Source organism: Lynx canadensis, chromosome E2, assembly GCF_007474595.2.
Source record: "Lynx canadensis isolate LIC74 chromosome E2, mLynCan4.pri.v2, whole genome shotgun sequence".
Lineage (NCBI taxonomy): Eukaryota > Metazoa > Chordata > Mammalia > Carnivora > Felidae > Lynx > Lynx canadensis.
The window spans coordinates 15,281,291-15,569,648 of NC_044317.1; the positions used below are offsets into that span (position 1 = coordinate 15,281,291).

Below are 288,358 nucleotides of genomic sequence, written 5' to 3' on the forward strand. Positions count from 1 at the left end.
TATGCTTCTATTTAAAATGTTTTAATTTATTTAAAAAAAATATATGTCCATGAATATCAAGTGCACTGGCTTGGGTCACTGCCTCTCTCTCCTGCAACTTCCTGCCATGCCTGATAAACTCAGGTTTAAACACATGCCGTCTGTTTTACTTTATTTTCAATCATGTAAAACTTTGGCCACATTCATTTCTTTAAATAGCTTTTAATTAAAAAAAAAACTTCCTAGATTTATTAAACTTTTCTGTGTGTGTGTGTGTGTGTGTGTGTGTGTGTGTGTGTATTTCCTTCTTAAGTTTCTTTTTGGAAGGATGGAGGAAGGATGGTTGAAATAAGTTCCATTTGGTGGGTTCATATGGTGCTATGGCTGAATGGTGTGTAGTGCCAACCCACACTTTGGAATATTTGGAAAAAAAGAACACCCAAAGTATGAAGTGTCAATAGAGGTGAAGAACTAATTTAAAAAGTGAGTTGAGATATCCTATTCAGCTACCTACTATGCAACAGACAGGAGTTAAACTCTCCTAGTGAGACCAATCTAAACAGTTGAGCATTGTAGTGAATTCATGCTTTGTAAATGGTACCGGTCACAGCCAAAGTGGATGTCAACCCACAAACATCTAACTAGCTCATACTTGACCTCTAATTGTCACCATCACTGACTGCTTTGCTACTTCTGAGTTAATGTGGAGAATTATTTTTTAAATGAACATATATGTGGATGGTAGAGTTGTAGAGGAAAGCATTGAGTGTGCAACCCACTCCAGGATGAAACAATCACATAACCCCTCTGAGAAACACTGGTGGGTGGAAGCATGCTTAGCCAATCTACCCAACCTCTCGCTGTTACCAAATACACCCACAGGTCAAGGCATGGCATAACAAAACACTGACAGTCACTCTGCCTCACAGAGGGAGGATGGCATAGTAGCTCAAAAAAACAAAACAAAAAACAAAAAAAAAGCCATTGTGGAGGGGGGTAGCAAAATTTCAAGGAAATGAACTTAAAGTTGAGGGAGGAGGAAAAGGGATAGAAATTGCACTATTACCAAGCAATATCATTTTTGAAAACAAAGTTTTCAGAAAAAACCTAGCAGAATTTGACAGGTAAAGCTAGTGTTAAATTGTTAATTGGTATCACATAGAGAACCCAAAACAAAAACAATTTTTTTATCTATATGATACAGACACAGAGTAACATACAACAGTTAAATGGCAAAAAATATATATATATTTCATAGAGTTACAAACAAGATAAAATAATGGAAAACAAAAAACTGTACAACTTTAAAATTTAAAAATGTTCATCTCAAACACAGGGAGAAATACAAGAATTCTTGTTAAAAGAAAACAGTTTGTTAAAACAGCAAATGTTTTTGTGTACTTGTTTTTGACACCTTATGCTACAACTGGATACTGGTATGAATAGTTAGATGGTACTCTTTAGTATTTCTACTTAAAAAATTAAAAAAAAAAAGGAATTTGCACTGTGCATCAGCCTAGTTAGAAATATGTACAACAGTTCAGGATCTACTCTTTAATTAAATCAAAAACAAATTCATAAAAATAAAATAGTCCCGGCTAAAAAAGATAAAGAGAAAAAAGAAAAAAAGAAATCCATTTTCAGATCTTGGAATGCTCCAGTCTTTTGCAAAGTCGTTGAGTGGCTTCAGCACTGGGGAAAGAAGCCCGAAAGGTGACCAATGGAACCTGCATTCACAGTCTTCAAAGTTCCCTTTTGAAACATAAGGAAGAGAATGAAGGGGAAAAGGATTTCACACTTTTGGGGTAAGGGGAGATTGTTTCTGTTGATGTTTGGCTATGAAAGTGAAACAGCAAAGCATCTATTTGTCTCCAAAATCTACGTTTTAGCAGCACAAAGTTTTCCTTTCAAAGTTCAGACCGTTGTTTTAAGATGAGAAAGGGTGTATGTTACGTTGTGTTATGTGTTACAGGAATACAGATATTAACATAAATACAAGTGCCTCGCATACGGTTCCTTTTTTGCTCTTTGTACATTGCTATCTGCTTCTTTGTTGGCTGCACTCTGGATCACTCGCCGCTCAGACTGCCTAACACAAGGACAAAACTTTGAAGTAAAAAAATGTGTCTTTTGGTATATGGAATTGTCATTAACAGCTGCCTCTCTGCTTGCAGAAGAAGCACATAACAACCTGGGAATCTTTTGTTTTTACTCTTTCTTTTATTAAACTAAGTCTTGTTTGTTTAAATCAGAAACAAATTCTCAAGTAACAAGAACCCTTTCCCTTTTTTCTGCATCAGCAGTGAAAGGGTGTGTCTTTGGATTTTATTTAAAGCATGAAATTTCTTTTTCTGAGAGGAAAGAAAACAAAAACAAAACCCCTAACCAAAAACTTTTTTAGAAAGAAAAGCATACAGCCCAATTACACAAACCGAAACAAATGCTTTAGTTTAAGAAAAGAATATGTGAAGCATCTACCAAACAAGGAGGAAAAGAAGGGATAAAAGGGAAAGCTAAAGAGGAAGGATAAATAAACAATAAATGGCACAAGGCTTACAGACATAGGTAACTAGAATTATATGCCTTTAAAAAGTTTCAACTCCCCAACCAAAAATAATCTGTGAGGATCCTAATGACCCCTAGAACCTTTTGAAATTCTTTAGTTTTATAAAATAATTCTGTAGCTCCCTCGAAGAAATGAAGGCAGCTACCTTAAGTGGGAGATTATAGGGTGGGAGGAGGAAGGAGAAAGTGGAATTAAGGGACAAAGGGGAGAAAAGCTTAGGCGAATCAACGGATTGCAATCTATCTGCTAGGAATGAACAAGACAACATCAAATGAGGAGCTGTCAGCTGGACCATACAAAAAGCTAAATGTACACAAAAGGTTTTTTTTTTTTTTCCTTTTAAATCTACCATACTGCTTCAGTTCATTTCCAATGCAACAATCTACTCAACACCAAAAATGGTCATATCTATCATAAATACAGAAAGTCAGTTTTTAAAACTTATTTTTTTAAGCTACAAGTCCTCAACACTCTGTGTGTGGGTTTTTTTTTTTTTTTTTTCTGAAAGTGGGAGTGCTTAACTTTTCCCCTTGAAATTGGCTTCAGCAGAAAAGCTATCCTTTAAATCCCCAGAAAGCTAAAGCAGTTCACATTGTTTTTCTCGAATACTTTCTGCCCGTTTTTAAATTAACAAAAAAAATCTTTTCTGGAACAAAAGAAAAACTGAAAAAATAATATATTATAAAACAATGATTCTGAAAACAGAACAAAGTGTGAGCGATTGACCTGAGAATAAAAAGACATTACATTTCTTTTTTTCTTTTAGCAAGCCATTGGTATCTGAATGCTAAGATAGCAAGAAATTTAAAACTGTAACAAGGTGGACTGCTTTCCCATACAGTGCATGCCGGGCTCCTCTGTGCTATCAACATGGGGCGTTTATTGAAAAGAGGGCAAATATACAAGGGGTTTAAGCTCCAAAGACATTAGGGAGGCCCTGCGGACTTCTGTTTCCCAGACCAATAGTACCTTCAAAAGGACACAATGTAACAGGGTTAAGGTGGTGTTTTTTTTGTTTTTTTTTTTGTTGTTTTTTGTTTTTTTTTTTAATATTGAAAGAAAAAAGAAAAGACAAGAATGTAAAATCACCGGCATAGATAGGTATATGGGAAAACAACCCACTCTTTTTCTTTTTTTTTCCTTTTTTTTTTTTTTTTTTTTTTTTGGTTAGAAGCTTTGGAATTGCAGTTAGTCTATTTTTGAAATTGGTTTGTTATTAATCTTTTTTATTTAAATTCATTTGTTTGTTATTGTTCATCTTCAAAGCTTACAATCTGAAGGTGTCCGTTCCTACACTGGTCAGACCACTGTCCTTGGGGCAGCTGGGGTCTTTGGGACCCTCCACCGGGCTCGCCGGTCCGTCGGACTTTTGGCTGAGATCCGTGTCAGACTCCTCCGAATAGTCGTCTGTTGGCATCGAGGGCTGAACCCCTGAGGTGCTGCATGAACTTGAGGTAACCGTTGAAGATGAGGAAAGAGGAGGAAAAGAAGGGGGCTTCGCGGCCGAAGCCCGGGAGACCACTTGCGGCCAAGACTTCCTGGAGGCGTGGGGGGAAGCGGAGGACGAGGAGGGGGCGGCGGCCGACGGGGGAGGGGGGCTGTCGTTTGAGTGAGCGGCAGACTGCGAGGTAGATGCGGTGCTAGGATCGGGGAAGCAGGCAGAGTGAGGTAATAAACTAGGGTGCTCTTTGGCGTTTCTTGCTGCTCTCGTGATTGTTCTGTGTTTGTGCAAGGCCGACTCGAGATGTTGACTCAGAGCTTCCTCCCCACAGAGCGCGCTCTCGCACGCCAGGCAGTGGTACGAGCCGCCGCCGCCACCGCCGCCACCGCTGCCGCCGCCACTGCCGCCGCCGCCCGTGGGGACGTGAAGCACCATCTCTTGCAGGTTCACCACAGACTGGCCGAAGAAGCAGAGGGACTTCAGGTGACTCCTTGCCGCCTCCTCGTCACCGAAGCCCGCCTGGCACTTGCGGCAGACCAACTTGTACTGCACCTTTGGAACAATGAAGGGGTCATAGAGGGAGTCCGCACTTTTGCTTTCTGCTTCTGGCTCTTCGGGGGGTTTCGGCAGGAGGGGGGACACCTCACGGGGTGCGTTTTTCTGCTCTTCTGGTTTGGGGGATTCTTTGGCAGGGTCTTTGTCTGGGGAAGCAGCCCCCTGGGGGACTGGGGTTTGGCTTGCTTTGGGCTGCTGCTGCACTTTTTGCTGCTGCTGCTGCAGTTGCCGCTGCTGCTGCTGCTGGATCGCCTCCTGCAGACTCTGCTGGTATTGCTGGTACTGCTGCAGTAGGGAGCCCGGGGACAGCCCCATCAGGGCCTGCGACAGTGCAGGGCTGTAGGGGAACAGGCCTTCCATGCCATACATAGGCTGCAGGTACCCGCTCTGCAGGGCGCCGGGGATCTGGGGGGCATAGTAAGGAGAGAAGCCTGGTACAAAGTAAGGAAGGAACTGGCTCGTGAGCAACGCTGTGGGGTCCGAAGTCAAGGCTGCCTGCAGGGCCTGCAGCTGCGCAGGGTCCACTGCATACTCCATGGCGGGCAGCGGGGCTGAGATCGTGGCTGTGGCCGCTGTGGGTGCCTCTCCTTTCTCCTTCTTGGGGACAGGGAGGGGCTCCCCTTTCCCTTTGTGTGCCTTTTCCTTCTCCTTGACCTTCTCACTGTCTTTGTCCTTGCGCTGCTGTTGCTGCTGTTGGGGTGGGAGCTGTGGTGCAGGTGGTGGCTGGGCTGCGGGCGGCGGCGGCTGCACCTGTAGCTGCTGCTGGGGTTGGGGGGGTTGCTGAGGGGCCATTGCCATGGTGGCTTGTGCTGGGGTCGGGGAGCTCAGCGATGCTGAGGACGGTTTATTTGGTAATCCAGATGTGGGGAGGCCAGGGGAAGGAACTGTTGTGCTGGGCAGACCCATCAAGTTCGGTTTAGGAGACGTTAAAGCTGAAACAAACAGAACCACATGTCAGTCAGGGGTGGTGAGGCTGAAGCTCAAGATGTCTTATTTGTGTCACTGGCACAAAGTCTGAGATCTCAAGGTTTAAATCCTAAAGATCCTCTCAGAACCACCATTTTCAATAGAGGTGTCTCACTTTGTATTCTGATCAGTACCTGACCCTGAGTCAGCTCCCCGATTTTCCCTTTCAGCTAAACAACTTCTAACACCTTCCTGCCACAAGTGCCACACCCACTAATTCATATTTTCTTGGTCAGTTCCCCAAACCAGCTGGTTCCAGCTGGGACCCATTTGAACCAAAGGCCTTCATGAAAGCTCCACAGAAATAATAGAGCTAAGTGACCACACCAGAAGTTCTACAGGAGAGAGGAAAAGAAGAGAGCAAAAGCAAGAAACCTGGCCCAAGCCCAAAGCCCATGTGAACAAACACATGTTCCTCTCTGACCTCCATTGCTATAGCAGAATGGGCATGTTAAGAGGGCAAAGAGAAGAGATATGGGAAGAACTAAAAACAATCCATTTAGGGAAAACGGTCCCATTACCTTGGTTCAGCTACTCTGCTTTAACAAATCTTTTGAAAAATGTAACCATCTATGAATAGGATTCTGGAATTTGCTGGAAAAATGGAGCATGCTGTCTTCCTACTCATTTGAATGACATGTACAAAGGCTGCAGTTGCTTGAGAAACCAGCCACAGGGAGAGGAGAAAAGCAGTATCAGAAATGGTAGGGCCCAAAATGTTGGTCCCACCGCTTCCTAAGACATGGCAACCTAGCCCTGCTTGTGAGTAGGAAAGGTCTTTGACCATGTCACCAGGCCCACATGGGTTACAGCCCCATCCACAGTCACACTCTACCTGTGAAGCCTTCCCCCAACCCAGAGCCGAATATCCTCCCTCACCCATAGTTCTCTCCTGGTTTGAGTCTGTCTTTTGTTCCAGGGTGATGGAAGACAACACTGCTACTGGTACATCAAGGTGGTGGTAGAAGAGGACAGCATTATGAGGAAGGGAGACCAGGTGTGCTGAATGAGGAGATGCTGAGAAGAATTCACAGGCAGTGGACCTCAGATCATTACATTCAGCACACTTCAGAAACTAGACTGTATTCATCCCTTTGCTTCAGAGCGTACCACAGGTAAAATTAAACCCACAGCTCTTCACTATTTCATCTGGACCAACCTAGGATTGGGTGTTCTATAGCACAACACGGGCCTTGTAAGAAAAAAACACACGGAAGTGCACACCTGGGTGAAGACAATGTTGACTTCACAGTGGGGCAGCATGTAAAAACTCTCAAATTTCAGACGAAGAGGACAAGGTTGCCTCAAGCTGTCAATCCCAGAAAAAGATCCATTAATGTTTGGAAAGCCAAGGAAGATGCTTCCCTCAGCTTTGTGGAATAGCATTAATCTATTCTTTCAGAACAGCAGAAAGGGACGACTGAAATTAAGTCATCCAGTTTCCTCAATGCACAGAAGGGACTGAAACCAGAGAGAGATGTGTGACTCAGAAAAACCCCGTAAAGGTTCACTGGTTAAACTGGCACAAACAAGATGGAGAGCAAATGGATTATGAAGTCGACAACTTAGGACGCAGCTCTTTCTGTCTACTTACAGGCAACAGGCCTGCTCCAAGTTTTAGGTTGGAGTCAGAGCCAAAAGATCAGCAAGGCAATGCAAAAACAGCTAGAGATTTCCTATCTCTAAGGCATCAGGCTTTCAGGAGAAGGATCCAGGTTAGAAAGCCTAATGTAACTAATATATCTTGAATAGAAGAGAAAGAATTTTAAGGATCATTTACGGAACACTTGCTATATTTACCAAGCTCTGCTAAATATATTCTCAGAATAATTCTGTGGCCTCATTTTTTGCTCATCTGTAAGATTAGAACCAAGCAAGGCCCTTCATCCCCCTGGTACTTGTCACCCAACTCTGGAGTCAAACTGATGCAGTATGGATTATGTTTGACACAGAGCTGCTGTGTGGCCTTACGCCAATTAACTGTGCAGAACCTCAGCCTTCTACAATAGATTGTTGTAGGGACTAAATGAAAGGTCATTTGGAAACAGCTTACCATTGGGCCTGACATATAAATACAAGTTTGTTCCCCCATTCCAGATCCAGTGCTCCTGGGAGCTGTGGTACAGTTAGGTGGTGGTAACTGGGACACACCTGGCTGCCTCTAATAATTAACAGCATATTTTTCTATCTTGAGTCCACTCTTAGTGGTCATAACCTGAGCAGCACTAAACATATACCTGTTGACTGACTGGCTCATATTGAGTGTTGTGGAAGGAGCACATAGCACTGGGAGCCTGGAGGCCTGGGTGGGAGCTCTGGCTCCTACCCTAGCTTGCTGAATGGTCTTGACCTCTCTGGCCCTCAGTTTTCTCATCTGTAAAACAAGGGGAATAGATCAGACATTCTGATTCTAATTTTTTTCACATTATTACGAAACGTTGGGCCATCCCAAGCCCTTCTGCCAAGGTCCTAGGCTGCAAGGGTAATTCAGTGCCTAGACACTTCCCATAGCTTGATTCTTGGCTTATGTCTAGTTGGCTTTAGCATAACTCTGCGACATTACTTGCTAACAAACATAAGCAATGAGTTACACATCTTAATGCTTTCGCTTTTTCAACCCCTGGGAACAGGGACACGTTTTGAAGGCAAGGAGGCACTCTGAAGGGCTCTCCTTTGGTAAAGGTCCACTGGTCAATGTAGGCCATGGGGGAAACTTGCTGATTTGTGCCTAAGTTTCACAGGATCCTGGAGGTCCAATTTAGGAAAGAGAGCTGGCTCCAGAGAAGACAGGTGAGGACAAAGGAGGAGGAACAAGAGAGGGGCGCAAACTATCAAACTCCCTATTAAGGAGAAAAATAAGAGTACCAAGTATATGTGTGAATTAGGGGACTATGGGGAGCAAAGAAAGAGAGATGGGCAAAAGGAAATGAAGGGGTGACTGAAGACCCCTAAAAATGACCATTAATGTTTTTTTTGTCTCTCTGGAAGATTCAGAACCATATTGCCCAATACAGGATTCCTGGCCAGTGCATTCGAGTGCAAAGGGAGTCTCATTAGGAACTGATAGAGCCACTGTCGTTCTGGCTAGATAAGAAGACCAGGAGTAAGGATCCATATATAAGAGCTTCTTCCCGATAGCAGTTCTGCCAGAACAGCTCTCTAAAAATGGGCAGGAACCACAGGTAAGGATAAGGACTTGATTTAAATTTTCTTGAACCAGTTTCCAAAGGGCACAATTCAGAATTAGCTAGGATACTCAAATGTCTTCTATTTTCAACAAATATCTACATGGCAGTGGCATTTTCACAAAGACTGACTGGAAGGGTTTAGGATGAAAACCTCTTTCTTGAAAATACCTCAGGATTTAGGATGCCAGGACCCTCAAGTTCTTCACTATGGCACACACCCTGGTGGTGCTACTCAACACAGGAAATAAGAATGATTTCAGAGAAGACTGTTCCTACCGGGGGGGGGGGGGTGGTTCCCATCCCTGAGATTGGGACATCATAGAACCATGTACACCACAGCACTAGGGAGACTCAATGAAGGGGACCAGAAGTTTTGTTGCTGTTAGAGAAGTAGAAAGGGAAGCTTTTTCCTATCTGCCCAACATTCTTAGGGTTTGGGTGGTAGCCACAGAACAAAATACTAATGGGGCAGCTATTTAATGCTGTAAGAATCACCTAGAGCAGAACCCACCTGTGTTGGATGGAGTAAAGCCCGGCAAAGAGGGGCTGTTGAGGCTGGGGAGCAACACAGGAGGAATGCCCTGGAGCGTGGGATATGCTGTAGGAAGGTTGAGAGCCTGAAGAGGGGCATTGTCAAACATCCCTTGCTGCTGAGCTGCCAGTCCGAGGACCTCATTGGCCTTTTTAATCCGGTCCAACTCTTGTTGAGCCATCAACTGACGTACAGTGGCTGGGTCAAAGTATTCTTTCTCCTTGTCCAACTGGCTTCCAATGGTGTCTTTAACTTTGGAGATATGCTGTTGGGAAAAGATATGGTCACGTACAGACAGCCTAGCGCTGTACTTGATGCCACACAAAGTGCACTCTGTTTTCGGTCCCTCGTAACTTGTTTGGTTTATACCAAAATGCTTGGCCATGCTTAACTTGGACTTCTTTTCTTTTGCCCGGGCATTCTGGAACCAGACCTGAACAACTCTCTTTGGCAGTCCAATATCATTGCCCAGGACCTCACACTCTAGCATGGTGGGTGTCCTGTAGTCATTAAAGCATGACTTGAGGACTTTGAGCTGCAGATTGGTCATCTGAGTGCGAAAACGTTTCTGCCCTGGCCGATCCCCACTGTCTCCAGATTTGCCTGCTGACCCACTTGCACCAGGACTCGGGGAGCAGGGGTCTGCAAGGCTTGAGGTTTCACTGTAGTCCACTGTACCTTCATTGTCATATTCCTTGCTGTAAAAGCTTGGGGCTGGACTGACCAGACCCGATGACAACCGATCTTCATATTCAGACATTGCCATCATGGCCGCTTTGGTCAACCCTTCATTGGGTGCAGAGGAGGATTTGGTTTCAGTTGCTATTCCCGTTGCACTGTCATTATCTGCATTGCCCTCGTCTCCTGTAGTGGTATCTGTGATTGCTGTGTTGACAGAGGAACAGTCGTCATTGTCCAGCTTGGTTTGGTCAAAGTTTAGATTAACTGAGGACATGGAGGGGCTTTCAAAGTCTTCAATCCCTTCCACCTTGATGGAAGAAGGGCTAAGAAGAGTTCTGGGAGACAACTCCATGGTTTTACTCACAGGTGAGAGGGGCACACCTTGGCCATCACTACTGCTTGGGGGTAGGTGGGAAAAGCTGGTTCCATCAAAAATATCTCCTTTCATCTGAAGTCCCCCATCACAGTCTAGGAGCATTGCAGACAGAGTAAGGTTGTAGCCAGCTCTCTTGGCTTCATGCCAGTGACGGGACCGGATATGAGCCTCAAGGGCAGTCTTGGCTTTGAAGAGTGCTCTGCAAAAGGGGCATCTCCTATGGGCCTGGGCTGGGCCCACAGCCCGGAACTGTCCTTTCCGTTCCCGGGCTCGGGTATTCTGAAACCAGACTTGTACCACACGTTTCTTTAAGCCCACCTCATGCGCAATGTGATCCAACATCTTTCGAGTTGGATTGGAGTCTAATAGATACTTTTGGTACAGTATTTCTAGCTGTTCTGGTGTAATAGTTGTCCTCAAACGCTTGTCTCTCTGAGGTTCTTCTCCTCCTGTCCCACTGTCATTTTCTCCAGGGCTTGCACTGGCCTTTTCCTCCAGCTTCCTCTTCAGAGTGTTCATTGTGGAGGTCGGAGTTGAAGGAGAAGTGGCCGAGCTGGCTGGAATCTGAGGTATGGCCCCAGAGAGCAGCTGGCTTGCCAGGAGTGGGTTACTAGGGTCAAACAGCATGAAAGGCATATCCAGTGACCTGTCCAAAAACTGGGGGTGGATGAACTGATTCTGTGCACTCAGAAAATGAAGCTGCTGATGCTCCTGCCAGTGCTCAAACGATGGAAATGCCAACTTACATTGGTCACACTGGTAGGGGATTAGCTGAGGAGGTAGGTTTGCCAACTGTTGAGGAGTCGACGTGTGGAGGGGCTTGAGGGGCAGGTGGGAGAGCTGGGAAGGACTGGGGCTTGACTGGGGTAAGGGGCACTGAGGTGGGGGTGCTTGTGGAGGAGGCTGTGGCAACGCAGCAGGGGAAGTGAGCTGTGGGAGCTTTTGCTGGGCTGTGTTTGTCTTCTGCTCAGGCTGGTCTTGCTGCTGCAGCTCTGCCTTTGGTTGTCCTTGCTTTTCTTGGGTTTGGTTTGGCTGTGCACTGGGAGGTTCAGCCTGCTTTGGTTTCTCATCACTCGCCTCTGTTTTGGAACTAAAAGTGGCCAGTTCGTCAGCCTCTGCCGTGAGCTGTAAGAAAGCAGAGGAAGCTGTGTTGGCCGATGATGCTGGGGCGCTGTATGCCTGTGAGGGCATTGGGGTGCTGCAGGAGGAGCTGGTGGGTGTCAGGATTTCCATGGCATCCATGGAATCCTCATTTTGGCTGTCATCCTGCCCCTCCTCATCCTCATCTTTGTAACACAGCTTCTTCTGATGCTTGATGAGATCAAAGATGCGCTGAAACACCAGGCTACATTTTTTGCACTGGTAGTTCAAGTTGCTTGTTCGAATATACCTATCGTTTGTAAGCTCGCGCCGCTCTCCATCTTTGCCCTCCCCCTGATTCTCATAATTTTTCCTGGCCTTCTGTCGGGCATTTTGAAACCACACCACTATGACTCGGGTTGGAAGGTTCAGTAAATTAGAGAGTTGCTCAAATTCATCATCCTTTGGGTAAGCATTGGCATCAAAGAAATCCTGTAGGACTCTCAGTTGGTAATCTGTAAACCTTGTTCTTGAAGACCTCTTGCTTCCCCAGTACTCCTGCTTCTGCGGTTCCGGAGAAGGGGGCCGGGAGTCAATCTTGAGCTCCTCCAGGCTGGTGATAGGAGGATTGCTAAAGTTGTAAGGGGAATCCTTGTTACGCTGCCGCTCTTTGAAGAGGGTGTTTCTGAACCAGTGCTTGATCACCTTCTGGGGCAACCCAGACTTGTCTGCCATTTCTTTGATCTGCTCTTCACTGGGGGAGTTGTTAATGTCAAAATACTGTCGCAGGACCCGGAGCTGGTCATCTGTGATTCTGGTGCGAGGCCTCTTGTTCTGTTGCTGGAGCAGGCTTGGATTGAGCTGATGCTGGTACAGCTGGGCCAGGTCCGCAGGCAGAGGCTCCACAGGTCCAAGTTGAGGGGGAAGCTGAGCCGGCAAGGTCTGCAGTGGCATCGTCTGCATCATCAGCGGGGAGAAGATGGGCAGCTCCATGGGCATAGAGAGCTGGGTGAGTGGCACAGATGGCTGGGTCGGTGCGATCGTCGGTGAAGTGATGGGCGGGGCCGATGCAGGGATGGCTGGCGTGGAAGCTGGCTGAGGCGGTGCTGCGGGAAGTGGGGGTGGAGGAGGGGGTGGGGGAGGTGGTGGTGGGGGCTCCGGGGTCTGGGGCCTCAGGGGGTACAGTTTATCGTAGTGCTCTCGGTACTGTTTAGCAAATCTCTCTAACTGTTTAAAGGGAAAGTAGTTTTGGTGAACGTGCTCTTGATGACTCTTTAAAATCAAGATGTTAGAAAACAACTTGCCACAGGAGTCACACTCCAGCTTTTCCAGGTTCTCTCCCTGCTCAGTCTTCCCATTCTTCTTCTGCACCTTCTGTTTGTTCTCGTTGTACTGAATGACCAGCTCAAAGCCAAAGTTCTCCAGTAAGGCCTTGGTGGCGTTCCCTCTCGCATCTGAGGCGATGCGCGGAGGGAGCATGGAAGGCTCGGAACTACCTGCCGGTGCCAACTCTTTCTTCTCTTTAGCCTTCAAGGCATCCGGCAGCGATTCCTTGGGTGCTGGGTTGCCCTCTCCCACCTCAGCACTGTCCCTCTCTCTCTGGCTTTCTTTTTCCTTTTCTTTGACCATCAGTTTGTTTTTCTTTTCGGGGTGCTGGCTTGGCTGCAGAAGGGCCGAGTGACTCTGGGACAGAGACAACTGGCTTTGCTGCTGCTGCTGTAGGATCTGCTGGTGGCTCTGCGGTGGGATCTGAACCTGAGCCTTCAGATCATCCAGCAGGCCCGGGCCCGTCCCCGTCAGCGTCAGTGCCCCGCTGGTCACTGGCAAGCTCACCTCAGGGTTGAGCTGGAACTCTGCACTGGGGATGTAGAAGGGGAAGAGGAGATGCTGCTGCTGCTGGAGCTGCAGCAGGGTCTCTGTGGTCATGGGGAAGTGAGGAAGGAGGGTGGGGTTGAACAGCTGAGACTGGATCAGGGCAGCCTGCTGCTGCAGCTCCTGCTGCAAGTGAGCTTGAACTTGAGCCTGGGCCTGGGCCAGTGTCTGTGCTTGTTGTTGCTGCTGCTGCTGTTGCTGCTGCCTGGATGCAATCATATCTGCTAGCTTCTTCCGATTCGCCTCCTTGGGCTCTGAAGGGGAAGTGATATTGGCACCGATGGGATTCCCCAGGGGCGGCATCCCTACGCTTTCAGCGGGCACTTGGCTCAGTAAGTTGGAGCTCGGAGCGATGCCAGCACTGCTTGGATTGGTGGTGGTAAAGGTGTTACTGCCACTGGTGCTCACAGGACTTGGGGTGGAGGAGCTCAGGGAGACACTGCTGCTATTCCCAGTCCCATTGCTATTGCCACTTGCAGCCTCCAACTTGGCTGCTCGGGCCTTAGTTTGATGCAACACAGACCTCATGTGGATCTCCAAAGTGGAACTCTGGCTATAGGCCACATTACAAGTGTTACACTTGAAAGGTTTGTTGTCTGGGCTGCTGGTGGGTTCGGGCTGACCAGTTGCCGACTCTTGAAGGGCTCTCTTTAACTTATGCAGGTGGGAGACAGAATTGTAGTGCACTAACAGGATATTTTTTTGAGTGAAGGATTCCTTGCAGACGGTACACTTGTAAGGGCGAGAGGGGTCTAGAAATTTTTCCATGGTGAAGTTGGGGCCTTTCCTGAAAGGTAGAGCTCTCTTTGGCTCTGAGCCTGAGTCTTCTTGTACCGACCCAGAGTCACTGCCTGTTGGGCTCTGTTTATCTTCCAAATCACTCTCTTCCTCCTTGTCTTCCTCAACAATTATGGTGTGGTCCTCGGCCAGGGTAGGGTCTCCCATTGCCAGGAGGTCCCCGTTGGCCAGAAGGCCACCATAAAGCTGTTGGATGTCGGCCTCACTCAACTCCAGGTGGCTTGTCTCAAGGTGTTTTTTCAGAGCCTGGAAAGTTCGGAAACTGCGCTGACAAAGACAGCACATGGTGGCAGCTCTGATCACGTGGTACTGAGAATGGAGCTGGAGCTTTTCAATGGTCTTGAAAGCCAGGCTGCATTGATTACAGCGATACTTGTACACATGGCGATCTGACACAGGCAGCTGAGGCCGCTTGGCATGAACCTCATTGAAGTGGGTCTGAAGAGTGGCAGAAGTTTTGAAAACCTGGTTGCACCCCTTCTTCCAGCACAGGAAGCCTGAATCTTCTCTCACAGTCCCTGGGTCAGCAGGAGAAGGTTTCAAATCTCCACTGTGCTCTGTGCTTACAGAGGGCAAGATGTTCTTTCCCAAATCCTCTGAGGTTTCTGTAAAAAATAAATAAATACATACCAATCCCAATGATAAAGAAAGCTTTCTTTCAAAGATGGCTCCTAGAGCTATCTACCTAGAAAGTCCTCACAAATAGAATCTTCTCATAAAGGAAATACCCAATCAGAACACAGACTGTCTCCATACAGCTCCTGCAAAGAGTACATATTATAAGCAAGTGCACACGAACAGAGGGGAATAAAAGGAAATACGAAAGTTTCACTCATAATAGGAATGTATTGTATCATAGATCTCTTATACAACATTCAGTTGCTTGACTCAGCATCTTGAATTTCTCAAGCATGGGTTTGAAGGTTACTGATCTTAGACTGGATTCCCCTTTTACATGGACCTGAACTGTAGAATATGTGAATTAATGCCATCCTAGGTTGGGGGAATTTAAGATAACTGCTGTCCCATTGTAATACAAGAAATTTTGGAATATTACTTTTGACTGTCACCTCTATTTACATTCAAGTGGCCAACTATTAAAAGATGTAACAATTTTTTTTACACCCATACATATTCTGACCCTTTATTTAAAAAAGTCAGCTGTCTACCTTCTAATATGGAAAAATCACAAGGGAGGAAGTGGGCCAGCCAATAATGTGGCTGAAGTCTTCCCAACTTAAATCTTAGGTGCTGACAAGAGGTGAAAGATGTAGGAGAGCCTCATAAATGGAGGTCTAATGATCCATCTAGCTTGGAACCACCATGGGCACCAACATCCATGTCTAAAAAAACGTTCTTTCCAAATGCACCTCTACACTGGGTCCTAAAGCAATCCCAGAAGACTCAAAGAACTTCGTGCAAAGGAAGCTCCTCAACAGACAACAAATCGAGTGCCCCAAAATCACTCACAGGGGCCAAAACTCCCTAATAATTAAGTCCTCAGAGAACAAATGCTGAATGGCTTAGAATGGCGAGTCATGCATGGGTCTATTGACTGAGTCTCTGGTTGTTTACTTTCTCAATGTATGGTCTAAGGGGACATGTGTCCACCAAAATCCCACTGGTTCTCACCCGATTTTCTCTCACTTTAAACAATTTGAACAGTGTACAAATACATGCCAGGAGTCAGAGTATAAGTGCCCCTCATCTCTTGATCAATTACATTAACCTTAGGAGTATTGTAAAGGATTCTTGGCACTCTTGCTCAGTGAAAATTTTGACCCAATATGTCATTTTCTTTGCATTTCTAGGGGTTAAAAATGACACTAACCAGGCTGCTTTCCTGCCTCCTCCAGATTGGAGTTCCCGTCTCGATCTGGAACAGCTGCTGGGAGGAACATGCTGCTGGGCATCACCATCTCAGGGGTGGTCACCTGAGAAATAAGAGGCAGAGAAATGAGGAGAGTCAAATGGAGAGGAAAGAGACACAAAACAGGGAAATGTGTAAAAATTATTTAATAAGCAAAATTAGCCTTCACCAGTGTAAAGCTGGAAGTGTCACTTTTCATAGCTCACTGAAGATTCATGTTTATTAGACAAAGCTCACATCAGTCAAAAGTGTTTCTACGGTTACATTCTGGACATAATTAGCAGTGCACACTTGAAGAATAATCTTATTATTAATATTTTTCCTTTATGCAGAATTTTGACTTTGATCACTGACAATGTTTTGTCATGGGCTGTGAAACTTCTTGTGCAACCAATTAGGTAGATAAGTTGAAAGGCCCACCTTAAGCTGCTGAAAACATAATAAGGGCCCTAATTAAATCATACCTAGTAAAGTACACTGTAATCTTGAAGCAGGGAGCATTGTAGTACTGTTTTCAAAATGTATTCAGGCAAGAAGAGGAGGGGAATGAGAGCGAAGGAAAGGGTAAGAAGAAGAGAACAGAACAAAGAGAAGGCTAAGGACACGCAGACACATTGGCAGATCCTCCAGGAAACAACATTTTGTAACCCTTTAGAAGCTAGATCAAGTGCAAACGAGCATTTCTTATGACTCACTTCAGCCAGGATTTCCTTTGGAGTCTTTGCTTGAGGTACTCAGAATCATTGGTAAGCTCTGGCCAGTGTCCCAGCCACACAGGGTGCCTTGCACAGCATTCTATACCAGGGCAGCACCACCTTGACCGTGGCTATTGTTTACTAATATAGCAATTGCAGAATCAGCCTGGATCAAAAGAGCTGTAATTTTAGATCAGATCCTCAGACACTTCTCTAGGCTTCTCTGCCATCTGGCTGGAAGTCTGTCTACATAAGTTATCATTTACCCGACATTAATGTGATAAGCAGCCCTCAAATCCAACGTAAGGATAAAACATTCTTGATTTAAACAGAATATCCCTTTGCCTGCTACAGGGTGGAAAGGTAGTAGGCGAAGATATTGCTACATGAATTAGAAATTATCTCCTGTTTGATGACAGCCTAAGAAATGAGCTGAACAGAAACTGGAGTCACACCCCTAGCCTTTCTACATGGCGTCCAGCCCTACCTGAAGGAGTTATCTTCCCATGAAACACAGGTATCTCAGGATCTTTACTTGCTGTTGCAAAGACTAGAACACCTATATTACTGTTCAAAATTAAATATTTTAAATAAATTATTAATTTTTTAACGGTTTAAAGATCCTGGCCTTGCTCAAAATAGCTGCTGACATGTTCCCTAGAAACATCGTGACAGGCTCCAGTCCTAAGGGAAACCCACACAACGGTCCCCATAAACACCAAAAAGGGAACACCTCAATACCTTTCAGGGTATTAGAATAATTTCAGCAGTTCAGATGCTGATAAGGTGCAGAAATTAAGCAACAGGCGCTACGGAGAAGGGTTCTGAGAAAGCTCACGTTTATGAAGAGCAGGTGCAAGGCAGGTGAATGTGCGTGACAGAATTCCTGCTCCCAGACATCTGCACCCTCACACAAAGCTCGTCGGCAGCTGGTTAAGGCTAGCTGTTGATGAATCGTTAGGAATGGAGCAGAGATTGCCAAACTCATTCCATCTATTTTCTTTTTAATAGAAAGCATTTCTGACCAGTGTGGTTGGGGAGTCCAGCGGGAATCCAAGAAGTGAAAGGTCACCGATTAATTTATAGTCTTCAGCCAAGGGGGAGCACGAGGTTGGGGGCAAGAGGGGGAGAAAGGGAAAGGAAAAAAGACTCCCCCCCACCTCCTTTCTCGGTTGTAGCTGCAGGATCAGTCCTTTCCAGGGATCTTTAGGAATTATGAAAAATGAATCATGAGAAATAAAAAAAAAAAAGCCCTACAGAGTAAAAAAGAATAAAATTATCTAACACCTCAGCTGCACATCATTATAGAAAACTGTGGGCTTTTTATACGCATTACAGTAAGGCAGACATCCCCTCTAACAGACTCAGTACGACGGATCAGTAATTGTTTTCATACACTTTAATTAGAAAAACTCAGATGGCTATGAATAATAATGGAAAAGAGAGACTTTTGCACTTGAAAGGTTGAAGTCAATCAAGTGTGAATGACGGCAAAAAAGAAAAAAAAAAGACACCAATTCATCAGCCCTCTGTTGTCTCGCCGCGACTTTAATCATAATTCCTGATTGGGATTCAAGAAGGCAGTAAGCAGAGGTTCTTTGTCTGCCTTCACCTTCCATCAATTAACTCTTCCCGAAATATAATCATCAACCTCACATGCTCCTCTGCATCTTAATCTGGGCCTCCAAACCTGTAAGTCTTGCCCCATATGTGTTTAAGTAATTACTTTTATCTACCTGCATCTTCTCATCTGTAGTGTCCTCAAATTCTCTGGGGGGAAAAAAGATTTGGTATATAAAATTTTGATGGGCAAGAAATTCCCAGGAGGCAAAGAGGAATCTCCCTAAAGGGAATCCTGAGGATCTAGAAAGTCTGGTGGGGTGTATCTGCACATATGTCTCAACACAGAGATGGAGAATGGAAGCCTCCTTCCTGCACAGGCTACTGGAGGGCCCCAAGGCAGCCCTCAGACACTAAAGTTTCTGTGCCTTTGTTCACTTGTCTCTCTCCTCCTACTTTCCAGAGCTTCTCACTCAAACTCTGCATGCTTTTTTTGTAAAGAGCCACAAATACAGTCCTGCCAACAGCTCACTGAGGAAAAGGAGAGTTGGCCAAAGGCAGAGTTCCTTCGACATCTCCCTTGGCATCCCCCTCACCCCCTTGTTTTCTGGTCCTATATGACTACCAAGTGGCGTGGAAGGTTCAGACTCTCCTAGCCACACCTCTGATGGGTAGCTGAAAGTCACTGGGAAAGGCAGTCCCTCAGGTGTGCTGAGCACTGTTCTGTGAAGACCCTCCCTTTCGCTAGGTGCACTGGAGCATGTAGGTGTGTGAGAGGACACAATCTGACTGCAGCATAACCAGAACCATCCCAGATGTGCCCAAACCTCAGACACCCTCAAATAACAGGATGGCACCACCTTCCCCTGCAGAGAAAACACATGCATGCATATGCTCTCTTTCTTCCCTCCCTCCCTCCCTCCCTCCAATCTCCCTCTTCCTACTTCTACTCCAGATTCAAAAGCCAAACGAAAAGTTTCAGGTTTGGCCAGATGACAACACAATTGGTACAAAAAACTATACTTTCTCCATGTCACTATTCCATCCATGTAGATTGATTTTTCTCATAATCTATACATCCATCAACACTGAATATGTTAAATTATGTCCCAAATACTCTATGTATACAGGGGACCAGAGACTATTAAAACAGACTTTTTTTTTTTAGGTTATAGTATTTCACTGATAGATTTTGTGTGTGTGTGTTTTTAAATAATTTACTGTCAACTTAGCTAACATACTTTTAGCCTGGCCTTGGCCATGCAACAGGCAATTCCATGGTAATCTTCTAGATACCACATACGTTCCTGAGAGTCTTCAGAGTTGATGGGAATGCAGGAAAAAATCACCTTTGGAACTGAGGTAGTGACAGAAAAGTGGCTGTGAAATCTTCTTAAGTAAATAGGTCTCATATATACAAGAGAAATATGGAGTTCCGCTCTGATGCCAGAAATCTTGAAGTTGAGGCAATTCTCATAAACAACAATAGAAATAAAAGAGTTCCACACTGACACTGAAAGTCTTCAGGCTTAAGCAATTTCAAAACAACTTAGTTGTTGAGAAAGAAGGGCCTCAAGTGACTCTGCTTACCCATCCATTTGACCATCATTCACTAGATATCGTACAGGGTCCCTGTATTGCACGCCTGTTAAGATATGGTGAGACAAAGTCCCTGTGCCCAAGAAGCTCACAAGCCAGAATAAATAACCTTTCAGAGATCATAACCTTAGAAAATCTGAGGAAGGCTGCAGATGCCTAAAAACATACTTTCACACAGAAACTACTACAGATAATTTCAGGAAATCACAGGCTCCCTAAAGAAAAATCCATGGACTCAAGTTAACTGTCCTTGAACTACCAGGAGAGGTGACATGGATTCATAAATACCTAGTTCCCACTTCTGTTTGGCTCACCATTGTTTCGGATTATGACTTGATTCTTTTCAAAGCCCCAAGGACACTCCTTATAAAACCCAGAGGGTTGGATGTGGGTCTGGCTGCCACTATGACATTTGGGAGGGACCACTGGTGTTTATTGTTTCTCGGTAGAAGAAGCTAGAGTTATAAGGAGCTCTCTCGCTTCCTGCTTTCTCCAGATCATGGATGTGGAATGGCCAAATAAAGCACCCTGAACAGCCAAGGGGTATATACCATGCTAAGTTCTCATGGGACTATCCATGCAAATTTACCACTCAAGGCCACCTTGTCTGACTTAGACCGATACAACCAACGTGTTCCACACGCTGGAAAGCAAAGATACTATCCCTACACCCTTGCCATTGCTCACCTAAGTAGGGGATCTTTCTAAAAGGTTCACTACTCCAAGTGAAAAAATACGTTTGACAAAACCTAGACTCCTAAGGAACCCTCAAATCTTTCACTTTTCAGTAAAAATCATTAGAATGAACCACCTCAGAAAGCAGAAGGCGGGAAAGCCTCAGACACAGGCATTCCTGATGCAGACCTGGCCAGTCTCCGCATCCTTGTAAGTAAGGAACTGCTTCTGTTAACACTGAAGTTCAAACCCAGATGCTTCGGGAGCTCAGCATTCTAGCTAGTGGTATGTCTGCAGGCTGCAGTGGGACTCAGGCTGCTCACTGCTCCTGCACCGGCCACCACGGGAGCCTGTCCACTGGTCTCTGCACTTCTGCAGCCAGCAATCCAGAGCACCTCCTGGCAGCAGGGCTTCAGAATTGTTCTCCTTTCCTTTACTCCCTCCCAAATGTGCCAGGCTGGGCACTGGCCCACAGAGGCTAGAGGGCCTGCTTTCTCTCTTTCTTGTTTCCTTTCTAAATTGTTTTCTATGTGGTTGTCTATCTTTGTGTGTGTGTGTGTGTGTGTGTGTGTGTGTGTGAACCTAAAACTCGTGAGGAAAAACTGTAGGGCCATGTTCACATTCATGTGGGCCAGAAAATAACATAGCCCTAACCAGAGTTTAAAAACTAAGAATAAGAAAGACAAAAATAAAAAGGTGACTAAAAGAACAGGAAACACAGGAATAGTTAACACACACACAGGGTGACAGAAAAGAAAGTTGAGAAGGAGAATGGATTGGAGAGAAAAGCTTCATTAGACTCAGAGAGGCAAGCAGTGGCAGTATACCAAGGTCACTTCTAATTTAGACCATCTAATTGGCAAACAGGCTCCAAATGGCTATCATCTCACAGGGCTTGGAATTAATGAAGCCCGATTATTTTCATTACCTTCCTCTGAGATAGAGACAAAGTGAGAGAGCTGGTACCCAAGCAGGTGCAAAAGCCCCAGGGCTAGTGGCCACCCGCCGCCCCAGTTAGGGGGGGGCAGACAGCAAGACTGTCCCAGAGGCCCATAGATGCACAGGGAGACAGACAATGACTGAAAGAAGTCACAGTACACAAACTATTGCTCCTGAGTGGGGGGTGCAGAGGGCAGGGGAGGCAGGAAGGGAGGAGAGAGAAAAATGGGGTGCAGGGCCAGGAGCAGAGAAGGGAAACCTGTGCACAAACACAAAATACTGGATAACTAAGAACTACCAAAGGGAGATAAGATGAAGAGCTAGAGAAAAAGAAGTTCCTGGGCTGCTCAGGAGCCTATCCCCATCTCCACTATGAGGTCATATTGTGGTAAGCGACAAAGGAACAAAAACAATTTCCCCATATCAATGCTCCAGGAGCCCAGTGGTGTGTCCTGTTACTTAGAAGGACAGTGATCAATTGGCGTAAGAGTATTGAAATGCATAGTAGGTGGTCTTTCCCATTCTTATGGAGGGGCCAGGAACATGTCCCCCCTCAGCCTCAACCCTCCTTCCCCCAAAAGAGTAGGAAAAGGAGGGTACAGAACAGGAGCTCCTACATCCCCTCCACCAATTTGAAATCTCTACCTTCTCTGTAAATAGGTGAGAGTTCTGTGGAGCTGACACTGGTAGCAGCCTGCTCGGTCAGGTCTGGAGGGGCACTTGTCTCAAAACCCTTAGGCTTTATAGATTTGCTTCTTTGATATGACGTGTATAAAAACACTCTTTGGAGGTCTGTTTCCAATAGGCCAAGCAGAATGAAGTGCTGCGGGTGCAGTTTCCATAGTGGAGAACCAGAGCTGCGATTGTTCCCAGTGGAGAATATTTTCAAGCCCCTTCATCGGTAAGGAGAAGGGGGCCCATGGAAGACACAGATATGAGATGCAGAGCATAAGCAAGCAGCTGTTACCATAGCAACAGACATATTAGACACTGCAGGTTCCTGAAAGCTGTCTGATAAGGTATTATTAAATGAAGCCTCCTCAAAACACTCTCCATTTACAACTGAACGGAAAGACATTGTGTAGAAAGTAATCTATTTCCATTTATCAGGGTGAAATTTACTTTTAGAAGAACTGAAACCCAATTCAAGCCAAATCTTGTGACCTTGGACCCAGACAGCAGAAAATGTTTATCCGAATTTATAGCTTTAGATAACCGGGACATACCCAACGTCTATCAAGAATTGTCTGTGTGGTAGATTTTGCCAGCTTTTCCTATTCTACAGCCAACTGCAGCTAATAGTCAAACCATTTGACAAGGAAGGAAAGTCACTCCTCTTACCACCATTCATCCTGGTCACTTGGGGACAAAGCAGACATAACTTTCTCCTTTTGGAGGATGAATGACTATACACTGGCCATTCCTTAATGATAACGCTTTTGAAAACTGGAACTCTGGGGCACCTGGGTGGCTCAGTTGGTTAAGCTTCTGACTTCGGCTCAGGTCATAATCTCACACTGTGTGGGCTCGAGCCCCACGTCGGGCTCTGTGCTGACAGCTCAGAGCCTGGAGCCCGTTTCAGATTCTGTGTCTCCCTCTCTCTCTGCCTCTCCCTCACTCTCTCTCAAAAATAAACATCAAAAAAAATTTTAAACTGGAGCTCTGATTTGAGGGACATTTCTCATCATGCTGTTTTCAGAGTTTCCTGTTCCAGTTGACCAGGAACAAGCAAACATACAGTCAGAAAGTCCAACCAATGCCTTCCCATGGCCAATTTTTTAATAAATTTACAGTAAAATGCCCTCCAGGAACATGATTGTCACCGCAGGCTTATTATAATCACTTGGTTATAAAACAATTACAAATTCCATTTTAACACCAAACTTTTCAGAGGAAGCACAGTGGTATCTGTTTTGATTAAGGAGGGCAAACTTCAGTCCTCAAACAGGATTATGGATTCCCCCTAAGCTACAGCCACCAATTCTCCTCTAACCCTGATTGCTCATCTTTTCCTGCTGAACTAAAGGATCAAAGTGGAAATACTTCATCACCTCAATACAAACCATCCTCAGAGCTTGAAAAACCAATTCAATACTGACAGCCAGGCAATAACTCCATCTTCTAATGCAGACAGAGGGTATTAAACCATCTTTACATATACCTTTAAGAGTAAAACCCTCATATGATTATATTTCTCATAACTTTCAACTTTGTTTCTGAATCCACGAACTTTCTCTTGCTGCTAGCAAAGTGACTTCCTATAATCAGAACCTTTCCCACAATTTGCACACTTTTCAGAAATGTCTACATTTCTAGTAAAAACAATCCCATTTATAATTGCACCAAAAATAATGAAGTACCTAGGAATATACTTAACCAAGAAGGTAAAAGTCCTGTACTCTGAAAACTTAAAACATTGATGAAAGAAACTGAAGACGACACCAAGAAATGGAAAGACATTCCATGCTCATGGATTGGAAGAACAAATATTGTTAAAATGTCTATACTACTCAAAGTAAGCTACACATTTAATGCAATCCCTATCAAAATACCAACAACATTTTTCACAATCATAAAATTTGTATGGAATCACAAAAGACCCTGAATTGCCAAAGCAATTCTTGAAAAAGAACTGAAGATATCACAATTCCATACTTCAAGTTATACGGCAAAACAGTAGTAATCAAAGCAGTATGGTACTGGCACAAAAAGACACACAGTTCAATGAAACAGAATAGAAAACCCAGAAATGAACCCACAGTTATATGATCAATTAATCTTTGACAAAGGAGAAAAGAATATATAATGGGAAAAGACAGTCTCTTCAACAAATGATGATGGGAAAGCTGGGCAGCAACATGCAAAAGAATGAAAATGGATCGCTTCCTTACGCCATACAAACATTAAATCCAAAATGGATGAAAGACCTAAATGTGAGAACTGAAACCATAAAAATTATTTAAGAGAGCCCAGGCAGTAATTTGTCTAACATTGGCTATAGCTGCATTTTTCTAGATATGTCTCCCGAGGCAGGGGAAATAAAAGACAAAATAAACTCTTGGGACTACATCGAAATGAAAGGCTTCACTTCCTTCCAGTGAAGGAACAAAACTAAAAAGACAGCCTACTAAATGGGAGGAGATATTTGCAAATGATATATCCAATGAAGGGTTAGTATCCAAAATATGTACAGAACTTATATAACCTAAACCCCCCCCCCCAAAATAAACCAAATAAAAAATGGGCAGAAGACATGAACAAACACTTCTCCCAAAGAGATACAGATGGCTAACAGACACATGAAAAGATGTTCAGCACCACTCATTGCCAGGGAAATGCAAATTAAAACTAAAATGAGATACCATCTCACACCTCCTAGAATGGCTACAATCAAAAACACAAGGAACAGCAAGTGTTGGCGAGGACATGGAGAAAAAGGAAAACTCAGGCACTGTTGGTGGGAATGCAAACTGGTATCGTCACTGTGGAAAACAGTATGGAGGTTTCTCAAAAAGTTAAAAATAGAATTACCCTATGATCCAGTAATCATACTACTGGGTGTTTACCCAAAGAATACAAAAACACTAATTGGAAAGGATATAAGTATCCTTATGTTTATTCCAGCATTATTTGCAATAGCCAGACTATGGAAGCAGCCTAAGTGTCCATTGATTGATGAATGGATAAAGAAAATGTGGTATATATACACAATGGAGTATTCAGCCATATAAAAAAAAAAAAAAAAACGAAATGTTGCCATTTGCACCAACATGGATGGGTCTAGAAAGTGTAATGCTAAGCGAAATAAGTCAGAGAAAGAAATACCACATGATTTCACTCATCTGTGGAATTTAAGAAACACAACAGATAAACAAAGGTGTAGGGGGAGGGGGGGAGGGAAGGAGGGAGGGAGGCAATCCAAGAAAAAGACTCTTAACTATAGAGACCAAACTGATGGTTGCCAGAGGGGAGGTGGGCGGATGGGGGAAATAGGTGAAGGGAATTAAGAATACATTTATCATGATGAGCACTGAATAACGTATAGAACTGTTGAATTGCTATACTGTACACCTGAAACTAATATAACAATGTTAACTATAGTGGAATTAAAAAAAAGAACTTAAAAAAAAGTCTACATTTCTATAGAAAAAAATCTCCATTGTCTGCTGTAGGGAGATAAGGTACACAGGGGTTTCAGTACAAAGTACCAAGTACAACCCTTTTAGGGATCATGCTTCTCCTATATAATTATGTTGTCAGGGATTCTTCTAGAACAGGGTTTATAAACCTGGTTCCATGTATGAATTTTAAGGTATTCTTATGCTCCCTGGCAGTATACACAGTTTTGTATATGCAGAATACTCAATGGTGGTCTTAACAGTGGTTGTCCAACTTTACTGTGCATAGAATAACCCAGTAAGGCTACAGAATCACTTTTATTGGAGTCTCTAAAAAGGTCGAGAATCACTGCTGAGAAGGTGCTAGTTAGTGAGTAACATCCAGAAATATCTTAGGGATTGGTACCCCAGGAACACAGTAGTTACATGTTGTCCTTGAAGACTCCGTTGGTAAATGAAGAAGATTCATAATGACCACCAGACTCACTTATGTGAAATGCACCTCACTTTCACTGTTATAAAAATATGACAAACAATGTATATTTGAAATATAATTTATATTATAGTCCCTAGGGATGTATAAAGGAAACCTACTGTTTAATGTAAACCAGTCATACAGATTATTATAGGCTCATATTTTCTAGACCAGGCTTATATCAAATAGGAAAAATTATCACCTGAGGAGAAGAAAGATGCCATTAAGTACTAAAAATGCTTCCCATATCACTTTCTGTTCCTTCAGGCTCTTATGGTTCCAGGCCATCAGTGGGAAGTGTGATGAGGCCTGAGAAAATCCCCTTGTTATTTCCAAGGCTGGTGAGAATGCCAATACCTGTAACACAGAAACCTACCCATCCAAAAAAACGGTCTCCACTCAGAGAATCTTTACACAGTGTTCACCAGTCTATCTGAAAACACCCACGGAAAGGGAATTTATACTTGAAAGATCTCTGAGATGAAACTTATGCTGGGTCACCTTCAAGTTTCCTATTGGCTGCTAAAGTTCTCTTGATGCATTAATTATATGTTCCCCACGACTAAACATCACTTAGAACATTATTCATTCATCTTGCATAACCAAATGGAATAGGAAATGCCTAGAGGTTATATGTTTGTAACCTGCACGTTATAACATGGAATTCTGAACCGACTACCTCCCTGGGAATCTGTACATGAAAAGGCCATCAAATTAACCTATTACTCCACTGTTGAAATAAGTTAGAGGTAAACTACTCTTTGGTAGTTTTTCCTCTAGTAATCAGGAATGGGCTTGCACAGCAGCCCCATCACAGATAGAAAAGCAGGATATTAGTATCACCTGTGGAATTTGGAAAGTTTTCACATTACAATTAAATCTTTATGCTAACCTTTTGGGCCGAGCTACAGTAGCCACTTAGAGCCATGCTTTTAAAACCTGCAGATGTAGCAACAGCGTGTTGAAAATGCAAAGCCCTCGTCCATGAGTCAACACATGCCATCCCACTGACCATTCTCCTGCTCCGAGAATTCAGATATTGGCTTGAGAAGTGCCCACATTACAGGGTCACACCCCTAGAGCTGGAAAATGTGGGTTCAAATTTCAACCCTACCACTTACAAGTGGCATCAAGTCAGCTAAACTCTCTGAGCCTCAGTTTCCTCAGCTGTTAATGTGAACATGTCCAACTCTTTATTTTTTAAACAAGGCTGTTGTGAGGATGAATTGAGACTAACAGCAACCTAGAACATGACCAACTTATTGAAGGTTTGCAGAGTCTAAATAACAATATCTTTATGTAAGTGGTTAGCTAATCTCTGCATCAGACCAGGAGGGAGGATAATAAGGGAAGGTGGAGAAACACATACACATTCAATGCTTTGGGCTACAGTCACACCATGGTCGTACCCAGTCGAAGGCAAGTACAGAAGAACAGAGGTCTAGGGCCATTTTTGATATTTCCAACTCTACACTGGCTTTCTCACCCAACAAAACAGAATCTCCTCCATGTTACTGCGTCACCTTTGACCTCAGGAAAGAGAAGCCACAGGTCTTGCTGCCGGCTGCCTTACCGTCATAATGAGTTTCTCCACGCAGTCAGGTGCCACGCTGTGGAGGTGGGTGAGGTGCAGCTGGAGGTGGATCTTGTTGTTGAGCATGTCCTGGCACAGGGGGCAACGCAGCATGGGCTGCACGGAGTGCTGCGTCATGGCGTGCACCCGGAGGCGGTTGACGTCGGCATTGCTGTACTTGCAGTAGGGACACTGGTACATCTGTGGGGGATACATCCACCCCTCTGGCTGAATCTTCAGTTCCCACCAGTGCCTGTGTCTGCCCCAAGCCCACCCACCCAAAAGTGTGTTCCCCACTGGTGTCTAGAATGCTCTCCCCCTCCCCCAACCAGCAGAGCCCCTTCCCGTCTCACCTGCTCTGATTTGGTCTCCTCTGTTGTTTTAGGTCGCTTTGAAGAAAGAGGAGATTCTGAGCTACCTGTGAAGGAGATGCGTTTGGAGGTCGCGGGAGAATCTGTCAGCTCCTTCTCTGCTTGGCTGGACGATGCTGGAAGGAAAAGCAGAAGATGCGATACAGCAGCCAGACCAGGCCAGCTCCCAGAGGGTTTGTGTTGGGTGAAAATCAACATTCATTTATAGCACAGGATTTTCTTGAAACACCAAAACTCAAGTAGGATGAGCATCCGGACTGACTTATCAAGCACACTGGAAAAGAAGCAAGTGTTCCTTTTTCCCCCATGAATTTCTGTCACTACTTTAACAACTGAATGCTGAGAAAAAAAAAAAAAAAATATGGACTAAAAGGCTCTGAGTTGGATTAAGCTAAATTCGGTGTATTCTGACTTCCCCCCAATCAAGACACAATCTGCTGGCCTATGGGGGCAGTCGGGTTGAGAGTGGGTAGGGAGTCTTACCAAATGGCTAGTCAACCTGAGTACCCAGACACACACTGCTTTCACAGAAGTCCTCAACTATGTGAGCTCAACTTTATTTTCCCAGCTCTTGGAATCACAGCACAGCACATCACAGGAGACATGACACATGTGACCTGAGAAAGGTTCACATGGATATCCGCATATAAATACTTGGGGGGAAAAATCAAGTTTGAGTTTAGCAACCTGCTTTTGGGGAAAAAGTAATTGAAGAGTGAAAGACGTAGGGCACGAATCCAACATACAATCTAGCCAATGCTCCAGACACAAGCGTTTATTCTGAGTAGGTGGTAAGAGGGAAAGTCTCCTCTCTGCTTGCCCAAACCACGCCCCATTGCACCAAAAAAACAACCAAAACATTAATGAGGAGAGTCACATGAGACTTAAGAAGCAAACAGTAGGTACAGAAATGTGGGTGGAAGGAGTTCTCTGAAATACAGAAAAGGATCTGGAAGAATTTGATGAGAAAACCACTGGGTTAAAGGTTTAACAAGGATCAGCAGTGCTTCTCCAGCGTAAACACAAATCCCACCAGGAGTGGATGTGGTCATTCCAAAACCTGGTCAGTATCTAAGGATGGTTCTCTCACTTCTGAACACAGAACTTCCTTTTTCAGAATTTTGCTACGAATGATTTTTAAAATCCTGAAAATGGTCGGGAGAAATATATACCCATTCCCCTCATTGAAAAAGAATTTGAGGGGCGCCTGGGTGGCTCAGTCGGTTGAGCGGCCGACTTCAGCTCAGGTCATGATCTCGCGGTCCGTGAGGGCTGTGAGTTCGAGCCCCGCGTCGGGCTCTGTGCTGACAGCTCGGAGCCTGGAGCCTGTTTCGGATTCTGTGTCTCCCTCTCTCTGACCCTCCCCCGTTCATGCTCTGTCTCTCTGTGTCTCAAAAATAAATAAATGTTTAAAAAAAAAAAAAAAGAAAAAGAAAAAGAATTTGACTTGCTATTGTGGTCCTTGGTTTAGAAAGCCTAATTTTTACTCTTAAGTGCAAATGCTGTCTGTATCACCCAGTCTAGTTACCTAGCTTGTGTTTCTACTTTAGGCTCAGCTTTGAAATTTGTTCTGATGTGGATACCAAGATGCTCTCATTATAGATGTGCTTTTTAATAAACAATTTTAGAAAATCAATTTTATTCATTAAAATCATAAGGCCACAAATAATTTTGAAGAAAGAATTGCTAAATGCAGGAAATATTCCAGGAAGTTGATGCTCTTCCCAGAATGCACATCTTGTGACCTTTAAACCCCAGTATCTTGGTAACCTGGTCTGCATAAGTTTGTAGGGCATCTATTATTTAAAAAGTACAAGGACAAGCATTTTATATACAGACCCCTCCTCCTCCCAACACACACATTCATAACAGTACTTTAATCTGTCTCGAATCGACTTCAAACCCATTTTGCTCTTAATGGGAGTTATTCATTTTCACTTGAAAGGTAATACATGATGGCTGGATATTTAATGTGATGGAATGGCTGCCGATTAACTAGGTGCTGTAACATTCTAGACCGGTTCCCCCATGGCCCACTTCCCATCCCCTGGCCCCTCAAAGGAACCCTGTGTCGCAGGTTTTCGACCTCACAGTGTGATGGGCCCCTGCCTGAACACTACCACAACAGGAGTCCTTAACTAATGGGTCAGGGAATTAAGTGCCCCCTGACTCCCAGAAGGTTCCTCATTCTCCATCATTTTTCATTTTTGCTTACTGATTATCCTCTATATATTAACAGTTCAAAAGCATTCTACAGATGGGGTGAGAGGAGGCATTAGGTGTTACTTTATTTGGTTCAGCCATCCCTTCCCCAACCCCTTCCCTATTTCCACCTCCGACCTGTAGGCATTAGTTAGGCTCTGCACTTATAGTTAGGAAAGAGCTGCTACCCGCTCCTCCTTCCATTAGAGGCAAACCAAGATACAGATTCCATTCCAAACACCCACTCCCTGTCTTTTTGTTAGTCTGCCCAACCTGAAACAACATTTTTCTTTCATAAGACCATGCCATCATCTTGTAAATGCCCTCAGTCTGCCACTAACACCCTTTAGAAAGGTGGTCAAATGTGCAGTTGTGAGGCCGTGTGGGTGGATGAGCCCCAAGGAGGAGACCACCGAGGATGGGACCACCCAACTCATCTCACTCACTGGGAGCTGAAGGGCAAACATAGGGTAGCCCAGTGTGGCATTAGCTTCCTTGTCTGACCAGAGCCCACCCTCTTCTTTCAGTGCTGAATGAATGATGAATTGTGACGAGGTTGCAGAGGTGAGCATTCTGGTTTCAGAAGCCACTATCCTTTCCCCCTGCATGGAGAGGGGAACTTTTATTACTTTTTTTTTTTTTTTTTAATTTTCAAACTCCTTAACTTCTCTGGAATTGTAAAGCTTCCTTTGTCAGCTCAAGCTAAGGAATCCTTATAAAGTGTTTTAAAAAATAAAATTGGCACCCTTTCCCTCATACCTCTTTCTCCCCAGTAATACACCAGCCATGCTGTAATATGAAAATGCTGCACCTGCTGGTGTAAAAACTTCTGGAGCTCAACTTCCTTCTATCCTGGACAGCCTGCATGTTTATTAGATCAGATCTGTCTAGTAGTAGACATTAGCCACCTGCAGCTCACTAGCTCACTTCCTAAAGATAAAGCTGTGCCATTCTTAGAATCTATTAACACCCAGTTACAATCCCATTGTGTTTCCCTGGGTGATATGGGACTGCTCCTAAGAGTTAGGTTAACTAGGCTAGCAGCTCCCTCCTAGCTTGACCCTCAATATTAATATGTCAATCCCTATCAAGACACGGCACCCATGTCTTTATACAATTTCTGTAGATGTGCCAACAGCTATACAAGTTCTCCATCAGCAGGCTGGATAAGGGTTTACTACAGGCCACAGACAGTCTGAAGATTTCTCAAGCTGCTTCTCGCTGAACTACTTCAAAAGGGCCAGAGTCTTAAAATCAATTTCTATTTTAGCAGTCACTAGCATACATTGTAGGCCTAAGTAAATGAGGTTGTACCAAGAGAGAAAGTATTGTGGTTTTCTGCTTTTGAAGACTTTTCTAAACTTTAACTTAAATTCTAGGAGAGAGTCTAGGAAACATTATTTAAAAAATCAATTACTGGTCACTTTAAGGCCACTATGACATCATAGTAGTTAATTGGAAATACACGCACTTCAGAGACAAGCTTTAATTTAAACAGTGCCTGGAACCTTTGGTTTATCCTGGCAACAGAAAGCCAAACAACTTGAAGGGTTACTACCTGTAGCGGTTTTTACAATAATGACAAAATGAACTGGAAGCAATGTAGTCTCTTACAACAGGGCATGGTCAAGTAAACAATGGTACAGCTACTCTACTGGTTATCAGAAGACATTAAAAATAATAGCTGTGAACCAATGTGGAAAAGTTCTCAAGAATGTTAATCAGAAGAAAAATCAGATAAAATATGCATTACATCATGATATAACTATGTAAAAAATAGGTACTAGGAAAGAAGACTAGAATAAAATGGACCACTTTCCCATTTTCTAAGGTTGTCAGGAAGTTATATTATTTTTAATATTCTAATTAAATAGTTCAGCATTTAAATTCAACTGTCCGTGAAAAAGTTGATATTTGGATCCATACTGTGCAAAACATCAGGTGGTATTTTTTTACTTTGCTGGTTAAAGCAATTTTCTCATTTTGGCAGTTCTATCATACAAAAATATGTGTTAAATCTCAACGAATCTTTCACGGGTAACATGCTGGGCTCCTGGCACTTGGAAGGGGATAGAAATGTGGTGAGGAGCCATGTGAATGCACGCGTTATAGATTACATACTCTATATAAAGCTAGGCAGATGGAATAGTGACAATGAAATGGTGGGTCAAACCCTTCCACAACCTGATAGGATGTGAGCCATGCATTCCTGGCCAGGCTAACTTTCTAAGGGATTTAAGCACTTGCTTGTTAGGAGTTTATAGCTTTGCTACCCAACTTGCTTGATAAGGGACAGAAAGGACTGGCATGTCCTTCTTATGGAGTACACAAACTTCAAAGTTGGCTTTCTGGGCCAGAAGCCACCATTTCCCCTTAAACTGTGATGGGCTGGACACTACAAATGACAAAGATAAATACCGAGAGAGGCAGACCTGATTCATGACTCTCTATTTTATTCTCTTAGGCAAAATAATTTCATTCCTAATGAAACACAGTAGTCAGTACATGGCTTCCTTAAGGAAGGAAGGGGGGAAGGGCTTTCCTTAAGGGGGAAAATAACGTATGCATGGAGACATCAACTTCCAGATACCCTTTGCTTTTAAAATATTTCTTTGGGAAGCATTTAAACTCTCAGAGTAATTATTTAAAAAGTCACCCCTCTTGTCATACTAATTAGAGGAAGTTGGGAGAAAAGGAGTGCCAACCTGTAATCATGCAAGTTTTGCTTGCGATTTTATGTTCCAAGCAGACAGAATAAAACAAGCCAAGCAGTTTCATATAGGAAGTGACTTACTTTAAAATAGAGGTTAGAAAAGTATAAACTTAGGAGGCTCATAGAATGGCCAAGTATGGTAGAAAACACAGCCTATATAACTTTACCTATAAAACCAGTCTTCCAATTCCAGTCCTCACTAACAAATTAAAGCCTGAGTCACTGAAATTTTGGCCACAGAAAATTTAAAAGATGTACTTGCAATACCATAGACCATCAGTGGACTCAAAATGCCCCATTTCACACCTGGTGATGTTGTCTGTACAGCTCTGAAGAGAGGTAAGGCATGAAGTGGCCTCGTGAAAAAGAAACCTAAAGAAAAACTGGAAATGAAGTTTTTGCTTCCTCCAATCATCAGCCAAGACACGGACTTGCCCTCCCCCAAAACCAAAGTACTCAGAAGTAGTTTCTGTATTTCATGAGCAGAAGTCATCTCATCACCAATCGGGCTATTGGCATGATGGATATTCTGTGCTGCAGGCCAGCCTCCCTTTGGCCAAAGACCTCCCTTGGGGAGATCCTAGGAATGCGCTGAGCTGTTCGTGTTTCTGGGAAGTTTCTTCTGCATTTCTCTCCTTCATGGTGGGGTGGCAAATAGAGATGGTATACCCCAAAGTGCTTATCTTCCTCCTTATGGGGGCCCCAAGGTGAGCCCACTGAGGGCCTGGGCTGCTGCTGGACATTCACTCCTTGTGGAGAGGCCAAAGGCAGCTGCCACCTCCATGTCTCAACTGTCAAACTCTTAGCTAAAGTGCCAGTGACAGCCCCTCCATCTAAACTTCCATCTCCCAAACCAGCAACATAATGGAGGAGCCAATTAAATGATTATTAATTCATGCTACTTTCCGTAAGCCAGAGGTTCTCATCGCCTTGCGTTCCGTAAACCAGCTTACCACCTGCCCCAGAAATTTACAGCAATCTTTTATCCAACTCCATTGACTAGGGGGAAAAAAATTCACACAACTCCATATCAGTGTTTGAGTTGGGATAACTACCCCAGCACACTAGACTCAGAAGCCTCACTAGATGTGAAAATGGTCATTTCAGCTCATAATTACACTGAAATGAAAGGTACAGTGTGCTCTTTCCTTAGCTCTTCTCCTTCAGCTTCTCATGAGCCTCCTACTTCCTCTAGACAACAAAAATTCAATGTTTTCACAGGGTAATCTGTGCTTCTGGGCTCTGTGATCTTTACACTGGCACTGAAAGCGGAGCTACTCTTGGCATTTCCCTGCAATTCCCTCCCCCAGAGGACAGGCTAGGATTTCATACTCGCATCTCCTATGGAACTACCGTACTTGATAAGTGACCAGAGATCTGGCTAAATTCCCTTCCTCCCCTAATACAGAGAACAGCAGTTCCTCTAAAGGATTTGCTTTGCTGCCAACTTGGTCTTTAAACATGCATGGTCTCATTCTGCCGCCGACCAAGCACTTAAAGATTTCAAAGAGGAAGCAGAGGCATGCACTGGTACCCACACCCAGGGGGTGGTCTCCCTGCTGGCTACAGCAAACCTGGGCTCCTCTCCTTTCCCTGCCCGAGGTGTGGGACAAGTCTCAAACTCTGGCCCAGTGGGGTTAAGAACCTTCAATTCAGAGCACAGTCTCATTCTCTGTAACTCCAAGTTGTGCTGCCTGTGTACATCTCTAGAAAGCATTTTCGAGAAGTACAACCACCTACTCAAGAAATACAAGAATACGCCTAGTTGGGAAGAATAAGACATACAGGTATCATCAACGTATAAGACATGTCTTTGTGTTTCTATAAAGGGCTTCAAGGAAAATTTGAGTAATACTACAGATCGGTGTAATTTGTACTCTGGGAACCGCTAATTATTTTTCTCTTCCAGGTCGGATGTGAACTAGATAGGCCAGCACTTTGGAAATCTAGAAGCTCTTGGTGTTGTTATTATTATTATTTTGCTCTTTATTTGGAAATAACTGTAGATTCACAGGAGGTTGCAAGAACAATCCAGAGAGGTCACGTGTCACCTTCCCTCGTGTTACTTTTAGCCTGTGTCCAGAGAAAGATTTCTAGGCCTTCAGTCACTTTTCATTGTGACTCTGTTTCTCTGACCAAGCTTCTCTCCAGCTCAGAGCCTGGAGCCTGCTTCAGATTCTGTGTCTCCCTCTCTTTGACCCTCCCCCACTCCTGCTCGCTCGCATTCTCTCTCTCTCTCTCTCTCTCTCTCTCTCTCTCTCTCTCAAAAATAAACATTTAAAAAAATTAAAAGCAGGAAAAGGGGTGCCTAGGTGGCTCAGTAGGTTGAGCTCCTGACTCGACCTCGGCCCAGGTCATGATCTGTCCCACTTCCATTCCTGCTATCCAGGATAATATCTGCCAAGACTCAAGACTTATTCCTCTTCTAGGCACTTCTGCCTTTCAGGAAAGCTCAGTACCTCTCGCACCCAGCAGGGGCTCAGGACCTGCCATTCAGTTAAAGAAGACATAGTTCTCGAAACCTCATGCATGTCACAAGATTGCAGCCCCAAGTCTGAGTCAGAAGTCCCTGGGAGGGTTTGATAAAACAGAGAGAGCAGGCTACACACACACACACACACACACACACACACCCGCATCCTCAAATACGTCTGATTCAGAGAATGTGCATTTCTAGTGAGTTGCTAAGTGATGCTAATGGCCCATGGACCATACTTTGAGAACTGCCATCAGAGTCAAAGCTTTCTGTAATTGATGGGGACCAGAATTAAACGAGGGGCCTGGCAGGTGTGGGTGGATCTGCCAGTCCACTTCCAAATGACTGTTGCCAACAATACACTCTCATCATCTGTGCTCATGGAAGAAAACCAGGCCTGATCTCAAAGCTACAGGTTTCCCTCCTCAGACCAAAAGTGAAAGATTAAATATGGATGTCCCTCAGGGAACATGCCCCCTCTAAAACAAATGTAGACACATTTTCAAAGTCAGAAATTCAGAAGGAATAACTTCCACATCCTCTGTTGGTAGTATAATCCAAAATAATGACAGATCGCCTTGCATATGGCAGTCTCGTTCTTTCCATGTGTCTTGGAAAACCTCTGGGAAAAGAGGGCAGACACCTATGGGGTCTTTCCACTTTGCAGGAGGAGGAAGCATCTCTTCAGTGCTGGCGTGCTGGGTCTTGGCACCTGCAGGCCACACCAGCCAAGGGTTCCCTTTGCTTCAGCCCTGACAAGGATGCAGAGATCCATCCTGGCCCCTGTGTGTACACGTCAGCCATCTGGGAAGGGAGGACCACACCATGTGGGGTCTCTGCTTTCCCAGTAAGCAGACTCAGGGAGGGATGGTGGGCCATGTGGACTGATGGCTAGTGTTCTCACCCTGCATCTTTGGGGAGAAAATAGTGTTAAGCCCTACATCAGAGGCATCAATCTGTTCCACTAATTCCTTGTTGAAATATGCATAAGGCTGCTTAACTGTACTGAGTTGAGCTCCCAAAAGGCCATCCTACAATTTGATTTTGAGATACCTTGCTCCCTCTGTATCAGGTTTGTGAAGGAACCACCAGTCCAAACAGAGCCACCAGCCCCTGCCTCGTTTAGACCAACATCTGCTGTCAGTTTATTTAATAATTTCTAGACACTGGGCTGCCACCATGAGCCTAGCCTGTGTGCCAGGAGCTGGGGACCAAAGGGCCAAGCCCTGACTCCTCACTTTAAGGTATAAGTCAGCCTGCCTGCTTCTGGCCTCTTTTGAGTTCCCCCCCCCCCCACCTGCCCAAAGTATCCTGACTTCTTCTGGCACGGCCTCTTGAGCTGTGCAGAGACGCCATGGGCAGCTGTGGTCACAGTGTCTCATGAGGATGAATGGCCATGGTCGGAGGAGAAGCTAGGGGCTGCACTGTCACTCTGCCCCCTGGCTTAATTACAAGACTATGAAGACCACGGATTTGGAGAAAACCAGAACGGGAAGGACCTCAGAGACCCTTGAACTGACAAGAGGAAATAGTCCAGAGGTGTGAAATGTAGGTCAAAACAAGGGGGCAATGTGTGTCATTCAGAGACCAGGCCAAAGTTAATTAACAGAAGTTCATCCAGTCCCCATCAAATTGAACATTAATTAGGTTAGTTAGGGTCTCTGAGCCCCAGCACAGCACAGTCTCCCAAAGATTGGAAATATAACAATACTCTTCCAGTTTTGTCTCTATTCCAAACCTATTTTCCTAAGATACTTGATGCATTTTCAGAATGAAAGTGAACCTGTGAAAATAAACACATAAAATCCAGATGCAGCATGGTGACAGACACCAAGAACTCTGAAGTGAAATTCTCAGTACCCTTTCAAGTCAACTTCCCCCCATGATCTGCCCAGCTGTCCAGGGTTTGTTTGTTTCTTATTTTTGTTTGTTGGATTGGTTTTTTTGTTTTTGTTTTTTGTTTTGCCAGTCCAGGTTCAGCATGAGAGTGTGAGAATCTGTACTTGGGGAAGAAAGACATCACTCAGGCCCCTGCCTGTAAGGCTGCGAAATGGCAATGATTCTCTACTTTCTCCTGTGGGTTTAAAGTACCAAGAAGACTGAAATGTCTCCTTTGGTAATTCTGCACAGTACAGAGAGAGGGGGATTTATGTCAATGCTTCTCTCAGTACCGAGTCCCCATGTGCAGTTTGTTCAAAGTGCTCCAAAGGGCTAGGACAAATGATCTGTGCAAAAGGGTCAAGATGTGGTCCTAGTGCACGTTTAGGGACTCCTTAAGAATTCATGTTTTCCACATGTCACTTTCTGTTTTCCTAAGACCTAGTTCCCTTTCTACAAAAGCATCAGCTTCCCTTGGTAGGAAACAAAGCACAGTGATTTGCAGTGCTGGCCACACACACCCTGGTTCCACAACCTGGCTGTGTGACCTCGAACATTTTACTTGACTACACTGAGCTCTCGGTTTCCTCATCTGTCAGTAGGATAACAGTGTCTACTCACAGCGTTTCTGTGAGGCAAGAGATCAGGCACACAAAGCCCACCACAGAGTCTAGCACGTAGTAAGAGATCAAACATTGTTGCTATGGTTTCGTTTTTAGAAGTATCTCCGGGAAATAATATGGTTCCATGTGTGGCCATAGCATGAGGGGAGAAGCCTGGTTTTTAAAGAAGCATGGACACCCTAAATTTGCCTTTCCTGTACATTAACATGGAGCAACGATCCTATTAACCCATGGGTTTGACGTCTAAAGAGTAGAACAGAATAGCTTGGACTTGAAAGTGTTTGTAATCATGCTATTTTACCAAATCGATTGTTAATGAAACATTCAAACAGTATCAGGCACTTGCTAAGTGCCGGAGATTGGAGAAATGAATGAATGCTAGCTACACTGGGGTGAGAAGAAGAGGCAGAACACAGAAGACTGTTAGGGCAGGGGATATACTCTGTGTGATACAGTGATGGACATATGTCAATATCCACACAATGTATAACACTAAGAGTGAATCCTAAGATAAACTATGGACTGTGGGTGATTTTTGATATATTAATGATTTATCACTGGTTTAAAAGAAAAAGTACCATTCTAGTGAGTGATGTTGATATGGGGGCACCTATGCATATGTGAGGGCAGAGAGTACATAGGAAACCCCTGTACCTCGCTCTCAATTTTACTGTAAACTTAGAATGGCTCTTAAAAAATAAAGTCTAGGGGCACCTGGGTGGTTCAGTCGGTTAAGTGTCTGACTTTGGCTCAGGTGACGACCACGTGGTTCATTGAGTTTGTGCCCCACATTGGGCTCTGCACGGATAGTGCAGAGCATGCTTGGGATTCTCTCTCTCCTTCTGCCCCATCCCCCACTTGTGAGTGTGCACACGTGCACGCTCTCTCTCTCAAAATAAATAAACTTAAAAAAATAAAGTCTAATATATTAAGCAGACAAACAAAAATGAATGAATACCACAAGCTCAGATCATAAAGAGCTCACGATCCTGTTCGACAACTACAGAAAAAGGATCTTCAAGTCTTCTCCAATCTTCATATAATAAGAGAAAGCAATTGCGTTATGTGTTCTTTAGCTTTATGATGTGGGGACCATATCCCTGATCCACAAGGCAAATTGGGGTTTGATCACAAATCTGACAACTAGGTGTTCACCATCTACGTGCCATACTTCTCTAGTCTGCAAAACACAGAGAACGTCAAGCCAGAAAGTCTGTGGGAGCCTAATGAAAATGCTCGGATATCCCCTGAGAAAGGCACTATGCAATTTTTTTTCTTAAATCATGATCATGATTCTGATAACAGAGGTGCTTCCCTCATTGGCACAAAAGCTAAAAGTGAAACAAAGCAAGATGATTCACACAGCCACTTTGCAAGAATAATACGCTCTAGAAGATATTCTCAGTAGTGGTGAAAGAATGATTTGCTCCTTAATCTACATTTCCACTACCCTTTATCCATACCTTGATGAGAATTCTCATCACATTATGCCACAGCTATGTGATTATGTATGGCGTCCCTTCTCGAAGAAAGTGAGTTCTTTACTTTTTTGCTCATTCCGTATCTGCCTTAGTTTATCTTCGCTAATTTTGTTACTGCGTGAAAAAATATTTTCTCAACTGATGTGGTCCCTTTCCCCCTCTTACAATTTACAATATAAATTCTCAAAGCCAAGACCTCTGTATTACTGGAACTCAGGCGAGTCCAGATATACACCACACCCTATATCTATTTTTGCTTTCCAACATAAAAATAGTTTGAATGGTTTGTTTCCAATTGTGAGGCAGAATTCTGCCTGCAGTGACTTTAAACAGCCAAGTTATACTGAAAGTGGCCTGGAAAAAAAAAAAAAGGTGGGGAGTGGCGGTGGGGGAGGGGAACAGAGGACTCTGGAAAAGCCCACATAGCTGCACAATTCCCATCCGTGTGTGAAACGTAAAACCAAAAATGGTTTCCATTGGCAAGAATGTGAACCACAAAGAAGCCATGCGAGCCAGGCTCCCAGCATTCATTCCCTCACACACACCCTACTGCAATGACAAATTTACTTTTGGGTGAGGTAGAAAAATGGAACCAAATGACAGAAGGACATAGACTTAGGCTGAAATAACTTCTGTGGAGGGTGGTGGTGAAGAATAGCCTGGTTTCCAGCCCAACACAGAGCTGGGATGGGGGAGCCACTCAAAGGTACCCATTCGAATCTGCAAGGGCTCCTCCCTGCTGTCATCACACAGGGCTCTGCCAACACAGCATGATGAACCCTAGTCACACAGGACCAGTGTGGTACTCTAACACCCCACCAAGAAAGGCGGCCTGGTACTGTCTGACCCTCATGGAAAAAGCCTAAGGGGCCCGTGTGAACCCCTTAGGCAGGCTCCTGACCCATGCCATCTCCATTAGTCTGAGACTAGAGGAAATCTTTCTAAGTTACCGGCATTCCAACTTTAGAAATGAATATTCTCCAAGTTTCTGCCCTACTGTGGAGTTCCAGAACTGCAAGAACCTATTCAGTCCAAACCTGCCATTTTACAGATTTTGAAACTGAAGACCAGAGACCTAAGGTCGAGCAGCTAATCTTGGCCTTGAGCCCTGGGCTTCTGACTCCTAGCAGGTAAGTGCTTTTCCAAACATAGTGCTTCCTCTCAGCATGCACTTTCTTTTGTCTTAATGGACTCAATTAAAAAAAAAAAAAAAAAAAAGGAAAATAAAAAGGGATTTTTTCAGCCCCTTTCCAGTCTCTGTCACAGATTACACTTGAGGCACTAAGTTCCCCCATACAATGGCATCCCTATTTATACAAAGCTATAAACAACAGGGAGAATAGGGGGAGGGCTGGTAATAGATTTCCACTAGGATGTGCCTGACCTGCTTTTTTTCAACCTCAGTAATTAGAAAGGCAGTGGGTCTGTAGGAATTATTCATATGCAGCAAGAGCCGTACACTATACATTTATGTTAAACATGTCAAACCCGATTGAAATCATGCCTGCCAGCACCATATTCCATAAACACATTTTTCCCTCACAGTCGCCCAGACCTTGCCGTGCTGCTAATACCTCCTTTAATAGCAATCTTCCATAGATTCAAATCAGGGACGCTCCACTGCACTAATTGCTCTGTGTTAGGTGAGCATCGTGGATTTAAAAAAAAAATTAATAAAATAAAATCCCTTCAAGCCATTCCCCTAGAAAACAACACTCAAACTACAACTCTAACTCAAAATTTTACAAAAATACAGACACGGACATCAGTGGGGGATTGCTGAAGCATTGTCATGTTGTCATTTTCAGTGGAGCTATTGCCCCATCTTTGTTTTTTAAAGCACCAACACCCCCTGGTCATCTCGTCTCAAATTAGTTTAACTAGACCCAGTTTAGTGCTCTGTGGCTGGAAACCATGGCGGCTACAGGATTTAAATAACCACCTTGCTACGACTCTTTGCCAAGAGTTCAATTTTTTCCCCTAATTATTGGTGATAAAGCATCACATTAATTGTATATCACTTAATTTATAGCAATTAATGGTTGATTGGATAATCACTGCATTAATTATTGTTCAGTTGCTGACACTGGGGGCTCTTCAATCTAGAACACACACTTTTAAATCCATAGCGCTAAAAGAGAAAGAGGGATCGTTTTCATGTTTCAAAAGAGAAAACCACAAAGTTGGACGGTGGAAATTGCTGCGCATTAGAGAAGAGACTCAGCTTCAAAGAACATTCCTGCACCTTCCGTTGGCCCACAAGAATGCTTTACACTCACCATGAGTAGATGTGACCTCCGGAGGGTTTACCAAGGGCTTGTACATACATGTACCACCACCTGCCATCATGGAACCCTCACGACCCTCATCATGGAACCCAGGTGTGGTGGTGGGTGTCACCCACCCATGTTTTACAAATGAGATACCCAAGGTTCCAAGAGGCCAAGGTCATTTGCTGAGTGCTGGGCTTCCTGACTCCAAATCTAGAGAGTTCTTTCCACTTCACCAACCTGCTTTTAGACTAAGATGTGGACTGACCAGGAGCCACATTCATGGTGAACAATCCCACTCATTTTGCACATACAGGTGGCTCTCATGTTACCGTTACTGCTGTACAACTTTAGGAGAACGCCACTCTCCAAACTCAGAATGGAGATGGAAGCAAGATCAAATGATGACACAGAAAAATCCCATTCTTAGAGAGGTGGGACAGAGTACTGGTAGGAACTCAGGCTCTGGGGCACATGGGTGGCTCAGTTGGTTAAGTGTCCAAATCTTGATTTTGGCTCAGGATATCATCTCAAGTTTCGTGGGATAGAGCCCTGCATCAGGCTCTGCACTGATAACATGGAGCCTGCTTGAGATTCTCTGTCTCCCTCGCTCTCTGCCCCTCCCCTGCTCATGCGCGCACGCTCTCTCTCTCTCTCTCTCTCTCTCACTCTGTCTCTCAAAATAAATAAACTTAAAAAAAAAATGAACTCGGGCTCTGCCCTAAACAGCAGGGCCAGTCTGCAAATCTGAACCTCTCTGTGGGCCTCTTGGCAACCCGCATGAGCTCAGCTCTCCCAGACTCAGTTTCCTTCCCTGCACAGTGGCAGGGGGGAGAGAGACTTCCTTGCACAGTGGCGGGGGGAGAGAGATAGGGCGGGGTCACTTACAGCATCTCAGAGTGAAGGGTGGGAACCAAATAACATGTGTAAACATGTGTAGGGCTTCCCAAGTCTCTTTCCCATCGTGGCGCACACAGAAAATGATGGCAAACTAGTATCAACAGATGAAGCTGCCACTGACCCTGGCCTCAGGAGCCCCCGCCCCACCTGGCTAACTGAAGGGCTGCAGACATCAGCAGCACTTGTGCATCACTCCCGGCACGCATGCTGGAAAGGATAGTTGTGACACACCAGAACAGTGCTTGGCACACACTTAAAAGCTCAGTGTACCTGTGATGTGTACTTTCAGGGTGAGTTTTAACTCCTTTTGAGTTTCTGTGGCTGCACCGTCCATATTTAAAGAGCCACATTTCGATTCATTACAATTAAACACAATTTAAAATTTGGTTCCTCACGGGCACTAGCCACAAGGCAAGTGCTTAACAGCCACAGTGGCTAGTGACTTTTGCATTGTACAGTGTAGACACTGAACATTTTTATCAGCCCAGGAAGTTCCAAGGGACAGCACTGATCTACGGGAACACTGTTCTGATGACTATGGCTGTTCCTAAAAGCCCTGGCTGTTCAGGACTATGTCCCCTGAAAGCAAGACCTGTCATCTCATGGAACACTTGCGATCGGTGGCATTCTGCTCGGGGTCCTGCACAGGGTAGGGACCCAGCCACTGACCGTGGGATTGACGCTACAATGATTCAAGTCACTATCTTGCTTGCTTCGTTGCCAAGTGAGGGAAAAGACCTAACATCTAAGTAATAGAAACCCAAAGAGGGTGACCGACGGACACCAAAAAGGAAATCCTGAGTCCTAGTCCACCATAAAAATAAATGACTATGGGGCGCCTGGGTGGCGCAGTTGGTTAAGCGTCCGACCTCAGCCAGGTCACGATCTCGCGGTCCGTGAGTTCGAGCCCCGCGTCAGGCTCTGGGCTGATGGCTCGGAGCCTGGAGCCTGCTCCCGATTCTGTGTCTCCCTCTCTCTCTGCCGCTCCCCCGTTCATGCTCTGTCTCTCTCTGTCCCAAAAATAAATAAACGTTGAAAAAAAATTTTTTTTTTAAAAAATGACTAAAAATTTTTAGTAAAGATTATCCATTCCTGCACAAACCCGAAACTACATAATCAATAGCTGAGAAAATGCCAATTATCCAGGCTCATTTGAAATATTATTAATCTGCACCGTGAGCGGCCACTAATCAACAGTACAAATTGTGAAATCACTATTTATTTATTTGCTGGGAGGAAGCACTCCCCATCACATTTAATCAGATAGGAACAGCTCAATTTGGGGAATAAATGGAACAAACGCAGATTTTTTTTTTATATAAAATAGTAAGGATCCCAAAGAAAGCTAAGAAGAGGTTACTGGCACCTGTATTGATTCCAAGATCAAATCGGCTCAAGTACCTTAATAAAGCCTGTCATTACACACTCAGACAACATAGACAAAATTATGTTTCGGGTCAAAAGAGGATCATTTGCAGGAGTCAGGGAAGAATTTTCCCTTCCCTCTTTACTACCACTGCAACTCGTAAGGTGTACCTCTGAGTTACTCATCCATCCCCTCCCTCTGCCTCTCTCCTCTCTGGCTTTTGGAGAAAAAGCACAGCCTGCTGCTTGAATGAATGAATGAATGAATGAGTAAATGAATGAATGAGAAAGTGAGGCCTTATTAAAGATGTTCATTTTTGGGGCACCTGGGTGGCTCAGTCAGTTAAACGTCTGACTTCGACTCAGGTTGTGATCTCACACTTCACATGAGTTTGAGCCCTGTGTCGGGCTCTGTGCTGACAGCTTGGAGCCTGGATCCTGCTTCGGATTCTGTCTGTTTCTCTCTCAAAAATAAACAAACATTAAAAAAAATTTTTTTTAAAAAGCACGTTCAGTTTTACAGTGCTCCTCATTGCCTAGCGGGTCCACTAGCTTGGTGTAGACACACACCCACTGAATTTATAAACACCCTGAACGTCATTTAATTGAACAAAGCTTGTCCTAAACCAGCATAAGAATTAGAGAAGCCCAGACCAAGTGTTTGGGACAGCCTGGCGCACAGCAGGAATCCTGCACGTGGCAGTTACTTTCTGTTGTTTACTGTGTCCATAGCACACAGAATGCAGGAAACACACACCAAATATCGTCTGCACGATCCTCCTAAGTTCTCATATGTTGTTCCCCCTCAGCTTCTCAAAATTCCTAGCAGCCACATGCTTCCTGGCAAGAGTTTCACATTCACATGAAAGGACCTGAAGAAAAACTGTACTAGCTTTCCTCATCTTATTTATCTAAATTATTAAAACAACAACAACAACAACAACAACAACAACAACAACAACAACCACCTGCCTAATCTAAAGCTTCCTGCTTTCCAGGTAGTGTTCTAAGATTCCCATATTCAAACAATCCTCACAGAGATCCTAGGGAAAGTAGGCACTATTTTTAATCTCCGTCTCACACGAGGAAACTGAGGCACAGAAAGGTTAAGGTCACATAACTAGTAAGTGGCAGAGCCAGGATTAGAAGCCAGGGACCCAAACTGTGAGAACAAAGGACAGATGGTGTGGAAGGTGACTGGGCCTTCCAACCATGCGTGTGAAATCCTCTTCCCCGGTTCACCTCTGAGCAGGTACGTTTAACTGTTGTCTGCAAAGTCCGTGTACATCTCGCCCGAACAGCGCAGCAGAAACTGGGATCTTGGTCTGTGCAAAGCAACACCGGACAATCCTCTGCAGTTGAGGCCCTGGAGAACAGACATCCGTGCCCTGCCTCCCCGTCTGCCCTTGCAACTCTTCCCAGGGTGCTCGGCCCCCTCCCTCAGCGCCTCTGGAGCGCAGGCCCCTGGCCACCACAGAGTCCGGCTCGAAAGGGGACGATGAGCAGGATGGACAATGAAGTCCACCCAGCGTGCCCGTTCACCCACTCTGCTGGGTCCTGTTGCTGTGTCCCAGGAAACACTGAAGAGGCACATCGCCTATTCCGCCCCCTCCCTCTTCAAATTTGGAAGCTGTTAAGCTGCCTCTCAAATTTCTCTTTTACAGACTGAATAGCCCCAATTTCTTCAGCCTCTTTTCAGAGGCAATATTTCTCAGCTTTCAGTCATTTTCATGGCTCTCCCTGGCCTCTCTCCAAGATTCTGTATCTTGTTTAAATAGTGAAGGCCAACACTGAACATGATTTAAGAACAGCCGTGCCTGGAAAAGTAACAAAGGCCCAACCAATACAGACTCCAGAAGGTAAATATTTTCTCAAAAAAATACAAAGTATTACAATATTAATAACAAAAGGCCTTAAGAATTAGGTTGACCAAATAAAATAATTTCTGTTCCCTGTCATATCATTTCCTCTAATAACTGTGGTGGTTTCTGGGAGACTTATCTGTCCGGAGAAGTCTTCTCAGAAACAACTTTGCTACTTCTCAAAACACCCAAGCTTTTCTTCTCAGTCTCCGCTCTTCTTTCTTCCAATACAGCAACCCCATCATCACGAGAGATGCCTGTTCCCCTTCTCACAACATCAAGTTTTCCAGAAATAGCACTTCCTTTCCCGACTTCAACTTCTTCTGCTTTTGGTAACACGTCCTTCTGCCTGGCTTCACTGCCTGCCCCACTCTGGGTGCATTTCAGGGGGTGGGCGCTGGCCCTGGGGACAAGGTAGGACACAAAATGTGCAGAGACCATCCAGGCCCCTGAATGCAGGATGGAGCCCACCCTTCACTGCTGACCCCTCAGAGTTTTGGGAGTGATCCCAGTCAAGGTCTGCAGGACAAAGCCTTCCACTGGGCCTAGGGGCAGGAGGACTAGGGGACTGGACGTTCCATGGAGGAAGAGTCACATCGAGGACAAAGCAACACTGGAGAAATGTGACCTCAAAAACACAGAAGCCCCTGGCACAGAGCCAGACACCTGGATGCTCAATAAACAAGCTGGCTCTTGGGCCATTTAAAGAAAAAGCTTTAAAAATTCTTCAACACAACCAGACAGAAGGAGAATGATGCTGACCATTCAAAAAAGCAAAACCCAAATCCTTCTCTCGCTGCACAGAGCCAACACAGTTTTTCTGGACACATTAAGGATGCATCTGCTCCCTGACCCGTCGGCCTCCCTCTTCCAGGAGAGACAGATGTCAGGGCCCTGAGGGCAGCGCACACGCTACCTGTCCACTTGCTCTGGTCTTTCTCGCCTCCACTCTCCTGGTCTTTAGCAAGCTCCTCTGGGTCAGCAGGCGCTTCACTGGGCCCTTCAACATCTTCAATGGCTTCTTCTGAAACAGAAGAAAAGCAAAATGTCAAGGATTAAAAGTAGACAGAAGATGAAGGATTCTTGGCTCCTAGTCCAAAGAATCACCAAGCACAGCACACAGAGGCCAACGACTGTGCCTCCTCTCTCCCTATGGCCCTCGAGAGGCTGACTGCACTCCGGATGTGCTGAGGTCTAGGGAAGCAAGTGGGGCCTTCCCTTTCCTACTCACTGGCATGAGAATGACTCGCTCTAGACATGGGGACATTAGGTATTTCTCTCAATCCTGTTGAAGAAATAACTCCATCTAAATGCCTTAAGTTGTATGTGTCTTTTCCACCCGAAAATGCAAAACAGGAACCACATGGTAGCTCTTGCTTGGCTCCAACCCCAGTGCGTTATGGATTTGAACTAGACTAGACCCTATCACTGACCCTTCAGAGGCCTCACAGTGCACAGGCCAGACCACGGCAGGAGGGTTTTTTTTTTAAGTCACTCATAGTCTCAAGAGTCACAGAATATCACTGAGAGGATTTTGTTAATGTGAAGAGTTCTAGAAAACAAACAACATCTGTAGGTGTGCCAGGCATCAGTGGCAAGGTGCTAGATTCGTAGAGAAAGGGGGAAAAATTGTAACAGAATCATATATTTTCCTTTTGAAGTCAGTCCATTCTTTACCCACCAATGGTTTAAAACTAGCCATGGAAATTCTCTCCAGCTCAACACACAATGCTTTGATAGAGACAGAAGAATGGTCATTTCAAACACAAGGTTACTCAAGTCGGGAAGAAGAAGAAGAGAGATATTCTAAATGCTGAGGCAAAGGAAGCGAGACATTTCTCTCTTACTTTCCTGGCCCTCAGGATCATTATACAAAACATTCATTAAGAATGGATTAAACAAGGGACACATGACTGGCTCCCTCTGTGGAGCAGCTGGATCTCGAGGTCGTGAGTTCGAGCCCATGCTGGGTGTAGACATTACTTAAAAAGAAAAAAGAAAAAAAGAATAGGCTAAATGAATGAATAAGGCAGGCAAAGCAAACGGAGGTGGGTGAACGACAAAATTGTTAGCAGATTTTGAAGAGCACACCTTCCTAGGTATAGAGACATGAGAACCTGGCTGCCCACATTAATCACTGGGGTTGGCACTAGACTGGGTGCACAGGGACTAGGTACTGGATTTGGGGCTCAGACCAATGTCACCCTAGGTCCCTGGAGCCATGACCCTGCTTTTCAATGTTTCAAGGTGTTACCTTCCCCAAACCTCCAGAAAATAGCTTCTAAATTTCATCACACAAAGAAAGTAAAAGGAATTAAAAGCAAATTGACCCCAGAAGCTTTATAAAACACTTGAGGAAGAAAGTATCTGTTTAGAGTCAGATTTTCCTAATTCTTCCCAAAAAGACAATGGAAGTCCGAGGACTGGAAAACTGAACGCAGTCAGGGAACATTCTTTCTTCATTACCACCAAAAGGGCATTTATGAGGCAGTCATGAGGAACACAAATGAAATAAGATAGTGCTTATTTTCATCTGCAAATAATAGGCCTCCTTATGTAATTTCCATGTCTCCTTTGGTCATACTGCATAGGCAAGGTAACATCAAGTCTCCCCATACCCACACTTAGTTCAAACAGAGAAAAATCAGGCAACCATGGTTTGAAGTCAATCTGATATACAGTGCCATATTAATACTGTACATCGTGTAGGAGAGAAAAAAATTTACATACAAGCATTATTAGAGAATAACACGTAAATTACACAGTATTATAGATGCATAATCTTAATTGTGTCCGGGCAGAATGTCCAATGCACATTTTTACACTTTTGATAAAACTGTTCAACACTGTGATTATAAAATTCATCTTTGAATGGTGATACTAGAATTCAGTCAATCAATCTTAAATTGGGTCTACCCAAAGGAGCTAAGGTTCTTAAGATATACTCATTTGTCCCAGTACATGCTGTGATACAAACTATGTCTAGTAATGTAGACATTAATCAAATTTGATTATGAAGAGATGGCTGAATGGCCCCTCCTCTCCATCACACACACACTTCACCTTTGATGTAGACAACCTGACATCTAGCAAATAGACAAAACCCTGATGTGGTGAACAGTGCCTGAAGTGCTTCTCTACAAAAGAAGGAACGAATTTGCCCACTGGGAGGCACCTCCAAAGGCCAGCACCCTTCTCACCATCATGTGGGCTGCAGCCATCCAAGCAGAGAGTTAAGAACTCACGGTCACTCTGGCACTGACCCCACTTCTTTAGCCTCTCCAAACACATCTTATTCAGAAGACAGAGAGTGTGAAGAATAAACACATCGGTGATGCACTGAACAAGGAAACCGCACAGTGCTTTGTGAATACTCCTGGAGCCCTCATTCTCTAAGCCTCGGTTCTTTGCTTTCTTCCCTCCCTACCCTACTACAAGGAGAAAAGTGAAGGCAGCTAAATTCCACTGGGAAGCTGGAGGGCAGAGGTTAATTCAGGAACTTATTTTGTTTCTCTTTCCCTCCCTCCACCTTTTTTTTTTTTTTAAGATTTAAAAATCAAATCCTCTTCTTTTTCAGCTCCTACTATCATTTGTCACTCATTCACTAACAGGCTGTTATATGCTTGGTGGAAGAAGAAATGATTAAGAAACTCCTGGAAGAAGAAGTTATTAGGAAACAGCTTCCTTTGCAAGAGGACCAGTGTCACCCCCAACGGAAAACCAGGTCCCATTCGGCTGAGCAGGCACTTCGCTGCAGTTCCACCTATGACCTACAGGTGTCGCCCTCTGCATGGCGAGGCCTGGAAGGGCAGCTAGCTGCAGGAAGCAGACACCGTCTGGGCCGCCCAACCTGAGCATGTGGAAATAATATACGTCTTCAAGTGAACTGTCTGGTCCTGGGGAAATAAAATAGGACATTCATAAGCAGTTACACCATCTGTCTTTATACCATCATCATCAACAGCAAGAGGAAAAATAGCTCTTTAAAATGGATGAAAGCCCAGGCTGACAGTAACCAGAAAACTGTGAGCTCTGAATACCAATAAAGCCAGAAAAATGATTAAAAAACAGAGATACAAAGTACGAATTTGTCTGGACAGCTCAGACCCACAATGCTTTGCAGGCGGGGTCTGTTTGATTGGTTACGAAAGCCTAAAGAAAGCCCACTCACTAAGACCCAGGCCTCGCCTCGTCCCCCTGCACTGGAACCACATGGGGACCAGGGGCGCGATGGCATCCAGCGTTTTAACAGAGAGCGTATCCACACTCCGCGCTGCTGGCACTGGTTATCCAGCCTGTATTCCCTTTAGGGATGTGTATTTGACATCCACGCATTGACAGAGCACGGGGTTGGGGGAGGGGGTGGCAGTTTCTCACAGATCACAGATTGCATTTTCCACCCACCCGTGAGCTCAGTGGCAAAGGGTTAGGGTTAGGGTCATTACAGGCGTCGATGTTTTAAATATATATATAATACCAGCTACTGACAGATGGTGGGAACAAGTGAAGACTTGAAGGGCCGACGATCTGGTTTTATCTGGAAAATCCTGTCTTTCCCTCCGATGACGAAGTTGCTGCCCTTCCCTAAGACACCCAGCAGCCACTTTGCCATGTTTAAGGCTGCAACAGACAAATCAAAACCATCTATTCTCCAAGAGTCTAGCAGTATTTCAGAACCAAGCAGAACACCCCAGGAATGTTTTTTCAAGGGCAGAGCCAGGACCTGGGTGAGGAGGTCATGTCTGCTCCCTGCGCCCCCCCCCCAACCCCGTTCCTGCCAGGGGGCAGCAGGCCCAGCGCAACCCAGACAGAACGTCTGCTTTTCAGAAGACTTCAGAGAAGGTGCTTCTAAACCCGCTACAGCAGAAGGCGACTTGGATGGATACACCCCACAGTGGCCCTCAAACCGAGGCACCCCTCCTATGTGAATGTATTTTCATGTTAAACGGCTAGGAAAACACAAGCAAATCTTGAATAACTGTGAAGTCTTCCTGGTATCTCTTCTGCCTTCAAAGTCCACATAAAACTTCAGCCTCCATTGGCTGAAGGTCTTTAAAAAAAATCTATTTCCATCACTACCTCCTTTTGACAATGGCTTCTCCCAGACAGCACTGACTAGCACTCGGGCCAAACCCAGCCCTGCTCATTCACGTCTCCTGGCTAAGGACAGAGCCCTCAGGTGTAAGAATTTCAGCAGCTACATATATTCTAAGAGGGAAGGGTTCTTGGGGGCAGCTAAGGTTTTTGAGGAGATGATACTACAGCTCCAGAAAGTTCCCCTTCAGTCAGGGTGGTTTTGCTTACCACAAATGCGAACGGTTGTCTTAACACACCTTCTACGTATCATGTTGGCGAAGGTGACTGCGAGATTCACGACTTAGGGTGAAACCTGCTCCCAGAGGAGGTGTGCGTGCCAAGTGGCAGCCCCGTGGAGATTTGCAACAATTTTATGAACAACCTGGAAACGGGTATGTGAAAGGAGCACCGGACAGAAGCAAGCACAGAGGTGGCATCATCATACAGTCTGCACTCACCCCGGCCACATGCACTCCCCAAATGCGATACCCAGAGAACTTGCCAGTTGCCCCCAAAACCAATACCGTTCACCAAATAACTGGGGCCGGGAGCTGCTTCCACTGGGTGTTTTTTACCAATTGCTTACAGACTTGAAGGAAGGGGAGTCAATCAATGGCTAAGACTAGTCCCTCTGTTCCTAACTCTTAACAGGATAATGTAGAACAATTCAAACCTTCCCCCAAACCTGACAAAGCTCCCAATAGTGCCTCATTGTGACAGAATTTTGGAAATTCTCCTAAGAATCAGGGTGTCTGTACCCAAGGCTCTCAGGCGATCACGTTACTTAAATAATACAACAATCTGGGATCCCTGAAGAATGAAACTGTTCTTTCCTTTTTCTTTGGGGTGAGCCATATTTGAGGGTGGGGGTGAAATAAAGTGCATTTGCCTGTCGGCAGGCTCAAGAGCTGAGAAACATTAGCTGTCATGAACCACAATCAAATCAGGTTTGAAATATTTAGCAGTGGCTTGGAAAATGCGGTGGTGCAGCTCTGACAGGCGAGATGTGCACAGACACCCACTTTCCATTATAATGGAAATATCAGGCCTGTTCTGAATATGTATAACCCAGAAAAATGTATTGATTTTTCATTCGGCATTAAAAAAAATGAAATAGCCTGCAGCTGTCAAAAGCCTTTTGTTAAAAGCTCATCTTTCCTGGAATGAGGTTTACCAGAAACAAGTTTTAATTGTATATAGGTCCTCTTCTTTGAAAAACAAAATAACCAATCTGCCTACTTTGAAGATAGGGTTAAAGCTTTTCCTTTATCCACTTTCAACCTAATTAACCAAGGACAACCGCGAAGCAAGCAAGGCCTGCAACATGAGGGCCAGCAGGAGTACCACGGAAGGTGGCAGCCACTTAGGCTGGGATCTCTCTTGGTGGAGAGCAGGGGGGACTCCATGACTGTGTCTTGTCTTCTTATTTCTGTAACTTGTGTGCAGGTGCTGGACCCTGTGGCCATAGACTCGGCGTAGGACACTGTGGCCAATCTGCTGTCTTTTTGCAAGGTTGGTTGGTGCAATTGGAAAACAAGGGCAGAACCCTCCAGCGTGCCCAATCCTCTTGGCCTTTTGTTATCCACAAGAAACCTCTACTGGCTGTATATACTCTACAGAACATGCATGCTTTCTTTTGCAAACACAGGTCAAATCAAATGCCACTATGTAAAAGAGGACTGCTAAGGTCTACACCACTTGTTTCTCATAAGATCTAGCATGTTAAAATTCTGCTAAAACAGTAACTTGTAACAGGATGTGATTGACAATGCTGACGGACATCCAACCTTGCTGCTCCCAGCTCTTCACCCCTAGTCTTGTCTTGCCTCTCAAAGCCAAGGAAGAAGAGTTAAATGGCAGCAACGTTCATAACTATGCCGTTCTCCCTCTGTGACATTTTGGCGAGTGGGATCTCACTGAATGGTGACCACGGGGCCTACCAGCGGGTGATTCTCCATGTGCCCAGGCTTATTCCCAAATGCACAGAACACCCAGATACAGGATGCAGCAATCCATTCTGCATCATTCCCAAACATATTTCCTCAAACATTTACTCCATGGTTTTATTCCAATGGTGTCTTTCCAGCCCTGACGGCGTGGCTGGAAACTGCACAAGACACAGCTTCGAGTGATGAGGTTTTCTGGTTGACAAATACCGCAGCCCCAGAACATTTCCCCCCTTAGATCAAGGTGGTTTTGCTTACCACAAATGCATATCGTTCTCTTAACACACCTTATACTTAGCATCTTGATAAAGGTGACTGCATGTTTTCATGCAGACACATGGAACAGGAAACGTAAAACCTCCTTCAAAGTTCTTTGTGGGTAATCACCTGAGTATTACTTTTAATTGCAGGCAAAATGTGTCCATTCCATTTTCTACATCTTAACAGGATACTGAGGGAAATACCAAATCACCAGATGAAGGGTCCAGAAATCCATACTGACACTGGCAAGTGCAACATTTTGAAATATAACCCATCACAGTCCAGGCAGGAAAGCTTAAAGGGGCAAAGAATGAGGGTGAGGGGGTACAGCAGGCCCCCAGGGGCTTCGAGGCTGGAGCATTTGTTTATTCACCTTCTCAAGAGAAGATTCCGTTTCTTTTCCGGCCGACATCAGAACTCCAGTGCAGTAGCAGAGCTCAAGGTGAAAAGTAGGCTCCCCACACAGACGACGGGCAAACGGGCCTCCCGCACTCCTGCCTGCCCAGGCCTCCCTGAGGTCCCCGCCTTGCACAGGATGTAAAGGACAGAGCACCCTCCTGGCGGCCCTTGTCTTCGCATCATCCATTTGCTTACCACCCTAAGCTCCGAGCCAAGCCAGGCCATCCTGCCAAGGACCCTTCTCTACCAAATGGGGAGAGCTATCGGGGTGGGGACAGCCTGGTGCTGCTGCGGGGAATGTGCCCACCGTCGTCCCTTTTTAAAAAATAACGTGGCCAAAGCGCTAGCCGGTTGTTTTAAACAAAACTGCCTTCTAAAGGTAACATTTCTACATGTGGACGTCACTCCTCTGAGAGAAAGGGGGATGTGAGCAGTAGAGGAAGCGGAGGACGCGCTACACTGGAGATACACTCCCTTTCCCCCCAGGGATGAGCGCAAATCCTTTAAGTGATCATTTTCCCACAAGAATTCTTTTGACCACTAGGTGTTCACTTACCAAATACACCTGGGGCGGCAGGGCCTGGAGTTTCTGGACAGAGCCTGGAAGGTGGCGGGGGGCCGGCCAGCCTTCTGAGAGGGGCTTCGGGAGAAGCTCTGCAGGAAAACCCAGTGCTGGAGGACCTCGGCCTCCTCACTGCTCCACCCTCGACCCTGTTTCCCTGGCCACCACCCCCACGACCCTGCCTTCTGGCAGCGGGCTAAAAGAATCAACACTCTGAAGGCAACTCCGGGTATTATTAAAATGAATAATTGGAGAATAGAGACCATTTATGCTTTTGTATATTTGAAGATCGTGCCACTGTTTATAGAAACAAGAAAAATGGGGATTGTGTGGCAGGAGGGAGGCTGGGGAGGCCGGGCATGCTGCAGCCCTGCGCAGCCCCTGCTGGGTAGAGCAAGGTCAGCCGCAGCAAGGACGCAAGCCTGGGGGAGGCTCTCCCTTTGCTTTTTACTTAACTTCACCTCCACCTTGCGCACTGACAGGAGAGCGCGTTTTATGGGTCCATCGCCGCCAGGGCCTGTTTAGGCCTCCCAGAGAAAATTTCCCCTCTTTGAGCTGTTCTCCTAAGCAAACGGCACACAGAAAGCCAGAGCACAAAGTGAAAAATGCTGCCGTTGTGTGGCGAGGGACAGGTCCTGCCATTTTCCCTCTCCTGGGCGAGGCCACTTGGTCAATCGGAACAGTCTGTCAAAACCGCGCTAAAATTAAGGGGGTGGGTGGGGGTCAAGGGAGGAGAAAAAGGGAGGAACCGCCTACAGCCAGGATTGCAACAAGTTCCATTTATCTGTGTTCTTAGCAAAAGCACCTGGGCTGCCCCCTGCAGAAACGCAGAAAAGGATAAAAGCCAATGTGCGGTGACAGAGCACAACGGAACTAAATATGTCCGCTGACTCGCCTGGTGGCTATTCACAGGAAGAGTTTGCTTTCTTGCTTTTCTTTTCTTTTCTTTTCTTTTCTTTTCTTTTCTTTTCTTTCTTTCTTTTTTTTTTTTTTTAATAACTGAAAAATGTGAGTACCAGTTTGTAAAACACAAACCCAACCCCGAAATGGTTTCGGAATCCACACTCCACGGGAAATCCAGCTCTGTCCCAGAACTCTGAGGAAACTGAATTCAGCAGGGATTAGCTCCCCTGATTTCTCCAGGGCCAGGACTGGCGCTTTGCTTCCACACATGAAATGTAAAAAAGGGCAAATTCCCTGAGCATGTTTGTAGCGGAGCGTGATGGGATTGTGTTGTCATTTATGGGAAATAATCGCAGACCCATCTCTCCCCTTCTCCCCCCACCCCCATTTTCCAGTCCAAATAACCATGAAAAATTACACTTCAATGTCAGGGCGACGACAAAGGAGGCGCGCTCTCTGGGAGCTCAGCGGATTTGCAGGGGTTTTTCCTTTCTTTGGACAAAAACTACCTTCAATTGTACTTCATTTAAAACGTGATCTAACAAATGCATTTTGACAAGTTCCTTTCTCTTTTTCTCCCTTCTTTCAAACAGTATTTTGCACAGTTTAACCTCACACCAAACTGGAATGTTCTGGAAAGAAGAGGCATGCAAAATAGAAGGTTCTTGAAACCAAGAAGGGTGTTTTATCTCCCCCTCTGTTAAAAACAAAGTAGTAGAGGAAAATAATGAGTCTAACTCAGTATGCTACTGAGAATGAGCGGGGGGAGGGGACAGAGTAAGTCACAGGGTCTTAACAACAGACTATTTGATGGGCAAAGGTGAAAAAAGCCAAGGTCAGTAAAAAGAGGAAGGCTTTGATGGAGGAAGAAGGGGACTCAGAGGTTTGCTCTTTGGAACAGACTATCTTGTGGACTTGGAAGCATCATCTAAGGCATCTGGAAGTACAGTCAGAAGTGGGTGTTCCTACTCACATGGGATGAGGCGGGGAGGTCCCACTTCCCTCCTAGTCCTCCTCCTCTACAGAAAAGGACATCTTTCACCCAAACAGATCTGCCTGAAAGCTTTTTAACATTCCAGGTGTGAGACATAAGCAGTCCCTACAAGCATCTGTCTTTCAGTAACACTCTGCTTGAAATAAACACTGCCAGGCTTCCATGGCTGGAGAGGAGAAGACAGGATAGATAAACACACATGAGTGATAGAAAGAGTGTAAATAAAAAAAAAAATTAACAGTTTCCATTAAAAAGACTGAAACCACCCTTCTGAGTTGAAACTCACTTGGCTTGTCAGGGAGATATCTTATGCTTAAAGAGAAAGAAAGAAAAGAAAGAAAAGAAAGAAAAGAAAGAAAAGAAAGGAAAGAAAGAAAGAAAGAAAGAAAGAAAGAAAGAAAGAAAGAAAGAAGAAACAAATTCCTATTTATTTTTAATTGGAAAATGTTGAAAATACACGAGTGAAAAAAACGTGAAGGAAGGCTTGTAAGTGTACCTAAGCATCTATACACAAATGAAGGTGTGTGGGAAACGAACAGGATGTACCAGGAGTGGTATTAGATGATGGTGATTAGAACCTAATGGGTATAAGTGAGACCTTGTGGGATGGCTCTTGTACTGGGAATGTCAAACGCTGAAGGATGCTATCTGTACAGGAATGACAGCAAGGAAACGAAAGGCAAAAGGGTGGCTGGACAGGCCCAAGGTGTTTACGACAGTGGGGAGATGTGATTTGACGATGCCCAAAGGAATGATGGAATATTTGGGGCGAAGATATGCAAAAAAGAAAACTGAAAGACAAACAGGTAAGTATCTTGTTCCTGGCCATCAAAACAAACAGCACACCATCAAGACAATACGAAGCCATGACTCCAGGAGTCTAAGTCACAGACCAACACGAATGATGGGCTGAATTCCCAGCCTGTTGATGGCCTCAATCTTAATGCTCACAGTGTCCAAAGGGTCTGCAGCCTATTGAGAAATCAGCCTTGGCCCCTGTGAAGCACAGGGTGCTTGCAGAAATAGTAGTGCGCTCCCACCCGAGGACAGGAGAGTGATGGACTGCCTGTCAGTGAACTTCATTTTGCATGATCATCAGCCACTTATGTGCACAGCTGGTAAAACAAGCTGATTCATAAAAATAAAGCACAAACAAAGGCTGACACTTTCCAAACCAAATGCAGGAAACAGACGTCAGGCCAACTTCAGGCAACCCGGCACCCAAGAAAGCACCAGTTAAACCTGTTCTTCCTTGGACAGACCTGCACGTGCACAAAGGTCACCGAAGGTGTTAATGGCACTGCCAGCTGCAGAGTCTAACCCTAGGGACATTTATGAACCCTGGAGATGGCCCAGGCCTGGGTCTTTAGGTGCCTACCATGCATACATTGCCTGGTACAAGTGGAGAAGGGCCTGCCTCTGCCAGAAGCATTTACGGTCACACCTGAGACATTTAAGGATGTGTCTACACTTGGAAAGTAAAAAACTGGGCCATTCTCCAAAACCATCAAGTCCCCAAGCACACTTCAGTCTGAAACAACCAGGCAGCAGCAGCAGCAGCATGTTTGAGCTAACATTTCCTCGGAAACTGCAAGGAAAGTGAAGCAGGAAGCTGAGGTACAGAGAAAATCCAAGGGTTTATGTTCAAAAGCTTTCCTGCATCCACGTGAGAAAAAGCAGATGGGACTGCTAAGTTGTCATTTTTTAACATGCACCTTGCACAGCTCTTCTGTGCCCAAAGGGAGAAAGAAAATTCTTGGCTCTTCCTCCTCCTTTTGAGTAACTTCCAAAGTTATGCCAGTGGTTGAATACAAAACCTCTGCATTTTTAAACTTTGGATATTACAAAATACCCCCACCAGCAGCACACCAGCCCTTTCATGGTGATTTTGGCTACAGTAACCCATCTCCAAATCTTCAGAGCTACTAACTGTGTTTTACCCTCAGTCTCAGGATTGGGTCCATCTACTCAGCCTTCCCTCCTGTGAGAGGTGTCTTCCACCTAAGAACAGGCTAGTATCCCCGAAAGGGAATGCAGTCCATTACGCACCCCAAATTAACACTGTAATGGTATCTTTAAAATTTTTTTTGAATGTTTATATTTATTATTTTTGAGACAGAGAGAGACAGAGCATGAGCGGAGGAGGAGCAGAGAGAGAGGGAGACACAGAATCCGAAGCAGGTTCCAAGCTCTTAGTTGTCAGCAGAGAGCCTGACGCAGGGCTGAACCGCTAGACCATGACCTGAGCTGAAGTCGGATACTCAACCGACTGAGCCACCCAGGCACCCCGTGTAATGCATCTTAAAGCCCAAAAATGCAGTCATAATCATCAAGACAAACGATTCAATAAAAGAACTTAAATTCTAGACTCTTTAATAGCAGGAACAATTGAAAACAACCAATACGTGAAACCAAAGAGAAAGAAAACATCTCCATGAGATGAGAAGGTCATCAAGGATCTGAGCAGAAAGTAACTGGTACTTGGGACAGTTATGAATAAGGGATCTGGAGAAACTGACAGCACACAGTCATACTTTATGGAAATAATTTTGGATGTCTACACTCTTCTGTGTACATGCTGTACCTGGAAAAATTACTAGAAGCTCTTGTCAGGGAATACCTTATGTCGGAACTGTCCCCACACTTCCAGAAGCAGACAGCTCTTTCTAAGGGAATATGAACCCCGGGCAGAGACAGAATATGGAAGTAAAGCCTGCAACAAGTCAATGGTTTTGCTCCACTTTGTAAGGCCAAGAATGGTGGCAAGGAAGGTAAGAAGCAATGAAAAAACTAGTTAAAAGGCAATACAATCTGAAGATGAGACTGCCCAATGATTGGGAAGAGAAAAAGTGAAAGAGTTCTCACTTACCAAGCAACAATTTTAAATATGAAAAGTAAGAAGAGGAGGGGGAATAAGAGGATTTAGACAGTCATCAAAGAGCAACTTTCCAAAAAAAAAAAAAAAAAAAAAAAGTTTGCATCTTTAAATTCAGCATCTACGATGGCAGGTGGGGGAAAGGTCAATTTCTGTCTGAAGAGAGTCTATGAATTGACTCACCTACTGGAAAATTCTGGTGACAAGTATGGAAGAGAAGCATGCAAGCAAACAGATTTAGGAGAGAGAGATACTGGCTGTTTGCAGAAACCCAGTCATCAGAGGGACCGGCCTTTGTTTTGAGGGATTTGGGGGAGCGGACAACAAGCACTTTGATTCTGTAGACCAGGAGACCAGGACCTGGAGAGGGGTGGGGGGCTGGATGTCCCCAGGGTGAGGAAATCCAAAGGAGGATGAAGGGGACAGGTGGTCACATGCTGCTCCAGTGGCCAGCCGGGCAAAGAAACCAACAAAGTCCCATGGAAAAGCTCCGACGTTGAGGCAAGTGGCACAGCTGCTCAGAGCAAGACCTAGTTTTTCTTGACATTCTGAGACAAAAGACCTAATAGCAAGGATAAAAATGGGCTCGCCAAGACCACAACAAACCGAAAACCATCTCCTAAGAACCCAGATATCCGTGTATTTAGGCAAGTGGTATCCTGTTAACTTCCTGCCCAGTGGCAACGTGGTACCCAAAATAAAACCGTCACGTTTAAAGACAGAACGAGCCATGGCTCTGGCGCAATGCAGCCCGCCCACCTCGCTCTTTCATCCTTCCACACAGAAACACACGTACACTCTCTCTTGTTCCTGCTTTCTCCCTCTCTCCCTTCTTGCTCTTTCTGGAAGGGGGTTGTCCCAGAAGGATTCCTCCCGAATGGCTGGGAGCAGAGCCCGTCAGAGAGCTTCTAGATCAGGGTGAGGTCCAAGGGGCCGGTGCAGCCCCTGGTCCCTGCTGCAGAGAACCAGCAAAAGCCAAGTAATTGCTTTTTCCCCTTCCACTAATAAGCTTTTCAGTGGAGGAAGAATTCAGCTTCCTGTAGTCAACAGACCCTTTTTTCCCTGCCTCTCCTCGCTCCAAATAATCTAAAGTGACTGCAATTTCAGTCCTGGCTCTCTAGCATTCAGCTCCACCGGCTGAGGTCAGAAGGTGTCAAGTGAGGGCTCTCTACTTCTTTTCTACTCTGCCTTCACTCCACCCATGCTTCTTTGTAACTGAGGCAACCTGCCTCCCCAGCCCAGCCATTATGTGTATCACCAGCCCACAGCACACACTGACTTCAGTCAAGATTCCAGGAAATGTTTTGAAGGCCTAGAAAACACTGGCGGAGAGAAAAAAAATCTCTTTGCTGTAAACAACTGATTAGTAATGACCAACTTCAGATGCTCTGGTGACCCGAGCCACTAATTTCCTGGTTTCCAGAAAATGCATCGCAGTACAACATTTGTGTGTGTGTGTGTGGTGGTTAAACCATGCAGCTGGTTGTGTGGTTTTCGGTTTAGTGGAATGCAAATGACTCTGGTTGCTGAATTTGTTCCTTGAGATGCTGCTGCGCACTCATGGCGCTGGTATCAGGTCTGGCTTCGTGTCTGGTGGACGGGCTGCAAGGGGACCTGCCTGGGAAAACTCTGCCCCACCCCCTCCCCTGCCTCATCTCCCAGATGAATGAAACAGGATTTCAATTAAGAAGGGCAGCAGCAGGGCCTGCCCTCCTCTGCCTTCACAGAGATCTAACGGAGAGCACAGAGATGAAGGTGAACAAACAAATGCACAAGGGTGACGACTAAGTGAGAGGTAGAACAGGTGTGTGACGGGACTGATGGAGGTTCAGTGGTTCCAGTCCCGGGGAGAGCATGAAAAGAGGGTTAACGTCCAAGTGCAAGAGGCCTGCTACTGGAAGAGCAGCTCCACGCAGGGGAAACAGAGGCAGGTCTGCAAAGAGGCTGCTCAGTGGGCCTACATCCAAAGCCCGTGAGGTTCTGAAGAGAAGGACAGAAGGGGAGAAGCATGCAGGGAAGGCGTGAACACCTGCACGCACCCCCACCCCCATCACACACACAGAGGAGGGGGATGCTGACTCCTGGCTGCAGCCAGGCCTGTGATGGGAATTTATTTCCCTCAATTATGAGCTCTTGTCCCCAGTCTCAGTTCATCAGCACAGTGCAGCCAAGTCAATGAAAGGCTCCATAATGAAGTAATCACATGCATGGGGATGGCCCCGCACCTGCCTGCTGGGCCCTGAATCAAGCTGACATTGGCTCTCCAATCCCCCCAACCCCGTGTGCGCCTATGATCCATGTCAGGTCACCCCCGTCCTGCCCCAGGAGCCTCGAAGCCTGGGTGCCATTTTCTTGACCCAATCACAAAGGCCCTGATAGCAAGGAGGAGAAGGAAGGGTCTGGCAAAGTGGGACTGGTCAGTAGAAAACGTGTTATACTTCCCTTTTTTGCTGCCTGGGAAATCTTCACTGCAAAGAGTCTGATCATAAAAACCGGTACCGTGTGCTTATAAAGATGCCATTTGTCTAAATTATTACTATGTAATAACAGTAACTGTGGAATACAACTGTCACACAACAGTAGTAAATTCTATTATTATTCCCATTTCACAGATGAGAAAACTGAGGCTCTGAGAGGTTAAATTAGTGGCAAAGGTCACACAGCCTACAAGTAGCAGAACAAAGCCAAGGCCCATGTTCTTCATGAACACCTTAAGAGCTACTGCATGGCCTTCCCAAGAGAACTTAAACTTCTTCTCATGCTATCCATCCATCTACCCACCCATCCACCCATCAATCCATCCATCTACCCATCCATGTACCTACCCACCCATCCACCTACCACACGTTCACAGAGCACCTGTTCTAGACAATGACAATACAGTTGGGACCAAGACAGGAAGAGTCCCTGCTCTCAAAGTGCAGGGGTAAAGAAGAAGGTGAAGAAGAAGGAAAGAAGGTGGGGGAGTAAGAAAGACAAAAAGCTGCCGAACAAATGACCATACTGTAAGTCAGATGCTGATGGAGAAGGACGGTAAAGTAGGGAAAAGGGAAAAGGCAATGCTAGGGGTCATTTTCTATGGGAAGCTTGGAGAGGGCAACATTTGAACACAGACCCGAAGGAGTGAGGGTGTGAGCTACAAGGGCCTTCCAGGCACAGAGGAACCGCATGTGCCAAAGCCCAAGGTGGGAGCAAAGACAGAAAGGAGGGCCAGGAGATGAGTCAGACAGGTCACGTGGACGAGTTCCTGCAGGCCTTACTGGCTACTGTCAGGCCAGAGGCACTGCTAACACCTAAAGAACTTCTATGAAAATCAGAACAATGTGCTTCAGTTCAGCAGCCCCTCCTCTGGGCAGATGTGGCCTCAGACTCCCCATCCTGCCTGGTAAGTAGAGGCTGGGATGGATTCCCGCCCTTAGCAGAGAGCTGCGTGGGCGAGACATCCTGCTCAGCTTCACACAGTTAGGCTCGAAGAGCTTTCCAGTACGGAGGCTACGGTACTTCCCCAAATCTGCATGTGTGTGGTGTATAAAACTTCCTTGTGCCTTTTCCTTTACTAGGGGGTGGGCAGGAGCCGACCTTGAGTTGAACAAATGCAAAGACAGGCAGGGGAACCCTGAGCATCCTCTGCCACTGGCCATACTACACCAAGTGGCTGGCCTTGACACCCATGCACCAGAAGGACCAGCCCCACCACTGTGCTCCCAAGCCCCTCCCTGAGAAGCTAAGGCTCGGGCCTGGGGTGAGGAACTCCTGGTTCAGCAGGGCTACAGCTCCAACCCAGAAATTTGTCACCAACCATTCCACACAGCCCTTCTCGGAAACTTTATTGCCTTTCCACATAAATGAACTTCAACGCACTCCGCAAACTTAATAATCATATAAAGCTACGTAAGCTCAGCAGGGCTGCTATTTCGATGCCAGCTCTTCTTAGTGCAAGATGGATCTGGAGGGTGGGGGAGGAGGCTTTACTTTTCTTAAATGGGCCACTGTGGAAAGAAGTCCACTCCGTTGGCCACAAGAGAAGAGAGGTCTCCCCCTAGTCTCACACACACACACACACACACACACACACACACACACGCGCGCGCGCGCGCGCGCACACGCTCTCAGCTGCCGCACCGCCACCCTGGGCTGTCTCGGGGTGCAGCCAGGTAGCGAGGTACAGGTAGACCGGCATCACAGGTCTCCTCAGGCAGCACTTGGCCCCGTGCCGCAAACCAGCTGTCTCAGAGTACCCTGGGGCCTCCAAGGCAGAGTAAGTGGGTGAGCCCTCAAGTGTTCTGGGTTCTGTTGTTAAACATTAACGGGTAAATCCGGAGCACCCATGGGTCAGCTGCTCTGGGCGCTGTTTCTCTGGCCAGGAGACAAGAGGAGCTGGATCTCAGCCAGAAGGGAGAGAGGGAGGGGCCTCGAAGAAAACACAAAGAAGCCAGGAGGGGCCAGGAAGGGGGCCAGGAGGAGGAGGAGGCCCTTCTGGGCTTGCTGGGGATCCACAGGAGCGGCCAGGATTGCCCAGAGAGGTAAGGCTAAAAGCCAGAGAGAGACAAGAAGGCACCAAGCAGGGGAGTGCAGGTGATGAGCGAGGAAGCAAGATCCAGAAAACCGGGAGCTGAATGGGACAGGATGCACAATGGGCCAAACCCAGCACAGCTTAAAGCGCCCATGAATTCAGGTTTCCACAGTGACCAGGAGCCTGAGGAGCTGTCGCCCCTTCTCCAGGTCATTCCACTCCAATCATCAGGAGAACTGTGTTTTGGGGAAGGGGCCAGAGCAATTACCGGAGCCTTCACTTCGTTGCTCCCTTTTACAGTACACTTCCCAGAATAAACTGCCCCAAGACTTCATCCATCACCAAAAAAGGCAACTGTAAAAACACTCATGGCCGGCCCCTTCCCACACACCAGCAGGCGCCCTCCCCTGCAGTGGTGGGGGGTGGGCAGGGATGGGGGCCGTGGGGGGAGGTGGCTCCGCCCGCCCGTACTAATTGCTCTTGCGGATGCTGTGCGGCGTGGGGGCCATTCCCAGCGCCGAGCAGTTAGGAACTTCCCAAATCATTAACCTTTCTCGGAGTGCATTGTACTGGGAGGTGCTCCCTCTGCAGCCCTATTCAGGAGCCCTATTGATCTGCCGCACACTCGGTGCCTTCAAAGTTGTTTATGATCAATATGCAAATTGCCCATGGCATTGATCTAGTATTAATTTTCAATTAGGGAATCCACAAGGGGTCTCTGAGGGTCAATACCTAACAATGCAAAGGAAACTCCGTTGAGGAGTATCGGGCCTGGTGCTGATAAAAGCTTCCCTAAGCCTCCTTCTCAATAGTTCCAGGCCCTCGGGGCTGTCACCTTCACTTTGGCTCATTTTGTTCCCTCCTAAGTCAGACCCCTTCGGTCAGCAGTCTCTCAGGCTGGATCTGTGGCTGTTGCCCTGGAACTCCCCCCACCGCCGACCCTCCCTACCCAGGGCCACAGGGCCACTCCCTGGCCTGCCAAGTGCGTTCCCCTGACACCCGCCCTCTTGATCCGATGCCCTAGGCCATGCCTCCATGTCTCCCCATGCCACACCCAGACCCGGGACCACTCTCTCCCCCAGCTCCCCAACCACACATACCTTTTTCCTCCCTCTCTCCCTCTCCCTCGTTTCTGCTTAGTCACGGAACGTCACCTTGGCACGCTGCCACGGCTGGAGCTGGCGAGCTGCACGGTCCCCAGAAATCTCAGGCAGTCAGGCAGAGCCGCCAGGCTGCCAGGTTATGCTTGGCAAACAACCCACTGATGTCATTTCAAAAAAACCAGCAGGGTTGGGGGGGGGGGGGGAGGAAAAAGGCACAGCTTCAAATCATCTGTTTCTCCTTCTTTCTTTCCTCCAACAAATTTTTTCTTCCTAAATGAAACATGGGGACAGGGGGCTGGAGGGATATTAATTACTTTACCACTCGTTCATGGTTCCCAGAAGAGGCCACAGCCCGCCCTCCAGGAGCGCACAAGGCAGTTCATGTGAGCCATCGATGGGGGTGTCCCCAGGGAAAGTGTGCCCAGCTGGGACCAGAGTGACCCGGGAACTCGGTCATTCCATTACGGGCCCCTAACAGCCCCTGAGAGGCTTGCGTGGGAAAGCTGGGCAGACAGGAGTTGGAAGAGAAAAGTGTGTCCTGCTCTGTCCTCCCAGCAGGTGTTGGGGACAAGCAGGGCACAGTTGTGCTCCAGCCCGGGGCCCAGCAAGGACTCTGTTTGCCTTCTTCTCTCTCTGCCAGGGGCTCTGAATGCTCCAAGTTCTCTTCACATTCTCCAGTGGAATAAACCTTCCAGAGTCTCAGGCTCTCTCATTACCCCATGAAGCCACCTGAAGACCCAACTCCATGCCAGATGGGTAGTGGCCTGCCCACTTTCGGCACTGCCGCTCATCGTGCAGGCTGGCGCATTAGCTAGCCAGGCTAATTGGTTTATGGATAACATTAATTACCATGTTGCTCATTAATGGATGAAATCTTTATTGGTGCCATTGATCAGCGGACTTGTTAGCTGGCCTCCTAACCAATGGCGGATATAACAAGCTCTCTTATTGGCATATCAATTAATGCAATCAATTCCTGGCCAGAGGCTGCCATTCGCTTCCCTAGTTGTTCAGGGGTAGGAGACAGAGCCATGTCAAGCGTGCCTTTACTTAGAGTCCCCAGTTCTCAACTGACTTCCAGGTGGTCTCTCTGCCACTTGGGACTCATCAAAAAAAAAAAAAAAAATCACACCCACCCTTCTATTTGAAAATCACCTTTCCATGTTCTGCCAGTGACAAAAATGCTACCCTATCAGGATACAGAAGCTAGAAGGAAGACAGGAGAGGCCTGGGGGCTGTTAAAGCAAACAGGAGAGGTGGAGGCAACAGGTGAACCTTTTCAGTCCCCAGACTGGCCCCTGGACAATAACCACACAAGCCTGAAAACACAAGCCACAGGCATCAGCCCTCTGCCTCTGGAGACCCCGCCAACCTCCTCGATGCACCCTCACATCTGCTGACCACGCCTAATGGCATCCGCCTCACTCAATGCCTCTGACGGGTCCTATATGAAAACATCACTTGCTCATCTGAAATCCCAAGCTCCAGTACCAAAAAGGACTTTTCACATTAGGGACCATCACGTGCCCAGTAAATCTGTGCAAACAGGGGCTAATGTTTGTTGAAATGCATACAGTAAATCTCTTCAACAGCACTTATATCCCTATAAAGGCACAGTTTGGGAAAAATTTCTCTAGGCAGCAACATGTCTTTAGTTAAGTTGTTTTAAAAAAGGCTGAGGGACTGGGTGTGTGGGTGGATCCAGAGGACCAAGGATTTACAGCTGGACTTGACCGACAAGCAGCAAACACCAGGGCATTAGCGCTACGGCAAAGGGGGTGAGCTGATGGCCCTGTGGCTTTGGGAGGGTAAGTGGGGAATGCCTGACCCCAAGACATGCTTTAAAAGGATTACCTGGAGGTGGCCCCCAAAGGGAGAAGCTTCAAATATTATTTCAGATTTGTTTCTAAAAGCCAAAAATAAATTAAATGTAAAAAGGGAAGAAAATCACTACTCTACTCAGCAGTGCTGGTGCTATTAACAAACGCTGCAAGCCCAAACATTTAATTCAAAGAGAGAGGGGAGAAGCAACAGAACTGGTGAAAAGCAGACAGGGAGGGAACGCAAGCTGCTTTTGGCAGAGCGATGACAGAGCACAGGAGGGTGACCAAGGCCATGGCTCAGGGACATAACTCTCAGCATGTGGAAGCACAGCTCAGGGCTCCTGTGATAAACAGAAGTATTTCCTCCCATTTAGAAATGAAAAGTGACATCTTTCCATGCGGACCACATCAGTACTTCCACAGTCACAGGGCAGAGGCAAGTCCCGAACAGACCAAGGCAGGGGCCAGAGAGGCCTGCCGCAGCCGGGGGTCACCCTCTCAGGATGCGGCCTGGCAGCAGAAGAGGGGCCAGAGGCCTCACGGGGGAAGCCAAGGCCTCCTCAACCCGTAAAGTCATGTGCAAGGCTGCATACCACGCAGTGGTCATCCAACACAGGTGACAGGGAGATACCCAGACGAGGGGCCCTCCGCCAGCCACTCGGCACCACAGTGATTTTTTCAGCAAGAGCAGCCACAGGGTCTTCCGACGACAGGAGTCCCAGGGTGCTCGTAAGGTGCAGCTCTCACAGGGTAATGGTGTCTGAACCACTCCCTCAGGAACCCCGTAAAACTTGCAGGGGTCCTGCAAAGTTTGATTCCAGTTTTCTTTTAAGTTGCTTATAAAATTCCGGGTGATTACCAAATGTTGTAATAATGAAAACCTAAGTCCACGTAACACACTGGAGGACAGGCCATGGACTCTACGGCCAAGTTAACTAGATTCTGTGCAGACCTCAGAGTAAAACTTTCTGCCATCCCTACTTAGTTGAAGATTCTTCTGAGACTGAGACACAGACACTTCTTCTGAGACTTCTGAGACACAACACTATAAAAACAGGTACCATCTGGAACTACTTCCGCGGGAACAAGGATCTGCATAATAATGGAACCAAACCGAAACAGAACACAAAACAAGTTTAGCTGATCCTATTGAACTACCTTCCGTAACTCTTAATTTTTAAAAAAAAATTTTAATGTTTTTTTATTTTGAGAGAGAGAGACAGAGAGAGACAGCGTGCAAGCAGGGGAGGGGCAGAGAGAGAGGGAGACACAGAATCGGAAGCAGGCTCCAGGCTCTGAGCTGTTAGCACAGAGCCTGGCGTCGGGCTCGAATCCACAAGCTGTGAGATCCTGACGTGAGCCTAAATCAGATGCTTAACCAAATGAGCCACCCAGGCACCCCCAGAACTCTTAATTTTGATCAAAATGTTGATCAACTCTGCTTTATTCTCATTTTTAAATATACAAATGTGACAACTCTGAACTCCTAAATTAACTATAGTTATAAAGCTTTTCCAGAAAATTATTCAGATACTGGGTGAAAATTAGATCTCATTTGTTTAGAAAGGAGAGCTCTACTAATAAAGTTTACAAAGCACTGTTTTGCCTGATGCACTGCTCTAGATGAAAAGCAGAGCGCCCTCTTTGGAGAGCCTCTCTTAGAAGCAATGTGGATAATTTAAAGTTTCGAGTAAGAAAGTAAAAACTCACAGCCTAAGCTGACAAAGCATCCTCACACACATCTAATTCACTCTTAATATTACATGGCACACGGAAGGTAGCACGCCGGTATGGAGAGGGTTGTATCATGGTAAGATGACAGCAAACCCAAAAGTACTCTTTTAGGTTGTGTATTTGCTTTACAATAAAAAGTGAAGCGGGAGAATGAGCTCTTCAAGCAAAAATCAAGTCCCGTTAAGAAAGGGTTGCCTGATTCTGGTGCAAAGGCGAGCGCTCGGAATAGCGGTTGTCCTTGTCTTGATACTCTAACCAGACAGAAAGCTCCCATGATAGTCTCTCCCAAAGACAAGAGCTTGCAAGCTCTCTCTCCAAGACAGAAAAGAGGGGTTGTCTAATTTGTTCATCTGTGAATTCACCAACTCATTAAACATACCCATTAAGTTACACCTACTAGGTTCTAGGCATTGGGAATCCAACTGGACAAGAAGGACACATTCCTGCCTTCATGGGACCTATTCTCTAGCAGACCCACCTTGGGTGACACAAGATGGCTGAGAGATGTCCAATCTTGCCACTGAACCATCACGTCGACATGCACTTGGACAAGAACATCGCCTTTTCTACTAGGTCTCCTTTTGCTCATCTGAGCGATAACAAGGTTGGCCTTGGATGTTCTAACATCCATGCCATGCTAGGGTTCTAAGTCGGTCCCACTCAATACTATCCAGGGCAATAAAAATCATCAGAGAATCAAACCCTGTCTACTCTAAAAAGACTCTTCCTTCGCAAAACTCCGGTCCATGCTTCCCTGAGTCTTCACCTGGGTGATTATGTATCAAGGTTCGTCCACACCAAACACGGTAATAAATCAAATCTTATCAGAATTGAACTATAAATCTGTGAAGACTCCAATAATTTCTAGCCAAGGGAATAACACCACAAAAGTACTTTTTAAACTAATTACTCGGATTCCGAAGAGCGGCCCTAATGAGCCTTCTTTCTGCCCAGAACTTACTAAGAGGAAAAAACTACCTTCTGGTGCAGTAATTACTGCTTTCCCCTTCAAACTTCTAACTGGAGATCGATGCTGCATTTTAAGACCCATTGATTTACAATTAGCCTGGCTTTCCTGCTAAAGTGTTTTTTAAGCAGAGTTTACTTTTATTTTATTTTGAAATCTCTGAGATCTGGTTCTTGGATTTTACACCCTCATGAGAGGGGACTGGAAATCTCCAAGAGGAAGATACTCATCAGAACAGAGAGGAGGAGAGGGATGTAAATCAGAATCAGGAGAGAGGGGAAGGGGAAAAGGGAACTTTGTTTGTTCACAGGATAAATGCAGAGACAGAAATTAAAAAAAAAAAAAAAAAATTTTTTTAAGCCCAAACTTTTGCCGAAAGGGGAAGAAGGAATGACGAAATCCAAAGAGAGGAAGCTGAAGGCAGGGAGGTAGGGGGAGAGAGAGAGGCTCACAGTCTCACTAAGCGTGGCTGCTGCCAGGGTGGCTAGAGAAGCTCTTTATTGCCTCTGCTGTTTATTAGCATCCTTGGGAAGGAAAAAAGAGAGAGAGAGAGAGAGAAAGCTTTGTGCGTCTTTGCAAAACAAAGCACTGGTTAAAAATAGTGTGTGCAGCAGGGACAGTGTGCTAACGTGAGGGTCCTGGCAGCTCCAGCACTTGCACAATCTGTCCCATGAGGGGAGCAGGAGTAAGCGAAGCAATTAAGAATTTCATGCTGATTGCTTCGAGCATGTTTTTCTATGCCATAAAGATAATAGCATAAAGGATATGGCCTTGCTTCCCTCCCCCTCCCCTGCCTGGCAACTTCTGCCTTCTGTCTTGTAGACTCTTTCTTTTCCTCACCTCCCGTGGTTGAGGACTCAAGACGCTGCTTAGCGGGTCTGGCACCGCTTGATGGAATCGGTTGCTTCCAGGCCTAAAGCACAAATCGGAGCTTGTCCTAACGGACCGGTCCCTCCCCACCCCTGGCCAAGGGCAGACCCAGAAGAGGAGCCGTAAGACGAGGAGCTGTGTTACTGAAGCCCCAGAGAGACGGAAGGGCTTCAGAAACGGGGAGATCCAGGCTCTCCGAGGCCCCTCCTGCCACTCACCCTGGGCTCCTCACTATGGCCAGCTCCCAAGAGTGACTGGAAAAAGATGGTCCTGGAAAGAGAAAGTGAAAAATAAAATCCCCCAATGACAATAAAGGGGGGAGGGGACAAAAGCCACTAACTTTTTTCTTTTTTTTTTTTAATGTTATTTTATAGCAAGATTGTATAGGCCAATTTCAAAGACTAACACGAAAAAAGTGCAATTAAATCCTTGAAAAACTGACAGATCAGCAAAACAAAACCACCCGGAGGAGAGCCCGATTGAGCCTCATTAAGAAGGAGTTCAGCCTGTTTTTAAAACCCTTCTTAACCCTTATCTGGGTACCTCCCAGCAGTGAGGGCTCCCAACGCGGCTGGCATAATTAGTGTCAGAATGGAAAGGGAGAAAAATCAACCAGGAAATAGAAATTAAAACACAAATTTAGGAGGGGGGGGTGGTGTTTCAAAAGGAAAAACCATTCCAAATTCAAACAACAAACCCCCATCAGTCCAACCGGGAGCAATGGGGAGACAGCAAAATGCTCCTCCATACCCAGAGATAACTATGTTCCAATTACACAGAGAAAGGGCTGGGGCAGAGCGAGTGCCACCATCTACTTCTCCCCCTCCTCCCCAAAATATATTCCACCTTGTGGTCGCGTCAACTCTGGGAGGCTGAGTTGATGGCAGACGGACGGCAAGCCGCACCAACCTCTACATCAATTACAACCATCACGCCTGACAATGGGGAAAATGAGATCTGGTGACAAATTTTTGCACCTTCGGTCCTCAGGATCCCCCAAAGGTGGCACGCACGCACATGTGTGAAACAGCGTGTGCGTGGGAGCGAGTGAGAGCATCGCCTGTGAAGCCACCAGCCTGTAAGGAGGAGATACGGCACGGAGATCCATTATAGGAGAGCAGGCCGCTACGCAGGGAATACTCTGGAGATGGGGAAGATGGCAGAGAGACGAAGCCGTTTTATTAAATCGGGCAAATTCTAATTTATTCTGTGGAGACAGAGGAAGAGAAAATGGATTCACTCTCAGCATCTCCTTTGAGCTGACTCCTATCGCCTCAGCAGAGGGAGGCGGAGGAGATGAAGGTGCCGGGGTTCATGTGGAAATCAGGGGAGGTCTCCCCCTTTCAAAGTGAACATTATATCCATTTCACCTCTTGCGCCAGGAATCTGGAAAATAATGCTTACGTCGGAGAAACATGGTGGTTTTCTTCGGGCTTTCTGATTACTCCAGCAGGTGAAGGGGCTTACAAATTTGACTCCCTGCAATATGAAATCAGAGAGGCGACCACAGCCGAGATAAGACACGGTCACGGGCTGACAAAAGGAAAAGGAATAGTGGGACGTCTTCCCCAACGGCAAGACGCGCCCCTTGCCCGATGGTGGGAACAAAAATGGCACTTTTCAAGTTGGGAAAAAGGGGAAAGAAATGCCTTGAGCAAGAGCACCAAGCGCGGAGGTTGTCTTTCATTAACAAAAGGCACCTGTGTTGAGACTGCAATTAGAAAACCAAGGTTTTAATTAAACAATCACATAAAGCTGTTTGGCTCCCCATATGGGCCAACATGTCACCTGTGTCTCAGGGTTAGCTAGGCAATGAGCTCCAGCTGGTGTGGAGGGAGGGCAACTGGTGATGTGGTACACATATAACTGCAAAGCTGGACGCTCTACCTGTCTGTGGCTCCCCTGCCATGTCCAAGAACTAAGAAGAAGCCAGTGAGGCTGCCGGGAGCAACGGCGCTGTGGTCAGACCATAAGCCACCAGTAACCCTGCACTGCTCGAAGCCAAACACAAGATATTATTCAAAGTGCTGTGCAAAAGCCAGGGGTGTGGCCTAGGGGGCTTCCTGTGTCTCCCAATTAAAACTGCTTCTCCATCAAAGCATCGGCCAGGTGCAACCAGTTTACCGAGAGCCCCTTTTAACTAAGAAGAATTCATAGGAGCTTAGACACCTGCCAGCTTCCATGGGAGGGGGAAAAACCAACCTACTTCTTCACCTGCTGCTTTTATACCCCCTGGGCCATGGGCAGACAGGAGGTACACGAGGCTCTGACAGCCCAGACTCCCAGGAAGACAGACAGCAATGCTTCCAAAGCACAGATTCCTCTGGGACTCTCAGCCATCAACACCCTCCCTGTTCACGAGCTGTGAACTGATATGAAACTGGTTGTTCCAGGAACTGTGTTGTGTGTTGGCCTTCTGCTGGACGCTGCTAAATGAACAGCTTGGGCCACCTTCACACCCAGGTCAAATAGCTTTTGCCAGGTGCATGGGGTCCGGCTTATAGGAACAGACAGGCAGGGCGACCAGTTTTCATTCCAAGGCTCCCAAGGGCATTCCACACCTGGGACAGCCAACCTGGAGACCTCCCCACTGGTATGTGCAGGCTACGCCTCAGGCTGTGCCCCCCAGGAGCTAAGCGCAGCTTTGGGCGCCATAAGTCCACATTGCCCTAGCTTCCCAGCACGCTGGGGACACTGTTTCCAAATGCTTCGGACTCTGAAAGTGGCCATGTGTCAAATGCTGAAGAATCCAAGATGGCCAGTCAGCTAACACTGACCAGTGACCTCGTATGTGCCTAGCACTGAGCTATCTTCCGGAAAAGAAAATCACTGAAGAGAAAACCTTAGTAACAGAACGCCATTAGTCTGCAAAATGCTCCAACTCAGAGAATACTCAAGGCTTACCAAATCACAGGGCAATCAATACACTCTAGGTTTCATAGACCACCAACACCATTTTGGGTTTTCAACAGGAAAGTCTTCAGACTATCTGCTCACAGAAAAATTAAAACAGCAACAACTCAACAAACTTCATTTGAGCTTTGAAAATGCAAAGGAGTCCTTCTTCCCCATCCTCAGGCTATGGCCTTGCTAAGTTTGTAGAGAACTGGGAGATTTAAGGAGGACTCAGAAGACTGTATAACGAATTCGTTCCATCGGAGCTGAAAAACAAAGTTGCCTTCCCCACCAGAATCCTTCATCTCTCAGACAAAGAAAGGTTTCCCTTGCCCTTTCCACCACCTGATTGTGTGAACTGCCTAAGAGAGCAAGAAAAGGGACCGCAGCTTCTCAGCCTGAATGCGAGGCAGCCAGTCAGAACTAATCTCTGTGCTGGAAGTAAATTCAGTCGGTTCCATGATCTGGTCCCCAGGAGGGCTCAGGCGGTGGGGGGCGGCGGGGGGTGGGGGTGGGCTCGCCTCCCTTGGCGTCCTGCACCTCATACCCCAAAACCTAACCGGGGACCTTCTGGGCAATGTCCTTCACCACAGTCAGCCACGGGAGGAATTATGTGAGATCGGGCCCCGAATGAAATCCAAAGCAACGAGGTTGACTTTATGACTTATTTATTTATTTCTTCCTCCACGAACAGAAGGTTAATATAAGAGCAGCTCCTTGGCAAACCTTTAAGGGTAATTCAAGCGACACTGATGTGAATCAATGTTCTCTTTGTGAACACATTACTTGGCAGAAACTGGCTTTTTGTAACCCCCTTAAACCTAGCTGGCAAAACAAAAAGAAGGGGGAAAATGTCCTTCAAACAAAAGGATGAGGTGAAAATAAAGAGGGAGTCGACTGCACTTTATTCTCTTTCATAGAAGCAAATGGATCCAGTGCTTTCATACATTAATCAATCAATATCACTGACTGTACATCAGCAGGGTAGCCAAGTTATGAATGACCTTTCTGGCAAAGAGGACACTTTTAATGCTCATAAGACTGCTCATAGCTTAGCAACTTTCCGAATTTATGCCTGCATGATTACCCCTCAGAGGCGAGTGGCCGTTAGCGCTGCACTAAATATGGCAAGGTTAGTCATTTCCAATTTGTGCAGAGGGAAGGAGAGACGTGGACGCGCTGCCCCATTTATGCACGAGCTGCCGCAACCTGGGCAAGGTAGGAGGGCAGAGGCGCTGGGAGGCACCGTCCCTGCCCGGCTGGCAGACCGGCTTCCCCTCGGAAAGCTGGCTGGGCCTCCTGTGCCAGCTTCGGGCCAATCCAAACAGGGAAGCTGCAGAGAGCTAATCTAGAAAGCCGTGCCCGGCTCGGCCTCAGCTTCTGCCTGCTTCTCACACTCGGCTCCTGTGTCCACCGAGCTGGCAGGCGGGCCAGGCTGGCCACTGCAGGGGCTTCCCCGGGCCACCTCCGCATCCTCTCCCTGCTGGCTTCCGCCTGTGTCTGCAAGCCCTCCCCGCGTTGACTGGGCTTCTCCAACGAGGGAACACAACTGCATGTTTCCAAAAAGGGAACAGAACTTCCATCTTTCAGCTGTTTTCCTTTTTTTCAGCAATCCACAGAAGGGCATTTCTACCGAAAGGATGATGTTGACTTACTCTTTCTAGAAATAACCAGCTCAGATAAATAAACGGTTAAGCCAATTCTCTTCTTTTCCCCTCTTACCAACTCAGCTGTTCTCTTCACGTCCAGAAGGCAGGAAAGTTCTCTGGATTCCCTTCTATGTGGGTGGAAATGGGTCAAAGGGCTGTCCGTGGGTGTGGGTTTCTGCAACAACCATGATCGTCTCAGTGAGGCCAAAGGGAGGCAAGGCACAAAATCCTACTTGTCATTGCCCCTCAGCTTTCTCCCCAGCTTCCCTATGGTCAAAAACTCTGGAAATCTGTTGGTTCATACACAAGACCTTACTTATTTCTGCCTGACACAGACATAGAGGGAGAAAAAAGACATCCGGGAACTTAGAATACAGCTTTAAATTCCTCCAAGTTACAACAGAAAAAAACAAAGGCTCAAGCTCAACTTTAGGCAGAGTTCTGGGCGGCAACGAGTTTTGCCAACAGCATTCCTTGGTCTACAGAGTTGCCCAGCAGGGCACCAGTTAGACAAAATGTAACAGTTTGGTTGTAGCCACTTCTGGTTATGAACATAAGGATACACCTGTCTGGCCGATCCCGGTTCATATTCCCGAAGCCAGGGAAGTCTGTTTAGGGAGGAGCCTACTCCAACAACGTTCTCCAAAGCAGCTGTGCTGCCGGGCCATGAGATCCCAAGGCCGGTTTCCAGAAATAGGTGATAAACAAAAACAGGGAGAAGAGGGGCTTGTTTTTTTTTTTTTTCTTCTTTTTTTTAGGGAGAGAGAGAGTGCAAGCAGGGAGAGGGTCAGAGGGAGGGAGGGGGGGGGGGGGGGGAGAGAGAGAGAGAGAGAGAGAGAGAGAGAGAGAGGGAGACAGACTCCTCATGCAGGTTCTATGCTCTGCACAGAGCCCAATGTGGGACTTGATCCCACACCCCTGGGATCATGACCTGAGCTGAAATCAAAAATGAGACGCTCAACTGACTCACCTCCAAGAAGAGCTTGTTTTAAAGGCCATGACTGGGGCGCCTGGGTGGCGCGGTCGGTTAAGCGTCCGACTTCAGCCAGGTCACGATCTCGCGGTCCGCGAGTTCGAGCCCCGCGTCGGGCTCCGGGCTGACGGCTCAGAGCCTGGAGCCTGTTTCCGATTCTGTGTCTCCCTCTCTCTCTGCCCCTCCCCCGTTCATGCTCTGTCTCTCTCTGTCCCAAAAATAAATTAAAAAAAACGTTGAAAAAAAAAAAATTAAAAAAAAATAAATAAATAAAGGCCATGACTTGGGTGTCTCTGAAGGGGTGGAGAGTTCCTACCTGGGTGCCTCTTGGGGTGATGGATGTCTGTGGCCCCATGCGTGGCTGGGAGGCAACAGTTCCCGGCAGCTACAGCCCTGCACTGCCTTCTCTCTGGACCAGATCCTCCCCCCTCCCAGGGGGTCAAGCTCAAATACAGAACACTGCTCTCGTTGCCCACTGTTTTCAATACATTCAGATCCCCCATCCAGGAAAACTCCTTTCTGTTTAGAGCAGGGAGGAAAACATGGAGACCGTTCTAGTGGGTCGCCCCTGAAGGCGCGGGTGCAGGATGGTGCACAGACACCCCTTTCCTGTTCCATCAGGAATCATTTTGAATGTCTCCATTTTCCCATGGGAAGCTGCTGATCCACATGTTTATCAGCTGTTTAAAAAAAAAAGACTTGCAAAGTACACTTTTCGCTTCATCATTTAACAAATATCTGTCTCTCTGCCTCCTTCATAATTTACAAGCTCCTGGATCACCTTTGGAGCTGCTACCCCGTGTTCCTCCCTCCCTTTCACTTTTTCAGAGAGAATTTTCTTTCAAAATGCAGGGCAAGGACTTGGCTAAACCCTCAACCACCCTTTCTCTCCAGATCTTTACCCGAGCCTGGCTGTTCCCCTACCGCCTCTCAAAAGTTCACCCCTTGTCTAATGTCTAAAGATCATGAATTTTATTTTTTGCATGAAATTGGCTTTACGGGCTCTCAGAGTTCCCCCAAGTTACAAACACTACTTTCTCCACTTTTCTTCACCTTGTTGTTCTCCCTGGCCTATGGCAACTAGTCCGCTTCTGCCTTTCTCTCGTACCTTCCCTTCTGCCAACCCACCAGCTGTCCAGCTGGCAGACGTGGGACACTCTTCGCTCCGTATGTCTACACTGCTCTTCTGGAAGCACCCTGGTACCTAAGACGCCCTGCAGCCACAGGGCTGTCTTGTTGCGGGTGTCGTACAGCACACCCCCCTTCTGTATATTTAAGTCTCTCTATAAAGAATAACATCAGCCAGGATAAAGGGGCTCTAGACCTTTCCGCTAAGCATTTCATGGAAACTCTTACATAAGTAACGGCACAGAGTAAACCGAATCCCCAGGATGAGGGCGGACACCCTATTCTGGGTGAGCTCAAGCACTGCCGCGTGGGCATCCCTGAGGCCCCCGATGCAAGAACAGGTCGTTCCCTGGATCTCAGACCAGTCCTCAAAATCTGTAAAAAGAGAGAACTTTCCCCACTCACACATACGTTTCACTACACCAGTGAATCCCTTACACCCTCAGGAATTTCAGTCCCAGGAGAGCAGGAGGACAATCCAGGCCTACGGCAGCTCCAGATGTTTGCTGCAAACCAGAGTTCAGGACTGGAAGAAAATTCTCTCCGAAAAAGTGAAATCACCAAGATGCAAAAGATACAGGAATGTGAAAGTCCTTTATGATTTAAAGATTTCACACAGGAATAGAGGGAACTATTTTCTGACTCAGTTTCTGTGTCTTCTCTTCCTGAGAGAGAAACCTCTACGCGGACAAGGTGTAAACTGCGCTTCCCACAGGTGAATCCAACCATGTCAGGCCACTCCTCCTCTCAGAGCATCCAAACCCCCAACCCTGGGCCTGCTGACAGAGGTAGGTCTAGTGAACTGTGCTACCTGCCTCCTCTTCCCCAGGACATGCCAGCTACACCGGCCTTCCTCCTGCCCCAGGCCCCTTGCACCAGCGAGGACCTCAGTCTGCCACCCCATGCTTACCACCACGTCTACACGGCTCTGAAGATGCCTGGCACAGAGGAAGCTGCATTAAATACACACTAGAAAATATACAGGCATATGTACAGACACAACCACATCATTATTTAGTAGCAACTCAAATTCCTATTGTATTTGTATGCAGTGTACTTGTAAGCAGTTGTGAAGGTGTGCTTACCCCCTGTCTTAGGAAGATGCAAAGTATTCCTGTGCCACTCCAATAGTTTAAACATTAGATCTTGGAAATGGGTTGTCACGTATCAAAAGGCACGTACTTAAAACTTTGAAAGCTTCCGAACTTTGAAGTGCCGAATCATGTGGATAGCGAGGCATTTACCTCTCAGGTGGCCCGTGTTCCCTTGACCCTCTCTTCTTGGCCAACAATTGCTCCTAAGTCACACTGACGGTGCACATTAGGGCTACCAAACCCCAGTTCCAACACCTGTGGTCTAAGTCAGCATCCGTACCAAGAATGAAAGCCATCAATCATCCACACGGCAACAAGCTATTTGGAAATATCCAGCTAGAGTTTGAAGATGGAGCCTACAGGGACCCAGTGGAAGTGGTGTTCAGTCTGTGGGCCGTGATGATGTTCCCTGAAGAATGACAGTCTCCGGAATCATGGCGGATGTGAATGACGATGGTGGGGGGTGGGGGTGGGGGTCGGTGTATTCCCAGCTGGGAGAGTCTGAGCAGGCATCAGGTGAGGCCAACATTTGTCTGCCTATCAGATTATTTTAAAAAGTGGATTCTGCATTCTTTCCTACCCTCAGGCCAGTGAAAGCCAGCTGAACGACCTTAATCAACTATATTAAATAGCAAATGGAACATTAGCATAAGAACCTAAAAGTTTTTACATTCTCAAAATGAACCCATGACTTGAAGGCCTCCTACCACCAGGTATTCTCAGGTGACTACCTGTATCCAAGCAGGGCTGGAATCGAATGACAAGACGGAGGACCGGGCCATGGACCAGGCAGGCCAAAAGGGGAAGAGGCCAAGGGGAAGAAGGCATTTGTGGCAGAATCTCACTGAGGTCCTATCGCTGTAATCCAGGTGGGTGCTCACCTCACAAACAAGCACACTAGGTCCTGAGTTAGGCCATGGGTGCTTCAGATAAGCCTTCCCCTTGAAGGTGGCTCCATTCTGGGTCATGTCAGCCACCTGGGCTGTGACAAACCTTTGTGAGCACTGCTGCATTGATTGCTCTCTAATGAGTGTTAAAAATGACCTCAGGCCTTGCCCCCACCCAATGTGCCGAGGGCAGGAGCCAAGACCCAGAGTCTATAGGATGGGGTAGAAGGAACAGCGAGAGAGGCAGGCTTTTCGATGCTGAGATGGAAGGGGCCTCTCACTGCCTCTGACTGGCCAAGGAGGCAGGTCACCACTGTGATCAGTGTTACCTCCGACCCACAACAAAGTCTTCCACCATCAGGGCTGGCTCTTCCCAAATCCACCACTGATGAAGGCCCTGATATGTGCCGGAAAGGCCCTCTGTGGAGCTGTGTGGCTGTGGGCCAAGGACATGCTTGTTTGAAGCCTGAAAGCTGGAGTGCAGCTTCCCTTGCCCTCAAGGATAAAGGAAATGCCACCTTGAAGATTCTGCAAAACCCCAGGGTGGCCATGAGTGGGAGAGGCAGACCCAAGGCTTCCCCAAGCACAACCAACATGAGACCCCTCCCACAGGAAGGAAATGGGTGTACTGAAACTTCAGACCAGAAAGATAATGCGATGCTTCCGGCCATGAGAAACCCAAGTGGTGAGAGGGGAAAAAAAAGGAACAAAGAAATCATTGTGGACAGATAAAATGAAAATCTGGCAGGGCTCTGTCCTAACAAATGATCCAAAAGTGAACTAAGACTAACTTTTCTCCCTTGGCAAATGTACTGTAGGTCAAGGCACAGTGCCTGGAAGAGAGAGAACCGAAGAGGGAAAGAAATGGAAGGAGAGAGACCAAGGTTCAGAAAGAACGTGCCAGGTGTCATGCTAACGTACATTCTCTCACTTAACTGCCACAGGAGAATTAATGAGACAGACCTCCAAGATGTGCACGGCCATCTCCTTCCACAGATGTAAGATCTAATACTTTAGAGGTGTGCAGTTGGGATCCTGAAGTAAACATGCAAAATCTGTCATGCATTTTTTTCTCGGGTGAAGGATCATTTCATTCATCAGGTTACCTGAAAAGGTCATGAATCTCGGGGTTATGTAACTTGACCAAGGTCAGCCAGTTCAGAAAGACTGGGATCTAATTTCTCATGTAACTTTTTTATTAATGTTTATTTATTTATAAACATTATTTATTGAGGGAGGGAGGGAGGGAGGGAGGGGGGAGGGGGGAGAGAGGGAGGGAGGGAGGGAGGGAGGGAGGGAGAGAGAGAGAGAGAGAGAGAGAGAGAGAGAGAGAGAGAGAGAGCGGGAACAAGCAGGCAAGGAGCAGAGACAGGGAGACACAGAATCTGAGGCAGGCTCCAGGCTCTGAGCTGTCAGCACAGAGCCCAACACGGGGCTCAAACCCACAAACCATGAGATCAAGACTTGAGCTGAAGTTGGATGCTTAACCAACTGAGCCACCCAGGTGCCCCTAAATTCCCATGTAACTTTTAAAAAGCTCAGGGTGCCTGGGTGGCTCAGTTGGTTGAGCATCCAACTCTTGATTTCGGCTCAGGTCATGATCCCAGGGTCATGGGATTGAGCCCCACATTGGGCTTTACACCGAGTGTGGAGCCTACTTAAGATTCTCTCTGTCTCTTCTCTCCCCGCCCCCCCGCCCCCGACCACCCCTCACCCCTGCTTGTGTGCTCTCTCTCTAAAAGAAAAAAAAAATTAAAACAAATAAATAAAAGCTCTTGCAAACAGGACTGATCTGAGAGTTTCCAATGTTCACTGGCATGAGAAAGGAAGGAAAAGAACCAGAGAAGGTTATCCTCAGAGTTTCAGGAGCCACAGAAGGAAATGGGACGGACACTGGGTCACAGAACAATGTATGAAGACATTCATGGGCCTTTCCATTTTATTCTAGAGGATGTTCAAAGCAATTTCACCTCTTTGAACACATTCAAAGTCACAGAAGTGACGTGTTTTCATGGAACCCAACGGGGCAGCCCTACCCATCACTGACACAGGCACAGACACATTAACCTACAGTCACAGCTCTACCTGATGCCAAAAAATGACCTGGGAATGACAGAAGAAGCAGTAAATATCCACATTCCCTAAATTACAGTCTTTCTGGAAGGAAGTTCTCCAAAAACATGACAGGTCATTATCTTTGCAGAGGGGAATATCTTATCCTCAGGGTTGTGCGATTTCCCAACCCACCCCCCCCCCATACAACATGGCATTTTTAAACATCATAAGCATTTATTGATTTCTCAATTTTGGAGGAGGACTGCACATACACTAATTAAAAATGCACTTCATTGACATGAATTTTTCCCAGCAATGGGCTGAACAGAAATGACCTGGAGGATCCAGGGTTGAGTCTCACTAACCCAGCATGAGACCATCCAGTTGGCCTTCTCAGCACCAGCCTAGAACATATCTGAAGCCTATCATCTGTGACCTTGCTGAGAGGAGTAATTCTACTCTGCAAAGAAAATGATGGCAGAGTAGCATATTATGTGATTACCCTGGGTACTTACACTAAATGCAGAAAAACCAGCAATTTTAAGCAGAGTAAGGGCAAAGTCTAGAATGGCATCACCCAGATAAAAGAACCCTAGAAATGCGCACCTTATCAAATAAAGAGATGTACTTGGTGTAATTCAGAGTAGGAAGACAAAGTGTTATTTGTACATTGTGTGTGCCCACACCTTTTCCATGCAGGGGACAGAAGGACACAGGAAACACCTTTTGGAAGACAAAACACGCCCAAGCCTGAAGACTGTCAGGAGCTATACCAGGACCCCACGAGCTAGTGCCCTCTGAAGTCAATAAGCAGTTGGACTCTTCTTCTATTTATTGCTGACACCTGTTTAAACCTGGAATCCGCATTTATTTGGGTGGCATATCTGTTTTTGCTCATGTGGTCACTTCCTGTCAACTTTGTGGCCAAAGTAAAAAGTAACAGATCCAGGAAGAGTAGGATCTTTTGCAGAAACAAAAGAGAAGGGGGGGCGCCTGGTACCTCTGTTGGTTGAGCCTCTGACTCTTGGTTTCAGCTCAGGTCATGATCTCACAGTTGATGGGACGGAGCCCTGTGTCAGGCTCTATACTGGGCACGGAGCCTGCTTGGGATTCTGCCTCTCTCTGACCCTCCCCTGCTCGCGCTCACGCTCTCTCTCTCAAAACAAATAAATGAACATTAAAAAAGAAAAAGAAACCAAAGAGAAGTGACACTGTACATGACCAGGCACTTTCTTCTCAAGGCAGCAGCTCTCCCAACCATAACCCAGGTCCGTGCACCGACTTGTTCACGGTGGTTTTTCTGGGCTAGTGCTCACTAATCATCAAAAGGGTTGGATGACTGTGGTGGCAGGAAAAAGACAACAATAGCAACAAGAACAGAGCAGAGTAAGTGTGTGGGACAGAAGGCTCAGAGCCCACTGCAGCATCCATAGGAATCCAGCAAGATGGCACCCAAGTAGCTCACTGGCTGAGCTACTAATCGACAGGAGAGATCCAGGATCAGGTACTGGTGAAAGAAGTAGGATAACACACGGTCGCTGCTCCACAGAGGTTTAAGATTTCAGGGATGAACAGTAAGAAAGTATTCAACAGCCAAACAAGGTTGTCAAACCTTTCTGAACAATAAGAGATAAACAGCACTTAATTATAATTATGTGTAAGACTCTGTGGTACTAGTTAAGCATTATATTCACTTAGAAGAGTGGGAGATGAGGGAAGATTTTGTGGTTTTAATGGTAACATCCTCTTCTTGCTCCTTTCTTACCCACACTGGCTTCTCAACTTGCTGTCTCCCATTTAGAGCATCAGGACCCACCTTGGTACCCACATTAGACACCTTAGCTGCTTTCTCCCTATTTCTTCCACATGGAACCACATCCACAGCAGCAAGTATCTCAACCCTTCCACCAGACCAGATCCTCCCTCATCTTTTACCTTACATGAGGTTCACCATCAACTATCAAATATCACTAAAAGTAAGTAATCAATGAAGAGACAAATCAGTAGCATGTCCCTCCTGATAGAATGGCTCTAGGAAGAACATGTCATTTTTCTGGAATTTCTACCATAACACAAAAACAGATTCTAATGATAAGGAAACACCAGACGAACCTACATTGAAGGACACCTACAAAATAATGGATCTGTACTCATCAAATATTTTGAGGTTGTAAAAGAAAAACAAAAGACTGAGGAACTATTCCAGATTCAAGGATGTTAGAAAGGGCAGATGAATACTGCTAGTGATCTGGGATCTTCTTTCATGGAAAGGGCGTTACTGGGAAAATTTGAGCAAGATCTGTAGATTATCAAAAAGTTTGGTATCAATGCTATTTTCTGATTTGGGTAATCTCTGCGTGCTTACTTAAGATGGTGTTTCTGTTCTTAGAAGATATACACTAACATATTGAGAGACCAAAGAGCACCATGTCTGAAATCTACTCTGAAATGGTACAGAACAACAACAATGTGCGTATCTGCATCTACCTGTTACACAAGTAGGGAGTGAAAGGGTGTGAAACAGAGAGTTTGATAAAGCAAATGTAGTAAAAGTTAAAATTTGGAAATCTGGATAAAGGTATGTAAGAATTCTTTTTAGTCTTTACTGTAAGCCTAAAATTCTATCACAATAAAATTTTTTTTGAAAGTACAAATTTAAAATGAAATACACTAAGATTCCTAACACCTCTAGTGCAATTATATAATTTTTCTCTTGTTAAGTATTTCCAATTATACACATTACTACATAAATATTTTAGATTGCATGGAAATTTCATTTACTATTTGTTGTTTTCAAGCTACTAATGAAAATATTAAATAAAAACAGAGCTCTCACCAGCATTTGGAGTTCCCCTCAACACAAACAGCTCAGAAATCAATGTATTGTTCCTATTTATTAGTCTTTGTTTTAGTCAAGATTCAGCACATGTGAAGGTTTAACACATGCAAAAATTTCTCTTGAGGCTCTAAATTTGATTAGGTCCTAGGAACACAGGATTTTCTGTGTTTTTGTTTTTAATAAATCTATGATATTCACACTTGTAATTCTATCCGTCTTTTAAAAAAGTAGACTGGCATGGTAGACGGGAAAGCAGAGAAAGCTAGATACAAAAGATGGAAGAAAATGGGACTGCAACTGTTGATCTTGGCCCAACATCCTTTCGCTAGCTACAATGACCTGCTCACTGCCCCTTGAACTCCTCAACCAAACTCCTGAACTCCAACACCCCTGGGTCCTCTTCTTCAGCCTGCTCCTACCATCCATCCTTCCAGGAACAGGTAGGTCTACTCCTTGGAGCTTCCCCAGTTATTCAGCTCAAGAATTCCTCACACCTTGGACTGTCCAGGATATTTATTGCCCTGCCCTACTACCTCATAATTACAGAAGGTCATCTTGAATCCTGTTAATCTTGTATGTGGGTGTGTGTCTCATATCCCCAAAAAAGATCACAGGCAGGGATCATTTCTTCTACTCTTTTATAATCTCTCACAGAAATGAGCATTTACAACTAACAGGTGCTTAACAAACAGCTGCAAAGCTCCACATGCCCCAGTGTTTCCAATGCAAGAATGGAGGAAATAGTTACCACTGAGTAACATTGAAAGAATGCTGAGGGAGAGTGGTGAATGTTTCTGAAGTACATTTACAGTCCCCAGAATATAAGTTTGCATTTGTACAATACAACTTCCTTTTTCAATGAGAATTCATGTACGTTATTTCATTTTATCTTATTAGTATGATGGGATCTGTTCTTGATGAATCCATAGTACTATGGTTACTTATCATCATTCCATTATCATTACATGTTTATAGATTTTCCCCTTTATTACTCATTTTATTTTTTCCATCAAGCATATTTCAGATATGAGGCAGTAATTACCAAGTTCTCCACTCCTTACACTTAAAGTTTGCCATTTTCCCCCGATCATAAAGGCAGTAAGTGCCTATTGTTGATAATCTTGAAAATACAAAAAAGTATGAAGGAAATAAAAATCACCCACAATCAGTGGTAACATCTTAGTATATTTATATACATTTTAAAGGGAATGAGGACAATTACATACAATTTTGTGTCTTGCTTCCCTAGTGAGCTTCATCCATATCCTTAAATATTAATCAAGAACATTATTCCTAATGGCTACCCAGATTTCCACCACATAATCATAACAGTTTACTTCATCCCCTTATCTTTTAAAAGACGTGTGGCAGAGACTCCTAATTGCCTTCATAATAACTGTTCTTCCTGGGTTAACCGAACACTCATAATTTGGAGCAGCAATAGCCCTGTTAAGAACGGCATCACCCAGTCTCTACAGTACTGGGAGGGTCATGTGACCAAGTTCCAGCCAATGAGATGCAAGAGGAGGCAAGTGGGTGTGGTTTTGTGGCAAGCTCTTTAAAGAACATGATGGAGCAGCCACGTGGAGCTGGTGAGGATGGCTGCGTGGAGAGAGGGAAGGAACGTGCAGTGGGTGCCTTCCCTCCTGCATTCAACTGCCCTCCTCTCAAGTCAGTTATGTCAAGGAAAATGAAAACTCATTCGTTTAATCCACTCTTGGCGTGTCTCTCCGTAAGGCACAGCTTAATGCTGTGCGATAAAATAGTATTTTTGTCTGTTTCCCCACCTTCTACTATCTTCATCGTCTACATAACTTGAAAAAATACAGGACCAAGCCCTCCGACACAATCCAGATTGTGTGAGCAACGTGAGACAGCAGTCCGGCAGAGGGGACTGGCACCAAGGGTTGCCTAACCTGTGGATAATGAGCCCTACTCAAGAAGCTCACTCAGAATGATGTGGGCGTTTGTTCGTTTCTCCTGTTCCTGCAACTGAGAGTGACCAAGAAAGCTGCCCCTCACTGGCTCAAGTAACTCCCATAAAAGAATTCCAAAGTTACAGGCTGCTTGTCGGCTTGGCACATTCTCCCACCTGGAACTCAGCCAGCAAGGCGGGGCAGATGCCTGCAAGCTTGGAACGTGGTCTGGGCTCCCAGTCTCTTTAGGAGAAACCTGGCTGGGTCTGAACTCAGCCCTCACCCAACACAGCTCCTGCTGGAAGCCCCAGCACTACCAACCATAGCCCAGAAGCCCAGGGGGTCCCCAGGCCCCAAAGGAGCCTTGATGTAATACATGACCGACTACACGGCCTGCTAGGGACCAGGACATTCACTCACACAACCAGCTGGGTCAAAGCCTTGATGCAATTTCTGCTTGGTTCAAAGAACCAGAATCACAGCTGCCCCTAGAAAAGCTGCTTCTGTACTGATGACCAACCCACTTGCCCCATAAAAACAGCAGACAAAGTACTATAAACCCTCACGTAGCCAAAACTTCAAGCCTGGGATGTATTAGGGCTCAGGGAACTACCTGCTTAAGTCAGGTTTAACGAGATGACAATGCTTTAATCCCGCTGCTTAAAGAAATGGCTGAAGTGTGCAAGTCAAGTTTCCGGCCTTCGTGAGAACAGAACGGTGAATGCAATTTCACCATTCTCAGGGGGTGCCCCGGCCTGACTGGTCTTGGCACCAGGACACCCAGCACTCATGCCTCTGCAGAGTTTCGTAGCCATGGAGGACAGGGTAGACTGCGCTGACTCTGGGGTGCCTCCAGCCCACATCCAGGGGATGCTAGACAAATAAATTCACTTTGAAACAAGCTAACTTTACTGCCCCAAAGGGAAAATGGGCCAAAAGTCCTGTTAAACTGGGGTCCTACCTACTCATTTATGGGACAGTGTTCCTGTTCAAACACTAAAGACGAGGGATGTTTCATAAAGCTCATGTGGCACAACCTCAGAGGTTTTGGCCTAAAGTGAGTCTTCAGATTATCTGCGTTCAAATATTTCACTGCTTTTATAAGGGGTTCGAAGAGTCTAACAGAAGAAAATTCTATCGTTCTCTGTAAATTTAGATTTCTGGCTTGGGGATCCAGTCCACTTGGGAACCAAGTGGGCTGAGATAACAGTGGCCGCGTGCTCTCTTTCTGTTTCATGAAAGCCATGAGCTGCCCATGGTAAGGGAGCACTGGAGGTGGAGGGGAGCTCATGAGATGCCAGCCACATGTCAGAGTTGTCACAGCACGCCCTGGTCAGCCCGTTGTCCCCTGACTTCCAGCCACTTCCTCCCCACGTGATGCCACCCATTAGAGAGTTTTATTAACCAAATGCTTGAGGGTTTGTGTCTATTTATGTCACCTCCTCTTCTCTCCCTTCTGTCCTAGCAGGGCACGTTGGGAAAAAAAAAGTTATGATAAACTTTAATAAAAACAAAATTAAAATGATTAAACCTTTCATATCCTTTAGAGATAATCTCTCTTGTGCCGGCTGGTCAAATCTGGAAGAAAGCAAATGCAATCCAATCCATCCCCTACCCCAACCAAAGGAAACAAACAGAAAAGGCTGCCTGTGGCCAGATTTTTAAAATAAATTAAATTTGTCCTCACACACGGCAGCCAGGTGTGGCTGAAAAATTCTTTCCGAATATCCGTGATATATACCAACATCCTTCCCCACCCCCAGAGGTCTTTCAACATGAGCCTGACAATCCTGAGGGGAGAGAGACCCTGAGGGGGTTGGAGTGGCCCTAAAACGATTAAGGAAAAAGACTATTTCCCAATTAGCTATGTAAAACCTGTCTTACAAAAGGGACTAAAAGCCCTGTGTTTGTACACCATCTACGGGAAACACGCACGCGCGCACACACACACACACACACACACACACACCAGTCCACATTCCTGATTAAAATAAAGCCCAGAGAAAACAGTACACCATAGTGCAAATCTCCCTGCTCTGATGTGTTGGAAGAAAATCTTCAGATCCGCCTGAGATCTGGGCACATGTCCGTGGAGAATAAAATGGTTGCAGAATTAGATCAGGCCTGTCTGTCAAAGGCTGGCTAGACACGCAAGTCAGAGCTGGGTCACCGGCCCTTCCAGAATGGGATAATGACCTCTGGACATGCAGCACTGGGGACACCGAGGATCAAAGGTGTTAGGGCACTGAGCTCTTTTTGGGTTACAGTGGTAGGCAATGAAATGAAATTCCTGTCCTAGAGATACACATTGCAATCTTATACAAGTCCCGTGGAATGTGAACGCCCATCAGAAGAAGGTGCAGGACAGGAGGAGACGAAAGACGCGGGTGCTCTGCCTTGGTCATCCTAACACATACCCTGACCAGAGACAGTTTCTCATTCCTGCGTGTGGTGTTTACATTGTAGTAGAGACAACGCATCCTCAAGTCAAAAGGACAACTCTTTCCTGTGCTTCACACTTAGGCAATGAGTCACCAGGAAAGGATTTTGTTTTTGGAAAAAAAGCTGCTGACCCCTGGGCTAAAACAGAGGACTCCACAGTGCTATGTGGTAGGCAGAAGCCTCTAAGCAACCAGTTCGGGGGTCAGTGGCACCCCCTGATAACTATAGTCACCCCTCTCCTCCCTGCCTGGAGGGACAACTCTACTTGGGGGTGATGGAGAGGGAGACACCCTACATCTGGACTATGGTGGACATGCAAATTTCCACAACAACCTGATTAGTGTAAGTCATACTGTCACCTCCGCTGCTCACACCTTGCCAATGACTTCCCATCTTGAGGGGAGGAAAATTCAAATCCCCCCACACACTGCCAAGGCCCCCAGGGGACTGGGCTGCTTGAACCACACCTCCCAGCCCTCTGCCTCCTCACCAGCCCTCTGCCCCCTCACCAGCCCTCTGCCCACCCTCATCCCAGGGGCTTTGCACTTGCTGGACCTCTGCCAGGACTGCTCACACTTGCTGTCCTCTGCTCAGCTCCAATGTCGCCTCCCCAGACTTTTTCCGGGGCATCTTATATAAAACAACTCTACCAACTCACCCCACCCTGCCTGGCTCTATTTATTTGTATAGAACCTTGCACACCTGACATTCTGTATTTGTTTATTTGGTGTCTGACCATCACAACCCCCCCCCCCAACCCCGCAACTAGAGGGAGAAGTCCAGAATCCGTGTTCTCCTCCTGCTTGCAGATTCCCCAGAGCCTAGAGTGGTGACTGGCCATGCTGAGGACATGTCCATCTTTGCAGGACTAAAGAGCTCCACCTCTGAGTCCACCTCTGGACTCAAATCAGTCACATCTTCACCAGCCAGCCAACGTTCTTTTCAAAGCAAGAAAGGTCAAACATGGTCTTTCCTCTATGGATGCCTTATCTTTACCTCTTCAGTTCCAAAGTCGTTAGCACCTGCCCAGCCTCTTTGTACTTCCCTATCCCACCCTTTTTCAAGAATCATGGCCCCATTTTATTTTGTTCTGATTTTTACTGCCAATATAGCCTTTGTTGTTGCTCTGTTAATAATTCCAGACCTACCAACCCCAATTCCAGCTAATGTATACTGCAAAATTCCAGCTATGACCATAAAAACGTCCAGGGTGGACACAAGTGTGCATGGCTGATGGCCAGACCACATCCTCATCTCAGCAGTGCCTCACAAGGTTCCTGTACTGGTGACAGGCTAGAACCCGTTCAAATAAAGACCCCTGCCCCCGGTGACTGGGTCAAAGCTGCCCTTTCCACGCTCTGGGGTTTCTCACTGCTTTGGGGACTGACTCAGAAAAGAGAAGCACAGAAGACCGTGAGTGCTAGCAAAGCCATGCAGACCACTGCCAAGTCTCAGAGAAGACCAAGGCTTGCACTCTGATGTCACAAATAATTGCTGCCCCTTTTCTCACCTCAGTCTCATGGGTTTCTCCACTTCTATACTGAGAATTAAGCAATGAACCACATTCCTTTCTAGGTATGAAAAGCCCTGCCCTGGGGCCAAAGCGCTACTTATCCCCTGGATGAGCCAGTCAACCCACAGCAAGGAAGGCAGGCACAGTGGGAAGAGTATTGCCCTGAGCCTCTGCTCCGACTCCCAGCTTTGCTGCTGTCTAGAGCTACACTGTCCATGAGAACTTTCATCAGGGAAGGAAATATCTACTATCTGCAGGATCCAATATGGCGGCCACAAGTCACATGTGGCACAAAGCACAAATAGTCCAGAACACTGCAAACCTAGAGACGTGAGACATCTACACTTGGCTGTGAACTGGTGACCGGTCTCTGCTTTATGCTCCTGCAGTCAAGGAAGGCCCATCTGGAAGGTGGCTTTGAGGCCTGCATCCCAGGCTCACATTCAGAAAGATCAGGGTTGGGACTGAGGATGTGCCAGCCCTAGAGACACATGGGGACAGGCCCTCAGCGGAAGTTATTAAGGGTGAAAACTTCTGCCCTGGGACCTTTAGATAATGTCAAGCATGGAGCATTCAATACAGAGTAAGGTAAAATCAAAGAATAAAAGTTCCTTCAGGTACTTCCAGCAACCCAAATCCTTTGGATGGAAGCCCAACCAATTTACACCACACAGAATTCTCTACCGTAACAGGATGCGGAATATGGTAAGGCTCTGGATCTGGGGGCATTTACCCCAACCAGAGAAACAAAACAAAACAAAAGCAAAAACACAAACAAAAACAAAAAACCAGGGCTACCCAACACTATCCACAAATCTGGTGAGTTCTGCTTGTCCATGAAAGTACCAGTGGGCAACAGTAAGGAGTCAGTATGGCTATAAATCCCTCTCACACAAACCTTCTACACAACTGGCCTGCTGGAGCGCCCAACAAGGGCAAGTTCTATCGATGCTGAGAGTGTCACGTTTCACAGGCATGAAAATGTCCCTACACAGGGCTGGCTGGTTGTTCCCTGGGGTTTCCCAGGAGGAGGTGTGAGTGGAGGCTGTTTCAGGACTGGTGAGAAAAAAATCACGGAGAGATGAGCTCAGCGGGCATGGTGTTCTGACCCGACTCTGTCCTGACGAGTTTCCTCCAGCACCTCTGCCTTCCTCTGGAGTCCCCTTCCAAGGAGCTGGCCCTGTTTCACCTGCCAGGGGCCTCGACAAGGATGGAGGATGGGAGCTGTGGAGGGTCTCCCCAACATCGGGTCACCTCTGCGTCCACCTCCACATCCCACCCTTCCCTCCACACCCAAAAGGACCATGTCGAAGAAGGAACATGAAACAGACTTCAAATGTCCTCAGAAAGCCCATGTTACAGACTGAATTGTGTTCCCCCAAAATTCATACATTGAAGCCCTAACCCCAGTTCCTCAGGTGTGTCTGTGTTTGGAGACAGGGCCCTTGAAACACTGATCATATAAAAGGAGGCTATTCGAGTAAAAGGAGGCCCTAAACCAATCTGACTGATGTCCTTTTAAATCCAGACAGACAGATAGCAGGGAGGTGCACACAGAGGACAGGCCACATGAGGACAGGAGGCAGCCATCTATAAGCCAAGGAGAGAGGCCTCAGGAGAAACCAAACCTGCCGATGACTTGATCTTGGGACTTTCAGCCTCCAGAACTGGGGGAAACACATTTCTCTTGGGTAAGCCAACCAGTCTATGATATTTTGTGATGGCAGCCCTAAGCCAAGTAAGGCAGTCCAGAAAGAAAAACTCTGTCCTGAGCTCAGGACTTTAAACCAATGGAAACAGTGGAAGAAAAGAACACAGATTCTTTTTTTGACTTCATGAGAAGACGACAGTTTGGGATCAAATTTTAAGTTAAAACAACAGGTCTGTTCCAAGAAAAATCACACACTGTCCAATTTTTAATATTCTAATTAGAGCAAAGGTCAAGGATCTTTTAAAAGCAATCAATAGCTCCTTTTGTTAACATATACACCAAAGGTCTCAAGATAGTCTTGAGATATGAACTATAAAAAGCCCTTTAACATGCACTCTGCAAGATGCATCTTTAGAAAGTCCGATCAAACTCCCTCAACACTGCTAATAGAATAGGCTTACATGCTTATTTGAAGCATACCTCTCACATTGAGAAAAACCAAGAAAAGGAAGCAAAAAGAGAGAAAGGAGAGCAATAAAGACTATACCCCATCCAGAATTGGCAGAAAGCAGGTGGTGGGTGGGTACCATATTCTTTAAAATGGAAGCCAAAGAACTTCATAAAAAGTGCAGTCCAAACCCAGCCTGGGCCTGCCATAATTCTAAGGAATCCCAGTGAGGACCTCAACACTTTGTCAACTATTCTATAAATATAAGTTATGTAAAAAGAACTTTCTCAACTGTTCTATAAATCTATACTGTCCAATGAGGTAGCCATGAGCCACATGTCATACCAAGCACTTGAAATTTGGCTAGTATGACAGAGACACTGAATTTTTTTAAAAGTTTATTTAGTGTGTGTGTGTGTGTGTGTGTGTGTGTGTGTGTGTGTTTGTGTGAGGGAGGAGAGAGAGAGAGAGAGAGAGAGAGAACGTGCACGTGTACAAACGAGGGAGGGGCAGAGAGAAGGAGAGGCAGAATCCCAAGCAGGCTTCACATCATCAATGCAGAACCTGATGCAGGACTCGAACTCACGAATGATGAGATCATGACCTGAGCTGAGATCTAGTTGGCTGCCTAACCCGCTGAACCACCCAGGTGCCCCAAGAAACTGAATTTAAAATTTTTATGTAACTTTAATTAATTTAAACTTAAATAGCCACATATGGCCATGACTACCATACTAGATGGGCAGGCATGGATCTGGAGACGTTCACTTTGCTCTCAAGGGATCTAGAAACCCAACGACCATGGAACTAAGGACAGTGCTTATACTGATCTGGAAGGACACAACACTTTTCATTTCTAGTCAATGTGTAAAAAAAATCATATGAAACTATAATTCTCATAATTGGGTCACAGTTTGAAGGGGGTTCCTTAACATCTCTAAGTCTGAGAAGCCTTTGAGCTATTTCTGTAAGCAAAGAGATGCATGTTCTATTTTCCTCCCTGGCCCCCAACCAAGGTCAGGAACAAGTTTAATATAGAATATAAGTAGCCCAAGATATGGATCCTTTGCACATTTCTAAAGGCAAAGCAAACACAAGCCATTATTTCTCTTGAAAACTACATTTGAGCAATACAAGAGGTACTAAGTGCCGAGGCTGGGGTGAGGGACACACACACAGGGCCAATGTGTCCTGCTACAGTGGTCATCACCAGGCCCCTCCCTTCCAATGAAATCCCCAAACCCCAACCGACGCAGCAAGAACACCCACTCACTGTCTAACAATCCTTGTTCACCTGAAGGTCAAGTTTCAAACTTTCAAGTTCCTTAGATACCCCTTTTCAAAGGTGACTTGGCATAAAGGTTTCACTAAAATAACACTTGGTGTGATATGATATTCTAAGTTTCCCCCGGGGGTTCCTGTGTTTCTGGGCTCTCTGGCATGCTCATATCCCTCAACAGGGCACCATCCAATACTGACTCATCACACACACACACACACACACACACACACACACACACACACCCCTCCTAATTCCAGTAACCACCAGCAGGTCCCTGTTTTTTTTTTTTCCTTTTTGCAGTGCTCCTTGTTACCACCCTCCCTAGAAGAGAGTGGCCATGGTATTGCTGCCTCCCAGAGTGGGCAGCACTAGGTGGCCATGAGGACACACACTACTACCTACCCCAGAGGACAGTATGGAAGACAACCTAGAGCCCCCAACCAAGAACAAGGCTAAGTGGCCCACAATGTGTAGGCACACGTATAGCCCAGTGTACAGGGCAACGTATGCTCCAGATTTATATAGTAAACTAAAACAAACAAACAAATCCCTGGTAGCTTTGATCAGCTCATAAAAATAAATCAACTAGTGAATGGCAGATCTAGAATATGAAAGGGCGAATGAATAAGCATCACTGCAACTCAGGCTACTGCAGCCAGGTTTTGGATAATATCTTAAAGGTCCATGTCTGGATGTGGATGTTAGCCTCTCCCGGAAAAGACAGAGAGGAAAGAGATTACATGGGAGGTTGGAGACTCTGGACCCATTGCCCAAGCCACTGGTGTCGTGACATCTCACCCTCTTCAGAGAGACCCTTCCAGACCAGAACATGGGACGGCAATGAAACCACATTTCAGACGTGTCCACCTTCCAAAAGACCAGATCATTAGCATATTTTGCAGAGAGCAAGCAGGAAAGTTTAATTGCCCTTAATTACCCAGTTCGAGAAGGCTCCTAGATAATGGCTCTCAGATTTCTTGCCTGGCATCGACATAATTTCCCTGACTCTGGCTTCATTATATTCCTAACTTAGAAGCGACGGCCTCTCCAAGATGCCTTTCCATAACAGACGCTGAAATTCAAGGGAAGGCTGGACCATCCCTACAAAGGTTTCTTGTATGAAGAGTCAGATCCTCGGCGTCCACACTGGGCTGATGCATGTGCGGGATGTGGGAGGAGGGAAGGGGAGGGCACACTAGCATATACTTACAGGAAGGACTAAGACAAGGAATATGTAATCAGAAGCCATCACAATTACAAATGTAAATGAACAGGCAATTGGCGCTGACCTTTGTAGATTGTTAGAGGACTAATTAAGGCAAATCAGAAAATCTGTTCCAACAGAAAAACAAGACAGTGTATATACCCTAAGAACTACTCCTGTCCTCGCCATGTAGATGCAAAATGCAAGAGAATCAGACGGTAATCAAACTATGTATGCTTTACAGTGACAAACAGAAAAGTGTCTCTACGACAAAAGACAACCAAGATTTACTCTTTGGTATGTTCTTAGCAATTGTGTTAGTATCTGTGTGTACACGTGCCATCAATATCTGAGTCCTGCCATGTGCCTGACACTCTCTTAGATTCCACGTTAAGTAGATCCCACCCATGAAACAGCCAGGGACGCCAATTACAAACTTTGCTGAGAATGGTTATTTTAAAAGCTTTAAGAAAAATACTTTTACAAAATAGAATCAAATTAATCAAACTAACAGAACCAAATCATGTTATTCTATAAACTCCATTTTTCCTTTAACGGTATTATGCCCTCTTTCACGCTGACACATAATGATCTCTCTTTATCTGTGCGTTGTGAAGCATCTTTCCAAAAAGCACACTGAGGTTTATAATTCTATTGTCCAAACAGTCCTTGTCAGAGAATATATTTAACACACAGTCCTATTTTTCCACTCCTCTGTAATATATAAAATTTCACTCACTCCAATCTGTTGTGATTTCTTTTACATGTAATGTCTTTAGTTGGAAATATTTTTATCCCTATACCTTTTCCCAAGTCCCAACAACAAGACATACCATAAAAAGGCGAAAAAAAAAAAAAAGAACACAGCTGTTTGGTTTTACAAAAACAATGTTTTGGAATTACAGAACTGGCCTTAACATATTTCAGTGCTATGAGAAAAATTACTCTAAAATTGTATATAATTTAGCTACTTATAGAAAAAAAAGATGTACTTCATAGTTAGAAGGCAGCCTCATACCAATTTTGAAAAATAAAAACAGGACAAAATGAGAAAGTTTTGAAAAGAGAACATTTTCTTACTCTTTTAAGCTGCAGAAGTTAAAAGCAAAAACTCCCTGAAACATGGTATGAAAAAATGATCCATCAAGAGAAGCCAGTGAGTGTTTCAGAATAGGTTGTCACCAAATCCACATTATCACTTGGCAAGCCTCTGCCTCCCGACCCCAGGAATTCACGACCTCGAGCGCCAAAGACGTGTCAGTGAAGGGGGATGCCAGCTTCCGCTCCAAACAAAATATTCTCTTAAACTCCAAAGAGCTGTGCCCTCTGTAAACTGAGTCATCATCTGGTTGCCTCGAATGCCTGGGCTGGCATATCCACCAGGGTATCCACATCAAGAGAGGAGAGGAAACGTCAGAGGCGTCTCCCGACTCATAAAAAGTCTTGAACATAGTCGGCGTGCAATCGAGAACCGTTAAATTACATCTGTGCAAAGTCTGGAGCTCTAGGACTATGTGCAAGAGAAAATAGTTAAGGCAAGGGTAAGACAGAAAAAAGGAAGAAGAGGAGGAGGAGGAGGAGGCAGGCAGACAGGAGGAACACAAAGGACCTCTTGTCTTCTAGAAGTCCAGGGCAATGATATAGTGAAATTAACTACAGCTTCACCCGGGAGCCAGAAATGCCTTTTTAATAAGCAAACAGGGAAGTGGTCCTTCACATGACCCACCTATGAGAGCTTTCAATCTTCCATGAGCTTCCAGTCAACTAAGGGGAAGTAAACAGTCAGGGCCAATAACGAAAGGCTAGAACTCAGTGTGTCAGCGCTTAACAACGGGCCTTCTCTACCTCTACCTCTACCTGGTTGTGGGCACGAAATGAAAAGACCAAATCCCAAGAAAGTCCAGAGAACACTTGGTCTTGCAGAAAATGCACTCAAGCCCATTACCAAAAAACTGGGCAGGGAGGCAGAGGGGAAACTTCACCTGTTTAAATTACTTCCTTTTCTCTGAGCTGTATATTTCCAAGCCATTTTTTAAAAGGGAAGTCCCATTGTGTGTGTGTGTGTGTGTGTGTGTGTGCACGTGCATGTGTGTGCCTGCCTGTCTAGTGTGGGGGGTGACGTGGCAAGCATAAGCACACAACTATCACGCTAGGTTAAAGACAATATGATACAGGGCTTGGCTTGCCCACGAGCATAAGGGTAAAGCCTCACACAAGCAGGACCACGCAGGGGGCAGTGGTGTACTATCAGCACACCTCCAGCAGCTGACACTTAGCTCTTTGGTGCAGGGCAGGGCCTAGGTGTTTTAAGTTCGGCCACGAGGCCTCTCAAGGGCTTATGCGATCAGTGACAGGTGTGAATCCTGGCCGCTACCACAAAGTTCTGAAGGGCGGAGGAGAGCTTCACCGTGTCTCCTTCTCCATACTTACAAATTCATGCGGGTTGGAAGGCTACGTGGTGAACTTGACTGACTGGAAAACATAGTGGCTTTAAGTTAACAAGGAAAATCTGAAGAGATTTTTTTTGTCAACCACAGGGAAGAAACTATTCTAGAGTTCTCTCCACCAGCCGCAGCAAGGACCACGCAAGGATACCTGTGGAAAGAAGGTGTTGGGGGACTGGGGTTGGAGGTCCTGAGTTCAGAGAAGGAAGTTATTTCTTTTGGACAACTTTCTGGTGTGTGGACAACAGAGGCAGAAAGGAAAGAAGAAAGAACACCATCATTTAACTAGCTGTTGACAGAAGGCCAGAGTAGAAAACTCTAGACAGCACACCATTTACACGCAGTTTATAGTTAGAACAAGCAGGGGTCCCCAAAAGGTGCTCGAAGACCTCCCCATGGCTTCCTTATGCTACACGAATGACGGTTCCAGCTGAACACTAATGTCCTGACCCCTACTTGAGAGAAGAGAAGATTGGGAATATTTGATAAAGTCTCTGTTGATAAATTTGAAGTTGATGACTTTCAGTGTCTTAAATTCACCTTTTCTTGAAAATATTCTCTCAAGAAGTTAGGAGCCAATCCCTATGGGGAAGGAGGACACATTTTAGAAGGAGTTGTCTTAAAGGGGTTTCTAAAATGGCACCAAGTTACTTTTACTGTCAACGTGAACATTACCTAAGAATTTGCCCTTTTGTCATTAGTGAAGAGTATGGGCTCAGCCCGAATGTGTGAGGGAGGGAGGGCGCAGGATGGAGAGGGAGGAGGGTAGAGAGCAAAAAACATGACTCCAGGCCAAAGACAATACAAAAGGATTTTGAAATACAGAAAGGAAGTCTATCATCTAGACTAAAGTTGCTCATACACTTCAGGGGGAAAAATAACTCTTAATACGCATTAAATGAGAGAAACCCAGAAGGCAATGGTGTAAGAAAGCAATTCCAGAGCGGACTGCATAAATAGAAGTATTACATTATAAAACAGGGAACTGTTTGTTCCAGTCCATAGACCCCGGGTGAAATGGCAGCTGTACACTATTTAGTTTGGGGCACCTCATTAATAAAAAGGGAATTCTGAGGAGAGTGAAAGAAAGAATTGAAGGGCGAAAGGGACCAGCTTTTAACAGAAGATTAAAACAATGACGTATGCAGAGCTGGGGGAGAAAAAAAAAACAACCCTGAAATAAATAGGTCTGCATTTATGGATGGGGCAGGAGAATCCTGTAAAATGGCTCCACAGCAAAATAATGCCAAGTGGCAGGATCAAACAGAGGCCAAAAGGCGGAAAACGGGGACCCCCACAGGCAGATGGCTCCACAGGCTGTGTTCGGGCATAGATGAGTCTGGGGTGTCGGCCTTGCCCCTCATTCCTGAGTGCATAAAGGTGGAGGGACAGGGTCGGGCACCAAGAGGAAGCCCCCGAGATCACAGCATTTGAACTTGAACCAGAAGAGACATCTGAAAAACACAGGGGAAAGAACAGTCTTGCAGTGACCCAGAGGTGACAAAAGTTATGCTGGCACCCAAGAAATGACCCTGGTTCCTAAAGAAAGAAACTGGCCTCTCCGTTTTGAGAATGAAACCTCAGCTACTCCAGCAGGGAGGGCGCATGCTCCCCCTTTCATATAGCAGCTCACTCCATTTACGTAAAGAGACCAAAAAAGCACCGAGGGGGTAGGGACAGGGGCAGGGAGCAGAGGGGTCTGGAGGGGCTCAGGAGGGACATCTCCAGGAAGAAACGAAGCTGACAGAACAACTGATCTGGCAGGGCCTTCAGAGACCAGGAAATGTCTACTCTGGCAGAGGGCTAGCCATGAATTAATCATAGATACCTAGCAAACCAGGGAAAATAAAAAGTTGTACAAGAAGGTAAATGAAATTATAAAACTCTACATGGCTCAGCTGTGATTAATATTTATAGAGTTAGAATAATGAAAACACTGAATATTAATATAACCCCAAATTATTATTTAATCATCATGGAAGATGAGGGGAGAGAAGACTGGGTATACAGCGGGGGCTGGGGAGTGTGATGTAGGGGGTCCAGGGGTGGTGTGCAGGGGAGTGTATGGAGTCTGAGGTGTCCACGTGTGAGTTTGTGGATGGGTGTGTGTCAGTAGAAGTGTGTGGTTTGTAGAATGGAATGGTCGTGAAAGTCTCACCGTTTAGAGTAGAAAGCCAATAGATAATGTCTAAAACATAAAAAAAAAAAAAAAAAGAAATCAAAGCACATTAAGAAAGATGGAAATATGTAACAAAACAAACAAACAAAAGTTGGAAGCCATGGCTCTGGGCAAGGGGATGGGGGACGGGGAGGGTCATGCCATTTTTCTTAAGGTTTACATAACTTATTGCCTTTAAGAACTATAAAAATGTGAAATTAGATAAAATTAAGATTAAAAACTCCACAGAAATCAAGCTTTAAAGGACTGGGAGCCAAGGAACGGGGACTAACTCCCAGATGACGCCAGAAGGTGGGGCAGGCCGAGGACCACGAGCCAGGGGCCAGGCTGGGAAGGATGGCCAAGAGAAACACGAGGACAGGACAGAAACACAACCTGGAAGCTCAAGGAAGGGAGCTTCGGCGTGGGACCACGCAATACTTTCAGAGACCACAGAAAGAATAGAAGAAGGCCCAGCAGGTAGCTACAGGGTTGGGTAAATCCAAGGTCAATGGTGACCTCTCAAGGGTGGTTTGCTGATGCAGCGAGACAGGCTATGGTAAGCTGAGGCACCGGCTGGTGATAACAGATACAGGCTATTCTTTCAAGAACCTTGAAGATTCTATTGCAGAGAGAGAAGCAGGACACAGGATTGTGGGAGAGCTCTTGTTCTGTTGTTTTTAAAGAGGCCCTGATGCCCTGTGATTCCACAGTGAGAGAAAGGGAGTGGAAGGGCTGAAAACACAGAAGGAGGATTCTACCAGGGAGGTCCTGGTGGGAAAGAGAACCACAAAGAAGTGGAAGGGAGTGACGGAAAAAGGGGACTGTGGTGGGAGCCAGGAGCTGGCGAGGTTCCCCTGGGGGCCCCGACCCTGTGGAGAAGCAGGCAGCACCAGGCCATGACTCGCAGAGGCACCCTCAAAGCCAACGGGAAAATGTTTAGAACAAGCGCAGGCTGTTCTGATCCTCTCTGAAGTTCATTCTTACACACTGGACTTGAGGCCACAAACTCTTATCCCTACCAGCGAGCAGGCCATAATTTAGCACTTGCTTTATGTCCATCTGGACCAATAAAGTGAATCTAGAGTAAGCACCGGAGGAATCTGGGGATAGGAGACACAGCATCTCCAGTTGTCCTGCTCATTGGGCAGTGGCCTGTGACACCTGAAGAAAGTGAGGCGAAGTTCCTTCAGTTAAAAAAAGAAAAAGAAAGAAAGGCAAGAATGCACACAATGTTCCTTCCAGAATACGATGGTCACCTGTGCGGTCGGTGATGGGACACGAGGACGAGCAGCAGCAAACCAAAGCCCTCGGGAGGTCCACACCGGGCCCCCACCAGAAACCACTCACCAACGGGCCCGTGAGACCACTCACCAGGATCGGTGGAGGGGCACCTGCGGATGGTGAAGATCTGCCCCAGGTCCTCGTCCTCCTCGGGAAGGCCCTTCTGCAGCCGCTGCAGCTTGCGCAGGCTCTCGCTGCGCTGGTGCTTCATGGAGCGCACGTGCTGGATGAGGTTCAGCTTGGCCTTGGTGGAGTAGTTGCACAGGACGCAGTGGTAATAGCAACTTTCGCCCTCCACTCCGCTCTCGTGCTGCTGCAGGTGCTGCGAGGGGCAGAGGAGAGGGACACGTCGTGGGTAAGCCACTGGAAGCCACCACCGCCACGAGCCCACCCGTTCCTGGCCGGAGCCCAGGGCGGAGATTCCTGGGAGGGGCTGTTCTGTCTTCCCCAACGTACCTTCTTCTCCAGCAGTGCTTCGAGGGCCAGCAGCCAGCAGACTCCCCTCCCCAACTCCCCCGAACGTCCCTTCCCCGGCGGCTTTCCACGCAGCTGCTGAGGCTGACAGTGCCGACCCTCCCCAGGTGACCTGGGTCTTCCTGGCACAATAATCCAAGGTTCTTCCTCAGACTCTCCAGAATGCCCCACTTTATTTAGATCAGGGTTTGCAAACAATGGTCTGTGGGCCCACTCCAACCTGCTGCCTAATTTTGTAAATAAAGTTTTAACAGAACACAGCCACATCCACGGATCTGCATATTAACGATGGCTGCTTTCCAAGCACCAGAGTTGAGTAGTTGCAACAGAGACAGCATGGGTCTCAAAGCCTCAAATATTACTACCTGGCTCTTTACAGAAAAAGTTAGCCAACCTCTGCTTTAGGTGATAGCCTATATGGTCACACTCCCTGCATAGAATCCTAGGTCAGTAACGCAGAGCCAAAGCTGTTGTCTGGCTTTTCCACAAGAATGACAGGTCAAGTTTTTATATTTAGAACCACAGTCTATTAGGAGAACCTAAAATTAGGTTTTCCTTCGGATTAAAAAAAAAAACACACACACACAGAAAAATAAATTTCTCCAGACTGGTTGCCTGTCAACATCTGAAGGTCACTTGGCTTAGTGCATCAGATGGTCAAAATTACACTCTTGATTGTATTTGTGTGTTCTGATTCCAGAACAAGGAAGCCCAAAACGTGGCAGAAAGCAGACACACACGGGATTAAAGTGAGAGGTGCAAGAACAGGAGAGGTCATGGGAACAGTTAGCAGACCCCAGACTTCTGTGTACTGTAAAAGACTCGAAGATTATCCAAGGACAAAACTCACAAACTCTGTGTGCCTCTTTGAGAAAACGGTGAAAGGTATGGGCCCTTCTCACTAACAGCTGAGGAAGTGACAAGCTCCTGGTATAGAGAGGATAATCTCCTTCATTTCAAACGATCCCATTTTAGGAGAAGAGGGAATTTTTCTACTGGCTGCCCTTTATAAAGTAGGGCAAACAACTCCAATAAACTTAAGTGAATGACCCAAGGTCACCCAGCTACTTAGTGGGAGAGAGGGAACTAGGACCAGGGTCCCATGTTCCTCCAGCATCCCTGAGGAGGAGCAAACTCAGATAATGTGTTTTATGTGCTTGTGTTATTACCTGCCCTTTCCTCCTTCTCCCCACCCCCATCTCCAGACCCCAGAGCCTGGCTCAAGAAGACACAGGGAAGACACAAAAAATGTCTCGGAACCACTTTGTGCTGTTCCTCTCCTTTCTGACCTGCATGTGCACACGCCAATGCCATGCTAACTGTTGCTCATCCTGCTTCAACAGCCTTCTTCTCTAGATTATAGCTTGAGACACTGAGAAGGCAGAGCAGTTAGAATGCCCCGCGCTCCATTAAAAATACCCAAGCGGCCCTACCAGCACTTCCCATTGAATGACACACTCAAGGCTCAGGTGCTCACACGTACACATTCTTTGTTCTGTAGAAAACTATGAAAATCCCAGAAGCATGTTTGAGCTTTATTGGAAGAGGGAAGGATGAACGTGCCAATGGACCGTTGCAGAAAAATCTTTGTGGGGGATGAAAGGGAGGCCCAGGCCTTCAATCATGTAAATTGGCTAAACCATCCCATACCTAACTGTTGCTCTGAGGCCAAGGTATAGGCAAAAATGGGAAGGGCTTCATAGGTACCAGGAGAACAATCCCTTCTTTCCCCCAAAATGGACGATTTGACACACTCAGGTGCAGAGCTTTGGAACAAAACAATATCCCCACTAGTAACAGCCATCCTACAGCAATTTCACAACCAGAAGGAGTCGGCAGAACTGGCGAACTCAATGTTAACTGTTAAGGCAATGACAACAACTTATAATAAAAAGCTACTTTCTGGAAATAAATTTGAGCTGATTTCCTCTTTAATGGTTTATCTTCAATGTGCCTCTGAGACAGGGTCCTTGAAGAGGATTTCAGGAGGGTGGAATTCACCAAAGCAATCTTTTTTGGAGGCTACAACCCTGGGGAGAAGGAGGGCCTGATGGGCTAGATATAAAGGGAAAAGGATTAGCTTGCCCACATTCATTGTCCCCAACTTCCCTATAGAGTCCTCCCGCCCCCCCCAAAAGTCAAAAACTGGACTAAGATATTTCTGGGAGCAAGGGGTCTGGCTTGGGATTAAGGAGCAGGAAACTTGTATGAGAGCCAGCATGGGGAAACGTGTACTGCTGTCTTGGGTCACTAAGGCCAAAAGAATTACATTTATTAAAGCTTCAACAACAACTGATGAAATAAAAGATAACAGGGAAAATAACCATGGAATCCAAAGCAATGAATTTTATCGAGGGATTTTGGTAAGATCATATAGTATGAACTTAGAACAAGAATCATTAGGGGCGCCTGGGTGGCGCAGTCGGTTAAGCGTCCGACTTCAGCCAGGTCACGATCTCGCGGTCCGTGAGTTCGAGCCCCGCGTCGGGCTCTGGGCTGATGGCTCAGAGCCTGGAGCCTGTTTCCGATTCTGGGTCTCCCTCTCTCTCTGCCCCTCCCCCGTTCATGCTCTGTCTCTCTCTGTCCCAAAAATAAATAAACGTTGGAAAAAAAAAAATTTAAAAAAAAAGAATCATTAAAGCCTTACCCCAAAATTCCCATTACCCTCCCATGAGACAGGATTTCCTTGCAATAAGGCACTGAATCCTTAACATAAAATTGTAATATGGATATAAAGGCTCTTTTCCAAATGGCTGGTGTTTCCAACCTCTGAGCCAGAAGAGAGGACAACGTGGCCAAAAAGAGTTGGATGGGAGTTGAGATGTCAAATGTCTTTTGTCCTTAAATCCATAGGCCCTTGGGTGATAGAACTATATAAATCCTGAATTGACATAAACATCACACTGGGAATTCCTGATTTAAAAATAACCAATATGATGAAAATGTTCCAAAAACATTCTATACTCAATCTCCTGGGGGTAAATGGCAACCTCTTGTGCCACCAGGAGTTCTTCCATCTACCATTTGGGAGCCATTTTGGAAAGGAAATGGACACACGCTACAAATGGTAGAGAAAAGAATAAGAGGAAACAAGGTAAACAGGTCTATGGCCTCTCCCCTTGATCCTGGTCTAGAGAATATTTAGGGTCTTCTCTGAGAGGCTTGTACAAAAACTTAATTCAAAATTCCAAGCCGGCGTTTGTAGTCTGGGTTCATTCTCCAACACACTGAAAAAACTGCAGAATAAACTGTTTATTGGTTGCCGGGAAACACCTGCTTATAAAGGTTACATCCCAACCCAAACTTTTTAAAAACTATTTTTAATTTTTATTTTTGATGGGGAGGAGGGGCCTAGAGAGGGGGACAGAGGGCCTGAAGCAAGCTCTGCGCTGACAGCAGAGAGCCCTTTGCGAGGCTCAAACTCATGAACCTCAAGATCATGACCTGAGCCAAAGTCGGATGCTTAACTGATTGAGCTACCCAGGCGTCCCACAACCCAAACTTCTGATCACAACCTGAGTCTACCTGCAGGTCAAAGATCCTGTTCTTACCAGATTTTATAAATTCTCACTCAGTACTTCTCCAGCTGTCCAACCTGGAGCAAACAGGGATCCAAAGCTAGCAACAGGGTCCTGCCCTGTATGACCTTCTCCACACCATGGGGTCATTTCCTAGGTCTTGAGCGGGTCAATGCCCTGACCTGTTGGCCAGATACCCTCTCCATCCCAAGTGGCACTGGTTGTGTCCCCAGGATTCTACCCTTGGAACCTGCCTAATATGAAGCAGTGGGAGGGGGTGGGGCTGGAGAGACCAATGAGGACTTCAGGAGAGCAAGCCGTCACCCACGGACATGCTTCCCCTGCAGAAAAGACTAGATGTTTTCATTTGGAGGAGAGAGAATAATTTGTTCCTGACCCAGCTAATTAGAATACCCTCAACTGGGATCCCAATGTATTTAATTAAATTCACTGTAATATATGAAGAATCCACCAAGGCACAAATCTCAGGGGAACACTCAATAAAGGATCTGCCCCTGTTCAGAATTCTTGCTCTTCTTGACAGGGAGGGAATTTTTCTCCCCCACAAATCCTCAACGCTCCAACCCTCTCCCTCAACTCTATCAGAGGCCCTCCCATCCTTGGGGAGGGGAACGTAGGTTTTGCTTTACTTTTTCCACTTTACTCTGCATTCGATCTTAACTTCTTACCTCTATGAGGTCAGGTGTAGGGTTTATTTAAAATTTTTAAGTTTATTTTTTATTTTGAGACAGAAGGCAGAGGAGGGGCAGAGAGAGAGGGAGAGAGAGAGAATCCACCCTGACAGCACAGAGCCAGCTGCGGGGCTCAAACCCACAAGCTGTGAGATCATGACCTGAGCTGAAACCAAGAGTTGAACGCTCAACCGACCGAATCACCTAGCCACCCCAGGTCAGTTGTACAATTTAAAAAAGAAAACAGGGGCGCCTGGGTGGCGCAGTCGGTTAAGCGTCCGACTTCAGCCAGGTCACGATCTCGCGGTCCGTGAGTTCGAGCCCCGCGTCGGGCTCTGGGCTGATGGCTCAGAGCCTGGAGCCTGTTTCCGATTCTGGGTCTCCCTCTCTCTCTGCCCCTCCCCCGTTCATGCTCTGTCTCTCTGTGTCCCAAAAATAAATAAACGTTGAAAAAATAAATAAATAAAAAGAAAACAAAACAACAACTTCAGCTGTGGCTAGTAGGCTCTCAGGCGTGCACGCTACACATGGACCCAGAGAAAACCGGCTGCTCTGCCCACTGGACAAGGTTTGAATCTGATTCACTTCTAAATGTCTACAACACATTAGACACTATGCACACGCACACACGCGCATGCACACACACACACACAACACGCCCTACCCCAGGCCTTAACCTGCAGTTGATTAAGACAGTGACAGTGGTGACTTGGAGAACACGCCAAGAGGGACATGAGAAGGACATCCCTTTGGATTGAATATCATCGTGAAAACATGCCAGCTCCAACAGTGAAAACCAGGCTTACTCAAGAAAAACTGCCATCTATCCACAAACTAATAATGATGAAGAAGCGTAACCAACTAATAAACCAAGAAACCAAGATCAACTAGCTAAAGAATAGTGGTAACTGAGGTCTACCCCAACTCACTCGGGCCTATAGTCTTGGACCTGCCTAAGGGCTTCCTTGATTTTCCTCAATGTCACTGGCTGGTTTAAAAAGTGCACACACAACACTGAGTTATATGAACTGCAAATGTATAGTCATTCCTAAGAACTTTCAATATGATTTACTTCTGAAAGCTCAAAGAACTACAATGACCTCTAACAAGTATCCAGTTTGACTCATAAATGGAAGTAGAAGAGCCCAACGATCTCCAACTTCTTGAAATTACCGCTATGCAGCAGGCATGACTGTCCTCACTGACAGCCATCAGGAATGTGACTTACACTGGTGGTCAGTGCTTTAAACTGACAACAGGGGAGTGTGGGCTCACTCGTACTGCTCAGGGACCTTTTCCTAAACCACCTTCTGATCTTGGTGGAGCTCTTTTAAGATGCTCATCCCCCCCAAAATGAGTAAAATAAAATAAAAAATAAAAAATAAAATTCCTGTCCCATCTGGGTTTAACTGGAAGGCGACACTCCTGTGCCCTGGACATGGAAACATCGAATGCCCCACATCTTCCCCTGTGGGTCCAGCTTGGGGTGGGGGTGGGGGCAGGGCTCAGAAAGAAAAAGCCATTGCTGCAATCAGAAGCACCTCGATAATGAACCTGGCACATAAATCCAAGCACAAAAGGAAAATTAATAATTAAAAAAGACGGGAGAGAAAGGAGGCCAGCCCGTGTTACTTTGTGGGATTCTACCCCATTAATATGTGGTGCTCGTTCACCCTGGCCACAACTGCAAGTCAAAGAGACGAAAAGAGGACTCTTGTTAGAAAATAATTCATCGTGAAAATCAAAAAAGTGTGTTCCTGTAACTTGTTTCCCAGGAAAACTAACCAACTTCTGTCAGAGAACATTGATTTCTGTAAATCTGGAGGGGCCCCGCTCCTTCCTCCTCCCCAGTGATAGAAACTTCTAACATCTGGTTCTTCATGCATGGAATGCAAAATATTGATCAGGTTTTGTCAAAGCCTCCCCTTTAAAGTAGAAATGGACAAAGTACATTCACACACGCATACACATTCACAAATGAAAACACACAGGACTCCTAATGAAGCTTCCTCAGGGGAGCAACACCTGTTACTAGAAACACAACGCTCGCCCACCCCTCTTCCACGCACACAGTGCACCTCTACTCCTTGAGCAACTGAAACTCTGATGGATGAGGAAAAGCAGCTCCCAGGCATCCCTCTGAGCAAATGGGCTCCCCTAGGGGAGACCACACACCTCTTGCTGAGCAGAGGAGAATCCCCACGGTGGGTACACAGAACAAACCCCAAGACACCTGCTGAGGAACACGGAAAGTCATCTAGGCAGGGCGGATGGAAGGGCTTCTGGAACTACGAACCACAGCGTGCCTGGCCAGGGCTCCAGTTTTCCCCTCTGGGCAGGGGATATAAAGTCATCAGCACTTCCAGGGAGAAGGAATGGGAAGATGAGAATCAGTTTACTAATTCCTCACATGTAAGTGGGTGTTGTACCCATTCACAGCATCTACTGCTGAGCAAACACCCACAGACACTTTTCATCTCATGAGGGCCTGCCCCACGGGGTGGGTAGCATTTGGCTCCTGGACGTGGACAAACCCAAAACTCAGGGAGGTCATGTGACTCCCCTCAAGGTCTCACAGAGTATGAAAGAAACAGGACTGGAACCTGGGGTTTGATACCAAGTCCACAGCAGTCCAGCTACTCTGCACTGACCACAGGGCTCATTCTGGAACAGCAGATTCCCCATACCCAGGTATTCGCCTTGAAGGCCTAAAAGATAAATTATTGCAGGTGTAACGCAACTGGGAATGGAGGCAGTTAATTTTTTAATCAGTGATTGTGTTACAGTTTCAAACCTCATGTCACATGCTCAGGAAGGCTTCCAGAAGGTCAACCTAAATATATAGGTATTTTCTGTTTATGTTGGCTTTTCACCCACTCCTGCCCTCATCCTTGGCACATGCTAATTTAGTCCTATTTCACTGTAGGAGCCCTGCAGACACCATAAGATACAAGCTTCAACCATCATTTATAAGAGCAAGTGAAAGGAAGTAAAAATGTTCCCTTAGATCAATCCATTTACGTTACTCTGACCTATTTTCTGGTTTCTAGGCCAGAGTCCTTGTGCCCTGGACAAGCCATGAGTGTTCATTCTCAGTATTTGAGCTCCAAAGCTGAAGGCGAGACTTCCCATGCCTGTGTCACTTCCCTTACCCTGAATGATATCTCCTGGTTCAAAAGTCTCAATATGAGCATTTCCTTGAGAGACATACAGTATATCCTCGAAGGAAACTAACAACAAGGAAATCCACAATATGGTGTCTTGCAGAATGCTGATACCTTCACATAACAGAAATCATTTCTTGTTAGGGAAACTCAGAAAGGAGAGGAAGCTTACCAGGTATGTAGGGGTTTCCCGAAGGAAGGGGCCCATCAGAGCATGAGGTCACAAGCCAAATGAGGGCGAGTTCCATGACGGTCCAACAAGCATCTACACATCGAGCTCGGAAGCTTCGAAGAGGGATAATGGTGGGTGAAACCACAAAGTGGGTCCCACAAGGCTAACATCAAACTGACCACCCTCCAGAACCGACCAAAAGCTTAAATATCTGAAGATTAGCCCTTCACTAGGATAACCTACCAGTGATGGTCCCTTTCCCCACTCATCCATCAAGATGCATTTCTTCTCTACACTACTTTCCACCTCTTGCAGCTATCAACTCTCAAGTAAAAGTAAAGGCTGCCATTTACTCCAGCATTCTCCCTTCAACTCCACACCAAAATGTCGCCAATAATGGTTGTTTAAGGTGCACCGTAGATTAAGGTAGCCTGATGGAAAAGCCTAACTCTGTGCTACTTCAGGCAAGTTATATACACTGTTGGGTCTCCCACACACAATGGGACAACAGTAAGAGAACCGCTGCAGAGCACTGTAGGGAGGAGTCTATGGGATAATGCACACAAAGGGCTTAACACAGCGCCTGACGCAGAGCAAGCCTCTGTGAAAAGGCTATTACTGTTACTATCATGGTTTCTCAAATTAGTTACAGTTTGGGATTAGGGATTGAAATAAATGTCTACTGAATTTACCTATTTGGTATTTCCCTCCTTACAACCAACCTTGCCTGCCCCACTCCCTAGGACCTCCCCTCCCACCCTCTCAGCCCCAAAGAGGAATCCCAGTTGACTGCAAAGAAACCGTAATCTATAGAAACTGTAACATGGAAGGGATAACGAACACACAGAGGACCAACTTCTTCCTTGTAAGAGGTGCTTATTTTCAGTCACTTGCCCAAAGTCATGCTGCTGATGCAGGCACAGCTGGGATCCATACCCCAAGCCCATGTCCTTGCCCCCAAACCAGATCTGTTTTACTGGGTCTCTTTGCCCATGGCGGTGCCAATATACTGAAAATCAAGAACCATGTTCTTTATCGTGTCTGCCAACATCCCCAGGTGTAGACCAGGTGAAGGAAGGAGGGCTCAGCTGAAACGGCTGGTAGGCACCTCCCAGATTCCCTAGATTTGCTCTGAAGGATTTGCTTATTTCTGTCTCCAATCCCATGGCAGTCAATTGGCAGAAAAAACATGTGCCCGGGTGGTCAAAACAGGTGCATTACTTCATCTGGAAAATGAAGATGTTTACACTTGCCCTGTCTTCCTGGGGGGCATTTTCTAAACCACGTGAGAAAACAAATGTGAAAATCCTCCAAAGGATATGAAGGACTCCCCATGTATTTGGCACAGCCATCATCTTTCTATCTGAGCCCAGATTTTTGCTTCCTCACTTCTGACTGGCAGGTGCAACACCATGGGCTGGGTTGTTAACGATCAGATGGTGTTCTAGCTGAGCAGTTCTCTAACTGGAGCGTGCACCAGGAACACCCGAGGGTGTGTTATGCCTGACTGTCGGCCCACCCCAGGGGTTTCTGATTCACCTGGTCCTGGGATGGGGACCAAGAATCTGCATTTCTAACAATCTCCAGGGAGACGCTGATGCTGCTGGTCTGGGACCACGTTTTGAGAACCGCTGATCTTGACAGCAACTGCCATGGACCAGAAACCTGAATCAGAATAAATACTTGGAGAGATTCCCCTGTAAGGAGAAAATTTGTCCAGAGTCTAAAATCTCTGTACCCGCCTTTCCCCAAAGAGTATTTCCGATTCTAGCCAACTGCACTAGATAAATCATGTGATGCCGGCACAAGAAGTCACCTCTTTAATGAACAAGTCACACGGAAGCAGCCGCCTGCTACCAGCCTGCTCCAGATACTCATAAAAGTAGAAATCGGCCCTATTCATCTCTCTCCCCCCCTTCTGCACCTGCAGTCTAAAATTCCTGGGCTGTCGCTGAAAGCGTGACTCTTGATGGCAAGGCATGAGGCATCACTTTTTCCTCGTAAGCTCTGGATCCTGCTGAGCACACCTGTCCAGATGTCTTGCTGGAATGGAGCCCACGAAAGAATTTCAACCAAATACCAGAAAAAATAAAATGGTCTTTAAAATTCCTCCCACGCTCCTGAACTTTCTGGCTGTTGCTGCTGAGAGCATGAATTTGGCGCTCAAACCTGGGAGGCTTCTCTTAAGCTCCCATGATTTGCTGACAAATACCCTCATCACCTCCATTATGAGAGAAGATGACGGGCAGCCAGGGTGAGATGGGCCTGGGGTGGGCGGGCAATGAGCACACACAGGCTGACTTCTCCCTTAGAAGAGGTCCTTCATTTAAAAAAAAAAATTTTTTATGTTTATTTGAGAGAGAGAGAGAGAGAGCGGGCATGAGCGGGGGAGGGGCAGAGAGAGGGAAACACAGAATCTGAAGCAGGCTCCAGGCTCCCGCTGTCAGCACAGAGCCCAACGTGGGGCTCAAACTCACAAACTGTGAGATCATGGCCTGAGCCAAAATCAGACGCTTAACCGACTGAACCGTCCAGGCACCCTGAGGTGCTTCATTTTATTTCATTCTTCCCTTGAAAGGGAAAATGGGAAGGTGAAAAAGCAGGAGATACAAATTCTCTCTGAACAAACGTCTCTGATGCTGGTCATTGTGGCTGCTAAGGCACTGGGCCTTTTCTCCTTAAATTCCCTGGATTTTGTGGGAAGTCGAAGAAGATGGTGACACTTTTGGGAGGGGGACAGGGACAAGCGAGTGACAGGAGAAAGAAGCTTCTCCGGGGAAGGAGAGCAGAGTCTGAGCCAAGAGGCAGGAGATGGCCGGCTGCAGAGGGGGACGGCCACACGGCGAGAGGGGACACGGTTTTGCAAACGATGACACGGCTACTTTCTCTGCCCTGCTTTCGGGTTCCCCCCATAAATAACCCAGACAAACACCCCGTGCACTGGGTTTTGCTCTCCTTCTCCCCCCTCTGTAGGTCTCATTAAAAGCCGATATTGTTCGGCCTCAAGATGGAGAGCTCAGCATGGATTTTACTGAACGTTAAATCAACCAGCAAGCGTAGCCAGCAAACTCTGTGGCACTTTAACTTTAATAATGCAATAATTATTGAATTTCCTTTTTATAACTGAAGTGCTGGAATGTAAACAATGGGGCCGTAATTGCAGGAAGGGGGGATCAATAGAGGCAATCGTTTTTCAGCCATGTTAATTGTAAATACAATTGCTCCAAGATGTCAGCCTTGTTCTTCTTGCTCCCAGAATCATCCTAACGGATGACAGAGTCCAACTTTCCCATTACAGCTGTTCGTTCCTTTAAGAGGTTCTCAATCAGGTCTGATCAATCTGTCAAGATAATGCATGGAGTAAGTAAGACTCTTCAAACACAGGCTCCCAATCAATAGCCCGGACCAGCTTAATGAGGTGGGGCTAAGGCCCAGAGGGAGGTAACAGCCCCCAGCTTGCGCCTAGGTTTGGCAGGCTGGCTTCCTCACATGGCCCTGATAAACAGATCAGCCCTTAATGAGGACATTAGTTATGCATGCTTCAGCAAGCAGCAAGACATCCATCCCTTGGGACAGACGGACACAAAACAAAATAGATTAACAGAAAACAATATGGTGCCAAATTAGGTCTAACTGAAGACTTTCCCTCCTTCTACTGCTTTCCTTAATTGTCCAGCAGAGTGGAGGACATCAATTAATCATTCCAATGGGCATGAGCTCAAAGAATGGGAGTACCGTTGGGCCGGAGGATCTCCGGGTTTCTCCCAGCCTCCTCTGGCTGCCACTCAGTATGAGTGCCCTCACCTCAACACCATTTCCAGTTCACAAGGGGGGCCCCTCACAGAAGGGGCCCCACACCAATCAGCAGGAGAGAAGGAAGACGTGGCTGAAGTCTCACAGCCCTACTGGAGGGGCCAAGAACTGAAGATGGACGAGAACAAAGCTGCTACTCCTCATAGCTGACATCTGTTTCTGAGATCAAGTCTTGGTCTTGAGAATGGTTACTGCCTCACAGGAGAAGAGGTGGAAAGTCAGGAGTCTAGAATCCCATTTCACGGGCCCAGCACCCTCGCAAGCCGCACACGCATTGAGGGACCCTGGGTTCTCAAAAGGATAACCTGGAGGGCTTCACGGGGAGGCTGAAGGGCTAGCTTCCCTCCCCGAGGCCAATGCACAGCGTTGCCTCTGCTCCCGCTGCCTGGCTGGGAGAGCACCTCCCTGTGGAAGTCTGTGAGAAAGACCACGCTAAGGAAAGGTCTCACCCAGAGTATGACAGTTCCTTCTCCCAGAGTCTGGGTTTCCCGGAACCTTCTCAAGTTTGGCTCCTGGACCAACAGCATCAGCACTCCCTAGAAACCCCTTCAGACCCATCCAGACCTACAGGGGTCTGGCCCAGCAATCTGAGTTTTAACAAGCTCTCCAGATGATTCCCACACAAGCCCGTTTAAGGGTCACCATCTTACGGGGGGAATTACATAAAGCAGCTTAGAGCAGGGAGGATCTAGAAAATCACGGTGTTTCTGGTCCTTTCTAAATCAGAAACAGTTCCGTGTCTAAGATGTAGCTAGAACCCGTATTTTCCCTGAGGTTTGGATCAGAGCCCACCACCCACCTGCTTCAGAACGCAAAGCCTCTGGAAGAAATGACACCAAAGGAATGAGGCCCTTGTGTGAAAAGCCCATTTTATTAGTGGGGTAAGATCACAGAGTGGGCCACACCACTGAATTACAAAAGGGCAACAGTCTCATTATGTGACTGAAGTAAAAATGAGAATAACCGGGTCTTTGTAAGGATGTCAGGATGAGCAGAATATACGAAAACAAATAAAGAGCTGGAAGATGAGATCCCTCTTTTGTGCAAAAGGCCCAGCTCACGGCCACTCCCTCTCTGAAGCCTTCCCTAACGCCCAGATTGCACCTCTCTCCCCCACTCTGGGCCCCCAAGCCCACTGGGAGCAACTTCCATGCCGGACTCATCTTGCTGGCTTACAAAACCCCCGCCTGCCTCACTGCTGCCCTGTGAACAGCAAGTCCCAGGCCCGGAGACCAGCTGCGCCTCTCTGCCTCAGCACAGCTCCTGATCCACAGCAGGTTCTTGAAATGGTTGTCTGAAAGTCTGAGCAAAACTCCCACGCTTCACTCTTACTCTTGGTCTTCAGCTTGCCGACCTTTCTAATCTAGACCAGACTCCCTCTCTCCTCCTCCGCTTTCAAACCCTCCACTCCATTCCACACTTGACATAAAAGCAGCCTCCTGGCCCTTTCCACCTCACCCACCAACCCTGCTCTTTCTGGTCACGGCGGCTCTTCCTAAGCGCAAACCCTCCCGAAAGCCCCCCCCTCCACCTGCTGAATGGCGCCCCTACCTGGACGTCCTCCCCCATCACACCGAGCTAGCACTCTTGTCTCCATGCCTCTGGGGTCCTGTGGCAGGAGGTGAGCCCCACCTGTGGGTACCAGTATTGGGCACAGCCTTCCCTTGGCTTCCACGTGGGCTCTACATTCCTTGATGACCGAGACAGGAGGCTGGGACTGAGAGAATAACATGTTTATTCTAAGATTTACCGCTCGCTGGATAAGATTTTACGGCAGGATATCATTACTGTAAATGGCTGTACTCAAGACTTCACTTCTCAGTATATGAATCGTAGAAGCCCTTCTCCTTCCCACTCTGAATCCACCAAAATGTCCCCCAGCCAGGAAAACAACTTAGCTCGTCACCATCAGTGTATCCTTCCATTTTGGTCTACGTATTTACAGAGCTTTAATATTGCTATTCTCTTTCACGAAAGCTTGTTTCTTATTTAATGGACAAATACTGCGAGACTGCGAGATGTATTGAGAAACATCTAGAAGAAGACCACAGAAGACAGGGACAGAGAGCAAACTCCAGCAGATGCCTCTCGGTGGGGAGTGACTCAAGCCATCAGGACTCCGACAACGAGTTGACAAGTCCACTACCACACCTTACAGACAAAAACAATTTAGTACAAATTTTAGTTCTAAACACACAGTGTCTCAAGATCCAATGGAGAGGCGTGACCATACACAGACACCCAAAAGGAGATGGCTGAGTGGGTATTTCTGAGACATCTGTTCATCTCCAGGTTGGAAAAGCCAGGCTAAGGACATAAAACAAACAAACAAACAAACAAAACAAACCATGCACCCCGCTTATCTTTCTTTTCCTTCCCAAACTTTTGTCTTCTTCCACAACTGAGCAGCCTGTGTGTCTGGACCCCTCGGATTCTTGCCACTCCCTAAGCAACTGGTTACATCTACCTTCATATGTTTCCAAACTCTGAGACCTGTGAAGAAGGGAACGTTCTCCACCTGGGTTTAGATGGGCTGCTTTCCCTTCCTGGCTTATGACCAAACTCTAGGCCCCCCAGCTGCTCACTGGCCACCAGACCCTCCCCCAGAGGTTCTAAGCAACACAGTCTAATGACATAGCCTCCTGGTTCTGTTCTCAAGCTCCCAATGGAATGTGGCTGTGAGGCTAGTCAGCGAGAGGTTTTGTGTTTTCTGTTTTTTTCTTCTCCAAGCTTATTTTAAATGGTAAAAGGGGAGGCTTTGTTTGTTTTTTCACCAGCCAGTCTACATTGACCAAATCATCCTCTCCTCACAGTCTCCAAGTTCATTCTGTTTCAGAAGGCCCAACCAACAGTGAGGAGATGGGGAAGGGCCCACTAGAAGATTTTCCAGGGGGCACAATTTCATTCCAGAAAGATGATCATTTACAAATCCTGCTAGGAAACTGCAGTAAAATTCAAGTTCCAGAAAACAGCATCTAAAAAGCTTGCAAGCGGGAAGATTTCTTTGAACAAAATGGCAGGTTTCGGAGAAAGCTGGGGTAGGGTGAGCAAGGAGATTTGCTACGATTTCCAGCTCTGGGGCGCCGGATGCTGCGGGCATGCATTTTGCAACATAGCAGTTACTGTGTTCCTGGTGCACAGTGACATCTGGACACAGACCTGCCAGGGCTCTCTTCCTGGGGTCACGTTACGAAGACGAAGCCATCGCTCACCACCACAGCAACTGGCAGGTGACGTCTTTAAAATCTCAAATCTAGTAACCTGTTCTGCAGGTATTAACACACAACTACAGATACTATTTAGTGGGCCTTTAAAGGGCTCAGTCTTAAAACACCAATCTTTCAATGACCTTTCCCGATTGCATCACAATGACAGGAAGCCAAAAGGAACCAACAGTCATTCCAGTTTCTGAGAAAACCTTTATTTTACAGTCTTTAGCGGTCTTTTCTTTCAGCTTTGGATTTCATTCATTTTCCCATCTGTCTCTCCATATTCTGTTTCTGGTTTCCTCACAAAGCAATGAAGGGATGATTTGTCTCTGAACACTATTTTTTTTTTAATGTTTATTTATTTATTTGAGAGAGAAAGCGCACACGTGAGCAGGGAAGGGGAAGACAGAGAATCCCAAGCAGGCTCTGCACGGTCAGTGCAGAGCCAGATGTGGGGCTCGAACTCACTAACGCTGAGATTGTGACCTGAGCAGGAGAACAAGAGGTACGGACACTTACTGAGCGAGCCACCCGGGCACGCCATGAAATTATTTTCACCATTCTGTGTACATAAGAAAAGTCATCTACTAAAATGGTTTTCACCCACCAGTGCCTTGTACCACCCTTGTCTCCTTCTCAGTCCCTCTGCAGTCTCTCTCCCTCTCTGGCGCGTGTGTGTGCGGTGTGTGTTCTGTCGTCAGTTCATGCCATTCCACCCTGTACGTACTTCCATTCCAGCTCAGGTCAAATTCTGCTCCCCTTTCTGAACACCCCATCTCCCTTCCAATTTCTGTCTCCAGGAATTCCTTCTCTGAAATTAAAGACTTCACCTCTCAGCCTATCTTTTCCCACTGACACCTTAGGTGCTGGTTATCAGCATTACACAGGTGGCATATTCTCCAGTGAGACCGGAATGTTCCTGAAGACAGAGGTTATGTGCCCTCCTACTGGACACACAAGAGTCAGGTTATTCTGTATAAAGAACACGAGCATAAATCAGGAGTCACGCAGGAGAGGGTCTGTGACACTAAGCTCTCTCCTCAACTGTGAACACCACGACCTCATGCTGAGGGGCCATGAGACTCCGGTGAGTAAAACAGTATGAATGTACTTCCTAAACGGCCAAGCAAAAAAATTTTCAAAAAAGTGGTCAGATGATGAGAACTGGTTGGAAGGGGCACTTGGAAGACTCAGAAAACCCTCCCACCATCTGATTTCAATGGGGTCCTAAGTCTACACAAAGACGAATTAATTACTTGATGGCCTGTTCACTTACCTCGCTAATGAAATCAGGGGTGTTTCAGGGAAAGAACCTGTGAGGAGGACTGGCTCGCCTCTGGGTGTGGGGACTGCCGGTGCCAGCTCATTCCCCTGCGCCAACAGGACTCACGAGATGACACAAATCGCCGTGGGCTTTGTTATTATGTGACCTTCAACAAGTCACCCTTCTTTCCTGCTTCAGTGATAAAAATCTGGATGGTAATACTAAGAACCTCCTTCGTGGCATGATCGCGAAGAATGACGATGGCGCACAGCTAAATATGACCAGGAAGCACTGTGTCTTTGTAGAGAGCTATGTTACTTAACATTTAGAATAATACCCACTGTTTCAGGTTGAGAAAGCATTCAGATTTAGCTAAACTGAAGGCTGAACATATCCACTAATGAGCAGTGTCCTTCCCATAGAAACCTGAAAGCTACTCAGTCTACTGAATAAAATGACTAGCAGAGTACATTAGCCAGAAGCTGATGCAGGTGTAGTTACCATGAAAACCAGGGTCATTGCATTCAACATCTAATAAGCAAATTCTTAAGATCACAGAAATAAACCAGGGCCAACCGAGCTGACAACAATTGCATTTGGATAGAATGATTTCTTGGTCCATAGTTTCCATACAAAAATACAATCTATTAAAAGATATGTTTTCTACCATCTAGACCAGGAGTCTGTAAGTATCTGGATGGTAACTATTTTAGGGCCTTGAAGGGCCATACAGCCTCTATTGCAACTGCTGAACTCTGCTATCACTGCACAAAAGTGACGCTGGGCAATTATTAAAAATAACATGCATAACCGTGTTCCAATAAAACTTTATATAAAAGCAAGGACTGGTTGGATTACCCCTCTGACAGTGATGTGCTGACTCCTGATGAAAAATTTGTGTAAAATTTACTCATTTGCAGTATGAAGAGACAACACACACACACACACACACACACACACACACACACACACAGTTTGTTGAGCAAAGTTCCTTCCAACCTGTCAAAACACAGTAAGACCAAGGTTTGCAAACTTGATACCAAAATTAGCAGTTTCAAAGTGAAGATCAACAGTAACTCAAGTACCATTTAACTGGGAATTATGAAATGACTCCAGAACAATTAAGCTTCACTACTTGTTTTCATGCTTTTGAACGTAAGAACTTGCGTTGTGTGTTTTCTACCCATGGCACTCCTTCTCAAATGCTGCCATCTCCTCCTATAAACACAGTGAATAATGCCGCATGAGTAAGTTAGGGTTATACATTTATTCAGAACGAAACAATACCTGTAACTGAGTCAACTTTTAACTAATCTGATGATGGAGTTACTAACAACAACAAAAGAGTATAAGCTTCTTCTATGCCCTCGAGTAGCTGAAAATAATGCAGATGTGAAAAAGCAAGGGAGCAAAAATGAAAAGGGGAAAAATTAGGTCACTTTCATCCCTGTATACCTTCCTACACATCCGCTTACTTTCTGAGCATCTCTGGAAAAGAGAATGCTAGCAATGACCTTGACATCCAACAACGAGTGGTCAGGAAGTCTGGATTAGAAAAAGAAAATATCTGAATGTTTTCTCAATAACACCGTCTCCATGTATCCAGTCCTACATAGATTTCAAAAGGTTTGGCCTTCGTTAGTTCAAATGATTCTCACAACTGCCTTGAGAATTTCAGTGGCGGCAGATGCCTTTCTTCGCCATCCAGTGCATAGAGAAGAGACTTAAGTCACAGATGGCAAACGGGTGGCAGCTGGGGGGGAGCCTGCAGGTATGAATCACAGAACTCTGCAAGTTTTAAAAAATTCTTCACTAACGGTTACACTGTGAATTTACACAGCACCTGGGTGGCTCAGTCGTGTGAAGCGTCCAACTTTGGCTCAGGTCGTGATCTCGCACTTCATGAGTTCGAGCCCCACATCGGACTCTGTGCTGACAGCTCAGAGCCTGGAGCCCATTTTGGATTCTGTGTCTCCCCCTCTCTTGGCTCCTCCCCTGCTCATGTCCTATCTCATCTCTCAAAAATAAATAAACGTTAAAAAAATTTTTAAATAAAACCTGTGTATTTCCCACACAGCTAAGAATGAATGAATGAATGAATGAATGAATGAATGAATGACTATCCGGCTGTGCTGGCTGCACATTCCCTCAGCTCAACAATTACCTAGTTAAAATGGGGCAGGCACTTCCCAAGCCAGCACTGGTACCCATCTACGATAGATGCGTCACCCCTGCAGGCACCTGGGCCGTGCCATATGTACCAGACGATGTGGCTCGTGAGTGAAGGCCATGGAAGTTGGGCCTACACCTTCGGGTCCTGCTTCAGCGTTGGTCACACCACACTGTGCTACCCATGAATAACCCAGTACAAAGACTCTCTGAAACACAGTGCCCACTTGAGGGGCATGCCACAGAGCACAAGGCCAGAGCTGAGCTACTCCAGGCTCAAGCGGTAAGGGACTTCAGAACGAATGTGGCTTCGTAAGGGAAGCCACTTAATTCTGCCAAGGAGTTAATATTTGCTAATTGGTAGAAAAGGTAAAATTAATGAGGACATTAACATAGCTATTTAAAAACAGCTCCCTGTTCTCCCATTGTAAACACATGGAACTATCAGGAAGTAATGAGGGAAAAGGACACTGTCAATTCTCAATTATCTGCATGAATGAAGCGCTTAGTGACACGGATAATCCAAGTCATTTACATTTGGATTTAGAAAGCAACATCTTTTTCCTTTGGAAACTTACCTTCCTAATTACAGCTTGCTGAATGTGAGGGTGAAATCAGTTTACCTTCTGTGCCAAAGCAGAAAGCTGCTGGGGAGGGTACAGAAACCACCAGGGGCTTCAGACCTGCCACAGATAACCCAAGGCAAAGAAAAGATCATCCACAGTGGTTGTCTAACGTGGTGGCCACGAGCCACATGTTTAGCTAAATAAGAAGTTCTGTTACGACGCATGCCATGTTTCAAGTGACTAGGGCTCCCAGCCACTAGTGGACAGCAGAGATACAAAACATCTCCGTCATCACCAAGTTCTAGTGGACAGCAGTGACTTCTCCATCCATGGTGACCTCTAGTTTCCTGGATTAAGTAGAAAGCTGTGTGACGGTTCGGGAGCAGAGGAATGCAGGGGATGCTATACTGCCACCTTCTTTAGAAACAAAGGGAATTGGAACACCTGACTCGCTCGGCTAGTTTAATTTCAAGCCCTGCAATGTAGACTCTGTCCAGGGAATAGCACAAAAAATACGCATTCCATTCCAAGTAAAATGAAGCTTTTTAATTAACAAAGCAGAAAACGAGTGGATAAAAGGCAAGGCAGGAAAGCCTGATTCTAAGCAAACGTGCCATATCGGTACCCGCACCTCGTGTGGCCACGCAGCCTGGGTGCCCGCTACAGGTAAACAAGGGAGAGAAGGCAGCTCTCCCCCCCACCCCCCGCCGGCCACAAGGGGCCCACGCTGCAGGGGGCTGCTCAGGTGCCACCAGGGGTGGTGTCAGGCCCAGTGGCACTTCACATCCTCATTAATTATCTTGAAAGGAGAGGGTTAGTAAACAGCAAGTTAATTAAATTCTCAGATGATGCTAATTTGGGAGGCTTTAGAAAGACTGGCAAGGGCAGAGGCAATATAAATGGGACCTAGATGGGTTAGAAGAAGGAGTGGAAAATAAAATTAAGCACTGGCTCAACAAACACCGCTTGAAATAAGTCTTAGGGAAGAGCCAAAATACGTCCACAACGATTTATTTGGAAAATAGTTTGTGCTAAAATGAAAAGTTTTGCAACGTCTGAGGCATATAATCAGAAGGGGAGCAAAAAAAAAAAAAAAAAAAAAAAAAAGGCTTTTAGTAAAAGTGTTTATGTGCACTTAGAAAAAGGTCTGGAAGGAACACCACCCGGTAAGGGGCAATGCCCTCAGGAGGCGTGGTCACGGACAAGGGGACGTGGGGATGGGGTTTCCACTGTTTTCTTCATGTTCTTTTTAAACTGATGAAACATCTTTCAAACTAGCACACACTGTGAGGTTTTTTAGCTGTCTTTGTTTGGTTTTTTAAGCTTTTTGGTTTGAAATAATTTTAGATGTACAGAAGATGGGCAAAGAGCTCCAGTGCCCTCCACTCAGCTTCCCTACTGTTAACATCCTACATCCTACCATCTGGCACGCCCATCCAAACCAAAAAACTGACACTGATACAATACTATCATAAAGCACAAACTTGACTCAGATCCCACCCATGTTGCCATTCGTGCTCCTGCTCTGTTTCAGGATCCAGACCAGGACCCCATACTGCACTTAGTTGCTGCGCTCCTCCAATCTGTGACAATTTCTCCGTCTTCTGTGACCTGGACACTTCCCAAGAGCTCTGGCCAGATATCTGTAAAAACACCCCTCGATCTGGGTTGTCTGATGTTTTCTTAGGATTACAGTGAGGTTCTAGATCTTTTGGAAAGTACCCTTCCCAGTGCATCATCTCAGGGGTATGTGACATCAACCGACTTATCCCTTATCAGAGGTGACTGTCCATCACTTAGTGAAGGAGGGCCCCTTTCTGCCAGGCTTCCCCACTGACAAGCTACCCCTTCTCCCATTCTATGCTGTAACCATTAGAAGTGAATCACTAAGTCCAGCCCTCAGTCGAGAGGAGGGGAATGAAGCTCCAGCTTCTGGTTATTATGCATTAAATAAAATATCTTGTCACAGAGATAAGCTTCTCCATGCAAAAAGAAGTATCTGATGAAATGTCTATCTACAAGGTCTTGAGAGTTGCTGCTGTTGTTTCAAACGCTTGGATTCTCAACAACACAGATAAATGAATGCCCACAGCTGCAGAGACCCTGCTCTACAGGCCAGGCTGCGTTCCGCAGACTTGCATATGTGAACTTATTAATCCTCACAACAGCCCGGTGAAGGGGATGCTGCAATGTGACAACAGTCAACCCCAAATTACAAAGAGGTGAAATCTCTTGCTCACGTTAACACAATTACTACGTGGCAGGGGCAGGACTCAAACTCACACCTCCTGGCTCTAGAGATTATGCTGGTCTATGAAGCTCTCCTGCTCCACCATATACAACTCAAAAATTTCAAGCTAGTTACATAGAGCAGCGAAATATAATTGAGAGAGAAGAGTGACATGGGGCAAGATGTCAAAGACCAAATGGGACAGAGGCTTCTCTGGAGACAAGCACACTCATGGGGGGCATTCAGAGGGTCAACAAAATCGACACGCTCCGAAGGGGTTCCACGAAGGCAGCTGTCCTCCACCTTAATAGGGCGGCAAGGAACACAGAGCACCTGAGCGGCTCAAAGGACCTCCCCATCGACAAGTATGCAAGATGCTCAGAATCTAAGGACCATGACGCTTATGGATAGCCCAGCCCCGTCTGTCATGGAGACAAGCCGGGAACTGTCTCCTACTCTTTTACTTCTCCGACTCTTCTGAGGTTCACTGTGGCACAGACAGCAATAAAGTAGAGGTCAGGATTGAAGCAGATCTGTCTGGCTGTGGAGAGAGAGCGGATGCCAAGACAGAAAGAGACCAACAGCCCAGACAGCGCGGGGAAACTTGGCCCAAGACCCCAAGATCTATAACATGGGCTTGTTTAATCCCAACTGCTAATGATTTCATATTCTGACATCAAAAAGAAACAAAGAAATGAGTTGCTTCTATAAAAACAGGCAAGTGTGGAGAAGAGCTGCTGCCTCCCGCCCCAAGTACCCACATGATTCAGTTCTCACACTGGTCCTAACCATCATCCTTTGCATACAGAAAAAAAATGATGAAGAAGTGAGCAGGAAGCAATACGTGCTTCCTTCCTGGACACCCACCCCACACCGTCTTCTCCAAATATCTGGCATTCGTTTCTTCTCCATGTAACCTGCCTTGCTTTGTTCTCTGATTGTTTCAATTGCAAAAATTTGCCTTGAAAATGGCACTGACGAAGCACATCACACAAATTATTCTACCACCATGCTGATCCCACCTCACAAGCGGGCAGAGAGCAGATCATCCATAAACACCCAGCGTCACAGAAGAGGAGAGGAGCAGGGATGGTCCCCGGCTTTCCTCGGGATACAAGTGGACCTAGTCAATACAGTCAGCCTCTGTTTAAACTTATCCACCAAGCTAGATCTCAAGGAACACAGAACTGCCTCCTCTCAAGACAGGGTCTCAGTGCAAATTTTAAAAGCAATATACTCCCTTTATTAAATACAGAGGAGACTTGTTAGCAGCAGCTGGTGTCTGAGTGCTTACTACCTGCCAAGCACAGTTCTATCTAAGGGCTGTTCTAAAAAGAAATAGACTTGGCACCAACCACCATAAAGGTAACTCCTTAACGTGTCAATGTGTTCTCTTCCATGCACTACTTCAATGTTTTACATCATCCAGAAAAAATACAATAGCATTCAAGAGGGACACATTTCCCGATTTTTAATGGAGCCAAAACCTGAGAATTATGGCCTGGAGCATTGTATGTAGCAAAAATCTGAAGTCTTTGAGTAGATATTTCTAAGCACCTAGAAAAGCAATGAATCACTAGAAGTAAACACAACTTCACCAAGTACAGAACAAGATACGGCAATTTCAAGATTGCCATTTGCGATTCTAGGATAGCAAGGTGTCTCTGCACTTAGGAATGCTGACCCAGAAACAGTGGTCATGTGTCAAAGTCAATCTGGAGGAAAAGGTCTACAGGGGATCATCATTATCAGGTGGACTTCTCTGGTCTAACATTTCTAATGAGATGTACATAGAGACAGGAGTCACACCCATCAACACTCCAAAAAGAAAACAAAAAAAAAAAAAAACAAAACCAAACCAAAACAAAGAAACATAAATAAAACAAAACTCTTAAAAGCCACAGAGAGGATATTAGAAAACATTTTAAAAGGGAGACTGAGCAGAATTATCACACTTTAACACAAACAGTACAAAACTAAAAGAACTAAGACAGTTCTGTATGGTCCCAAGTCAGGGCAAATTAATGGAACAAGAGAAAGTCTAGGACCAGATCCAAATATGAATTTAGTGTGTGATATGGTGGCATTTCTAAGCACTACAGGCAAGGATGGGTGGATTGCTAGTAAATGGGGCTGGGATGGACAACTAATTGAGAAAAAATAAACACGGAAGAATCCATGCCTCGCAATATATACCAAAATAAACTCCAGATGGATTATGGAGTTTAATGTCAAAACATTAAACCATAAAAGAACTAAATGGGAATATAAGTGAACCTGATCTAGGTAGGGTAAAGGGAATTCTAAGCTTATCGAAAGGGAAGGAAACAGAAATGAAAAGATCTGATGATACAAAAATGTTAAGCTTTGGAATCTCAAAACATACCATCAATAATAAAAGATAATGATGAAAACAGGAGGCCATGGAACTGTACAGAGAGCAAATCCGTGTTTCACGTCTTTGATATCAAAAGAGCACTTTAACCTATTTGTTTCTATTATGTACTTTCTAAAATCTTATTTTTAATAGTGGAAAACTGGAGGAAAAAAAAAACCTGATGACTAAACAGAGAAGGAGGTAAATAATCATGGCACCTTCCCACAATGGCATGCTGTGCAGCTAAGAAAAATTACGTGGTAGGGAAATATTTAGGGATTCCCAAGAAAACCAAACACCGTAAAGTCCTTAAAAGCCATTTACAAGACAGGTGTGCGCTGTTTCGGGGCACCTGGGTGGCTCAGCTGGTGGAGGGTCCAACTTCAGCTCAGGTCATGATCTCACGGTTCATGAGTTCCAGCCCCACGTTGTGCTGTCAGTGCAGAGCCCGCTTCAGATCCTCTGTCCCCTTCTCTCTCCGTGCCCATCCCTCACTCATGCGCTCTTTCAAAAATAAATAAACCTTAAAAAAAGGGGGCCACTTACAAGATATATACACACCATTTAATTCTACTAAATAATGTCACAAGGCTGAAAGCACAAATGCTAAAATGTTTAAAATTAAAACCATCTTTGGGGAGTGAGGTTAGGGATGATTCTCTTTTTGAGTTTCTCTACATCCCAGAAGTTTTGTTTGTTTGTTTTTACAATGGACAAGAACTACTTCTGAACTCAAAAATAAAAATAAATGAAAAAAATATGCATAAATATGACAACTTTACTATTCCACTTCCAGATATGAAACATTTGAAAGGGCTGCCAGGGTACTCTGAAACAGTGGAAGAAACAGGATAACGAAAAATGGCAATTTACATTAAGTCCTCTCCTCAGGTCTGGGAGGACAGGGAGACCTGCTTTAATAGTCAAGTTCTATGAAAACAAAGGCACGAGCCAAACCCTTATCGTTTCAGGGGAACCCAAGTTCCATAGGAGCCAAGGGTCTGATGTGCCTGCTTATAAAAGAATGGAAGCTTAATGATTCAGGGTCTTTATCAAGGAAGGAGAAAGACTCCCTGTAATCAGTGAGGCCTCCCCATCCCCATGAGGAGCACCCCATCCCATAATGAGCATGCGTCACCCAGAGACACGCAGGTTAGAAGGAGGTGATGGGGATGGTAAGGAGTTTTAGAAGCCACTTCATACCAACAGATAGTTACAAATGTTAGGGATGTGTACTCCGTAGAACAGATAAGGTGCCCTGCACACTAACAAGTGACAAAAGAGGAGGGGGCACTTGGCGAAAAAAACTATGGCACCTTCACACCTGGGTATGCTGTGCAGCTGGTAAAAATCACATGGTATAAAATATTAGTGGCATCAAAAAAGCACACACAGCAAAGTCCCAAGAAGCCATTCACAAAATACATACGGTACCATTTACATTCTACAAAACAGCAATATCGTAAGGAAGATTCTGTTATCTGAGGGAAACAGGAAACAACTGTCTCCACCTTTGCAGAGAAGGAAACAGACAATACCTCAACAGAGAGCATTTTTACCAGTGAGAAGTAACCCTAGACTCATTTATGTAAAGAAACTAGAAACATTCAGAGAAAGTGAAAGACCGTTGCTTACACATATTTTTATAAGATACTCTTTCATCAGTATTTTCTAAGTCCCCTTCAAGGACCAGATGAGTCAGGAGCTTGCTAGAAACACAGACCCCTTGTATTTCCCCAGCCCAGATTCATAGAATCAAATCATGGCCAGAACCTCAGAATCTGTACTTTACAGGGTTCACCAGCTGATTCTGATACACAATAAGATTTGGGAACCCTTGGGAAGATGACATCTTTAGCAGATTTTAAGAAATGGTACCTTTTTTTTTTAAGGCAACACAGAAAGGAACAAAAAAAGCATCACTAAATTTTATCACCGAGATAAACACTTTTGGCCAACAACCATCTTGACACTTCTTATCTACACATACAGTATATCACAACTTGACATAAATGGAATAATCTGAATGTGTAACATTTATACGATGTTAAAGCCTTCTTTCCAACTAGAAAGTACACATGCACCATCGTTTTTAATAGCTGCATAGTAATGCACACCAAGGACTTGCTATAATGATTTAACCAGTCCCAACTGACTGATTTACAAATTGGAAGGAAGGAAGGAAGGAAGGAAGGAAGGAGGAAGGAAGGGAGGGAGGGAGGGAGGGAGGGAGGGAGGAGGGAACAATGCTCTGATGAAGAACATTTCAGACCTATCAATGCCTGGGGGTGTCTCATCAAAGAGCAAGCCCACTTCACAACTGGACAGGCACTGGCAAAAACTACAGTAAGTTCCCTGTTCACCAACAGGACACATGAACAAGTGTATCAATTCCCTCATGATTAGGAATATAATCCCTGTAAAATAAACCTCCAGGGAGCAAGTGTCAGTCTGGGTGTAACCTGCAAAGTACTTTCCCCAAGAAAAAGAGGACAACTTCTTAGGGTATAAAGCAAATCCAACAAAAGTCAGAGGACCCTCCTTGCAGAGCACATAAGCATTCTTTTGCCTCTTTAACTCCAGAGCCCAATCATGATTAGAGCCGTTGTCCTGACTGTCCTGCCCACCCCACCACCGGGGCTTGGAAGGCAGGAAGGTAACAGGGCAACAGATCAAGAAGGCTTCTGGGAGATGCAGCTGTTAGAACACCCGGACAACTTCTTCACAGAAATGCAACCAGGGTTACTTTCTTCCAGAAGGCCATGGCCAAAAATACATCCAGCTTTGTTTCTTCAAAAGGCGTGAGGTCCTGCTCGGGGAAGCAGGAGATACATGGGACAGGTAGTAGAGAGGACGGAGAATGAAAGGTATGACTTAACCAAGGCCCTGGGAGAAAAAATTAGATGGGAATCTCATTTCATTTGGATTGTGGGCTACCCCCATTCCCTGATAAAGTCATGTGACTACCAACAGGACAGGCATAGCAGAGGGCTGACACCGCGTGGTCTCCCCAGAATGCTCCATGTGGCAAATGGTCACTGAAACGTGGCAGAAAGGAGTCAAGGTGTCCTGAGGGAGAGGCCCTGGGGCAGAGAGCAAAGAGGGAGGGGGTGGTGCATTTGGCTCCTTCTCCGGTGTTCCTGTGGATGCTGGCTGGTTCCAGGCCCCAGAAGCTGGCCGGGGCCTTGTCCTGAGCAAGAAGACAGGCCTCTGCCAGTTTCCTAGCAACCCTCTCAGGCATGGTCAGAGGCAAGGCCATCTAGGGAAAATTTTAAACGGCCCATGCACAGATGCAAAACCCAAGCAGGCCCAACTCCCATTTGGGAGCCGCTCCAAACCAAGCCACACCCAAAAGGCGTGTGGGGGGGTGGGGGTTGGGGTGGGGACTGGCTATGGCGGTGGCCACACTTCCTCTCCTCAGCCCTGCGCTTTGCAGAACCAGCCACACCTGGGAGCTCCGGCCCCGCCCCCCGGGACACAACAGCAGACTAGGTTCCCCATTGCAAGGGTGTAATAACCAAACTGTGCACATGTCCCTGTCCTTCTGAGAACTCAGACCCCAGGCAAGGACACCAAAGCACTGTATCTTAACCACTCTCTCTGCACCCAAGTTCTTCTCTCTGCAATTATTTCCACAAGCCCACTCCCATTTGGTAACACCTGCTTCTCGGCAGGTTTTAGCTCCACATCCTCTCCCATCTCCTCCAACAGGACTTCGAGGCCATGCTGCCAGCTCAGGCCCACCTGTTCCAGACAAATGACCTTCCCTTTCACCACTGTCCCTTGTTCCTTCTCTCTCAGCCTGAATCCATCACATCCTATTCAATCCACGATGCCAATGACACCGAGTGGGAGGTGACAACCGAGATGAGAACTTCTCCTTATCCTACGGCACGTATGGGAAGGGGCGAACATCAAGGCCGGCCCAAGTCACACCAAGTCACGGCAAGGACATCCATCTAACTTGCCACCTCAACGCAGGGACTGGAGTAAAAATGAGCACCAGAGAAACATGAGTGTGGCCAAGCACATTCTAGGTCACTCCAGGCACTTGCCCACTACCTGCTTTTCACCTATGAAATTGTCTTGGGCGATCAGTTATTAATCATAAGATATTCACTTTCAGCATTGGGTGTTGTATGGAAACCAATGTGGATAATAAATTTCATATATTAAAAATAAAACAAAATGTAGTTGAACATTAAAAGCGAGTAAAGAATAAAATAGTGAGGGGCGCCTGGGTGGCGCAGTCGGTTAAGCGTCCGACTTCAGCCAGGTCACGATCTCGCGGTCTGTGAGTTCGAGCCCCCGCGTCAGGCTCTGGGCTGATGGCTCGGAGCCTGGAGCCTGTTTCCGATTCTGTGTCTCCCTCTCTCTCTGCCCCTCCCCGTTCATGCTCTGTCTCTCTCTGTCCCAAAAATAAATAAACGTTGAAAAAAAAAATTTAAAAAAAAAAAGAATAAAATAGTGAGTAAAAGAAAAAAAATAAGATTTTCACTTTCAATTACTATATGCTGTACAGTTTTTATAACTCTGTACCTCTATCAGAACACCCAATGCCTGTTACAACTCTGGGAGGCAAACAGGCTCCATTTTCAGATGGTATTTAAGGCACGGGTTTAGGGTCTGGGGCTGGTACACTACAGAGAAAGAACAGAACTGAATCCCTACCTCCAGTGTATCTCCTACTCTGTCCCACACCAGGGTCCCTGTGCAGATATGAGACTATAAGGACTGATGGAAAAAAGCAGTATCTAAGACACTCCACCATCTATAAAATTATAGAAAAAATAATATACATACAGATAGGTGTATATTTATACACGTGTGTGTATTTATGCATCTGCGTGCATATCTCTGTCTGTATGTCAAGGATAAAAGCTACAGGCAGACAGAGGTACTTGTATCTTAGATACATTAGAACCTCCTCCGCTTCATTTATAAAATCAAAATATTACGTTAATGATTTTCCAGGGTCTCAATGTCCATGGCCCGATTTAGGCCAGGGACTTGGTCTCCACGGCTGTTTTTAGACACACAATGCAAAGAAGAACCAGCACACCCCAGAATTAAAACTCTTCCACAGCCGGCAACAGGCTTCCCAGGTCTCTGTCCTGACCTCATCAGTCTCAAGTCTCTTCTCCTTGTATAGAAGATGAGTGGGAGCTAATGAAAAAGCTAAGGAAATCAGCACCACTAAGAAATGCCAATACTCATTCGCAATCAACATAAACAGTTGACTGTTTTTATCCTACTCTGAATTGCTTTCATCCTTCCTGAAGGGCCTCCAGGCATGATCACGTCTTCATGTTCTGTGTAACCGCCTGCTTCACAGCGCTGTTACTTATTAAGTGTCAAATAATAATTATCCCGGATGCAGAATCACCAAGCGGGTTAGTCATCGGCTGTAACGGGGCTAGCTCGCACTTGCCCCAGGCACGAAAGATCAGCCATCAAAATATTCGAAAACAGACTATTCTTTCTTCTGGTTATTTATTTATTTTCTAGCATCAAGGAGAGGCCAACATTTCTCTTTCAGGGTTGGTTTCAATAGTTTAAACCTCTTGGAGCCACATAAAACAATTTTCACTCTGTAGTTGGTAACAAAAAACTAGGAATGACTTTAGATTTGGACCGCTGTATACTCAACACTCCTTCCCTTGGACCCCACATGTCTCTTAATGACAACACCTGGGAAGCAATAGCGTTGTGGTTTCCTAGGAATGTTTCCATCACCCCCACTCTCCTGGAAGGATGGCCGCTGATGTATGGTGGAGGTAAGAAAGTATTAGAGCCCAAAGGGTTCCTAACCAGCACTTCCTACTCCTGACTTGGCACGATCGCTTACAGGTTTTTGACAAGTTGTTCAAGCCAGCAGAGGGGATGTCGATCTGTTTCCAGAGTGGCAGTGGGTCTTCTCAGCAGAAAGAGGGTGGGGTGGCGCCAATACAGCCAGCCGTCTATGGGCTGGGGCTGGGGGGTGTCACCACAACGCCAGCCTTAAAAAGCCAACAGGCTGTTGAATGCCAAGCCCGCACTATAATTTGCATATGACATTAATTTTGCTGTCAGTGTGTTAATGTGTGATTAATTCTGTCATGGGTTGGAGCAAGGAGAATTAGTTAATTGTCAGAACCCTTCTCATTCACTCTCTCATTCACTCTACCCCCCAACTAACGTCCCTCCAACTTCTCCCATTTTTCTTTCTTATTAAATGAATCTCCGGGGTTTTCTTCCTCGGGGCCCTTCTCTCCAATGGATTTCAATCCCATCTCCTCCTACCCTTTTATATAAATCTACTTCCAGACCCCAGAAGTAAGAACACAGATTCAACACCCCCAGCCATAGTAGCAAATGTCAAGTTCACATGCCACTGGTCAGGAAAGGGTAATTCTGATGATGACACTCCCCAGGTATGCTAAAACGCAGCCCACACCTGTACCCACTTAACCCATTCCTGTGTCTCTCCATTACCTTTAATTACACATTGAGTGCCTTTATTTTTATTTTTATTTTTAGTAATCTCTACATCCAATACAGGGCTCAAACACATGACCCCAAGATTAAGAGTCACATGCTCTACCAACTGAGCCAGCCAGCCAGCCACCCCTGAGTTGCCTTTATTATTGAAGGAATAAGGTTGAAGAAGAAGGAAGAAAGGAATGAAAGCAAATTCACTGATTCCCCCCACCTTCTACTCTACAATCCTCCAGAATTCTCATTTATGGGGCTGAAAAAACCAAGTGTCACCTTCTGACCAACTGTCCAGGGAGGCAGAATGGGCGTCAGCCAAAGGCTGGCCTCTGGAAGACATGAGTGAAAAGAGACACAGTCTGCTCCTCCCCACTCTTTAGCAAGTTAGAGAAATACATTACAATTTATTGAAAGGGACCATACATTTATGTCTGAAATCATGTTTCCAACAGTTAACGTCTATTCACTACAATAATGAGGAATTAGGCAACTGAGGCCTATTTACGTGTTGTCAACAGCATTTTATGATTTTTTTTAAAAAAGCACAGGACTCTGGGTTTTTTTTTCTTTTTTAGGACTCATTTTCTACCATGGCAGTCAATGTTAGTTTTAATTTGGAAAAATATCAATTGGAACTTTTTTTTTTTAAATAACAAAGACTTATGTTGTTATGACCCTCCACTGTTTTAACGTCTTACCATTTTATTTCATGTATACCCTTACAACTAAACTCTAACTAGATGCTGAAGAGGAACCAAGTATAATTTCTCATAGTAGCCAGCTCCACAGTGCTCCAAGCACTGTGCATTCTGTTTGTGTCTGTGTCTGTCTCTTTCTCTTATTTGGCCCCACTGGCCCACTCACTTCCTCCCACTAGTAATAAAAGCCAGATAAATCCACAGAAGAGGCAAGAGTCATCTGCAGTGACCCCAGTTTTCAAACACACTTGTTTGTATCACCACTTTTTCCAAATAAATGAAGTTATAGAGTCCACTGAAGAACTTTTTCAAGCACTTATGGAAGTTACCAGAGAAATCAACGAGCTGGAAGTGTCTCTGACCAACACGAATCTGGGTCCCTTCTTCCTTTTCAGATTATGTGTAGCTCTAATTGCTTTAATATGGGCATTATTCACACATGAAACTGAAATTACTCAGCACGTGGGAAAGAGGTCCCGACCACCCATGGCCATTAAAGATCCCATGACATTTTTGTAAGTCAGCCAAATTCCAGCACAGACAGTAGGCCCAGCAGTTGCTATATTCAGAAGAGGGAAAAGCATGTGCTCCTTCTGTGCAAAGCAGGAAGCAACTTTCCTTCGTCTGGTCCATTCTTAACTGTCTACTGATGAGGTCATCCTGCCCAAGCTCCTCAGGGCACAACACATCGAATCTCAATACGGCTAATTCTAACTTTTTTGAGCACTGACCTTCTATACCCAAAGGATCACCAAGAAGCCAGGTCCTCTCGGATTATTCATTTTAAAGCAAAGTCTCAAATAAGGAAATGAAAAGCTAGAAAACAGGGTTCTGGAGCAGGGTCCTGGCACAGGGGTTTCTCAGCTGTTCTCGCTATAGAACTGCTTCCTAAAATCTACTTCAAAATCTCCTCCCTTGAATTTCACTTTGAGAATCTGAACATGCAGAACCTTCAAGGTTCCACTCTTTCTTCCTCTCCCATGCAAATATCAAACCTCTCCCTTTTCCTCCATACATCTCTCTTTTTTAATGTTTACTTATTTTGAGGGGGAGAGGGGCAGAAAGAGAGAAAAGAGAGAATCCCAAACAGGCTCCACACTGTCAACACAGAGCCTGACGTGGGGCTCGATCTCAGGAACCGTGAGATCGTGAGCTGAGCTGAAATCAAGAGTCTGATGCTTAACTGACTGAGCCACCCGGGTGCCCCTTTCCTCCATCCATCTTAACCATCCTTACTCTACCGTTCTTGTGCAACTTCTCATTCTGTACCCAGCACACCCTTCAGAATCCTTTCCCATTCATTTTCCCGCGGGGATGGCTGAGCCCCGTGGAAGGAAACACCTGCTCCAAGGTCACGCTCCCTTGGCCTCCAGGTTTGCTTTGAAATCTAGAGTCAGTCGGCTGTTCTCCAGGTGCTGGTGATGGGGGAGGTGACATCATGCTCTACAACAGGAGGAAAAGAGCTGCACAGTGACTTTGGGGAAATGCTCAGCCATCGATGCATTCAGTAAAAATATCCTGTGACTCGGATCCAAAGGCGGTGGCCTTCCCGGTGCCCTGGGAGGGACAGGAAGGTGAATGGCTCGGCGCTGGGGCTCCCAGCAGGCCCCCTGCGAGGCCAGCCCGCCCTCGCAGCCACCCTGGGTAACTGAAAAAGGCTTTCCAGGCCAGGCACACTCCCAGCATTGTGCACTCTCCAGCGCTCTCTCCCCCACCAAAAACCCCGAGGCCTCCGGAGTGTATGCTAACCACAAGCCTTTGAGTGGCTCATGTATTTACAAACTGAGGCATGTCGAAATCAAAGGGGATACCACATGACATAATTCGCATTAAAATGTCAACAGGCTGACAATTTATGGAGTCAATCCACGGAAGGTGGGGAGGAGTAAGACTTAGTAATTGTTTAATTCCTGCTGAAACCCACGGCTGCTGTGCCTTCGGGAAACTGGGATGCACTGGGGGCCTCTGGCCTGCGCAGCACCCCACGGGGCTGGCACCGTGCCAAAGCCAAGCACTGGGTTTAACCATTGAGGGCAATCCATGTTGAGAGAGAGAAGGAAGAAAATGAGAGAGCTTAAGTGAACATGGCAGGAGAAGGGGCGAGGTTGGAAGAGAGTGTCTTTCCACAAGTGTGGATGTGGCTGACAAGACGGTTCAGGTTGGTCCCAAAAAGGGAAAGGTCTCCTTTGTTGTTGTGCCCCTGGAACTCCCTTTATTGTTCACATGTCTAGGAGCTAAAGATTTGAATACATGCAAAAGGCCTGCCCAGCCCTGGTTTCCTGGCCACCCTACGCAGGTCTAGGAAGGAGAGGCATTATGGGCACCTCCATTATAGTGCCCTCCAACCCCAAAGGAGCTAGAGCCAAGTCATGGCCCAAACCAGAACCCCCTTCATAGAAAATCACCCCTGGAAGTTTCTTCTGGCTCCTTGACCATCCCTACCAGCAGCACTGCTCGGACCCAGGGAACATGGAAATACACATTCTTAGTGCCTATTTCAGACTCTCAGTATCCCCCGCACAAGGGTATGGTTCCCCTTGGTACTTCTGAAATTAGGTTCGCTTGTGCTGTTTTAAATGCCCGGACCCTTCCTCGGGGAGGGCCCCATCTAGGGGTATGGGCTGGTGAAAGGCAGGCAGAGTTGGAAAAGTCTTTTGGGAGAAGGTGAACCAACCCCTTCAACGATACCCCAAGTTCTAAGCCAAGTTACCATCTTTTAATCATGGCTTAGGAAAGACACATCAAGAAAGGAGAAACGGTATTAATAAGACGATTTGGCAAAGCTTATGGGTAATGATCATTATCTGCATTAGCCCTGAAAAGCCCATGTTCCGAAAAGGTGGCTTCGCTCTGTGGGACTTGCCCCTGAGGACACCCAGGGCCACGTGGGCTGTGGCAGGGCCTCTCTCTGCACAAGCTCACTGTCTGTGTATAAACAGTAACACCTCGTTCTCTCTTCTACCTCATTAACTGAAACACATTAAAACAAGTGTGCACTGGGAGCAGAAAATGAGACTGTTAAACCAAGCTGATATAATCCTCATCAGCTGTGGGAAATGAGACCACATCAATTATGCTGAATCAAGTGTAGTCACAGGGATGCGCTGGGCTCCCGGGCCCCCAACACGAGAAGGGGGAAGAGAGGAAAGGAAACATGCTCCACAAGAAAGGTATACATGTAGCATACTTCACACGTACACCCCAGTCCCATTAAAAATAGCTTCCTGCCCATTCTTTCTATCACCCCATGGGAATGGAGTGGCATCTGATAAACAACTCCTTTGAGATTCTTCTGCATATAAAAAGTCTTTGCCAAACTATTTAGAGTTATGGGGAAAAAAGGAAAATTAAATTTATTCTTAAAAGGGGTGGGGCAGAAGAAGAGACGAACTCTGTGTGGTCTGGTCTCACAGACAGGCTTTCTAAGTCCAAAGTACGGTGAGGGCAACAAAAGTCCTTTGTCCTAACGCCCAAAATGACCAGAACACAAGCTGCACATGGACTATAGCAAGAACAGTGCAAAGACCAAAGAGCTAGGAAAACCATAGTAATTCCGGCTATTCGATAATCAAACCATACTAGCACCTGACTTCACCTGCTACTGCCAAGTGGCAGCTCAGAATCAACACGCTTAGAAATACCCATAAAACCGACTAGGGAAGAAAACAAAGATAAAGTCTGTACAGTGGTAAATATAACAAAGGTTTTGATTATATGGACACAGTCAATGACAGAATCACTCCCTTCATCTGAATGTGTCAAAAATGCAAAAGACTTGCGTACAATGGTTGTAAAAATTTGCCCAAGGACTCGTAATTGTAGGATGTAATGATGTCCCAGATCCTGGACACGAGAATATCGTATTTGGTAGTGATAATTACCACATATGAGAAATGAGCGTTTCTATGCAAAGCTTTCATTTTGCATTTTCTCATTTGTGTTCCAATTTGCAACTTTAGCATGTTATGGCCATCGATTTGCATTTCATTACATAGGTGTTTCCAAACATAAGCCGTGGACACGATGCCTACACACCCCTTGACATCGGCATGAGACTTACACTGCCAAAACTCAGTCATCATAGTGGCCATTAAATTCACCATTCAAATGACAAAGAGCTGCTCTGTTTCTCAAGAATACTTTCCAGATCCGCTCATGCTGATCCAATCATTAGGCAGGCAATGAACTTGGTGAGATTTTTCTGTTGCACATACTTTGCACATCATTTCAGATGTTAAAGATTGTTTCACATTAAGTTTTGCTTCCCTCAAATCAAAGAGGGAGGCGTCTCCTCCCACTTACTGACTCACAGCTGTAATCAGAGATCCCAGGTTTTGCCATTTATTTCATTAAACTCTCCCCCGCCCCATCCCCCAAAAAAACAGCCCTCAAAAGAGGTGGGGCAGGGAGGAAAACATCCAGAACTTGAGTAGCCAAGGAGATGAACTTGAAATGTACAAATAAGGGAAGAGGAGCCATGCACGTTTAAAAAAACAAAAGTTTCAGCTGAAGAAAAATTGTGGAATATTCTAAATTAATGGGTAACAAAGGATTGCCATGGAAACAGTTTTGCATACTTGACTGAAGGTGTTTGCTACTGTGAATGGAGACTGGGATGGTACCCGCCACAAGCAGGGACACAGACGTAAACACTGAAGGAAGACTCCTAAGGCAATGTTAAGTCATCCGCGTCTCCAACACTGTGGTTTTCAGCATAAATGAACTCAGTTAGGTCAGGTGGGTATGGCTAGTTTTGCAGCGCTAGTTAAAGCTTCACTCGGGTTCAGAGGCTGCTCCCCCTTTACGATATTCTGTGGTATTGCCAAGGTGACCAAACATAAACAGACACAAAAACAGAACACCAAGAGACACCGAAGCCAAACGTACTCTAGGCTAACGTGAACATAGCCTTCACTTTTCCACCTTTGCCCTCCATGTTGTGCATTTGGATTATAATTTCTTGGGGGGGGGGCGGTGAATATACATTAGCTTTTATCAGAAATATATACTTATTTCTGAAATATAAGAGAAGAGGAAAAAAAAAAAAGAAAGTTCTCTGAGTGTGCTGTGTACTCTGAACCAGTTTCCAAGCTTAAATTCTTACTTGCATCTAATTTTGGTCACACAAGGGGAATATGGGTGTGCTGCCGGCTTGCAGGGAAGTCCTATTAAAAAAAATTGGGGCCCTTGGCTGGCTCAGTTGGTTGAGCATCTGACTCTTGATTTTGGCTCAGGTCATGATCCCAGGGTCATGAGATTGAGCCCCACATCAGGCTCCACACTGAGTGTGGAGCCTGGTTAAGATTCTCTCACTCTCACTCTCTCTCTCTCTCTTTCTCTGCCCCTTCCACCACTTGCACATTCTCTCTCTCTCTCTCTCTAAAATAAAAAATAAGATAAAATAAGATCAGATAAAATAAAAAAATTTTTAAATCAAACAGTAAAGTTCCCCAGATTAGGCAGAGCAATTATTATAAAATTATGTCAGTAAAAGTAACTTCACTGCTCAGTCTTCTCACAACTGAAGATCTTGTAAGTACTTCTCAGAGAAGTGATCAGAGAACTGTAGCAGAAATAAAGCTGGACAGGGGTTACTTTCTAGTTTTCCCAAGTACCTCACTAGACTACTTCTGGCTCCACTACTTAGGAGAAGAGACAGAAGTATTCACTAAAAACAAGGACAATGACCACAAAGGCCTGTGAACATACTTGGGGCTTGAAGACAACTCCGTGATCTCTCTAAGCCCCCCATTCTTGAGATCAGACCATGAATGACTGGCCAACATTAATTACTGGCCCAAGTCATTTCCCTACACACTGGTCACATTTCTCTCAAAGGTAATTCTTTCTCCCTCCTCCAAACCAAAAAACCAAAAAAAAGGCACACACTAGCCTTGCTGTCTTCTAAATCCAAAGTGTGTCAAGTTCAAAGTTAATGAAAGACAAATAATAAAGTAACTTCAATTATGTGGTCTGCATAAGAGTGGAAAACCTGATGCCAAAAAATAGTATTCATAAAGACTAACACATTGTTTTGCACCATACGCTGACTACACTGTAGACACACATCCCATGTATTATCTCATTTAACTCACTCAACAGTCCTATCAGGCATGTTGTTCTACTAGCTCATTTTACAGTGAAGGGCGCACAGGGAATAAGCTTTGTGTCCAAAGGCACACAGCTGTGAAAGATAGGCTGGAAAGCACACCCAGGCAGCCTGACACCATAGTGACTTTCTCTCTTTAAAACTCCCAAGCACTGGGGATACCTGGGTGGCTCAGTTGGTTAAGCATCTGACTCTTGATTTCGGCTCAGGTCATGAGATCAAGCCCTGCACTGGGGCTTAAGATATTCTTTCTTTTTTTCTTTCTTTCTTTTTTTCTTCTCTTTTCTTTCATTCTTTTACTCTCTCTCTCTCTCTCTCTCTCTCTTTCTGCCCCTCTTCCCAGCTCGTGAGCGGTCTCTAAAATAAACTCAAAAAACTGCCTGGGTTTTCCTTCACACATTCGGGCATTTTATCTTGAAGCTTTCTAATGCTTGTCATCTGGTGGGCATCTCAAATTTCTGGAATGACCAAGAGCCTCCTGGACTCTCCCCGCCCCACCCTGCCCTACCACCCCTGCTCTTCTTGCCCTGGTCTAAGGGCTCTCAATTGGGCATGCTCCTGCCTCCAATGAAATGCATGCCCTTGTCTGGAAAAAAAAATGGAAATAACTCACCTGAGCCTGGTCTTCAGAGACACGACAAAACATCAATGTTACTCCTTCCAGAGCATGGGAAGGCAAAGAGGAAGGGGGTGGGGTGGAGAAGAGAACTCATGATGAACACAAAGCTTCTACATGGTCAAGTTCACAGCAAAAGAAGACCTAACCATTTTAGTATGTTACCCCCATAGTGTATTAGGAAGACTTTCAGTTACAGAGAAGAGTTGGAAAAAATCATTGAGTAGACCTCTATATATCCACCACCCAGATGCTAAAACTAATATTCTGCTGTATATCTATCCATTCTTTTATCCATCTATCAATGCAGCTTACCTTTTTATGGTATTTCAAAGTAAACTACAGACATCAGTACATATTATAGCCCTAAATACTTCAACATATTTAGCATTAACTATAGTTCAGTATTTGTTTATGGGGTATTTTTTTTTAGTACTTCTACTATTTCAACAGATCATTTGAGCAGAACGCCTTCCTAGCAGCACGCGAAAAGGTCCCAATTCCTGTGAGTTATTAGTCTGAAATGTTTAGCCCACAGCTGACTTTCTTTGAGAAGGTACTGTAACCAGAAGTGCAAGAAAGGAAACTCTGGTTACTCAAATAAGTTTAGTAACATGGTCTCAGGCTTGATAAGGAGAAAAGAATCTACCTTTATCCTCTGTCCATCTATGAAAGCTCTCCCTCTTCAAATCTTACCCAAGTCCAGCGTCCCTCTCTTTCAGGAGGTCATTTCTGAGCGAACCAAGTGGATGGGATTTCTCCCTCCCCCTACCTCCCTCCACACTTGGATAACTCTCGTGTGTACATTTCACTGCTCCTGCTGAATGATCAACTCCCGTTTGTATCTTACCCAGCAATGTTTTCTAAATTGCGGGTGGTGATCCATGGGTGCAATGGTGTTAAGCCTAGGGCTGCACACTAGAAGCCCACAGTGAATGACATCAGAACCTCCATGGGCTGGGATGGGCCAGGCCTGCACATGTGTTTTTAAAGCTCCCTGGGTTGGGGCGCCTGGGTGGCGCAGTCGGTTAAGCGTCCGACTTCAGCCAGGTCACGATCTCGCGGTCCGGGAGTTCGAGCCCCGCGTCAGGCTCTGGGCTGATGGCTCAGAGCCTGGAGCCTATTTCCGATTCTGTGTCTCCCTCTCTCTCTGCCCCTCCCCCGTTCATGCTCTGTCTCTCTCTGTCCCAAAAATAAATAAACGTTGAAAAAAAAAATTAAAAAAAAAATAAAGCTCCCTGGGTTGAGAGTCACTGCCTCAGTGGATCTCGAAATCAATGCAGTGAGTAGAACCTTTATGTAAATGAAACAACGGGACAAAATAGGAAGTATCCATATGCAGCACAGGTAAGAAGGATAAAATTGAACTCTAAAAATTTGTTTCAATAATATAGACAAAATCTCTCTCTGTGTATAGTGAGCTGAGTCATCAATGTAAAATGTCTCTCTTTTGGAATCACAGTCAGCCAAGTTTACAAAGCTTAGGACCACAGCCCCGAAGAAGGTGATACACAGTCCTGCTCACAGAAGGTGGTCAAAAGTGTGTGGCTTCAACACGGAGCGGGTGGGAGGAGAGAAGCGAGAAGGGGACTGGAGCTCCTCTCTTACTGGGAATATATTCTGCCACCAGGCTCGTGGTTCTCTTGGGGACAACCAGATCTGGGACTAATTAGCATCATTTAGACACGGACATTTGCCCAGGGAGAGGGGGAGTAAACAGAGCAGAGGAGATTCTAAAGAAACCAGAGGAGGCTTTTCAGGGCTGAACCTAGTCTTTACATTTCTATGTTCAAGATTCCATCTTTGAGTATTAAATCTTCCACTGACACTTACATTCTATCCAACATCTTCAAGACACTGGGAAACACACAAAGTTGGATGGGAATAAATGGATCCTGATGTTGAGAGTCTTATAACTGATTCGAGGAGAAAGACTACTACAAAAATGGACCATAATATGAAGTAGAAGGGGCAAAGCACCATTAATTTTTCTACCATGACATGAATCTCTAGGACTGTTGAGTAGAAAGAGCTGTCATTCAGACTGGCAGAATTCTGGGATCCTGGGCCAAAGCCAGCTGCACGTGGGAATTTTCAAAATACCTGGACGTGAGCCGCACCACTTTACCAGAACTGTTTCTCAGTGGGTCAATACAGGAGTGTAACTGCACAGAGCTAAATGACATGGCTATGGACAGCTTTGAAACACCCTCAGTTCACTCCAACATATGCTTTTGGAATCTCAACCGTAATAGCCAAGTGTTCAGACAGGGCTGTTTTACCGCATCCTGGAGTCAGGGAGAAACCACGGGCACATTCTGTTAGTACTTCTGTCATTCCAGTGAACGTTTATTGGGCTGGTGTCAGACACTGTTCTAAACACTAAGGATACAGCCATTAAGAAGACAACCAGGGTCCTTGATCTTCTGGGAGACAAATATATCAACAAGCAAGAAAACTAGGTAGTAACTGTCAATGCGGACAAGTAAACTCGGATAAAGTGAAGACATGGTGACTTGAGAGTAGGGGGGCAGGGAAAGCCTCTCAGAGAACCAGACATTTAAAGAGAGCTGGTGAGGAAAGCACATTCTGGGCAGTGCAACAGCAGGTGCAAAGGCCCGGTGGCAGGCGCAAGCGTGGCATACTGCATGTGGAGAAAGGAGGCCAGTGTGGCTGAAGTGTAGTGGGCAGAGGGAAGGGTGGTACAAGACGAAGTGGGCACGGTGCATGGAGTGCACATCGCAAAGGAGTTTGTAAGCCAGAGCGATGAGTTTGGCTTTTATTTTATGCAGGATGGAGGGCCGCTGTCGGGTCAGAGCAGAGGAGTGCTATGATCTGGTTTTCCTCTTCATAAAATCACTATGTGTACAGTGAGTTACAAGGGGCAAAAGTAGAAGCAGGGAGGGAACTGACACAGTGAGAAGCAACGGGGTGGGCGGTGTCTGAAGGCAGAGTCAAAAGGACTTACTGATGGTTTGGCGACAGGGGAGTGAAAGAAAGAGTGGTCCACAAACGATTTCTGGCTTATTGGACTGAGTTAATGGTAGACTGGCAGGGGCCCTTGCCAAAATGGGGGAGCCTAGAGGAGAAAGGTGTTGGGGGTCACAGTCATCAAGACTTCTCTCTAGACCATGCTTAGTCTGAGGAGTCGATTATCAGACATTCGAATGGAAATATCTTGTAGGGAGGTAGATAAAGGGAGAGCTCAGGGCTCGAGATCTAAATTCAAGTGTCACCAGAAGGTGACAGTTTAAAAGCAATGGATTAAACAAGGCACTCAGGAGGGGTCACATGTAGGAAAAAGGAGGGCACCTGGGCCAAGCCCTGGAAACCAGTATTTACATTCACTAAGAGAAAAGAAACCAGCAAGGAGGCCAAGAAGGGCCAGAGAAGGGCCTAGACGAACCATGAGCCTGGTGTCACACAAGCAAGAGGGAGGAGGAGGAAGAGAAAGCGTGGCAGAGGCTGCTGAACTGTCACATGGGGTTCAAACAGGGCCAACGGATGTGGCAACATGGGAGCCACTGGTGATGCGTCACAGCAGTGGTGAAATATGTCGCTTCCAGATCCAGCAACTAGGAAGGGACACTGAATTCACTCATGGAGCAGGCACGATTGAGGGCAAGCGGTTGTTAGCAAAGAGACTCAGTCAACATGGCCTTGGGCAGGTACCACCATCCCCACAGGGAACCAGTCCACTTCTGTCAGCACAGAGTGCCGACTTGAGCTCCACGGCCACCGGCGACACCCCACAGCCTCCCCCAGGCCCCCTGCATCCTTCCAACCTGTCTGTCCCTTTCCTAATGCTGTAGGGAGTGGGTATGAAAACATCACTCCCTCCTGCTTCCTGACACCCCTCCCTCCACTCCCAAGAACGCTTGATGTGTCCCACAACACAGGAGTTGTTCAATTTTGCTGACAAAATCATGGTTGCTCTACACTCTTAACAAAACTGCACCTTTCAAACACTCCTTTGCTACTTTCATTGCCAACGAACTCGATTTCAGGCAGGCAAGGCAGTGAAGGAAATCTGCACCCTCTCCTGGGGTCTACCTGTCTTGTCTCGCGCTGCCCGCCTGCGAGATCCCCACGATGGTAGAGGCAGCTCATGTGCGGAAGAGCCTTCAAAATCTGTTGGGGAAACGGACTACCTACCACATGACACAGAGACCAGCTTGGTACCAAATGGTGTGACATGCGCTCAGGGCAGAGATACCACCTGTGGCTGCAGTAGCAGGAGAGAGCTTTCTGGAAAAGCAGGGCCGTGTCACTAACGCATAAAGGCGGGGCAGGAAAGATACTAGTCCTTAAAGTCCAACAAATAACAAGACATCTTGCAATAGGCCAGGAGCCCATCTCGGCAATGCGGGGCGTGTACATCCACGTTACAAAGAAATGAGCACTTGCAATGACATCTGTTGGCTTAATTAGCTGTGTAATTAGTCTCCCCTCGGCGGAGCTGGGCTTTGTCACTGCTGAGACTTCTCCAGGTGAGATTTTATTCCAAATGCCACACTCCGAGAGGAATAAAGAACAGGCCAGGCAAAGAAGAAAAGCATGTGACGTGTTTGTGGGAAGCGGTGGGAAGGCAGAAGGAGCATCTGGGGAGCTTTTGGGGTCCTTTGGGTGCTAGAACGTCAGCGTGGAAAAGTCTGAATTTTGGATAAACTCAAAGCACCAAAGGCCCAGAGGTGCAAATTACCATGGCAGGATAATGGAGATGCACAGAGCGGGGCACGGACACATTACTGGACAAAGTTCAGACTTCTTATTCCTGGACAAACTGTTTGGTCTTCCTATACTGGCGGCTGTGGCCATCGCTACTAATGGGAACCCAGTTTGGGCAAAAATAATAATAACAACACCAACACCAACAATGGCCAGATCCTAATCTGAGAATCAGAAAGTGAACAAACACACAAGCAGATGTCTGCAGCTAATCACCCCTCACGGCACTTCCTAAACCACAGGTGGCTACAGTCATACTCACTGACTAAAATCTAGGACACTGAGGAAATGGCAGTCCTCGGGACCCAAGCCTCCTGACTTGGCTGAATGGAGGAGCCTAGGAATGTTCCCCCAGTTCCTTCTATCTTTAATCATTTTCAAAAACAAGAAATGTGGTAGTAGAAGGTAATACAGAAACATGAAGGCACAGCAGAGGTGAGAAGACGACACTGACCTTGGAGTTGGGGGGGGGGGTACTCCAGAGCCAAGGGTGAGCGTTTGGGGTGGCCCTTTATATCCCCCACACATATGCACATAATGCCCTAAATGTAGGAAAAACACGTGATGATGCTCAGAGAACCTTCCTGGCCCATGAGTCAATGGTTCATAAAGAGACTGAGACATGAAGCATTCAGCTCACATGAGCCCTAGTTTAAAAATTCTTTTTTTAATGTTTACTTATTTTTGAGAAAGAGAGACAGAGACAAAGTGAGCCGGGGAGGGTCAGAAAGAAAGGGAGACACAGACTCCAAAGCAGGCTCCAGGCTCTGAGGTGTCAGCACAGAGCCCGACACAGGGCTCGAACTCACGGACTGTGAGATCATGACCTGAGCCAAAATCGGCTGCTTAACCGACTGAGCCACCCAGGCACCCCACATGAGCCCTAGTTTAAATCAGCAATAGGAGTTCTAAAGCTCGACAGGATCATTCCAGTAGGACAGTCTCTGCTGGAAATAAAATCAGAGCCTTTCCTAGATCTTCAGGAGCACCAACTCATCTGCAGGACCTCTGTAGTGACATGAGCTCCCTCCACAGGCTTCAGAAGGGCTGAAGGGAACCAGGGGACAAACACAAAACCCCGACATTATCGTTCCCACTGTCCCAAAGACCCCTGTGGTGCATGTGCATAAAAGCCAAAGACGAACTAAGGGAAACCTCCGTGTGTGCATCACGGCCACGCCACCAACTACCAGCCTGGTGATGCCCGGGCTCCTCCAACAGTGAAGGGCGACAGAATCCTGTTAGAAAAGCCCTGAGGTCATTCGAGACTCCATCCTCCTCAGGTGTCAAAGAAGACAGACAGCACCAGGCTGTGGTGGGTTATGACATCTTTCCAGCTTTGGCGCTGGAAGAAGATATAAAGGAAAGAGAATACCTCAGAAAAAAGTTCCAGCCCCACAAAGATAGAACTTGTCTGCCCCAACTTTTTGGAAGAATAATCTTCTAATTCAGAACCACGCCCGCTATCTGCTCGTCTCTCTGGACCACATGAAGATTCTGAAGCAGGTAGCATGGACCACAAACAGAAGCCATCCCACAGCATAGACACCGGGGGTGAACCACACTCCGGGCACGTGCCGCTCACAGAGGGCGCCCCACACAAAATGGGTTTTCACAAAACATGCTAAAGATTCATTAACCTGAATCTACACAAAATCCTACCGGAGCTCAGCACTAAATTGGCGTTCAATAAATGCTGACACAGAGGGAGAAATTCTCTTCCCATTTGTTTGTGCACTCTGGACAGGGGAATGCTGTCCTAAGTGCTGGCATCTGAACCAGCAAGAGGAAAGCCCCTGAAAGTGACAGGTCCAGACTGACGCCTCCCATCCCAGAACCCCCGGTGCCTGTGCCCAGTCTTCCGCCTCCTTCCGAGGGGCAGGGAAACAAAGACTACCTGGTCAGCTCAGGAGTGGTCACAAGACCCAACAATCCTCAAGAAGGAGCCTGTCACTGGAGAGGGCAAGACTCAACAGGCACAGCGAGTGGATGGGAAAGTCCTTCCGCAAGTTCAACGCACAGACTGTCCTGGCAAACGAGATGATGAATAAAACTATTGACCTAAGAGACCAGATATGCTTTGGAGGCCCTCATTCTGGGTCTGAGAACCTGCCCTGCTAATTAACAGGCGGCAAACCAAACACTATCAGTAGATAAACATTTCTAACCTTCTAACTAGTTTGCCTTTTATAGGATGAGGACGTGGGCCCTAGAGAAAGTTCCCTGATTATTCTTGATGATTAGTCCAAGTTCAAATCTACTTGAGAAAATTCCTATTAGCATCCTATCCAAGGTAAGCACTTGGGGTCTTCTGTGTACAACAGCCCACGCTCAAGGGCCTTGAATTTCTATCACCTCCATATAAAGATCAAATGCAGAGGGAGGCCAGACCAACGTGAGCAATGACACTCGAAGCATCTGGCATAGCTGTGGGAGGCTTAGCCGGGCACTCTGACGTGCGTCTGTTCACGTGACATGAAAGCACTCCAGTAAAAGGAAATAATGAAAAAATTGTTGAAAAGCAAATTTTAACAAACAGCTCTGGAGAAAATTTCAGATTTCATTATAGGAAAAGCACTTTATTTCATGTAGAAAATGTGAAAATCTGATATGACAGTTTTCTATAAATAACAAAAATTGGAAATCATCATTAGAGGCATTTGTAATTTTCCTCTTTTGTTGGGAATGGCTTAAAAAAAAAAGAGGTTTACCAACAAGGAAGCCACTTCTCTCTCTTTATGCTCTGGTTGAGCCTGTTGGCAGAACACCCTAAGAGAATTTTTTTCTCCATCCAGAGGTAGGGTTCCCAGATAAAAGACAGGATGCCCAGTTAAATGTGAAGTCCAGGGAGCCTGGGTGGCTCAGTCGGTTAAGCATCCAGCTTCAGCTCATGTCATGATCTCCTGGTTCATGAGTTCGAGCCCCACATCAGGCTCCACACTGACAGTGTGGGACCAGCTTGGGATTCATTCATATTCATTCATTCATTCATTCATTCATTCCCCCCCCAAAATAAACATATAAAAAATGTGAATTTCAGGTAAGTATATGTAATTATATTTTATGGGACATACTTATGCTAAAACATTATTTGCTATTTGAAATTTACATGTAACTGGCGATTCCACATTTTTATTTGCTAAATTTGGTGACTACGTGGAGGCTTCCATTGTGGTTGCTTCAGTGCTCCCCAGGGTCACCACCCTAATGTCCCCCTGGTTGCAATAACCTCCACCACTTCTGTGAGCAACACATTTTCTGTCCAACGTTTTTACCTTTCACTCTATATACTGGTTACTTTTTTAAAAAAACAGCTGGAAACCTAATTTAACTAAATATTAAAGTATGAAATGACTCAAGCGTTTTTCACATTAACAGTCTTTCCCACCCTACACTCACATGACATCTGTAGTTTCAAGTTATGTAGAGAACAGAATAAAGACCACGGTTCAGGCATATTATGTAATTACTTAAAAACTCTAGCCTGCTCCTGACAGTGTTCCTGACAATGCTTAATTGTTCCTTTACAATTTCCCTTTCAAAACAAAACAAACCACACCAAAACAAAACCAGAAACACCTGTTGGGACTAACCGTATTCAAATTTGCCCTTTTAGACCAGGTCTGCAGCAAGTTGAAGGGACTAGAAACGGGGTTCGCACCTTTGTCCCATTCTCTGGCGCTGAGTTCCTGCCAGACTGGGTTTACCTATAGAACAATCGTACCGCATGGAATTGTGCTGGAATGTGGAGGCAATGGAATCTTTGCGGCAAAATCCTCCTCAGGGTTACAGAGCACCCCTAGGACACCAGATGGCATTCGCAGAAAGCATTCCCCAAGTGTGACTTCTTCCTCTAAGTGGCTGCAGGGGGCTGACGGTTTGAGATTTTCCTCTCATAGGATCTAGGGCTTTTGTCTTGAGGACTGAGGGTGGGTGGAGGCTTTCAAATATTTTGACAAAGTGGTAGTTACTAGATTATCTGAAATTAGACCTCCCTGCCCCTCCGGCTGAGCCAGCAAACCAGCACACCTTACACCTTTGGAATCCAAAAGGAGACTTATCACCACCAGTTGAGAACAGTTTATACTAGAAACATGTGGACAGAGCCACACTGTCTCCTCGTTATCTGAATAAGAACTTCAGAAAGGGGAACTTCTAGAAGTTTCAGTATTTGTTCTCTGTCTTTTTTTTTTTTTTTTTTTAAGACAACTGGTGAGACCCAGTCTCCATTAAGGAACAAAAAGAAACTCAGCTCCTCTCCCAAACCCTCGTCTCTCCCGGAGGCTCCTTCGACCTAGTGAATTTGACAAAGGTAATTAAACCAAGAAATTTCACACTGGGGAAAATGCGGGAGACAGGAAAAGGTCGGAGGAAGAAACTTCATTCACAGGACTTTCCATGCCTGGAAAAGAGAACTGTCTCTCTCTGTTCCCTCTTCTCCTTCCACAATGCTTTCGACAAACACTACTCTGTAAATATGTTCCGACTGTAAGATTTAGAGAAATAGGGACGATAAAAATGGCCTTTCACATCAGCTAGGACAGGACGGTGATTGAAAAAACTGTTGGACGATCAACCGTCCACTTTGAAAGAAAATACAGTCCTAAATCACAATACAGAAAAACAGAGTCCTCCAATGCCCCACACATAAAATACTTTCCTTACAGATTAAAAACTTAAATGGAAGGAAAAAGTATTGAAGAAAATATTGGTTAAGTAGTGCCAACCCGTTTGGGTTTGAACACTCACTCCAGCAACACTCACTAACTTTGACCCTTGTAACCTCCCTCTGGCTTGCTTTCCCCGCTTGAAAACAGGCTAAGCCATAGACGATTAAATCAATTAATGTATGGAAAGCTACTATGACAGTACCCCGCTTGTAATAAACGTTGTGTAGGTGTTATTACTTTTATAATTTCATAATACGTCAAAGAGAAAGCCTCCCTGGAAAAAGAGAAAAGCTAGAAACGTAAAGAAAAAGATGCACAGACTGGACATCATGCAGATGAAAATTTCCTACATGTTAAAATGCAAAGAGACTCAGTCAACATGGCCTTGGGCAGGTACCACCACCCCCACAGGGCACCAGTCCACTTCTGTTAGCACAGAGTGCCGGCTTGAGCTCCACGGCCACCGGCGACACCCCACATGTGTACCATAAACTAAGGTACAGATGGACAAAGGACCAGGAGAAACTACTACAACATCCACAGCACAATCAGGACGTCAGTCCTGATAAACCAGGAGCTCTTCCCGATCAATCAGGAAAAGGAACGAACCAAGACAATCAAAGGGCAAAGGCTGTGAACAGGAAATCTGCCAAAGAAATACAAACGGCCAATAAACACATGAAAGAATGTTCACCCTCTGTAATAATTAGAGAGACCCAGGCTGTAACAACTTTGCCAATCTGAGGAAAACAGAATATCATGGCGGTCACTGCAGGGGCATCTGAGCATTACCCAACAGGGAGGGGTTAAAACTGTCACCTTCTATCCGAAGAGGCAGGAAAAAGTATCTGTTGGCATTAATCACATCCTGGAATCCAGCAATCCCACTCCCGGGGACAGCACAAGCGTAGAGACATAGATGCACACACCTGTTCCCTACCTCACTGTCTCTAATACCGAACCATGGCAGACAACCTGTCTGTACATCAGTAAGACTCTAATAAATACACACTAAAAAAATTTTTTTAATTATTAAAAAACACTTAAAGACATTAGAAGATAATATACAGGTATGATACTGTACACACGCCCATTCCAATTTTGTAGAATGCCTGTTATACACAAAAGGAAGGAAATATAAATACACTGTTGCACAGGAGGATTAGGTTGATAGTTATTTTCACTTGTACTTTCCTGAATTTTTCAAATTTTCCACAGTGAACATAGATTACTCATATTAATTATTTTACCATAAAAATAAGGAATCTACATTTTATCAGTAGCTTACACTTGAGACAAACATGGAATGCTAGTCTAGTAAGAAATAATTCAGAATAATATTCTAAAAGGGTCTTATCAGCTCTTTACCATGCACAAAAAAGATTTAAAAAGGGAAAAATAAAGACAAAACAAAAATATTAATATCATTTAAAAAAAAGAAAGTGCTATAGTGTTAGGGTTGTTCAATGGTAGCATGGACTTTTTAAAACTAGCCGCATCTAGTAAGATCTCAGTTTTGTTAAGGCAAAAGGCAAAAGAGAACACTGACCTTACCTTATTGACATGAGGGTGTGTATAATACTATAACCACAGGGATCCAGGCAAAGTTTGTGCATAAAGCCAGCCAATCAGCTGAATGAATGTGTTGAACGAAATAACACTCATGGGGGGCGGGGTGGATTCAGATCAAGGTGGGTGGGACGGTTCTGACCGGAAGGGAGGGCAAGGACCCTGTGCAGAGAGATGTCTACCATTCACATTGCACACACTGGCAATATACTTGCCATGTATGTTCCTCCATCATACACTGCCCACAGTTACTACGGCAGTAAAGGATTAACTATGTCATGGCATAAACACTCCCTCCTAAGAAGATGTGGCCTTTCAATCTTCTTAGAGTCTCCTTTAAATTACTCGTGGTCACAAATTTCACCAGAGCCAACCCTGGCTCTGCAGGAATGACCACGGGGCCCACAGGTAGTCTCCCAGCCCTGCTCCAGGAGGCCCACATCTGTGAACCCAACAATCAAGTGAGGGAAATGAACTTCAAATGCCCTGCTGCTCTAGGAGACAGAGGGCATGGAGAACTAAATGGGCTAAAATTTACCATAACATCTGGCTTTTCACACCTTCTGAATCAAACATTCCCCTCCTTTCATTTTTGCATGAAGGCACCAAGGTATGGAAAGAAGAAGGCAAAAGAATGCCCTTAACAACAACAACAAAAAAGTCAACCTAATGAGAAAACAAGGTTTGAGGACACTAGTTCCAGAATGACGATGTAAACCAGATGACACTAGACCAAGTGCTTCAAACATGGTAGCCGCACCAGGGAGGAGAGGACAGGGAGGGAGGCAGGGCTCACCAGAGGATCCACGCTATCTGCTTTCCAAGCAAGACAAAGGCTACCAGTCTTTGAAGCATGAAGCATGCAGCTGTCTTCCTAAGACAGTCTGTCCCCGAAGTGTACCCATAAAGGAGCACGAAGAATGCAGACTGAAGAGGAAATCTTTGTCGGATTTGTTCTACGTCTTCTGATTTGCCCGACCACCCTGTGATGAATTTATGGCCCTGTTGGGAGAGAGCCCCAGTGAGTTTATGAGTCTGGGGAAGAACTGAGAAGGTGGATTCTCAGAGTCTGACAGAGGGTTTCCTACTTCCTCCCACCACATAGAATCCCGATAGGGTGGCAAGTGTTAAAGTCCACTATGTGGAGAATGTGGGTGTGTGTTTTCAGTCAACTGGTGCCATACTTTACCTCTACTTTAAGCCAAGTAGAGCTGGTGTTTCACCGTCTGCCCCGTTGGCCCAAGGTAGCTCACATGGGGCCCAGACCCAACTCCATGGGAGATGACCTCCTCTGTGTATAATTTAAGGTTAATATGAAACCATCAGGCTTGGTCTAATCAAAGGCACCTCAGCTGGGAACTCTGAGTAATAGAGTTACTATTGGGGGGGGGGGTGGCAGGAGGGGGCGGTTCTTAATCCATCTGCTAAAATTGATGGATTTCTAGTCCAATGACTCTCAGGTGAAGAAAAGTATCAAAAGAAAAAGCAGATCCTAACAGCTGACAAGTATACACTGATCTCTATCTGTCCTCTCTGCACTCTCCTCCCTCAAGCAGAAGATGCCACAAATTTTAGGGAGCTCACTATGGATGCCACATAGGAGGGAAGTCCAGGTAAACACGTAAGGGCCCACACTAGCTGTGAACGCACACACGGCGGACTCAGGACCTATGCTAGCTTGGAGAGGAGCAGAGGGCAGGCATCTGTCAGTACCTGCCGCTCCCTTGTTTAAGGTAAGCAAAGGCACCCCGCATCTCTACAGCTCTTCAGGTGGAAGGAGTGGGGGAGTGGCCAGGTCCCCAAAGACAAGAGTGATCCATTTATGAGGGAAAGCAGAAAGGGGCGGAATTCAAGTTCTGGAGCTCCAGCCCCGATGAGAGACAAGTACCTTTCCCACCCACAACACGCTTCCATTCTGGCTCAGATGAATCACTACAGACAGAAACCAAGGACCCAGCCTCTAAGCTGGACTGGGGCTGCTGGCCCTTCCCGACTGGGTGGATCAACCACAGTGCCCCATCACGGCAGGTGTGAGCATATGGGCGGAGGACCTCTAGGGGCTAGACCAGAGCCCACAACTCTTTAAGACACACAAAAAAAACCACTGAAGGAATTCAGTCCTAAGTGTTTCACTAAGTGACCTGGAGGCCCAGAGAAAGGGAAGAGCCTTATCTGATGCCAGAGGCTCTCCAGCCCACCTCCCACCCAAAACTCCCCTCCACTCCTAGGAGGTAGGGAGGAAGAATTCACCGAACATTAATCTCCATTGAAAAACTGCTCTCACACAATCACAACTTGACAATTCCATGCAAGCAAGGGTGATAATATCAGCAGGGTTTTTTGTTTGTTTCTGCCCTTCTCTAGGTAGGTGGGGTTGGGGTAGTGGATTAACGAAACCCTCTCTCAGTCCAGATTGGAAATTCTCTCACGCTTTCAGACAGCTCAGTGTTAATACAGCAACGTATGTCCCAGCACTTATGACACCAAGAGAAGGGACCCTGGACCGGTGTGAGGTCAAACGACAAACCAGAAAGCTACGCCTCTGCTTGCATCTCCTGAGATGGCTGTTCTAGCTCCTCCAACATGAAAAAGGAAGAGGAGGGAATAAAGACCTCAGTTGAAAGAGAGGGTTGAGAGACCCATTAGGAAGTCCAGTACACCATGGCTGCTCGAGCAGGTGCAGCACAAAGCAAGTTGGGACTTTCCCTGACCAAATGATGTCTAATTTGCCAAGGCACCGGGATGGGGCAGGGTGGGGGCCAGGACAGGTTGGGGGGCAGGGTGGGAAGTGAGGATGGGGTGAGTAAAGAGGGCTGTGTGTGAGAAGCCTGGTGCCCTCCCCAGGTCAGCAGCATCTGGAGCTGTTTCTCTAGCGGACAGTAAAGAACTCGATTACATCCAGTTAACTGTGCTCTAAACTGATTATGCATGTGCTGGGCTAATGGATTACATTAGCAAGAGGAAAAATCACATGCAATCAATCTCCATTTACTACAGGCCACACCAGGGCCTAGAGAAAAACTGACTCTCAACCACCTCCAGGCCCCACCCCAAATCTATGGACTCGTGACACCCTACAACAGTGAGCCCCCTCAGCGGGAAAGCAAGTCTGTCTTAATCACACCGCAGGACAGAAAGGCTTGGCGCACGCATTGGAAGAAGCCCATCTCCGTGTCACTCAGGGATGGGTGAGAGAGCTCCCCGCCCCCACAGCAGAGCCACAGCAAGCAGAGGGACATTCATTACCCAAGGACTAATGAGACCAGACTCATGACCTACAGCTCCTGACACACAGAATTCTGCTCTGAATGTGGGGAACGTTCACCCCCGGGGTTGTGTCGGCCAAGTGCACTGTTTGGAGACTTCTTTAGACACTGGTTCCCCAGTTCTATCCCACACCCCAACATCTGTGGCCCACCTGCACTGCCTTTTTTGACGAGGAGTCTTCTCCATCTTTTAAATTCAAAAGAGAGACAGAGAGAGAGAAAATAAGGCCAAGGAGGATGAGTGTCCACAGTTCAGCAAAACACAAACGGAAACACACAAATGGCTCCCTTACATCCATCCAGGAAACTACCTCAACCTGACTTGCTAAGTGTGATGCGTGAAGGTGTCCTGGGGACCAAAAAAAGGTATAATCTCAGAGAATCCTCCGGGCTCCAGGCCCCTCAGAAGCAAAGTCAAGGGCGTGATATACTCTTACTGGAGAATGTACTGTGGAAAGTTCATCACCGCCATGTAGGTTTTATAATGAATCTAAAGGGCCTTTCTCCCCTCAGATGGAAGAGGACAGTTGCTTGCCAACTCTAAACAGCCTTCGTCAAAGTGGTAGACAGTCTTCCATGACCATGGGGAGTGCTCCGAACTAATTTTTCTCAGTCGGGTCCTTTGGAAATAGTTTTCCTATGGGTTTCCCGTCAGGTTTTCTTGACCACAATCAGTACCGCGCTACGGCCACGGGAGACCTCTAACTTAAAGTGACTGCCAGGAGCCTCTTCTGTTAATGGTGACACAAAACTAAGCCATCCAGTGAGGTTCTTGCTGACTTATAACACAAGGGGGTCAGCTGCTTGGCGTCCAGACCTTCCCCACTGCACCACGTCAGCCTGTCTGTGCCGGAGTCGGCAGGCGATTCTAGAACCCTCTATTTCTACTGCCTCACTTCTGCTTTCTCTTCCTTTCCCTAAAATGGTTTCTCATCCACTCTACCCAGGACTCTCGCCAAGCTGAAAACGAGCAATTGTAAAATGAATTACAGTTATCAATCTCGACAGAGACTGACATGGGGAAAGGACCTGAGGTCTTCCTTATTTGAAGTCTCCCTTTAAAATCGCGAGGAGTAGAAAGGGGATTAAAACTAGCTCAGGGTCAAAAGAAGCGCCTCCTGGCCCCAAAGAAGATGTGGGAAATGGCATGAAAGGAAAGAGGGGAGGCCGATAATAAAAGGGAGGAAAATGCAAAGAGAGAGTGAGGGTGTGGAAGGTATGTGGGAGGAGGCTGGGCAGATTTATGACGATTTGTACCTGATTGTTCATACTAAAGCCATTATGGGATGATTAGAGAAAAAGGTGAGGCTTTAAGTCCAGTGAAAATCAATAGAAACGTCTGGAGCAATTCTGCCTCGCAAGTGAAAGGACTATTTACAGTATCTGAGCACCTCCTCCTCACCGTTACCGTTACTGTCTATGGATTGAGAGAAAGACTGGAGGGGGTGGGAGGAAGGAAGGGGAGGGAGGGAAGAATGGAGGGAGGGAGAAAGGAAGGAAGGAAGGGAAGAAGGGAGGGAGGGAGGGAGGGAGGGAGGGAGGAAAGAAAGGAGGGAGTGAAGGAGAGGAGGGGCCAGGAGGGGAGAGGAGGGGAAGGGAGGGGAGAGGAGGGGAAGGGAGGGGAGGGAAGGGGAGACAGAGGGAGAGGAAGAGGATGGAAGAAGCCCAGGGGGAAAAAGGGGAGATGCAAACATGAGATAGAGAAAGGGGCACAGAACAAAAAGAACAGAGGAGCCCCCTTAACTGATCCCAATTTTCCCAATAGCACGTGCCACCTTCTAGTCAACTATGCACTGTATTTATCACCTACCTCCCTGCAAAAGAATGGAAGCGCCATGAGGGCAGGAATTTTTTTTTGTCTGTTTTGTGCACGGAGGTGGGCATGTGTCCAGAACAGCACCTGCTATACAGTAGGTGCTCAATACGTACCTAATGAATGGATGAATGAACGAATGGATGAAGGAATGAACCAAGGCACAAACGAACTAAGTCCTCCAGAGGCATTTAGGAGAGAAGAGATTAAGGGGCGCGGGGTGGGGACGAGATGGAAAGGGAGAACATGAAGCATGCATGAGAAAGGGACAACACAGGAGCACGAGGGTACACAAAAGCCACAACTAACAACTCAAGGGGAAAAAAGCCAACTGTAAAGACACTGTCGATGGGGAAGTATCGGGCTGCTGTCAACGGAACCCGCCCTCCGAAACGGGCACGTCTCAAAAACAACCTTCAGGTGGCAGAAGCTGCCACCGCACTGTAGCTTCACCAGGAAGCGGATGCCAACTCCCCTTCCAACACCAGGTTACCATCCAGCCACCAGCCCCGCCGCGACACAGCCCGTCCCCTGTCCCCAGCACCCAGCACCCAGGGATCCGAGGCATGCCTTCCAGAAGCAGCCCGGGGCTCACCTTGTACAGCTTCAGGCTGGCCTCGTGTCTGGAGTTGACCGTGTGCAGCCGCAGCTTCTCCAGGCTGTTGGTGTAGTAGTCACACGCGTTGCACTTGAGGTGGACAGGGTTGCCGATGGCCACACACTTGAGCCGCCACTCATTGGCTTTGCCACCCTCCTTGATGTGGGCCACCAGCTGGTACTTCTGCACATGCTTGTCGGTCTTACAGTGCAGCTGGAAGTTGGCCTTGAGCTGGGTGTTGTAGCGGCAGAGTTTGCACTGGTACGAGTCCCCCATCACGGCCTTCCACTCGTCTTCCGGGAGGCTGCGCTCCACGTTCATGTGCAGCCCCAGCATGTCCAGGTTGTCCGTGGTGAACTTGTTGCACACGGCACACTGGAAGAGCTTCAGAGACGGGTCGTTGGTCTGGATGAAACTCTCGCCCAGGTTCATCAGCTCCTCCGACACCAGTTGCCCGCCCCCGAGGCGCATGTCTAGGGGGATCTCACCGCCCACTGTGGGGAAGGAGAGGGGAAGAGAATCAGCGGCCGGGCTCACAGATGCAGCCGAGGCACCCCCCAGCCTCCCTGACCCTCAGCCTAGGTTCCAGGAGAAAAAAGATCCCATTTCAAGTGTTGCAAGGTGCTATGACCTGGAAACACCACCACCCCCCCCCACAAAAAATCAACTTTATGCGTAATTATGTGTTCAGATCTTTTCCTGTGGACTTTCTGAAATTTGTAAAAGGTTTCATGTTTTTTGCCCCACTTTGGAAAAGAATACCTAGAAGCACAGTCTCTTGAATATTTCAGTTCGGCCCCTCACTCTAATCCAAGAAAAGACGGGAATAAGCATCATTCACTAGACATAACAGAATCTGAAACTCCAGACCCCTCAAAGTTGGAAATGAGTTACAGCTGTAATCTAAGATATGAAGCCTTCAAGGTAAATGAGAATCGGGCCCAGAATTTATCTAAAGCAGCACTGCCCAACAGGACTTTCTACAATGATGGAAACATGTCGTACCTGCACGGTCTGGTGTGCCAGTCACTAACCACGTGTGGCTGGTGAACACTTAAAATACGGCAAAGTTGCAGCCAAGCGACTAAATTTTTTATTGTATTTCTTTTTAATTCATTTAATTTAGATAGCCACATGTGGCTAGTGGCTCCCACAGTGGAGAGCGCAGCTCTAAATCTGAGATTTAGGGGACGGTCTCCCTATTCCTCATCACGCCCCGCGGGTCAATAGTCTACCTGCCTGTCAACGGTGCCAGCTCCTCCCACATGTCCCCAAGAATATAATCACTCCCCTTTTCTGAGCCCCCACGGTGCATGAAATGTTAGGTCTGCTATGGGCCATGTCACATTCTCCTTTGTCATCAACCACACGCAGAGCCACGTGCTGCCCGGTGTCCCCATCAGGGTACAGCCTCTTTAGGGCAGGGGTCCAGGCTTCTCCTGGCTGAACCTCTAGAGACCGCCCAGCCCCCTACACAGATGCTGTGCAGGACAAGGCTAAAGGGGAACCAGAATGTTCCAGGTTCAGGAAGTGGATCCAGATGGGCAGTGAAACGCAAAGGTCAGCTCAGAGTCCCCCCAAAAGGGTCTGAGAAAGCTCTTCTCTGCCCTTCTCGCCCTGGCTGTTTTTCAGCTCTACAGGGCCCTGCACAAACTGGGGATGGGCTCTCACTCACCAGTGGTAAATTAATACTGCAAGCTCTTACTTATACCACAAAATAGGCTTGGAAACAGCAGCCTTCTCTCCATTACCTAGCAGCATAAAGTCCAGCAGAACGCTGAGCACTGGCTTCTATTTTTTGCCTCTCCCCCCAAACGCACGCACACTTGAGCTATTATGTCTGCCCCTGCCCCTCCCCAACTGACACTCAGACTTGACCTTTTACATGTGGTCGGCCTGAGGTTTTGTTTTATTTTGTTTTGTTTTAATGACTGATTACAATCCAAGTTAGCGGCTAATCAAATAAAAGATTTTTTTTAATGATTTTCTTATTTATGCTACATGAGGCACCTCTAGTGAGAAGATCAGTTACAAGGTTCTACCGAGCTGACTGGCTGCATATGAAGCCTGTGGACAATCTAGCAAGCCGCAGAAATCTTTTGAGCGTGCATTCCAGAAGGCTCAGGAAGCTTTCTGCTTGTCTTCTCCCCTGCCATCTCCCCTGGTGAGAGGAGCCTTAACTAAGACATTCTTTTTAGGACGAGAGAGAAAAAGAGGAGGGGGGAAAAAAAGCCTAAAAGCTCCATCCCTTAATGGGGACAAAGGCCAGGTAGCATCCATGAAACATACGCTGTGTTCAGTAAAAGCAGAAATTGCCCAGAGGGTAAGACAAGGAGCAAACATATATTTGTTTCTGATGCCAACCACCTGAAGCATCAAATCTTCTCCACTTTTTAAATTTAACCTCAGCACATCAATATTGCTCTAAAGAGAAATTCAGCTGTCACTTGCTGGATGCCTGAGTAAAAATGAGAAATCCTCACACACACAGAGGAAGTAAGTCCCTATTCCCATTCCAAGCTCTTGAAATGCAAATCAAAGACACAGAGAAGCAGTGAAATGAAGGCGACAGGAAAGCCAAAACTCCCTCCGAGAACTCTACCTTGGAGGAATGAACACAGGGCTCAGAATCCTACAAATCTGTAGAGCTAGAAGGAACTAATTCAGCCTCCAGGAAGTAGCAGAACCTCACCCATTTCTCAGGAAGTTAGGAAGAGAGCCCCCGTGAGTGAGAACTCAGCCGGTGTTTACTCTTGAAGCTACACCGGAGGTAACATCTCTGTGAGGGGGGGACCCCACCTTCCCACACGCACCCAAATCTAATACTTAGAAATTACACCTAATTTACACTTAGAATTTACAGCCCACCCATGAGCACATCGTCAGAGAGGCACGTGCATTAAAAGACACCTTCTAGACCCAAAGGCAGAAGCAGAGGACCTCGTAAACCTCATGCAGATGTCCTGTAGCTAGGCGGCTACCTGGAAAAGCAGATACCCCGCCAGCTGTTTCTCAGTGCTGTGCTAAACTTGATCATCGAAAGCGATGTCTGGAAGGATATTCAGATGGCTTAGAGTCTAATATCTTATCTACAAATGGCAGCAAAATCCAACAGACCAGACCAAAGGGTGCCAGCCCTCTCCTTAAAGCCCTCCAGAAAGAAAGCCTTCCCAGAAGCAGCATCTGTTTGGTATCACAAGAAAGAAGGCTCTGTCAAAAGAAGTATGAGAATAATAACTTCGTAAGCAGAAATGTATTTCACAAAAACATTTTTCCCCCTGCGGAGCCCAGGAATACCCAGTAACACCTACAGCCTGCTCACAAATGGCCTCAAGAAAGATTGGCAGAGTTGCGTTTAGGACTTAATGTTTTGGCTCTTTCACATTTGCATACACCCGCTTCTACCGAGGTCCTACGACTTACTCTACAGGACCTCTGGACACATGCTCTCATACCCACACCCACTCAGGCTTCCAGGATAAAGGATCTGGGACTCTAGCTCCATCTCAGCTGTTCTTGTGCACTAAGGGCACAGAAGGTTTCCAGAGACTTACCTTGGCTGATAAGCAGTAACCCTGAAAATTCAAGGACCTTTGCTTGGCTGACCTGGAAAAAGCCCTTAGAAGGAAAAGCTCTATTCTCTTTAAGAAATAAAGTATGGATCTGCTATACATGTCCAGAATACAGGGATTTATTCTACCATTTCTTTTCCATCTGCCATATGCCCATAATGCATGATGCCCCGCAGATTCACAGACACTTGCGTAAAAGCAAAATATTTTTCTACCACTTAATTCAAGTCTTAGTCAGAATTACTGGTTTTCAAGGTAATTAAAAAGATCTCACTTTGACCCAGTATGAACCTATCCATTTTCTGTGTCTTCATTCTACCTACATTACATTTGATTTACTCCAAGATCTGCCTCCCCAAGATTTTAAATCTCCAGATGAGAAAACCTCAATTCCCATAGGCTTTAAAAAAAAAAAAAAAAAAAAAAAAAAGGCTTACAGTATGATGCCATCCCTTGGTGTGCAAACCCTATGGTTCACTCTGGGGACAAATAAAATAATTGATTTCTGTGCATCCATTATTAACCAGTTGGTAAAACATCTTCAAATCGTTTGGTAATAAAGGATCCACGGGTCAATATTCCAAAACAGAAAATAAGATTAAAGTAGTAAGAATTCGCAGGAAAAACAAATTAAATGCTATGAAATATAACTCATCAGCAGCAATTAGTACTAAAACACCATACGAAGACGTGCCAACTGGGGAGGCTTGGCCCCTGGCATTAACTTACACCATGTCAGATTAAAAGTTATCTGCTCACACTTTGTTGCTGAGAACGACTTATTCCTGTGTCAGTAAAGGAATACTGCTTAATCCAGGCCACCACCTTGGTCCCAAGAGGTTAGCCGGGTCAGGGGACAGAGAGCAGGCAGTGCCTGTCTGAGGCACAGGTGGTGGGAGCAGCAACAGCCCCCATCATACTGGTCCTTGTAAAAGTGATTTGTACATTCTCTCGCTAGAGAGGCTCTACCCTAAAAGTGATTGTGATTCTTTTGATGCAAAGACCGATGACTTTTGGCATCCAAATCCTATCCTCTTGATCCGATTCTAGGTCAATTAAGCCAGTTGGTAAGACTTGCTGTCCGGACACGGCCAACTCACCTTCTCCAACATGGGTTGTTTTTTCACGGCCGACAAAGGCTCCATTAACCATCATCTAATGGATATTAGAATTCAACTTTCTTTGATGTACAATTCTAGAATGTATTCATTTTTCGTCTAGCACACCACTCTTTATGGTGCCCCGGGGCAATTTAATTCCCAACTATACTTATCAGCGACAACTCACGCAAAACAAAAAAGAAAAGAACGCGTCTCTTTCATGGAGATCCTCGTGAACACACCCGAGAACTTTGAGCACTTATCTGGATGGCTCCCTGCTCGGCACAGAACCCAGCGTTCAGTTATCTGAATAAGGTACACTGTGATTTAGAGTCGCTCTTATGGAGAGGACTGTCCCTGTTTACAACTTGAACGGCAGTTTCCTGTAGATTAGAGTAAATATCTAATGGAACCCAGAAGTTTCAGATAATTGGGGCGATTTTTCAAATTGAGAAAGAGATGAAGAAAGAGAAGATGGGAAGAGAAAGGGAAGTTGACCGGAAGCCAAAAACTGGAGGAAACCCTTCAACTTTAATCCCAGCCTGTGCAGCCGGAGTATTACCACGTGTGGGTGCTGAATACATACGACACCCCACAGGCACACAAGGGGTCCTTGAGAAAAACACCTGACAGTCAGACACTCGAGTGTATACAACACCACTCTGGAGAAAATCAGCTCAGCCGAATCCACAGGACCTCAGTCTATTCTCGGTTCTCCCCAGTTAAACTCAAGTCACCAGAACAAACAAACACGGAGTCAGCCTCACCTAGAGCAGGCGTCATGGCGGCCATGGGCCCGGCGGGATCCAGCTGGAATCCACTCATCATGAACTGGGCGTCCGAGGCAGTGTTGTCCATCTTCAGGTTGGGCAGGTTCATGTTCTGGGCCAGGTAGTACTGGTAAAGCTCGGCCTCGGCAGGCGAGGGCAGGCTGCCGAGGCCCAGGTGGCGGTTGTGTTGAATCTGGGACATGTTCTGCTGCAGCAGCATCATGTTATGCATGTGCTTCTCGCTGGTCATGTGGATGCGCAGGTTCCTGGCCACGTTGGTCTCGTAATCACACACCTCGCACCGCCAGGTGGGTTTGGTTTTTGGTTTGGTGGGCGAGGGGGCCCCACAGGAGCTGCCAATGTTGGCCGCTGCGGCCGCGGCCGCCGCCGCCGCTGCCGCCGCCCCGGCCGAGTGGCTGAACACCTGCTCCCCCCCTCCGTTCTGCAGGTTCTGCATGTTGTTGAGATGCTTGTCGGACTGCATATGAATACTGAGGTTGCCTTTGGTAGTTGTGGAGTAGTTACACACCTCACAGCGGAAAGGCTTGTAACCACACGTGTAGCTCTCACCTCGTGCCAACCGAGGGTGGGGCTGCCCGCTTTTGCAGTAGACACAGGAGCCCCCCGGTTCCGGGTGCTTCTCCTTCATGTGAGCCTCCAGTGTCTGCTGGTACTTGTAGTGCCAGTTGCACTTGGGGCACTTAAGTGTCTTACATGAGTTACGAGAATGCATCATGGTCATGTGGCCGCCCAGCGAGCGGGAGGAGCCCAGGACCGTGTCGCATTTGGGGCACTCCACGCCGCTCCCCGAGGGGCATTCCCCAACCCCAAGCTCGCAGAGGGAGCCAGCGTGCTGGTGATGGGGGACAAAGCCCCCATCGTCGCCCTCTGTGCTTTCATTTGGTTCTGGTGCTGTGGCATTGTCTTTATTGGCACTTTCGTCAGCAAAGTCCAGCCTCCTGCCGCCCTCTGCCACATTGGCCCTGACGCCCTCACTGTTAAAGCTTAAACGATTCCTCCTGTTCGCACCATCAAAGACAACAAAGGAAGAAGCAGAATTAGAACTAGTAGAAGCTGTGCCCCTCGACAGGGTCTGGAGCACATTAGGCATTAAGGGGGAGTTAGAAATGCTTTGGTTTGAGAGAGCAAGGTCCTTTTTGCTGCTGCTACCTGCCACGGCCCCAGCCTCCTCGTGGGGCCTGTCCTCCAGTTCGTCGTCCAACTCGCTTGGAAAGAGTCCTTTGCAACCCTCGTCTTCCTCCTCCTCTTCTTCCTCCTCTTCTTCTTCCTCCTCCTCCTCTGCCTCTTCTTCCTCCTCTTCCTCCTCTGCCTCCTCCTCGGCTGGCTCTGCTTTCTCGGAGAAACAATCCGGATCGCCTACTTCTTGCTTCTCTCCTTCTGCTGCCCCAGAGTCCTTGCCCTCTGAGGATTTGGTAGGACTGGAGGCCAGAGGCCCCAGGGGGACTGAGGTAATGGGGGTCTTCAGGACCGAGCTGGTGAGCCCGCCAAGGTTCAAGAGGGTGCTGGGGGTCAAGATACCAGCCTGGGGCTGCTCGGGGCCGGCAGCAGAGCCGGCTGGGAGAGCCTCCTCCCCTTCCATCCGAATGCCACTAAATTTCCCATAAAAACTGTGTCCGGGGCCTATGAGGTTAGCCGTAGAAACTAAAGGGTGTTGAAAGTTTTTGTTTTTTGGTTCCAAAAAACTCACAAGGGGTTCCTTGTCTTTGCCAATCCCTTGGATGATAGCGGAGATGTTCTTATTGCTAAGAATTTTCCGCTCGTCTTCACTCAGGGTCATTCGATGGTCGTGCACCGCGTGGGTCACAAACGAACGGACGTACCCGAAGGAGAGTTTGCACAGGAAGCACATCAGGATGGGCTTCCTCTTGCCGTAGAGCACAAAGCCATCGAATTTGGACAGGTCCACGTTGTTGGGAACATCTTTGGATACGCAGGAGCTTTTGGCGGAGCCGTCGCTGTTCAGGTAATCCTTGTTGCTTTTGTGTCGCACGTCAAACACGCGGAAGCTGTGCAGGACGGGGCTGAGCCCCGTCAGGGCTGAGGTATTCGGGAAAGCCTGGTCTGGGCCCTCAAACCATTTCCCGAAGGATGAGGCTATGTGGAAAGTGTTGATGATCTGTGGGTAGACTGGTGCAGCACAAGAAGGGTCCCCTTGTTTGCCCCCCGCCCCGGGGAGAGAGTTCAGGAAGAGCGAGGGGGGGGGGCCCACTGCCGCTGCCACAGGCGCCCCCGCTTTGGGTCAGCTGGCTCAGGCTCTCGACAATGTAGGCCGAGCCGTCGGGCTGGTAGACTATCTCCCCAGCCAGGTTCTCCACATCACTCTCCTCGTCCCCCTCCTCACTGGTGTCGCTCCCGCTCTCCTCCCTCAGGGGCAGCGGGGGGCGCGCGCTGGGACAGTGGTGCTCCATGTAGGTCTGCAGGCTGGCGAAGGAGGCCGAGCACCCGTTGCAGCTGACCTCCTTGCCGGCGGGCTCGGCGGTGGGGCCGGCCGAGGCGGAGCTCTCCGCGAGGCGCTCATTGAAGGGGGCCCTCAGGCTGTCCAGGGGCCCGTGGTTCTCGCTTGTGGACTGCTCCATGCTACTGGGTTTGTCGGGGAGGTGGGTGCTGTTGAGTTCAGTCCATTGCTGGTGCTGAGGGATACCGCACCCATTGTCCTTCCCCGAGACGACGGGCGAGTCACAGCCTTCCATGGTAAGGCCTGCGTAGAGCTTTCATTGCACCCAGTACGGATCGGACCTGAAGAGCGGAGGCAAGGGGGGGAGAGGAGGGAGAGAGGGGGAAGAGAGAGAGAAAGGAAAGAGGTTAGGAGGGCCGAGGCTAGGTCCCGCACAGAGCACTCTAACAGGCTTCTGTCCACACCCACAACAGAGACCGCCAGGGCAGCAGGGACCCCGGCCATCTCCCCCACGTCGTCCAATGAACGCGCAGAGGGCGGGTGAGAGCCCGAGGCATGACGGCCAGGGTCCGTGGCATGAGTGGGGAGCATGGGGACGGGGGGGGGGGGGGCCGACAGGAGACTCCCTCCTTGTCTTCGGACTGTAGGCTCCTCTCCCCCTGGAGACCGGTTCGAATTTCTGTTCTTTGCGAGCACAGTGTGAGAGTCGGGGCTGGGCCTCGAGCCACAGCAGAGGAAGAGGGCCACATTATCTCGCCAGGCCCCACCAAGGACGCAGAATGGCGGCCCTACCGAATAGAGATGGCCAGCTCAAAGTCACTGCCGGCTGCCCACGCTGTCTGTGGGGCAAGGGGACACCAACAGGGAAGGATGGACGAGAGGAGAAAGGTTTTGCACCCCCAGAGAAAGGCTAGTAAACCTGCAAGAGGATACGCTAGCTGATTTAGAGGTGAAGCTGCTGCTGTTGCTCTTACTGGCCAAACGTCTAGTTTGAGAAGTTCAAAGGAAAGTGATGGAGGGCTGCAGGGCTCAGAGAGCAAGCCTGCAGGGCCCAGACACGCTCTGCAGGCCCTCGACAGGGCCTATGCCTGCTTTCATCCTCTGTGGGTCTGGGAAGCATCATCCCATTGTACAAACAGTAACACTGAGGAGCTGAATCTACAAACAGGCCCAATGCCGCCCCGACACTGTGAAGCAGATGGCAGATCTCCAAAATCCCATCTCCAACCCCGCCCCCCTGAACCCACTGAGCACGCCTGCTTGTGAGTGAGCTGGCTTCAGACTAAAAACGTGATGGTGCAAAATCTGAGCTTGACGTATCTGGGAAGACTCTCAACTGGCCGGCTCCCCCTCCGGCAGCGTTGATCTTGCCCTGTCTGGATGGAGCCCGGTCACCACTGGTGTGGTGGTTTCTGCTGTCAGGGATCCTAGCGGCAAGCCGAGACGGCAGCTGGGCTCCACCGGCCCCCATTCCACACCTGCCTCGTAGTTATTAGTAGCTGCTCAAGCAGCTGTCCTTCAGCCCCGGGGCTTTTCCGCTTCCGACTGGAGTGCCACAGAGCTGAATTTGCCCTCTGAGACTTCGCATCCCTGGGGAGGGAGGCATCAGATCCCCCGCCATCACTCTGCTCCTGTGGCCACATCATCACAGGGGCATTTCTTCCATCCCGGCACGGATCCTACAGTCGACTCAGCCTCTTGGACGGCCCCGATTGTTCAGCTGCAAATCCCAGGCCACACTCCCCCCTACACCTCCTTCCTGGAGAACATTTGGCTGCTTCTCCACCCAACATCTCATTCATACACATCGGAGGAAGGTTTTGGCCGGGTTTGGTCTCTCTCCTTCCCCACCCCACCCCTATGTTCCCATTCTTTTTCATTTCTTGATTCTTGACTGCACAGTAAGCCAACAGCTCCCCCTCGGGAAAAGACAGGGAAGGCAGGTTTACCCGAAGTCTCTGGAGAAATAGCTTTGGAAAAACGTGTCCTGTTTTGTTCAACACACACACACACACACACACACACACACACACACACGGCACCTCTCAAGCTTATAACCTCAAATTCCATTACAACAAAGTTCCGTGTGCCTTAGAAAAGGCACATTGATTTTAAACAGAGATAACTACATGAAACCAAACCACACAGCAAATGCGATGGGACTTCAGAAGGCTTAGCTGGGATACAGGTGAGAATCCAGGGTGGCTCTTCTTAAGGATGCGCCTGATTGGCTGGACGACATCTGATTGACAGCTCAGGCCAAAAAGGTTGGCAGGCTGAAGGGGCGGGAGGGTTAACAGCCCGATTGTAAAATCAATGTCATAAATGCTTGGTAAGTTACAGGAACATGCTGGAAGGGGAGGCCACGATTGATAAAGGAGAACAGCTTTGATGCTTCACTAGGGACTTGAGTATCGACAGCAAAGCCAATCTCCTCTCCAGCCTGGGCTAGGCCAGAGAAACCTGCAAGCGTTTACCAATTAATTGGTGGGCTTTTCTTGTTCAGCTCTCTCTTACCTCCTCCTCCACAAGCCATCCAGCTAGGCAGTCGGGACCTACAAAAACTTGCCTAACTTTTCTGTTCCCAAGCAAAAGGTGTCCAGCAAGGATGACACTGTGGCCACCTATAAAAGACAGATGACCCCGTGGTGGTGCCACCTGCCCCATCAGAGAGGACACGTGGAATACCACTCATTCACAGAGAGTGACGACAGCCCGTTAAGACACCAGTGGGATAGAAGGGTCCACTTCAGGATCGAGGCTCTGGGCTTCCTTTCAATGCATGCTGGCCACAACAGGCAGAACCATTTCTACCTTGCTAAGTGAGGTGTGCTTCTGGGACAAGTAGCGTCATTCTTCACCAGGGCGCCTGTGAAATGCAGTCTCTCAGGCCCCGCTCCAGATCAGGATCTGCATTTTAACATGATCCCCTGGGGACAGGCATTAAAACTTGAGACACTCTCTGCTTCACAACATCTTCACCAGATTGCCATCTTTTCCATGCTTGATGCCTGGACTGCTAGGTAGCCAGGCAGGGTCGGTCTTAGATTCCCCCACCAGTTCTGGGGAGGTGCAGGGATGGGGTGGGAGGTGCAGAGAAGGGACCTGAGGGTAGAGATGAAGCAATCCCTTAAACCTGCCCAATCCTTCAGCTCAAGGACCTCAGGCTCTCCAGAACTCTCCCACCCAGCCGGCTGTCCCTCTCGCTCTGTTTATCAGCCAGTCAATAAGAAAAAGGTAGTTCTTACTTAAGGAGGCAGAAGTCAACTCGGCAGGTCGATCAGCACTCTGTCTGTAAACACGGTTTCCCGTAAAATCAATGATCTTCAGTTACAGAGGGCAGCCTGGGAACCCAGCAGGTCCCCACGCGCTCACACGCAGGCCCACCAGCAGCCTCCGTTGAGACCCTCACACCCCACCCCCAGCTCTGCACCCCATCCCCTCACCCTTCACTCGTGCCAGGGCCAGCTCACGCACCCAACTTACAACCCTTCCTGCAGCCTGCTTGTCTTCTGCTGCTTGTGACCCCAAATTCCCTTTCCAACACAGACACACTCTACTCCTGACCTCCCAGTATGGTACTCAACATGGTCTGTGCATGGTTTTAAGACATCGGTTAGATTTCAAAAGAGCACATCTTTCCAGTAAGACATTCAATGGCAGATATAGGAGTGATCTGGTTCTCTCACACTCATTCTCTCTTAGTGTTTAAATCTGCCATGTGAGAAGTAGTCTTGTACAGAAAGTTCCAACATCATCATCAAAAGCCCCCACCCCTGCTCCTGTCACAAGTTACAGTCCCCCTGGAACCTACCTGGGAAGCTCCCCTGTATCAGCCTTTATTTACCAAAGATTGTTTAAAATGGTAAGTCTCCCTATTACCCCGGGCCCCACCGCTAACAAGATCATTCATCTCCCTCTTTCAACCAAGAAGATGTGCTAGGACAATTTTCTGACACTGCTTTAAGGAGACAGGACTGGTACAATGCAACAGTTACTGGGAAGCTGGGCGGGGGGGCAGGATATAGTTGTTAGGGAGGGGAGGGGTTCCTGGTGTTGCTCCAGCTCCCAGAGAATTAAACATGAACAGTCACACTGTGTAATTTTAAATTGTTAATTAGCACAGGGTTAATTAGGCGGTCCTTTCACAAGAGGCTGTTTGGCAGAAAACCAAGAAAAGAAACAAAGGGGAAGAAGAGAAAAACAGAGAATCCAGACTGCGAGAAACTGTTGCCTCCGCGAGTAATCCGTGCTGCATGCCAGAGAGAAGTGAAGTAGCAGGAAAACCATCCTCCATGAGCAGCCTGCTTACTCTGCTGGACCGCCAGCCAGGGAGCACCATCCTCCAGGAGCAGCCTGCTCTGCTCTGCTAGAGGACCAGCCAGGGAGCACCATCCTCCACGAGCAGCCTGCTCTACTGGAGGGCCAGCCAGGGAGCACCATCCTCCACGAGCAGCCTGCTCTACTGGAGGGCCAGCCAGGGAGCACCATCCTCCACGAGCAGCCTGCTCTATTGGAGGGCTAGTCAGGGAGCACCATCCTCCAGGAGCAGCCTGCTCTGCTCTGCTAGAGGACCAGCCAGGGAGCACCATCCTCCAGGAGCAGCCTGCTCTGCTCTGCTAGAGGACCAGCCAGGGAGAACCATCCTCCAGGAGCAGCCTGCTCTGCTCTATTGGAGGGCCAGCCAGGGAGCACCATCCTCCACGAGCAGCCTGCTCTATTGGAGGGCTAGTCAGGGAGCACCATCCTCCAGGAACAGCCTGCTTGCTCTCCTGGAGGGCCAACCAGGGAGCACCATCCTCCACAAGCAGCCTGCTCTGCTCTGCTAGAGGACCAGCCAGGGAGCACCATCTGCCAGGAGCAGCCTGCTTGCTCTCCTGGAAGGCCAGTAACGGAGCACCATTTTCCTGAAGGCAATCTGGCAATAGGTATCAAAAGCCTCAAAAAACACACATGCCCTTTGACTCAGCAATTCCCCAATTCTAGGAAACAACCCAAGATACACGGCGGAGATACAGTATTATTCATCACAACATTTTCAACAGGAAAAAAAAAAAAGAAGATGGAAATGATCGGGTGAAAGAAGGGGCTCTCTAAATAAATGATACTGCATAGAGTTCCATAAGACAATATAAAGTATCACTGTTTAAAGAAACTACTTATAGGAGTGGGAAAATGATCACAGAGGATATTGAGTGAATGAAGTATCTATAGGTCTGCACATGGAAAATACAGGAGATTTGTATCAGAACTTTTTAAATGGTAATCGCTAGGGGATGAGGTTATGGGTGACTTCCTTTCCTCCTCTGTGCCTTTCTTTCCCAAAGCTTTTAAAAATTAAAACCATCCTAAGGGAAGCCATCGCTTCTAGAATTAGGCATCCTGGGAAGGCCTACAGATACCACGCCACCCTCATAACCACTGTGTGAGACAGATGTTCTTTATATCCCTGTCTATTTAGGATGGGAAAACTGAGTTGTGCACGTTCTACAGCCCAAATGATAAATCCATCATCTGGCTGTGAAGTCTGTCTCCTTAGCCACTCTCCTACAGTTTTCTTTAATGTCTATTTTCCAAAAAGAACTCCAGAAATATCCGACATTCAAATTCAATCTTTATATGTAACCGAGGACTGTTCTAAGATCATGGGAATCCAAGATTGTTATGTGAAAAAACATGCCCCTTCGAGGCCCCTGGGTGGCTCAGTCAGTTAAGCATCTGGCTCATAATTTCAGCTCAGGTCATGATCTCACGGTTCTGTTAGCACAGTCTGCTTTGGGATTCTCTCCCTTTCTCTCTCTTCTCCCTCTCCCTCTCTCTGTCTCTGTCTCTCTCTCTACCCCTCTCCTGCTTGCACTCTCTCAAATAAACATTTAAAAAACAACTATGCCCATTCACACACATGCCCCCTTTTTTTTTGGAGTGGGTGGAAAGCTACTTGGATATCTCTACACAGGAGAAGGGGTAATGAGAATTGGGGAAGGTATTACAAGGAACTGACCGGCAGCTCATTATCCTGACTTTTTTTTTTTTTTTTTTAAAGACAAAAAGGCAGGAACACCTGGGTGGCTCAATCGGTTGAACGTCTGACTTTGGCTCAGGTCATGATCTCACGGTTCGTGAGTTCAAGCCCCACATCAGGCTCACTGCTGCCAACACAGAGCTCACTTCAGATCCTCTGCCTCCCCCCTTTCTCTCTGCCCCTTCCCTGCTTGCACTCTCTCTCAAAAATAAATAAATGTTTAAAAAAGAAGAGGAAAAAAGGCAGATTCCAGAGACTATAAAACAAAAAAATGTATTCATTCATTCATTCACTCACTCATTCATTATTTACTGTGTACCCAGTATGTGTCAGATGCCAGGGAATTAATGATCAACAGGCCTCAGTGTACATTCTCGTGGGGGAGAGACCACAAAGAAATAGAACTTTAAGTGGTAGAAAACACTTAGAAATAATATAAAGCAAGAAAAGGGGAAAAAGTAATGTGTGTGTATATCATTTTGGATAATGATACTAGATTTTAAAAAGATACGCTGGAGATTGCATATTGCAAGTTCCCCATCGTTTTAGAACAGATTCAACAGTTACTGGATAGCATCTAGGAGGAAAAAAATTTTTTTTCAAAAAGGAGGTCCTGAGATATTAACAATTAGCTGTAGGTTCAGTAAGAACATTCACATAAAATAAACTGAAAAGTAGCTTCACTTAAGTTCACAGATCTGAGAAATGCATTAGAGAGTACTTTTTGATTTTTTTTAAGTTTATTTATTTATTTTTGAGAGAGAGAGAAAGAGAACAGGGGAGGGATAAGACAGAGATAGAGACAGAATCCCAAACAGACTCGATGCTATTAGCATGGGGCCCGATGCAGGGCTCCAACCCATGAACTGTGAAATCAATCAGCTTGAGCTGAAACCAAGCCCCCCAGGCGCACCAAAGTACTTTTTGATTTTAATAAGGTATAGCAAAGTTTATCATATCTTTGTATCCAGGACAGAAAATGTCTTGCAGGTAACAAAGTCTGGCTGATTCTACAGCTGGCAGATGCTGTGACTTGAAGTATCCACTCAAAGGTCAGTGTGTCTAGTGACGTGCCTCAACATTCTGTCTTGTGCCCGGTTCCCTTCGCTCCCATCAACAGTTTGAGGGATGAGACCAGGCACACCCAACGCTATGTGAAGGACATAGAGCTAAGAGGACTAACTCCTACGCCAGATGGTGATGTCACGACTAAAGATACGATCTCAGCTAGTGGGAGGGACAGGCCCAAACAAACAAGATGAAATTTTGAAAGATGAAGTTTGAAGCCCTGTATTTTAAGTTCACGCAATCAGTAAAACCAATAGACACTGGAAGAGACTTGATTAACAAGAGTTCATGCAAAAAATACCCGGGGGTGTTACTGCACTACAGATTCAGTGCAAGCACAAAGCTGACATGGCGGCCAAAGATGGAAATGTGATCTCTAGCTATAGGACTACACCACACCCGGTGAAACTCAGTAGGGTTCACAGGCCCATCATTTTCTTTCTCTGCATGAAGAATGTTACAATCCACTCAAGAGAATCTCATATGAGGGGTCCTGACAAACCAGAGCATGGTCAGAAGGCAGACCAGGAACCGTCTGAAAGAGAAGAGAGAACTCCCACTGCAAGGCAAGCCAACTCTCCTCAACTATGCCTGTTATGTACAATGGGAATTAGTTACATGTGGTCTACCTAGCTTCAGGGTTTAACTACGAGTAACGCAGGGAACTTAATAGGAATTTGAGTTTGGTTTCATACGAATGAAAGTCTTTCTCAAGATTATCAAAGTTCTCAAATGGAATGTTGACTTTGTGAAATACTGCTCCCCGGTTCTATGAATGGAGAAAGGGATTTTGCCGTGGCCAGAAGGTTCCATCAGGCAGTCTATGAAGGTCCCGTGAAGGGTGAAGATGCCCCACTTGTCAATCGGGTCACTCAGTCAACTTTAACCTCCTTCTCTGTGATCCCGCAGTAGCATTTTGCATATGGAAACACATTGCAATTCTGGGGTTACTGCACTGCTATCATCATCTGTTGACTGGTCTACCTCTGCCATTCGTCTGTTCCATGTCTCATTCATCTCTGTATCTTCCACATCCAAGATGTGATAGGTGGTGAATGAAACTGTAGGAAAAATTAAGGTATTGGGAGAAATAATACTTGAAGTGGGGGGGAGGGGAGATGACTCCTGAACATGCTCTGTTTCTTTTTGTCTCTGTTGAAGAAATGTCTGGTGTAACCTTCCTCTACTCAATGGAACCAGGGCTCCTTGAAGAAGTAGCCAATTCTTGGGCTGGGGCAAGGAAGAGCCCAAGATGGGCCTGAAGCATCTTTCTGAGCCAAAACGTAAGAAGGTGCTCTCAGAATGGAGGCAGTGTGCTGAAAGGAAACAGGAGCAGGCTGCAGGGGCTCCCACTTGCTCAAACTGGGACAATGTGAGCAAGAAAATTACATGAGAGTAAAGGTTTACAACTCAACGTATAAAATAAGAGTGCTTAATTGTGCGCTTTGTAAAAAAAAATGTAGGATTAGGCAAAGTTCTTGCTTAGAACAGAAATCCAACTAATAAATGCAGAGGGAATCATGGAGTTAGAAGATCACCATTTGGTAACTATCATAATTATAATCCATTCAGGAAGGAATCAATGGATACTGAAACTGGTGGATGAAAGTCTGAACTGTAACAAGATATTTCCACAGTCTCCAAGTATCTCCCCATAAGATACTTACTAATTACAGGAGGAAAAACAGTAACTTTACAGTAGAGACACCTGGCAATACCATCTTCACCGCATGATCAAAGTTAACATCACCAGGAATGAGACAAATAGACATCATGTGCCTCCTGAGAGGTTATACCGAGAAGAACAACATCCCTTCCCTGACATTCCTGACAAAAAATGCAGAACCTGAAGCTAATCATGAGGGAACATCAGACAAATCCAAATTGAGGACAGTCTACAAAATGTCCTATGCTCTTCAGATATGCCAGCGTCATGAAACAGAAAGACTGAAGAACTGTTTCAGATTAAAGGAGATTAAAGAGACATGACAAATGAACATCACACCTAATGTGGATTTTTTTTCCTTTAAAGGGCAAAATTGGGACAATTGGCAAAATGTGAATAAGGTCTGGAGGTCAGTAATAGTCATAGATTAACTTTCTAATTTTGATAACTATGTTAATTTTCGAATTTGGTAACTATGGTGTGGTTATATACAAGGACATCTTTTTTTTTCCCCAGGAAAAATACACTGATCTATTTACAGATGATGTTTCAATTTTCAAGTGGCTTAGGAAAAAACCTGTAATAGAGTGTGTGTGTGTGTACCTACACACATCCATACATATAGACAGAATCTGAGATGATGTTAACGTGAGGAGGTCTGACTAATGAGTATACGAGAATCCTTTGTTCTATTATTACAACTCTCCTGTACACCTAGGATTATGTCAAAACAAAGAGAAAAGAGTAACTATCCGGTGTACGAACTCCCCACACTGAAATGCCAAAAATACACATGAACAGCCAACCCACCCTGATCCCCATCTCCTTTTTTTTCCCCTGTGAACTGCACTGCTGGCACAGCTTCAGGAAAGGAGCGGGCTGCAAGGCTGGACAGTGAGGGGTAGACAGACAAAAACAGAAAACTGAGCTTCCCTACGCCTAGATGAGAGGATCTAGACAGAGCTCTCTAACTGGAGAAGTCACATGACCATTCTAACTTGGGCAGAATGTCCAGTAACGCATCGCTGAAAGACATTCACCCAAGACATGCATGATCCTGGATCGGGACAGATTTCCCAAACCTGGTGAATGCAGTTCTAAATATAAGGACAAGGGCAGCCACCATAAAAAAAAGAAGAATCCCAGGAGCTACAGAGGGGGAGCACTGCTAAATCTAGAGTAAAACAGAGAGAGACAAATACACGGCAATGAAAAACCATCCTCACATCTCCCCGCAACACCCAAAGGCTACCCAGATTCTGCGATAAGTAGAAAACTCATTCAAGGGGCAAATAAATAATACGCTCATCTGTGTAGCTTAGAATCCACTGAAGAACCATATCCAATTCCATTCTATGCCTTCTACAATAACACGATTTGTATACTGCTACTGTGTGGAAGTCAGAAGTGTGAAAGCCTAAAAAGGTGAGATTCCATCGCTTGGTAGCAATTTCCCAGTAGCTTTAAGAATGATTCTGTAACTATGGCAAGGTCAGAGCACACACACGTTTGAACGGTCCTTCGTGTTGCAGAAGGTCCACTGCCTGGAAGGCCCAGAGAATCATCCAGGCTCTGGACTTCATGTTTGCTAATGAGTGCATCTGTGCTCTTTCCAGTGTGAACACAAATCAGCCTGGAAGGGAAAACTGCTAGCTCAGTCCATTCTGCAGGGAATCCGTAACTACCGCGATATTCTGGTCACAGTCGAGTCATGGAGGGGAGGAAGAGGGTGTCACACGATCTGAAGGAGAGCCAGGCAAGGAGCCCAGTCTGTGTGCTCTGGGAAAGATGAGCTGGGATTGGAGGAATAGAATTTTTTATTAACCATGTGGATGCACACACATTTCAACAAAGACCAAAGCCATGACTGCAATAATAAAAAGTCAAACTCTCCCAAAGATTCCTTAGGCTCTGCCTTGTTCTGAAAAAGTGTCGCTGGGGCAACTGAACCAGCTGTTCAAGTAACTGTATCAAGTAACTTAGGTAAATACCGAAGCGCTCACACCGCAGCTTCCTACCATATCCTGAAGGCAGACAACCAGCATCTTTGGCCATCACTGGCCTCAGAAGTTCTCTCCTGACCTAGATTCAAACCGTGAAGCACTGCCCCCATCCCAGATGTCAAGCAACACCTCCTTTCACCATACACAGCCGCTTTAACCACCTTACCGCATCAACTGCCCCTGCGATGTGGGCAGAGCTCCCCCACCCCATCTCTACTCAGCCCCTGCTGCCTTCCCAGCTAAACGGGATCCCTTCCCACCCTCACTGTAACCAATTACTTCAGTGTTTTCTTTGCCAGCACCCACAACTTTTCATCTCCTCCCAATTTCCTCAAAATCCCTCTCCAAAGATCCTATTTCTGATCTCTCCGTTCTTGCTGCTGGGCTGCAGAGTAAAAGCTAGGAGACGAGGTAAAACTGTGCCATCTGGCCCATTACAGTTTCAATCTGGCATCTCATGATGTTAAATTTATTCTAAATAATTTCTCCTGATTAAAGCAGTGTGAGTTCATTATAAAAAAAAATGGATATGGGCAGAGCGACTCACCAGCTAAAATAAAAATCACCTATAATTCCACCAGCCAGAGAGTCACTGACAGGCAGGACAGTTTTTAGGTGGTTTTTTTTTTTTTCCTCCGCACGTCTAGAGATACTGATCTTCTTTTACCAAACTCAGATCGCACTGCTCCTTATGTGAGCCGCCCTTTCAAATGAATCTAGCATAAGAGTTTCCCAGGACATGGAATATTCTTCCTAAGTCAGAACTAATAGCTACATAGATATTGTATGCCTTGGACATAGCATAAAATTTCACTAAATTCTATTACTGGACCTTTAGGCAATTTCTAATATTTTGCTGTCAATGCTACAATAAACTCTTGTAAATCTTTGTATATATGCTAATGAAATCACTAACATAAATAAGGAGCAGCTCCATTGCTAACACACTTAGTAGGGCCAGGCATAGTTCTCAGCACTTTTTAAATATACCTCATTTCATTTGATCCTCACAACAGCCCATTTTACAGATGAGGAAACTGAGGCTTAGAAGGTTAAGTATCTTACATATAAGTCACATGCCAGCTAAGTGGGTCTTTGAAACTAGGGAAGCCTTCCTTCCTATTGTAAAGCCTAGGATCTTACCCAAGACGTTACATCTCTGTTTCCTTAGGACATACTTCCACAAGTGGACTTGCTGGCCTAAAAGCTAACAATGGGTTAGGCTCTCTGGCATATTCCAAAAAAGCCCTTCCAACTCATGCCCAATGGTATATGAGCATCAATTTTCCTGCACCTTCATCATTAGTGGGTATTATTTTGCTTTTAAAAAAATGTCAATTTGGCAGGCAAGAAATGGTATCTCATTTTGACTTATACTTCTTGCTAATAAGACAGGGACCATCTGCAGATACTTATTGGCAATTTATATTTCTCGTGTGAATTGCCTGTTATTTCTACTGCAAGGATGTGTTGTCCTTTCCTTGATGATTAGTAAGAGGGCTGTGTAGGATTTTACTGGGGCTATCTCTTGCTCAACTCTCTACCACATTCCACTACCCTTGAGCTCCTGGATCAGAGTCTGACCCACTCGCATCGTCAGACAGCACTGCTGTCCTTCCTTCCAACAACCTGTCCTCAGCACCTTCAAGCAAGCAGACTGTGGCCTCTGCTTCACTTCCCCAATGCTGATCTCCTAAAGCCAGGTGAGTTTCTCCTCCTCCGCGAGTTCAATGAGAGCTCTACCGCATTTCTCCAGTTGTACTGTGCAGCAGAAGCAGCTGTGGGGCTCAGTGACGACACATACAGATGCCAGGCCCCATCCCAGAATGCAGGGTCAGGTTCTCTGGACATCACTTCAGACGAGTGAGAAGGCCCTACGTCTCCAAGATTTGGTATCCCTACAAGGTCACCAATGTCCCCCTCAGCAGCCAGTAGTTTTTTTCCTCTTCTATTTTCAACTTCCTCACTCTCTCCTGCAATCCAAACTGCCAACCACCGCACCCTGAGATTTCCCCTTCATTTCTCTGGCATCCTCCTTCGGCTCTCCTCCTACCTCTCTGATCTCTGGTCTCTGCATTGCCTGCCCTCTCCCTGTACCCACAGTTCTCCATGGATGCACTTTTCCACTTATTTCATAAGACTCCCTCTTGCTTTAACCCACAGAAACCTCTCCTCTCTGTTCTTCTACAGTATTTAACCAGCATATTCTCCCCCTTGGCACTCCGCTCTTATCTCTGTACATCAACTACCTTAACTACTTCTGTGGTTTCAATTACTGAAATTATGTGTTGACTCCCAAAACAAAAATATCCATTCCTAACTTATCACTTGCATGTGGGCCTCATACTTTCAGAAGACCACAAGATGTCTGTAAATGGCTAGCCTTCCCTCACTCAACACTCAGCACGGCTCAACAAGACTGAATGGAAGTGCCCCTCACTGACCACCCTCGTCTCTCCGAATGGAACTCCTGGTGCCATCTTTGATTCCAGAAAACAGAAAGGATACATCAGTCTAGCCTTCCCAAGGTCATATTCATCTGATGCTTTTTCCCATTAGAGCGAACTGCCAAAATATTCAAACCTACACTCTCCACACTGTTGTTGTTTTTTTTTTTAACGTTTACTTATTTTTGAGAGAGCGAGAGAGAGACGGAGTGGGAATGGGGAAGGGGTAGAGAGAGAGGGAGACACAGAATCTGAAACAGGCTCCAGGCTCCAAGTTGTCAGCACAGACCATGATGCAGGGCTCAAACCCACAAAACGTGAGCTGTTGACCTGAGCTGCAGTTGGACACTTAACCAACTGAGCCACCCAGGCGCCCCTCTCTGCACTGGTTTTAAAACACTCTGGAATCTCCTCCTGTGCTACTACTCAGTCACCTCTCTCACCTCCCTCTAATAGAAGGGTCTCTCCGCTTCATTTTTTGCCTCTGTTCCTGCAGTCCCAAGCCCTTCGGATGTCCTCTTCCCCAACATTTATCCAAACCTTGGACATCCTTTAAGTCCCATGCAGGCAAGAAAACCCCTCTGATCACTCAAGCCCACAAAGATCTGCCTCCTCTCTGTCCTACCACACAGAGATTGGTCCTACTGATCATCACCACACGGCCACTAAACTATCGCTCATTTCACCTGGGTCACTTTTAGTTCTACAACTGACTTTAAGCTGCTTGAGGGCAAAAACTGGCTTCTATTTCCATTCATCTCCTACCACAAAGCCGAACAAGTGCTACAGACAAAAACTTGATTAACAGCACACTTTCTCTTTCTAGGAAACACCTTAAATAACAGCGGGAGTGTGTTCATCTCAACATGACCTGTAATTAATCACCAAAGACCCAATCATCCTAATTCTGAGGTTCAGGTACAATACTTGAATATTTCAGCATTCTGTGGTTTATAGTGTTCGTTTCCTTTTCCAAAATTACAGAAGGCTTGAAGTCTACAGAGGCAGCCCTCATTCCAGCCATTTTAAATAACTGGTCCATGAAACATAAATCAGGAAGCCGAGCAAATCCCTAAGTACAATTCTGTTTTCGGGGGGAGGGGAGTCAGGCACGGGCTATACACTAATGACTGCATACAAGATTTCTGCCCTATTGCAAGTGTTATCAGAGCCATGCTCACGAGTTTCATAGGATGATGAGTCTACGAGGGTTCCTGAATTCTTATTAGGGAGTTCTTCGCAGAGCACTGAATTTGAGTAGCAGGAGGACCTGTTGCAGTTCAAGGCTGCACAAACCCATGACAAACTCAACTTGGGCAGACTCTCTGTCTGCACTTGCAGTCTTGGGAAGGAATGCAGGTAGAAACAGCCCAGGCCTTAACCCTACTTTTATGCCGATCTGATCTACATGGGAACAGATGAATAACATGTTACGGCTGCTGTTCTCTGGTCTGCGGCACCATCTGGAAAACCCCATCCAACTTTCCTGGAGAGAGGAGATTCTATGCTCTCCAGTAACTCTCCCACCTGTTGTACAGGGGACGATCGGAAAGCCCAGTAAAGGTGAGGTGAGTGGTGGCTTCGGGGCGGGGGGGGGAGTCTCCCTCCACTGGCATCTCCAAAATGGCTCTGAAAGAGGGGTGTCTTTCCCTCTCGGCAGGAAGAAAGCCACTGGTGGGCTCTCTGCTGGCAGTGGGCACTGGCACAAGGCTCCAGAACTGGCACCACGAGCAAACAAGCAAGGGTTGCCCTTCCAAGGCTCATTAATGGGGTAACACACACACACACACACACACACTTGAAAGCGCAAGCGCGCGCGCACACACACACACACACACAGGGTCGCTCACCAGTGCAGGCACAGAAGCTCTTCACATCTCCCCTGGCTCATTAGCATAAGCAGCTTTTTGAGCAGCAGGGAGCAAGAGGGACCACTAAATAGAGCAGGAATGGAAGCTGTAAGACCCGGGCCACTGCCAAGGGCATGAAGAAAGGATCACCATGCAAAAGCGAAACCACCCCAAAGGGTTGCTCAGGAAGGGTGTGTCGTGGCTGGAGGCCCTCAGATGCCCCTCTGGGCTGAACTTGCCAAGCATTCTCCCAACTTCGTATTTGGCTAGACTGTAGCCAGCAACTCTGTCACATAATTTCCTCCTCGAGAGCTTTGTTTTCACTCAACTGAAGATCTGAGAGGCGCCTATTTCATACTGGGTAGTCCTTACATCCCAGGGGCATAAAAATGGAGCTCTTTCAAATGCCAATGCCCTTCCTTAGGGCAAAGTGGGAGAGCCGCAAGAACATTTATCGGGACCTTGAAGGACCTCAAGACAGCCTGAAGAGGTGCAGAGTCTGTTTGCCCCGAGTGTGCTTCAAGCACTTCCAAATTCCAAAGCTTTAAAACACAGCGGGGTGGGTATGAAACTGAATGCCACGTCCTATTCTTCACAGCCCCTTCCCCATCCCACGTGGCATTTAGGAAATCCATCATGTGCACTGTTACTTTTCGTCAAGAAAAACAGATTGAGACACAGTTACCATTGGCCACTTCAAAGAGTGGCCCTGGGAATTAGGCAAAACAACAAAGGAAAATTTCTTCTTCAAGTGCAAGGATCCAATAGTTTGCACTTCCTCAATCCTCTGGAAGCCGCCCCAAGAACTAAGTGACTGTGGGTAATAATTATACCCTCTCAAACACAGCAAAAAAAAAAAAAAAAAAAAAAGGCCCAGATGGTCTTCCTCCTCTTGCTGTTCCAAATGCTGCTTTTGGGTCAATAGCTACTGTGAAACGTCACCAAGGTCCACGTTAAATAGTACTTGGATTAATTATGCTTGAAAGTCTCTTATCCAAGCACTGCTAAGACCCAATGATTGAGTTTGGGAACGAGTGTGGTTACATATTTTTCCTTAATGGCTTCCTGAACACCCTGGTTAGGTCCGATCCCTGGGGGCGAATTGCCAGTTCGAGTCATAAAATGTGATCAATGTAGATCAAGACCCTGTGCTAAGTGTCTAAGAGGAGAGGAGAAACGTATTTGTACAAACATATGAAAAATGCATGTTAACATAAAGAACTTCAGCTTCCGTTCTGAGCAGGCACCAGCTTCTCCTTTGGCCCCTAGAGCTCTGCTCATCCCTCCACAACTTCCAGCCAGCCATCCTGATCTTGGACAGCGCCAGAACCAAAGAACGTTGTGGATACTGTTCCTGCATCTCCAGAAGATTCCCACATGAAGTCAGGCTAACATCAGGGCAATCCAACCTGGCCAGTTAACGAGCCACAATAACACAGAGGCTCCTGGGGTTCTGGCCCTATTCGTCTTAGTTTTAAGCTCCTCTGCAGAATACTAAGCCCAAAACTCAGTAGCTGCTCTAATGATTTTTATTCATTCACACAACAAATATTGACTGAGCGCCTTAAAACATATACAGCATCCTTAGCAATACAGAGACCTACTAGCTTGCTCTCATTAGAGGCCAGATGTGTCAAATAAGAATATGGACAGTGACAATCGGGGCACTGCAAGGGACAGACTCAACACTTCCCATGGCCACTGGATTCACTGTAGCAACACCGATCCAGGGTACTGCTCCCCACCATTCCAGAGTCTTCCTGCTCTCCTGCCACAATCTGTCCTGCTCCTGGCCAGATGTACTCAGTGATGACCTCTGACGTCCACTACACTTAAAAACATGGTTTGACTATTTCAACACCTGGTTTGCCAAGTTGTGCCACTGCCCTGAGACCCTACGGTGCTGGGGACATCGCTGCCCCCGCACTTCAATGTATCCCTTCGACGTTCCCCAGCTGTACTAATCCCTCTCGGGAGGTCTCGCCCCCAATCCCCATGGAGGTGAAGGACTGTAGGAACATTAAGGATGTTTGAGATCAACCATTTCCCAACAGCCCAGAATTTTTCCCATCCTGGGATGAAGGGCATGAGAAACTGCCAGAATCCATGCAACGGCCTTCACACAAGCATTTATTTCCCTCTGATGCTGTCAAGTTGACAAGAAACGAGCTGATTCCACGTCTACTGGCTCCTCGCAGGTGATCCAACACGTTTCCCACCTCCTCACCTGCCCTCAATATTCCCCATCCTGGTTTCTTTGGCCTCAGTTCCTCTTTAGGATGGACTCGGGGACTTTACAGGCTCCACACACCTAAGTGGCAGAATATTCTGGAGGCAGAGTCTGGTCTCCCCCAGTCTTATCGAGAGCTCCTGGGGTTGGCACGTGCCCAGGTTCACTGGACACCTCAGGGAGGTGGCTCGGCCCAGCTTCCACATGACCAAACAATGCCCTTTCATGGAGCATCGTGTTCCTGACACAGTACTGGGAGTTTCCAGGACAAACACGGGGGGCGGGGGGGTGGGGGGGGTCTTGTTCTCAATGGGCTGATAAACAGAAGCATCAAGTCTGCGAATTCAAATGAACCAGCTCTGCAAAGTCTATTCAGCAACGTTCCCTCAGCTTCCAGCTATCCCCCACCCCCAGCCATCTGGTTCCTTGTCACAGGCCATAGGAGAAGCTGTGGTTTCTGTAATTCCTCTGGTGTCTAACTGTGGGCAACGCAGGAGAAAGAAAAGCAAATACCACCCGGGGTATATATGCCTATCACACAACAATTCTACTGACCTGGGAAGTAGGGCAGGAAAATCGTGTGCGTAATTTTGAATCATCCACACGTAAGGGGTCTCCGGAGAGACAGTTCAGGGGAAGTGAGTGGGGAATAAAGGGGGCGAAGAAAATGGACTGAGAATTTCCTCTTTCCTTCCTTCCTTCCTCCCTCCCTTCCTTCCTCTTTCCTTCCTTTCTTTCCTTCTTTCTCTCTATCTCTTTTTAAAGGAATCTTTCCCAAACATTCACTACCCAGCCCTTTCCGCCTCCGGGATGGAAAGTGTTACTCAGCTGCAAGGCCTCTTGCTAATTGTGGGTTTTTATTTTTATTTCCTATTACCCTCTCGCACGCCTGATGAGATTATTTTACCGGAACTGACACAGCTGGAAGCAGCAGGCATACGTGGAGCCTCTGAGGAGGTGATGCAATTTCATTTTCATTGATCAGAAATCAGCAGGGCAGTAAGTGATGGGAAATTCCATTAGAAGAGAACTTGCAAGCCATGAGCCTCAACTTCCTCGCCACACCCACGCCCACCCCCCCCAACCCCCCGCCCTGGGGTCTCGCCTTCCTCTGGACAAAGTCCGCACAGAGCAGAGGATGGGAAATGCTCTCCTCAACATGGCAACGGGAAAAGAAGTTCCACGCTGCTGGCTTGCGAGAGCAACAACGGGACTCCTTCAACCCACAGGGGCATCTCAGCTCTTGTCTGTCAATTATGGAGAAGTTTTCCAGGGATCCAGAATAGGAGTGCTCAGAATCAAGCTCCAAAGCTCTTCAAATCAACACTTAAAGGATCCCTTCCCCAGGGTCAACCCCTAAGAAGAGAGACGGCCACTAAGTAATCTTTGTACATATATCCCCCAACCACTCGTAGAAATTATCCTGAAGGCACCTACCATTTTTGAGCACCTACTGTGTGCCAGACACTGTGCTAGGCGGTCCACACGCACAAACTCGGATCCTCCCCTAACACTCCAGGATGAACATTTATCCGTCTTCTCTCTTGGGCAGTGGAGGAGGCAGAGTTCCAGGGAGGTGAGGGAGAGAGCCAACTGGGACCAATGCCTCACTGGGGGTTTGCAAGACTCTTACCAACAGCGAAGGCAGGCTGAGTGAGAGCCCATGAGAAAACTTGCTCACTCACACTTGGGTCTTAAGATGCAGCACGTCTGACTGTCTGGTCTACGTTTTTCCAGAGATGGCAGTGGACAGATTCTGATTCATCCATCTCCATCGTCCCAGGCATCCCAACAACACAGCCTGTGTCCAGGGCTACAACCAGAAGTGAACTTTGGAATGCATGGATTGGCTACTGTTTCATAGCAGTTAAGATCTCCGCCCACCCCCACCCCGCCCCCATGCCCAAACTGTTGGCCCAGCAAATACAGCTTCACTCACCAAAGACCTGACAGGGGGGAAAAAAGAAGAAAATAGCAAAAGCTACTTGGGAAGACAACTTCTACAGAAAACAAAAACAAAATACATTGCCACCTGAATGGCTCAACAGACTTCCTTTGGCTGTTTTGCCATATAAAACGTGAATCAGAGCAGAACCAGGCCACGGTCACAGAATTAACACTGCTCCAAACACTAAAATAGAAAACTTCTAAGTGCATAAACGATGACAACAGGTCAAACCAAAATCTGTCAGTAAGCTTTTTCTAAGCACCTAACCTAAGGCTCAACAAAGCAGAGAACACATAAGAAGGGGACCCCTGGCCTCCGTGAGCTTACAAACTAAATCAGATTCACACAAGAATACCCAGCACGCAGTCACTTATTTATCCTGCTTGCAAGAATGCACAATACAACATCAGAGCCTAAATTGAGGCCAGGGCAAAAGAGGAAAGAAAGAAGGGGGGGAAAAAAAACCAAGAGCGTAGGAAAATTTGAGCCAAAATTGAAGCTTAAATGTATGGATACAGTCATAATCAACACAGTGAGCAATAAATTTGGCTCTAAACTTCCTAAAAGTCTAGAAAAAAAAAAAAAACACATAATAGCCTTGTTTTAGGTATACCACTCACAGCGGCCAAGAGACAAAGAGCAAGCCAACTGCTTGGTATTTAGTACCAACAAATTCTCAATTACAAAAACTAGGATAAGGACTGGTAGCAAGAGGTACCCATAACCCTGTTTCTCTCTGCTAGAGTTGGAGACCAGTCTCATGGCCTCCTTTGATGGGCAAGAAGAATGACCCCAGATGGTGCTGGGGGTTTGCCCGAAGTCAGCGAGCTCGTCAGTGGCAGAGCTAGGAGGGGGGCCTGGGTGTATCTTCATATGATACTTACAGTGCTGCTGCTACCACACATAGCTATCCTCCATTAGCCTTCAAAATGCATGGGCTGGTCAGGCAGGGGAAGCGGGGGCATACGGAGGCTGGAGTTCGAGGTGGAGGGGGTGCTGTCCTAGATAAAGAGACCTAGACAACAACTAAATATACTACACAGACCTCCTATGGATACTAATTTTAACAAACCAACTGTAAAAAGCTATTCCACGGACAATCCGATCATTCTGAAAGGTGATATGGGATTGGATGATGTCAAGAGGTTGTTAATTTTGTTATATAAATTCAATATTATAATCACCTTAAAAATGATAAAGCCTCACGGTATCTTTAATAGGCCTTAAAATCAAAGCCAGCGAACAAAAAGATTAAACGTATCTAACAAAAAGTGTATTGTTGTTAAATCTAGATGATGGGTTCATTCTATTATTCCATTTTTCAGAACACATTTTTCTTTTCTTTAAAAGAAAGAAGCTCCAGGGATGCCTGGGTGGCTCAGTTGGTTGAGTGTCTGACTTCAACTCAGGTCATGATGTCACGGTTCATGGGTTCAGGCCCTGCGTCGGGCTCTCTGCTGTCAGCACGGAGCCTGCTTTGGATCCTCTGTCTCCCTCTCTCTTTGTCCCTCCCTTGCTTGCCCTCTCTCTCCAAAATAAACAAACATTAAAAAAGAAGAAGAAGAAAAAGAAAAGGGGAAGGGGAGGGGGAGGGGAGGGGAGAGGAGAGGAGAGGAGAGGAGAGGAGAGGAGAGGAGAGGAGAGGAGAGGAGAGGAGAGGAGAGGAGAGGAGAGGAGAGGAGAGAAAAGGAGAGAAAAGGAGAGAAAAGAAGAGAAAAGAAGAGAGAAAAGAGAAGAGAAGGAAACTCGGTCTTTACCCAGTTCGGGAACAACTTCTAAAGAGAGCACAGCATTGGCTGGAACCAAGCTTCTCAGCCTTGAGTTGACACATTCATGGCAAGCTAAGCCTTTTTTCCAAAGAAATATGGGTTCTCCTTTCCTTAGAAGAGCTGAAGGACTTCCTAAGAAGTCCTTTTACCACTTTCTATCTCTGTATTTTGCTTTCAAAATCACCATCTGCTGACCCCACCCCTGCTCTTACCCTTAGAAGGTACCAAGCACTACCATGCCATTACCAAAGGAGACAACCTCACACTCTGGGCTCGGTACTAGCCACATTCATATGTGGTAATTATCACTATCATCACTGGGCAAAATGGGTCCCAATTCACAGCCCAAGATTACATAAGAGCTTGAAGCTAAACTCTAAGAAAACCACATCCACTAATAGTTAAAAGCCTCCACTTACAGATTTAATGGGTTAAAAAATAATTTTAAACACTTTCAGTGAGTTTACAAAATAAGGCAATATTTGCCAACCACTGTTTTTGAGTTCATTGTCTTTCATCTCAGTATGAATGTTTTATAAGTCACCTTAATTGCTTTGTAAAGTCTGAACTGAACTGCTTCCCGCTGGGCTGGCTCTCTTGGGCTCATCTGCAAGTTGGATGGCCCAATGACAAGTGGGCTTCTTGCCACATGTGGGCCCATACACACCTATTACTGTGATGCGGTTTCTGGGAAACACTCTTTGCAATGGACTTTTCCACAGTATTTGTAAGTAAGTATTTGACCAAGAAAACAGTCACACCCAGCACGAACCTTCCCAGGAACAAAGACTCCGCTTATGATGTTCGATACATTTTCAAACACTCTTATATTCATTTCTCATTTGACCTCCAACAATCTTGTTAAGTAGAATGGGAATCACAATTCACATCTTATAGGTTTAAAGAGATTCATCAAACATTACAGTAACTACTATGAGTCACTCTTTCCCAAGGTCACTAGCTGGTTACTAGCCAATCAGGGACCAGGACTCCATCTCTAGGTTTCTACACCAGTGTTCTTTTCTCCATGAAGACATCACTTCCTGAAAGAGAATCATCTTTCCAAACCCTTCAAAATCACATTTCATCTTCTAAATTAAAAAAAAAAAATCTGAATACACCAACCCCCTCCAAACATTATTTCACTGCTCATACCTAAAAAACAGAGTTATAAATAATGCCAAACACCGGGTTGCTCCACAGAGCCAAGAACCTTGATGGAAGACATCAAGTCTCACATTTTACATAGATCAGAGTGTTATAGGGCTTGGAAAAGCACCTAGTAAAGCGCCAAATGCTGAAGCAAGGATCTCTGGCCATAACAAAATATAAGACAGCAGGCAGTGCACAACTCCCTCTAAAATGCTCTCGACCCCACAGACTATGCTCCTGCATGAAGTAGTCTGACCACTCAGCTCCCAAAGCTATTTGTGAAAAGAAGAAAGTAAAATGCTGTCAATGTCTAAGAGATCCTCACAAATGAGTTCAGATTTAGAAGAGCTAGTACCAACACAGAGTTCAAGTTAAGACCCAGTGGGGTAATCTAAAGAGTGATGGTGGCCACAGTATTACTGCTTCATGACCCATCTCCACAACTCATAAGTGCGCAAACCTATGTAAAACCAAAATCTAGGGAACTGGCTTCATTCCTATTGTGAATGTTGCATACTATCTAGTTATGAGCAGTCTAGTCCACCTTCTGCCATCATGGTGGAGCCCTCAGAGCTACAGTCCCTATCCGAAGGGAAAGCAATGGAACTGTGGTCAATGTAGTAAGTACTAACCACCCTCTAGGCCTAATTGATCCAGGGGACATTTTTAGGAAGACCATTTTGCTTAAAATAAAACTTTGCAATGTGTGGAACCAATGGAGCCTGGGCAGAAGGAGAATGAGGAGAGAAGTGGGTGGGTCCAGAATACAAGAGAGTGACAGTGATCCCTTGGTGACAGGTAAGGTCAGATGGGAAGGCTCAAGCCATGACCGTGGGCAGACTCTCCAACCACGAATGGAGAAACAATCCCACCAGCTTCCCCCCCTGGACACAAAAGACTCACTGTTACTCCCGGGACCCCTTCCTCCCCGGTGTACGTCTATCCACTCACACCGTCTGTGAGCTCAGCCCAGCTCATCAAGCCTGTGGCTTGATACGAAGGTCAAGTCTTGCTATTACTACCCTGGACCTTACCAGATAAAGCCTACAGCCTTACTTTTTTGCTGCCCAGGCTCTGTGGCCTGGCTCCCTTACCCTTAGGGACTCTTATCCCATGGCCGGGAATTCCATACACCTGAGACCCCCTTGCCTGTGCCTACCTGTACTTCCCAAGCTTAGCTCACAACCCTCACCTTCATCACATACCCACTGGCTTTCTCCCCATCTGCCCAATTTCCACTCCCGGTTTTCTTGGGCAGCCACGAAGGATAAGGAAGCCACAGGCAGAAGCCTGGCTAGAAAGGCAGGAAGGTGGCAGCAACTAACACAACTAGCTCTCCTCCTAGTCCAAGTCCTGCCGCTGTTTCCCCCTTCTCCACTTCCCAGCAACACTGTGAAACTCAACAGCTTTACAAACAGACTCCTAGATGTGGTAGCTGGCTTCTCATTAGAGGTCAGTGTCACTCAGGTTCAACAGCATCTGTGTTGGTGGGTATGCAATGCTGAAGATCCCTAGGATAGACTTCACTAACGTTAGGCCAAAGGGGTTGAGCCACTGGAAATGGTGTGCAAGCTCACGCCCAGCTTCATACATACTTACAGATACACATGTACACAGATACAAATACATATTTAAAACACAACAGAGAAGTTAAAAGAAAACAACAACAACACAGGAAGTCAACACAAACACACACACCACCACCCCTACTGCTGGTAAGATCCTGTCCCAAAAGTTTCTGGATGACTGTCACTTACTATTTCCTAGTCCCTAAGCACTGGCTTGGTCTGGGGACTCCATCCCAGGTGCTTCCTAGAGCCAAGTGTCCTTGTTGCCTTTGTTCCATCAGAAGAAAAGGGGAACATAAACATTAATCAGAGACGGGGCACAGGCAGTGACAGTGATACAATCTCAAGTGGCACCAAACTCTATCTCTGGCATTCTGTCATTTTATGATTGAGCACTGCACTTCAGACACTCACTGGACCAGTGGAACCTGAATCCTAGAACTAGATGTCCTGAAAAAAGTGGTTTCTCTCGGGGCGCCTGGGTGGCGCAGTTGGTTAAGCGTCCGACTTCAGCCAGGTCACGATCTCGCGGTCCGGTCCGTGAGTTCGAGCCCCGCGTCGGGCTCTGGGCTGATGGCTCAGAGCCTGGAGCCTGTTTCCGGTTCTGTGTCTCCCTCTCTCTCTGCCCCTCCCCCATTCATGCTCTGTCTCTCTGTGTCCCAAAAATAAATAAACGTTGAAAAAAAAAAATTAAAAAAAAAAAAGTGGTTTCTCTCTAAAATATGGATCATAAAACAAATGCTCAGAGTCCCAGAATGCCTGTTGCATAAGGGCATCAATGCTACAGTTCTCAATTCACCTCCACACTTGTCCGTCTTCCCCTGAGGAGCGTGCAGGTGGAGTGGAGAGGAACACGGGACAGAGCCGAGGCAGGGCAGGATCACAATCCTTACTCTTAGCATTCAAATTCCTGAGTCACAGCTGAAACCCACTACTGTAACTGTTTCATACCCTGTCTCCAAAAACTAAAAAAACAAAGTAAGAAAGATGCCTTTGAAAAGTTGCATTAGCCTCAGGATTCCGTTTAAAACCCTTCCTTCTGTTGCACACCTCGAGATAAAAGCTTCGTTTGTCTCTCTGGTCAGCTGTCAAAATTCCAGCACTCGCCTGGGCTGGGACCAGAGCAGTTTTCCTTCCAACCATGGAAGGCCCAGGTCCAGCCGGCAGAGCAAGGGTTAATGGAAGCTGACCGCAGCACAGTTGTTAAGGTAATCAATACCACTGAGATACTAAAGCAGCATAAGCCACAATATTGATTGCCAAGCAGATGATAAAACTGTTTATTATGATAATTGCAGGGTCCCTGCAAGATGCTCCCAGTGCTTCCTAAAGCTGTTTACAAAACTAATAAAGATTTGCCATTTCAAGGTCTTCCATTTTCACCACCCTCCCTCCCCCAAACATCTACCCCTGGCCCACCACCAAAAAAAAGCCACCCTTACCCCCAGGCTATTAACATATTCCTCCCTGGGACAGCATCCCTGGCTGTCCTGGGTTTTGTCATCCCTCTTGGGGCCTCTGAGGAGAGGGCTCTCCTTCAACACCCTCCTCGCCCTGCCCCCAACTTCAGGAAAGGGAGGCCGGAAACACAGCCGACTAGACACTCAGGGCATTGAGATTTCCTCCTTAGAGCCCGCCATGTGATAATTACGGGGTTTTATTGATGGAGGGGGCTGTTCAGGGCTACTTGGACTAACATCCATTTGTTACAACACATTTAAGAAACCACATCACCTTGGTTTGTAATTAAAACTTCTCTGGAGAACTTGGTGGCCATGGAACTCACTGAACACAGTCAAATGCCGATTTGAGAACGCAATTCCACAGACGCAACCCAGTGGTGACTTTGGCTGCTACCCTGGGCTCAAGTTCTATCATGCCCAATGCAATGGCTTAGTTTTACTAATAATAGGGGAAATTAACTCGTTCTTGCTCACCAACACAGCCATCTGCCTTGGGACCCAGTGCTTTTAGATGAACAGCACTGTTGAGGATTATGAGATTTTCAAGATGAACAAGATGAATGTGGAGATTTTTCTCAGCAGAAGGAGGCATCTCACAGTGTTACGTTCTTCAAAGTGCTCAAGGGAAAACCTATTCCGTCTTGAGAATAAGTGAGGTAGCTTCAGGACTTCAAAGCTTGCAAATACACGGAAAGTGTGTTTCCAGAGCATGCAAGAGGGGAAAAATGGAACCCAAGTTCTGAGAAAAACCCAGTAGCCATTCCGTTAGCAATCAGAAGGCAAAACCCCCCATCCTTCACTCAACCTTTGATAACAGCTGTGGCTCATTCCATAGTGACCAATAAGATTTTACCTACCCTACAATCTAACTGGACCTGGCCTTCAAAGCCACTTAGGGGGCACTACTCTAAGTTCACAGGCCAAAGAAAGATGATCTGAAGGAATCTGAAGGAAGTGTTTTGTTTTGTTTTGTTTTGTTTTGTTTTGTTTTTCAAAGTCTGGAGAAACCATTAACCAATGCTCCTGTCTCTACCTTGATCTACCACCTCAGCTTAGGAAGCAAAGCCCCTAACCTCCTGATTCTCTTCCCTTTCAGCAGTACCCCACAGCCCTGAGAGATCATTGCCCACAGAACCTGACAATGCATACGTACGCATGGTTTAATTCTGTGGACCAGTAGAGACTCGCAGCTCCTTTGCAGACACCTGTCTGCCCTGCCTACTCTCAATCACACAGAAATCAGGAGACAGGAGCCAGTTTTATGCAAAGTAAAATCCTCTTGCCAAAGACCTTGCCATGAACTCACAGATATCACACCATGGCTGGAAGGGATGCACCAAGAGTAGTTCAACCTGGTTACCTGCTCTTACAAGAACTACTTGGCAACCAGGAACAGTCAGAGAAAATCCAAGTCTTTCTATTACTGCATTTCATGAACAATATACTCCTAGGCAAAGTGGCAGAGAACAATCACCAACTACTGAGCTCTCAGCTGGACATCATGCTCACTCACCATATGCCCATGCTGCCCATGTGAACAGACACATCCCTGCATTTGATACCAAGAGAAAGTTGAATATTGAGTGCAACTAATTCTGCTGTTACCCTGAACCTCCCTTACACATATAAGTTGTACTCTCAATAATAACTTCAATAAAAAATATACCCTCTGAATGATATGGTCCACACTTGGAAACCCGCCCAAAATGGCCAGCCAAGCCTGCCTAAGTGCTAAGAACCATTTAGGAGCACTGTAAACCATTAGGGCCATTAGCTCCAATTTGACCTCAACAAAATAAATCAACCCACTAAGAACAAATTTAGAAGCTTTCCAAAGTCAAGTTCTCAAACCCTGAAGATTCACAAAGCACAGTCCCTCGCAGGAAACAAATGCCCAGCCTCTGACCGAGACTCCAGACCCGTACCTTCCCTACAGCTGAATAACGAGAGCATGCTCAGCTGGGACCAGGACTCAGGATCCTCCTCAACCCACTGGATCAGGAAGCTGTGACCATCAAGACTGGAGAGACGACCTGCAGGTCAGACGCCACTGACCATCGTGGTGTAAGGCATTCATTCTTTTCCTTTCCTCTGAGTTTACATGATACGCAACTTCCCATCTGCAATGCCCAAAATGTCTTCTTCCAAAGCATGGGGACCTTCAGATTTATTTTCATGATATGCTGATATGCACTTCAGACACTCACTGGACCAGTGGAACCTGAATCCTAGAACTAGATGTCCTGAAAAAAGTTTCAACTATGCTGATTCTCAGCTCCGGGTCAGAGTTCGCCTAGTCTATCTTTAAATGGGCAGGTATCATGTATATTAAGAACCAGGATTCCTACCCCCTACATTAATACATGTGTCAACACAATAAATAATCTCTCCCACAAAACTTATAACCATCAGCATTGACTCTAAATAAATTTAAATTGCAAAATCATCCTAATTTTTCATCTTGATTCTCCCCTGATAATTACTTCCTGCATTTTTTAATACTGATGGCACTGCCTCGACGAAGAAGCAGCAAGGGAAATAAACTATGGCGCCAACAGAAGTCCACCAGCCAGTGAGAGCGGAGCGCTGAGAGCACACACGGTGGAGAAGCAGGCAGTCCACGTGTAAAAAGTCAACAACCCTTCAGTTGTTTTAAACGCGAAAACACACCCTATCACCATGTCACTCATCTGCACAGGACAGAAGGAAGAAACAAGGAGCGAGGATACTGGCAAAACAAGTTAGCGGTAATAGGAGAGCCAGGACATAGCACATAGAGTTCTATAACCCAAGAGTCTAAATGGCTCAAAGCTGAGTAATCCTTTCCAGCTCCGCCCAGCATGAATTTCTAGGTATCAGATGATATGTCAATTACAAGAACGTGAAGTTATATGGGGGGAGTGGGGTTTGTCGGCACCCAGACGGTGGGAAGTTCAGTAAAATAATTTGGTAATGCATCTTTGATACACAGGCCTGGGGCTCCTCTGGGCCAGGAACCCAGGATGACACAGAGGCCCAGGTTCTAGCTGCAAACCTTTCCCTGACAACCTCCCGTAGCCCATTCACTAGACCCCTCTGGCCAAACCCTCCTAACTTGTCGAGTACCACAGGGTCCTTTTCCTTTCTATGCATTTGTCACGCTAATCAAGGTGTTAGGTCTGGGCCAACCATTTCGGACTCAGTCCAAAGAGGGGCACACGCCCCCAATAACGGCAGTGTGGGGAACAGCACTCCCACATAAGGTGATGGAGGGACAAATGCTAAACCACTCTGTGCTGTCCCTCAGCCACTTCGGACAGGCAGGACGACACAGTGTCCTCCTGGGTCGTGGCGGTGCCAGAGCCTCTGATGCAGGGGGGGGGACACGCTGTACCTGTGACAAGATCAGATAAGGAATCCCGAAATTGCTCTGAAGCTGCGAGAACTTTACACGTTGTAGCCCTGCCCCTGGAGCCCCATTGACCGCATACTGATCTCGACCTGATGGGAAGGGGGAGCACCCCGGTGAATTCCAGCCCTGTCCCAACCAGTGACGGGCCAGACAGACAACTGGAACTGAGCACTTAGGACGGTGCCACGCGGCCGCTTCCAGAGATCAGAGATCCACCCGAGAGAAACCGCGTGTTCTTTCCTTTCCAGTCCTTCCCACTTCAATTGACTGTTTTCTAACACTGTGCCCAACAGGCAGACACAGGAGAGGCACTCTGAGGTAGGTCAATAACGATAAAAAAAAAAAAAAAGACATAATACAGGCCACGAGCCGTGTGCCTTCAGCTGGCATCCCAGCACAGAGACCATTTCTGCAAGTTCTTAACCTACGTTGGGTTCGTGAGACATATAATGGGTTTAAGAGCCCATGTGCCCCATACGGCTATAAGGGTTAACAAGACAGTGAAGCATTTAGCACATGAGATCCTCATAAGCCTCACTCTTAAGGCTCAGAGAAGCAGGGAGACTCACCCACACAGTCCCACAGGCCACAAGACGGCAATGCCAGGCTTGCAAGCAAACAACCCAGGCTGCCAGTCTCGCTTCTTCCATTGTTATTTTCCAGCATGGACTACCAGCACCAGTAGCCTAGGCTGGTGATGGCGGACAATATGTGGATGAACATTTTAAATTGGAATCATTACCTGTTTAATATGTGAACCAACGCAACTAGGCCCAGACTGTGATTCGTCCGGGATGGCTGCCTGGGACGATGCCAGCGCAGGTATTCATGGCTTTACTAGGAGAACCCGTGAAAAGAAGAAAAAAGAGCCAACAACACAGTCCAGCTGGTAAGAAGATATAACAGGTCTGAGGAGCTCTCTCATAGGCCCTGCTGCCCCTCTGAGGGGCCGCGGCTGAACTGTCCCTTCTAATAGAGTCGACCAATAAAAGTCACCAACCGGCACATCGTGGTTTCCTCTTCATATCTATCACACCCTCTCTCAAGCAACGCCTCTCGCCTCTCGTTGAAAGAAAGGGCTTCACCTCCCTCCAGGCTTTCTGAGAAAGCTCGTGAGAAGGGTTATCAGCCTCTCTGACCCTTTGGGTCATCAGTGGCCCTTCTCCTCCTCCCATCCCCTCTGCAAGGACCCTGCGGCCTGCAGCCGGCTCCCCAGCCTTCCCTGCTAATGCCTTCTTCCTTGAGCAGCTATCACAAGAGGGCTGTTTAGTGAGAGGACCTCAGGCTGACCTTTGCTGACAGGCTCCAAGCTCCCTCTGTAAACTGATCTAATGTTAGGCAGGGTAATTAGCGACCAAGTAGTAATTGCAGCTTCTAACTACGGGGGACCAAGATTGCAAAAATTCCCTGGGGGTGGGGGGCCTTCTGGGGACCCCAACCCACATGGAGGCATCTGCTCACAGCCAAAAGGAGGGACTCAGCAACATTTCTGTGGGAGGCCAGCACTTTCCAGGTTTTAATTAAAGTGGGACCCGGGTAAGGAGACAGCTACAAAAGGAAATTAGTAAACAAAGGAGGGTAACTAAGAAAGAAATCCATGGCTTGCCTGGAAGAGCCCATTCAGGAAAGTACACACTCTTGAGGCAGACGGTTGTGCCCAAGGAACTCTCATGTCAGCCACGGAGGAGGCAGCAAAAAGAAACACCAACAGGCAGGAAGGCTGCTGGACTGCGGCTTGGCCTGCGCCCACTCCCCAGTACATACACGGCCCTCGCCCGCGCAACTCAAGATCATCTGCCTCCCCAAACAGCTTGGCTGCCCCACCATGTACTTAGAAAATTCAAGTGTGGTCTACCCTAAGGGGTCTGCATGCTTATCTTCTGGGAACACATATGTAACGTGTTTTGAGTCCCCACAGAGAAAGAGGCGGGCATTTCCAGGTACAACAGGCTGCCCTCATCAGGACTCTAAAAATAAATACAGCTTCACGAAAGAGAACATGGACAGAAAGACTCAGGAACTGTCCCTCCTTCCTATACAGCAGGACAGTAAGAACCCAACAGCATAATGGCACGTCCCCTCCTTCCTAAGGAAACCCTTCGTTTTTCGACCCCACCCCATCCCAATTTCCTCTATCTGCTTGGTCCTACAAAAGCGTTTCACTGAACGGCTGATGCCCATGATAAGTGCTGAACCTCTTTCCTCAAGAGAGGCAGCAAGTTCAGGGGTCACTGTAGCTTTCCTGCGTGGACTAGATTTTCTACCAACCTGAATTACACTCTAGACTTTCTCAAACTTCATTTCCTCTGCCCCTGCACCGCCCAATCCCCAGTGTATATTCAAGGCAGTACAGACACTCTGGGCCGAATCCAGGGACAAAAACCAGGGTAACAGCTGCCGACTGCACCCTCTGACCCTCCATTTCCTTCTCCCAACAATGAATACACTTAATAACTGCAGCCCCAACTACAGACTCTTCAGGCACCCCTCTATTAACTGGTGCCCACCACAAACAGGGGGTCTCCGCCAGGATTCTTCCGTTCCCTATCACTTCATCATTTTTTAATCCACAACAGGGACTTTACACCATGCTGGGGTTCTGTTCTCTCTTAATCTTTTATGAGGGACCCTCTCAAAAGTTTTTAGAAAATACAAGTGAATTGATGCCTACCAGGTCACTTTATTATTTTAGAATTCTTTACGAAGAAATTACAGACTTTAATGTTGTAAATGAGTATTTAAGACTCAGCATTCACTTGGACAGGCAGGTCTGACTCAGGTTACATTTAAGTCGCCATATTACCTCCATCTTCGGAAAGATTCTTGTCTGCCCATTAGTAAGGAATGATGCCCTGCCCCCCAACTCCCAGGTATTGGGAGTCCCCCAAGACCTACTAGACCAGCTGAAATGGAGTATGTACCGAGTACCCAAGGGATATATGGTGTGTCACAGAACTTCAAACCAAGGAATAAAAGCCCAATATTGAGTCAAGGAAAGCCTGGAGGTGGTAACCCATCCGATTTCTACCTTTCCCCAGGTGAGTAGCAGGTAAACAGCATGGCTTCCCTGCATCAAAGCTGGCCCACACATCCACACAGAGCCAGCGACAGCTTCCTGATGCGACATCATTCATGTTCGCTCATAACACCTGTTTGTTGTTGCTATCGTTCCTAATTAGCACTCTGCAACAAATTCAGGTCTGAGCGCAGGGACAGGTTTCCCCCGATGGAACAATTATAGCTGCGCATGGGGCTGGGTGTTTCCTGGTCACCTAAAATTATTTTCTGGGCAAGTTTAAAGGTAAACCATCCAAACACTTATCGCTTCAAGAGCTGCCTTTGGGCACAGTTGAAAAAGCTGTAATGCAATTCTGGAATCACTCTCTAAAAGCCTTCCCAGCGAGTAAAAGACAGGGTTAAGGTAATCCACACTTATACCAACACACATTCCTAATCACTGGGGAAATCCTCGGCCCTCAGAGCCTACACATCAGCTTCTACTGCCACATCTAGAGGCACAAGGATGTGCTCCAATCACCAAAAACATAGGCAGGGTTCCTGGTCCTGTGACCAGATGAGACAAGCCTGCCTCATCCCCATTACATATTGGTGAAACTCACGAGCCTAGAAAACAGTCTCCAGAGTCCAGAGCATTGGGTAATTCCTCACCCTTGAGGAAGACCATCGATGTCCAATCCTAACTGGAAGTCTATGAAAAGGGTCACCATAAATCAGCTTACCAAACACTTCTCTATTCTCAGCACATACCTCTCTAATCTGGGGGTCCTAGAGGATGAAATGGGAAGTGCAGGTCTAGTGGCTCCGTTATGGCAAATGCTGCCGTTCAGCGTGGACTTAATGAGCTCTTGCAAGGAAACAGGAAGTCTATAAAGTAATTTAAATAACTTCCAGTCCTGAAATAAAGGAAATTAAGCCTCTGGCACAAACCTCTCAGATGGACACCTTTTTTGTCCCTCCAATCACATCCACAACTACAGCTGTCATATTCTTCTCCCCAAAGCCAGCCCCCAAACTCCTCTAGGATGAAACCTACAAAGGCTACGTCAGTCTTCAGAACTCTCCAAGCTACTGCAGAAACTGTAGCCGTGGGATGTGGCACGGTGTGCGGGAAGAACCCCATGTTGAGTCCAGCCACTCCCTCGCTGCAGGACCTTGGGCGAATCGCATACATTCACAGGACCTTGGCATCTCACCATGAGCCCAGGAAAGGTCTTGGTCTGGGAAAACTACCTCTGAGATTGTCAAGAGGGTCAGAGAAGCACAAATGAGAACAGTGCAAACCGAAAATGCAAATAAACGTTTGTATTATTCCGGCCACCGAAGCCCTTAAGCTCCAGAATTTTTCAATTTTCTGTTCAAGAGGCACAGCGCTATCCCTGCCTTCCACTTAACTGTGAATATTTATTCATAGGTTCTCCTGCTTTTCCTAAGCCCCTAAATGTAGGTAGTTATTGGTGTGGGTAATTACTAGTCCAACTAGCCATGGCTTCCTTACATGCAGGGGAGGGGCTGTGGCTTTTTATCTTTGGTCAACCAGTACGTGCAGACCACTGGCCACCACCCAGCAGGTTCTCAACAAAGGGTCAGAGTCTACAACCCACGCAGTTACCTATTCATTCTTAAGCACCAATGTGCTACTAACCACCCACCAGCTCTCTGTGGAAAGAGACCAGCCTCATAACACTACTCATTACTGGCTGTGAGTATGCAAAAGGAGTGGGCACTCGGGTCCCCCCATCCCCAGTGCAGAATCAGCCCCAACTTCTCACATTAAGAGCCACTGCCCTCTTTGAAAAGCAAACCGTAGTCACTAAGGCAGTTTCACCTGATAAACCTAAGCTACTGGCTGCCAGAGACTGTTTCTGGCCAGAGAGTTAAGTTTACTTTATTGATAATAATCAGCCAGATATGGGCTGGTTTAATCAGTACTCTGGACGCAGAATCGCAAGAAAGACACCCTGAAAAGCCACTTGGGGTCAGCCTCATTTTGCTAGCCCTCTAGATAGTATTACTCACAACTGGTATGGTGACCCCTTGACCCTTTGACTAGTGAAAAAGCCAAGAGTGAGGGTGGATGTTCTGTGTTGCCAAGAAAGTCTCCCCACCTCTCTCGGCACACAAGGGCAAGATCCAGCGCTCTTGCAAGGGAACAATTGGGCCCTGCTCAAAAAGGGATCCTCCCACACCAACCTGGGAAAGGAAATCACCAACATAAATCTAACTTTACTTTATATAAAGGCACACCTTCTTCACAAACAGGTTCCGTGTGAAACTGCTCTGTAGCTCCCATCGATGACTGTAGGGCAAAGTCTCAATCCCACTGAAGAATTCAAGGGTGCTCTCTTGCCCGTGGGCCTGTGTGCCTGGAATGATTGGACTGAGCGGGTCCAGAGGCCCATTTAAGCAACAGAAATCTTCCCTGAAGGTCCTTCCATTGGGTAAGAGTCCTTTACCCGGGAGGACTATACCAGAACTTGAGCAATAGCGCTTACCGCCCGCCCCCCCAGGCTTGCCATGGCGAGGCCCACAGCCCTTCGCATCTAATGGCACTCGTGCCTCCCAAGAATGTGGGGCGACTCGTTCTCCCAGCCATGGCAACTGTCCCATCACTTTACAGTCAGACCATGGCTGGAGGGACACTGTCTGACCCATTTCTGTCCAGGGTGGGTGAATCTGAAAAGCAAACACAGATTGTCTCCTGCAGCATTCATTACAGGACTCTCAACTGGAGCCTAGCTAGACTTTCCAGAAAGTTCACTGACCCAGAGCAACAATGAACACATCTTGGGGTGTTTAGCCATCCTTCATCTAAAATGGGAGCCACACAGTCGATGGGGTGTGTGACTCTTGATGTCGGGGCTGTTGAGTTTGAGCCCCGCGTTGGGCACAGAGATTATTTAATACTAACTAACTAGGGTCACCCAGGTGGCTCAGTCAGTTCAGTGTCCGACTCTCAATTTCAGCTCAGATCATGACCCCAGGGTCGTGGAATCAAGCCCCATGTCAGGCCCCACGTCAGGCCCCATGCTGGGTGTGGGGCCTGCTTGAGATTCTCTCTCCCTCTACTCGACCCGCTCACGCGCTAATAAAAATAAATAAATAAAAATAGAATCTTTCAAGTGGGAGTCACATATATAATCTTAAATTTTCTCAGCAACCACATTTAAAAAAAAGGTAGAGGGGGAAACAGGTGAAATTATAAAATATTTTACTTAATCCAATATGGCTAAAGTCTTCTTTACAATGTAACCCATCTAAATTTTCTTAGGATATTTCCCCCTTGTTTTCCTACTAAGCCCCAGATGCCTGGTGTGTGTTGTACTGACAGCGTGGTTCTACGCGGACCAGCCACATTTCAGGTGCTCCGCAGCCACAGGGGGCTGGTGGCCACCAGATCACGGCGATCTAAAGCAGTGGCCTCCTCTGCTCATGAGAACCTAAAATGTAACTCTAATCTGGCCTCACTGTAATAATTCATGCTTGTTTTTCCCACTCACAGACTTCACAGAACCCACCCCTACTTCCAGATTCTTTCCCACGGCATTTACGATTCTATTTGGGTGATGTGTCAAGAAGTTAAGCTGGCTGGGCTTGGAATGAACAGATTTTCAAGGAATCCTGGACAACTTATCTGCTCAATCAGATCTTCTCTCCGGGGCTTGTCCACCAGTCAACTCGATCCCTGGGGGTTTCTGAATTTAAAATCCTCACAACCTTCTAACTTGAAAACTCAGCATCTTCAGGACAATACATTGGTCACTCGGTGGCGGCCATATAAACGTCCTCCATGCTGGTATGTTCTCAGCTACAACAGACCCCATTTCAAACTCAAGGTCATGTTGAATTATTCCTGCCCTGGCCACACAAGATGCCATGCACTATACACACAAAGTTACACAGAATAATCCACTGAGGCTGTGCCTACGGGATCCTGAGACACAAACAGACTCGGGACAAATCCACCAGTCTGGGAGTTGCTATAAACGGAAGAAAAATTTTTCCATGGAGGAAAAAATGTTGAAGCCATGTTCTCAGCAGCAGTTAACCAGAAAACTCTCAGCCTCAATCTGGCAGGAGGGGCACTTGATGTACCACAGCTCAGGGAGGGTGCATCTGTCCTGAGCACTGGGCCCTCGCAAGACCCCCATTGTGCAAGAACAGCACACGTGATATGAGTCAGGTGTGGGGCAGCACGCCTCCCGTGCCAGGACAGGGTCCCGCTGAACCCACCAGACACATCACCCAGGCGGCAGCTCTCACGTCAGCCCCTCTCCCTGTGGTTACATCGGCCCCATCCAGAGGAGCACAAGATTTGGTCTAGAGGACACTAGAAAACCAGGTACCGCTTGTAAGCTCATCCATCCGGTTTGAGCTCGAAGAGGAGTACATCCAAGAGGAAACTAAAAGGCACAGAAAGCAGTTCATAATTCTGGCATAGGCAAGACAAAGGGCACACATCGCCCGTGAGGAAGAACGACGGGCTGAGGACAGGATTTGCTCCAAGAGCCGCCCCTGCCCGCCCAGGGCAGAGGCCTGGCTCTTGAGCCTGCAAATGCAAAGCCCGCTCCCCAGCAGGTGAAGGGCTCCCCACACGGAGACGGCTGGCCAGTCAACACTGTTTCCTGGCACCCTCCCATCCCCGAGGGTCCCTTGACCTGTCCCCAAGGCAAGAGGGAGAGGAGCAGGAGGCGAAGAGAGCAAGCGGAGAGAGGAAGGAAGGAGGCGGCTCTTCTTGGCGGGCTGATGGGTGTGAGTGGTGAGCATTAATTAAAAAGCCATCCGGGAACAATGGTCTTTTCATATTTGGAGCCTGTTCTGCACAAAGCTCGGCTTGTTCTACGGGGAGGTCGCTGCTTTCAGTTTTTTTCTTACTCATTTCCGAGGGTTGTGGCAATGTCTGGCACCCAGCTCTATCCACCGGAGTGTCCCCAACCAGAGGCTGCACCAGGCACACCTCCAGGTACAGGTGGTGGCGTTCAGAAACCAAAAGGGGGCAACTTCAGGAGGCTGTGCGGTTTCAACCCGCCGGCTCCCAAAGAGCTCCCGGGCGTCTCCCTAAATAGCTGTCCGACCCACGGAAACACTCACTGGACGTTGTCATCAGCCAAACGCCCATTTCCCTCCCAAGTTACGCTAGACACACCACACCCAGCAGACACGGGGCGAGGAGCTGGAGTCTAACGGGCCAGCCAACACGCACTTCCAGGCTTAAGTGTGTAAGACAGTGAATGGACAATCAGATCAGGCAGTGAGACCCCCCCCCAAACACACACCTCCACCCACTCCTGGAATCTTCACCCCACAGGCCATCCTTAAGCAAAGCAGCTGTAACCAGGGGAAGGCAGGGGGGTAGGAGCTAACACGGAGCATCTAGAAGGTTCCCAACACTAACAAACCACCTCCTCTCTCGCTCCTTACCAACCCTGATGGGCAGGCCCCTCTGACTCCACCTCCTGGTGTTCACAGGGGGGTGTAATAACCCCTCCCCTTCAGCGTGAGCTCTGCACAGTGACTCACATCTAACTCAGAGGCTACGAATAGAACAGGTCACTTCTGAGAGGAGGCTACAAAGACACTAAGTCTCTGTTTTCTGCACCCTGTCCCCCTGTGCCTCACAGAGGCTACATGCCATATTGTGTGCTGCTTGCTTTAAGGAGAAGCCCTCGTGGCAAGAAACTAAAGGCAGCATCCTGCCAACAAGGTGCAGAGGCCCTCAATCCCGCAGTCCCGGAGGGACTGAACCCTGCCAACCGTGACCGTGTGAATGAGTTCAGATCAGGTCCTTCCCCAGCCGAGCCCTCGGGTCAGAGTGCAGCCCTGGCCAAGGCCCTCATGACAGATCCTGAGACAAAGGGCCCAGCGAAGTCACATCCAGATTCCTGACCCACAGAAACTGTGGGATAATAAACGTCTGCCGTACTAAGCCACTACATTTAGGGATAATGTGTCATGCAGCAAGGGAAAACTAACACTTCCCCCTCCGTTTCACAAATGAAAAGGAGAAGGTTTGGGCCAGTCAGAGGCAGGGCTAGGATTCTTGCTGAGGCTGAGTCCAGACACACCCATCACAGCTGCTTTTCCCCCACCATGTGACTTCAGCTATCCAGCTTAGGTTTTGGTTCACAGAGCTATGAAGTGACCCTACTCCCTGGGCTTCTGCATCACCACAGATAACACAGAGACATGTGAAATGCATGCCCTAATGGGGCGCCTACCTGGCTCTGTCAGAAGAGCATCATCTCGGAGTCGTGAGTTCGAGCCCATGGTGGGTGTAGAGATTACTCAATAAATAAGTAAACTTTGAAAATAAAATAAAATGCATCCCTTAAAATAAAAAGACATCAGATTCCTTTAGAAAAAAAGTCAAACCTGAAAGGAGAGCTGGGATACCATCTAGTCTAACTTCCCCCTTTTACGGAAAAAGAAACTGAGGGCCGTAGTCCGAAAGCAGCAGAGACAGAATTTAAATGCTGGCCAAGATGCCACATGACTCTAGGGATCTGGGAAATTTCAGCCCAAGCATGCTGAACATACTTCTAATTTGCTGGCCAAGAAAATCCCCTCAGTAAGTCCGACCTTCTTTTTGGCACAACGCTGCTGATTAACGCCCTGCAGCGGGTCGTCATCCCCTTGCATTTCACCCTCTAACTTGGCACCTTATCCTACACCTGTCCGCCTAAGTCCTTCCACACAAGGATGGGTCACACGCAGTAGAGTGTGCCTCTTGGTTAATCTGAGAATGGAAAATCCTGGTTCCCAGCTTTTGCTGAGGCACAACCTCAGTTTATTCTCAAATTCTATGACCTACCAGGAAGAGCACTCAGTGTTTCCATCAAGAAATCTACACTGGGAAGAGGTGTTCTCACATCTCCAGGATTCCACAAGCTTGCACATCACTGACCAACACTTCCATTATGTGTACACACACACACATAGACTCTGGACACTTACAGTAAAGATCATAAATATTTAAGACGACGTAACCTAAGGACATTTTCTGAAGCATTCTTGCTGATTTTTTTTTTTAATTCGGCTCTTGCTAATCCTTGAGATTGAATAATCTCCAAAAGTCTTCCAGACATGGCCACAGACCAGAGCTATTCAAGTGATGCTACACTCTCACCAACTTTTATTATGGATGTAACAGACATTCACTATTCAGAGTTCAGAAAACACAATATTAACAGTGGCCTGACTTCTGCCACCTGGAAATAACCACTCAGTTAATCCTCTGTTATATGAATTCTTTAGCCACCCCGTATTTTAAAAATTAAACTGAAGTTCTATGGTGCACACAGCCTCCTTTAATTTAATTTAACATCACTGTTTTCCCACATCATAACCAGGAGACAGGAGTTTTAAATAGCCACATAAGAATCTGCCATATGGATGCACCACAGCTTAAATCAATCCCCTGTGAGAGGTTTAGATGGTTTCCAATTTTCACTATTATAAATGCCTATAATAAAGCTCTTATTTATAAATTTCTTTTGCACAACAGATGATTTCTTTACTATAAATGAAGGTGCTCTGTTACCAGCCCTACCCTAGAGATTAGTGAACAATTAGCGAAAACACAAAAACCCCTGCCCTTGTGAAACTTATTCTAGCAGGGGAGACAATCAAGATATTAGAGGTTAAATTACGTAGTATTTTATTAGGTAACATAGGCTAAGGTAAAAAAGGAAAGGCAGGACAGAGTAAGGAGAATCAGAAGTTTATGGTGAGAAAACCTACAAATTTAAACACACTTTATTTTAAAGCTCCTTAACACATACTACCAAACTACTCTGCAGAAAGTGTGCACCCCTTTGCCATAACAGGGTATTTGCTTTATAACGAATTCTTCATTGAAAAACACACAAAAAGCTTGACCTCTCTAGCAATCAAATAAGTTAAAACAAGGAGCTCTCCAGTGGACCCTTCAAATGGAATGGGCGATCTGAATTATCCTTCCTAGGAGTTACCCATTAATATTCTTTGCTCGTTTTTCTGCTATCTTTGCCTATCATTGAGTCTAAGACTCTTTCTATATTGAAGATTTTTAGGACAAACTCTGTCAAATATATGTGCTTTCAACATCTTTTCCCAATTTGTCAAATGCCTTTAAAATTTTGTATTTAGTGCCCAGTATACAGAATTTTTTCAATGTAGTAAATCAATCTTTTCTGTTTTACAATTTTTTCACTAGAAGAATTAGGCCTAATATCCCTCCCTGTCCCATATTAAGAGTAATATTAACCTATGCTTTCTGGTAGCCCTTTCTTGATTTCAGTTTTCCTTTTACCTAATTTCTCTGGGATTTATGGTAATGTATGCTGTGGGGAATGGCTTGAACTTAACTTTTCCCCCTACTTGGTTAGCTAACTATGCTCCAACAATTTGTTGCATCATGTACAATACTGCATAGTACTACAGGTGGTAAAGCATAATGTCAGAGACCACTGGTTTTGCTGTCAGTCAGACCAGTGTTCAAGTCTGAGGGACTGTGGGCAACTTACTTCAACTTTCTGAACCTGAGAGAATGGAACCATTCGTGGTGTCTACCACATCCAGTGACCTAAGTTCATGTGAAAGTGTTGAGCATAATGCGTATCACTCAGAAATACTGAAAAAACTGAATTTTTATTATTTTAATTCCTCTGATTTGAAATGCTACCTTTACCGAACACGTTTCTATTTGATTCCATTCCATTGAGTGGGCTCTGTAATATCTTCTGAGTTTTCCTGCTATGTGAGAAAGCTAGTGATTTCTGAAATTTTATTTTGTAACTGAACTCTATGTTTAATTCCATTTAAGTGTGTAATGGGTATTCTAGGAAGACAACGACATGTGAAAATGATTTTTGTTTCTTTTTAACCATGATCTGACTTTGGTTTTTAAGTTCTGGCCAATTCAATAAGGCAAGAAAAAAGAAATGAGTACACTGGGCAATCCATGTTTTGTTCCCAATTTCATTCTGCTGCCTCTTCTGGTTCATCAGTAAGTTTCTAGCTGGGAGGGTTGGGGCTGCTGATTTCTTCATCAAATTAATGCAATCTCTTTACAGGTTTGTTTTTTATTTTTTTAAATCTAAGCAAACTAGAAATAAGAGTAGAAATTTAGCAAGTGTCTCTATCTCTGTCTGACCCATTCTGTCTACATGTATGTATGTATGTATGTATACACACACACGTATAGATACAGTGTTTTTCTTCTTTGTTCTACGTAGGTGATGTACCGAATAACAGACCTTCTTACAATTCAGGGATAAATCCTATGTGGTCATAATTCTTTCAAAATGCCACTGAATTCAATCTACAACTGTTTTATATGTTGTTTTTGCATGTATATTCCTGTCTGAGCTCAGTCCTTAGTCTTCTTGTGTCATCTTGCTAATGATTTTAGGTTTCTAGAGTTATGCTAGCTTTGTAAAAACCAAATGGAACGTTCTCTTTTTCTCTGCTCTGAAGCAGTTTACTCAGCAGGTAATTATTTTGCCCCCCCAAAGTTTAAAAGAACTCCTCCATGAAACTACTTGCATCCAGAGTTCTTTTTGGAAATTTTTTTTCTTATGTTCAGCTTCTCTAGTTCCTTGTTTCAAGATTCAGACTTCTGAGTCATCTCCCTAGAACAGCCATGTCAAGGGAGATTTTCAAAATTGCTGTATTTCAAAATTATTTTTATGTTATAAAATAATTACCTCAAATAGAATTTATAATTTGTTACTCCTTTTTTTTCCATCACATCAACTCATTTTTAGTTTTGTGGGTTTATTTGGGTTAATGAAGCATGAGGGTGCTTTGCTCTATGTCTTTGATTTTCCCCCCAAATACATAGCTCTTACGTTTACCACTTCAGTATTTTTGCCTGTTTTCTAATTCATTAGCATTAGCTACATCTTACTCGGCTTGTTTTATTCTTTCCAACTTTGAGTTGAAGACTTAATTCAATTACTTTCATTTCTTCTTATATAAGAACAAAAAGATTCAGAGCTATGGATGTGCCCCGGAATATAACTTTGGCAATAACCCATACATTTAAGTATGCTGAATTCTTAGTATTTCTCAGTGATTCCGTAACAATAATTTCATCTCCTCTTCCCCCCAAGTGATTCAGGAGAATATTTTTAAATTTCCAAGTAGCTGGATTTCATTAATGTTTTTAATATTAAGTATTCTAAAGAGGATAAAAACATCTCTGATAGAAGATGAAGAAACTCTGACAAAGGGGAAAAAATCTTTTAGGCAGAAAACACTACTTAAGTAGTGAAAAGAGTATTTTATAATGCCATGACAGCCCTATTCCAAATATATACCTCCTAGAAGGGATATAACAGCAGGTGATTCTGGGGAACTGAGTGATTGTGGGGCACACTGCACAGGAAAGAGGGAAAGGAAGTCTCTTCTGTACCTTCTGAAAATTTTATTATGGGCATGTATTGCCTCTTTAAAAATTAATTTAAAAAGCAAAGCCATCTCTCAATAAATGGAATTAAACCCATCCCAGATAGACTGTGTAAGTATATAACCAAGTAAATTTCCATACTTTCTTTGATGAAATTTAGAGATTAGTTTCATTGAGCAAGACTTGGCTCCAAGATGATAAACATCTGTGGCTAGAGAAGGGAGGAGGGAAAAATAATTTCTAATTCTGTAATGTCCTAGTTCAGAAGACAACTAAAGAGCTTCAAGCAAAAGGAAGTATCCAAAACAATGAAGTTTCATCAGGTTTCCACCAGACTACCGTGGTAAAACCTGAATTCACGAATGTACCGCTGAGAAGATAGGAGAAATTCCCAGGTTCGCCCTCAACTAGCCTCTCCCATTTCAGGAATGTTCCACATTAGGCATCTCCGCTGTCAGAGACTTCTCCATTATGACTTAAAATGAACATAAATCCCAAATTAACTCAATTAACTTGTGATTATAAGCATTATGCCACTGTCCTTCCCACCAATTATGCAATGTCAACTTTTTTTAAAAAAGAAAAGAAAAAACAAACTCAATCAGTTTTCCAATTCATGTTGAAGAAATCGGTTTCCCGCTTTCTAATTTCTGCAGCTGGGAAATTCTGTATATTACGTTACCATATAATGAAGGATGTCAATAAACAGCCACACGCCTGCGCACACAACAGATTACACCGTATGTAACTGCAAACGCTACCAAGTTATGGACTCCTAGGAGGATTATTACTGAGGTGTTGTTACTTAAGGCCTCACCTGTTTAAAAAAAAAACGTTATTCCATATGGATGAAAAATTAGTGTACTAGCCCAAATATGGGGAAGATATAAAAAAGTAATCACTAATATAATATATAAAACATACATAATACATAATAGAAAATGTAACTGCTTAAGATCTTTGCCATACTATGCAAGGATAAGGGTAGTAAAGCTTAGGAACTCAGAAGGTCTCAAATTACAAGGTATGAGTTCAGTGCCAGTTACCAAAATCCCACCCTCGCACTGGGGCTAGAGGTGACCCACAGCAGAAGGCAGAACCATCCTTTGCCCTTAACCTGATCATTTAGGAAACTCTTAAAGGGACAAAGCACCTTGGGACGTTCACAGAAAGCACCCATGGAGGAGCGGCCCCTTGGGAAGGGAGCACTCTGCAAAGCATTCTGATAGCTGAAAGGCTGTAGGGTTACTCTCCCTGCTGGGAAGAGGCATTCAGACACCGTGCAGCCTGGCGAAGAATGCCCAACTCTGAGGAAGGAAACAGCCCCACTTCCACAGACTGCCCATGTGCCAAACGGAGTTCAAGACTCTGCACGGTGCCCCATTCATTCCTGTCCTAGTGAGCACAGAAGGTTCAGCAGCCACTGCTGCTGAAACAAAAGACAGATGACAGGAAAGCCTATTGCCCTTTGGCCATTCCCTAGCAAAGGGGAAGTGTAAAAGTGCAGAGGGGAAAGCAGGCCAGCTGCACTAATCCCTTTTTGTCCAGCAGTAATTAATAGTATAATCCACACTGAAGATGCATTAAAGGGGAGATGCTGCATTAACAGAGCACTCGGCCCATCGCCCCAAGGCAGAACCTTCCCTGCTGACCTGCGGAACCAGGTTACCTCATCTCAGCCTCATCCTCTCAGGGGAGCTGACTCTGGACACCTCATAAAAGGACTGAGCTGGCAGCCAGAAGTCTCCAGTCGGCTGATGTGTTCTGTGTCCATCTTCGGAAACCACCCCCTCCAAGGCCAGACTGTCCGGCACACAGGCTCTACTCAAATTAAGGAGCATTCAAATCAAGTGGCTAACACAGAACATGTTAATATCACAAGTCCCCCCCAACAGATTTTTAAGACGGAAGCTAACCTCCCAAGATAATGTGGGATAACACAAGGAGAATTAAGGTGGCTTTTAACTCAATTTGTTGGGATGCCCTTTTTTTTTGGTGTTCCCTGGGTGATTCATATAAATCCTGGGGGCACCGGGTAAGTTTCTATCACCAAGTAGAAGCCAATTGCTGCCTTGGAGGCCCAAGGAGGAGGAAGCCTCTTCCACCAATACTGAATACTGTCTTTAGGGAAAGAAGTGCGATCAGCTCATTGAGCACAAAGCACATGCGAGCTACAACCAACGCCAAAGCCACTTACAAACATTGCACGTGAAGAAGCAGACTTCTGAACCATGCTTCGCAGGCAGGGCTGACCAAGAACTTGATGTCAGTTCTCCAACAGCACCCCATCTCACTAATAGTAGGCAGAGTGCCTCATACCCCTGTTCAATTCCACAATGCATTCACGTTAGCATCTCAGCCCCCCTCTGCACTGTGACAGGGTCGCAAGCCCGTGGCCGACAGGGGCCATAGGCCCTAGGGCACCAACTAACCTCCATCCCACAAGTTCTCCTTGGAACCTCTTTTTTCATAATCTTGGCAACTGGATGTAAAAAAAAAAGAGGAATGTGCTATAAACCATTTCTCTCTCAAGTTTTGAGATCCTGGCATGTATGATATGAGCTGGGCAACCAATTACCTACACTTGTTCCAAAAATTGTGGCTTTAAGATCCTTACCTTGAACCTAACACATGCCTCCATAATGTTATTTAATTACTGTCATCCAAAAAAAGGGCAATTCCAGAGTTCAGACTAATACCAGGGGCTGGCCAAGGAATGAAGTATCATTCACAATATCCCTTCTGGTAGAAAATGCATCCATGATGGTTCTAGAAACATACCCCCATTCTATGAACAGGGTCTCCTCTGAGGCTGCCAAAAATTACCCAGTGACTGGACACTCCACCAGGCCACACAGGAACCATTTCTGACAACATGTCACAGACCTGTCACTCTTGGGGGTAAGAGCCTGTCCCTGAGACTATATAAGGAAAGCTGAGGAGGCCGCCATCCCACCTACCATCGTGGGCTGCCCATCTGTACCCTGTGGTTGACCTCACAAATGCTGTCAGACTTCCCTGAAACTTTGCTCTTAGTCTTACAATGCCTGGATTCTTCCTCGGGAATCCTTTATAAACACTCTCTTACTCTCTCAAGGACAACTCTTGGTGCCTCACCACATTACAATTTACAAAACAGTATTGCACGGTTTGGGGAGGAGAGAGGCTACCAAATTTCCGCTCAAAGTCTTCCCCTCCTTCCCAAGGAAAAATCCTTTGCCAGAACAGGTACACTGCTTCAAGCTTTCAGAGGAATGCTCGGTTCAGCTTTTAGCATTAGTTTCCCCAGCCACCTGACTCCAGGCCCACGTGGGGCCTTCCTTTTAGGCCAACTGCACTAATTCCTCCACAGGACCCCTGTGGTGGGCTGCCCAACAGCCACCCAAGATGGCCATGTCCTAATGTCCGGAACTCGTGAATGTGTCACAGTAAGACTGGCAAATGAGACTTTGCATATGGGATCAAGCAAAGGATCTTGAGACAGAATTATCAGGTGGGCCTGATGTAACTACAAGGGTCCCTATAACAAGGATGCAGGAGAACAGTCAGACAGACGTAGATATGACGATGGGAGCAAGAGGTGGTGTAACGGAGGAAGTGATCGTGAGCCAAGGAGTATGGGTAGGTGCCAGAATCTAGAGAATGCAAGGAAACAGATCCTCCCCTCACAGTTTCCAGAAGGAATGAGCCCTGGCAACACCTTAACTTCAGCTTAGTGAACGTGATTTCAAACTGCTGGGCTCCAAAACTGTTAGACAACAAATCTACGTTGTTTTAAGCCACCAGGTTCAATGCAATGTATTTCAGCATCGATAGAAAATGAATTCGACCCCTCTGGAGAAGAGAAGAGTGTGGCAATGAACACACAGGAGCAGGAATGTTCCTGAACTTCAGGATGAGTTGTCCTCATTAGGGTCCACACAACCCTCCCCTCTAGACTCTATGAGCCAGCTGAGCCCTCTTTCCCTGTCATCAAAAATTAGAACCAAAGGTCCTCGATGCCATAAGTAAGTTATGGCTTGTGGGTACTGCTCAGCAGGACCTCTTAGCAGTAGACTGAAAAAGCCTCCCACACTAGCTTACTACGTTTGAGATGCACAAGTATGCACAATAAGCCACGGAAACAACAGAGAAACAGTACAAAGAACGTACGTGTACGACATGTATATCTTATCTAACAGGAGATACTCGGCCTTAAAAAATATCTAAAGGGAAGAATCCCTAGATCCATAGCTCCTTTTATCAGATGGACAGAGCCAGGCCAGGCCAACCTTGCCCAATGGCTCCCACGGGTGGGCCTGCCCAATGCCTCGCCGTGATGGCAACTGGCCTAAGGCAATGGGAAGCCAGGGCCTGTGCCCATTGGACTCCTGAAGACAAAGAGAGGAGGAAGGCTCTGGAAGATGGTGGCATCCTGCCCACCTCCGTAGTAGCCTGGGGCCATTGGATCTTGCCATCTCGCCAGCACCTAAGAGGTGTGAGCCAGGCAGCCAACCACATCAGAAGCTGGCTGCCGGCCGGCCCCAATTGCCCAACACCTCCGCAGGAGCCAGCTTTCCAGGACTAGGTTTTACAAACCACACAGGTATAGGCCACTGTTGACCAAACCAAGGCATGGCGCCTTGAAGAACATCACACATAAGGACTGGCCAGGGGGAGAGGGGAGGACGTCCTGTGGCAGGGCCAATGAATGCATTGGTGCTTCACATTTGCCTCCAGGCAAAGAATATTCTTCTCACTTACTATGCAAAGGAGGATCCCTCTGGGGTCTTCTTCCTAACTTGACAGTTTTCTTTCAATCGCAGGTCAGGCCTCCCATCCTCAGAACCTGCCACACCCATCTACTTCTCTTCTCCCAAGCCTACCAACCTACCAGTGTACCTACAGGCTCCCAGTCTGGCCCGTCTCCTTTACGTTAAAAATCAACTTGAAGTATTATACGATAATGTTTTAGGTAGGAGCGACTGGGACCACTCAATGGGATCTAAACACGCAATGTCAGCGTACACATAGAAAGCACTATTGTAAACAGGGTGAAGTAGTTAAAAAATAAACAAGCCGACCTTCCACAAAGGGCTCTCGTTCAGCCTCCTGCTTAACAAACGTACAATTTTGAATATTCAAAGTCCCAGAGAAGGTGAATTCTGGCAAAATAGGCAGCTAATCTGCCCAGGAGTCAAAATCTTTATGCTACCTGACCAGCTTCTCTTTACCTATGGCTCTTCTGATGCCCTCCTCAAAATAAACGAGCCCTAGAAATAGAATCCCATCTTCCTTCGTGCTTATGACTAATTTATGGCCTTCTTTTAAAGCCCTTGCTCCAGAGCTCTGACTACAGTAATTTCCTCTTCTTCTATATGAATGTCCATTTACAGCCACTCTCTAACCTCTGCGTGAACCGAGAATATTCTCCATGCCTCCCACGGATGTGGGATCACGCCCTGGTGAGAGCTGGGTGGCTCTGGAGCACAGTCTCTCCATTACAGTGGAAGCTCACTTGGGACCCTCCCCAAGTTCAGCTGTATATCCCCAGAGAGTTACTTGAAGACTCGTTTTGCTTTAATGAGCCTTTAAAAAAGGCAAAGGAATGCCATGGGCTGGGTTGGCAATCAGCATGTAATCCTAAGACATGATTGGGGTTTACAAACATGCTCGAATTAAGGGGAGTAGGGATCTTAATTTCTTATTCAGGGAAGTGAGCATGGGAAGATGTCCCAGAACACACCCTCCACTGGCCATAGGAGAAGGAATACTTAAAGGGGATATCTGAAAGTACTCCAAGTTTTTTCTCAACCCTCCCCCACCCCACCACCCCATCCCAAAGTTTCCCCTCGCCAAGCCATCAAAGCCTTACCAACACCCTTCTCTGCCACGCGTCCCTGGGCTCCCTGCCCTGATATTAGCTGCCTTGACACTTAAATACTGCCTTCTCTTCTACAAGGCTACCCTAGCGTTTCTGATCTGTGGTACAACCTATCAGCTGACTTCTCTAATTCTAGGGTGCTAGAAAACACGGTCCTGCACACAGAGTCTTAGCACCCCACAGCTAGAGCCTGTCTGGGGACTTGTCCATCCATGTATTCAAATATCTGAGTGGCTACAGCATGACAAGGACTGTCCTAAGGCTAGGGATAGTGAGGAGCAGTGAACCAAACAGGCCAAGCCTCCTGCCGCTGCCTGCACAGAGCTCACGCCTCGATAGGCATGACCACTGGGTCGGCCCCCATTACCAGGTCTTCAGATCCTCCTCTTGCCTCCTTTGGGAAGGACTTCTCCATTTTAGTTGGACCATTCTAGTATTTTTGCTGAGGGAGGTAGGAAGACCTATGTTTTCATGGGTTTTGATCTTATTTTAAAAATTGACTTTAGGCAAAAAATGGCCAATAAATTTTTCTTAATTGAAGTTTTCAGGGGCTCCTGAACTAAATCAACTCATGTTTGGTGTATGCTGCCATATTCTCTTCATCTTGAGAATCTGAAGTCTTTCTTTCACTTGGAGACTGAAGCCTGTCTCCAAAACTATTTTTTTAATGTTTATTTATTTGAAAGAGAGAGAGAGAGAACATGAACACGAACAGGCAGGGGAGGGGCAGAGAGCAAGGGAGACACAGAATCCAAAGCAGACTCCAGGCTCTGCGCTGTCAGCACAGAGCCCGATGAGGGGCTTGAACCCACAAGCCGTAAGATCATAACCTGAGCTGAAGTCAGAAGCTTAACTGACTGAGCCACCCAGGCGCCCCTCCGTAACTTCCAAATGCTGAACTCAGCGGTCAAACCATCTCCCCAATCCTTGTCTGCCATGACTTTATCCCCAAAGCTCTAATTCTTCTCATTCAAAGGCTATCCTCCCTCAAGCCAACCCTCAAGAACTCAGTATCCAGTTGTGCTAGTGCCCTAGTATCGGTGCCCGCTTCCGAATCCCACAAAGACTTTGACCTAGCTTTCTAAGAACAGGCACCCAAGAGACAAAGCACTCCATTCTATCACATTCCCATAATTACGTTTCCTTAGACGCATCATGCGGGAGTCCCGAGAGCTGTCACTGGCCAGGAGAGTAAAACAGCAATACATCTGGCACTTTCTCATCCTGTCTCCAAAGAGCTCTCTGAGGCAAAGACCCTGTGGCCAGTTCATCTTGGGAAGCAGCCCAATGCTGCAGAAGCTGCCAACAGCAAGCAAATAAATGTCTGCTCATTCCACTTTATCTTTAAGGCCCAGGAAAATGGCCCTCAGGCACAACACTAAGTCCCAGAGGGGCCTCCGAATCTTCCATCAGCACCAACATGTATGTATGTGTGTGCGCATATACATCCGTTATGTGATGTACAGGACACTGCCACCCTCCCACAGCATCTGAACACACATCTGCCCTCCTTACCAATGCGCCCACTGAAGGCCACCATCATCCCACACCGCTCCCAGCCTCACTGAGATGGGAGGAAACAACACTCTCCTGTCCAAACGTGAGCCAACCCTAGGTGGCTGCACACTGCTTGTCTCTGTACCCTCACATGACCACTTTTTCCTGCGGAGACTTTCCTGCTTTAATGGGCAAGAACCTGGAGAGTGTGAATCTTCAATACTCACAGGAAGCAACTCCTCAAACCCGAACGTGAGCCAGTTCCTGAAGAGACTTCTCTGGTCTCTCTCCAGGCCATCTCATAATGTGCTCGGCTTACCCACCCCCATGCCCTTTCTCTATAGCCTTTTCAAGCTCTCTTCTTCCATCTACCCACAACTAGGACTGTTGATTTGTTTAGCCTACTGGTAAGGAAAGTGAGAGCACTGTCTCCCATTCCTGGCAGGGCACATACACTTTTTAAAAAAATGTATGTTCTGACTTTGCTTGGGTCCTGTACTGAGCCCTTTAGCCTTTCGAAAGAACTGCAGACATTCCATGGGAATGGACTATCACCACTCCTTATCATTGCTGAAAGACAAAATCCACTTTACCCTGCAACGTCTCACATGGATCCTTCACATTCTTGGTCTGGGAGCTGAGCGTGTAAGGAAAGAGAGGATATACCAAGAACGTGGGAAAGGCCACTGTTACCAGTACACGAGGCATCAACACCAATTACTCTACCGAGATACCAGGATACTTCATTTAGAGTTCTTCAAAAATAAATGTAATGAACCACATACCAAAGCTTTACATTGGAAGAACACTTTCCTAGCAATCAAGATCAAATTTCAGATCAGATCAAAGGGAGATTGTCCAGAGAAACCATGGAGAGAGCTAACACTGCTATCATTCTATCGAAAAGTCAAGATACAGTTCTGATTTCTTACAGGAAGTTTCAAAACAAAAGGTCTGCCTCTTAAATTCGGAAAGCCAAACCACCCCCACACAGCCTGTACAGGCCAAGAATGGCCTCAGCATATGGGACAGCTTCTGAAATACACAGAAAATGGGAAATGTAGGACACATGGGACAAATCGCTGTGAAACCAGCTGCCCCAGCCAGACCCATCGTATTGACTTTGGCACCGCCTGTCAGCCATGACTCGGCAATAAAGTTATCGAGACTGAAATCAAGTGGAACTGATCAGTTCAGACCTCCAGAGTTGAGTCCGACTCAATGATTCCTCAATGCCCTACGTGTCCTGGATATTTTTCCACTCAAGTACTTACTGGTTTAAGGGAAGGCCAGGGAATTACAAGCATGGTCATTAGTCTTTTTTCTGTCTTCTTCTATTCAAATCTAGCTGAAGTGGGAGGAAACTTACAAAAGCATTAAGCGTAACTGCCAAATTAACACCTGCCCAATTAGGCAGCAGGTAGTAAACATTCTACCTTCTCTCTTGGCCTCATTCTCCTGACAATCCGGGAGATGGGTACCAGTAGCAATTTGATTTTGCCCACAAGGAAAAGTGAGCCCCAGAGAGTCCAAGTAGTTTTCCCAAAGTCACACAGCTAGGAAATATCAGAGCAAGAATCCAGTCCCTGGTTTTTTGGTCACCGGAATCTCTGGTAGCATAAGGACCTGTAGACATTCTTCTAGGTAATGTAGTCAATACACAGGCCAACAAACTAATCAGGAGCAGTGACTGCAGGTTCAGGTTCATACATGAAAGAGTTCCTGCCAAGCAGCTCAACTCAATTTGTCCCTCTTCTCTACACACTTAAAACTATAGGGAAACGTCTGCCCAAGCCAGGAGGAGGCGTGTAGCCCATTCCTTCCCTTGTACAGGCCCTCAAAAGTCAAGCCCCCCATAACATGCATGCAGGTGGTTCTGAGGCCTCCCTCGGTCTGATTCTCAGACATCATGGGCTGTGAGTAGGTGGGTGGCGGGGGAGGATGAGTAGACAATGTCTCCCTACAATCTACCCCCGTCCCACCAGCTAACACTTGTCTGTAGCAGTACCTTGCCTGTCTACTGGAGGTCAAATTCAGATTTAAACCAACTGCTAGGTGATTCTCTTAAGACACTCAGCCTCTAACTTTTCCTCATCTAAAGACAAGGACATGTCCCCACTCTGCCTACCTTATAGAACACCTGTGAGAATGACTTCAAAGGACACAGGATCCAGGCCTTTGAAAATGAAGCTTCTAAATTCCTTTCCAGTTTTCCTCTGACAGATATGGTACCTCTCCTTCCTGTTTAGAATTAAACAGTTATATCTTTGAGTGACTAACTCAGAGGCCTAAATAGTAATATTGAGTAGACACGCAGTAACTCAATAAAAGATCGATGGAGCTTAGCTGGGTGCAACAAGTCATAACTGAAGATGTGGGGCTGGTGGCTCTCGGGCAAGGGAGGGAGGGCCTCTGAGGAGGCCAGCTCTGCCAAGTTCACAAGGATCCCACCCTTCCGGTCATCTCAGGCATCCTTGACTCGTCTTTCCCTCCCACCCAATATCCCACCTTCAAGATATATCCAGAGGGTGACCACTTAGAATGGGTTTTAAAGTGCCCCCCCCCCAAATTTCTGGTCCACCTAGAACCTCAGAACATGACCCTATTTGGAAAATAGGGCCTTTGCAGGTACAAGTAAGTTAAGGTGAGGTCATGCTCAATTGGGTGGGCCCTTAGAATCGGAGTGGGCACACCAAGGTACACACAGGGAAGACGGGCAGAAATTGGAGGGATTCAGCCATACACCAAGGAATGCCGAGGATTGCCAGCAGCCGCTGGGAGCTAGGAAGGATGCTTGCCTAGAGCCTTCAAAAGGAGCAATGGTCTTGCTGACACCAATGTCTAGCCTCCAGAACTGAAAGAACGAATTTCTACTGTTTCAAGACACAGTTTACAACTCAGAAATTAACACAGCACTTCTCACCCCAGCTCCGCAAGGGCCCTGGCCGCAGCTACTGCCGGCCGGGCTGGGGCAATCATCCCTTCCTGGTCTCCTTGCTTCTGCTCTCAGCCCAGCACAGCTGCTGGAGAGAGCCTGTCCACCCCCAGTCTGGTCACACCATCCTGCAGACACAATCCCTCTTGAAACGGCCGCCTAGCTCAGGGCAGGGGATAATCTGCACCCCTGTGCCCCAAGCAGGCTGCCCACTGCTCTTCAGACATGCCGGGCACCCCCCCACTCAGGGTTTCTGAGGGACTCTTTCCTCTGTCCAGAAGCCTCCCCATCACTTGGGCCCTCCAGTCCTGGCTCAAACGTCACCCTTCTCACGTGACCTTCACAGCATCACTTAACCTGCAAACCACATCCTCCACAGCACTCCCTCTTCCTTTCCTTAGTTTTTCCTCCACAGCATTTAGCATGTTGTAAAAGCATGCATTTTACTTACTAACTGCGCATATTGAGGGAGAGAGGGGAGTGCAAGCTTCTTGAAGGCAAGGGTTTTTCTGTTTTTCCCCTCCCTGCATTGAGTTTTCTATCACCGGCACCTAGAACAGCGCCTGGCACACAGGAAGTGTGCCCAAACATCTGATGAAGGATGGGACAAAAGGTCAAGGGCAGTAGAGGAGCCGGACACCCAGGGGAGGAGCACGGAGCGCAGGCCCTGACAAAAGCACGGATCCCAGGAACTTGAGCGGGGTAAGCCAGCTGAGCAGGAAGAGTCGGCCTCGTGGCCGCAGGGTTTACAAGTCCTGGCAGGCAGGGGGAAAATGCTAGCCGTCAAGGAAGCACTGCAGGCCCCTGATCAAGAAAAGAAGAGAAGCAGGATCCCTTGACCTCAGGATTACTGCCGTTTGCGGCTGGACAGTCTGTACGGTTCTCGTGGGCGGAGGGCTGGGGGGTGCGGCTATCCCATGCACTCTAGGGGGTTTACCAGCAACCCTGGCCTCCACCCACCAGATGTCACTAGCAACTCCCCCCTCCAGTTGTGACCACCACAAAGGTCTCCAGACATTGCCAAATGTCTCCAGTGCAGGAGGGAGGCAAAATCGTCTCCACAGAGAACCACGGCAACGTAGAGCTTCGGTGGCAGTATGCAGGGTCATCACAGAAGGCACAGACCTATAAGTGCCAGGCAGGTAACAACCGTGAAGGAGCTGGCCAGGTGCAAGGGGATGGAATGACAGGGACCCACCCTGGTGCTCTGAAAAGCACATGGTCCTTCAAGGAGGGGCAGCCACTATCCTGCTCTAGACAGCCTTTGCCCTTGAGAACAAGTGCCAAATCTCCCCTTTTTTTGCAGCCAATCCCAATTTTTACACTGAAATATGCCAAATTTTACAACACACTATGTGCTGGGGCACCTGGGTGGCTCAGTCGGTTAAGAGTGTAACTCTTGGGGCGCCTGGGTGGCGCAGTCGGTTAAGCGTCCGACTTCAGCCAGGTCACGATCTCGCGGTCTGTGAGTTCGAGCCCCGCGTCAGGCTCTGGGCTGATGGCTCGGAACCTGGAGCCTGTTTCCGATTCTGTGTCTCCCTCTCTCTCTGCCCCTCCCCCATTCATGCTCTGTCTCTCTCTGTCCCAAAAATAAAAAATAAAAAAAAAAAAAAAAAACGTTGAAAAAAAAAGAGTGTAACTCTTTATTTTAGCTCAGGTCATGATCTCAGGGCTCATGGGTTTGAGCCCCACAATGGGCCCTGCACTGACAGCACGGGACAGCTTGGGATTTTCTCTCTCTGCCCCTCTCCGCGATTCGTTCTCTCTCTCAAAATAAACAATAAACTTTAAGATATAGTCTGTGCTGAACAAAACACACCCATGGGCCAGGGTTTGCCTATAAGGCCACAAGTTTGCAATCTCTGGCAGAGAAATGGGTGGATGAGAGATTCCTTAGGAACCTGTTGCACGAGTTCAATCACAAGGGGACAGGGGCCCAAACTAAGCCTGTGAATGTGGGGAAAAACAAAGGACCAAAGCCCAGAAACTTGAGAAATCAGATAAACAAAGTAGGACAACTCCCCAGATTTTACTAAAATGCAGGCCTATCCCACTAGTGCCACAGTAATGGCCACAGAATTTGGAGAGTCTGTCAAAGATGAAAATAAGTCCAGAAAGTCCCTTCCTTAATTCTAGAAGGCATATGAGCCTGTACCCACATGATCCTAAGTCTGCAACCTGTCCTGGACATAGCCAAGGCCTCTACGTCTTTACAACGGTCAGCAACCAGCCCAGCCCCCAAGGGAGACCTTCCCCCATCATTCAATCCACCAAAACCACCAGCCAAGGAGCAGCCAGAACGTGATCAACTTCTCCCAGAAATTGGGCAATGTCACTGTACTTAAATGAGAGCACTTCTGGCTGTGCAAACAGGACCAGTCACCTCCAGACTCCTACCTGTGATCATCTAGAGCTAGAAGGACCCCTAAGGCATCCTTCAAGTAGGTCCCTCTGTGATACAGAAACCTGGGGCCTGGAAAGGGTTAATGTGAACATCTTGAAGCCAGCTGGAATCAGAGCTCAGGTAGGTCTGCGACCTCAAACCCACCAGGCGTGCTTCGTGTAGTCTTAACACCACCCACCATCTCAGAGCTGGTATAACCGGGGAAGGACGCTCCAACGACATACACCGTGGTGTTGGTGCAAGGGCAGTGTGACCCCATCCAATGGTAGACCATTAACAAAAAGCAACAAAAGCTCGAGCGACACCTCCACTTGTGGACAGGCTTACTGGAGGTGACACCAGCTTTCACTGCCCCACCTGTAAACAGGGTAGAATGACTTCCTTTGAGCACCGTCCTCTTCCCAGAGAAAGCTGTCCTACAAACAAAGCATGTACACTATCGTAATCAAGTAACACCGTCTCCAGTTTAGTGCTCCATCAACAACAGACACACATGCCACTGCCCACATATTTCCATCAAATTCTGGACACAGTCAAGGTCACTGGATAAAAGGTAAAATAGTCAGAGCCCCCTAATCCCACTGCCACACAGCTCTATTTTGCTGGACATGAATGAAATAACCGAGTCTTTGGCTGAGGAAGGAGCCACCTGGATGGGAAGGGAAAAGTAGGGGGAGGGAGGAAAAAGGGAAGAATAAGGTGGACACTGGAGGCAGCAGACTCCAGGGAACTCAGGCCAGTCTCCATGGAGCCTCGTGATATCCCACAGACAAGGCCTTCCTTCTCCGCCTTCCCTCTCCCACCCACAGGCAATAGCACCATCCATGGTGACTGGGTTTGAGATCATCAAACCTTCCCAACCAAGTCTGATTCTCCTTTCATCCAACCTCCAAGTACTGGTCACAAACAGGCCTATGTAAGACACACTAAAAAATGGCTTGGACAGGGTCCCAAGGCATGGGAACACAGAGACAAAACCCAAATGACACCAGCATTCAGGGAGGCCAAGGAACCAATGGGAACTATGGACTGGTCACCCCCAAATCTGTCTGTGTTAGGTTCTGCCTCCCAGAATCGGGTTACCCTGATTTGTGAGCTGATTATTTGGAGAAGACTTTAGGGTCTAAAGGCATCTAAATGACTTGGCCATGTGAAAACACTGTAAATCAAGCAGCCAGACACTTTGCAGACAGACTCCACACGAGTAGTTACACAAGGAACAATGTTGGCTGTGCCCAATCCCCAAACCCCTGGAGTCACACGTGCACCCAGAACGTGGGCATGAGGAGGCCCTGCTCCCCTGCCCTAGGTTCCATGGCGGGGGAGGGGGGGCGGGAAACTCTGCCCCCCAACACGGCACATTCCCAGCCTTCACGGTTCCCTCAGACACCCGCCCATCTCCTGGAGATGAGACACTCCTCGCCTCTCTCTCCCACATATGATTTCCTCATGTATCCATTTTAAGGAACAAACTTTTTTATGGAAAGAGGAGGAGAAAGTTCCCACATGCAGAAAATTCACACCCCGGGGAGGAACGAAGAGAGGGTCATTTAGCACTTGTTGAAAGAAGACAAGTACAAAAATGATTAGGAAGAGAAGAAAACGTCTTGTCGACTATGAAAGTTAAACAAGACTGTCTCCCCCATTGCCACCCCACCTCTCTCCCTCCCCCAACTGGGAGGCAGCCACTGGCCCTGCAGGCCACACGCCGGTAGACCCCCAAGGTAGGAGAGAGCCCCAGGAAGGGAGAGAGCTCCCCTGATACTGTGCAGGAGCTCCACCTCTGGGAATGGATTTGATGTCAAGTGTCAGCAAGTAAATTGCTATTGGCTTCTCAATAAGCAGCAGTAGTGAGCTAAGTGTTTCCCTGTATTGTGCGGGCTCTCACGGACTCAATACTGCAGTATTGACAGCACAATCACACAGTAATCCAGGCTCCACTAATACCTACACTTCCTCAATGAAAATACACTTTCCACTTGGACATCAGCCCATTAGCTTTGGACTGGAATCTCCAGCCTCCCTCCTCCCCCAACCACCCCTGGGCCCTGGAACTGGCATCTCGCCCCTGAACACCCTGGCCAATGTGAATATCCCAGCCAGCATATTGTCAGGGCCCAACCAAAAAGATAAACAGTCAAGGAAAAGGCCTGGACTCTCCATCTATAAATCACCAATTGGGAGGGAAAGAAAATGATCCAACTCTTTAAGGATAAAAATCTCAGCAGTCGCGGAGGACAATTGATGGCCCCTCACAAAGCAAAAGATGTTCACCCTGGGAAGATGCATGCCTTTAAGTTTTCAGAGAGTCAAAGAAACTCAAATTTCACCCAACCCGACACAGGAAGGAGACAAGGTACACAACCCTTGGAAAGCGTCGGTGGTCACACTGGGCACCAGGTCTCTAGGAGGAAGACCCATGCCCTAGCAGCCCCAGGGGGGCTTACATACTGGAGGGTCTGCTGATTTAATAATAAGCACTGGGCAAACCCTAGCCATCCTGCAAACCCATGTTTCATCCACTGTCATCTGATTTTCACAACACCCTGGAACAGGCAAGAGACAAAATTTTATCACACAGACCAGTGAAACAAAGAAAGTGACTTACCCAAGGTTACACAGCCAGTTAGCAGCAGATTTGAATTAAACTTTTAAAGTCTATTTACTTAGAGAGAGCACAAGAGCACACAAGTGGGGCAAGAACAGGGAGAGAGAGGGAGAGGGAGAGGGAGAGAATCCCAAACAGGCTCTGCACTGTCAGCACGGAGCCTAATGCAGGGCTCGAACTCACGAACCCTAAGATCATGACCTAAGAGGAAATCAAGAGTCAGACGCTTAACTGACTAAGCCACCCTGGCTCCCCAGCAGTGGATTTGCAGTAAGAAGCTAGTCTAGGGGTTGGCAAACTTTTCCCCTAAAGAGGCAGGTAAACTTTTTGGACTTTGTGGCCCACACAGTCTCTGTGGCCACTACTCAGCTCTGTCACTGTCGCATGCAAGCTGCCAGGGACCACACATAAATGAACAAGCTTGGCTGTTTTCCAATAAGACTTTATTTATGGACACAGACATGATTTTCACATATTTTTATATGTCACAAAATATCATTCTTCTTTTGATTCCCTTCCCCCCCACCACCACCACCATTTAAAAATGCAAAAACCATTCTTAGCTCACAGACCATACAAAAACAGGCCTACAGGCTACAGTCTGCTAATGCCATTCCACTGGGCAACTTGTAAATATCTAGAGTACTACAAGGCCAAAAAAGGCAAATCAGGACCATTCTCCGGCTTATTGCAATTTTAATAATCTAGCCCAGCCCCACTGCTTGCCACCAAACACCAAACATAAATCCCAGCCCCCAGATGTCCAACAATAATACCACTGCACACCCATAACAGGCTGGCACGGTCTGGGCTTCAGTTAGAAATGCTGCCTTTTTATTAGAATGTTTGCACAAATTTCAAAGTTAAGAAACTTTCCATCAACACACGGTGCATGCCCAAGCCACCGCTGGTAATATGCTAACTGCAAAAGGCATTCTCAAAACCAGCACAGGAATAATCCCTAAATACAATGTCTGGGGCCATGACACCTTGCCCCTCCCTGAGGAGGAGTTTGGGTAGGTGCTTTAAAAAAAAAAAAAAAAAATCTGGCCAGAAAGGGGTTAATGCCCTTCCAGGGCTGTGATCTGATAAATGGCTGTGCAGAAAGCAGGTTCCCTCACTTTGAGATATGATGTCACTAACCTTTATTGATCCACTATCAGAGAACTTTGCTTATCTCTCTCCGGTGATATACTGCTCCTCCTGTGCTCAACTAGTGTTTAATACACTGCCGGGTGCCCCGCACTCCTCATCGCTCAACACTATGGAGCGAGGCTGCCACGGGGGGCAATATTTTACAGCCAGGCCTTGCCAGGACAGAAGGTTCCCTGAGACGGTGGGGAGGGGAATACCCACTTCCCGCTGCCTTCTGACTGCGGGTCCCACTCGCACCTTGACAGTGGGTCAGGGGAGGACAGATGGAGCCTGGTCCCCCTGAGGTTCTCCTTCTTTTTCCCCGATTCCTCCTCTAAGCCCCACCCCCACCTTGCTACCATGAGAAGACAAATGTCAGCCAAATACGTTCATGTGGCAGAACGAAAGTACCTCTGAGTCAAACCTCCTATTAGAGAAATGAGCTTCCTGTTTTCCCTTTCCGCAGCGGCAAGACCTCAGTCGACTAGAAGGTGGAAAACACTGTCCATCGAGGTGCTGGACAGTCATTCTAGAAGAATCATGCTCCAAGGAAGGCCAGAGACCATACCCAGGTGTGGCCAGTCAGACTCAGATTCCCAGAGGTAAGAGGGCTCCAGGACCTGGAACAGTGTGATGCTGAAATTGCCACACACGGGTTTTGGGGTCCTTCCCTCCTCCTCCTAACCCACATGAAAATTGTGAATGAGGTTCAGCCTGCGCCCCACCCACGGGCCAAGAGCCAGCAAGTGCCAGCACACAGGGGAAGGCGCCGGGCTGGCATCAGACCTGCTGTCTGCACCCTCTGTGACGTCCCACACCTCAGAGGGGCTCTCGCCCTCAATGGAGACCCCACCTGTTGCCCCTGGAGGAGCCTATGGTCAGACCTGGTCTGCCCAGCCCCATCCCTGTGAACAGGGGCAGGGGCAGCCAGGAAAAGTCAGCATGCCCTTCCGCTGCCCTGGGGCACCCAGAATTTGCCTAATTGAACATTAACAAGTTGCTACAATAAAGTTCCTCTGTTGTGAGCTAGAAACCTTTTCGGCAACAACAACAGAAGTCTTGTTACAAACTGCTCTCAAAGCCAGGCCTCAGCCTCGACAGGTGTGAACAAGATTTAAACACCTCCTACAACACAATGCAATTCAAACAAAGGGGAAAGTCGATCCCAACCTCCTGGGGTTTCTCCTTGTCTAACATCTCCTTCACTCACTCAGCCCAAGGGAGACAAGGGAAGCCTGGAGAGGCGGTCTCCAGGCCCAGGTATACGAAGACCTAACCCATCCCCATCCCGAAGCAGCTTTCCTTCACTGCCTCAGGCAGGCCGCCATCTTAGCCGCCCTCTTGCAAGCTCTGCAAGGCCTTGGCTAAGAAGGGGAGGTCGTTCAAAGCCTCACACCTGGTCTTGGACCCCTATGAACCTTCCATTCCCCTTCCTAACTGAGCCAGCTGGTGAACCCCCTGGCAAGCTTCCCACATTACCTGGCCCCAGCTCACCATCCATCTCTCCCACTTGACAGGTGAGACAGAGGAAGACAAGAAATACTCCTAGGGCAGGCACAGGGTCTACACTGTCCTTCTTACTAACTGGGACACAGGCACTTCCCAATGCTTCCTTTCTCAGAATGCTAGAGAAACACAGGACTCCAGGACTGCATTTTTCATTCAAAAAACTTTTGAGGGTCATTTGCCTGGGTCAGTCGGTAGAACCCTAATTTCAGGGTTGTGAGATCAAGCCCCATGATGGGGGTGCAGCCTACTTCAAAAAAAAAAATTGAGTGCTGCTCAAGATAGAAACATGTGAGAAGTGTGTCTTAGACAAGAGAAAGAATTATCCCTCCCACTGATTTTTTTGGCTCTAGAGTATTAGAGGGAACACAGCATTCATCCGGAGATTTCTTCTCAAAGCCAGCCATATAAACAGGACTTGAAAGGAGCTTATCAGACGAAGGATCTGCCCAGACCAACCACCATGGCACAAAGTGGGCATCGCGGTAGAGAACTCTATGAGCCCCATTGTTCCTGCAGGGGCATCTTTAAGCTGTTGTTACTGTGACTGAACTTCAAACAAGTGAGCAGAAGAGAAGAGACAGAGGGACAGTGGAGGCACCACGGGCAAAAGTTACAACGGACAATGAAATGGACTCTCTTTCTCTTTCTTATGCTCCAATAAGAATGCAAAATGACAAAACAAAACCTCAAAAAGCAGCAAGCACATGTGCATGCCTCCAGTCTTTCCTCTCTTAGGCACGCCTTCTGTTCTCTTCTTTTCCACAAACTCTCGAGGCATTTTTTTTTTAAGTGACAAACACAACCCCACTTCTTAAAAAAAAAAAAAAAAAGCCTCCCATACTCTCCCAGTGTAAGAGAAAAACTATCAACAATTTTTCAAACTGACAGACAGTTGGGGCACCTGGCTGGCTCGGTCAGAAGAGCATGCTACTCTTGATCTGAGGGTTGTGAGTTCAAGCCCCATGTTGGGTGTAGAGATTACTTTAAAAAATAATAAAATATTTCTAAAGAAAAAGTAAGAGAATAATATACCAGGGTAATCTCCAACAGCGGCTACTCTCAACTTGACCTCCAAATTCAGAGCAAACCCAAGGCTTAAGAGTGGCCTACAGACTCGCTTTAAAACGTACGCAACCATCTTGATGGGATGCGCTTTCCAGAAATTTTTAGTAATGAATGTGTAGCATGAAAACAGATTGCACACAAGGAGTTAAGCTGGTTCACTTTTCTCCACGCTCCCCTTTCTCCTACCGGGTAAGCAAGACACATGCCCCCAGCCCAATGAAAGGCCAACAGTCCACTTGCAGCAACAACAACAGAAAAAGGGTCTAAGGCTCCAGTCCCCCTTCCAGGTAGCTGGAAGGATGTAATTGGTGAGGCAGGAGATTAGAAATATCGGCAGCCTCTAAGTAAGACTTTAATTTACTGGAAGATCAATAAAGCCGGGGTTATATTGGCAAAGTGTCTACAGCTCTATTGACTCACGCAATGCCTCTTATCAATTTATCAGAAATCTGGAAGTCAGAAGATATTGTTTGAAGGGAAAAGAGAAAAAAAAAAAAAAGAAGAAGAAGAAGAGACAGGAAGCGTGAGACCAGAGCCCAGGCAGTGAGAACCCGGGGTCCCCAATGACGAATGTGGTGAGGAGAGTTTTACAGAGACATGTCTCCCGGAAAGGAGGCCGACATGATAGAATTCAGAGTTCACTTCTCCCCCCGTGTTCCACAGCCTCCCCGGCCTTCTCCTGTGATCCCATTATCCATAAAGCTGGCATTCTGGGGGATGAGAACCCCACCAAAACAGGGGCTGCTTGCTTGTTTCGACAAAGGAGCAGCTCCTTCCTTCGGGTTCTTGTCAAAGTTGTAGGTAGTGCACATGCACATCCCCCCACCTTTTTGTTGTTGTTGTTGTTGTTGTTGTTGTTGTTGTTCTGTCCTCTATGCCTCTCCAGCTCCCCCTTAGCCAGAAGTCTAAGAGTCTGTGCCTCTCTTGCATGAATCCATACAAGATTTCAAGTAAAAATAGTGTCTCAAAACTCTCAGGAGATCACAAAGGTTTTATCAGACTAACAACGGCACCTGATCTCAAGAATCATAAAGAAAATATGTTCAAGTTCTATAAAACTGGAAAGCTATGTGAGAGTTTTCACAAATAATTAATGTTCATTTGAAGAGGGTTTTGAAATATCCCAGGTAGCAGACCAAAAAAAACCAAAAAACGAAAAAAAAACCCAAAATTTAAAAAAAAAAAACACCAAAAGAAAACAAAAACAAAAAAACAAAAAAACCCAGAGAAGAAAAAAGTAAACATTAACACTTCACCAAACCCACATGTCCACACCAAAGAAGGAAGGACACAGGAAGACATAAAGTTCACGAGTATTTCTATCAGATAACTCTAGGGGGCAGGTCAGGAAGACAGGGGATGTGGAGCATTCCAGTTATCAGGAGGCCAAAGGGAAAAAGCGATTTTTACTCAGTTGGGAGGAACCACAACCTGCTTTTGACAATCCATTTTGGTTCCTGCCTCATACAACAAATTTCTGCTTAATTGCTGTTTTGCATTTCGTTGAGACATCGAGTAAACAGTACTTAAGTGTTTCCAGACAAAAACAATAACTCACTAATGACTAAGGCACTGCTAATTAAAATGCCCCTGTGATGGCATGACTGGACTCAGAGTCACCACAGCGAACAGAAAGAACTGTCCAAGCCTTGAATGCATGAACCAGAATGCAAATGTACAGGGCAGGGGCTGGGAGGGAGAATGTTCCACTCCTTCCCCTGCAGGTCAGGAAGGTCCTCTGGGTATAAAGAAGGAAGCCCTTTACTGGAACTGGCTGGGGGAAATGTGGAGAAGTGAAGGGCCCTGGGATTTCAAAGGGAACGCCAGCTCCCTTAACGGAATGTACATTCTGGAGCCTTGTGGAGAAAGTGACCCCGGTGTGGCCCTCAAAACTCTGAGTCCCCGTGTTCCCCTGAGGGAAAAAACAAATACAAACGTCCTACCCTGGTTACAGAGAAAGCAATGAGATGTGTCCCACTGATCAAACAACATCCTTCACCACACTACTTATAGGAAGAGCCAGAAGTTTAAGTTCCTAATTATCTTTTAAGCAAGAAGAAGGATTCGGGAAAATTAAACAAAGCACCTGGTCAGCGCTGAAGTATTAGTGTACCCCAAGAGTCAAAATGCACAAGCACAGAACAGAACAGAACAGAACAGAAGAGGAAACTTCTCTCCCCCGCCCCACCGAACAAGTGGTGAAAACAGCCAGACTTCTCCTTAAGAGAAGATTTCCTCTCTGCTCTCTTAAACTTTCAGTCCTAACAGATACCTCCTGACATCACTTTTTAAATCTCAGCATCCAAAACCAAAGGAAAGGAAAAGGAGGCAGCCCCTAGTCCCAGAGCATGCAGAGGACTGTATCTTCCTCCGGGCAGGTCTCTAACCTGCCCATTAGCAATGCGAGAGGGTGGAGAAAGTCACTGAAACCGCAGGGGCCTAATACCCGTTTGTATTCACACTCAGACCCTTTAGGGATATAAAATCGGAGAGGCTGAACTGTTTACATTCACCTAAATGCTCAAGTAAACTAATCAGAGTCCGAGTGGAGGGGCTTCCGGGCAGAGCTGTGGCCTGGAGGCAGGGAGAACAAGGCTAACAAGGTCACTTCTGAAGATGAGAGGGCCAGGCTCTCCTGCCCACCCCACCCCCCACATGTTGCACCCCCCCCAACTCCCGCAAGCCTGAGTCCCCCCACCCCCACCCATGACCCCTTGCAGCTCATCTTGATTGATTCAAGGCCGTGGAAGGTTGGAGAAAAGCTCAGGACAGAGGGATGGGCCACAGAGGGAAGGGGGCTGGCAGACTCCGCCAAAACAAGCCCAGCACAGCATTTTAAACCACAAGCTCAAGACAGGGGAGCATCCCCTCCATGGAGCGGGGCCCTCAGCCACCAAACATCACTTTGCCCCCCCCCCCCCCCCACACACACACAGGGTCCCCTTGGAGCCCTGCCAGCACCTTTACACAGCCTGTGGTAGCCTTGGAGGGAGGACAGTGGAAGAGGAAAGGGCATGCCAAGAGAGTGCAGAGAAAGGGGTTAAACGCCCCTTGTCTGACGGAAGAAGAAACTTCCCTCTCCTTCCAGGAGGGGGGTGAGCCTGGTGTGCAGCAACCATTGTTGTCCAAGAAGTCCGCCCCAGGGGAAGCCGCCCCCCCCTCCCTCCATGGCTTCTAGCACCATGGGGTCAGGGCAGACGGGAACTAGGAGCTGCTTGATATCCCAGCGCAAGGCCCAACCAGAGCCTCTGAAACAGGAACGGTTTCAACTTGACTGGGGAAGGAGGGGGGTGGGTCCTGGCACTCTTTTTAAATGCAGATTTGAACTTTTCACCCAGGGTCAGACAGCTGCGCTACTCCGTCCCCAGCAGAGGCCGGCGCCGGGGGCCACTCAGCCTCACACTTCCAGTTTTTTTTTTCCTGCCTGTGGAAGGAATCAGATACCTCCCTCCCTAAAACCCAAACCCACACCCGCCTCTCAGCTTACCAGGGGCACCAATCCCACTGTCCTCCCCCAGGAGGCTGTGCAATCGGCAGAAGCTGGCTGCGTGCCCCGGGCACAGCCATGGTGAAGGGAAACTGTTCTTATCACATGCATCGACTAAGGAATGCTAAGATCAATAGTGAGAAAACCCCGCTCGGAGAGAAGGCACATCCTCTGTGGGACATGCTTTACCACTGCTCTTTCCACCAGCAGAAGCCAGGTTTTGCTGTTTTACTCTTAAGAGCTATGTTAGAAGGACATATGTTATGGACATATGGACAGATGTTAAGGACATAACAAAGCTATGTTAGAAGGGTCACCTAGCTTTGAGAAGAAGTCACTTCATAAATGAACAAGAAAAAATATTAACAGCCTAGTATTCAAAAAAAAAAAAAAAGGTCTATGAGTGCCTGTCTGGCCCAGCTGGTAGAACATGCAACTCTTGATCTCAGGGTCGTGAGTTCAAGCCCCATGTTGGGCAGGGAACTTACTGACTGACTGACTGACTGAATGAATGAATGAATGAATGAGTAAATAAATAAATAACCCTTTTTAAAAAGCAGCTCTGTTCTTATCTAGGAAAAAAAAAAGTCTAGGCTGGGGTTTGTTGTCTCTATCCTATCCCTTATCCTCACAGGCAAGGTGGTTTCTGATTTTTCTTTATCACTCTCTGTCCTTCCCCTTCTCCTCCTGCACCTGGAGATGCCCAGTGGCCCTAGACTAGAGAAAAGAGGCTTCTGTGCATGGCATTAAGATGATGCGAGAAATCAGAAATCCAAAATAAACACTAAGGGAAGAAAAGAAGGAGTACACTCTGGTTGGGATAGTTCCTGCACCTCACACTGGGGCAGCACTGGAACCCCCAAAAGGAAGACGCCTCCAAGCAACAAGCCACATCTATCAGGCAAACTAACCAGGAAGCCTGCGTGATGTCAGAGAGCACAGTGCACCGGTCACCCGCATGTCGGAGGTCCCACATTCACACCCCGTCCTGCCCCGAGCTAGGAAGCCACCATGGAAACGGTGAAACAGGTGGTTTCCAGAGCTCCCTGCAGTCCTGCCAGTCTGTGATCTCACGAATAAAGAGGGGATGACGTACAAAGCCGTAAGAGTGTTGTAATAAACGTACCAGAACGCACACCCCTGAGAGCTCTTCTGCTGCGCCCCCTCTCCCACCGGGGTCTGGACCACCTCACTGCCACTGCTGGTATTCTTTGTTTGGAAAGACCTTCAAAACCAGGTGGGTACCTCCACTTCCCACCGGTACGCTGGGAATCAATTTACAAAATGTTCGCACAGCAGCATCACACTGACATCAGGAAAGCCAGGCAGTTTTTACAGAAGGAACTGTGTACAATTGAGGCCTATACCCCTAAACTCCAGTAAATGGAAGCAGCTGGTCACAAGAGACAATGGGTGACTCAGCTCCATCAGTGGAATGCCTCGGAGGAGCTGGGGACAGCATCCTTTTATGTTAGCCCTGCACAGTCCAATAGGTAGCTACTAGCCCCTTTTGGCTAGTGAACCTATAAAATGTGGCTAATCCTAACTGAGAAGCACTTAGTAGAAAACACACACAGTATTTTTTTTTTAAGTATGCAAAATGTCTCACTAATGGTTTTATGTTGACAATAGGTTTGGGTTTTTTTTTTTGTTTTTTTTTTTTTGTTGTTGTTGTTGTTTTTTAAGTAATCTCTACACCCAACACGGGACTCAAACTTACAAGCCCAAGATCAAGACTCACACGCTCCACCAACTAAGCCAGCCAGGCCCCCCAACATTGATCATATGTTAAAATGACCACATTTCAGGTATACCAGGCTAAATAAAACAACAAAATTAATTTTACAGTTTCTACTTTTTTAAATGGGGCTACTGCAAAAATTGAAATTACATGTGTGACCCCTACTGTGTTTCTATGTAGAACAGTACTGTTCTAGAACCTCAGCCTGCTTTTCAGCTTCAGATTCAGCCAAAAGCTCAACGTTATTGAATATGACTGAGACAGAATATTTTGGTCTATTTTGAACATCCCCCTAAAGCTACAATGCACTGACTCCCAAAGTGAAACTTCTAATTGTCCCCAAAATTCTTAGTATCCAAATAACCCACTGCCAGGCTGCAAGTGTAAGGAGAAAAAAAAAAAAAAAAAAAAGGAAGGGTCAGGTGTGTATCAGAAGCTAGACAAGGTCAGTGGCATGGTGCACCTCTTCCAAAAGACCATCAATTTATCTCTGAGACCAAAAGTGTGCTTTAAAAAATAAGCAGTTATTTGTCGTGGTGCCTATCACAAGCCCTGCCTAATACTCCAGCCGGATTTCTTACTGTCAAGAGCAGAGTCCCCCTTCTAATTGCCCTCCCCATGAAATATGCCCAGCAGGAGCCTGGTACCTACACCCCTCCCCAATATACACACACTTTAAAATGAGGAGAGGAGGAGGAGGAGGAACAGAGAACACAGACACGGCCCCTTTCCTATTAGAAAGTGCCCAACCCACCACTAGGGATCACAGGCCAGTCTCATTTCTCCATGTAAATGAACTTTTCAGCCACCTCCTCAAAGAAGAAAAGCAGCACAGACGCGGAAGGCCTGTCCTGGGGCACACAATTACAGCCATTTGCATTCCTTCAGCAGCAGGATTAGCACAGGAATGTGCTTTGCAGCTTTGTGGGGGGAAAAGGAGTTTAGGAAGAAAGGAATGGGGGGGTGGTATTTCTCCCTAGTCTGTCCATCCAAAGCTCTATGATACACTTCCACCTCTATGAGAGTCAGAAAGTGGAAATAACTCTTGCTCAGGCTTTCTAAAGAGGGGGAGGTTGAAAAGGCCAGGGAGGGGGAGCAGGCGGCAGGAGGCAGGAGGGAGGGGGGCTGTGTGTATTAGGGGAACTGCCCCCACCCCCGTGCTTTGATCCCCTCGGTCGCTAGGAGAAACCAACTTTTCTCCTTGGGTTAATCAAAACCAAATTACTCAGGAATGTGGCAGGACAGGTCTGAGCCTCCAGGTCCCTTTGTCTTTGAGGATTTAAAATGAAAAAATAAATTTTTTAAAAGCAGATGGCAGTGGCTTACGGGATAGGTAAAGTGAAAAGTCTGAATAACCTTAGACCACATGCCCCATTCTCAAGACAAGAAAAAAGGGTATCTGTAAACCTACTCCCATCTATCAATAAAGAAGTTATTTTTGTAGAGGAAGTCCAAAACTCAGAAAAACTTCCCATTTTATCCTTTACTATCCCTCAAAAAAAGACACCCCCCCAAAAAAAAAAAACTATACCTTGTCAAATTCCAACAAGAAACCATGCAAGATTTAACAACAGCCAAATGCCACAACCCAGTTTTCAAATGTAGTATTAAAAGCAAAGTCCCCACGAGCTGAAGAACATATTTTTTCCAAGAACAAAGCTTGGGAGTATTCTGTGGTGCAAGGTGCTTCCTACGGAATACAGGGGTAGGAAGGTGAGCATCCCATTGCTGTGCAAACGCATCAATCCAATCAGTGGTGACTTTGTAAACTTCGGGATCTCTTTAAACCGGAAGAAGAGCAGTGTTTAGGGACCGGCTCAAGGTAGAGCCATAAGGATACCAGGGGTGAGAGAAGACAACCACTACTCATCTCACCCCTGACATCTGTCCTGCCTAGTAGGAAAGTGCTCTGGGTGCGCTGGACAGCCCAGAGACGCCGTTGCACTAACTGGAGAGGCAACAGGAAAAGGCTGACCTCAGATGAAAGAAACCTACGGGTTGGAGCTATATTAAGGCCTCCACACCTCCTCCCCAGCTCACGCTTTTGGCAGGCTTGTGGCACTGTGGGAGGTGTGGCCCTGCAGGCCAGGCTTCTGGAGACTCTACAGTACAACACCCCAGCACACAGTATTATTAGGGACAGCGAGGCGTGAGGCATCCCAGGGCACTCAGCAGCAGAAATACAAACAGCTCTTGGTGCATTATAACATGTCCCTACGCTTCACTGAAAAACCTGATCAGCCCCCACTGCCCCCTCCCTCCAAAAAAATGATAAAATAAACAAACAGAGCACCACCAGTTAAGCGACAGAGCCTGGACTCAAAAGATAAAACGAGGCCAACACACAGGCCTGACTACCAGCTCACCATAAATTGTAACTGGCCCCAGGCCTACGATTATCTGGGAGGTTGCACTAAAGTAACTTTTAGAATACTCTTCACCTTATCTTTAGGCCCAGTCGAACACACACATACATCACCCGTCTTAGATCTCTGCCATTAGGGTTCCATTTAGACTTTCTAAAACAAGGTCATCCCAGTAGGCCCTTGCCCTGTTTCCAGTCACAGCTGCGGACTTTCACCCCCTTCTCCAACAAAAGGGACCTTGTACACAAAATTAACCCGAACCATTAGTCTGTGCGGTGTGAGAGAGTACATTGAGCCCTCGGAATATTTACCCTCCTTCCAGGGCCCAGGGTACTGCCCAGAGGGCCTCCCCCACGAAGACCGAGGGAGCTTCCCCCAGAGATTAGAGGCCCAGATCCCTCTGCCTCGATGCACGGCTACAGCTGTGCAGTCAAGGCCCTACTTTTCAGAGAATAAACATAAAGCCTTTTTCTTTTTTTTTTTAAGAAAAAAAAAAAAAACTTTCTCCCAGACTCAGTAGAAAATGGCTTTATTTCAGGGCTGAAAAGGGCTGCAATCATCCTAGATATTGCTGAGCTGTCCAATATGGTAGCCACCACCAGAATCCTGCCAAAGATGAGCTGTCCAACAGGGTAGCCACCAGCCACATAGGACTCCCTCCTGAGCACTGAAAATATGGCGAGTCCCAACTGCTGAAACAAGAAGGTCATGGCGATATTGTGCATCGCACAAAATATATTTTAAACTTAATTCCATCTGCTTGTTTTTACTTTTTCCTTGTTTTACTTTTTTTTTTTTTTTAGTGTTTATTTATCTTTGAGAGAGAGTGAGCAAGAGAGAGACAGAGCGCAAGCAGGAAAGGGGTAGAGAGAAGGGGAGACACAGAATCCAAACCACATTCCAGGCTCTGAGCTGTCAGCACAGAGCCTGATGAGGGCCTCAAACTCACAAACCGTGAGATCAAGACCTGAGCCGTAGTCAGAAGCTTAACCAACTAAGCCACCCAGGCACCCCTTTTTACTTTTTCTTAATGCGACTACTAGAAAATGTACAACTACCTGTGGGGCTTGAGTTCTATCTCTACAGGGTGAAAATGACAAAGCCTCAAACACGAGCCCATTACCATGCCCTAAAAACAAAGGGTCTTAATTTTTAAATGCTGAGAAGACCATAAAATTAAGCAAATGGCAACATCTGACATCCACCGAGTCAAAGTCCAAGCTCAAAGGCTGGTCAACATGTCTGCCTTGGAGGAAGAAGCCAGAATCCGCCATCTTTTTATCTAAGAGAAATGAATGCAATCTCTGTCCCAGTGGTTCTCAACCTGGGGTGATTCTGCCTTCCCAGGCGACAGTGGGCAATTCCTGGAGACACTTTTGTTTTAGGGGTTGGGATGGGTATAACACCAGTGGAGAGAAGTCAGGGACACCCCCCAGCTCACCCAATAAAGAATGAGCCAACCCCAAGTGTCAACAATGCCCACATACAAGCAGGAAGGAACCACAACTGAGGTCATCTCAAGTTGACAGAGGTCAACTCTGTCTCTCTCAAAATACTCAGATTTCCAGGGATAGGGGGCTGGAGGGGCACCCCTTCACAAAATGGTTTCTCTGGAGGCTCGGAAGTGGTAACAAGATTCAGTGGTATCAACAATGTGGGCAAATGAAAATAATAATAATAATAATGTTTTAAAACAACAGTCACTGTCTCACCAGACTGAGGACTGAGGGTCAAGAGTTGATAGGTCTGGGTAGGTCTGTTTTTCAAGCTAGTAGGTAAAAATGGGGTTTAAAGTTCAGAGCAGGGGGCGCCTGGTGGCTCAGCTGACTCTTGGTTTTTCGCTCAGGTCTTGGTCTCACGGTTTCGTGGGTTTGAGCCTCATGTCGGGCTCTGCGCTCACAGCACGGAGCCTGCTTGGGATTCTCTCCCCCTTTCTCTCTCCGCCCTTCTGCCACTCATACTGTCTCTGTCCCTCTCAAAATAAACAAATAAACTTTAAAAAAAAATAATAAAAATATAGCTCTGAGCAATGTAAACCAGACTGCCCTGCATGCAAAGTGACACCATTCATGGAGGATTCCAACTGGGCCAGCCACTTACATGCCCACCCTTGGCTACAGAGGTTCCAGGGATGGGCGACAGGGCAGCAAAGAGCTGTGATCGGGTCTGCAGGGACAGGAAGGGGACAGGGCAAGGGACAGCAGAGGCTGAGACAGGAAGAGCGCAGGGACGAATGAGAACAGCCCCTTTTGCAGAGCCAGGCTGGGAGGCATAGCAGGAAGGGGGGGGTGGGGGCTCGGCACATGATAATTAACTCAGCAAGTTGATAGTATTTGCATATAAATGCCTCCACAAATCACTACAAACAAGCCAGGACAAGTCAGGCCTATTAGCATATACAAGCCAGCCCGGGAAGGCCTCTCTAGGTGGGTCATTGAGTGGGCTGCTCACTTAGAAGGCCGCCTGCCAGCTTCAGGGGGCAGGGTGGGGGGGGCCCGTGAGGGGAGGGCTGGGGAGGATGAGGACACTATGTCTATTTCACTCCTAAATGCAGTTAGTTGCACGATGTCAAAAAGAGTTGGCCTTATTCCCAGCCCATAAGGGGAGCGCCCGAAGGAATGCTGGACCTTTGAGTTTATTTCTTCCAGGGTGCTGGGAAACAAAAGGTAGCAGAGACCAGCAGCAGCAACAAAAGAAATACAAAGCAAGAGGACGTGGGGATGGGAACTATCATTTGTGGGGAGGCTACGCAACAGGCTAAGCGCTGTGAAGCCTGTTTTTATTGAATTGAATTCCCACTATAAATGTGAAGTGTGTATCGTGCCCATTCTACAGGTAAGGCGGTAGGTGAAGGAGGCAAGGCTCAGAGAGGTTACCTGATTGGTCCACAGTCACAGAGAGGTGCCAGACCAGAACTGGGCCCCCCCAGTCTATGACCCCAGCAGAGGGGTCCAGGCTCAAGGAGACAGATGAACAAGAGCCAGCTTCCCAAAGAGCAGGCTCATTTGCTTCATCTCTGCTTCTCCCACAACACTGAGTGTGAACAGAACCCCCATTTTAAGGGCTGGTTCCTAAGCCACTTTCTTATCCTAAACTGACCTCTCCCCAGTTTCATTTTAGAATTCTCTCAACCAGTGAGGAAGAGTGCGCCTCCCTCCAAGCAGACACTCTGGAGTCTGTATCAGCCAATTTCTCCACTGTCTAGATAACTGCTACAGCTTTCCCAGCAAGGGCAAAATTAACTGACTGTCCTTTCCCAAAATGTATGACTCTCCGCTTTCCCTAAACACCCCTCTACCTTTGGGTTTCATAGTTTCGGAGGAAAAACCAGCCTCAACCACCCCCCTCTGAAAACGTGGAGGGTGGGGGCGGGAAACCCCTGTTATTTTCACTACTGCCATCCTCTGCCTGGAGCTACATTTTAAAAGCCAGGTAGGCCCAGGTAACAAGTGTGTGTACAGTCAGGTATACAGACGGACAGTCTCTATCAATGCCTGTCCCCTGGCAATAATTATGTATCAAATATAAAAGTGACACCGTTCAAGAATCTGGCAGGACAGAGGTGATATTTTAAAAACAGTCACTTCTACAGTGAGATCAACCTCCTAATACACACTGAATCCAGGCTTCTGGAGTGTCCAAAAGTTGACTTGACGCTTTAGCAAGGATGCAGATGTTCCACAGAGAAATACATAGCTGTTACAAGGAAAGCAAAAACCACTCCCCCTACAAGCCAAATGTACATTAAGAACCAAGGCCCTGAGCCAAAGAGCATTTTAGGAAGCAGGGTCTGAAATGGTGGAAGAGGCTTGCATTGTTTCTTGAGCAGTTAAGAAAAACTGTTTAAAAGGAAAAGAAGAAGAAGAAGAAAGAAAGAAAAGTTGCTGAGAAGGAGAAAAAAAGCACACACGTGTTTTTTAGCACATTTTCACTGGACACAAACGTCAGGAAGAGAAAGTTGTCCAAAACGGGCCACTCAGAGACCGTAAGCGTGGGAAGCAAGTTAGTTCATGTCTACACATATGTACTTTTTATAGGCTTATGGGAGTCAAAACTCTTTTGAAAAGAGCTTTTTTATACACTGAAGGGAGACTTCCATATTTGAATAGGCACTTATATGACTTTGGGAGGGGGCAGGGGCTGCAGGGCTGAAATCAAATATCAAATTAAGCCCCTTGGTCTTTTCTTCCCTGAGCTAATCTGGCTCCAGCTTCTCCACTGAGGAGATTCAAGTGAGAAGGTGTACAGCTGCCTGTCAACTGGAAGTTTCGTACTGAAACGCACAGCCCGCAACAGACACACGTACAGGCTACAGCTCTCACTCAAAACCTAGCACAAGCAACACACTCAGAAACATTTTTCTCCAGCCACATTTGTGGATGAAATTGGGCACAACCAAGAAACCAGCAAAATTGTTTTTTGTCCACTTCCCCCACCCCCACCCCCGCCCACCAAAATCTCCAAGTTGTTCCACACTTCTTACCCCTCAGGAAGTCTACACATTGTTCCTTCCCAGTCTACAAGCCCTCACCATGCCTTAGGCCCCAATCACCCCACTACTCGGCCCTTCTCTTTAGCTACTGCTCACACACACACACACACACACACACACACACACACACTTTCTCACATACACAGAGCAGGGAGGTCTGAGCAGTCACCAACTCCTGCCTCCAGAAGCAGGAGGTGGGGGCTGTCTCACTCCCAGATCAAAGGTTTGTGGCCAAAATCACTTTCAGGACAGTGCGTGAAATCGGCAGCAGATGAAAATTCCGCTGTCTTTTCACAGAGCCCAACAGAGCCAGTTTTCCCAGTTCAGAGTCTCCCTACAGATGACTGAAGATACTCCATGAACTCCCAAATGTGGCCCCAAAAGAGCCACTTAAAATTAAAGACAAGATAATCATTTCAGAAAGCCTTTAAGGCCATTATGTGATTAGCAGAAGAGATGGGGAGAGGGATGCCGGCCCCTCCCCATCTTCACAAAGAGTGGCCTGCAAAGGGGTTTTGATGCCCTCGGTCCCAAACCAGCAACACCCAAAGAGAGCAGGGGGTGTGAGGGGAGCCCACCGGACTCCTCCCTTCTACAGAAGCCTCAGTCCCACTTCAGGGAGAGAAGAGGATGGAAACACCTTGGAGATGGCACAAAATTCAAAGCATGAGCAACTGAACCACCTAAAGCCCCCCATCCCCCACCCCCAGGACACAGGAGGCCGGCTAAGGCCTCTCTGGAAGGTCGCACCAAAACCCCTATGCATTAATCCCCGTGTTGACATGACTGTGTGATGGCCCTCCCGTGGGAAGGGAGAAGGACTCACCCAAAAGGCAGATTAAGCCCAGGCATTTTGCTAAGAGGCCCTGTCTGAGGTTAAAACCAACAAAACAGAAGTCTTACTCTGAAATGAAGCCAAATTTGTCACCTAGCAAACTCTCTTTTCCCATTTTTATTCACACCCATATCCTTGCAAAAGCAAGAAACTCCAAGCAATTAACAGTCAAAGAGGGGAAGAAACATCAACGGAAAAAAAAAAAATCACCTTTAAAAGTTACAAATAAGAATCAAAGGCAACTTCCTTGGGCAAAGAACTCTCTAGAAACACACCCATCACTGCTAGACCACTCACTGCCTCGTCCTCACCATCCTGTCCCCTGACCCAAAGAATGAAAACCAGGGAAAACACACACACACACACACACACACACACACACACACACACACAAAACATTGGAGTTGTCTCACTGCTTGTGAAACACAAAGCTGCTGTCAATTCCCCAGCTCCTGTCCATACAGGAGTCATTTACCACGTTGGGGGAGGGGACCCTCTAACATCCGATGGCTCTCTTTGAACATGTGCAAAGCGACAATCCGACAATCTGGGAGCCAACTTTAAATCACATAGAAAAGAAAGCTGACAGTTGTTGATTTTGTAGTTTTTCTCCTTAATCTGAACTTTGTCAGAGGCTTGCCAATGAGCCAAGATTTTTGCCACACTTCCTCTCTCGGGGCAATCTGACTCAATCTTAGCTTCTGTATATTTCTCAATTTGAGCGTCCTATGGACTCAGGACGCTGTGCTTTGGACAGAAAAGGCACCCTTTAAAATCTGATTGAGACTAGCTCCTGCAAAGGCATTCCCTTGTCTGGATTCGATTAAAACTGGGTCCCGATTTCCTTGACTGTAGCTTTTAGAAGCTGCATCCCCAGGCCCAGGATGTTGGTTCTGAGCTGGGCTGTGATTTCTAGCAGTCACTATCACAACCAAATTCTCATACCAGAGCATGTGGATACCCCTATGAAGTTCACTGTAATGGAATCTGCCTTCCTGTTGTGTTTTCAATGGTACCGCCCCCATCCTGGTTAGACCAGCCTTGGGAACCAGAGTAGGCCAACAGGCCCAAGCATTACAGAAACAGGGGCTAAGAGCGAGCAACCACTCTAGTAACAAATGAGAGTATGAACCACAGCATATACTGTTCTTGTGGAGGGTACAGAGTCAGGTGCATTATCCCTGTAATACTGGCAAGTGTGAGAAGAAGCTTCCAAGTTTCTTTAGGCCAAAATCACTGTCACTGTTGTCTCCCCTGTAAGATAAAGCTAAACCTTTCAGGTTAAGAAGCAAACTGGATACTCTAAAAAGTGGGTGTAACAAGTCACTTTCCCTTGTAGGGATAGAGCAGTTACCTACACTTTTACAAAATGCTGCTTCGTCACCTAAATATTTATGTGTTCGTGTTAATGAGGCTGTTGCAAATCTACAATACAAGCAATTTCTTAGGTAAGGGTCTGTTTTGGTCCTTCTAGTATTTCCAAGATCTCACATTAACATTTGAGAAGCGCAAAAAAAAAAAAAAAAAAAAAAAAAAAGGCTCCACTGCTGTCCAACAGCACACAGCAACAACAAGGACACGCTCCATGGATACCGCTCGTGACCAGAACTGAAAGAACCAAGCTAAATCATCACCAGCCCCAGGTAATACTTTGCTAGTATTCTGCAATCACAGATTTATTCTAATGAACTAACAACCTGTGGGTCATCCAAGGTGAGCCAGGCCTGTCCTGGGAGTGTCTAGTAATCATCATTTAAAGTCATAATGATGAAAACTGAAATCTCGCTTATTTTAGCTCCTTGCCACTGGGCAGTCCATTGGCACGGAGGTTGCACGGCAGTTAAATCCAATCCCAAAGCAGCAAGAAGGAAGGCACTTCACTGTCCTGTTGGGACGAGCCAAACAGAGGCCTGCTGAGAGTGCTGTTTTATTTGGGTCCTTTCCACCCTCCCTGAGTATTCATTTGTGCAAATAAAAGACGGAAGGGAAGAAACCAAAATTAAAGTTTCAGGTGGTTGGGGAAGCAGCTCAGATTTTTTTTTTTTTATTTTGGAAGAGTTACCATGCGTTTCTCAATAGTTCCCTGTCCATCAAAACTGTTTTCAGGAGAACTGGAAAACAGCAGCTCTATCCCACAGAAAGTGCAGCCATTTCAAAAGAGAGCTGGGAGAAGGAGGTGACCCATGTCATAAAGACAGAAGGTCTCCAAGTCATTTAATTCCTTGTGATTCCAAAAGGGCTGATTTTAAAGTGTAAAAGTGCTTGCTTCTGCTTCTGCCCCGTGTTGTTAAATAACACTTGGGCAATTAAATAAAAGAGCAAAGTGTGACCCCAGCCCATTCTGAGAGGCACTCACACGCTCTCTGAACACATGCTAGAAACGAAGTGCAGACAATCTCCTTAGTCCTGTAATTTAAGGACGGGAGACAGGAAAAGTTTCTCTTGGCCTTCATAGCCATATACCCTCTGAAATGGGGCTTTCGGGGTCTCTGCAAAATAGAATGCACAAAAATACAGGTGCACAAACATCCAGGTATGTACCTCTCTCTCTCCAATGACTCATTTCCTGAAACCCTTGAATTATTTAGAACAGTGGGCTCCTGACTTCCCACATATCCTACCTCTGTCCCCTAAGTGCTTTTCGTGTTTGGGTTGGGTAAAAAGAAGGATTCAGAATATCAGGCCGCCAGCAGCTGTTCTGAAAACTAGGAACAGGCCACGGTCTAGCCTTGGCCTCTCTCAATCAGGTTACCTTGGAAGGTGTCTGTTTTCCTCTCAAATGCAGTCTCTGCCCCAGCACTTGGGCTTCCTTCTCCAGCCCAGCCTCCTGGAACTCATGATTTTTAGGGTTTCCCCTTGAAACCTATCCAGAAACCACAGCCATTAAAAGAACATGAAGGTTTGACACCTCCTGAATTTAGGAATGAGGGGACTCGAGGGGCTAACTCTGCAAACTCGCACCTGCTGCTTGATGGCAAAGAAACAAAGTTCCCCAGCTAGCAGGAGCAAGCTTTAAATTATACTCTATTTATTTAGTGACTTGTCTCCAAGGATCTCAAAGCATGGGATGAAATAAGATGACGTGTAACTTTCCCACTATCTACCTTCAAGGCTCAAGTTTGTTTTTCTTGCTTTGCCTTGATAGATTCCACGAAGCAGGCCCCAGCACCCCCCCACGGGGGGTGGGGAGGCCTTCTCCTAGTGCCCAAGTGGGGCTGTCTAATCTCTCTGAGCTTATCTGTCAGTGGCTTTCAGAGTCTTCCAGGCCTGTTAAATGACACAAACAGGGGGTGGGAGCAGTGAGGACCCTCCTGGATTCACCTGCTCATGTGTTTCATTTAAACCAGTTTATATACTGTGCACTACTAAGCCAGGCAATGCACTCCTATAATACACCAGGCACGAGTGATGGTCTTTGCCCTCCAGGTGTTTTACCATTCTTATAACACAGGTATGTCCAAAGCTGAAAAGACTATTTTCCAGAAAGTTCTTTTCCCTCTATTAGTCTACAATGATTACTTTTTTTTTTTTTCCTGCTATTGACCTAACTTGGGCAATCTTTCTCCTTTAACAGGACAAACATCACAGCTCTCCCTCTCCTCCACCCCTCTCCCCCACGGAAATGTTTTTCCAGAGTGCGAACAAACTAAAATTAGAGGGTGGGCAAGTGGATCCCCAAAGGTGCCTTCCAGCTCCAAACCTCTGATTCTTCCTTTAATTACTCCACAATAAGCACATTCTTCACGTTGTTTCAAACTGACCAGTGACTTCTCTTGTGCCTGAAAAGGGCGCATTTTAAGGCGGAGGAACCCAAACTTTTAAATGACACTAGTACCGCAAGTATTCAGAAGGCAGGAACTAATCCAAAAGCAAAATAAGGAGGGAAGAAGGGAGGGAGAGAGAGGAGTAAAGATGGAAGGAGGAAGGGCTTCACTCTGTACCCAGCAGAATTTAGACACTCTCACGCCAGGTAGGTTCCAACTGGAATCTACGAGTTCAAGTGCATCCAGCCTGCCCTTCCCCCACATGCCCCAAGAGAATGGGAAGTTCAGCCAAGACTTGCAGCACCTGCCCGCCGCTCTAGGCCGGCGGTGCGAACCGGGCGGCTGGCGGGCTGGGGAGGGAGGCTCCACTCACCTGGCACACAAAGGCTCCGCACACCTCCGGAGGGAGGAGGCACTCGCAGGTCCGGGGGCCGCGGCGCGCTCGACAATGGGAAATTCCAGCGGCACCGGAGCCCCGAACTTACCCACCCCAGGCGGCATTCTCCCCACCTCCCGCCGCCCCCGGGACTCCGAGGTGGCTCTGTCTAGGTGCAGGGGGGCCGCATGCAGGGCAGGGGGGCGCATGGTGGCGGCGGGGGCTGGCGGTCGCCCCTCCCCGGGAGGGAGGGTCCCCCGGGCGCGCGGCGGGGATTCACCCACGGGGCGCGGCGCTCGCGTCCGGGTCCCCGGCCTGCCCGCCGCCGGCTCACCGCCCGCCCGGAATCGCTTTATGTAAATGAAGCTCAACTCGCAGTTTGCAGGCTCACCGCCCGGGGAAGGGGGGGCGGGCGGGGCGGGGGGCCTTCGGGGATCCACATTACACAGCAACAAAGCGGAAGGTTAATTTGAAACTCACAGCCCCGCCGCCGCTCGGCTCCCCGGGCAAAGCCTGACATCTACAGTCGTGCCGGGCGCAGGCCGGGTACTCGGCGGCGGCCGCGCCCGCGGGGACACGGGGACGCCCGGGCGCGCGAGGCCCGAGCGCTCAGTCGCGCTCCGGGTACTGGCTTCTGGGCAGGCCGGGCCGCGCGCCTGGGACGGGAGCCCTGGGCGGCTGGGCCTGCGCCGCCTCGGGAACGGGCCCGGCGGGAACAAAGCCCGGTCCTTCCCAGGCGCTGACCCCTCTCTCTCATCAAAAGTCAGGGGCCGGCCTAGAATCGGGCGAGAAGAAAGGGGCGCGCCCTCGGCCACAAAAGAGAGCCTGAGGCCTCAGAACCGGAGCCATGGGTCTCTGGGCCCCATCCACGTCACAGCCAGGCCACTCTAGCATGGGGACATTAGCCAATGTGGACAGGAATTTATTTGAAACACACACCCATCCTATTAACTGCTTTACAGGGCACTTCTGTTTTTCAGCTGCAGAAACTTAGAAAAACATCCCCTGATCTCCATTGAGAGTTGAAGGATAGAGTTTTTCATGGGAGAGAAAGAAAGAAGGGGGGGGGGTCAAGAAAAGAAGTCACAGCTTGCAATTAAGCTTACAGTCTTTTTACAAGACTTGCCTTAAAACACACACACACACACACACACACACACACACACACACACATAATTTCAGATAAGGCATACATCATGCCCTTCACAGGGAGATTCAACTGCCAGGTCAAATTTAATGGGGACACCCCAGTTGGTCAGAGCAACCGCTGGACACTTTTCACCCCAGGTTCGCCTTCGCCATTCTCATATGCAAAGGCAGCACCAGAGAAATCTCACCGGAAGTCACCGTCCTCCCTGTCAGAATCCCACACTCAGTCTGATTTAATTCCTGATTCCCCCAGCACAGAAGGGCACCTATTTTTCCCTTTCTGAAAGCCACCCACCCAGGCTGGCCCCACAACCTTAAGAGTCCTTTCCCCGACTACACAATAATGAACCATGCAAGTGTGAGAAATATAATAAGCTCAGGAGGCAAAGAGCTGTATGTATGGAATTGTATTAGCATTAAGCACACTGATGCAGGAGGAAGAGGATGCTCGGCTGATTGAAACTATCAGGTCTCCACGCACAAGGCATTTTACACAATGTAATTTGAGTTCAAATTAACGTAAATAGCCAACCTGTTGGGGACAGACAACCCCCCTCTACATTTTACATTTTAGTCCAGAAAAAAAGACTCCAAAAAAAAATTTTTTTTTGTCTGCCAGGGCCCTGGGAGAAAAGACTGCCTCTAGGGAATCATGTCCGATTAGGGACAAAGGAGAGCACAGGCCAAATTCTGTCACACATGAGAGAGTATGGGGGGGGGGGAGGGTGCTGGAGAGCAAAAAAGGAAAGTGGAGGATGATTTTGCAAACCGGGATATGATCATGGCCGAGCTGTTGCCAGACCACCTGACTTAAGCCCCAAGAACAGGTGGTGTTTTCAAAACACACTATTATTTATATTAGCCACATGAGTTGAGAACACCTTAAAGAAAACCAATTAATAATTTAATTGAAAAAGTGACTATGAATAATACATGAAGATGATGATGCTAGCAATAACACAAGTAATGTGGCACTCACAACACAGAGATGTCTCTGGAAATGTCTCCAGGAACACAAGGACTCCAGGCCCCTATGTCCTACCTGGGAGCAACCCGGAGCCCGTGAGCTAAAGACAGTAAGAAAATGTTTACACTCCCCGAAAATCTAATTTTGCTCCTTTATCTTAACTTTTATTAACAGGGGACGACCTCATAATCCGGTGACATCATGAACCTGGTGGGCCGACAGATAAATATCTTCAATAAAAGAAAAGCGAGAATGCCAAAGAACCAGCTATAAAGTAATCTGGAAGGATGTGGAGGTGCTGGGCAGAAGGCCCTGGGGGGATCCGCAGGACACTACCAGCATCCCAAGGGGCACACGGGGCAATGTGCCCTCCTGCACCTCAGAGGCCTGACAAGTGGAACTGGGAGTAACCCTGGGTCCCTTTCCTTTATCTTAATCCAGCACCAGCTACTAACATGGTAAGAGCTGGTCAAGCTTGCCTTTGTTACAGGCAAAATTGTAACAGGTTAGTCCACAGGCAGGGAATCAAGGGCCTCTGGAGCATCAAGGTAAAGGGTTACCAAAAAAGCTGGGGGCATTACCTCCACCAGAACTGATTTTCATCATTAACAAAACAATACCTCTTCAGAGGGAGTCTGAAACTTTTGCACTTGTCTATGGAATCAACTGTTTCCCTGAAAGACAGGTTGCAAACTCAGTCCTCTGGCTCTGAAAGGCCCTGGCTCTTCTGAGGGCAGGTATCTGTAGTTACCCTACCCAGCAGAGACAATCTGGCACTCTCATGGCTCTTGGACACTGCTGACAAATAAACCCGCTCTTAGAAAAGGCAGTTCTCTGTAACTAGTCTCATCTCATCTGCAAACCGTAATTGGCAACAGCCAAAAGGATAAATATTTAAAAATAAATCAGGGAATGCTAACCTCTTCCCCACTCCTCCCCTTACCCACTCTCCAAGCCAGAGGCCAGCCCCCTAACACTTAGCTGGCTGGTAAATTACAGTGATCCCAACTGAGCCAAACTGGCTTGTCTCTTTCTCTCTCTCTCTCCCTCTCTCCCTGTCTCCACATACACTTCAGCGAAAGTAAATATGATCTCTGAGCTAAGATACAGTGAATGTCAGCATTCTGACTTCCAGCTAAACCTAGCCTCTATTTTCACAGCACACTGGATTTAGGGGAGATTTGTGTATTTTTCCAGATCCCTGTATTTTTATTAAAATATAGAGACACACTGATTTTAAAATTACTGCTTCAATAACCTTGAGGTTTTAACAAAGAAAAAGCCAGGAGAGGGCAAAAACAAAAATCCCTGAAACAAACAATAGAATATTTGAAGTTAAATTGCACCCCATGCCCTGAATTCACCCCATCGTTTCTAGGCAGTTATATTCAGGGGCCTGGTACCCACAGGTGACCAGGCCCTCCTGGGTGTGACAGAGAATGCAGGCTTTCCTCAGAACAGTCACACTCACCTTCATAACCACGGGAGGCTGGCGTGCCAAGGCCTACACAGATAATTTGATTCACATTTCTCTGACACGTACCTCAAGGCCTCCAACTATCGCTACAATGCTAATTCCAGAGATTAAATTTTTACCCCCAAATCAGGGGTGGAACATTATCTAGTTAACTTACCCACCCCGCCCAACTACGACCCTACATCTGTCAAACACACACATAAGAAAGACACAAACGAGTAACCATGTTTTAAAAACCGTGATTGGAAGGAGCTTTTCCAAATTAATTTTAAGTTATAAAGCCCAAGTTTTAAGAAATCCAAAAATAAAAGACTTGCCTTACAACAGCTTTAAAGCATTAGGTGAAGTGCTTGCTCTCTTTCTTCCCTTTTTTTTGTTAACAAAAATATTATTTCTAAAAGGGCAAATAGAATTTGCCATGCAAGACTTTTATACCCAAGGGGATTCTTACATTTGTGTTTCTAAACCTTGAAATTGAGAATTTTAATGAAAAGGCAGACAGATGCTTAAGGACAGCATCGCAATCAGGGTCCATACATTACGGTAGAGAAGTGCTTTGTTTGGGGGCTAGGAAAACGAGGTGGATTCCTATTTTTTCAGGGGCCATTCCCACTGTTGGACTCATCCCTTTGCACTCTGATACAAACCACTGAATTCTTGGAGGGAAGCAGGTTGGAGGGAGAAGAAAGGAAAAGGGAAACAGGAGAGGAAAGGGAAGGGGGAGGAAATAAGGTCTCTTTCTATAAACTGGAGTTTGAAAAAATAAAAACCACAAAATCTCAGCACAGCCTCAATTCCATAGTATGTACCAAAAGCTTCCCTACACATGTGTTAAAACAATCAATTAAACAATATGCCAGGAGCACACAAACCAAGATCAGATTTTTGTTTCAGTGAAGAATTTCATTTGGGTTGGCCATTCCTTCCTAGGAAGCAACCACTTCTTGGGGCAGGACACTAAGGGATAAACAAAAGAGAACCCTGTTCACACTCCCCCCCCCCCCCCCCCCAAATGATTCTAGAATCCCATTTTCTTATCTTGCCATTTTAGTGCGTTTTTGTCTGCAATCTGTGCTAATCTGACTTAAGAGCCCGGGCTGAAATTTCACATATCCTCCAAGTCAGCCAGTGTTTTAGAATCTGGATTTCTATTGAGGCTGTTCCAATCGTCAGCGAGGCCTACGGTAAAATGTGCTTCATGCTGTTTCGATTGTCTCTCTGCAGACAAATAGAAACTGTGAAATTTAAAGAATGGATAAAAAAAAATCTAAAACAAAGAGGTTAAAAAAATAGGACAAATGTTTTTGCTTTTGTGTCTCCCTGGAGCAATTGTTTGCAGGAGTCTGCATTGACAATAACCATGAGAAGGCCATCTAAAGGCGATGCGCACACAAGGGGACTCCTTGCCTGCTGCCTTTGGTCTGGGAGAAAAAGCACCTTAGCTCCGTTCTCCAGGAACAAAAGGCCAGGGCCACGGAAGGGGGGAGAGGTTACTGGGGCTTTCACATGGAGCCAAGTGTCAATGCAGGTTCATTTTTCACCCGTCTTAGTTGGAAAGCAGCTCAGTGAACTTCCTAATGACTGCTTTTCCCTCTCCCCTTATTATTTCTAAACCTAAAAGAACAAAACAATAATATTTTTTTAAACCTAAAACCCATCATCCTATTAGAGGAAAGCCTTAGGGACCTACAAAGTTTTCCCTCCTTCCTTTCCCCACCCTACTTTTTTTTGGGGGGGGGAGGGGGGATTCCAATTGTAGATCACATGGAAATAAGAGACACTGGACATTGTGGCCGTTTTTAGTAACACCAGAACTGCCTTTATGTCTACAAAAAGGCAGGGAGCAGAAAAATAAACGCAAAAGGGGAAAAAAAGACTGATCAGGGCTAGGTGATGGTCGGGAGGCTGTGGGGCAGCGCCTGAAAACATTTTCTTTTTTCACAGCATGAAGTCGCTAATGCCAGCTTCAGATTTGCGACTGAATCAAAGTCATCACTACAAGGTTGGTGTTTTTTTTTGGGGGGGGTGGGGGGTGCATGGAGAAGTGGACAATAAGGATGTATTAAAGACAGAGACAAGGTGTGTGGGTGTGGGGAGGGGGGGCACTTCAAAGAAAGGAAGCTGGGATGAATCACTGCATGCCATGGAAATACCAGGGCAAGTGGATGTCGGAGTGTTTAACCAGATTCTAAGCTGGAAACATCTTCCCCAGTGGGCAAACCCTAGGACGAGGCAGTGACACGCAACCCTCAGCCTTTGAACCCAGACCTGGCAGCTTAGGAACGTGTCCCCCCCTTCCCCAGGCAGTCGCAGGCTCTGGCTGAAAAAGCGAGGTGGGGGTAGGGATGAGAGGGCCCTGCGAAGAAACACAATAAACAACTCAAATATGAACGGAAATGACATCAGCAAAGTGAAGGGCCTGTTTATTGCAGATCAAAACAAAACAAACTTCCAAACCTTTTGTGTACACAAGATAACTCTATAAAAAGCCCTCCTAAAATGTCACCAGGGTCGACACATCAGCATCCCAAGAAAACAGATGACAGTTACCAAAGGGGGAGGGGGGAAAGGGAGGAGGAAGGGGGATGAAGGAAAGAAGATGGGAGGAGATAGAAAACCAGAAGGGGCCAAAAACCCAGCTGACTAGTTCCCCCCTCTGCTGATCCTTAATATTTATTGGTGTTTATAATCTAAAAGCCATGCTCTGTGTTTCACTTAATACAAGGCCAGACAGTGCTGTCTAATGAGGCAGCATTACAATCAGCTTGTAATACTGAATTTTTAATGCTGCCAAGGATTCTGTTACATAATAATATGAAAAACAGAAGCTGAAAGTGGGCTCGCAGTGACAGGACACTGGAGGTTCCAGGCAGGCAAGCAGCTCCAAGCCCGCCTTCCCTTCCCTCTCTCGCCCACCCCTGTCTCCCGATCAGCTCTCCATCCCTACACAGGAGGTCGGTATGGAAACCAAGAGGATTTCTTAGGAAATCCACTCTTTTTATTATTATTGCTATTATTATAATCTGTGATCCAAAGTATATTTCAAAGAGTTTGAATTCTAGCCTATCTGGGGTTAGAAGCCTGCAGTGAAAATTGGGGGAGGCTGAAAGACAAGGAATACAGGAGTGGGGGATAGCTTACTTTACGAAAGCCAAACAATACAAAAAAAAAAAAAATCACAGAGGGAAAAGTACTAAGATGCTTGGGGGGTGGGGGGGTGCTGAAGTCGGCCAACCATATTCGCAGCTGCTGCACGCAGTTTACATTGGTGTAATTTAAAAGCATATATATAGCCGCCGTTGCTCCTCTCTGTAATACCCCAAGACTGTAAATCTATAACCACTGCAATGATTTAGTGATTAAAAACATGATAACATATTGTGTAACTGCAAACCACAGAACCCCTGCCAACTCTCCTCGAAGATAAAGAGAAAAAAAAAATACAGAAAATGTGTTGCTTGCAGCGATCTTCCTAAACCCAAAAGATTTTAATAAAAGAACCTATATAGTAGACGAATCGGAAAAGGGTGAGTGAATTCTATGTGAAGCCAGCAAAGGGAGGGGGGGAAAGGGGAGCTTTATGTGGGATTCTTTTCCTTGTACTAACAAATTACGACCTAAACATGCCTTTTCTCCTCTCTCTCTCTCTCTCTCTCTCTCTCTCTCTCTCTCTCTCTTTTTTAATAGTTTGTTGTAACTGGAATGACTGGTCTTGTGTGCTGTCTTGCATATTCAAAGCAGCTCTGTAATCGGATCTGGAGACCCAACCTTATTTGCCTGAACTCAATAGGGTTTTTCTTCTTGCCCCCCCCCCTCACGCCCCCCTTCTTGTTTTGTTTTGGATTCGGTGTTGTGGGGTTTCTGTTCTTGCTGGGAGCAGACAGCAACCCAGGAATAGGCTCTGGTGCCTTTAAGCTACAGAGCAAACACCTGAGAGGGGGAGGCACAATTTGTAACCTGGCAGGAGGAGCCTAAAATATACACAAAAAAATAAAATCAAAGCAGCTGTAGGGGTTTTGGCCTCTGAGCAGCTGACCTGACCCCATTCTGTATATTCTTTTATTTCCCCATTGCAGGATTCCTGCACCTTGGGTCAGATTGGAACTCAATGTGACCCTGAGGAGAAGGCAGTCACCAAGCCCTGGAAAACTCTCCGCATGTAAGGGGGGGGGGGGGGGAGGGGATGGGGGAGTATAAGTGCATCCACATTCAGACTTCCCCAGTGTAGACACCCACGCACTATGTACTTACACACACACACACACATACAGACACACACACACACATACACACATACATCTGTCAGGAATGCCAGGCCATGGGGCCAGCTCCAGCCCAGCTTTCTCAGTTAACACTAACCACAGCCTGAACTCTCCCTAAAGCCCCCCAAAATCTTCATATCTATAACTCTACCCATAAACACATGCATGCACAGGCGAACACTCCTCCAGAGACTTTATATGTTTAAAAAGTCCACAGATCTGAATTGCCTCCTCTCTGGACCTGAGCAGGGCAGTTTATTCAGAGAAATCAATAGGAAAGAGCATTTGCAAATATTTATATAAGCCCTGTGCGTTTCAGCATTAAGTAATTAAAAACTAAAACTCAGGGAGGGGGAAGGGAGGGATACACAGACAGAAGAAGGCTGCAGGCCTAGAGTGGGTTTTCCTGCCTACACCTCATCTCCCCAAACCACAATCCTTTCAAAACTGACTCCATGTACACTTTTTACGAAATCCTGTTCGTGCACCATTTGCTAGACTATTTCAAAATCATCTCCAAATATGGATTTACCTACCACCAAGCTTTCAAGCCTGACTATAAGAGTCTGTATTCTCTCTCTCTCTCTCTCAAATGCACACACAGCAATTCTTACTTTTGACACTGCTTCAATCTCTGGTGTATTACTCTCTACTGTATTCATATTCCTGAATTATTTGCACTAAAGATACCCAACATTATACGATGAGAAGAGGGCCCCCAAGGTGATAATTCAATGATCGAATACCCACCCCCTACTCCCCCACCAATACTTTCCACTCCCCTCAACCTACAGGATACCTACACCTTGGGGGTTCAGTACCTGAAACCCACATATGTAAACAGATTTTCCCCTCAAAAATGTACAGCAAAATGAAGGAGTTTTTAAATGAGCCACTATCGACTGGACTTCCCCTATATTGTTCCGGAGAGCTGACACTAAATTCTGTTTGTACTGCCTCTAAATCTGCTCTATGGAGCCAACCAAGGCAGTGAAGCACCCACGCTGCAGATATTGTAGAAATTTACAGTAAATGTAGGTACACGATTGCAGCACGCTGCCCTATTGATTATGCAGATTGTGATCAATCTTCTCCCCTCTCCGTTTCCCAAGCCTCTTTCTGAAGACCTCCAAATAAGTTGGTCTGTAACTAGCCATTCTCCCAAAGTAGGGAGAAAAAAGTAATTTTTTAAAAAACATAATAAATCCTCAAGTGTCCCCACTGAAAGGGCTTGGGTCTTTTTTCCTTTAATTCCAAAGTAAATTTATGCTCTGCAATTTGCATTATAGCTAAGCGATCACCGTATGTCATATTCTTCAAAGGTGCTTAACAAACCCCCTTTTAAAAGTCACTAGAACTGGAGGCCAGAAAAAGGCAATCAGCCTCCTTCTTCCATATAGTCCTTAGATCAAGTTTCAATAATTGAGACCAATAAAGATTGTCATATTTGCCTTACTTGGAAGCAACAAGGGGAAAAAGTTAAGAGTGGGTGATTTTTAAAAGCACTTGTAATCAAAGAATTTGCCACAGTCGAAGGAATTGCACAACATTCTGCAACACTCAGATTTTGAGCAACAGATTAATTTGTAAAGTAAAATGTATTTTTTAATGTAATAGCTCCACAAGAAATCCACGAGTCCATACACAATTTAAATACACTGCATAAAATACACTCACATCTACTCTCCAAGAGATATGCAAAAAGACGTACACGAAAATACATTAATGGAAAAGAGTGAAGCAGGACTAGGGGTGAGAGCAAAGAATGGAACGTAAACAATCCCAGATTCGTGAGAAAAGAAAAGAAAAGAAAAGAAAAGAAAAGAAAAGAAAAGAAAAGAGAAAAAAAATAAAAAAGGAACACTCCGATGTCTCTCAACTCAGCTGGTCAAAGAGAGGCCGACCAGGCTAGATCTAGTCCTGGCCGGCGGCGCAGCCCCGAGTCCCCGGGAGCCCCTAGTGTCCAGGGCAGAGCCCCCTCTGGGCGCTCGCGGCGCTGCCAGTGGGGCAGGGCGGAGAGCGCGCAGGTACGGGGTCGGGCGGCCGCCTCGCCCCCTTGCCCCCTCTCCGACCCGGGGCTCCCGCCGGGCGGCCACATCCCCCGCAAGTCGAGCCCCGGCGAGGAAGGCGGCCGCCCGGCCGGCCAGCGGTGGCGGCGGCAGCAGCAGCCGCGGCGACTGCTCGGGGCCGGGTGCGCGCTCTGCGCGGTGGCTCAGCCCCGGGCCCCGGCGCCTCTCGGGGTGGGGCAAAGTTGGGGGCCGGGGGCGGCGGGGGCGGGGGCGCTCGGCACCGCGGACCCCCCCCCCCCCGCCGGCCGCCGCCTTTGTCTCGGCGCCCGGACCCCGGCCGCCCTCCCGCCCTCGGCCCCGCGCCCCGGCCGGCCCTGCCCCGCGGCGCCTCCAAACTCGGCGCGCGGGCCTCGCCCCGGGCGCCTCCACCCTCCCGGGGGTCGCTGGCGGCCGGCGGCTGCGGCGCGGGGGCCGGGGAGGAGGGGGCGGCCCGGGCTCGGCGGCGGCGGCGGCGGCGGCGGCGGCGGGAGGAGGAGGAAGAAGAAGAGAAAGAGAAAGTTTGGCGCAGGGGGAAGGCGAGCGGGACGCAGCGAGCGAGCAGGGCGCGGGCGCGGGGAGCGCGGGCGGCGGCGGCCGGGCGCGGGAGCCGGGAGGGGGCAGGACGAGCCCCATGCAAAGCAGCCCGGGCGCCCCGAGGAGCCCCGCGTCCGGGCGGTGGCGGCGGGAGGAGGAGGAGGAGCAGGCGGCGGCGGCGGCGGCGGCGGGAAAAAAAAAAAGAGGGAAAAGTTGCCACTTACGCGGTTGCTTCTCCGGCGGCGGCGGCTGCAGCGGCGCTGCTGGCGGCGGCGGCGGCGGCGGGAGCTGGCGGCGCTTTTAATCCCGAAAAGAGGCGCTCGGGCCGCGGAGCCCATCAAGGCAGCAGCGGCGGCTGGCGGGGGTCGGCGGCGGCGGAGGACGCGCTGCTGGCGGCGGCGGCGGCGGCGGCGGCGGAGCTGGAGCGCGCTCGGCGGAGCCCGGGGCGGGAGGCGGCCGCAGCCGGGGAGCCGGAGCCGCCGCCGCCGCTGCCGCCGAGCAGCATGGTTGGCGGGGAGTTTACAGCCCCCGGAGCGGGCAGGGGCCACGGAGGAGAAGCGGCGGCGGCGGCGGCAGCGGCTCTAGGCTGTAATTGGGATGCAAAGCAGGCGGTGGCGGCGGCGGCTGCGGCCGGGAGGAGGAGGAGGAGGAGGCGGCGGCGGCGGCGGCGGCTGCAGCGGTCGGAGGGGACGCGCTGGAAGTGGGAGCTGATGAGTGAAAAGAAAAAAAAGTCTTTGGATCTTTATTCTGCTAATTAGTTTCCTGCAAAAAATGGCTGTGATTAATTCAGTGCGCATGTGCTTCATTACCCAGGCACGACGGGAAGGGCTAATTAGCCACCTTCTGGATCAATAAGATTCAGCAAAAAAGAAAAGGGGGAGGTGGAGGGAGGCAGAGGGGAGGAAGGGAGGAAAAAAAAAAAAACCGGGGGAAAGTGATGAGCAGGGCAAGGAGAGCAGGAAGAGAGGATGGGAGAAGAGCCCAGGAAGAGGGAGAGAGGCACCAAAAGTTTATGCATGTATTAAAAACACATACACACACACGCACACACACACACACACACACACACACACACACGACACACACGCACACACACACATACACCGAGAAGTGAAATGCAGAGAAGCAACAATAGGAACCTGGCTAAGATTTTTTTTAAGATTTTTTTCTTTCCTTTTTTTTTTCATTCTTTTTTTTTGTTTCTTATTTTTTTTCCCTCTTCCCTTTCTTTTTCTTTCTTTCTTTTTTTTGGCAAATGCAGCAGTGTTTAAATTAAATAGGAAGAGAGCATCTTCAAAGAGGAGGGGAGCGGGGGGGGGGTTAATAATGGAGTGGGACAGCTTAAAGCAAAGATTTAAGTGAAAGGCAGAGAAGCAGCAGAGACAAAATAGAGGCCACTTTAAATTGCAAATCTGAGATTTTTTTTAAAGGAGGAAAATTACCTCCCCCAAATCAGAAGACAAATAAAGAAAATATGGAGAAAACTTTAGCACGTACCATAGACTAGACAAAAAAATATATATGATATGTTAATTTTGTCTTCTGAAATAAGATGCCATCAATCGTCTCTGGTTCTTTAGAAGAAGAAGGGAAGCAGGAGTGATGATTAGAAGGAATAGAAGGGGGAAAGTGAAACAGAACTGAAAGGGGGGTAACTTAAGGAAAGACAAGAAAAGGAAAAGTTGCACTTGGAAACAAGTCAACTTTCTACCTTTCTGGACCTAAGAGAAAAGTAAAATCAATTTTCTCGTGTAAAACCTGGAAAGCAGATGTTTTCAAAACACAGGAAGCTATTTTGCCATCAAAAGCAGGGATGTAATAAAGGCAGTGAAAAATAATTTCAGACTAAATTCGTAAGAAAGAAAGCCAATATATTTAAATAGCGAGGAAAGGTCTAGAGCGGAGAAAGGGGGGAAATTACATACCCCTTCCCTAATGCCAAAAAAAAAAAAAAAAAAAAAAAAAGTCTTACAGCTTCCTCCAAGAGTTTGGAGCAGAGTCTCGAAGCCAAAGGGCTTGAAATGAGAGGATGGATTTCAGATAAAGACTAGGAGCAGTACATCCCACCAGAGCCCAAAGGAGATCCCTGGAATCAAAGACAGCAACCAGGGACCCTGCTACTGTACCGATTCCCAGTACATCAAAGCCATCACTTAGGCGGGTGTACGGTACCTCCAAAAAGGAAGCAAACAAACGCAGGAAGAACAAGAGTCTCAGTCTCTCTCCCACTCTCTCCCTCTCTCTCTCTCTTTCTCTACCCCCTCTTTCAAATCCTAGCCTAGCGTCACTGCTAATGCAATAGATTTTTTTTAATGACAAGTATGTATTTATGTAAGTTCTAAATATGAACTAGTACCACTGAAATTACAATGTCTGGAATAAAATAAAATGCAATTTGCACTTTAAGTGATCTGCAAACAAATGCAAAAACAACATTTATGTCTCTGAAGGCTTTAGAAGTGAACCCTGTAACATCAGGTAGACAGCGCGCACCAAAACTTATTTTTCTTAGAAAAAAGATTTTTTTCCCAGCCTCGCTGGATTATTTATTTTAGAAAGAATTTGGGAATTAATCGGGAAATCTATTTGATTAGAAAGGAATTCTTCATTTTGAGAGATTTTCCAATGCTCTTAAGAGCATGCAGGTTCTTAGTGAAGACTAGGGGGAGAAAACCGGTTTAGGATTTTGCAGGGTTACCTCATCTAATCCTTGTGAATTCACTCTGGGAATAATGCTGTTTTATTTAGATTGAAAAAAAGAAAATACATTTAGAAAAATCGGGGGTTTCCTCTCTATGAGCCAAATCTGGATTGCCATTCAAACTTTTCCTGGCTGCTTTTCCATGCGGGACAGTTGATCAATAAAGCCAAGCCCAGCCTGCCTTGCTACAGGTTTCACCAGTCAGTGCTTGCAAAACCTTTGTCATTTTCTAAAAATAAAAAAGCTAAAAGTTATTGTAGAAGAAGGGGCTTTTTTTTGTCCCCTGCACAATGTGTCTTTTGTGAGGTTAATGCCATTCTGGGCTCTCGATAGCCCTGGACAATGGGAACTCTCCAGGAGCCTGCAAAGACTGGCTTTTTTCTTTCTTGATTTTTTTTTTTTTAAGGGAAGGATGAAACATTCCTACAGTCCAAACACAACTTCTACTTTGATTAAATAAATATTTATCTTTATTGTAACCATTGTATATTTTTAACTTCAGTTTGTCCGGTTTCTGATTATTATTTTAAATTTTTCATTGGCAACAGTTAATCTTTTTTCTTTCCCTTTCAGTCCAAAGTGCAGGTCAGTGTAAAATGTAGCTGACTGAAAGAAGACTGGTAAATTCTGAATTTTTCCATAATATATCAGGTAAGGAAAATTGTTCAGACCTTCAGGAGTATATTTGTCTCTAATTTATCTGTCTTCACGAATCTTCATAATTGTTGGGTTTTTTTTTAAGATGCAGCAAATTTTAATTTCTCCTTGTAGATCTTGAAAACTTACTTAAATGCTATGTATTTATTTTCTCTTAAAAATGTAAATGATACAAGGAGCGAACTTGTAGCTTGTTACACAAAACAGCGCGGAGGAAGTCAGTATCTCCACTGGTATAGGCTATTTGGGGGAAATTCTGGATATAAATGTATTTCATGTTGCAATATAGGAAAATGTCAGCTTAATCTGGTAAATACTTATGCTAATTTTACTCAGTGAATTCGTTATAAGGAGGAGAGGTACCAAGCTTGTATGATTGAATAATGCTTAGGCGATAATCCAGCATCTGTATGGATTATTTTATGTACAAAATGAAAAAAGGGACCAAGAAATTCAGAATCTAAATCCTTCATTTAGCTGGCAAGAGGGCAGAAAATTTTAGACCAATCTGTTTTTAAGACATTTACAGTAGGGAGAGAAAGTAGAATGTAGGCTAAATATTGCATTGATGTGTGTATTTCTCTGCCTCTCGCTCAAATGAATGGATAGAAACACAAAGATATATGCATAAATGGGTACATAAATATACATTTGAATGACTTTAGATGTCTTTGCGTCTCTGTGTGTGCTGTGAATATATGTGCACACAAATATACAAGGTATACATCAATGCAGGTACTATACAGAGCTATGCTGTGTGTGCTCTCTCGCTAGGCGTTTTTGTTTCCAGATCTGTTGGAAGCTACTTTTTTGCAAATATAACATAGAAGTGTTGGTTTAATGATGAAGATGTGAATGGTGAATTTGAGTAAGAGTTTGCTTCCCTGCAATTTTCAGAATCTGGGGTTACAATGTGAGCAGCTATTATTTGGTCCAAGGGTTAAAGATGCCGTGGGCCAGTCTTAAGGGGGAAGAGAGGTGAAGGGGATCTTAGGAGATCTCACTTCCAAAGAGCCTAGATTCTGGACCCTGGGTTTTCTTCTGCTGGGGGGTTGGGGGGACACAACAACAAAAACAAAAACAAAAAAAGGAAGAGGAAGAGAAGAAAAAAAAAAACAAGCCCGTGAGGAGGCAGGGGGAGGTTGAAAGGACGCCTCTGCGCACAACTCTAGAGCTAGATCTAAGAGAGGGGTTGCAGGGTGAAGAATGTGCGGGTCCCTTTCTGAATGTGTATTGTTATTCTAAGTCTATTGTATGTATGTGTTACTGTCCTTTCATTTGCCACGACAACATATGGATTCCATAAATGCAGACATGCTGAAGTGCATCTGTCTGGGTAGTTAACACGATCCAAACATCCCTCTTCGTTCCGCTAACTCTGGCTCTTCCTCGGGTTCCCTGGCAGCGCTCCGGGCTGGCCGGCCCTTGCCCCAGGCTCGCAGCACCCTGCAGTCTCGCCCTTTTGTAGTCTCCTGGTGGGATCCAAGGTACCGCGCCCGTAGAGGCGGGCTGCTCCGGTTCCGGGGTCAGAGGCGCCGCTGCCGCCGGCCCCTGAGCGCCAGGGAACGAATGGGTTAAGCTGCCCGAGCTCTGGGAAGGGGCAGCGTTCATCCCGGAGCGAGGTGCAGCCACCAGCAGCTGTGATTTAGGGGTCAAGTCCGAGATCACCTTTCTCCTGCCTCTGGAAATGGCAGAAGATGAGGTAGGGAGGGAGAAAGTGGAGACAGAGGCAGCCAGGCGCGGCACTTGGCGCTCCATCCATCCGTTCCCTCCCCGAACCTACCAGCCCACCTTGTGACCCCCAGACAAATCGAACAGTTCCCCTTTCTCCTAAGGGTGCGGGGTGAGGTTCTTCTGAGCACCCAGAATTGTTCCATCCCCAGCTCTATCCTAGGGCTCAGCCACTGTTATCCAAGCCTCAGAAAGTTTGCTCTTAATGCACCAGAGGGGGAAAAGATGGGTCTGGGCAAAAACTGCTCCCCGTTTGTGGAAAACAGGGGTGCCCTTGGCAGGGTGGGGGGAGTTGGGATGTTGGCGCCAGCCTCGCAGACTCGGGTCAGGCTCCTCATAGTCCCTCATCGTCCTGAGCGGATGTACACAGTGGTATCCATTACATGCAGCTTCTTGCTTTCTGCCCATATTCTCGGTCAAAAGCTTTCTTTCCCCCAACTTGGGCAGCCGGGAGAATACTTTTGTCAAAATATTTTTCAAGCCTGAAAGATAACCAACACCCAAATTCAGATTTGCTTGTGAGATGTTTCACTGGCAAAGAGCAAAGCGTCTGAAGTCCCCTTTTGTTTTGGCGCTGCACGGAAGCACCAGGTTGTGGGGCTCAGTGCCCAGGTGATGTCCTGGGTACCCTGGGGGCGTATATGTGGTGTCCACTAAAGGGGCTTCAACTGAGAAAGAGCTTCCCAAATGCACCCCACGAGGTTGGACTTTAGGACGACGACAGCTCTTTTGGAAAGTTACTCCAAGAAAAAGGAGTTTTTGGTGGGAAAAGAACTGGCTGGAAATGACAGAGAGAACGGAGAATTAGATCCCTGGGGGACGCGAGGCAGGTGGGGGATGCTAGGAGTAGACAGGGAGCTGAGCGAGCAAGGAGGTCCACATACAAGGCATGTTGGGCACGGCTGCGCGGAGGCTCGGTGACGCGCGCCCTAGACGCTCCCTCCAGCTGTCAGAGCGAGGGCGAATCACCCCGATTTCCGCTTCTGCTTCCAGGGCCAAGAGTAGACCTGCTGGTCCAGTAGGCAGCTGAGGTCTGTCTTCCTAGCCCCTGCACCCCTAACCCCGCCACAGCCTCCAAACCACGGATATCAAACCAAATTGGCTGCTCGAATCTAGAGAGGTTTCATCCCTGGGGCAAGGGGGAGGGAACAAGCCTTTTTTTTTTTTTTTCTTTTGAACTCCCGATTCAAAAGGGACCACAACCTACTCTTGAGTGTCATCCCCAATACAAGGATTGTGGGCATGTTTCATTCTTTCATTCTTCCTTCCCTATATCTCAGAAGTAAAACCTTTAAAGAATTAGCCCCAAACTTAGAGCGCTCAGGTCACTGAAAGAGTTCCAAGTGATGAAGCCTGCCCTTCATTTCCAATACATGATGCACTGTGAAAATGCAGGGCAATTAGTTCCAAGGTTTGAGTCAGATTTCCAGTTTCCTCGGCTCCTTTGCAATGGAAATCTGAGATCCAACCTTGGGGCAGGAGTCGCCTCTGAGTTGGTGGCTCTCTTGGGTTCCACACAGCCTGTACTACTGGCAAGCACTGGCTTCCCTTTTGGTGACCTGGTAACAGAAGTTTGCACTACATCTACAGCCTGGGGCAGGTGAAGAAGAGAACTAGGCTTATCTCTACACAACAAAGTGAACAACTTGAGGTCAAGAGCCCCCCAGTCGGGCTGTGTTCGCTTTGGGGATTTCCAAGGGCATAACTTGGGGGGAAAGATCGAGGTTTCTGACTTGCCAGCCAGAGGCAGAAAAAAAGGGATCCTGGAGAGGCACGGGCAGCGGGCTTGGGGGTAGGGCTGACAGCGGGAAAATGAGACCGGGTGCCCATTTGCGTGGCGCCCATGAGGGCTGGCGTGGGGAGTCCGTGCCGTGGTAGCACGTGCATTGTTGACACGCAGACACGCAGGCGTGCGCTAATGGAGGGATGCGCGGCTGAGCAGTCCCCGATGCCTGCATTTCTTGCAGGCATGGCTTGTTTAATAGCCAGGGAATTGAGTGCCTTCCCCCCCCCCCCTTTTTTTTCGCTGAGAAATGTAAAAAGGGACCTATACCGTGTATGTATTCTGAAGAAACATGTGCATTTTTTTTTCTTGAGAAATACCTAGCACCATAATATTTCTGATTTAAGGGGCGAGGGAAATCTTTGAAGTGAAGAAAATCAGTGGGGGACGAACTATCTTTTCCTGATTTTTTTTTTCTGTGCCTCTCCTCAAAGCCAGTAATGGGATTTAAAATCAGAGATTCCCAGTTCTCATCCTCCCTCCCATTCCATTTCACTCTCTTCGCCCCAGAAAACATCTGCAGGAACAGACTGCACGTCTAAGGGGGATGGTTTAAAGAGAAACAAGGTTTGGGGCACGCATCAACTTTCCTTTTCTTTTTCAAATGAAGCTGAAAAAAATTCCAAGGACAATTTAAACACCAAACGACATCGAACAGATATTTTTCCAAAGCCAAATTTTTCCAATTCGTTTGTTTCCAATTCTTAGAAATAGAGAAAAAGGCAAACTCGATCTTCCTGCACGCGGATGACACGAAATTTGGGGCCAGCGCTTGGTGAGGGCCGGGGGATGGAGGGCAGGGTGCAGCCCCGCAGTCTTGGAGAAATCCAGTGGGTACCAACCCCGGGGGTGCGCGGGCTGGGGCTCCGGCCAGCTGGGCTCCCCACAGATGTCCAGCGGGCCCAACCTGTGCCAGGACAGCACACAGGGCAGTGGTCCCCTGTGAGCATGGCCACCTCCCTGTTTAATTCCAGGGCTCAGCGGGCCAGCAGGAATATTCGATGCCAGTTTCCTCTGGTCCTGGCATGGGACACGCCCTTTTTACATCTAGTCTCCTGCCCCCTGGGCTCAGCATCATGGACACCAGGCGCTGTTCCCACCTCCCCAGGAACCATGACCTCAAGGATCGCGACAGTTTCCTGAGACTCTGACCACAGCTCACTGAGCCAGGGCATATGTCCTTAATGTCTGGCACACCCAGCCCCATTTTGGGAAATCTTTATTCTTCTGCCATTTCGGGCTCCTGAGAGGAAGCCTGGGCTCCTCAGGCCCCTGGAGAGGCCAGCTGGGGAGCTTAAGCCAGCACAGGTACGTGCTTAGCAAGGCCCCTCACCCCTTCAACTGGCCCCCATGGAACAATTTGAGCATTCCATTACGCCCCTGCGGGGCACCCCCAGAAAAACCCGCAGGCCCGGGAAGAAGAAGGAAAGTCGAAGGTGCAGCTCAGGCCTGAGCTGAGCTGCCCAAGCCCAGTGCCTGCCTCCGGCTTTGATCCTCCTCCCCACCCCTGGCAGCTGGTGGTTTGATTCCCTGTCCGCTGCCCTCATTGGGCTTCCCAGCTTCTTTCAGGACACAGGTACCTGTGGGGCGCCAAAGTGGGCGAGCAGCAGCGACCACAGGGGGCAGTTGGGGGCCGCCTCCAGCTCAGGCCAGCCCAGGGAGAGGTGGGAATGGGGAGCCACCCCCTCCCCCCCCCCACCGCCCCGACCTGGGGCCCTGCTCACCACTAAGGCTGACCAGACACTGGGCTAGCCAAGAAGGTGGGACTGGATGCTTAGAGTCAGCGAGGGCCTGGCTTGAGGAGCGCCGTGTCTGCGTGTTTAGTTCTGTAGACCTCCCTCCCTCTCTTTGGTCTGGGAGCACTGCAGCAGGAAGAAGTGCTCCGAACGACATTTCAGCCCCGACACTTGAATGCTAAAGGTTAAACTCACAGCCTTCAGGGAAGGGCTTCCTGCCAAGTGGAACAAATGCACTCTGCCACAGGCTCTCCCCCACCTCGCCCTCGCCCCTGCAGGTACAGCTGATGTCAGAGCCCCTCGCAGATTGTGCACTTCAGTGAGAGGTGCCCTGGGGCGCTGGTCTTCTCACCTCCACCCATCTCCAGGGAACCTCTCCTTCCTTCTCTCCCCCATCATTTTGCCTGTGGCTATTTGGACCTCACTTTGGTCTCGGGATCCCTGACTTATGGGTTCCAACTAGTTCCTACTGTGGAGTTGGAATGACCTCTATCTACATTGCAACAGGCATGCAAGGTTCACACATGTGGGCACTTTGGGAGAAACCACACTTGTCCCTCGTTCCTTTGTTCTGGGTACTTGGTGGCCCCTGCAACTTGGTGCAGGCAAAACTAGAGCTAATACACTCAACTTAGTGGCCAGCATTGGAAGGGCATACAGGGAGACCCTGACCGTAAGGAGGCAGGTAGAGGCGAGATTTTCAGACTGGGAAGCTTCCCCAGAAAGAACAGCCATGGGGGTCTCTATGGCAGGAACCCTTCCCTTTCCCTCCTGACCCCATCCCCCCCCCCATGATGGTGAGATTCAGTTCTGCACCCTTAACGAGGGCATTCCAGGAGGAGACCAGTGGTGTCTTAAGGGGGACGGAGGTTAGCTCTTAGGAGCCTGGCAAATTCGCCCTTTTCTCTTCCTCCTTACCTTTGTTGAAACCCTACATTTGGTGAGCACCCACCATGTGTTAGCCCCTTGGCAGACACTTTACATGAATCTATTCAATACTCCCAGTAGCCTTGGGAAACTGGTATTATTAGTCCCATTTTATAGATGAGGAATATCAGATTCAGAGAGACTGAGAACATACAGCTATTTAAGTGGCTCAGCTTGAATTCGAACGCGGCACCATTTGGCTTTAAAGCTATTTCTATTACACCGTCTGCTTCTTGTCAAGGTCAGGAGAAGCAGGGGCTCAAGGAAAAATAAAAGGAGAGATGTAGTGCACATGGGCTGAGAAGGGGGAAAGAAAAATATTCCGGGAAAGGTTCTCTGGTTTAGATATGGATTCCGGGCTGGGAGACACATCACAGAAAGTCATGGAGGATGTTCTCTAAAGGCCACAGACAGAAATGACAATGAAAAAAGATGAACAAGCCCCCACCCCAGGGTGACAGCAACATAATATCACCCCGAAACAATTGCCAGTGTACCCCTGCGATGGCGGGCCAGCAATGGGCCATACCAGGGCAAGATGGCACCAGGCCTTTTTTTTGTTGTTTTTCTTTGTCAATTTTCTTACTGTGTCTGAAGCTCAGACAAGTTCCTAACTTCTGTGAGTCAGCAGGCTAACAGGAAGGGATGATCAGATGACCAATTACTCAGGAATAAATGTGAGGAAATTCAGAAAGCTGGGGAAGAAGAGAGGGGAGTGACATCCAGATGGCAGGCCTGCGGAGGGGCTCCTGGTCACGCTGGGGCTTGCTCCTGGAGCTCTCAGGTTCCGACTGCCTGTGTGGCATGAATTGCAGCAGCAGGCCCGCAGCCCCCTCAGAACAAAAATGCCCGGTTTGTGGTACTGAGGTTTGGCTATGGGAGAGTCTTCAGCCAACTCTGGCCACGGCATGTGCGACCAGGTACCGAAGTCCTCCTTCCGGGGCTTCTGCAGCGAGGGGATGGGGCAGTTAGGTCAGTGGCATTGGCTGACATCTATTTGCTGCGGTTAGCTGTCTCGTCTTGGGCTGAAGCAGAGTGGGTAACCGGGCAGGACTGGCCAGGCCCACACCGAGGGGCTGCCGAAGCCTTGTTAAGGAAGTGCTCCTGACCAGGCAATCCGATTACATAATGCCACAAAAATAACTCTGGGCTGGGATCTTGTCAGAGTGACGTATTTTGTTAGCAGAGAGGGGTATCAAATATCTATCTTTCAATCCAAGGGCTGAAAGTACACTTGTGGTGCTGATGGGCTCCTCCTCCTCCCAGGGCCCAAGGAAGGTTGGGGGCGGGGAGGGACAGGAGGCAAGGATGCCCAGTCCCCTCCCCCTCCTCTTTTTTCCCCAGGTGCAACAAAAGCCGACTCTTCAGTTTCCGCTGTATTCTGCCAGCTCCCAAGTCCAGGTACAGAGTCACATCCACTCAAATTTGTCTTGCAGTCATCTCTGCTATAAACGGCTCAGGGACAGTTAAGAGAAAGAAATGAGGGTGGGGAAACCGTGGAAGAAAGATGATAGGGAATGAAAGGGGTTTTCTGCTCTGTTTGTTGGTGGAACAGGATGGACATGAGTTATCTTATTATAACTAGACTGGGCCTCCCACTACAGTTGACCAACTAGTCCCACTTTGCCCAAGACTGTTCCAGATTTAAAACTGCATCCCAGGAATCCCCTCAGCTCTAGAAACTGGGATAGTTCGTCACTCTCCTCACAGGTTTGGCCAAATTTCCACAAGGACGTAGAAAATTATGACCAAAATGAGGTAGTTCATTTCAATTCCGAACCATTCAAAGAACAACCTAAAGAAGCTATTTCATCAGAGAGGCAAAGGCCCCATTTCCAGGAAATTTGAAGAAAGAGCCTCTCACCATTTTGGACTCTAGAGCTTTCCAGGTGGAAAAATCACCTGTTCCATCTACTCTGCTTTTCAGATAAAGTTTCCAGACATGCTTCCACCATTCTACAATGTCCTGAACTCCTGCCACGGTTTGGATGGGGATTGCTTTTATATCCCTTTGAAAAAACTGCTTGAGTCACAGTGAGGACTTTTTGTCACCTCATCACTTTCCTGGGTCTCCATTCCTCCCTGTGGTACCAGGGTCACATTCGGAGCTGTATCCTAGGAGAATATATTCACCTAGGGCCTGTTAGCATTTCCTTTTTCCTAATATGGATCATCACAGCATCCGATCCTTTTATTGTAAGATCCTTTTATTGTAAACGGCGGCCTTCCAAGCCATCCTGGATCTAGACCCATCTGACCCCCACCCCCTTGGAAGGAGACAAATGAGGATAAGCAATCCCCTGCCCAAGACACTCTCACAGCATCTGAGCTTAGACGTGCACACATCCCCACCTCCATTCTCTTTTGAAATCAAAGCGTCTCAAAAGTCCTAGAGCTAATTATAAAAGCAAATAGCTTTCCCTCCCTGAGTCATAGTCCTTGGCTCATAAGAAGGCAATTCCACTCGGAGACCACCTTGTCGCAAACACGAAAACCAGCTCGGTCAGGACGCAGCAGAGAGGAAAGGGTGAAGCGCCAGCGCCTCCACCCTCCCCCAGCAGGCTCTGCCTTTATGGAGTCTATTTCCAGTCTGTTTACCTGGCAAGGCCCACGTGACCAATCCAGAAGGAAATGCTGACATCACTGTCTCTCTCTCACACATGTGCGCCTCCCTCCCTCCCGCCGGCCGTGCCTGCGTTCCGGCGTCCAGCCTCTGCGCCTCGTGCGGCGCCCGGCCCCTCCCCCCGCACTCGCGCCTTCTCCCACTTATTTCTCTGTCTTTCTCTGTCACACTTTCCTTTGTTTTCTTTCTCCTTGTAGGCCGCCTCTTAGACCGTCTCGGGCGCGCACGCACACGCGCGCACACACACGCAGACTTCTGGGAACCCTTTTTCCTTCTCTTCAACAAGCCTTTTTCTTCCTCTTTCAATCTCTTGCACGTCCGTGGCCACTGAATCTTCGCTGTTTTAAAAACAAACTTCCTCTTTCTGTGTAGATTGGAGATTTATTTAAAAAAACAAAAGAAAACAAAGCAAACACCTCTGGAAGGCCTGGAAAACCTTCCAGGCCAAGGGTGGGGGGAGGGCAGAGCAAGGCCGCTCCGTTCAGCCACTCAATTTCCTGCTCCAGTGGACTTGGAGATTTAGGTGTTGGGGGTTTGGTCAAACATGCCTTCTTTATTTATTTGTTTGCAGCCTTCGTTCTTCCAGCTTTCCTCCCACGCTTCCTCACTGCTGCAGGATGGGGTGCCTTCCCTTCCCCACGGCCGGCCGGCCCACAGGGTCCCAGCGGCTCTTGGCCTTGTGGGGCCACCGAGCACACGCACCTCGCTGCCGCTGCCGCTACTCCTTCTGTCTGGGGCTGAGGGGGCGTCTCGGCGTCTTCCCAACCTGGAGAGCTGGGAAGACCATGGAGGCAGAGAGGAGGGGGCAGTGGTCAGCGCAGGTGCCTGCTGCCTGTTCGGAGGGCTGTTTATAGGAGGAACCAAGTGGCAGGGCTCTGGGGTCCGGCTGCTCCCGGACAGCTTGCTTGGTGCACGCGGGCTCAGAGCCAAAGCATGCAGTTTAGAGGAAATGTTTAATAAAGACACGGGAGTCCCAAACTGTTTATTTATCCTAATGGAAAGGTGGAGATACGATGTCCCTGGAAACTGCCTCAGAGGTGGCCTGCAAGGTTGTGAGGCCAGAGGGTAAAACAACGGGTGCCTTCAAAGGGAACTGACTGGCCCGGGAAAAGGGGCAGAAAGCAGGCTCTCAGAGCTCTTTTGCTCCCATCTCCCACCCAGGCCGTCATCTCCTGGGCTCCTACACCTTTTAGTTTGGGGTAGGGCAGGGAGGCAGAGGGAGGCATGTGAAGTCATGCAAGAGTGAGGTCATTAATATATACAATGGAACATTATTCAGCCATAAAAAAGAATGAAATCTTGCCATTTGCAACAACATGGCTGGAGCCAGAGAGTATAACATGAGATGAGTCAGTCAGAAAAAGACAAATACCATATGATTTAACTCATATGTGGAACTGAAGAAACCAAACAAACAAGTAAGGGGGGAGTATGAGAGAGAGAGAGAGTGAGAGATCAGTAAACACTCTTAACTATAGAGAACAAACTGGTGGTTACCAGAGGGTGGGGGAATTGGGGGATGGGTGAAATAGGTGATGGGGATTAAGGAGTGCACTTGTGATGAATACAAGGTAATGTATGGAAGTGTTGAATCACTATATTGCATACTTGAAGCCGGTATAACCCTGTACGTTAACTAACTGGAATTAAAATAAAAACATTTTTAAAAAGAGTGAGACCAGTAAGTAATCATTACTTACATGTGAACTCATAGTCCCCAACACTCATAAAGGTAGAACTCTACGAGGAGGACATGCGTGTTTTTTCCCTTAATTATGAGACAGACAGAAAGCACAAGTGAGGGAGGAGCAGAGAAAGAGAGAGAAAGAGAATCCTAGGTAGGTTCCATGCTGTCAGCTCAGAGCCTGATATGGGGTTTGATCTCACAAACCCTGAGATCATGACCTGAGCTGAAATCAAGAGCCAGACGCTTAACCAACTGAGCCACTCAGGTGTCCCTTGACAAGAGTGTTTTAATGGGCATATTTACCATTGGGTTATGTTGAAAATCAGGAATATAGCATCCTGTTGGAAGACCCTAGTAAAATCTAAGAATAGGATCTTCAACATTAAAATAGTAGTTCTTCAATGTTCACATGCATTCCTACTTCTTGAAAAACATTTCCAGTGCACATTTAAATGGCCCTGGCAGCCAGGGAGGAGAGAATTCAGATATCATGAAGTCACCTTATACAGAGACCTTTTCATAGGTCAATGTACACAGCCAGCCAGGGGTGGGGGTGGGGGGCTTTTGCGAAGCTCCAGTCACAGACATGTCTCTTCAGGCATGTCAAGATCTAAATCCTCTTTAGACATGCTGGGAATCGAGAACTTTCTCCTGGCTTTAAATATTTTGTGCAAGTTCTAATTTTAAACTTCCAAATGTTATAGGCCAAGGACTCGCTGTTTTGAGTTGTCAATTAGGTAGATAGTTCTGTTGGTCAATTAAATGATTTTTGTGGTTTTAGAACCCAAATAAAGTGGTAAGGAGAGTCTCAATGTCATTCTTACCATCTCCATGAATATTTATGGGGCCCTGGCCAAAGTAAAAGCACAAAAGAATAGGGTGGAACACAGGTTCCAAACCCCCAGCTGTGGGTTTGAGATGCCTCTGTTAAGAATTCTACACTATCCAGTTATTATCATTGTTTGTCAAACTAAAGCCAGGATGAGATACAGGGTGGTGGGAATCATGCAAACAAACAAAAAAACAAGACAAAAAACAAAACAAAACATACGTGCGCAGGCGCGCGCGCACACACACAAAACCATAGAAGGAGTTGAGGTCCTTTGATATGCTGCCTTTCAACCTTGGAGGGACCTGGGAAAGGGTGTGCAGGAAGTTCTTTTCCCCGTCCCTGAGTCTAGCTCAGGCTCACCTCCTCCTGAGGAGGCCCAATGCTGGAAGTGACCTCACCTAGCTTCTCATATTCAGCTCTCTGGGGAGGTTTCTTGGATTAGTTAGCAGACACCAAAATAATGTTTGATAAGATCCATTTGTTTCGCTATTCAATACCTGTGATGATGTGGAAACACACATGCATTTATGAATATATTTGGATTCATGTTATGTGTTACCCCACTTGCTTCCCCAAGGATAGGCGCCATATGGAGTATACTCTGTACACATCTCCATAAATGCCCACAGTGCTAATTGCTACTCAGTGATGTGCCCGTGGTGAAGAGGAGGATAATGATAATGTTGATGATGAGGAGGATGACAATGATGATGACACTAAATTGCTAATAATGATTCCAGGATGAAAACAGTTGTGGGTATAGAGATATGCTCCACACACTCAGAATGAATGAATACAGTTAGGACTTTCACTGAGTGTTTTTCCGAGATCCGGTTCTTTCTTTCTTTTTTCTTTCTTTTTTTCTTTCTTTCTTTCTTTCTTTCTTTCTTTCTTTCTTTCTTCCTTTCTTTCTAAGCATTTACTCCATGATTATTTATTAAAGGAAGTAATCTCAACTGCTGAGCCTGTGGGCTGGGCCAAAGTGGCGTAACAATAACACAAGGTGGATTGACAATCACTTTTCATCATCAGTGTACTTTTAAAAATCTGATTGAGATACCTAACGCTTATCTCTTTCATGGCAAATGACCACAGAAAACAAGTTTTTTGCTGGTACTTAGAGAACAGAACCACTCTCCTAATCTGCTCTGGGAGGGATGTCAGAGAGATGACACTGGTAGCACAGGAAAGACACGTCTTACAGCCAAGCATGAAGGACCACAAGCCAGAGATGGACACACCTTGCAGTGATACACAATATACAAATCAACCCACAGTTTTTAAAACATGTAGGAAAGTAGGGGTGCCTTGATGGCTCAGTTGGTTAAGCATCTGACTCTTGATTTTGGCTCAGGTCATGATCTCACAGGTCCATGGGACTGAGCCCCAAGACCGGCTCTGCGCTGACATCGTGGAGCCTGCTGGGGATTCTCCTCGCTCTCTGCCCTGTACCCCACTTGCACATGTCCTCTTTCTCTCAAAATAAATAAATATGTTTAAAAATTTGGCGGGGGGCTTCTGGGTGGTGCAGTTGGTTAAGCATCTGACTTCCGCTCAGGTCATGATCTCACAGTTTGTAGGTTCAAGCCCTTATCAGGCTCTGTGCTGACAGCTAAGAGCCTGGAGCCTGATTCAGATTCTGTGTCTCCCTCTCTCTCTGCCCCCCCTGCACTTGCACTCTGTCTCTCCTTCAAAAATAAAAGTAAAATGTTAAAAAAATGTTTTTAACATATAGGAAATTAAATAAAAAAGAACTGTGTAACTACCTAGAGGAATCAAAGTCTTTTCTTAAAACTTAGAATGTGTAAAGATCTTCAAAGACTTGGCTTCTGGTCCCAGCTCTGCCACCAAGAGCCCGATGGCTTCCAGTAAGTCATTTAATGCTGGACTGTGCTTTCTCCTTGTAAAATGGAGAATGGAGATAACAATACACACCCTACAGGGTTGGTGGCAGATCAAGTGAGATGGTTAATATAAAGTGTCTTTCATGATGCCTGGCACCTGGCAGGTGTTTAATACATGGCAGACTGGTGAATATTATCCTGCCACTGCTCACCTGTCCGCACAGGTGAGGTTGGAGCGTGAAGAACAAGCTATTATGAAAAAGGCTATACAAACTAGATAGCCTTGCACAAATCCAACACATTCTTTCTAGGTATTACCGGATCTGGGCTCACTCCATTGGTGCAGGTATTCCCCGCATCTCAAAAGTTCACATTACTCCACATCACTTTCACAAAAGCCTACATTACTACCTATTTTTATGAATGGAAAGAAATCCGAAGACAAGTTTGTTTAAAAAAAAAAAAAAAAAAAAAAGGGCAAAAAGTGAAAATAGCATTCAGCATTTGCTTTGCAGTGAGCCATTACAGAGACCACGCACACCCCAAGCAGCCACCAAGCCCCTTCCGGAACCACACCCGGCATTTCAGCACCAGCTGCCAGAGATTTGAACTGTGTCTGTGAGCATCTGTGCTTTATCTCAATTTATTTTGGGCGTCCGTTAGCATGATGTGTCCTAAGGTAACAGAAAAGCCTAAGAGAGGTTATTTGGGGGTCTGGAAACATTCAAAGATGTTTCCATATAAATTAATGGTAATTGCTGCTTCGCTTTATGCCATTTTGGCTTATGAAAGTTTCCGTAGGACCGTTCTACTTTCACTTAGCGGGGAAAACCAATACTGGGAAATGGGGCAGAGATAAAGATATATTATCAAGGACAAATTTTCTCCATATCCAGGTATCTGATATATCTAATTTGGGGCATATGGTTACTGAAATGAGGAATGCAAGAAACCACCAGATTTCCTCAGGGAGGGTTTTGTGAAGATTAATAGTTAAAAACGACACAAGTTATCAAGGTGCGTGGGCTCCCTGCAGCACAGGAGATATGTAAATCCAAGGAATAATCATCAACATAATACTACCACCATTTCTAGAAACAGATTCTTTCCGAGGCCAGAATAGAATTTCCAGAAGTATCTTTCCCTTTTGGAATTACAGAGTATGACAGATTTATTTCCACACATCTCACTTGCTTTCAGAGTTATTGTTTCCTCTTATTTTTTTCCCCCTTCTTTGGTGATAGAGAGGCCTGAGAACCGATTCTGTCAGGAAGTTCTCGGGGAATTTTCAGGAGGATGTACAAGCAGGGTATATGAATGACTGTGAGCAAGCATCTATTTCATTTTATAAAAAACATGTATTCGTAACCCATCTTCTGAGCATATCTAAATAATCAAAACCATGAATGACAAACATATCAGATATACATTTTTCAGAGCATAAAGGATCCTTTTGGGGTAAGTTACTAACATTTCTATTTCTTCCTCTTAAAGCAGATCAGGTAACTTTTCCCCTGTTACAAAAAGGATGTGCTATTAAATCCAGACCCCAAGATAGGAACTTAATTGCCCCCTAGACAGCTAATGCCAATGCCCCAATTTTTTGAATTTATCGACCGAAATGTTGGATGGAGCAGGTTCAAGCATCTTGCTAAATAAAATATAGATTACATTTATCATTTCCCCTCAATCTACTAAAATCTTGTTACTTTTTCATGGAAGGAAATGAATCAGTCTGACAGGACTGCTCTGTCAAGTGATATAAGTTCCCAACACTGTATTCACTGCAGATTATTCTAGAAGTGATTTGGCAATCATTTTTTCCAGGTAAAGTTCCAGATTAGGACATTACGAACTTCCTCTTTGCTTTTTAAAAATAGAGGCATTAATCTTGCTTCTTTTCAGTCTTTCCAAGTTCTTAAAAATGAAGTTACTCTCCCATGATTTTAGCCAACAATAACAGATTTCCTTACAAAAACTTGGCCCTGCAAAAAGTCTACTTAAAGGAGAGGTGTTTCTACAAGTAGTTAAGGAATATTTAAAAGTTGATCATGGGAAAACAATGAGGAAGCAAACAGTCAAAGCTTAGACCTCTGCTTCGACAGGCCTGTTTCCAGATCTCTCCCATGGATGTAGATATGATCTGAATGGATTTCTGAATTCAATGGGTTCAAGGCCAAAGACAGGTATGGTAAACTTTTAGATTGTGTCTATCTTGTATGTCTCTACAAGTCGAAGCCATTATTTTCCAGAAATCCATTGAAAATCTGCTAGGAAGTAAATGGGAAAAATGGGAGAAAGTACGTAAAAAACTTCATAGTTTTACACCTTTTCACCTAAGTTATAGTGGCCATGCGGTCTTCACACTTCCTAAAATCTCAGAGTTTCATAAAAACTCAACACTTCTAGAACACACACTGCATGTACACAACCTTAAGTCAGCAGAGCTCCAACTCTGTGAAGACCAAGATGGGAGCACAAAGCACAATGAAACGAAATTCAGATATCTTGGGTACTTCTGGGTATCTCCAGGTTTGGGGGTTTCTAAGTTTAATGGAGATAGATGCTTGTTTAAACTCTGAAGTGGCCTCCTGACAAATACAGCTTGGTATTGACCAATCTTTGTGAGCCTGAAATTCAAGTTCCTTTGTCCTTCTGGGGTACCCTATGCTGATTCCCGGTCCAAGAGCTTCCTGCTCTTTACTGTAGCCTCCAGACTGCTCAACATGGCTGGGGGCATAAGGACCTAGAGTGGACTGTACTCTGTACAACATTCTACAGTGCAACAGCCAGCCACGGATGCTTGCTGACCGCTGAACAAATTCCCTGAAGCTGTTGCTCCACACCTTTTCCACACTCCTCAAGCCCCCGCCAATGGCACTCTTTCTTAACTCTGGGTAACAGATTTAAAACCCTTGTTTCTTGAAACCATGATTGGAATGAATTTCATCAACTTGCGCGTTATGCTACCTTACAGTGCCTTGCTCTGCACCTTCTTCTCCACCACAAAATGCTTTGGGATCCTTACCCATTACCTCCTTTCTCTTGTTCTGCCTTGTTTCTACTGCAAATCTTTCCTGGGCTCTAGAGTCTGACCTTCACAGGTCCCTCCACTCCCCTACTTTTTAAGTTTTTTAATGTTTATTTTATTTTTGGGAGAGAGAGAGAGGGAGCACAAGTGCGGGAGGGACAGAGAGAGAGAGAGAGAGAGAGAGAGAAGAGAGAGAATGTGAAGTAGGCTCTGTGCTGTCAGCACAGAACCCCACCCGGGGCTCAGGCTCACCAACCACAAGATCATGACCTGAGCCAATGTTGGACGCTTAACTGACTGAGCTACCCAGGCACCCCACTCCCCTACTCTTTATTTATCTCTCCCTACTCCTGTCACCATGGCATGCCTGCCCCCACCACTCTCCTGTCTTTGTTTAATTAATCCATTTATATTTGAAAACCTACACATGCTCTATTCTCTCCTACTAAAGAAAATAATAAAACAAACCAAACTTCCCCTGATTCTACCACAGATTCAACCCTCCTATTCACTACTTAACTTCTTTTTTAAAAATTTTTTAATGTTTATTCATTTTTGAGAGACAGAGAGAGACACAGCATGAGTGGGGAAGGGGCAGAGAGAGGGAGACACAGAATCCGAAGCAGGCTCCAGGCTCTGAGCCATCAGCACAGAGCCAGACGTGGGGCTCAAACTCACAAAATGCAAGATCATGACCTGAGCCAGTAGGTCACTCAACCGACTGAGCCACCCAGGCGCCCCTCAACTTCTTAAAAGAATCATTGAATCACATTCCGCGGTCCATGATTGAACACCCCCAGCCTTGTGGACAGCAATGGAGAAGGATGGCCATTATTTTGAGCATAAAGTGATTTTCCTGTACCTCTTGCCTACTGGTCCTTGTGTCACCTTGTGAGGCACTTGCTGACACAGAGCATGTTTAATTCCCTGACACAGACAACCTTTCTCCTGTCCTGTCCTGTCCTCTTCTCTGTGACCTTTCTGAGCTAGGCACTGCCAGTTCCTGCAGCTGCTCTTTACAAGACCTGATTCTGAGTTCTTTCACCTCCTTGTTTTCAGTTTGACTCTCTTCTTAAAGGGTCATGTCCCAAGATTAAATGTAAACTATCTACATCTGCTCCTCCACCTAGTACAGGAGAGCAAGGTCATCACCTCCTTTGTTCTCCTAATTACACTTTGCTCAATACAATGGTTGAATCCTCCTGCTATCAACTTAAAGCTCTAAGATAGTGGCTCACAGAGTGTGGCCCACTGAAGCTTCTATTTCAGAATGACCCAGGATCCTTGATAAATGCAGAGTCTTGGGTACCACCTCAAACTTGTGGAAACTGGCAATCTGGGGGTGACATCTGGGAATCCACATTTCACTTTATTTTTATTATTTTTTTGGAATCCACATTTTAAACAAGAATGCCAGATGATTCTTAATGTACCCCAAATCTGAGGTGGGGGGGAATGCTTCCTCAACATCTGTTGCCAAGCTTGCACCTGGCCCCCATATTTGTGCAGATGGATTTTTGGATCCAAGACAAAACTTTCCATTTTCTTGCGTTATATTTTGTCTTGTTAGATTTGGTTCATTGCCTTGGCCTATCAAAATCTGTTGAAATATTTATTCTGCAACGTATGACCTCATGACAATCACACACGGATTAAGATGAAAAACCTTAATATCGCAGCACTCAGAATCTCCCTCTACAGTGACACCAACAATGGTCAACTGGTTACTAAGAAACTCCTACTTCACCTTATTCCCCATAAGATAAATGGACAAATTGTCATTTACCATGTTGCCAAATGCCTGGGTAAAGCCCAACTGTTCTTTGTCTCCCATATTTTCCTGATCCACTGTCATGTCGAAGAAGAAAGTGAAGTATTCTCAAGGGCCATTTACACATGCCTTCTAGAATCTGGGGCCAGACAATAGAGTGTAGTGTGCAGAAGCCACCTTTGTCTGTGACCTTGTTCTGAATGCCTATGGCACTTAGGCATTGTATTACAAATGTTCTTGTCCACATTTTGACTCTACTGCTAGAAAAAGAGCACTTGAACTCTGAAGTTGTGTCTTATGTGTCTCTAAATATCTCATGGTAACTAGCACAATGTCCTACTTTGAAAACTTTTCTTTGAATGAATGAATGAATTTTACATTTCATTCCCACTAACTTACTTTACCTCTTTGTACAAGATGAAAGCAGACTCTGCCGTTAATACTAGGAGACTAGGCTTCTTAGGCACGAAGGAAGTGGTATGCCTGGACAGATCTCCACAGGCCCAATTATTTCTTTTAGTCACTGCCCATTCAAATGAGCTTGTTAGAATAAAGGCATTCTTTGAAACGAAAGGTAATGAAAACACTGAGAAATGATGACACAGTTTCTAAAACATCACAACTTTACTAGAATGTGTGGCAATGACCAAATGAGACACAGGAAAGTGCATTTCAGGAAAACCCTGGATTAATGGAGCCACCTAAGTGAGCATAACATGCAAACATATTACGGGCTTCATTCTAACGAGACCCCCCGTGATGGCACCAAGTAGATCAATAGGATATGAGATAGCTGGACATCCCTCTACATCACAACTGCTAACACATCTGAGTAATTCTCTGATACATAAAATAGTGGAGTGAACAACTGTAAACGAATGATGAAAAGTCCTGTGGTTTCTACGGCTCATGTGACTTTCTTCATGGTCACATTTTGTCTTTCCTATTTTTTGGAGGCCACGGAAGATTCCACAAATGCTCCAGAATATTCCTCTACTAGGAAAGCCAGATAGCCCCACATCTACTTACTTGTTCCACATGAGGTATAGGGCAGTGATTCTCAACTACGGGGTGACTTTACCTCCTGTTCAAGGGATATTTGTCAATGCCTGGAGACACGTTTGCTCATTACAACTGAGGAACAGGTGTTACTGGCATCGGGTGGGTAGAGGCCAGGAATGCCTCCCTCCACTAACAAAGAATTATCTGGTTCAAAATGCCAATAGTAATTATATCAATGAAAATTTTCAATGAGGGGCACCTGGGTGGCTCAGTCAGTTGAGCATTCGACTCTTGATTTCAGCTCAGGTCATGATCCCACAGTCATGGAATCGAACCCCATGTCAGGCTCTATGCTGGGTATGGATCCTGCTTACAGTTCTTTCTCTCTCCCTCTGCCCCTTCCTTGCTCACATGCATTCTCTCTCTCTCTCTCTCAAAAAAAAAAAAAATAAAAATAAATAAAACAATTTTCAGTTAAAAATACTCAGTGCCATTAATGAAAACCCCTGGTCTAGTGCTATGGTTGTAGTGCCAAACCTGGAAAGACCGATCCATCTCAAAGGGTCACGGGACTACCTGTTGTGGATGTGAAGTAACTCAAGGGTGACAAACACTATCAGATACTTTGCAGTTCTACGGTGAGGGGAGGGTATCAAGGCTGAAAGACCCACCCAGCGGGCTGAATGGAAGAAGAAAGGTTCTGGAACACTCCTAGTTGCTATGGGTTTTACTTCAGAGTGGCTTACAGGGAAGGCTTTTAGTGAACTCTGCTCAGAAGGCAGCCTCCTTCTCAACATATGAAGGAATGCATGCTCAGTAGAATCATGCAAGAAGCATCAGTGAGCCATGTTCATGGTCATAAAAAAAGCTCTGAACCACAGCTGCTAATGATGTAACTGGAGACTTAAGGCTCCAGGAATGTGAGGTGGACACGAAGCAAATGTACCAACTGGAAAGGGTGCTGTTTTGGTGCTGACTACATAAAAGTCAGAGTCCTGTAGAGTGAAAGAGAAACTCACTTTACCTGAACTTCCTAGATGACAGATACATTTTGCCTCACTTCCTGCTACTTTTTATTTGACCAAGATTTTAAACACCACCAGTTTTATATATCATAGTGAAGCTGATAGATTTAATGAAGCCTCCAGATGCCTCTTGAGAGATGATTACAACTCTAATTAAAAATGGAGGATGACAGACGAGAATCCCATGGGACTCTATAAGCAAGTGGCATTCATATGTCTTCTTTCATGGAAAAGATTACTTTGTTCATGTCAGTCTGGACTCTTTCCAGTAGTAAAAGATAGTGTCACCAAATTCTAATACATTATGAGATTTAATGTGTTTCAAAGATCGGGGAATGTTTTAAACTGTAAGGAACAAAAAAGTTTATCAGCTAAGCTGGACTTTCATTTTTTTTCTTTCATATACCTGTACTCACCATCTCTAAGATTAAATATAGCCTAGAATACCACAAGAATCACCTAAATGAAGTCTGTCTTTGTATCAAATCCAAGCATGGAGAAGAACAAGGGAGGTATTACTGGAGCAAATGAGAATTCTGGCTCCATACTAAGGGCTTTAGGGACCAGGTAGGTATGGCAAGTCAGAGCAGATTGCGGGGTCACAAATCCAGGTAATCAAATGAGGTTTAAAACATCATAAAGAAGGTCTTGAGGGTGAAGGCAGTCAAATACATTGACTGAGGAGATCAAGGATATTAAGACCTCGATTTCCCTATCCCTACACTGTTGGTCATGTTGGCTAGTCATTGAAGAATCTTGGCCCTATGTGGGTTCTAAGGGAGGTCATACTATTTAATCTCCATGGTAGGAGTATGAGGGTGGGGAGTAGCCAGAGAGAGCCAGAAGCAGAAAAGTAAGGCTCATTGGAAGGCTTTGGGCTGGGTAGGGCCTTTGCATACGGACATAACGTAGCCCTGGGGCCAGATTTTGGTAGTCTGCACAACCATACATCTACTTCCAAAGGCAAATGTGGCACTACGTCTTCACATAATACACTTGCATCTCTTTAACCAATGCACATCTTTTAACAAGGAGAAATTAAACAGGAGAGAGTTTGCCCAACATGAAACCACTTGTATCATTGAACAAAGGGTCTAATATAAGAAACATCAAGGGCTCCACTGTGATTGAATCATGGATGTAGTGACTGCACTATCCATCGACACTGCACTAGCTGTCATAAATCAGGTATAGTCTCTGACAGTAGAAGCCCAGTGAATCAAGATTCATTTCTAGATAGGATGAATATGCCAGGGAGGGCTCTCGATCCTTGTAGTCACTGAACCTGAGGTGGGATGTCACTCTGGGAAACTGACCTGCAGGTCTTAACAGTGATCATCATGTCTTTTATGAATGACTGGCAAGATGTGGAGATTCCTCCCAACAATGTCCAGGCCTGGGGAGTTGTCTGCAGGGCAGAAGGATGAAGAAGCATCCCTGAGCCTCAGCTGTGGTTGCTTTGAGGCTGGGGGTGCCCAAACTCATCTTCAGTCCCGATTCCTCCCTAAATCCTAAATATGATTCATAAAATGTCTACACATGATTCCCAAATAAGCCATGTTTCCTGTTGGGAGCAATATCTATCAGAAACATCTTTTCTAGGACCCCCTCTAGGCCAAGTTACTTTCTTTCTACTCTGTGCTCTCCAAGTTCAGTGTATATAACTTTATTTAAATAAACTCTATTGGTGATTACTTGTCTACTTGATTATCTCTTTCATGAAGCTGAAAGTACTTTGAGCTCAGGGACCATTTGTTTTAGTATATGAGTACTGTGTACCTTGAACAGCATCTGACACAAAGTATATATTCAATAAATGTTTATGGAAGGAAGGAAGGAAGGAAAGAAAGTTGGTAGGAAGGTTTATTTTTTATAATTCTTTTTAAAGTTTATTTATTTATTTTCAGAGAGAGAGAGAGAGGAGAGAGAATATTCCAACCAGGCTCTGCATTGTCAATGCAGAGCCCGATGAGGGGCTTGAACTCACAAACTGTGAGATCATGACTTAAGCTGAAGTCAGATGCTTAACCAACTGAGCCACCTAGGCCCCCCAAGGTAGGAATGTTTTAAAAGCAGTAAGGCCACTAACCAGGCAGGCAACAGTGTCAAGCTCTTCCAAAAAGATACTGGCCAGACAGCCTGGGAGAGACCACCCCATGGAGATCTACAAAGGAGTTGGCAATTGCATCTGGTGGCTGTAGGGCTGTGATTCCCACTGCACTTATTGGCAGAATCCCAGGGAATCCCTCTTTGTTGGCTAAGCCACTGACTTACCTTCCTGGAAGGCCGGCACATAGTTCTGTGCTGGCGACACTTCTGCAAAGTCAGCCAGCACAAGGTTGGCTATGCCAGAAGGTTCCTCGCATCCTAGAGGCTGGGCCTTGCAAAGTCTTGTCACTATCCTACCATTTCCTCTGAGGCCTCTGAGATTTGATATTATGATATTTGATCATTACTAATAATGATAAAAAACAGTCAAACTTAGTGTCGGTGAATTGCTTTGATCTATTTGCTGTTCCTCATCAGATGAAAGAGTTTGCAGAGCTATCGGCACAGGGGGATGGGGGGGAGTGTCTCATTCAGAAATTCCCAGTGTATAGTTTTTGGAAGTGTTTCTTAATTCTCAAAACATTATCCACTGGTGACAAAGATTATTATAGATGATAACCCTGAGTACATCAATAAAGATTTTTCAAGACCCTAGAACTTGACAACACAGATCTCTTCTACTTTCCATTCACCTTTGCAAACCAGTAAATTCAGTATTCAGGAGATGCAGTGGAACATTCAGCACATATCCTTGACGGCTCTTAGAAAACTGGTTCTGTTGATGTATAAGCTATTTTAAAAAAGTGGTTTTAAGCTCACTGTTGAACATGGTAATAGAGTATTCTGCAATCACAGAGTCAACAAATGAACGAGAAGGTACCTTACAGAAAGTCTGAACTGAGGATGCTAATGCCCGAAAGGAGAGGGAAGTAACTTGCCCAAGGACACACAGCTAGTAAGTGGCTGAACCTGGCTTGAAGCCAAACACGATGATCTTAAAACACCTTTCTATTGTTCGATATTGATGGCATGTATATATATGGTAGTCCCTACACACACACATGCACACACATACAAGGATAAATTCCTGCATCACATAGATCGAGCTGTCTGTAGAAACCGAGAGCCCTACTGAAACAATAACCCATTTCAATTTAGGGCAGACTAGTCGGGAATAGGCCCAGAGCCTCACCAGCCCCCTAGAAAACAGAGCATTGTTTCCATCCAAACCTTGCCCTGAAAGGAAGCCTGTCAGCTGGCAATGACCTCGTGAGACAACTTTGGGGAGAGCAAAGGGCCGAGAAGAGAAAGGCCTCATTCTCACTGCAAACAGGAAAAGGGAAGAGAAAAAGAAAGCTCTGTCTCCACACAAGGTTTGCTGGGCTGGCTATGAACTGTTCCAGTACGTTCCATCAAATAGACGCCTTCATAGAATCAAGCCAAGCGCGAACATGGGCTCTGGGACTCCCACTCCCGGGACATACGCGGGCCAGCTCACACATGCTCTTGCTCTCTCGCACCCTGGGAGAGCACTTATATGGGCTTCGTGAGGCTAAGTAATAAACACTTTGTCTTCACCCTGCTATTTATGGGTTGCTTGGGGCATCCTGTTCTCTCCACTGCCCTTACCTGAACAGACGGCTCCCGCAGACCCCACACTTCATAGGGACAACAGTAAATGTGAAAGGCTCTGTGTGCCCCACACGCTCCTGTTTTCCTGGCCACCGTGCTAATTGCAGAGAAAGGTCAATCTGCATCCATTTACCTATTCTCTGTGCTCCCTTCCTTGAGGTTAAATCTGTTCTCCTTTTTCCCTGGGTTCTCATTTTCTTCCTTCCTTTCAGACATCTCTCTAAGACATCTTTCAAAGATATCCTTTTCTATTTTACCACCGCTAGGGACTTTCATTCTTCTGTGATGGATCAACCATCTAGGAAAACAAGAACAACTCGGAAAACTGCAAACCACCAGCTGTCGCCTCCAGCAGCGTTTCTGGGGCTCTCTGGACGACCGCGCACATGCAGAGTTAAGGGGCTGATCCGGTCCTACCTGTTGCTGACTTCAGGTTCACTTAGAAGCCTTGCGCTTCCCCTGCACACATTGTGTCTGAGATGCAAAGGGGCCAGATGCACATTTGAAAGCAAGAAGAGCGTCCAGGCCAACAGACGTCTGAAAGCCGCGGGGGAAGATGTCAGGAGGGTCCACTGGATGCAGGACCAAGGTTAATCACTTTGCTCAGATTTGGGGCCCTTTGACTCAGCTACTTTGGGGGCTTCAGGGCTCTCAGAGCTGATGGGTCCTGGGTGAAGAGAAGGAGTCACGGCTGCATCCTGTCCACCCGCGGGCCGTCACGCAAGCCTGGAGCCCTGCCACCTCTCAGTGCCGTCTTCATTGTGGGCTAGCCCACCGCATCCTGAAAGCAGACAAGACAGAGGAGGATGCGTTAACTCGGCCTCTCCCCGCAGAAGGCAGTTCGCCATCGCAACACTGATTAAATACAGGACATTATCTCACCATAATGCCCTCCTGGCGGCGTTCCCAGGAAAATTCTAACTAATCATAAAAATAGAAAGAAAAACTCAACCTAAATTCCATTCCTCGTCTTAAATGAGTGATGTGTTCACTTTTATTTATTTTTCTGGAAGCAAGGCGGGAAAAGAAAATGAATTTTAGGGCTTAGAAAAACAAGCTACTAATAGTACTAAGTAGAGCTGGGCCGTGGTGCAGACAGCCGGGGTGTAGCCGGCATGGTATCGTGGGTGAGTCCCGGCCTTGCTCCCGGTTGGAAACTCAGAGTTTCAAACCAGAGCACCTGGAAGGGCAAAGCCAGGAAAGGGCAAGGAAAAACCAGAGAGGGTTGTGGGGACAGGTGTGGACACACACGCACAAGCACACGTACCCGCACAAAGCTAGGTGCCCAATGGCACTGTTACGGCCCTGGCAGACCAATGTTCTTCCTCTACTCCTTTTAAGCAACACCGGCATCTTTTTCTAGCATCTTTCTTTCTGGACACTCATGCATGGTTTAGATATTCTCTGCCTCGAAGTTTTCCTAGAGACCCACCTAGCTAATTGTTACTCACCCTTTAGACATCAGAGCAAACGGCACTTCTTCAGGAAGCCTTCTCCAAGAACCTCTACCCCAATTCCAGTCTAGGCGTTGGCATTCTAAAAACCTTCCCTTCGTGACAATCACATGGCTGTAATTGATGCACCAGTTACATCGTTGGCTGTTTAAGGGCTGTCTCCTCCCTTAGGTCTCGTCTCGTTAACTGCTTTGTACGTGCCTGGTACATAGTAGCTGTTGAACAAATGTCTGTGTTGGATGGGTGCTGATGGATGGGCCCAGCCCGTGAATGGTACCTTATGTTACAGTGGTAGGTTAGCTCTCAAGCTAAGAAGCAGCAAGCAGATGTGGAGAAGCAGATCATGGTGGCTCAACAACACCAAGCCCCATGCCTTTCCTATTTCAAGTAATTCCTGCTTTTTTTTTTTCGGGACGTCTTCACAGAGAAACTATGGGAGAGTTCAAATCCTGGAAACCAGCTTCTGAGACGCTTCTCTCAGTGCTACACTGAATGAAATGAAAATAAAGGACACACCTCGCTCCCCTCCTACCCCTCTACCTGCCCCCACTTCTGGCATTAGAATCCCAATGCTGCCATCCCTCATCATTGCTACAGCTGCCGTAATGGGCACTGCTACTTGATGGCAAAGTTCTAGCTGAGCTAATTAAGCATACTGAGCTAATAACCTTCCATTTTGGGACCGGTATTATTCATAATTTAATGTATTGCTGCTGAAACATTAACCTTTCGACAACTGGCATGTTGCCCACAGCAGCCCAAGTGCTGACCATCTTTCAGTAAAATGAGTATTATTGTTAAAACAGGTATAAATCATTCATGGCTGCAGCTTTTGTGTCAGACCCTATGTGAAAATAAGCAGTAAGCTGGGTAATTTATTTACCTTTTGGTGATTATTTTTTATGATTTTATGATCATATTCAATGATTCATAAACATTGGCCTGGTGCCATTTTGTAATCATTTCACATTTTAAATATTGTGTGGCTGTTCTGCTTTTCATCTTTAAGAATTTCAGGATTGATATTGGGCAACTTAAGCCAGGCACAAATGCAATTTCATTTGAAAGAAAGGTTGGGGCAGAGGGGGAGAGAGTCCCAACACCATTCATTTTAACAAAACCATTTTCAACAGGGCTCTTTGGAGCTTCCACTTGTCACAGCACTGCACTCAATGGAGCAAACTTTCTTTGAAGTTTAACACACAGAGGGTGCCTTGAAATCGAAATAAAAGCACAGGAAAACAGTTAACAAGCTTCTGGTTCGGAAGATGAGGGGAAGGAGCCGAAGGGTGGAGGGAGGCCTGGAAAGTCTGGCCTCAGGCCAAGAAGGTTGGAAGCCACAAGCCTACTTCCAGAACCAGGTTGGAGAACATGATTACATGTCCCGGGGGGTTTTGAGACTTTGCTCCTGCTGCTGGCTCTGGGTTTGGGCTCCCACTACGGTTCTAGAAAGTAGCTTTTTCTTCTCAGGACAGCAAGTAGGAGCTAGAGGCTGAGAGGTGGGAAGGTCTTTCATGGACGGGGAGGTTAAGAGACCTCCCCACATTCCACGGGCTCTCTTACAGTAGTCCTTCACGTTTCTTAAACCAGTGAAAGCAAACAGGTCCTCGTACAGTGGGAATGATGGTCGATAGATGGTCAGATGGCGGAAGGGAAACAGGGAGGGAGAAGGCAGGGAATGGGACGTTGTGTTCAGACTCCTTTTGAAAGCAGGAGTGTGTTCGAGAGCAAGCTTGCTTTTAGAGCCCATTTCACGTCAGGTGTGTTGGTTCAGAGGGGGACTCGGCCCCAAATGCAGGAGATGAGGTCTCGAAATGCACCCACAGGTATGTGCTGCAAACAAACGCCCACATCTGTAGGGGAAGCCCAGGCAAAGGGAAGATAACGTATTTCGTTCTGAGACAGTTTGAAATGAATAGTTCTGAGATGGATGCTTACTTTCTTTTCTACCTTCCATTTATTTCATTGCCTATTTATAGCTTTCATGGATTTTTTTTTCATTCTGACCATCTGGTTTTAGGATTTGTCAGGAAGTGTCTATCATCTATCTATCTATCTGTCTATATCTATCTATCTATCTATCTATCTATCTATCTATCTATCTACACACACATGTATGTATATCTAAAAATTATTTTAACAAATATAATTATTTAACTTTTCAACATACGGTTCAGTGGCATTCATCACTTTTACAGTGTTACATAATTCTCACTATTTCCAAAAGTTTTTAAAAAATTTTTTATGTTTTATTTATGTTTGAGAGCAAGAGAGAGCACGAGCGAGGGAGGGGCAGAGAGAGAGGGAGACACAGAATCTGAAGCAGGCTCTAGGTTCTGAGCTGTCAGCACAGAGCCCCACATGGGGCTCGAACTCACAGACTGCGAGATCATGACCTGAGCTGGAGTCAGACGCTTAACCAACTGAGCCACCCAGGTGCCCCTCCAAAAGTTTTTGTCACTCCAAACAGAAACTCTGTACCCATTAAGCATTGATTCCCCACTTCCTCCTGTCCCATCTCCTGGAAACCTCTAATCTACTTTCTGTCTTTATGGCTTTGACAATTCTGGATTTCAGATAAGTAGAACCATACAACATTTGCACTTTTGTGGCTGGCTTCTTTTACTTAGCATAAGGTTTCCAAGGTTCATTCATGTTGTGGCATGTATCAGAGCTGAACAATATTCTTTTTTTTTCAGAGCTGAATAATATTCCATTGTATGGCTATACCACATTTTGTGTATCCGCTCAACTGTTAACGGACAATTGGGTTGTTTCTGTCCTTTGGGCTTTGGGAACAACGCTGCCATGAACATTGGTGTACAACAATCTGAGTCCCTAATATAGAGAGACTAACATTTCTAGACCACTACATCATTTTTTTTATAAAAGGTCCCTGCACGTTATTTACATGGATCTACCTTTATTTAGAATGCTCTACTTGGGGCACAAGTAGCAAATCCACAAATTACTCTCCAGCCATCCTTTCAACACTCCTGCCTCAGAGGACTTATTGCAGGCACTTTCTGGAATCTCTGGGGCTGGTGCAGGTTGTGAATTCCGTACCAGTAGCTTCCATTCTCCACATTGGACTTGCTAACACAGGCTTGCTTCTCAGGTACGATAAAGAACAAATTAAGAAACAGAATAATCTGGCATGAGTGAAATTCCCTTTCAATCATGTCAGCCAGAGCAGATGTTGTCATGAAATTTGATGTTATGGATTTATTTCCTAAGATAGAGTCTAAAAGGGAAAACGGCGTAAGAGCTGAAATGTGAATTGAACATGTCTATAGAGTGTGAATTGGATTCAAGACAAAATATTGTGAATGGTTAATAGGGTCAGTCTAAGTATACTTGCTAAAATAATCTCTTGGATATGCAAATATTCTGAGAACTACACTGTCAAATATCTATTGTATCCTCTTATCTGTGTGTTCGCAGAACTGCTACATGTTATAACAAATGAGAAAAATGTGAATTTAAAAAATAATGTCACCCTAAAATAATACTTTAGTTTGAATAAGTAATTTTTGTTGTCAGAGTTTTTTTATTTTTGTCACACACCAGACAGCCAGGTCCTTAAAACAGCATTATTTGGAAATATTAAGAGGTGAGTTTGTGTGTCTTATTCTGAGAAGAAACAGAAGTGATGTGGGAGTAGGGAAGGAGCAGGAAATGGCCATAGGTCCCTCTTTTTTTTTTTTAATGTTTACTTATTTATTTATTTTTGGAAGAGAGAGTGGGGGGCGGGGCAGAGAGAGAAAGAGAGAATCTGAAGCAGGCTTAGAGCTGTCAGCACAGAGCCCAATGCGGGGCTTGAACTCACAAACCATGAGATCATGACCCAAGCTGAAGGTGAAACTTAACTGACTGAGCCACCCAGGTGCCCCAAGGTCATATGTCCCTCTTGATCTGGGTCCCTCAGTCCGCCGTTAGCACCTGCCATACCCTGGTATTATCCCAGGGGAACTTCTGCTCCTGGCTACCTGGCACTGTCTTGCTGTAATTTCCTTTCCTGGGAACATTGTCTGGAGGACATGAGATGCTACTTTCATGTTCACAATCTCACCATAGAAATAAGTCCATCACGCATGAGGAAGACGGGCAAGGAGAATTCAGATAAGGAGCACTTGGAGAGAGGCCTTAGGTTTTATTGTTGACAATTTCCAAAACTCCACCATAAAACTGTTCATTAAAACTGTAAGCAAGGAGACAAATGGATTGAGTTTCATTTAGTTTCTTTTCCTCTCTTTTCCCTAATTTCTGAGAGTTGGGCTAATGAGCAGACAAAGAATGAAAATGTGGACAACATACGGATGACCTTACTGCACTTCTCTTATCTTAGAACAGTCTCCAGCCCATGGTAAGTAGTCAGGAAAGTATTTATCAAATGAACAAATGAACATCAGTCAGTAGATCCTCAGGAGTTGATGTGATCTGACCAATGGGTGTGCCTTATTTCCTCTTTGGTCTGGTCAAACAGGGTGGGCTGGGTTTGATTAACTTTGCAAATCCTTGGCAAAATTTGGCTCTCAGAAATACCAGGAAGTAGCAGAGCTCAAGAGAGCCCTGTCACTTCACTTAAATCATCTCCCAGTTTTTTGGTTTATAGGTTAAAATTCCTAGGATTCTCGGGGCACCTGGGTGGCTCAGTCGGTGAAGCGTCCAGCTTCACCTCAGGTCATGATCTACCACTCCATGAGTTCGATCCCCGTGTCAGGCTGTGCTGACAGCTCAGAGCCTGGAGCCTGCTTCGGATTCTGTGTCTCCCTCTGTCTCTGCCCCTCCCCTGCTCATGGTCTGTCTCAAAAATAAATAAAAACATTAAAAAAAAATTAAAAAAATTCCTAGGATTCTCTTAAAAAATAAAAAAAAGGATTCTGAAGGTAAGACATCAGACAACAACTGATTCCCAGCACTTCTCTGTTGTTCTTCTCTTGACCCAGTCTTAGAGCCCACCATGTGCTCCAGACTCTTTCTCTTGTGCTCCAGACTCTTCTCATTCTCTGTATTCAGACTCTACCCACTGAAACCCATCTAGTCTGTGTCCCATCAGCTTGGAGCTCTCCTGGCCCTTACCTGTCTGATATGAGGCAAACGCCCCCTCCCAGGCCCCACCCCATTTGTACCCTTATAGCAAGGGTTTCTTAAGTGTGGCCATGACCCACCTGATCAGAATTTCTGGGGGTACTAGTTAAATACACACATTTCTGGACCCCATCCAAGATCTACCAAAGCAGAATTTCTAAGGTCAGTTTGGACCCCTCAGAATTACTTATACAGTTGAGAACACTGTCTTTTGGTCTGAGTAACATGATCACCATATTAATAAAATAGTGTACCATTGTGTAGCTATCATGAGTGGGATTCTATAAGGCCACTCCTTTCGTGAACGCATGTGAAGGAAAGGCACAGGATTGGGGTTTGGTTTGAGGTTGACACCTGGCATTTGTTGACAGGATAAAGAAGGAATGCAGACAAAGTGTTATTAGCTCTTTGGGGGCCTAGAATGTAGTCACCACAGGTGAGTGTTCTGGAACCCTCTACAAAGCTCTCTATTGTCCTTCCTCTGATTTTTACAAGAAGAAATGTGTAATTTGAAAAGCAATCCATTTGTTCATGACCTTTGAATTATCCTTATTTCTCCATTTCCTCTTAGGGTGTGGAGGCCACACTTCTAAAGATGCTCTAAGAATAAATTTCTCAACCTTGGCACTATTGACATTTTGGGCCAGATACTTCTTTGCTGTGGGGGCTCTCCTGTGCATTGTGGCAGCATCCATTGGCACCCAGTAGATACCAATAGTACTCCCCATCCCTGAGTTGTGACAACCAAAAAAGTCTCCAGCAAGTCCCAAAAGTCCGATGGGGGACAGCGGGGGCTAAAATGCCCCTGGTTGAGAATGCTGCTCTAAGAGAAATCCAGCTCAGTGCCACAAAAAAGTGCAACATTTCTTCTGAATTCAACTTCATTTTGAGATTGGCTTCTTCCTGACTTCTCTATTTTTGTTAATGACACCACATCCTAAGCTTCAAATCTAAACCCTCCAGTCATCCTCTCCCTGTTTGCCACCCCTCCCTATGTGCCCCTCACTAATTGAGGGCTACATCCACAGCACTGTTTCTACCACTGTCACTTCTGCACCTCTAGATTAAGAATTGGAAACCATTCTTGTTGGCTGGCCACAAGATGCATCTCAAAAGCAGCCTGTAAATCCAGGGTACGTGTCCCCCCCTTTTCCCAACACTTATTTTCTACCCACTTTTGACAATATAGCTCTGCATGCTTATCTATTTCTTCAACTGGACTTGAAGCTCCAAGAAGTGAGTTTCTTTGCTATAAATCATCTTTGTTTCTCTATAGCATAGGACCTTGCATGATGCTTTGAAAAACATTTATTGAATTGAACAGGTGAATTTCTCAATTACAGGACACCAGTAATGTGTAGGTATTTGTATAGATTTGTCAACCCTCCAAAGCACTTTTGCAATCATATCATAGCTAGCCTTTCTTTTCCTTGGTATTTGCATCTTTCAGTATATCTGTATTTGTAAAGATGTAAAAGAAAACAATGACAACCACCTGGACTTGAGCTTAGAACCTCAGCTTTGTCACCCACAGGGGACATTAGGCAAGTTCCCAACTCTCTAAACCTCAGTTTTACCTTCCATAAAAGGGGAGTAATAATAGTACCTAACTCACAGGTTGAAAAAAAAAAAACACATGGAGTGCTTCACAGGGTTCACAGTACATGTCAGGTACTCAGTACATGGTAGCCTTTGGGTGCCGGTGTCCCTCCATTTATGTCTCTGGGAAGGCCTCCACAGGCTCCCAGTTCTATTGGATGGGATTTAAAATCTTGGTCCAAGAGCATCTCAGGTCTCCAGCCCCAGCGCCAGGCAGGGCCCCATATACCTCACACTCAATCACCCCAGCCCAGACTCCCCTTTGTCCTTCATCAAGACATGCACCCCAGCCCTCCAGTTCATTCTGAAGAAGCTCCCTCCACCTGCTGTGTCTATCCCCTACCCCCTGGCCATCCATTTGCCGGTACTTGCCGAGAATTAATTACTTCCCCATTCATGTTTGCACGGTACTTTGAACCTCCTTCTATTATGGCACTTTTCATATTGAATTACAGTGGATTTGTTTTTGTATCTGAACTCCTCTGTGAGTCCGTGAACTTCTCAGGGTGGGGATTAGGTCTCAAGCTTCTTTCCATCCCAACCACAGAGCCTAGAAAAGTCTAAGAGTTTGATGAATGTTTTCTGGGCTTAATAAAATAACAACACCTTTTTATTTGCAGACCTCTTCACAGAGATATTTTACATAAATCCTTTTCCTGGATTTTTAGACCAAACTAGGATTGCTCAAGCAGATACTAAGAAAGATCTAGAAATCAAGACAAAGATTTTGTAATTTGGCCAAAGTTCCAAGCTAACTGAGGGTATCTTGACGCCTCTTGACATCTATGTTAGGGGTTTATCCTCTTAGGTCCCCAAGCTTCTGCTACTCCTGACCTTTGTCATCATGTTCCGATTATTTCTGTTTCCTGCAATTAGAAGGCAAGCTCTCTAAGGGCAAAGATCTTGTCTTGTTCTTTTTTTCCACATCCAGTACTAGGTACTAGCTGGCACGAATGTTTATGAAGTAAGAATCTGTGTAATTTACATTTCTGTTTTATTTAATAAAGTTGGAGTTCTTTACCAGCTCTGAGAAGACTTTAAATGTACACTGGTTTTAGTATGGTGTCAGTTTTTGGTTTCCAGGACTCTTGTTTTTGCAGAATGAGAACCCAGGATTAAGCAAGCAGCCTAGGTACAAACTCTCTTTCTCTTAGGGTCATGCTCTTCAAAGGCTATAAAAGATGGCGCAGCAGGATGGCTGTCCTGCTGCTGCCTGGTTTTGCTATCTTTATTGTGCCCTTGGGCCAAGTCAAATCTGCAGACCAAGCTGACATGACATATGCAGCTAGTTTTATGCAAAATGTGAGTGTTTGTGCAACAACAACAAGAGAAGCTTGTTGTAATTCTGTGCAAGTTGGGAAAGACTGGGGGCCGATTTGGCCTTTGAAGAAAGATGTGACTTTGTCTCCTCATCTCCATCATTCATCACAGAGTCCCTGCTTTGGAAACTTTTAAGTAATCAAAATATTTATCAACTATCCATCGACAATGACGACGATATGCCTATGTGCAGTTAGTCAGTCCAGCTCCAAGGATGTTCTCATGTGATAATTATGCAAGAGCATACTTGGTCACTATGTGGGTGATGAGAAGTGGGTCATGACAGTGCTATCTTATCAGGCATTATTACATTGTGTTAATGGACAGGACTAACTTTCCATCTAACTCATTGGCAGGTGAATCACTTACACCACCAAAAAAGTATCCAGTACATATTTTAAAATTAATTAATTATAAAGTTAATCCAATTTTTTAAGAAAGAAAAACTATTTAAAACAGCTTCAAAGACAAAAGGAGATCCATGTAAGCCGTCATGCCTAACCAACAGATGCTGTCACATCTCCCTACTATAACACCTTGCTGGTGGATTTGCCTTCCCTGACTCACTCAGTAAGGTTGATTATTCCCTCATCTATACCATCCCTACCCCCTGAATAAACCTGTTCTGTGGTGTACCTACTGTTGTATGGCAAGTGTTTATCCCCATGTCTATCAGCATCTTGGGGACAAGACAATGGCTTATTTATTTTTGTACCCCATCTACCTAGCACAGCTCTTCAATTACGTATGATGATGATGTATATCATTGGGTAGACTCAATTTGGGATGTGTCCCCCCGACCACCACCTCCATTCCTTTCTCAAATCATCCCTGAGCATAACCACCAGCACCTCTCTGGCTCTCCCCACACTTCCCCTCCATTTCTTCCCCATCAGGCCCTGAAGAGCCAGGAGCACAGTACTGCAGTGACTCTAGCTTTCTCTGCTGTGGTTATCATAGGGTTAAAGTTGAGGTTTCTAATTGCTCCCATGAGGTCTTATTACCTGTTGATTAGGTCCTTTTGGGATCAGCATCAAACCGACAACAATAATAAACACTCCCTTCTTTGGAACTCAGTAATGACCCTGCCTGCCCTGCAGGCCTGCCGGCTTTGGGGAGGGGCATTGGGTAGGCCTGGAAAGGGCAGTCCATGTTAGGGACGTTTCCTGGAGATTTGGTGGTGCAGGCTCTGAGGCACAGCTAACAAGCTGATGGGCACCAGCTTGAGATTTTTGGCTGGCCGGAGGCACCTCTGTTGTTATAGCACAAGGCGCCTCAGAGAAGACCCTCCACAGCCAACCCAGGGACATGAGGGAGGTGTCTGGGTGGTCTTTCCACAAGACTTGAGGAATTTCTGGAGAATGGTCTGGTAACTATTTCATGTGTATTTCTCCAAAAGTTTTCCTATGTACATATAAATGTGAGTGGGAGTGTATATGTGAATGCATGTATGTGTGTGTGTGTGTGTGTGTGTGTGTGTGTGTAGTTTAGTGTTTTTATTGCAAAAATGCAATCATACTAAACATTTTGTCTAGCATATTGCTTTTTTTTTACACAACCATCTGTCTTGGACCTTTCCTCGTCAGTGCATAAAGATTTTCTTCAATCTGGTGAAGAGTTTATGGTAATCCAGAATAAGACCAAAGAAAAAGACATTTAACCACTACCTAGTTGAATATTTCAACTGTCCAATTTCTTGATATTACAAATAAAACTGTAGTGAACATCCTTATACATTTTCTCATGTATTT

General features: G+C 46.5%; 1 protein-coding gene across 1 annotated transcript; it reads right to left on the reverse strand.

Annotated features, from left to right (window-relative positions):
• Positions 1-3,686: 3,686 nt before the first annotated feature.
• Positions 3,687-240,001, reverse strand: ZFHX3 (zinc finger homeobox 3). The gene is given in 11 exon segments (XM_030297608.1): positions 3,687-5,473; positions 9,207-14,639; positions 15,866-15,968; positions 27,539-27,739; positions 27,892-28,025; positions 46,596-46,703; positions 99,658-99,889; positions 153,754-154,250; positions 159,196-161,425; positions 161,427-161,955; positions 239,673-240,001. Coding segments are annotated over 10 exon segments (11,082 nt in total). The 5' UTR covers positions 161,910-161,955; positions 239,673-240,001; the 3' UTR covers positions 3,687-3,812.
• Between the last annotated feature and the right edge of the window lie 48,357 nt (positions 240,002-288,358).